The sequence below is a fragment of the Ambystoma mexicanum genome, chromosome 5q, assembly GCF_040938575.1.
Source record: "Ambystoma mexicanum isolate Mex_15411 chromosome 5q, UKY_AmexF1_1, whole genome shotgun sequence".
Classification (NCBI taxonomy): domain Eukaryota; kingdom Metazoa; phylum Chordata; class Amphibia; order Caudata; family Ambystomatidae; genus Ambystoma; species Ambystoma mexicanum.
Genome location: NC_090933.1, coordinates 814,641,623 through 814,929,980, shown reverse-complemented (window position 1 = coordinate 814,929,980; position 288,358 = coordinate 814,641,623). Strand labels below are relative to the sequence as shown.

General features: G+C 47.1%; 1 long non-coding RNA gene and 1 other non-coding gene across 2 annotated transcripts; one reads left to right on the top strand and one right to left on the bottom strand.

Annotated features, from left to right (window-relative positions):
* The first annotated feature begins 52,019 nt into the window (after window positions 1–52,019).
* Window positions 52,020–249,226, top strand: LOC138498641 (uncharacterized). Its single transcript, XR_011278803.1, has 3 exons — window positions 52,020–52,161; window positions 195,148–195,227; window positions 248,415–249,226. It is a non-coding gene; the product is annotated as an uncharacterized lncRNA (long non-coding RNA).
* On the bottom strand, window positions 206,919–207,080 carry LOC138498959 (U1 spliceosomal RNA). The gene has a single exon (XR_011279047.1). It is a non-coding gene; the product is annotated as a U1 spliceosomal RNA (small nuclear RNA).
* Window positions 249,227–288,358: the final 39,132 nt, after the last annotated feature.

Here is a 288,358-nt window from a genome sequence, read left to right as displayed (position 1 = left end):
AAAAGCTGCTGATTTCTACAGATGAAAAAATCGGTCCAAATCGCAAATCGCGGTAAATTTTGCGAGTGCGTGTCTCGCGATTATGGGAAAAGTATAGGGAGTAGGAAGTTGGTTCTAGGTTAGTTGGAAAGCCTAGATTCTAGAATTTCGTTCCTAGCCCAAACGGTTCCAGAGATACAGACGATTAAATAAAGGTAGTCTTTTCGGATTTAAAGTAAACTCAAAATGACAGGTGACAGCTTGCAGCTGCAGAATTGACAGGTGACAGTTGTGCAGCTTTAAAAATGACAGATGACACAATTTCTAGGAGGGAGTTATATTTAGGTTAAAATAGTTTGGATTAGATTATTTTAACTAAGAGATTGGTTCTGCACAGTTCTGCTAGGTACTCACAATATAAATTTGAACTAGGCCTCGTCACGGATCTGGTCAACACGTCCGGCTGCGGTTCTGTCTGCTCGGCGGGTCAATCAGGCACCGGTTCTGCTCACAGCGATCTGGGTCAGCTCTGCTCTGCTAGTCTAGCCTCTCTGGATTCTGGATGTAACACTGCTTTCTGGGTACTGCTACAGGTTCTTGCAAAAATTCTCAGCAAAACTTCAAACAGCTCGCCCGGCTGTTGAATAGTTTGGTTAGTTTTGAGGCCTGCTGAAGAGGATTCAGCTGGTGGATTCAGGCCTCTCTGCTACAAATTCTGGAGTTAATTTCTGCTACAGGTTCTGGAGATTGATGGATTTGAAGTCTGGATCTCTGGATGTGAAGTCGTCCGTCAGCATGCTCCGCAGCAAATGGAATTGAATGTCTCTACCTGTCCCAGCAGTCTCCTTTTATGTGTTTTGAAAATGGGTGTGTGCCTGGGCCTAACTAAGCCTGCCCCTCTCTACTTGTCATTGGCCCAATTCTCCCCTCTCCCATGATTGGGGGAAGGAAATGGATTGTCATCATGATGAGGTCTGTTTATGGGTCAGAGGATCCTCCCCTGGTCAGTTTGCCCACAAATCTATATTTGATTCAAATACATCTTTCCCAGATACACAATTTGTTGAAATTACATGTACACATTATATATTCCTTATGGTCCATGCTTGTCCGCCTCTGATCTTCCTGGGGGCTTGCATTCAAAAATGACAACATTTTGCGCTTTTTAACTGGTTTTGCAATATCAGACATTTACCCAAAATTACACACATGTGCGCAAGGAGTATGGACATTAATTGATGAAGTGTCAGATTTTTAACATGCAGACATTTGGAGTAAGACCCTATTTTCCGCTAGCAACCCCCCAGAATACACCACAGGGTCCTAACGCCTCTTAAAATGTGCACCGAAAAATCACAAGAATAATGGTATTACTTATATAATTCTGACAAGTCCGTACTATGAATTATCCATCTTTTTTTAAATTATGCCCTGGTCAAAAGGGGGTGTGGCTTCCCACATCACATGGTGGAATAACTGGTTTATCCACTTCCCCCAAGCCAGCTTGTTCACAGAGGCACAGCTGCCCCCCAGTTTCTCCCAAGAGGAAGCTATTTTACGACGCCCCCAATATAACATTTGCCTGAGTCAAGGAAGTTGCATTGTTCGGTCCCTTCCAGTTCCCAGGTGCTCCACCCCTAATCTAATCAGAGAGGTGTCCTTTTGGCAAGGGGCAGCAGGATGCAGCTAGGCCTGGGAGGAGTGGCTGTTAATCCAGTTTCAACTCCTGTCGGGGGTAGTTGTCAGGCAGAATTCAGTTTCATTAAGCCAGGTTTCAGCTAAATGTCACTTTTTGTTCCCAGTTTTCTACATTCAAATCAAACTGACAATTTTTACCTATCCATTAAATAATTACTTCCTTCAAGTCATTTCAGAATATAGTTTTACATTGTATCCACCTCTTAGCAAGTCTTTGCTTGGTCTGGTTTTGTTTCATTTGTTCAGTTTTACACAAAAGTCTGGTGGTTTTAAAACGCTGGCTTTCTGATAGTGGTGAGTACTGGTAATGCAACCATTTTTGGGATAAAGAAAATGAATTCCCCACAGTTCTGAGTTGCTTTTTGGCAATCAGCATTGCCATTCCCAATGGTTTCAGGCTACTGTGTGTGTAGCCCAATGGTGGTTTTAGGTAGTGCCCTCCTGTGCCTACAACATAGGCAAAAATGGGTGGCAGCTTATTCTTCATGTTTTCCCTGTGCACTCTCTGGGGAGTTCTGGCCATCATGATGTTTTCCATGCCAGTACTGCACAGTTTTATGGTAGGGCTTGGATGCATGGGTAAAAACATCCCACAGGAGCAAGTGCAGGACATAGGATCAACAAAAAACAAGAAGTGCAGCAAGCAAGTGACAGAGAGAGGGCTAAGTGCAGAGAGCAAGTGATTAGATTGTGCAGGCAGGGGGACTGTAAGCTTGCAGATTCAGTCCTAAGCACAGGGTTGCCAGGCGGCAGTGCAGGTGTGCAACTGGGAGGGCAGAGACCTGGGCCGGAGGTTCAGACGGTAGCCTGGTAACCAGTGCTGTATCAGACAGGAGATTAGCAGGGGAGTGGAAGAGAAAAGGCAGAAGCAAAGAGGAAAGTCTTGAGTTGCATCTGGAACCGGAGATGGTTCTGCTCAAGTTTCAGAGAGGCAGGAAGACTGTTCCAGAGGGAGGCGCCAGCCGAAGAGAGAGATATGCCCCCAGCTCGTTGCTTGGAAAAGCGCTTGACCCTCAAGATGTTGAAGGTGGTGGATCCAGGCCTCAGAAGACATTGTGGACAATGCATAGGGTCTTGAATTTGATCCCTGCAGCCATGGGAAGCAAATGGATGGATTTCAGTGCTGGGGAGATACGATCCCTGGGCTTGAGGCCAAGGACAAGTCTTACAGTGCTGTTCTGGATGAGTTGCAGAGGATGGAGAGTAGAGGCAGGCAGATTTAGAAATAGGCTGTTACAGTAGTCTAGCCTAGAGAGAACCAGAGCTCTAAAAAAAAACAGTGAGCTTCTGGGGAAGGAGAGGAAAGGGGGAATACCTCTAAGGAGATGCAGGTGGTAGTTTGACTTATTATAGACATCAGAGATGTGAGGCGAGAAGGAGAGGGTGGAGTTGAGGATAACCCAGATGTTCTTAGCCTCATAGGAGGGAATAGGAGGAGGGCCAAGGGAGGCCGGCCAGAGAGTGAGGGGAAAGAGGGGTGCAGGTGTGCCAATGAGGAGGATCTCCATCTTGCTGGCATTCAGGCAGAGATTGTTGTTGGCGCACCACTCTTGGATTGTAGAGAGACAATGATGAGAGAGGGAGAAGAGTTGGCAGGGGGGAGCCTGAAAGTGAGATGGGTGTCATCAGCATTGTAGTGCATGTGCGGAAATTGAGCTGAACTACATGGCGCCGGTGCACAGCCATTTTGGACATTCACTTCCATCACCGCAGTGAAAGCCTACGTTTTCGTGGGCCCAGTAATGAAACGTGGATTCTGCAAATGGTTGCAAGGTCAGGATGATCTCAGATGAGCTAGCGGGAAGGAATGATTGTTGTCTCGTCCACTCTGTGCTCCCAAAGCTTGCCGTCTGCACTTCGGCCCAGGGCAGATGCAACCATGAAGCGGTGGGGATTTATCCTACTAAAAAGCTGAGATATTGCTCAGAGGGGAGATAGAACTGGACCTCGGGTGATGAAGTTTCACTGAGAGGGAAGACGCTCCACTCCAGACCTCGTTAGCACAAGTGATCTCTCTGCCTACCTCCTTTTGGGACTAAGCAGTGTTGAGGAGGCTGAGATGTAGGTTTCTTCTTCAACCACTGCTACAGTGATGTTCTTTATTCCTGTTTATATCTAATTCTTATTATTATTATTATTACCTGAACTTGTAGAGCGCACGGTCGCCCGGGGGCATCATGGCGCTGGTGAGGAAGCTATCAAACAAGAGGAACAGTAATAGTCAGAGAGTTAGAATAGAGTAGTTTTGAGGGCTTTCCTAAAAGCCAAATGGTTGGAGATAGACTTGAGTGGCAGTGGGAGGGTGTTCCACAGCCTTGCCGCAGCAATGGAAAAGGCTCTGCCACCGAGTCTTTCCCGGTTATACTTAGGGACCACCAAAAGATTGGTGTTCAGGGAACGAAGGTTGCGTTCTGGGATATACCGAACAAATTTGGTTTGAAGAAACTCAGCACCTAGGCCCTGGATAGCTCGATGGACAATACACAGTGACTTGAACTTAACTCGCTGGGCCACTGGGAGCCAGTGGAGTTGGCGAAGCACTGGCGAGATATGAGCTCCATAGGGGGAACCTGTGGCCAGTCTAGCTGCCAGGTTCTGTATACGTTGGAGGCGTTGGAGAAGGCCCGTCGGCTGAGCGAGGTATAAGGAATTGCAATAGTCCAACCGTGAGAGGACTAATGCAGCTACCACAGGAGGACGCATAGCCTCTGGGATCATAGGGAGGACCTTCTTAAGTACCCTAATCTGGTGGTGGGCGGATTGACAGACCGTAGAGACCTGATTAGTCATGGACAGGGAGGTAGAAAGAATGACTCCTAAATTCTTTACTTTGCCCACTGGACAAGGCAGAGGGCCCAGTGAAGTAGGCCAAAAAGCAGGGGTCCATAGTGACGGGCAGGGAGGACAACCCACCAACATCACCTCAGTTTTATCGCCATTAAGCTTGAGCCAGTTTTGGTCCATCCAGACACCAACTGATGTCAAACAGTCATGAAGAGAAGCTGAGACCTTGATATGATCCTGATCCAAACGGATCAGGATTTGAGTATCATCCGCGTAGGAATAACAGTTAAGTCCATACGAGCGGATAAGGCAGACCAGCGCCCATATGTAAATATTGGATAGAATAGGGGAAAGAGAGGATCCCTGGGGAACACCGCAGGTGAGGGCACAAGGGACAGAAAGGATGTTTATGTGTATGTTTTATGTGTTAGTTATATTTATGTTTATTGGGTGTGAATAAAGGGCCTATAACGAGTCATTTATTTTATGTTTCTAACCAGCAGTCTATGTGTACTTCATTGCGTCCCTGAGTCCACATTTTTGCTTTTTGTTGGGGTAAGAGGGTGCAGACATCTCAGGCCCTGGCATGTGCCTCAAAAAGCAAAACAAGCACAGCACTTGAGGTTGGAGCAGAAAGCAGCAATGCGGTGGGCGAGAGGGGCCAGCTAATGGTTGAACAGGCCGGGAGAAAGTTTAGACCACTGCGGAACACCACAGGTAGAGAGAGAGATAGTGGAGAAGAAGGACCCAACTTGGACCTGGGAGGGTCAGTCAGAGAGCCTGATCAGTGATGCCCAGATTATCACAGAGCTAGTTGATCAGGATGGCATGGTTAACTGGGTCAAAGGCAGGGGAAAGATCAAGTAGGATGAGGACAGAGGGGAGATTAGAATCAAGGTGCGAGAGCAGGTCTTCACGGATGGCATAGAACCTGAGTTTACATCCACACTCCTGGACCTTTCTTATAAAACCATCCACTGCTACATTAAAGAGGACAGGACTAATGACACTGCCATGTGGAGTCCCATTCTCCATCAGATATTTCTGGGACAGCTATGTTTTCACAACACCAAGAACGTTATGATGGGTTTAGCCTAAAATGCGAAAGTAGGAAAATCCATTTGAACCAAGTCACACACTCCATAGCCCCCCAAGTAGCCATTGCTGAAAGTTCACCCCCAGTTCTGAGCCACAACAGCAAGGCATTGTGGGTATTGAAAACAGTATGTGTTTTTATTGTCTATTTTTATAACTTAAAAGTTGGTCCTGAAGGACCGTTTTGGATGGTAAGGAAAAAAGAGGTAGGAACTGAGAAGTGAAAAATACTAGGATTCATACATATGACAAAAGGTTCTTACTGTTTCATTTTCTAAAGAATGGGGTAAAAAATGGACACTCAAAAATATACCTATCATTGGCAATTGGACGTATGTTCTAAAAGAGCCTTGCCCCACACGTCTATGGTGCCACCTCCCACTTCGATTAAGCTGTAACAGGTTTTGCACATCATTATAAAATCACAAAGATCGGGTGCAGGCAGGATGGACTGATGTGGGGTGTTAGTTGGGGGAACATAGCTGGTAATCGAAATGGAACTTAGAAGACAAATATACTGCTGTGTTGATCTTGATCCATGTGCTTTTACCTTATGTTTCACATGAGCCTTCCTATAGAATTTATTCACTTCATCCCAATGAACACGGGCACAATGTTGAATTAACGTGGATGTCCCCAAACTATGCGATGGCTTGTGTGAAGGTCTCCTCCACAAAACCTTACAGCAGAAATTACAGATGGCCTACTCGATCTCCTGTTTGGAGCGTTGGTCCTTTAAGCTAAAATATTGCTAAATGTCAGCTACTTTTTTGTGCACATTGCTTCTTCCATGGGGTTAAAGCTGAAGTCACCCACACCACTTTATCATCACGGCTGGTCTTAGTCATTTTGAAATGTAGGACCGTGGAGGAAAAATAAAAACTGTAAAAATACACAACACAAAAAGGACTCTGCCACTTAAAATAAAAACAATTAAAAAAATAAATATAACAAGTTAAAATAAGAAAAACTGACAACCTACAAAGCACAAGACAAAGGTATAGGATGAAGAAATGTAAAAAAAGGAATGGATTCATCAAGGTACTGCTTTTAATGGTTCCTGAAGCCTCACAATGAAGTTCACCCACCAAGAGACAAAAAACAATGAACGAAAACATGAAACAGGTGTTTGGGAGAGGGGTGTAACTGCAGTTATGTGATAGAGCCAACCGGAATGTGTTTTCCATATGCGTGGGCATGCCCAAGCGCAATGACGTGTTCGACCAATTATTGACCAATTGCATGGCCCAATGAGGAGTCGCACCTGCACAAGGCAGAAGCCGCATCTATGGAAAGCTCAATCCCTTTGAAGGCTCTGTTGACGCAGCTACACAGCATCGCACCTGTCTTTAATAGCCAATTGGATCATGGGCTGCGGTACCCTTATAGCTGCGTCTACAAATGTGCCAATGACACACTGCAGTGCATTGACGTGACCACGCCATGCCATTTGATGAAATTTGCGGCTGCAAAATGTCCCAATAGAACATCAAGCTCCTTCAATGTGGCTTTGCATCTTTGCGCCTGATGCGCCATCCTATCAAATCACATGCTCCGCCTCCGCAACTGCACATAACTACTATTCACATCAACGAATGGTCTAATGATGTATTGACACGGCAACGCCTATGCCGTTTGCCAAAATTGACACCTGTGAAATCACCCAATAAGACATCAAGCTCCTTCAACGCTGCTATGCATCTGCATGCCTGATGCGTCAGCCAAAAATATCAAATGCTGTGGCTCTGCACCTACAGGCGCTTCCTATCCATGTCAACAAACGGTCCAATCAGATGTTGCAACTCTTTTGGGTACAAACAGCATACTTTTTTGCACATTAAGGCCTATAGCTGCGGGTATAGTCCAACGAACCCGCAGCTATGACCCTTCCCAGTCGTTGCTGCCGTTCACCGCGCCTCTGAAATTCAACACCCCATTATGCAATACTGTGGCTGCGGTTATTCATCTGTGTTTAAGAAAAAATATCCTTCTATCTGTAAAAAACATAATTAGTTAGAAAACACACACACTTTAAGAAACAGAATTTAATACACACGTTTTTATGACCCTCATATCTTGTATGCAGTGCATCACATGCATATATAACATACAACATTTGTGCATACAACACTGTTGTTCTCCTTGCACAGACTAATCATTGGGTTATTGGGACAAATAATACAACTCGGGTTAAACGTTTTTTACAGTAATATTAAAAAGTATAAAAACTACAGCTACACTAAACAAACAGGGAGAGATGTATTTATATGTTTATTTTTACATTTGTATAGCGCCCCAATCCCTGGGGTATCAAGGCACTTTTTGTGGGCAGTTACATGCAGAAGGAATAGAATATACCTGCCATATCACAGAACAGAAATAGCAAAATCAGGAACATCAGAACATGGCTCAAGTGGTTAGGCAAATAGAAAAGTTGCTAGAGATTTGTGGAATGTCCAGTATGATTGTTCAGCTTGAAGGGTATTTGGGAGTAAGTTTCACTGTTTGGCTGCAATTGTTGGGAATCTGGAGCCTCCGGATTAAGCTCATTTAAATATGTGCTTAATGAGGTGGTGAGCATATGCCGATCTAGTGGGTAGCTCTAGAGAGTTTCTGAGAGAGGTAAGGTAGGGCATCCTGTGATATACATCTGTGCGTAATCGATAATGTCTTAAATCCAATTCTTTCGCTAATGGGGAGCCAGTGGGCCTTTTTTCTTTCTGCAGTGATGTGGTTGAGTTTAGGTATGTTCAGTACTGCTCTGAGGGCATTGTTCTCAATGACCTGCATCTTACTAATGTTATGCTCAGAGGAACCTGCAAAGAGGGCATTGCAGTAGTTACGTTTTGAGCCTATGGTGGCTTGGGCGATTGTGAGGCAGTTTTCGGCAGACAGTAAAGGTCTAGTTGCGTTAATGAGCTTAGTTGTGTAGGCAGCAGCAGTGGCGATGGAATTCACATGGTCTGTAAAAGAGAGTGTGGCATCCAAGTAGACTCCCAGTGTCTTCACGGACTGTGAAACAGTGATCGGGGTGCCCTCAATGGCGAAGGTGTTGTATTAAGGGTGGAGCTTTTTTAGAATTGCTGAGGGGGTTACCAGGAGGATCTCAGTCTTTTCATTATTTAGGCAGAGGCATTGTGTGGCCATCCAAGTTTGAATGGATGAGTAGACAGCGTCGAGAGAGGTGCAGTCATCAGTGTAGTTGGAAGTGAGGGGGAGTACAATTTGTGTGTCATCGGCATAGTTTGTGTATGATATGCTGATGAAGTCAAGGAGGGTGAAGATGGGTTTTGTAAAGATGTTGTACAGGGTGGGAGAGACACAAGACCCTTGTGGGGCACCACAGGAAATGGGTGCCTGAGGGACGCTGGCATTTTCTGGGAATACTCTCATAGATCTAGGGTTTTTCTCCCCCCGCTGGACTCTCAAACTTAGGTGGCCCCACCACTGTGTACCTAATTCGCATACCGTTGTCTGTTCTGAAAATGTGGTAAACTAGGGTTTTTCTCCCCCCGCAGGACTCTCAAACTTAGGTGGCCCCACCACTGTGTACCTAATCCACATACCGGTGTTTGTTCTGAAATGTGGTAACCTGTGCTTGCCGCTCTCTTCCTGTCTGCGTGCTCTCGAATCGTCTGTCCTCCCCCCACCCCCTCCTACTCCATGGTGCTCTCTAGCTCGCCTATCTTCTCTAACTGCTTCTCTATTGACTATCCTGCTCTCCTCACTAAATCTGGTAGGAAAAAGTTTAAAAAGGACATCATGGTCTCCAACCCAGGCCTCCCTATTGCTTACACCTACACTAGTGCCTGCTCTAAGGAAACTCTCACTGACATCCTCTTTTTCGTTCCTTCGCCTGACCTATGGACCCTTCATATGGTCTCTGTGCTCTCTCCTTTTTCCTCTTCTCCCATTAATGGTGGTACCCGTTGGGATGTCCTCTTGGCCTCCTTCCACTCCTCTAAGGCCATCATTAATGTCTACACTAATGGGACCATCTTGGTCCAAGGCCCTCAGGCCAACCTTCACCTCTTTGATAGATGCTTCCCACGCCTCATCAACTTCCTTTCCTCTCCTGCTGTGCCCCCTCCTCTGTCCTCGTCTACCTTGCCTCTACCCTCCCTCCCTGCCCCCTCTCATGCTCCTTCTTCACCTCCTTCTTCTACACCTCCGCAGGGCGTAACTCTGATCTGTACCCCACCCCGGAAGTCCATCAAGGTTGGCAACCGCCTCCACATTGCCACTCTTAACTCTCGCTCTGCCATCAAGCATTCCTCTGATATCTGTCGCCTTCTTGAGGAACGAGACCTTGACGTCCTCGGTCTCACTGAGACATGGTTCACAGCCAGCTCTGTCACTAGCTTTGACACACTCCTACCTGATGGTTACATGATCCTCTCCGTGCCCAGGCCTAACCGTGCTGGGGGGGGGGGGTGTTGCCCTTATCTTCCCTGAGTGGATTCCTGCCACTGTCATTCCTACGCAGACCTACTCCTCTTTTGAATGTCTTGTCTGCCGACTCTCTCTCTCCCAGCCATTCCCTTACCGTGGCTACTATCTATCGGCCACCTGGTCAAATTTCCCCCTTCCTCTCTGAGTGGGCTGACCTCTCCTCCTCACTCCTGTCCGCTACCACTCAACTCCTCTTTCTTGGTGACTTCAACATCCACCTGGATGCCTCCTGTCCCCCCACTGGACTCTTTCGTGACCTCTGTGACTCTCTCTCACTCTCTATTCTCCGGTCTGGGCCTACTCATTCTGCAAGGCACACTCTTGATGCTCTGATCTCTTCTGACCTTCCCCTCTCCATCCCTCTCTCCATTCCTCTCTCCTGGAGTGATCACTTTCTCCTATCCTCGCACCTCACCCTCCCTACCCCTCAGGCAAAGCCACCCTCATCATCGCCACCCACCTTCTCGGCCATCCAACCCATGAAGCGCGTGTCAGTTGAGGGTTTTGCTGCCACCTTCTCGCCCCCCCTCCCCCTTCGGCTGACTCCCACCCTGACACAGCCCTCTCCATGCTCCACTCTGCTATATCTGATACTCTTGATATCCTTGCCCCTGTCATGAGAATCCGCCTGAAGCCCAAAGCCAAATGTAACTCCTGGTATGACTCGGATCTCGTTACCCTTAAACGCAAGTGCAGGGTGGCAGAGAGGAAATGGCGTGCTTCGTGTTCATCCTCTGACAAACTGGCCTGCTCCAAAGGCAATACCGTCTCTCCGTTCTCATCAAGAAGAGAGCCCTTATCCAAGCCTGCATCTCTGCGGCATCTAACAACTCGGCTGAACTCTTTAAAATCTGCAAGGAGTTTGCCAACCCTGCTGCAGTCTCTACCTCTCCTATCCCCTCCCAGACCCTCTGCACGGCACTGGCCTCTCACTTCATCTCTAAAACTCAGGACATCCTGTCCTCACTCTCCTCCTATCACCTCCCTCCCTCTCTTCCCGGCTCTTCCTCTGGCCCTTCTGCAGCCACCCCTCCTCCCTCCTTCTCTGCCTTTCCCCTTTTTTCTGCTGACGAGGTCTCCAGACAAGTCCGATCTATGAAAGTCTTGTCTAAACAGTTTCACCCCTGTTCCTCCAAAACTATCAAGGACCACATCGACTCCCTGGCTCCCGCCCTGGCTGACTTTTGCAACCACTCCTTTGCCTCTGGAGTCTTCCCATCCCCCCTCAAGCACTCCCTTGTGCACCCTCTTCTTAAGAAACCTTCTTCTGACCCCTCCTGCCCGGCTAACTATCGCCCAATCTCCATCACTCCCTTCCTGGGCAAGCTCCTGGAGAAACTGGCCATCTCCCAGCTTAACCTCCATGCTGAATCTGTTGGTAGCCTTCATGACCATCAGTCTGGCTTCAGAGCTGCCAGAAGCACGGAAACTGCTCTCCTGAACATCCGTGAAGACTTGCTCTCCAACCTTGACTCTAACACTCCTTGTGTTCTCATTTTGCTCGATCTCTCTTCTGCCTTTAATACTGTCAACCATGCCATCCTGCTCAACTGTCTCCGTGATAACCTGGGTATCACTGGTCAGGCTCTGGCGTGGCTGACTTCTTTCCTTTCCAATCGACCCTCCCAGGTCCAACTTGGGTCCTTCCTCACTGACGTCTTCTTCTCCACCTGTGGTGTTCCCCAGGGATCTAATCTCTCTCCCTGGCTTTTCAACCAGTATCTGTCACTCCTTGCCCACTGCATCGCCGCCCTCTGCCCCAACTTTCAGTGCTATGCGGACGATACCCAGCTCATTTTCAGGCTACCCTCGGCCTCCTTCCCTCATCTCTGACTGTCTGTCTGCTATCCAGGAATGGTGTGCCGCCAATGACCTCTGCCTTAATGCCAGTAAGACTGAGATTCTACTCATCGGCACACCCACTCCCTCCTTCCCTGCAGCTCTCTAGCCGGCCTCTCTTGGCCCTCTTCCTGCTCCTACCTGCAAGGCTAAAAACCTCGGGATCATCTTCGACTCTACACTCTCCTTCTCTCCTCACATATCTGATGTCTCTAAGAAGTCACACTACCAGCTGCACCTCCTCAGAGGTATTCTTCCCTTCCTCTCCTTCCCCCAGAAGCTCACTGTCTCCCGAGCCCTGGTTCTCTCGAAGCGGGACTACTGTAACAGCCTCTATCTTAATCTGCTTGCCTCCACTCTCCGCCCTCTGCAACTCATCCAGAACAGAACTGCGAGACTTGTCCTTGGCCTCAAGCCCAGGGACCGTATCTCTCCAGGACTGAAATCTCTACACTGGCTCCCAGTGGCTGTGAGGATTAAGTTCAAAACCCTCTGCATTATCCACAAGGCCTTCTGGGGCCTGGGGCCAAAATACCTTCAACTCTCTCTTCCTAAATATCTTCCTTCCCGAGCCCTTCGCTCATCCGTCTCCAACTCCCTCAGGGACAGCCGCTTCTCAAAGCAACGAGCTGGCGGTAGATCTCTCTCCGCGGCAGGGGCCTCCCTCTGGAACAGCCTTCCTGCCTCCCTGAAACTTGAGGAGAACCATCTCCGGTTCCAGAAGCACCTCAAAACCTTCCTCTTTGCTTCTGCTTTCTCTGTCCCTCTCCCCTGCTAAATTCTACACTGAAATTGCACTGAATCTGCAACTGGGCCACTCTCACCGACCCCGGTCCTGGGCCCAGCCACTCTCCACTTGCACTGCCTCCCTGGCAACCTCTGCACTGCGGGACTGTCTCTGTATCCCTACACCCCCCCCTTCCCAGCACTTGTCTGCACTTACCTTGCACTTGCCACCAGCTGGCCCTATTTATTTATTTATTTTTTATTCTACTTACTTGTACTGCACTTCCCCCTCCCCTACCCCTGCACTTGCGCGGTCTGAATGATACCTGGCCTAGTAGGATCGTTGTCTGTCTTCCCCTTGTTCCCCCCTCCCTGCCTCGTCGCGCCTTGAAACACTTGTGTATAGGCGCGTTACAAATGCCATATCATATCATATCAAATCATATCATATCATATCATATCATATCATATCATATCATATCATCTCTCCCCTGGGATAGAGTTAATCTAGTTTGTGGCATCAGGCAAGACGTTTCTACTGTGGTCAGATGCTGGCAGAGGATCTTGTGATCCATCAAGTCAAAGGCAGCTGATAGGTCAAGAAGTAGAAGTAGGGCAGGTTTACCCATGTCCCTGAAGTCTTCTAATTGATACTTAATGTCTAGCAGATCTGATTCGGTACCATGGCCTGGGCGGAAACCAGACTGACAGATCCCTAAAATGTGATTAGCTTCCAGGTAGTTCTGGATTTGCAGGTAAGCTAGCCTGTCTAAGATTTTTAGTAAAAACGGGACAGTCATAATAGGGCAGTAGTTGGGAGTGGTTCAAGGGGTCTAGTGTGGGTTTCTTAATGAGAGGGAGCACCCAGGCACCCTTGAGGCAAGGGGGGACTATGTTGGTGGAAAAGGAGGCATTGATAAAGAAGGTGATCAGGGGTGCGAGATCCTCTGAGTAGTCCTTGACTAAAGCTGCAGGACAAGTGTCTGCTTTGCATCTAGAAGGTTTAAGGCTTTTTTTTAGGATGTTCTTGACCTCAGCGATTGAGACATTGGTGAAGTGGAACATGGGGTGTCCTGTATGTTAGCAGTGAGGGGGGAAAGGGAGAAGGAAGTTGACAGGCGGGGTGTTCAGGGATTATTTAACATCGATTTTAGCTTGCAGGGTGTTGATTTTCGCTAGCATGGCATTCTGAATGTGGGTGCACCAGACGTCATCGTTGGTAATGGTGGTGGGGTGTGGTGGTGGGTGTTTCAAGTTCCCAAAGGATAGTGAAGATTTGTCTGGTGTCAGAATTGGCATTAGCAATATGAGGGTTATATCTTTGGCAGCAGAGGTAAACATTAGCTTCCTGGATTTGGTGGGGGACATTCTCCCGTTGGCTTCAATAAACTAGGTGACAATAAAAGAAGGATGTTATACTGGGTGGTTGCAGGACAGAAGATGGGGAAGGTTAAATAAACTTGGAGAACAAGAGAGAATAGGGTGGGATAAATAAACTTGGAGAACAAGGAATAGAACAACAATATATAATCTGAGTAAAACTAAAAAGTGGAAATTATACTAAGTAGCTGCAATGGAATGGATGAGGTAGGGTAAGTAAGCTTGGACAGCAGGAGAATATAGGGTAGGATAATTAAACTTGGAATCTGAGCTGCTGTGAGCGGCTTCATCTTTACCTCCATATAAAAAGGCTAGGTGTGAGCGGTGGTTGTGCTGAGTCAAATTCCACACATTAAAGGTGTACCAACAGCCAGATACTTGAAACACCTGCAGCGCTAGAGCCACTAGAGCACTCCTTTTGAAGAATAATCAGAGATGCTACAGAAGTTGACAAAGAAGGCTTTTCCTGAACTGTCTACAGATGTGCTGCTCCCAGCTCCAACAGTACCACTATGTTTTGAATATAGATTGGCCTTTCACAGTGATTAACTGTACAACATCTGGTGCAAGTCCACTGGGATGATGAGAACGATGCAGGTACACCAAAATACAAAAATAAAAAATGACTAAAACGAACTTGCAAAAACAACATTAATTGTACTATCTCACAGAAAACCTAAAACAGTTAAGAGTACTGCATAGCTGAAAGTGCATTAAAATTACCACACTACAATCAAATAAACATTCAACCTCACTAACATGAATACAAAACCAAAATGCCTGCATATAAATGACATTGATTCACAAATCGAATTTTGTAGGTCCATGTTAGTGAAAGTTAAAAAAATACTTGCCACTCAATCACAGCAGATGAAAATAATTATAATGAACACCATCTGATAGCAGTGGTTAATATAACTAACACACAAAACACTGCGAACAAACTGTCAATTATGTAAATATGTATTAACACTTACTTTCGCATCAGCCACACTCCTGTCATGGCCACAGTGAGAGTTATGCAATTAAAAGTATGAAACTGCAGAAAATTGGGGCTTTTATTCTTCCCAGAATGAATACCAAAATAGAGGATTATATACAAATAAAACAACTAAAATGGATGACACATTTTCACCGCAACCTATCACAGACACCTAAACAAAAAGAAAAGTAATAACAACCAATAACAAACAATGATACTCACAGAAATCTATGTTATCCCCACGCAGCATCTTTCATAGCCGCAGCTATTTGACACGGCTGCAGATCTTGCTCTGTATCCACGGCTACAGGTACATTTCTGTTGCAAGTCCAAAATACAACTAAACCGGCCTTCAAAACTTCAAATGAAATAAGTTTAAATAACACATACAAATAACATTCTGTGATGTATCATCAGCAAAACAATATGATTATTGCACAGAAAATGTATGGTTTATAGACGCAGCTATAAATATAACCATACCTATGGGTGCAACTAATAAAATGATGAAAAGGGTTGACGTGTGCTTTTTTATAGATGCATTAATGAAATGTATTTCCACTCCCCCAAAATCCAAACAAGTCCCAGACATGCCTACCAGCCCGTCTCCACTCCCCATGGTCCTCTTCCACTCCCCTGTTCTCTCCCAATCCGCCAAAACACTCAATGCATCTATGATGCTACTCTACCCAAAATGTCGGATAGCCGCAGCTACCACACATCCACAAATGTACAACGTGCTATTTGCCAGAATATAGCGGCGGCTGCACCGGCTGCCACATTTACCCCACGGTTAGCAACACTGCGCACTGAATGGTTACTGGAAAGCCGTGGTTAAGAACCCCAGTCTTTGTTGTTGCTGGGTGCGATCCTCAATACACCAATCACCCCCCCTTTTTTATTTTATTTATTTATTACATTTATTACTCGCCCAAACCCACAGGTATCACGGCGATGTTACAGACAGCTTATAAGATTTCTTATACAATGTTAAATATCAATGAATACAGTGATAGTAATTCAATTTACAACTCTTGTTACAGACATGTTAGGCCGCTGGGAGATACGTATAGGAAATAGGACCATCATTAAAAGTTGCAGATAGATAAGTCAAGGACACTATGGTGACCAGGTTGATTGGGATTCGCAGGAGTCAGTATTTGTTGAACAACCAGGGTTTCAGGGCTTTTTGAAACCTAATAAGGTGACCTCATTTTTAATACTAAGTGGTAATGCATTCCAATGAGTTGGGGCTAGGACTCTGAAGCTACTTCCTCCTGCTCTATTAAATTTGTATTGCGGTATTTCCAAAAGAGCCAAGTTATTGGATCTGAGGGTCCTGCAAGAGGTTTGTATCTTGATAGTGTTGTTGAGGTAGCTAGGGGCTTTGTTTGTGATGCATTTATGAACAACACATAGTGTTTTGAAAATGATTCTGGCTTCGATAGGCAGCCAGTGATTTTCTCTCCTAATGTTGGAAATGCGCTCGGATTTCTTTATATCTAGAACCGCTTGAAGGGCTTTGTTCTGCAGTAGTTGTACCTTGCTGATATTTGTTTTGGAGGTTCCTAACAGAAGGGCGTTGCAGTAATCAAGTTTGTTTTTGTAAAGCCATAGCTAACAGAATTCTTTTTTTAATCTGAGCATGGAATATAAATGACAAAAGAGACAGTACTGATACAATAGTGCTAAAGAGGTGTCAATACAACACATGACTGCTCTTGACATTATTTAAAGTGGATGATGATGGAAGTTAGGTTATACAAGATTTGGGTTAGGTAGGGTGGATAAAGTTCAAAAACAGGTAAAACATAGGCTGGACATGTTAGACTTGTTACAGCATCAGCGGTGAGACATGCAACCATTTGTGTTTGAAATGGTGTGGCTGTGAACACAGGCTTACTTCAGGGAGTGCAGTAAGACATTGCAACATGAAAGGATTTCTTCAGCATCACACTTTTGCGATATGGACCATTTACACAGCTACTCACATATAATTCATTGTCGGGTAGCTGCACAGGTGACTACCTTCTGTGGTGAGTGCAGGCAGACTCCATTGGGGATGGGGAGTGCATTGCAGATGATATGAGGAAATTTGCATTTGGCGAACCATGTTGTGTTGTGACTGCAAAGCCCCTACTGCCTTCTGTGCATGGCTGGGGCCCTTGGACCTAATAGTCTGGCCACTGGTTGGAAGTAGGTTTCAAATTGTTGCCTTGTTTGGATCCGTTTCTATACCCATATGCAACTCCAGCCAGTTGGAGTATCTGGCCTCATGTTCCCATGCATGGCTCCATTGCCTTGTAGTGCTTGTGGGCAAGGCCTCGGTTCTTGGGTGCATGGGCGGAGGCCATAGGCTCTGCATGTACCCAAGATCCTGGGCCTTGGCCACAGCACCCACAACGCAATGCAGCCATGCATGGGATGAGGGTGATAATGGTATGTGAATTGCACATATGTATACAGAGTGCATTCCCTTTTCCTTCGATCATTTGGGTACATTATTATAACCATACGTTGCTCCATTCCACACACTTTTAAATATGTAACTGTCCTAAGGTACTCACTTTTGCAGATTTATTGTGGAGGACATGTTAGACTTGTTGCAGCAGCAGCGGTGAGATATGGCACTGTTTGCATTTGGAATGCTGTGGCCGTGAACACAGCCTTGCTTCAGGGAGTGCAGTAAGACATAGCAACATGAAAGGATTTTTTTACCATCACACTTTAGTGATATGGACCATTTACGCAGCTACTCACATATACTTCATTGTCGGGTAGCATCACAGGTGACTACCTTCTGTCTGTGGTGAGTGCAGGTACACTCCCTTGGGTGTGGGGAGTGCATTGCAGATGATATGAGGATAATTGCATTCGGCGTACCATGTTGTGTTGTGACTGCAAAGCCCCTACTGCCTTGTGTGCATGGCTAGGGTCCTTCTACCTAACAGTCTGGCCACTGGTTGGAAGTAGGTTTCAGATTGTTGCCTTGTTTGGGTCAGTTCCTATACCCATACGTAACTGCAGTCAGTTACGGTACGTGGCCACATATTCCCATGCATGGCTCATTGCCTTGTAGTGGGTGTGCCCAAGGCCTTGGGCACAACTCTCACAACGCAATGTGGCCATGCATGGGATCAATGTGATATTGGTATGTGGATTGCATACTTATGTACACACATTCCCTTTGCCTTCACTCATTTGGGTAAGTTATTATAACCATACCTTGTTCCAACCCAAACACTTTTAAATATGTAACTGTCCTAAGGTACTCACTTTTGCAGAACCATTGTGGAGGACATGTTAGACTTGCTACAGCAGCATTGGTGAGACATGCCACCATTTGGGTTTGGAATGGTGTGGCCGTGAACAGAGCCTTGTTTCAGGGAGTGCAGTAAGACATTGCGACATGAAAGGATTTTTTTACCATCACACTTTTGCAATATGGACCATTTACACAGCTACTCAAATATACTTCATTGGCGGATAGCTGCACAGGTGACTAACTTCTGTGGTGAGTGCAGACAGAGCCCATTGGGGATGGGGAGTGCATTGCAGATGATATCAGGATATTTCCATTTGGTGTACCATGTTGTGTTGTAAGTGCCAAGCCCCTACTGCCTTGTGTCCATGGCTAGGACCCAGTCTAGCCACTGGTTGAAAGTAGGTTTCAGATTGTTGCCTTCTTAGGATCAGTTCCTATATTCACACATAACTACAGATTATAATGTTGGGAATATGCATTTCTCCTGTGGGTGGTCACGATTACAGACTGGTTGTGGAGGACATATTCGACTTGGTACACCACGAGAGGTGGTGTGAAGTGCCTAGACTTGCATGTGGTGTACGTCATTGGACTTGTTGCCATTCACGGACTGACATGCCACCATTTGTGTTTGGTATGGTGTGCCCCTGATCATACCGTTTGCTTTGAAAGTGAAGGAAGACATTGCAACATGACATGAGTTACTTAGCATCACACATTTCAAATATGGATAATGTACAGACTGACACACATACATTTGCACCAGACAAAACCATCTATGCGGTGAAGTCTCGCAATATACAGGACGGCATGCCATATCACTGTTAGCTTTCTTTAGAGTACTTTTTGAGATGCCCAATGAACATGGTTGGCGTTCCTATTGTGTGCAATTGTTATGTGTGCACAACACTCACTTGCATAGTCGACATTAGTTGTGGACAGTCATTGCTCACGGCGTGCACTCCGGGTACTTACCTAATATGCATGCCCAGCATAGCCCACTCTGTCATGTGAGCACCTAGGTCCGGAAACCAACAACATAAACAAAAGCAGACGTGCACACACAGAGTGTACGCTTCCAGAACATTTCCATAGTTTACCAACAACACTTTGAATTGTAACAAGTGCTTTATTTTGCTGCAGAATGTTCACAAGAATGTGTAAGGTGGCTGCAACCACTGCTCTTTTATTTTGCAAATTCCAGTGTCCAATACCGTTTGTGCACTTCCATACTTTTTTTGATGTCTGGAAAAGTGGGAAAAGGATTACTTTGTGGTCCTTGAAGGTTATGTGGAAAAACACATTTTCTTTGCAAGGTAGGAAAGGTACCAGCTGTTGCCTCTGTGATGCCATATAGCATAAAGGTTTGCAGGTTGGTTCTTATTGCCGGAACCGTAAATGGACATAGAGACCCATATCGGTCGGCCCAGATAAGAACGACGGAAAAGACATTGCTTATGGTAATCTTGCAATGATTGGTATCTGAGAAGAAACAGGAATGAGAATACATGTAAGTAGCCATTATTAGTGGCAGCATACAGGACAACAGTTTACGGGAAGGATGTTGTAAATGGGCTGTAGTTGGCTGCATCGTGGACCTTTGGGTGATCTACTGTGTGTTAATGAGTAGCGGTATATGTTCACCCACTGCCTTGCTCTCTGCTTTGTAGGCAATACTGTCTTTCTACGGCTCCACACATGCAAAATGTCTTTCAAAGGTTGGCCACAGACCCTCATTTCATGTGTTTCCTTTTTACAAAAAATGACAGTGCTAGCAAGTGTTGTTAGACCCACAGCACAATCTCTATAACATACAAAAAATAAAACCCTCATGGGGGTCCCCTCCGATTGCAGGAACATGCAGGAGCTGTTTTTCTAAAAAATGCAACACTAAAATAAAACCTGTCTGCGTTTATGTGCCGGTCGAGTGCTATGTGCACCTCTGGCCGTTATTACTTTCAATACAATGAGGGTGCATAGAACTGGTAACTGTTTGAAAGGGCTTAGAAAGGACAAAACAGGCAATGTAGCAGTACACAATTGAGCATGAGGTGTTCTGTTTCACTGCACGACTTGTGTTCCCTTTCCGTCTTGTCTATGTCTGGAGAAGCAAGGGCTGGAGAAGCAAGGCAACAAAACGACCTACAATCATAGCTGCCATTTACGCTGAATGTGGAGACATGGCACTGTAACGGTGCGTTACTGCTGCTGTTACAAACCCCCATACAATGCACACAGAGAAAGTGTGCAGTAAAGTTGTACTTAAATAACTTTGGCAAATTCCATGCTTGTATTGGGTGGATGACAAATTGCTGTGTACAGCGTATTGAATCGTTGCACACTACCTTTGGGGCACATGGGCAGAGCAACTGCACTGTAAGTTATCTTTCCTTTTTTCTACATATCCCATACAATGTCTGCCCTTGGAGCTAATCATGCTTCCCACTCAAGGCTGTTTTACAATGAGCATTTGTCCTGTTGAAGGAGAGGTATGTTAGGGTTTGCTTTCCGGAGACCATGCCGGAAAAAGAAAGAATCTATGTGGCACGTGTTTCGGTTTTACCATGTGTTTCTGAATGTTTGTAGGTTTGTTACGGTGAGGTTAGTATGACTTTTAAGGAGAGATGATGGTGCCGTACACATACTGCACTGAATGCACAGATGGCAACATACATTAAATGTGCATTTACAGGCCCTAAGGAACATTTATATGTGCAGTGTATTACAGGGAGCAGCGTACGATGGCAGACTGTGTTCGCGGTGGACCATAGTATGCAGTTTGGTGTCTTGCAGCATGAAGACGGTTGGGGGCTCTGATTTATCAAAGAAAAGGAATTACTTCATACCTCCTTCAAACACTCTAAGGGGGGTCTGGTTTTTAAATGATGTTTGCATTACACATTAAGAAAGGGAATCAAAAGTTTGAAACTTTAAGGAGTAACGCAGAGTGTCAAATATGGCTGCCAAGCTATGTTCCATGTGCTCCAGTTTATACCTTCTTTTTAAATGCTGTGCATAACAATAAAGATGACCTAATGCCCTAAACGGTGCCAGTGGCATGCAAGGAGCAAATGTTGCAGCACATAGGACAGTTATGTTGTTCAGTTTGCATTGTTGTGATTGTGCAGATTATCGGGTAGGTTACTGTACTATAGTGCATTCAATGTGTCCACTTATTATAAGATTAGATGAATAGTGTATGTAGGAAAGAGGTTATCCATTGTGTGGAAGAAATTTCATGCAATGTGAACTGCACTGGCTAAGGGGTAGGTGGATGTATTATGTGTGGGGTTTGTGGTATGTGGATTTATGTGTGTATGCATGGTTGTACTGTGTTGCAGTAGTTGTGGGCAGGGTCTACAATATTGAATACATGGCTGGAGCCCCTACACTGTACGCGGTGTAAAGAAGCATGTAGGGCATAGGCACAAGCCGCATAGTGTAATATAGGTGTACATTGTAAATTGTGGCATCACTATGTGGATTGCAGAAATATGTGCACACATTGCACTGTGGACATCACAGGGACGTATGACAACAAAAATTTCATACTTACTGTTTGGATTGTGGAGGGCCTGTGCTGTTTTTTGTGCATGGGATGTGAAATGTTGTAGCAATCAGTGATGCATTATCTGTGGGAAAAGAGAACATAACATGTTACAACAGGTATTTTGTTACTTTGCAGTGCACTACATTGCATATATTTATTTATTTTGTGGACCTTCATAACTAGTATGTCTCATAACTAGTACTTTTGAACAAGTGTACTGTGCAATGTGCTCAGTTCCTGTGTTTCTTTGCATAATCATTGGGTCTGTGGGGAAAATAATCCATGCTGGATTAAAACAAACTCCTGAATTTCTTTGCTGCTATGGTGCACAATGAATGACAGTAACTGTGATGCTGGAAATGCATCGGAGGGACAGGCCCTCCGTATCCTTGTCCTTTATTGTTTTTATTGTGTGCTCTGTCATGTTTTCTGCGCAGGAGTTCATGTGAACAGACCCATGGGATACCCTTACGGCACCCATGGGTGGGGGTACAACCCTGTGCCCCTAGTGTATGTTTTTGGGCACCTGTGTGTGGCCCACAGAGCAGGGTACGGGCTGGTGGCAGATGCGTGCTGAATTGACTGGTGCCCTGAAGCATCCTCCATTTTGGGATGCCCAGGCCCTGTTATTGGAATCAGTAGATTCCTGATAGAGACAAGATGGCCCCCGTGGCCTCTTGCCTTCCATCGCCTGTTACCTTGATTTTCGCAAAGTCCTGGGAAGCCCTGACTCTGTCCATTCCCCCTGACTGGCTGTTGGGTGGAAGTTCCATAAATGGTAGTGTGGGGAAGTGCTGACCAGACTGGCTGGAGCCTTCCCAACAACCGTATGTTGTGGGTACGCCTGTGGGTGGGACCTTGGTGAATGGAGTGTGTGACGAATATGCACTTCTTGTTGTGAATGTCTAGTTTCTGGTGTTTGACACAATGACTGAGACAGCACTGCCGAAACTGGTATGAATGCATGGTGGAGTGTTCAATGGCTGGGTACTTGTCCTAATACACATAACTTGTTGTGAGTATCTGGAGAGAAGTGGATGGCCTAAATGCACTATGCACCTGATTGGCTGCCTGCCTTCATGAATGCCTTTCGCAGTGATTGGATGCTTGAGTATGACCCAACGGAATGAATGGGAGATCAACAGTGTATCTGGGGACCTCTCACTGCTAGGAATCGTGTTCCGAAGGTGAAGTCCCCTACGACGAGTAACTGGAGTAAAACTGAATCTTAACCTTGAAGCCCTGCTGGAAGAGAAGAATTGCAAGAATTGCTGTTGCCCTTCTTCATCAATCTGAAAGCTGCTGTGTCTCCAAGGACTGACCCAAAGAGGACCAGGTAAGGTGCCCTTTTTCCAGGCTACGAGGGACCATCGTGCACCAGCTGATCTTTGTCAAAGCTCCCTGGTAAACAGACCTACGACAGGCTGCCGACCGGAGACGGGGACTGCCACGGAATCCCAAAGAGAAGCGCCCGGACTGTTGTCCGCCACTGTCGACGACCACCGTCGTGGACCAGTGCTGCCGTGCTCCCATTGCCTAAGAACTTTCGATTCACAGATGCACTTGTCCGCACCGCCACCCACCTTATCCCACTGGAGAAGGCCAGGCTGTCGGCGCGCCGACGCACACACCACCCACAGACCACAGAGACGCCAACGACTCAACACCCTTGCTTGGCCACAATTCTTCAAACTCTTTGCGGTCCTGAACTATCGACACCGAGGTCCGCCGCACGCCTCTTCCTTGCAGGACGTTTACGCTTCCCCGTCAATGAGCACCGCTAGGAAAGAAGTTGCCACTTCACCATCGTAGTTCACCCTGTTCTCCGTCGGACGTTTGGCGACCCGTGACTCCTGCCTTAAAGGGAGGGCACTCAAGAAGGGCAGTCGATTCCCCGACAAGGAACACTACAACGCCAGGTACTTTGGGGTTGCAGAAATATTGGAAAGTCTCTTGTGAACAATATATGGACTGGGCTTGTGATATATCTTTATTCTACAGGTTGCCCAGGTGGGGGGAGCTCCACACAGAACTGGGTCTAGGTATCAGGGACAGTATTCTGCCACTTGTTCTAACCAACTGCTTTCCTCTTATATCTATTGTTGGTTTCCGTTACAAACTGATTTGTGTGCCATTTAACCGTACAGTTGATGCACTTTAAAGAGATATAGTAATTGTGGTACCACGTAGAACTGTATACTTGCTATTATAGATAACCGATACAAAGTGAGTTATTGTGATATTGTACATAACCTTGAATATTAATTATATAAAGACTGTGTTTCAACTAATACAGTGTGCAGAAATTCCTTTGTGGGTGCTTGGTGACTACACTGTACTTAAGAACCAGCCTGCATCACCTCCTGAGAAGCTGGGCCTTGATTGCTCGACCATGCACCAATAATAGAGAATCTTAGCTGGGTCCTCTGTGCCTCTCCTCTGCCATATAGAGAGCAGAAGTACAGACACCCACCTCCGGTCTTTACAGTAACGTTTGCAGTGGTTATAGCAATTTTTAAGGTGTGCTCTTGAAGTAGGAGGAAATGCAATGGTTTACGATTTTTGCTCTATATGGTAATATGGGTGGCGTTGTATAGCAGTTGGTGTTTTATAAATGTTTACCTGCATCCTTTTTGTAACACTGTTTCTTTATGCGTTTGGTTGCTGCTGGTGTTTTGCAATTAGTGTGCCATTGTCCTGTGCTGCTGCAGAATTGTGAGGGTAGTTACGCACCTGTTGGCGTACTGTAACTGTTCATACTTTGGAAGTATTTGAGGATACGTTTGTCATACAGTGGTTCTTGAAGGTTAAGTTGGATTGTTTTAATGTTGCAAGTAACATTGTAATATTCTGGTTGCAGTTAGATACCAGGTGGTGTATTATAACTGTTTACAGTGTCCCATCCGATAGGATACATTTACAAACTTGTGCATTCCTGTTGCTACTTTCACATTTGTGTACAATCAGAAGTGGTGTTGTACCATTATGGGTTTAGGTAGTGGTAGTTGCATATGTATTGCATTTGTTTGAGTATTCTTAGACAGGTGGTGACTCATTTGCGTACTTGCTGGTTTCAGCGGTTACTGAGGATAGGTTTGAACCCTCAAACTTAATACTTTCCCTTTTACGTATCATGTGGAAAATACTGCTAGCATCATTTCTGTAAACATGTTGTTTGTCTAAGTGTACTCATTGGGTTCATTGGTGTAGAATTGCCCAACACACACTTTAATTCATTTCTTGAATACTTGCTGTATACTAAGTTGCTTTAGGTCCAGAGTGTGGAAGGTAATTCTTTTTTTGTGCAATTACGAAGGTACTGGTGGGTGCTGGGGAGTAGGGTATAGCAGGATTGTACATCAATGACTACAATTTGGCTTGAAGAATATTAAGTAGGCATTTGCAAGATTTGCAGGTAATCTCTGCTGTGGAATGATGGAAGTATCATTGCATTCCCACCATGACCATTGCTTTCTAATGTATGCGGTATAGAGGGCTTGCACTGGTTGTGCCGCCGTGTGGTAGATTATGGCTACTGTTGTGAAGGTTTTCTTGCCAAGTGATACCTGCCCATGTGTGAAGGCAGTCAGTTTGCAGTTGTTTTTGGTTCCATCTGCATTGTACCTTAAGAGCATTACAATTACATATTGACTATGTGCGTCGTCAAACGATTATTAGAATTGTACGACATACACAATATGCTAAGGTTGGCATTTTGCACCAGTTGCTGAAAGTTGTGGATTCATAGTTAGGTATTGATACATACATAAAGCATTTGTTAGGGACTTGTTCCTGAATGACATGGTTGCAGAGACTGCATGTATGTTTCCACATGTAGGAATTCTGAAAGATTTCATTCATGAGTATGTTTTTCCTTTCCAGTATTTGTAGTAAGTACATTAGAAATTCCTCTGGATCTTCTTGTATGTTTAACGTGAATTTCACCATTCCCGCACACAGTAGTCCAATTCTTGCCTTACTCCCGAGACACTGTAAATGTTGTCAAGATTCCTTAGTGCATTTCTGTGAAGGACGAGCATTTGTAAATGCAACTGGTCTTCGCCATTTAAATACATGTTTTCAACAATTGCTGGCATTTGGAATAGAACATTCATTGTTACATTTGCATAGCAATTAACACCTGTTGTATTAGAACATTTGAATGGACCAGGTACTTCTGTGTCTGAGTACTTTGATTGAAGGGCACGTGGTTTGTTTGAAGATGCAATTTTTTGTGTGTGTGGAGTTGGGTATGTCTTGTCTTTTTTAATCCTTTTGTCTGTGTTTTTGGTAGTTGGTGGAGTATGAGCTGATTTTGAATTCTTTGGTGGTACTGTTGCCAAATTGTTTAGAACTTCTGTTTGAATGAGCTTTCTTTTGAAACCTTTGGGTTTCTGAGGAACAGGGTACATGTTCAGATGGGGTGTGTGGAGTGCAGGTAGTCTATTGTACTCTATCATGCAAGGAATGTCTGCGCTGACTGCAGTTGCATCAAAATTCACTAGATATCATTCTTCCAGTGTACGTAGCTGTGACAGTGCTACGTAACCCATGCATTCTTTAAAGACTGTGCTGCCAATATCAATCAATGCTTGATCTAAGGTTAGACCTTGCGATTTAAGAATGGTTAATGCATAAGCTAGCGACAGAGAAAACTGTTCTCTGTGTACATACATGTCTTTGAAAAGAAGAAATTGAGCCGTTGTGCGTCCTTCTTTTTAACTTCTAAAAGTTTGTCAAACTGGATGTTGACAAACTGAATGCTGTTGTCCCGTGGGTATGTCTGGAAGCCAACAACTGTACCAAGTGCTCCATTAACTAAACCTTGCTCTACGTCAAGGGTACACTTTAGCATTATTCTACAGTTCACACATAATGTTAACATTTTCTCCAAACCAGGTGTGTTGGAGATAGAGTTTTCAGAGGTATTTAGTCATGCTATGGCTTGTTGAGACATAGGTATTGTCATACTGTGTACGTCCAGTTTGTTTGTGGTGTGAATTTTCACTAGTGGTTGTTGTTCTTTTTTCAGCATTGTTGCATTGAATTGTGCGCAGTTTGCTAGAGTTGGCAGTAAGGACATACAGTTCACATTTCTGTGAGCTAATTGTTCCATGACATCAGCAGCACATATGTTACGCCCGTATAGCTCATGGATGCATCTAGTATTGAGGGTAGACTGCGACTCCTTTGATAGAACACAAATCCATATGTTTTTTTAAATGTTGGTGTAGGTGAGGTCTGCAGACTGATGCATGTTTTGAGTTTGTTCTCTGTGTTGGAAATGTTGCCAGAGATTTACATTCCCGATGCTTCCAAGACTTTTACGCCACACTTTGTGCCCTAAGGTTTTGAAGATAGGTTCACCTTTCACTGGTTTTAATTGAAGGAGATATTCAAAAACAATTACATGTTTTCCTCCAAACAGTTCTTCGTAGTCAGTTTTGAGGACCTCTTGCAATCTGAGGTCAATCAAAGCTATCATTAGGTTAGAAACCATGCTCACCTCATCTATTAGGAGCATTTACATTTGTTTCAAAACTCTGAGTAGCTCCATAGCAGCTTCTGCTATAATATTATAGTACTCTATTTTGTTTTGGTGTTCTACTGGAAGGAGTAGCAATCGGTGTAGAGTGACTCCCCCTATGTTGTAGGCAGCTAAACCTGTGGGGGTGGTTACAACAGCTGAAAGGTTGTTGTTTAATTGTTGGACGTATTCACTGATAATTTCTATTACGAATGGTTTCCCTGTCCCAGCTTCACCACTTACATACAGCAGTACTGGTTTGTAGTTGTCAAAAGTACAAGTTTTACTTTTGTGCTGTATACCATGTTCAATATTTTCACTTCTAGAAAAATAGTATGCTGCTCATTGTTTAGTTGGGATTTCAGTACAGCCAACTCTTCTGTAGATTGCTCATACTGAAACATGGTGGTGGTTACCTCCGTCATGGCTAATTCTGCCTCATTTGCTGTGAGTGGCTGTGCAATTGATTCTTGGCTCTTCCTATTAGAGAAGGTTCACTGCTCTCAGAAGTGTCTACATTTAGTTGTGCTTGAAGATCTTCTTCTTGTTAGTGTTCATTGTCCAATGTAGTTTTGTACCGTCTAAAGTTTCCTTCTGTGTTTGTACTTTCACTTGCATTGAAAGCATCTTCATAGGAGGCATGGGTGGCTAATACATCTTCTTCTTTATTCCATGGTTTTGAAAAGTTACAGTAGAGCCATGTAGTACAGTTCTTTATGTTGAGGACTTTTTAATAACAATTTCATATGATTAATTATGCTGCATTTGGTAAGTTTCACCAGGCTGCCTTCACAACTTTCCACTCTGTGTCTACCTTTTTTTTCATCTGGTTTAATGTTATTTTTGTATGAGACATTTTGGGCTATCTGGTACAGGCACATGGCTTCTAAAGTAATACTCATGTTCTTATAGTATATATCCAATAAGTTGTTCTTCAAAATTTCCTGGCTGTTGGGATCGTTTTTGGCCATTGTTTGTATGTCTTCGTACAATTTCAGTACTCTTTTTCTGGATGCAGCAGGACCAAGGCTTAGCCACACTATGTTTTCAGATTCCCCATATAAGGGTGTGCCAGTTAAACAGTCTGTGGCTTTGTAGCAGCCACATTCTCTATGAGACAGCATTTTTATTCCAAAGCTGTACAATTTTTGTGCCAGTGTTTTGTCAGATGATATGGTCTTTGAGCTCTGTTTTCTCTGCTTTGGTTAAGTAGGCTGTGACATATTGTGCAACTGCAGTGGAATTGTCTGCAATGTACTGTACACCAACATTAGCATTCCATAGGAGGGCAAATATTGCATTGTAATCATTGATGTACTTGGATGCTTCCCTCCTTTTTATGCAGTATGGGCCTCATTCCGAGGCTGGAGCTATCCATGGAGTAAAGAGCACCATGGTAAGCAACCATGGAGCTATTTACTCCATGGATATCCGGCATGGTGAATGGAGTAATTACCGGTCCATTCCAAGGTTGGAGGGACCGGTAAGTCCCCATTCACCATACCGGTTCCCCATCCCCATTCCTGCCCCCATAGGGCTCATGGGAATGGGGAAGGAGTAAATTACGGCACCGTAAATTACGGTGCCGTAATTTACTCCAAGGTCCCTTTGCGGGTTGGATTTTTAACGCCTGCTAGAAGCAGGCGTTAAATGCCAACCCGCAAAAGGGAACTCGGAATATGGTGGTAAGTGTTAACGGTCACCGTTGCCATTAACGGTGACCGTTAACCCTTACCTCCAACCTCGGAATGAGGCCCTATGTGTTCTTAGGAGATTTCTCCTTCACGCTGTGTCGAAGACATGAAGCTGTTTACTTGCCCTGTTGCTGAAACTGGTCTAGGGAAACCAAAGCGGCATTTGGTGTAGTATTTGCCTCTGTTCTTATATTTGCACCAACTTGTGTCATTGGAATTGCAAAATCTATGCTTGTAGGTCACTGTGTGAACTTTATGAAGGGATTTTGCAAGTGACATATTTGTGAATAAACTGCAAAACAGTTTCTTTACTCTCCTCACCAAATTTAGGAAACTGTTAATCCTCAAAAGCATGTGGATGTGTGGTGCTCCTCTGGCTTGATAGTCTTTTCTCTGAGGGGAGGAAGTGCTTTATTGCAAATGAAGGGCAGCACGGCAAGGAAGTGATGATGGAAAAACTGTGAAATATTTCCAGGATCAGGAGAGCAACGTTCTCCTGGTGTTTACATGTCTACACCTGTTTTGTTTTTGTTTGCTATGCGTAGGAAAGTGTGCAAGTCTTCCCATGCATACTCTGCACAACTTAAAATGATAAACCATGTGGGTGGGCCAAGGTTGTGTAGCATACACCATACATCTGCGTGCCAGCAGAACCAGTACTCTTTCATACCATGCATGTTTGCCAAGAGATTTGTAATACTTGACTGTCAAACTTCGTCCTTGTCTTGCACCTTTTGAAGTAGCTGTGTAGCAGACATGTTTGAAAATGGATACCTGTTTTCAATGTATTTGAAACTGTATAACATAGCATTGCTAGTTCCATTTTAAAGAGGAGGTGGAATATGTATGTCATGATGCCCGCTCCCGGGGAGCCGGTTCAAGCCCTGCGTCCCCGAAAGCGGACATCCAGTCCCCAAGGAAGGACCCAGCAACCCCATATAGGGGCCCTTTGGACAGTGTCCTGGCGCCCATGGCGCCAGGCTCATAAAAGACATCAGTCCTGGTGCCATAGGCGCCAGGCTCATTATGGAAGTGCTTGGGTGCACTTACCTGATGCAGACCATGCTGCAGGATCCCGGCCTCCTTGAGGCCTGAAAGGAACTACTTTACCTGTGGGACTAATTTACCATCCGGCCGTGGTCGGGGAAGGATACATACCTGATTGGAGGAAGGATACATACCAGGAACTTCTTCCAAGGCTATTTAAACCCCACCCGAACAGCCACACGTGCTTCGCGTTGTTCTGCATCTAGCAGCTGGACGCTCACCGTGTCTGCTCCTGCATCCTGACTTCTGCCACGCCTGCCAGCATCCTGGATCACCTGCAAAGGAAGAGAAGAAGAGAACAGAAGAAAGAAAAGTCCTTACCTGCTAAATCCGCATCCCGGAGACATCTCGCCGACAATCCTGAAAAGGAAGACTTTTATTTAAAAGCTCATCGCGTCGATCGCTGCAGTGCCGCATTCCACTCACCTTTACAGGGCGCCTCCATGTTCAGCAGCGATCATCCGGATTCGCAGTCACGCCCCAGCACCTAGGGAGAAAAAGACCAGAACAAAAGGTGAGAGAGAGAAGGGAATAAGGAAAGCTAAATCTCCATGTTAAGACTTACCTGTTGATTCATTCCCTCTTCATTTCGGGTCTGCGCCGCATCCTGGCATATCCGGACCCCGGCCCCTAAGGGGAAAAAGAGACATCAGCGTTAATGAGCGAATGAAAAGACATTACCAAAAAACGCTCATTAAAGACTTACCTGATTTCTACAAGGATTTCACCTCTCATCTCTGGTCGGTGCCTGTTCCCCGGCATTCCATACCCCAGCCCCTATGGGGAAAAAGACACTAGCTTTAGTACATTAATGCATGGACACAGGGGAACATCTTATCAAAAACTTACCGGAAGCCAAGCAAGTTTGGTTCTCACCAATCCGAAAATCCAGTGAAGTAACTGGATACCAACGCGCCCCTGCATCAGAAGCAGGATGGAGAGCTCGTCCTTCCAGACCCTAAGGTGAGACGCTACGAGGAATCACAGAGGGTTTCGAGGAGGGTGAGAGGGGAACGTGGGAGGCTGATTGCGTTACCCCGCAGACAGTTAATCCCCTATTTTTGCCTACAGAAGGATACTTCTGCGAGCCAGACAAGCCAGATTTGGGGGCCCGGTCCAGTCCATCTTCCGAACCCTGCGCATCACCTTAGAAGAGGTCACAGCAGCGCGAACCAGGCCAGCGCCTCTGTGGGAGTCAGGTGAGCGTTACAGAACGCGAAGCCTTCCTACAAATTCCCACCCAGGCGCTATGGAAAGTTTTGAGACTTTTCAGTTGGCCCAATTACTGGGAGAATTACGGGCCGAAGTACATGCCGCTCGTCAAGAGATTAATGCCCTCAGGAGGGAATTAATAATATCAAAGGAAAGAACTGATGACCTGGCCAGACAGCTTTTGCAAGGTCAAGCTGGGCAAACTCCTCTACCCGGTTCCGGAGGGAACCCCGCTCCTGCGGTTTCCAGTAACCCTGTGCAGATTAATCTACCTGGAAACATGTCGCTGGCCCCACCCGAACGCTTTGCTGGGGACCCCAAACGATTTGCCGTATTCATGAATCAGTGTCGTTTGCACTTCCTATGCAGACCTGGGGCCTTCCCTAATGATCAGACCAAGGTAGCCTTTGTATTGTCATATCTAAGCGGCTGCGCTGCCGATTGGTCAGTTCCACTGGTTACTCAAGATGACACGATTCTCCGTGATTTTCAAACGTTTCAAGCAAGCATGGAAAGGTTATTTGCTCGACACTCTCAGGGGCAGGCTCTGGATGACGAACTTCTATCCCTGCGACAGGGCAATCAGGACCTCCTATCCTATATTGCAACCTTTAATGGACTAATTGTGGAAACGGGATGGCCAGAGGATAAAAGAGTCACGTTGTTTTATCGAGGCCTACGCGGAGAACTTAAAGATGTCTTGGCCCAAGTTGTAAATCCGCACCAAGAATGCACAGAGTATATAGACTTAGTGGTCCAATTGGATCACAGACTTCAAAACAGAAAAGCAGATCGGTCCAGGTTTGAGACCCGGGTGTTGGTCAAGACCCATGCTAATCCCAAGGGAGTTGATGTCTCTGAGCCTATGCAAATTGGAGGGGTTAAAGGGCCCTTAATTCAAAAGGAACGTGAAAGGAGGCGGCAGTTAAAATTATGTCTTTATTGTGGGAATTCTGGACACTTTCTACGAGATTGCCCGGCAAAACCGCCCCAAAAGGCGGTAGGAGCCGCTGATAAAAACCATGAAGACTCTGTTTCGGGAAACGACTCTGCCCGATATGTGTAGGGGTCTGCTTGTCGAGCTTGAAAACTAACTCTCAGACCTCGCATTTCATTGTGCCAATGGTTCTCGTAGATCCAGAACAGCCTAAGCGGTTGCATGCAATAAAGGCATACATCGATAGTGGGGCTATTGGAAACTATGTGGATCGTGAATTGGTCTCTAGGATTAACCTCCCTCTCCGTCCTAAAACCAGCAAAGATCTCATCACCACAGTCGATGGAAATGAAATTGCCTCTGGACCGGTAACACATTCCACTACTGAGGTTACTCTTATTGGTCCCGACGGCCATTGGGAGGGTGTTGTGTTTGATGTAATCAAGGCTCCACAGTTTCAGGTTATTCTTGGAATCCCTTGGTTAGAGACACATAATCCTCGAATTGATTGGCGAGCTAAGAGAATAACCTTCCCGGATTGTACACAAACCTGCTACCCAGAAAACCTGAAGATTAATCTAGCATCTGTAACCTCTGCCTCCATGCAACTAACTCCGGACTACCAAGACTTTCAGGACGTCTTCCAAAAGGAACAGGCCAACACGTTACCTCCTCACAGATCGTACGATTGCCAAATCGATCTGGTGCCTGGTGTACAACCCCCTTGTAGCAGGATTTATGCCCTTACCGAACCAGAGAATCTGCATTTGAGACAATATTTGGATCAATACCTAGCTAATGGTTTTATTCGCCCGTCAAAGTCCCCGGCATCCTCGGCTTTGTTCTTCGTGCTCAAAAAAGAAGGCGACCTTAGAACTTGTATCGATTACCGCGCATTGAACCAGATAACGGTTAAAAAACGTTATTCTCTGCATCTGATCCCTGAACTCCTTGACCAGGTGAAGGACGCTTGCATATACACCAAGTTAGATCTCCGGGGGGCTTATCATCTGGTACGAGTTAAAGAAGGCGACGAATGGAAAACTGCCTTCCGTACTAAATACGGATTATTCGAGTACCAGGTGATGCCTTTCGGATTGTGTAACACGCCGGCTGCCTTCCAATACTTCATGAATGATGTCCTTCGGGAACTCATCGATGTTTGTGTTGTCGTATATATCGATGACATTCTGGTGTACTCCTCTTCGGAATCTGATCACAGAAAACACGTCAGGGCAGTACTTGAAAAACTGCGCCAACACAAACTATTTGCTAAATTGGAGAAATGTGTTTTCCATACCACAGAAGTCGAGTTTCTAGGTTTCATCCTGACACCCAAAGGAGTCCGAATGGACTCAAGAAAAGTGGATGCCATCCTCAAATGGCCATCACCCAGCTCTGCAAAAAAGGGGTTCAAAGCATGCTCGGCTTTGCCAATTTCTATCGCAGGTTTATCCCGAAATTATCACGCGTGGTACAACCCACTATTGCACTCTTGAGGAAAAATACACGTTTTGAATGGTCTGAAGAAGCCGAGGAGGCCTTTCAGGATTTAAAAGCTAAGTTTACCTCCGCACCTATATTGAAACACCCGCGTCCAGATCTCCCTTATGTCGTCGAGACTGACGCTTCCTGCCTAGCCATGGGAGCTGTCCTGTCCCAAAGAGATCCCAAAACCAACCAACTGCATCCCGTAGCATTTTGGTCTAGAAAATTCTCGGCCCCCGAGGTTAATTATGCAATCACGGACAAAGAACTGTTAGCTATTAAGTCCGCTTTTAAAGCCTGGCAGCATTATCTGCTTGTCGCTCGACATACCATCACAGTGATCACTGATCACCGGAATTTACAGTATTTGAAAACCGCCAAGGCTCAGTCATCACGGCAGCTCCGATGGGCTTTGTTTTTCGCTGAATTTGATTTCGTGATTACCTATCGACCTGGCTGCAAGAATGGCAAAGCAGACGCCTTATCCCAAATTGGAATGGGAGAATCTGATACAAACTCAGAACCAATGCCAATAATTCCCGAACAAAGTATTCTAGGCATGACTTTGTTACAGACGCTTGAAGACATTCAAGCCAGAGTGAAACAACTCCTGGACCCTACAACCTTACAGGATTGGATACAAAAGGGATCAGACTTTACCGTAGATAATGGTTTACCTTATTTCCAAGGACGCTTATTCCTGCCACATAAGGAATTACACGAACTAGTTATTTCCGGTTATCATGATGCATTAATAGAGGGACACCCCGGTATTGCCAAGACAGAGGAAAAGGTGAAACGTCAATTTTGGTGGCCCTCTTGGTGAAAAGATGTTAAATCTTTTGTGATGTCCTGTGGTGTTTGCGCCCAAAATAAAAGTCAAAAGAAAAGACCAGCCGGTCTCCTTCAACCTCTAGACATACCGCCAGCACCCTGGCACACCCTATCAATGGATTTTATTACGGACCTGCCTCCTTGTTCGGGGTACAATACTATTCTAGTAATTGTGGATTTGTTTTCCAAAATGGCCCACTTTATTCCTTTGAAAGGTTTACCTTCAGCTTCTGTCCTAGCCAAAGAATTCCTCGAAAATATTGTTCGGCTACATGGATTCCCATCTATACTAATCTCTGACCGGGGAAGCCAATTCATTTCCAACTTCTGGCGCAAATGTTGTCAAATGGCACAGATCGACGTAAGATTATCGACCAGTCATCACCCTCAGACCGATGGTCAGACCGAGAGGACAAATCAGACCCTTGAGCAATACTTACGGTGTATGTTACAGTAATCTGAAAGCAACTGGAAAGACATTCTTTGGATAGCCGAATACGCATATAATAATTCGGTACACTCTGGAACAGGCCACAGTCCTTTTTATACTTTGTTTGGGCATCACCCTCGAACCTCAAACCTTGACTCAACTCAGAACCTCGGAATGCCTGCAGTAGAACATCTGCATTCTACAATTACCCAAGCCTTCAAAGAGGCAACTGCGCATTTACAACAAGCCAAGAGAAAATACAAGGAGAATGCTGATCTACATCGGAGTGAAGCACCTCCGTATCAGATTGGGGATCAAGTGTGGTTAGCTACCAGACGTTTACCACTCAGAGGGCCTCGAACTTTTAACCCAAAATATCTGGGACCTTATTCTATTACGGCAATAATTAACCCAGTGGCTGTTAAACTTGATTTACCAGCTAGTATGCGTATTCACCCTATTTTTCACGTGTCACTTCTGAAACCAGTGGTACCCGGAACCCGACTACTGAAACCTCCAGAACCTATTCTAATAGATGGGGAACCTGAATTCGAAGTGAAGAACATTTTAGACTCAAAAATGTTTAGGTCAAAACTGTTCTACCTAATTGATTGGAAGGGGTACGGACCTCAGGAGAGGTCGTGGGAACCCAGCGACCATGTGCATGCACCTCGATTAGTCAGGAAATTCCACCGACTCTTCCCAGACAAACCAAAACCCCCGGAGGGAACAACCTTGGGAGGGGCTTTGGGGGGGAGTGCTGTCATGATGCCCGCTCCCGGGGAGCCGGTTCAAGCCCTGCGTCCCCGAAAGCGGACATCCAGTCCCCAAGGAAGGACCCAGCAACCCCATATAGGGGCCCTTTGGACAGTGTCCTGGCGCCTATGGCACCAGGCTCATAAAAGACATCAGTCCTGACGCCATAGGCGCCAAGCTCATTATGGAAGTGCTTGGGTGCACTTACCTGATGTAGACCATGCTGCAGGATCCCGGCCTCCTTGAGGCCTGAAAGGAACTACTTTACCTGTGGGACTAATTTACCATCCGGGCGTGGTCGGGGAAGGATACATACCTAATTGGAGGAAGGATACATACCAGGAACTGCTTCCAAGGCTATTTAAACCCCACCCGAACAGCCACACGTGCTTCGCGTTGTTCTGCATCTAGCAGATGGACGCTCACAGTGCCTGCTCCTGCATCCTGACTTCTGCTACGCCTGCCAGCATCCTGGATCACCTGCAAAGGAAGAGAAGAAGAGAACAGAAGAAGGAAAAGTCCTTACCTGCTAAAACCACATCCCGGAGACATCTCGCCGACAATCCTGAAAAGGAAGACTTTTATTTAAAAGCTCATCGCGTCGATCGCTGCAGTGCCGCATTCCACTTACCTTTACAGGGCGCCTCCATGTTCAGCAGCGATCATCTGGATTCGCAGTCACGCCCCAGCGGCTAGGGAGAAAAAGACCAGAACAAAAGGTGAGAAAGAGAAGGGAATAAGGAAAGCTAAATCTCCATGTTAAGACTTACCTGTTGATTCATTCCCTCTTCATTTCGGGTCCGCGCCGCATCCTGGCATTTCCGGACCCCGGCCCCTAAGGGGAAAAAGAGACATCAGCGTTAATGAGCGAATGAAAAGACATTACCAAAAAACGCTCATTAAAGACGTACCTGATTTCTACAAGGATTTCACCTCTCATCTCGGGTCGGTGCCTGTTCCCCGGCATTCCGTACCCCGGCCCCTATGGGGAAAAAGACACTAGCATTAGTACATTAATGCATGTACACAAGGGGAACCTCTTATCAAAAACTTACCTGGAAGCCAAGCAAGTTTGGTTCTCACCAATCCGAAAATCCAGTGAAGTAACTGGATACCAACGCGCCCCTGCATCAGAAGCAGGATGGAGAGCTCGTCCTTCCAGACCCTAAGGTGAGACGCTACGAGGAATCACAGAGGGTTTCGAGGAGGGTAAAGTGGGAGGCTGATTGCATTACCACGCAGACAGTTAATCCCCTATTTTCGCCTACAGAAGGATACTTCTGCGAGCCAGACAAGCCAGATTTGGGGGCCCGGTCCAGTCCATCTTCCGAACCCTGCGCATCACCTTAGAAGAGGTCACAGCAGCGCGAACCAGGCCAGCGCCTCCGTGGGAGTCAGGTGAGCGTTACAATGTACTCTACGTTCTGTCTAAATCTAGGGTCTTCAGAATAAATTTGTAAACAGAGCTATTGTAATGCTGTTATTTGTGTGCATCTTTCATCATATCTTCCACCTTTTCCAGTCGTGAAGAGTAGAGGAAAGGCTTGTGCTTCTACACTTTTTTCCCATATACTGATTGGTGCTCCTTTGGCTTGCCGCGTTTGATATGTTTCTAGTGCATCGTCTATGGTGTCTTTGGAGTGCTGTGGGTGAATTGTATAGTGATGTAAAATATTGGAGGCTGCAGAAGGATCTAGACGTTGAAATTGGCCAGTTGTTGAGGATTTCTGAATTATTTTGGTGTTTTCTCTCAGGTTTTCTTCAACATTTATTTCCTTGCAGTATTCATTGGGGGTCATTACAAGTTTGCCAGTACGGGAACTACGGTACCGATAAGCCTGCTGGTACCGTAGTACCGGGACCCTCAAACTACGAGTTCTCCTAATGGGTGCCATTACGGCTGCCAGGTCTGACCTGGCGGCTGTACCGGCACGTGCGAGCAGAGTATGTCAGATGCACCAGCACCATTCTGAATGGTGCCGGTGCATCTGACCTCCCCATTCCCATTGAGCCCTTTGTGGGTGCCAGATAAAATAACAAGTTGGGCGGCAGCCTGCCTGTTTTAATGGGAAGGCTACCACCAAACTTGTAATGAGGCCCATTTTTATTAATGTATTGCAAGGCTTCCCTAACTTTGTTTAAGTCCACTAGTTGCTGCCAATTTTTTGGGTCTTTTGTAGGTACACCATTTACCAGGATAATCAAAGATTCTTGTATTGGCCTTTGCACTCGTAGAGTGTCTACATTTTCTTTCAAATCTAATGGTAAATAAATGACTTTACCACAAATCCTTCTCTGTAATTCGGTGGGAGGCAATTTAGCAGTTTTCGGTTGAAGTCATATTATTGCTTGAAATGGGTGCACTGTTTGGATTATAATGCTCTCATACAAATTAAGCTTCTGCAGTGCGTTTGGCAGTGGAAATACTTCCAAATTATTACTGATCACCCGTGAACACATTTGGTTATTGTCCAGTTTTACAGTGCAGTATGTGCACAGTATGGAGGTGTTAGTAATTTCCTATTTGTTTTCAGCTATATGATACAAAGCTAATTGAAACCATTGGGATTCCTTATTGTCTTCTATTTTCTGCATTATATCTATAGTTTTGTATTTCTTTTTTGTAAGTGTGACATAAAAAGTTGCCATCTGCAATGTTGTCAGTACTGTTGTGTGAAAATGCTGGAGTTTGTAAGTGCTCTTCAGTTTCAAAATATTTCCTTTGGATGTGCTCTATTTCTTCGAGGACTTGTTTGGCTGTACCATGTAGGAGAATATCATTTAAATGTTGCAGTGCTAAAGCTGGACTTTTTGTATAGTACAGTTTGTAAACTAGATAGCTGACAGTTGAATGGTGGGTTGCTAACATTTTGATACAGTGGAAGGTCTTTTGCAAGCAGGTCCAGAAATACAGGCTAAGGAATGTCCTTGTATTCCTGTGTAGTTGCGCACTGGACAGGAGTCCATAGTTTGTAGTATTTTCATTTTTATTTTCTCGTTGCCTTTCACATAGCGATTGAGGAACTGCTGCAAAGATGTGAGTTAGCATTGGCGAACATTACACATTGATGTGCAAGGCTATTTGTAGGTGAGGCCTGTTGGTTTGGTGGAATTGAGAGTGACATCTAAGTTTGATGGGGATATTTCTGAAAGCAGTGTTTTTCTTCCATTATGGTATTGTTTATCTTTTCATACCCTCGTCCACTCCGATGTAAGGCAATTTGGTGTGTTTGCTCCTGTTTGTATGATTCTTCATTGAAGTATGGCTCTGTGTTGGTGGTGTGATTCCACTCACCTGTACAGATGCGGCCAAAGGTATCTTTGCTGATATTGCGTTTGTTTCGAAGTAGTGCCTATAGTTTACCAATTAATGTTGCAAGTGGTTTCATTATGTTTAAACTTACTATAAACAATTTCTATTTCATGATCATTGCACTGTCTACAAGAACTTCCAGGATTACTTTTCTGCAGTAAGTTTTGAGGGTTGAGCATGATTTCTCCCCTCTATTGATAGGTTCTGAAGGACTCAGTGGTGGAACATTTTTTTAATTAATTTTTTGGAATGTTTGCTTGTGGTTACATTACCATTTGTATGTGCTCTGTTAGCAGTAGTGCGAATTGCACTCTTTTTAGTGCTTTTCTTTTCATTGTTACATTTTGACAGATGGATTATACTTTCTTTACTGGTAGGTGCATCCATTTTGCTTAATGACTGGATTAGCTTTTCTCTTTCAACTTCCTGTCAAAGTTCTGCTTGCCGTGGATGGCTACTTTCAATGCTTTTAGGTTGCATAGCTCTATTTCTGCACTGCTTTCTACAGAGTTGCAGTTTTGTAGGCATTATGTAGTAGCTGTTGGAGAAAAAGGGAAGTGTGGGTGTGCATATTTTTAAATCTATATGTGTGCAATGTGCATGAGTGGTTAAATAAGAGGGAAGGCATATAAATGGAAGTGTGTCACGGTGTAATGGCCTCTAACTTTTGGTTGGGGACAGTATCGTTCTATGTGGGGATTAGTCTAATGTTGGTGACATAATAAACACTGAGCACCTGTAGAGGGGTCATGAGTAACAATGAAGTACACACTGGTGGGTTGCCGCAAATCTATATTCTACAATACAAGAATAGTGCACTCTCCCAGTAAGACGTAAAACATGACGATGGTATTGTACTTACTTTGTTGCTTGGAGAGAGTAGGTTTATTGCAGGTTGTATTTTGAAGTACACATGCCAGTGGCTTTCAGTAGAGACATGGGTACTGCACCTGTATAAGAAGATGGTAAGAAAATATGTTGTCTAATTGCATAGTGATTGCATTTGTACAATACATTCTTTAAAAGTGTAGGGGGGTGTCTTGGCAGGAAGAGAAAGCATGTGTGCATAAATGGATGGCTTACTATATGAATGGGGACTTGGGAGTTTAAGCATGTTTGGTAAGGGGGTAGGTGAGTTATTTGCAAGTGTATTGTATGACGTCCTATTTAGCAGTTGTGTGTATTAGTGTAGGAGTATTCACTTTGAAACTGAAGTACTTCTCATTGTGGAAGGATGACAAAAGGTTTCGGAAGGATGTACAGACTGCAAAGCAGAATGTTTTTGTGTGTGCATTTGCATGTACTTTTCTACATATATATGCTTACTACATGAGTGGAGCCATTGTTTACGTTCTTTAATTTCCTTATGTGCATTTATGAATGGTACTGTTGTCAATGCACACATAAATGTTTTTCTTTTTTAAGTAATGTTGCAATCTGTAAAGTGTTTAAGGTAAGTGGCAGGAAACAGATGTTATGCATGCAATGTATGCACTTGGCTTAGTTTGGTGGGATACGCTGACTGATCCTTTTCTGTGCGATTTTTACAAATTTCATAGGAGTGCGTTAATGGGGGAAGCATCGTAAAATTGAGGGAATGAAAGAACAGCGTAACCATTTCCATATAGCAATGGCTGCTATGGTCAAATGCCAACTTGGCCAGCACCTACCACTGTAGGAGCCATTTCATGGTAGGTGATAGGAGAAATAACAGTATTCATTTTCAGTACATTATGGAGATTTAGTGGCAGGTACTCTGTTGCGTCTGACTTATAACACAGTTGCAAATGTACTGTAGAAAAAGTAGTGATACCTGCAGGGCGTGGTGATGGGTGGCGATGCCGATGAATGTGGATGAAGAACTCGTAGATCGTTTTACAGTACTTTCCATGACAGGTGCTTTTGATTCACAGGACACTTGAACTCTGTGTATTTAACGGTTAGTATGGACTGTTCAGCAGAGATGATAGCGTTAGATGCAGAATTCTTGGATGTAATTGGTGGATGCGTGTGTGATTGTTTAACAGTAGCCAATGAGGGAGTGCTGGAAAAAGACTACTGGAAAAGAAAGAAGGACTGCCCCTGTTTACTGGGGTGCGGCACTCACGGTAGTTAGGAAAGCGCACGTGGTACATGCTGTCCTTCTTAATATGCTTGCCATGGAAATGGGACTATGGATTATTGAATCAGGTGCATGTCTGGTTTTCTGTTCCATTCTGGGATGTTCTTCTGTGCCCATGAGAAGCTTAGTGCTTCTAATGTGACGTTTGTCAGTGGAGCTGATATTTTTTTTCCCCTATTGAAAATAGTCTTGTATTCCGCAATGTAACATGAAGTTTGTAGAAGCTTGTGTAATAATGTAAGGAGGAAAAGCAGAGAGCAATCCCCAACAAATACAAAAAAAGGTGTTTCAAAACAAGTCGCTTCACAAGAAAAAAAAAACACTTTTCACAACTACCAACAAAGAGGGGATTCTCTATCCTGCTTCAAATGTGTTTGCACACCCACCCACAAAGGACAACATGTTTGAGAAAGCTGCAGCATTTGGAGGAGCTCACATGCTACATCTGGGTCTTTTCAGGGTGGCTGGCATGGAAATGGGACTATGCAGGAGTTGGGATTGGTCAATAAAATTTCCTGGGTGTGGTGTTTAACAACAGATTGTACCAGAAGGTGTGTTTGCAAATAGGAGTGCACATGGCTACGGGTATGGTTGTGCCGTTTGGTAGGCAGACTATACGGCTTTGGGGTGACTTCTGGATACATTGGTTAAAAGTTTACGCCAAATGCTGTGCACTGGCCGCACACCTTAAGATCTATAATGTCGATGTCCACTGGTACGGAATACATGGGATGAAGTGGTAGCATGTGGGTCCTCTTTGTGCCAGTTTGGTGACGCTCGATCATCCAGACATTATCAGATACTGGGTGGACCTTACTTGGGTAGGGGGCACTTTTTGTCATGCTCCTGGACCGAAGCCTCAAAAGCACTTCAAAGTTGTTCCCCCCTGCACACTACCACGTCGCAGTACATGCACAATACAGTGACGTTGAAAGGTACGGGTCTGTCCCGGGGGGATAGCTCAGCGGCAACGTGCATGCCTTGGAAGCAAGACAACACAAACAACACAGATTCGATCCCCGGGTCCGCGCTTAGAAACCTCTGGGTGTTTAAGCGCGTTGTAAATACGCAACTAAGACACAAAAAAATACAATTACGCAACCAAAAAAACAAACAATTTCTGTAACAGCGCCTCGATGCCCGCGGACTGTGTGAGCACTTTAAAAATGTAAAATAAACAAATTGTGGAGGGAACAGTTTAGGACATGTTAGTGGCATCTCACTGCAGTTTGCAATGAAGGAGACATTTTGCTAACTCATGGCAATGTTGCCAAAGTTGCACATCATTTTTTCTCGTACTGGACAGAGACAGATGTGACTGCGTTTTTCCTTGTGTGGGCCACACATGGAAAAATCACGGTGCAATGTGAACAAGACTGTGCCTTTTTGTGAGATGTTGGCATGTTCTCCTTCCACAATGATAACATTATGTTTTGTAGTGGCAAGATTTTTCGTTCAGATGGAGTTCATCTGACTGATGCTGGCAATGAGCTGTTTCTGCGTAATATCCAAAATGCAGTGCAGCGCTTCCTGCAAGTTTAGCAAGCACTTCCCCTGTGGTTGTTCACCACTTCCAACCTTACAAACAGAAACAGCACAAAAAGGCTCTTTTCATAGCCACCTCTTCGTTTTGGAAATGCATACAATGCTTTTCATGGAGTTGCGCAGCCCATTGTTCACCACCCTGTACGCAGCGCTTATAGGCTGCGGGACTGCCTGCATGCTTTCATTGAAATTCTATTTTGAAATAGTGCAAGGTGGCTCTGAAAAGAGCCTTTTTGTCTCCCCTTCTGTTTGTGTTGCATTTTTCCATTTGTTCTAAGACACACCACAGAAGGAAAGGAATGGAAGGGAGGTTTGGCAAAGGGTACCAACCGCAGGGATAAGAAACTGCAAGTGGAGAGCAGAAGATGCTGGGTGGACCTGACCTGGGTAGGGGGCACTCTTTGTCATGCTCCTGGACCAAAGCCTCAAAAGCACTTCAAAGTTGTTCCCCCTGCACACTACCACGTCGCAGTACATGCACAATACAGTGACCTTTGAAAGGTACGGGTCTGCTGCAGTGTGTATGGCCTGCAAGGCTGGTTCCGGGATGCACTGGCCCAATGGAGTGTCCCTAGTGGTGGCAGGAGCAGATGCGGAGGATGCTGCAGAGGAAATTAACCTACTGACTTGTTTGAAGGGGACAACCCTCCAAACAGCTGTCTTGTGGTTCAATTTCAGGTGCCGCCACATGGAGGTGACGCTGTAGCTGTACAAGCCAGGTTTTCCACGACTTAGTACTATATTGCACTTCACCTGGTTAGCACGAGATTTGGGCACATCTCCTACAGTGGTAAATAGTTACGACACCCACGACTCATGCTGGCTGCAGGCAATGGGGAATGGCTCTACTTTATTCTTGTTTCCTTCTTGATCTCCATCTACATTATCACGCCTGCTCCCTTGTTCTGGCCCTTCAGAAGGAGGTGGTTGTGGTGGTGGTGAGGGTGTGGGTGCTGTTGAGTCAGAGGTAGTAGCAGCAGCCCTGTGGCCATTACTTGGAAAGGTCGTTTCGAGGTACAGAATTGGTCACAAAGCAATTTCTGCACAAAGCAATGTGCACCCCTGCTCTGTTCTGGAAAGCCAAACACGGATTACAGCACAGCTGTGGGGTGTTGCCTTTTATTGGACTGCTGTGGAGCATGTGCAACCGGACAGTGGCCCTAAATCTTTCCCAAAAATAAGTAGATGCCGAAGCGAGAGTGCAGGACCTCTGTAACGGTGCACTTTCGCAGTAACACTGCATACATAGCAGAAAATAGTACTTTTTCGATGCGCATGGGCCCCTGATCGTGTCCGCCAAATAAGGGCCCACTCGCAGCATGGTTCCATTCCCATGGTGACATTGCGATTGTTCTGCATTGGGATGGCTATCCGCGGGACGCATATTGGCTGGAATATTTTGTGCCCATGTGCATAGGTGTCCTACGCATACCCTTGGGATCCTCGGACTACTTAAAAGTATGACTCACGTGCCCCAAACATTTCTAAACAAGCTGGGTGTGTGATCAGTACAGTAGGTGGGATGTTCACGTGCAAGGTACCCGCAGGACGTGGGTGAGCGATTGCACCTACTTAAGTACATCACACGTTTCTTCGCATATCTTGGCCAGGGGTGGTGTTACCAGGTATCAGAGGAAGAGATACGCATGTGCGAAGTTGTGCGACTGAAAAACGTACAGTCCTACAGATACTTAGAAGTGGTTCTGTGGATGCGGATAGGCGGCCCGTAGTGGCATCCTACGGATGCTTCCATTGTGATTGCGCATAGGCCAGCCAGGTGCGGCGGACATAGGACTCCTCCACTTTCCTCACTTGCGATCATCCCCACCAGTACTGTGCCCCTCAGAGTTATAATGGGCTTGTTAAAACAAAGCAGAAGGCACATATAAATTCAGCAACAATTTACATATCAACCTTTATTTTAATACATTCATAGCCACTATTAGGAAAGGAAGGGGGACTAGAAACGGATACATATACCGGTGATTTTGTTATTTCTACAATTTGGTTGTGCGTGGAGGAAGGGTTTGAGGTCTCATCGAAGCGTCTCTCATGACACAGAATTAGCGGGATGGTGGACTGGAAAATGGGGAAGGGGGGCATCTGCAGGTTGGACAGTGGCTTTTTATTTTCTCCATAATATGTCCTTGTACAAAATCTTTCAAGGCAGCAACATTGTTCAGCAATTCATCCATTTTGACGTCCAGGCGGTCTAGTTTGCTATTTACAGCATTTCCTTCAGTTCCTGTGGCCGTATGTTGCTGTGGGAGAGGTGCCTCTTGTGGTGTACTCCTTTCTATTCCCGTATGTTCTGTTAAAGAAAAACAAATGTGTTTGGTATACATGAAGTCATATATTGTAATTGTGTTACTTTTCACACTGCGTACCCTACCTATGCAGTTACTATGGTCACTCATTTCATCATGCAAGATATTCTCTTCAAGCCATTCTAGGGTGGTTGCCGTTGCTGCATACAAGACGAAAACATCATGCTTTCCTACTATTGTACACTGCAGGACCTTTGCAATTATAAGGTAAACTTTGGTGTATTTACCATGTTGCAGTGCTGTTCTGCTCTCAGTAGTTTGTGGGCATAACTCTGCCTCTTCGTTCTTTGTTCCTATGTAAAGCAGCTGTGCGGTAAGACTGTTGACGGCAGACGTTACTTCTCTTTTTGGTGCATTCCATTATGATGCATACCCTATGCCTTTGCAGTGTTTGTACACCTACTGCATTTTCCCTTCCAATTCACGTACTTGCTGCTGTTTGTATATGTTTCTTATCTTTGTTGCATGGTACCACGATGTACGACCACCCCTCCCTTTCTCGGCAGGTTGGACACCACCCGATGTCCGCGAACAGATGCACTGTTCGCAACCACTGTTGCTATTAGTATGGAGCCACCGGTTTCAGTATGCTGTACAGTACATCTATACACACCTGGTAAAAAGCTTTGAAATTCAGTGAAACAAATGTTAACGGGATGTTATAGTTAAGTTGTGCTACTAAAAACGTATCACCTTTACTGAAAAAACTATGCTAAAAGAACGTTCTGGTTAAAGTGCCCTACTAAAATCTCTGAAATTCACTGACAAAAAACGTTGTTAAAGGGATGTTACGGTTCCGTTGCCCTAAGAAAAACCTATAAACTTCAGTGCAAAAAGCATTTGAAAGGGACATTATAGTTACTTTGCACTAATAACAATCTATCCATATTATGGTTACAAGTAAGACCGAAAAACCTTAGAAATTCGCCAGTTATGTTAAGCTAAGCAACCATAACTCTCGCCACCACTGTGCACTTCTTAGACTAACAGCCAGGACATCAAACTTATCATATATACAACTGAATTGTGTGTTTGATGTCTGCTTATTGCCCCACATATGTGCACCACCATGAGCTGAGACCAACACCTAAGTAAAGTACCTTAACAGCATAGGACAAGGTTAATGTCTACATATATATATCACCTTTAAAATGTTTATAAATTCTCACAGTCAGCGGACAAAAACAACCGGACTAAATATGTCAGTGAACAAAAACAAGTGGCCCACATATGTGATGTCATCAGTGTTATTGACATTTTCTGGTGATGTTGTTTCTTTCTTTCTTACTTTATTTTCCTTGAATGTTCCTCTGATTTGTATGCATTGTGGGTCTCCATATATATTGTTTGTACTAACACAAGTAGTATGTAGTAAGTCTTGAGTTATAGCTATTTGTTCCATGTTTAACATTACTCAAAACAAGTAGCATTCATTATTTCACTATGCATAATGACTGACCAGATAAAAAATGTTTTACTTCTATGGTGCATGCTGCAGCCATTGCCTATGTGTATGTACGATAAGGTTCCTGTAATAACAATACTCAAATATAATGTTTGGTTTAGATGACTACATTCTTTAATACATTACATAGTTCATGACAGGTCTGCCGATCACACCTGACATGTTGTTACCAACATTATAAATACAACCCCTTGTAGGAACTTTTCATCAAAATGTATTTCATTTGTGATGTCATCTTTGATGTCCTGGGTGTTAGTCTTAGCAGTGCACGGTGGTGGCTTAGCTTACCATAACTGGTGAATTTCTGCGGTTTTTCGGTTTTACTTGTAACCATAACGTCCCTTTAACAAAGTTTTTTCATTGAATTTCATAGGTTTTTATTTGTGGAACTTAACTATAACGTCCCTTTAACAACATTTTTTCAGTGAAATTCATGGGTTTTTATTAGTGCAAATTAACCATAACGTCCCTTTAACAACGTTTTTTCAGGGAATTTCATAGGTGCACCCTGAATTTCCTACAACTTACTAATATCATACTTACCACAATACAGCAACATTTTTGTGCAATTTACAAAGTTTCACCTTAAAACTTTGCCATTCCCCACGTTCTAGCATCTTTTTCAACACTTCTATACAATGTTTGCAACTTTCTCTGTGTTTATCGATGTCTGCGAATATCTGACATCCTCGTGGACTTGCCAGACAGTGTCACGTGACCACATGCTCGTAGGCAGCATGATGGCGTGTCTGCGATCGCGTCTGCACTTCGTGATCAGGTCCATGCTTCGCAAACAGTTCAGACCTGCATTTTCCGAGAGCTGGAACTGGGGATAACGGCCCGGCAGCCCAGGTTATCAGCTGAAGTGAAGCGAGAGCATATGACAAGGGCTTTTGGATGTTAGCCCCGTACCAGCCCCTGAAATTGGGGACAAAGGCCATTAGCACCCCGGGTAGCCAAAATGGTAACCCGGGGTGCTAAAAAAAAAGGATTTTCCTTCTTACAGCAGGACGCACATGACATCCTGTCCTTGCCTATATGGTTAAGAACCTGAGTTGCATTTGGCAGACAACCTTGACAGTGAAGGCCAGGTAGGAGCCAAGGTACAGACAGTTTACTATTCACTGAGACTCCTATGGCAGGCCCTGCCATATATGCCAAATGAAAATCATGCTACGGTGGTGAGCACCTTAGCCAATGCCCATTTAGACTATTGTAAATGCCAGTTGATGGGCATTCTGGCTAAACAACTTCAGAGGCTTCAAAAAGCCCAGACCGCGGCCATCAGATTGGTTTACCAGCTGAGTAAACCAGCCCATGTATCTCCATCTCGCTGTGCATGACACTGACTGGCAGTGGAAGAGAACACTAAATGTAAGGTGGTGTGCCTTATCTTTAAATGCCTGAATGGACTGGCCCCAGCTTTCTTGAGAGATATGATCTGTTACTATCAACTATCTAGATGGCTACAATCTAGAGATCGCTTACTCCTGACTGTTATCTCCTCTGTATGCACATCAAGGGGGGAAAGGAGATTTGCTGTTTTGATAATATGCAATGCTACACTATAGTTGCTATTACTGCTGCTGAAATTGTTTCTAGTTCATCCTCTGCTCTGTTTGATTGTTGTTCCAGCTGCGCCACTATGCGGGTAAGTCCGTCACAATCGCGTTATAAGTATCCAAAAGATGGGGGGAATAATGCCACAATTGTACACTTTTTGACTAACATAGTTCTATAAGGATTTATATATTTGAGTGACACTATGGTATTTGTACTTTTCAAGTTATCTTTCTAAAGCAGAGCATTATCGAACGCCACACATTGGGTTGAGGAGGGGAAATGATGAGAAGGCAAGTAATTCATGTTCGATGCTGGACATTGGCATAGATATTCTCCCCTAATTGAGGCTGATTTTCAGGGCCAAGTAAAGGACACATGTGGTTGGACATTGTAACTTTTTTCAGAGGGTGGATGCAACCACTTGGGTTTTTTTGAGGTTGGCAAGCTTGCTAAAGTATTTGGCTACCAGGAATTTACTCAGGTTGTCATGTTTTCAGTGCAGGCACTTACCCACAAGACCACAAGCACTTGTCCCGCATTGGGATTTTGTTTTCCAGGGAATATTTCCCATGGCTAGTGGTCTGGTGGTGTTTTAAAATACACCACATAACTTTGAAGATTTAAGTTAAAAGAAGATTGACATGTAATTTTAAAATACATTAATTTTCAGAGAACCCTACACATAAAACATAACAGTAAAATGTAAAATACTTTGCGCAAAATAGAGTTCCAACAAGGCAATACATGTACAATCAATAACTATTTTGATCCCCCCTACTAAATTGGCATTATCCATCAAACATTTCAAACACAGTTTTATACTCTTTCAAAAGTCAGTATTTTAAAACTTTTAAAAGGAAAACCACTGAAATCTTGGATTGGGGAGAGGGAAGTCTCAGTTCCATGTTCAGGTGGGAAGAGTAAACTCGCAGTCCCAAACTAATATGATTTCAGACTCAATGGTGACTTTGCAGGGGGTTCAAACATCAACTCAAATATCGGTGCAAAACTTACATCTGCATAACCGAGCCAAGTGAATATAACTTGTAAAATGTGTCACACAATCAGTCTAAGTGATGCTTTTACAGACTGTTTACAGCATCCACTGCTGAGCGTACACCCTCACTTTGTAATAGTGGTTTCAAGAACCTTCCTCTCACCTGTTTCAATGGTTCACAGAGAAATAAAAAGTGCACAATTGTTTCCCCCCCTGCATAAAGGGCAGAGACCATCCCATCATTTTTTCACGACTTGGTGAAAGCAGCAATATTACGTGTTGCCATCCTAATGCTAATAAACGAGGCACAAACATATGATGGCTACAATCAATCCAACTAGTCGTCCTGGCCAGAATTCTGGTTTGCATGCTAGAATCCAACTTAAACATACCTGCTGCTTCCACCAATTTCCTCCTGGTTAGGGCAGTTACTTTATCCCATAGCCTGGATTTTGTAACCCGTAGCAAAGGAGTAATATTTCAACAAGGCTATATAACACCTTTTTCACGTGGGCCAGCCAAAATGGAGCAGGCTTTATCTAAATGGGTGGACCAGAGTCCATTCTCAAGGAATGTGATTCCCACATAATCAAGTGCAGCAAGGAATTTGGCACAGGAGGTACATGCAATGTTGGGATTATGTTTTTCTGGGTCTCTTTGGTAACTTTCTCACAAACTCCTCAAATGTAACAAACTCAATGCCATGTTTTCCGTAATGATTTCAGGGAACCCCACTGGACCCTAAAGATAGCAAAAGTTGATTGTCCAATATCCCTTGGGGCTCACAGTCCTGAGGGTGAATTTCATGAGCCCGGCATCACACCAGCATGGAGGCCAAGTGATGGGAGTCTGCACAGTTTAGGGGGGACATTCTAGATCTTTGAACACCCTCTGCTCTGCTCTGTTGATAACCCTAGCACCTGGAGTCTCTGCTGCTCAAACCATATAATGAGAAGGTGAGGTGGGACAATTCCTGATCTAGTTGCAAATGATGTTCAGGGGGAGGAAGAGTCCTGCATGATTCTACCGGGTCACTGCACAGCGCACAATTATAGCGAACCAAAACCAGTCTGTTACTACCAGGAGGATCTCTGCCTACTCCTACGTTATGTTGCCTATGCACAAAAGAGACTTTTGGGCTAGTGGATCTGCAGCGCATCACAACCCCAAGCCTGATCCTCTGGAAACTTGGAGCAATTTGAAGGCACTACTGCAGTGTCCTTGTTTGCAAACAAGTTCAGCTGCGGAATCCCAAACCTGGATCAGATCGAAGAAAGGATACCACTAGAAAGTGTCAGATCCACCCAGAAGGGGCATTTCCTGCTCAGCCCATCTCCCACAATCTTCAGGGATCGCTGTCTGTAAACTGCTGGAAGTGGATGTGCCCATTCACATAGTTTCCCCCCGCCAAATGCATCAGGGAAGACTTGCACTTTGTTGTCATACATCTCTCATGGCTTTCCCCTGATTATGTGAAGTAAAGTTAACCAAGGCCTTGTGGACCTTCGCCAGCTCCTTCCAGTACAATGACCAGGCCCTTTATAGGGTTGTCCCTCTTCACTGTGCTTCCAATGCAACTGGCTGGCATCTTCAGTTATGAGCACCAGCTATGTTTGTTCTAAAGGAAATCCCCTGTCCAAGTTATCGGGGTTCAAGCACCACTGCAGTTGTAAGGATATCCTGCTTGTTAGTAGCACTGTGTCTTTGTACCTGCCACTGCAGGGATGTCATATAGGGGTCACTTGCGACCCCCGAGGTCTCCCTAGCTACCCCTGTGGTCTCCCTTGCCACCACCTACAAAAACTAACTGAAGCTCCTGGGCTGTGGCCAGTGCTATGTGGCTCTTGGTTTCTAAAGTGACTGGCTTTCTTCTTCACGCTTCTTAAAAAAGAAAAAGGGGGTTCCACAAGTTTAACACTTTGATCAGTGACCCTAAATAAGAAAGAATAGGAATAACAAATAATTTGTCTTTCTGGAGTTCTATACAATAATTGCTAGACTCATTAAAAGTTTTTTTCAGGTACACTTCAGAGGGTGAGTCACTGATTTAGTCTGTTCTTAAACAACTAAAATTCTCAAGTCAGACAAAATACTACAAAAAGCATTTAGAGTAGAATAAGCATCCATTTCGGACTGTGTATTTTGCTTTTCACAATTTATAGTTATAGCATGTTTTTTCTGCTGATATATATGGTGATCCTTTCTTGTATGAAATGTTTAACACGTTACAGTGATACTGTAACCATAGGTTTCATACTGTACTTAGGAACAATGCTATGCGTTGCCACTTCCTGTTTTGTCAAGGGGTAAAAGGTTGTGTTCCATCGTTTCCTGTGATATCACTTCAGGGTGTGGTCAAATGGCATCACTTCCTGCGATGTCATCAGAGGTCAAGGATCATGTGATTTCACTTCTGCTACCCCTGGCCTTTTGGTAAAATGACGTCCCTGTGCCACTGCCCGGAGATTGGTGGCTCAGGATAAGATTGACCACATGTCCTAACTGGTATCTTAAACAGGGGATGAGAAAGATTCTGACTGCCATAAAGCACTGCATCCCATGCCCTAGGCGATGATTGTTTATAAGCTAGCGGCTCTTGTAGGCGTTTTCTCATTCCAGCGGTCATATGAATTGAGTCATCAATGAATTCCAGTCTCTGCAATGCTGTCTCCTCTTTCCCTGTCTTCTCAAGTCATCATCAACCAGTCATCAAAATATGGATGTATATGTGTTCATTCCTGGTGCAGGAATGCCACGACTTGTGCAAAACGTTTTTGGGGGTCGATTTCAGGTGAAAGTGTGGCACATTGTATTGGCAGTCCCTTCCTAGAATACTATCTGTAGGAACCTCTTGAGAGCTTCCTCGATAGGAACATGATGGCGTCCTAGAGGGCTACTCGTGTCAGGTGTAGATTCTGGTTAAGCATCAGTAGCATGCTCTAAACTGTCTCCGTCGTAGTTGCATATTACTTAAAGTAGTGTACGACCTTCAAAATGTGCCAGACATTCGTCGCTTCTGTTTGGAGCTGAGCTAAGTAGAGCAGACATGAAAAAATGCCTCTCAGCGTAACCGTGGCAGCAGCCCAGTCTCAGCACAGGATGATGTTTCAATTGCACGGGAAAATGCGAGATCGCGGGAAAAAGACCCTTCAAGGTAGGTCACCGTAACAGGCATCTCTGCCAGCTGAAAGAAATACAGTTAAGTGTGTCCGGGATACATTACACCGCCAACACATCTATTTTAAAATGTATGATTTAATTGTCATCATTGTTTAGCTTTATTTTTCCTGTGTGTAATTTATCATTCATTTTGTTTTGCGAGCAATTAACAAAATGTAATTATTGTAATGGAAAACATCAAAGTTAGCCCTGTGGAAAAACATAGATTTCAATTGGTAATTATGCCCACAAACAAGACTCGCCTCCAATTTGAACACTGGTCCTAATTGACACTTAACATGGTTTTAGGAAACATTAACAAAATTACATGAGCATTTGCTGTTTTTCATTGTACTTAGCTCATACACTGGAGCATAAGGCCCAATTCATTAGCTGTGCTTGAAAGTCAGCTTGAAGGTCGTTGGAAGCACACGGTTTAATCAATGCGGCGCGAGGTCTTTCCGTGTCACTGCCTTTCCTCCGGGCAGGCCTGGGTTACACTGCCCCCACGCGCCGCAGATGGCGCGCGCGCTTCCCCTTGCGGCAGAATGGGCGCTTCACGCATACGAAGCATGAAAGGCCTTCGCCAGTCATTGGTGCGCGCGCACACGCGTAGAATTTGTTTGACTTTCAGAAATGGAGATCTATTTGACAGGAACGCTGCTTTCTGGCTCTGACTGCAGTCTGCACGTAAAAGTGGAGATTTGATGTACTTTCAAACATTTGCAAAGTACGTACTTTTACACTTTTCAAAAGAGGTTTTATGATATTGGTGCTATATGTTATCAATATGAAGCCATTCCATGTTGGATAACTTTCGTAGTTGGGAGGCTGCACTTTCAGTACTCCGCCCCAATGTTTTAGGATTTAAAGGTCCTTGTGCCGCTTAGGTGGCTTCATTGCTTGTGGTTCTGCTAGAGCTGAGGGGTGGGGGAAAATGGTGGCGGGGAATACAGATGTAGTGTCAATGAGTGCAGGTCGAAATACAGTTCTGTTATGGTGTTTTGTGGTTTGTGGCAGTGACACTTGGATGGGTGTTCTGTGTTAGGAAGTCCCAATATTTATTAGCTGAGACCACGGGCATGAGGAGAACCCCTGTCATGGAGACGGTGCGTGATCGAACTAGCTAGATATGTGATAGACCACGATGTGTGCTCTTAGCATAGCAGGGATAGTGCTAGTATGTAAATTGTAATTGGTTATTTATAACACGCTTAATACCGAGAGGTGTCTAAGAGCGGTCCCGGGGATTGAACCTGTGTTGCTCCGCGTCGTCTTGCTTCCAAGGCGAGCGCGTTGCCCATGAGCTTTCCTCCCAAGACGTAGAGTTGTTGTTTCGTATTTGGGGGGACTCTATACGTAGTGTAAGGGTGATAGTAGATTGAGAGCTGAGTTGGTTGGATGAGGAAGGGGGAGGTAATTTGGGCACTTGAGAAGTGCTGTTATTAGGGTTTATGGAACCAGTTGAAAACCAGTCTAATGTTGAGCTGAGAGTCAAGGTTTTGTTATGTTTTTATTCATGGGGTGAGATGTTTTTACTCTTCTGAATTTCATTTTACGGTAAGTTTTAGATGAGTGTTGTTATCTTATCTGCTGCTTTTGTGCTAGCCGTCTTAACTGCAAAGGCATTTAGGAAAAAGATTTAGGGAAAGTGACACCACAGGGCCCGATTCATTGAAATGTGTGCAGAAATCTCAACAGGGCAGCGTGGCGAGAAGGGCACTGCATGAGCCTGCACTCAGAATAAAAAATGCGTGCCCCGCATATTCATGGAATTACCTACGCACAGCCACCACATGTGCAGGCTGCGTGAGGAACGCCCATGACACGCCCACATGCAGAGCCATATCAGCCATACAAACAGACCTTTGCACGCTCCTCACGCAAGATTCAATGCAGCCCTGAAAACCCGCCTGCAAACCCCCACAAGCAGGTCAGCATGCCTTGGGGAGTGGGGTGCCTTTGGTCCCATGTGACTATTCCCAGCACCCCCCCCAACAAGCATATATGTGTGCGAACCCTCACAAACCGCTCCTGTTGCCCAATACAATGCATACACGCACCTCTAAGTCCGATCGGAACCCTAACTGCATGCACACACCCCATAATCCGACTTGCGATCTTACCATTATGCAGCAATTCCATGCGCAAGTGCCTGTACACCTGCCCTCGGGTGGCGGATAGTATGAAGGACTTGAGTCGCTAATTCCCTGCCGAAAGGTTGCATCCTTAAATCCATGAACACGTCTCGTGCCATGCAATTGTGGGTGTGGGATGGACTGCCTGCGAGCCATCCCTCATAGCGCCCAGTTTTTCTGCATGTTCTTTCCCATTTTCTGTGTTCCGGCCCCTACTCTGTCCTCTGCCCAGGCCTCCCCCACTCTCTGGATGGTGTTTCGCGCAAGGCGCTCGATGCCTCACAGAGACGTGCCGAGCCTGTGCAAACTCCATGCAAGTCCTATAAAAGTACCGCACATTCGATTCCATGAATTGACAAACACGGATTTGCCTCAGTTTGGCGGGCAAGTAACCTATTTTCCTTGCAAATAATTCCATGATTCGAGCCCACAGAGTCAAACCTCCTATGCTTGCTTGATGTATGCATTGTGCGATGGCGTATTCCATTGCTCAGCGAGGCTTACTCAAACATTTCCCTTCTCTTTTCCATTCTGGTTGCCATCTTGATCCTCTGGTTGGGGTTTTGCGTTGGTCTGTTATAATTTATGTCTGTGTTGTCCACTCATTGGGTTGCATGTGTGCAGTTGCTTGCCTGTCTGGTTCCGGTGTCGCTCTAAATTTCTGCCAGGTGTGGTACTTTGGTTGAAGGTCCCTGTTTGTCCAGTCTTTGGAGGGTGCAGTATTAGCTTGTCGGTTGCAGCCTTGTTGTGAGACAGGTGTTTGTAAGTGTTAGCGCATGCATATCATTTTAGAACTGACACCGTGGACTGTCCCCACCAATGACTCTGGGGCTGCAAACTGTCCCCTACAATTTTAACATGGTTGCATTTGCAAGATGCAAAGGTAATCATGACTCTGTTATCTCCACCAGGTGAGCTCCGAGGTATCAGACAGCGGAAAATGAAGTAGCACTTCCAAGCCCTCAATATTGCATTATATTTTAGTGTTCTGCGACGGCTAATAAAAACCACAAATACAATACTGTGCATCACTAAACAGCGGATGAGACATTTTAATGGTTGGCATCGATAGCCGTCCTCCACTGTTATCTGGCCATTCCAGAACAAACTGCTCCTGGCACATTTTATATACCGAATTTAATATTAAGAAGTGGCAACCCAGGTTACTTTCCACTTCTTTGTAATGCTCGTAGTGTTGATTCCTTAGTAAGCTTGTGTCCCTTTGCGTATGGTGGTGACTATGTCAGAGAACGGGTTTCTGAGGTGGCAGGGAGTCCAAACTACACAGTGAATTCGCATATTACAATGCCAGAATTATGCCGATAACATATCTGCAGTAGTGATATGCTGGTGGATTGCTCCCTCAGTGAATAAGCAAGTGGGGGCATTCTTTTTTATATACGTCTATTGCCTTTATAGCGAGTACACAGTCATCACTTAGATCAAGAAGTAAAGGCGAATGGGAGTGATTCTCAAATGCGCCAATCTATGAGTTCAAGAACGTGTATAGTTTTCAGGTGAGTCAGTGCTAAAATAAAATAACAAGCTGACACTGAGTTGAAGTTAGATCAATATCACAGCACAGGGGAGAATATAAAGCTGGGTAACATGTACAGAATATGATTTATTTATTTATTTTTTATTTGTTTTCAGTTCTAATAGAACTTTAACAAACAACAATTATTTCAAGGCTGTCAAGACACATTTCCATCTATTAACAAATAAACATAGCAAAAACGCATCTAAAAGACTTCCTAAAAACTGAGCTATATAAATTTAAATATTCTTTCAAAACTGAGATTTATGAAAATTATTCTGCACCCATTTATAAATACATTTCTCGTTAAAAGTATCATCATTCATTGCTTACAATTCAACATATCTTTCTCACTAAGAACCATTCCAAAGTCATGATTACTACATCAGTTTTAGGTTTTGTTCCATTCGACGCCATACCCAATATAGCGCAATATGCAAAGACTCCAGCTTCCAATTTAAACAATAAATCCAAAAAGCCTCTGTCTTAATGGTATCGTAATTATGAACACATTTGCCCAGCACATATATAGAACGTAACGATCTACACGCATCAGCCACCAGGTGTTGCGCGCTGATTAAGGAGGGTTGGTTAGTAGGAACATAGCATTTAAATAACTTTTTGTTTTCTCCCCAACTTGGGGATTTCTGTTGGGAAGACTGGGGAATTATTCTGACCTTCCTATTATAGTTTGTCCTCTAAGAGCAGAGCAATCCCAAGTCCCACCTGAGGCACCAGATGCTACAGGGAAAAACAGTCTCTTTCTTAGAAGACCTCAACCTTGTTCTTCAAATCCATGGACTCAGACATGCACGACAGTCCAAGCATGATTTGGAGGTCCACTCCAGGGCTACAGAGAAAGGTCCCAGGGGACCCACACGTGGGACCATTCTAGAGTTGTGATATGTCACACTCTCCCTCTCACCTGTATTCATTCTTCATCAGCTGCTATCAGGGACGTCATTTGACGGTCGCCAGAAGTCGCAACTGTGACCTTTGGGTCTGTGGCTGGTTAGCTTGCGACCGCTGTATTTCTTCTTTAAAGTCTTTTTTTTCGGAAGCAACAACTCCTCCTGAGAATCAGCGCAGGGTGGGGGAGCTTCACTGCGTGCTGGAAGTGGCGGTGGCCGACCCAGATTAGCAGGGTGCAGGCAGTGGCGTGACGTTAAGGGGTGTAGCATGAGCTCCGTCGAGCTCCGCAGCCAGCCACAGAAAAAGGGACTTACTATAAGGTGACGTGTGTGCTCACGTTTCTCTTGGGCCTACACAGAGGCATTTCAATTGATGTCGCAGGAGGATATATGGTCTGTGGGAGCGGTTTCATTATGCGGTCTGACTTGAAATCCGCATATTGCTCTGTCTTTACGGCCACAGCATGTCAGAGATTGGTCTGTGAGCTAAGGTACTGTGGATGTTTACAATTATTTCATTACAGCGACAGCAGGTAACGGGACGCAGGTTCTTTGCAAACATGTTCATTGTGGTGACCTCTTGTTCTGAAAGAATTCTCTGACCGAGTTTGTCAACTTGTGGACATGCTCTTGTATATTGCAATACAGTGGAGGCCACTTGTGACATATCCATCATTTTACTGTGCCTCCTATTGCATTACAAGTTGTAACTTTCAGCACGCTATGGCTCATTTTTAACACGTGCAGTTTTCAGCCTTGCTTCACATTATTTTGCAGATATTCAAACTATTGGTTGATCTTGTTCCATTTAAGAGTGAATATTACTTCTTGTCAGGCTGTTTTAACATATGTATAGAATTTAATAAAGCACAAACCTAGCTAGACTGCAACATAGACCTGTGCATCTGCAAGTCAGATTGAACACAGACTATATTGGTTTAGGCTGTGCAGAGAGCATTACATGTTGGTGTAAAACTAAATATTGCGTGGCACGATATGGCCCAGTGGTTGAGATGCAATGGATGGAGCCAAGAAACCAGGGTTGAAATCCCAGCTTGCTCACTTAGGCAATTTGTGTGATCCTGGGCAAATTACTTCCCCACGTTTCCTGGTTTTGCTTAACAGCCATAATAGGACTTTCTTGGTCTTTTAGAAAAATTAGGAATGTACTGTGACTCTTTATACAATTGTATTGGAGGTTGTTAATTGGTCAACACCAAAATGTGAATTGTTCCATGGCCCTATCCTCCTAGAAAAGGACATTTAATTATATTTTTAATGTCATGATAAAAACAGAAAAATATTGACTACCTCATTTAGTGCACACAACAAATTGAATGTTTCTTTTCATCAGGGTGCAAAATGTGCAAAATGTGCACTCTGCATTGGTTATTGGCTGCTGATATTTGACTCTTGGCAACTGTGCCATGTGCATGTGTGGAATAGAGGTGGGGAGTGACTTTTAATGGCTGGCTAGTAGCTTTGCCCTTAAAATCGTTACCCCTGTCTTTATGCTTGAATAATGGGTATAGAGAGCTTGTGCCCAAGTCAGTGTACTAGTAGGATTAATTTTGGCGCTGTCATCGACACACAGTCCACTCTAGCGCCTCAAATGCTGTAAAGCGTGCCTTTCAAGTGTTAGATGGCACGATGGGAAAAGGTGAAGGTTCACATCTGATATTTGAAACATTAGGTGCAATGCACTCGCCCACACGCGGCTTATTTTAGCACCAAAAGCCAGGATATCTCTGTGCTACTCTAAATTCTCTAATACACAGTTATGGACCCTCCCAATGGTGTGTATTTTGCCAACCTCTGAAGCCTGAAAAGTAGATCCACGTAGGCTTGACATGTGGCCAACTTTGCACCAGACCTGCAGATGAACTGTACTGCTGTTAAATCTCAGCTACCAGTTTAATGGTATCCACTACAGAGTGCAATATGCTTTCTGACTTTGATAACATTCACTGGTAAGATAGCTCAGTGGGTTGACCATGATGGGTGTGATCAGCAGGTTGCAGGTTCAAATCCCAGCAAGGCCAACTCAGCCTTTCAACCTTGTGAGGTCCACACATGACACTGGTTGGTTGATATTGTATGTATATTTGGTCTATTTTAAGGTAAGTACTATATAATAGCACATACTAGTTTGGCCTTGGACGTCTGCTTGCGTTCACAATCATTTGGTAATATGGGCCTCTACACACTAATATTAACGATACATATGGTGATCCATTCTTGTATGAAATGTACATCACATTACTGTGATATACATCACATTACTGTGCTGTTGTGACAATATCTTTCGTAGTGTACTTAGGACAATACTATGTGATGCCGCTTCCTGTTTTGTCAAGTGGTGAAAGGTCATGTTCCATCGTTTCCCGCTTCATGTGATGTCATCAGAGGTCAAGGGTTGTGTGATGTCACTTCCGCTACCCCTAGCATTTTGGTGAAATGACGTCCCTGGCTACTATCAGCTAGTATCAGTACACAGACGCAGCCAAGTCAACTGGAAAAACATATACCAACGCTCCTCAGGCAGTCCTTATTTTTACCATCCTGCAGATGATCCAACGCAACCTGCTTCCAGCTATTACCCAATGGAGTTCGCATATGCTTTTGCATATGCTTTCAATGTGCCTTTACAGTGTCCACTTTCATCCCTTTGGATACCTCTACTTCATCTGCGTGTAGGTTGCAGGCGGGAGCACCTTTGGACCTGCTGTCCATTAACGTGTTAACGGTTGCATTCTGATGTCAGTGTTTCAGCAAGGTCCATCTTTCACACCTTATCCAGGCTAGTCTAATCCATGTGAATGGCGTCATTATCTCTTCAATGATGGATTGCAGTTGGCAGTGCGTTTGTGCTGTCTTGAGAAAAAAGGAACTGAAAGAAAACCATCACACTTTAACAACAGGTGTTCAGGAATTATTCATATATCAATCATAAAACACGTTATTTATGTAGCACTTTTATCTAAAAGGCTTTATGTAGAAAATATATATCTGTCATATTATGTGTGTTGTTGAAGTGTACCCTTGCCAACAGTGTGCATGCATGAGTGGGTGAGTGTACTAACACAGAAGCACCGGTCTGCCAAAAGCACGCCACAGAGGCACTTGCACCACCCCAAAAGCATCCAGCAAAGGCCACAGCCCCAACCAGATCACCCTTCTGAGGCCTCGTCACCCCCTCTGAAGTACCTGGAAGAGCCACCCAGACCATCTCTCCTGGAGAACCTGGCAGAGGCATCTACGCCACCCAGCACCTGGCAGAGGCACTTTTGTCTCCCCAGCCCTCCACAAAGCACCCAGACTATGTACCTAAACTCGCCCAAACCGCACAGCAGAGGCAACTGCAACCTTCCCGCACACCCATTACTACACGCATTGCTCAGTTATATATTAAGCAAATATAACCCTAAATATAACCATATTCTTGGCAATACAGACCAAGTTTTGACAAACCTCCAAATGTTTTAAAAAATATATATTTATTGTATATTGTTAAATAATTTCAACCTTTACAGCGGTTCAATTAATGATAAAAACAACAATATAAAACCGTTAATAATGTTAATACACATTTTAAAAATGTCCACAAATGCCATGAAAATAATCCATTCATCTAAAATATAATCAACAGCATTAATACTTATTTCAAATTAATTAGCCTTCCATACTGGATAAAGATGAAATATTTAGGGACCCTAACACTGCTAAACAGACTGAAGTGGGTTGACCTGCCAAACATCTTAACCATAAAGATTTAGGGGCCAATTCATGGAACAAATGTGCGCCAACAATTGTGGCGCAAGCTGGCGCAACCGTGAAAAAGCAAGCGCATGCGCATGCGTGCTATTCATGGAAGGCCCTGCACGTGTTTACCCAGTGATGTGCGCCAAACCTGCGGGTGGCGCACACGGGCGGACATGTCATTGCAACATCCCGAACGCTGTGCGTGGACGTGCACAGCTAAAGCGCACAACGTGTAGCGCACACACCAAAAGGGGGCGGAACACGGGGCGGAACAGGCGGAATGGGGAACAGCGCGTGAAAATGAGGGCGTAACTGGGGAAGTACCGCTGGGAAATATACAGAACACCCACACGCAAGCGAACTACACATATTCATGGAATTGAATACGGGAAACCCGCGCATGCCAAAGGACGCGCACAGGCATCAACACGTCCGCCACACGAAGGCAGGCGGAAGCGTCCCCACGCAGTATAAAAGTGCGCGCAAACAACAAACACGTATATACATCTACGATGAATGCCCAATTTGTCGCAGCACTGATCGTGGGACACCGCAGGAGGAGGAGAATAGCCAGGCCCTGCATTTATCTGCCCCGGACCAGCCTTTTTGGGATGCCTGACGACCAGGTCTATGGCAGGTATAAGTTTCCACCTCGTATCATCCTAGTCCTGGTCAGGGAGTGGGAAGATGACCTTACATCACCCACCTTGTGCTCCCAAGTATTGAGCCCCTTGGTGCTCAATGTCCTGCATTTTTTGGCCACTGGGTCATTTCAGCGGACAACTGCCATAGTTGGGGGTGTCTCACAGGCCACGTAGTCATGCTGCCTACACCAGGTGTTGGCAATAATGACTGCGCCCCCCCTCAGTCCGCAGGCACATATACATGCCCAGAACACCCTCAGAAAGGCAGGCCATGGTCCAGGACTTTTACAGGGTGGCACACTTCCCCAAAGTGCTCAGTGCCATAGATTGCACCCATGTGGCCCTACGTCCACTAGTGCCACTGAGCACATCTATTGAAACCGCAAGCACTGGCATTCCATCAACGTGCAGGTTGTATGCGATGCCAAGGGAATCATCACCTCTGTCTATGCAAACTACCCTGGGTCTACCCATGACAGTTTCATATACAGAATGTCCGCCCTGAGCCAGTCCCTGGAAGCTGGGAAGGATGGCAACACATGGCTCCTAGGTGAGTACAAAATTCCTGTGCACATGCATGCATGTCACACACAGACAAATACACAAACCCAACTAATCACAACCATTATCACCTCCCCAGGGGACAGTGCCTACCCTCTGAGCAACTACAGGATGATGCCATATTGCAACCAGGGGCATAGTGGAGCGCACATTCGAAGTGGCCAAGTCACACTTCCGTTCCCTTGACCGCTCTGGCGGGCAGCTACTATATGAACCCCCAGTAGTGTGCAGGATCATTGTGGCAGCATGTGTCCTGCAACACGGCGGGATGTACCAGTGGACATGGTGGTGCCCCCACATCCCCAACCACAGGACAGGCACTGCCCATGGAAGGGGAAAAGGCATGTGGCGAGGCAGCCCAGACCCAGCTTGTGGCCACATTTTTCATCTAAACTCCCACCACTGCGGAGTGCACACAGGCCTGGCACATACCAGGTGACAATCAATGATGACAAAGAGACAGTCACAACCTTACCACCCTGAGAATGTTGCCACGGAAGTGCTATATTGTGTGCATCCCTAGCTATTCAAACATAACCAATCATGTGTGACCAAAAGGAACACATGCAAGGTGTGTATCACACCACCCCCCTGCAGAACAGGTCATGACAATCACTGGTATGTCACCCAAACCCTCCCAACCCACATCACCCTTGTCAGCCACACCATGCCATGGCATGCAACAGCAAAAGCCCAACACATGACCAATTAGATACAATCTGACATGTGATAAATGGAAAGAGGCCCGAGACAATCACACCTGACATGAAATCAGATGAAATGACTGACCAACAACCTCCTACACATGCAAAGTCATACACAAATGCATGCCACCAGTGGTACCATCAACAACACACTGAATGCCTGTTGTCATGCACATTAGCCAAGCCAAATTCACGAATCCCTAACCCGTGTGCTGTTTGTGTCTCCTGCAACACACTGCTCAGCACACAGCACAGTGAGCAGCCATTGTGTTGGAGATACACCTTGAGCATGATATAAAAAGGACAAGCAACAAAAATAACCTACTGACGCATGTACAAGATCCCCAAATGGTAAGTGATCATGCGCTGTAGGGACACAGCATGCCAGAGAAGGCAATCTGTGTGCACGTGTGGGCATGGAAGGGTGGTTGTATGTGTGGTGGAGCATTGTGTAAGTGTGTGTGTGTCAGTAGGGACATGCACTCAATACATGCATGTGAAATCAAGTGACCCTCAGTGTCCTGTACACATCACATGTGATCATTGCCCATGTGTACACCCCAGCATGTCAAACCACAACAATCCCCTGACACCTGAAAAGTAAAAACAACACAGGAACAGCCATTGACCAGCAGAACACATCATGCACATAGTGCCCCCCAATTAGAATGTCAGAGAGTGCCCAAACACTGTAGCCCAAGCGTACTGTCCCACAACAAAAGGCCCTCCCTCATTGACACGTCACCATGACCTTCTGAAGAACTGTGTCTGGGGTCTGTTGCCTTCTTCCTTCCAGTCTACCTTTCTTCAGGATCCCCCTACCCCTTGGTTTCCATGTTCTACCTTGCGTGTAAATAGGGTCCAGCACCCTCAGAGGCCACCTTGACTGGTAGAAATACCAAATCGCAGAGAACTCCAAGGAGCCAAACCCCCAAACCAGGGAAGAAGCCAGTAGCCACAAAAAATCCCTGGAAGAGTCTCCAGAAGATGAATAGAAGTCGCAGAAAATTGCCAAGTACAAGTCCAAGCAGAATGATAGAAGTACAACCCAGGTAGCACAGTTCAACAATGGTTCAACAGGATGGGTAGCATTTTCAGTACACAATAATAAATGAAGCTGCCACAACTGATGGGTAGTATCACAGCTCCGGTTTTCAGGTGCAGGAGTGGCACGAACCAACCACCCCCACTGTGGTCTGGGCACCTGCAAGGTAAAACTTACACAGGCCTCCGAGACCCGACGGGGAAAGAGGGTTAGGGATCCGTTCTTTTGATAGGCATAGATATTCAGGATAACCGGAAAGAGGGTCAGGATAGGGAGGTAGATGGGCAAGGGAAAGTAGGCCAAAGACAAAATACAACTAATGACAATAACATATACTCAATCAGAGAAACCATGTTCTTCATGCACATTGTACAAAATGGGTCAAATGCAAGCCAAAGGGTGAGTGCTGGCCTCCTGCCTGTGTGCTCTCAGGTCCGGTAGCAGGAGCAGTTCAGTGCTACAAAGAGAGTGTGAGTTACTATTCTGTGTGTGTTTTCACCACACACACAACACCATTCATGCCTCAAACTTAGTGACTCCTCCCCAAAGAAACACCCTTGTCTGCTGCTTTGTTCGTATACTTTTGCTTGCCCCCATGATGGGTCATACACTGTCAATGCGGTAAGGCAGCCGCATGTGGCCCCGTGGTAAATGGAAGAGCAATGTGTCAAGGATCACAAATGATACAATGGTCCTTTGGTGAGCTGCTAGACGCAATTGGGCGAGGTGCGACTTCAGTACAAGTCGTGTTCTGGCAGCCATGAATTTCCATAGGTAGCACATGTGGCAATTTGCATTTGCAAATGATATGCACTGCACTCGAGTCTGTGCGTTGCTGGGTACGCCCCATGCGCTGAATTAGTTTCTGGCTAGGAACGCTACTGCTCTAATAACTTAACTTCAATGGGAACGGGGGACTCGAGGATATGGGCGATGCCCCCTGTGTATGCCCCTGACAACTTTGAAAGCTACTTGCCATTTGGTCCTCAACGCGGCTTAGCTGTACTGTGCGCATCTTCCCCAATGCCTGGCCAAGCTCTCCAGCACTGGCGCTACTTAGCATGCATGTGTGAGGGGCCTCAAGGATGGTCGTCGGGGTGTGGCCTGTCGTGCTGCTCACCTTGCTTGGAGCTCCTGGAAACATGTCTGCTTCTGTCGGACGTCTGAGCACAAGCCCCGTGCTTCTGCTTGTGCACGCATGTGCACGTGTGCATCACCCAACGTGGCCAGGTTTTTGTAGTTCTTGGCCCCGTGTCTGCTGGGAAAGGCAGTCTGGAGGCTCAATTTCCTGCAGAAAGGGCATAAAAGCTTTTAATAAGGCTGGCAATTTTCCTATGTGTGTGATTTCATGCTGGTTGTCACTGTACCATGTCTGAGACCTACATCCAACCTCCTCCCACCATCAGTGTGACTTTGACAGCCAAAGGGTGCAGGCTACTGTCTACAGCATGAAGTGCATCAAGCACATATACAGGCAAGAAAATAACATACATCAGCATCAATAAATGGACATATCAATAATCTACTCACCAAAATTGATTGCATACATGCTGTAGAGAAAGCATACAAAATCCCCACTAGGGGTGTTAACACAAGTAGTACAGCAGCTGGCAGCCCACAGATATGATGAAAGTCCAATGCCCTTGTGTAAATGGTTGTAACACCAAACCATCCTTACGATCCCATGGATAGGGGAAGCAGGAGTGGCATATGTGAGTCAGGACCCCAAGCTGCAAACACATACACGAGACAAGCTTGAAGGGCCGAGCTGGAACAGACAGTGGATGCTTTCAAAAGCCACAAAGCACCACACCGTCACATAAATGCACAATAGACAAGCAATTGTAAACTATATTAACTAATTAAAATAACTATAAAAATCAAAAATGGCCACATACGACTCAAGGGGGAGGTGGCACCCAGTAGGGGGGAGGTACTGGGTGCACCTCAACACCCACATGCGATTATGTCGAGATAAAAAAAAAACCTCCATGGGCTCAACGCCTGCACGGCCCGACCTGTGTGGGAGATAAGTTGTCGTCCTCCTCACCCTCTGATACAGTACCCTGATCACGCCTATGCGCAGCTTGCCCCTTCTTGGCAGCAAGTCTGCAGGACCGGTGAGCCTGGTTCTGTGCGGCGATGACAAGTAGGTCAGCATGCAGAACCTCGCGTGATACGCGTGCTTCCTCTTGCAAGGTAGTACTGTAACACGGAGTTCTTCCTGCATGGCCTGGCATGACATCGGGAACACCTCCTGGCAAGCATGTAGCTCAGCCGAGATGGTATTCTCAAACTGTTCCAACCTCTCCTCTGTCCGCTGCCTCTGGGACATCAAGAGCACACCCAGTGTAGATCAGAGGGATTAATGGTCATCCCACAGAGCCTCCCTATGTGCCTCTGCGTGAGCAGGAATTTCTTGATGCAGAGACACCATTTCAGCCCGGCGTGCCCTGTCTGAGGCAGCCATGCCCAGCCTGAGCGAGAGGGCCGTGGACAGTGCCGCCCGCTGCAGGAGATCCACATGCCTGGCAGGGCGGAGCACGGATTGGGCCGCACGTTCCATGTTCTGAGCGATATTATCAATAGCTGCACCTGGTGTTCAGAATTGGTAAACATGGCTTGCTCCTACTCGGTATACCTCGGTGGCGCGCGGCTACCGCGTTGCTGGGCTTGACACCTTGAGCCGCGGTCCTTGCTGGGTTGGCACCGCCTGCGGCTGCAGGACTACTTTCCTCCATTGATGTGATGCCCCGGGCACATCAGCAACTCGTGTGAAGTGTGACCATGCGTCCCAATCCACCACAGGCGGACGTCCCACCACTGTCTGGCCCCTCAGTGCAGGTGTCACAGACAGAGGATCGTCCACATCAGAATCACTCACCGTTGACGAATGAACATGATGTGCATCCAACTCGACATTGTCTTAAGAGTGATCATCTGGGCTAGACTCATTGCCAGCCCTAGACATGATGGTCTGGAGCACAAGTGGGTTCTCGTGGCCTACCACCCCATGACCCCCACTTGTGCTGGATTACTGGTGTGATAGCAACCGTGTGTCTGGTGTGACATCACCAACCTCTGCCTCCATTTTGTCATCATCTGAAAAGTGGAACAAACATGAGTTTACATGTCAGAAGCACGTAACCCACACACACACACAGACATCAAATCGACAGCCAACACATGAAGCAGACATGTCACACACAAATCAGAACTTGGCATGCATCCAGTGGCATTGATATGCAAAGACATACCAAAAGCAGAAATGGATGTGTCTAAATAGCAAAGCCTACACAAGTACAAAATGTAGTATATCACCTCCATCAAACACCACCTGAGTCAGGCGCATGTCACAGGCAGAAAAGACAGATGGCAACAAAGAGATGGCACATACCATAAGCATGTCTGAACTGCAAATTGACCACAGCTGCAAGTGGATCCAAACACACAATGACACACGTAATATGCATGTACACATGCATCACTAAACCATCATCACCAATATAGCTTCATCTGTCTGCAGCTTGGTCCGTACCTGGTGTCATGGGCCATATAGATATAGTAAATGTCCCGAGCAAAGCAATGGCCTGCAACCAGGCATGAGGGACCATAACGGGCAGTACGGTCCGAGCTGCAGGCCATGAAGCCTCCTGAACACCCCTCAGGGCCTGATTAAGCAAATTGTGCTATGAATGTGCCCTATTCCATTATTCGGTGTGTAAATTCTGCATGGCCAGGCCCCACCATATCCGCTAAGTGGGCCTGGGCGTACACATACTGCACAACAGTGCACCTTAAGGATTATGCCAGTTGAACATAACGTGCACAATGCTGAAATCTCACCAGCATTAACGTCAATCAACTGCGTATCAGTCAGTCAACAAAAAAGCTGCAGAAGACACATGTGTAAATGAACACTTACACACACATAAGTGAGGAGCCACAATGTTTCACTACACAACATTGAAGCTGCTTGCATATGTACATGTCAAAGTGTTCCAAAACACCCCTTTCCCTGTACATCTGTATTGTGAACATGAACAACATCCAATGCAGCAAAGCAAGCAGCTACAACGCTGCTTGCTTTGATGTATGTGAAAGTGTACACATACACACGGGAAGGCAGCTCAACAGTCATTATAACCCGATTTGCAGGCTACATTAAATCTGCGCCCCATACCAGTTGGTATAGGCCGCACATTGACCTATCAACTTAGATAAACACCCACTAGGGAGTTCCAATACTGAGTACATGTGTCACAGGATGCACCTGTGCCCGTGGCATACATGACAGAGAAGGGGTGAAAATCTGACCATACATGCCAGGTCACTTTGACATTGCAGCAGTGAGTAGGCATGTAGAATGGTGTAACACGGCTCGGAAGTGGCTTGATGCAGTGCAGAACATGTGTACCTTACCCACTATCTACATGAACAAGTACTTTATGATGTCAATAAATAAACATGAAGGCAGTGTAAGGGCAAGTTCAAGCATCACATGCACGGTGTATGCAATGGGTTGCATGCCTACAGGCAAACTCCCCCCACCCCCCAAGTGAAAATGCAGGGAGGCATTGCATGGCAGCAAAAGTGTGACCAGAGAACTGTGTATTGGCAGACAGTGTTGACTAGCGTCAATTGCATCATATGAGTCAACTGACAACACAGCAGATGAGAATGGGACAGTAAGCAGGACATATGATGAACCCTCAGTAGTACACCCATGTGTGCAGAAGCCACTACACCAGTTGGACAGAGACAGGGGGCCTGAAAAAGGGGGAAGCCTGTGTCCCACACAGACTGTGACACCCTAAACATGTGCGTGATGCAGGACTGATCCAGAGTGGGCATGGAATGGATGATCAAATGCCATATAATGCATGTCATCCTGGACACGTACTACAATGATCATCCGGGCAAGGACACATAGGGTCACGCATGGAATGCACATGGAGCATAAATGGGCACTCATGTCCCTGTGGAGCATCTGCCATCTGCACAGTCCCAGTGAGAAACCCTGCATCAAGGACAAAGTATGTAGGCCACTGAATGCGTCTGGCAGGTTGGCAGGGAGAAGTGTGCATGTACACAGGAGCCATTGCAGTACTCCAACATGACACCCACCAGTGCCATGGTGAAGTTGGGGTGCAGTGGGGTGGTGGAGCAAGGGAGCATGCCTACGTGGAGTACCCGCATGCAGGCAGAACACACATGCACGTCAGTCATGCGATGACATAGTCCAAGTGCTGAGTGCAAAGACATCCCAGGCAACAAGCAGAAGGGCCAGTGAGCTGGAACATGGACCGGAGGGGCAGCCGGGTGACTAGCATGTGAGCAGGGTGCAGGTGTGGTGATGAGGACAGTCCCCGTCTGCTCTACATGTCCAGCATCCTGCGCAGCAGGCACACATCAGTGAAGCATTGCATGACTCGCACATGAGAACCATGTACACATAGCATGTAGTGGCAGTCAAGCACAACACATCACACAAGCAAACCACACATGGTCTGGACAAACACGCGACAGCACTCACTGGACGGGGCATCAAAGTCGAGCATCTCTCTCCTTCATACAATTCTGTCGGTATGAACTCCGCAGCGATTGACTCGTGCAAAGTGAGCTCTTCCTCCTCAGGTGGTGGCCCACTGCCAGTCACCAGAGTCATGTTATAATTAGAGGCACGCTTTTGCTTAGCAGAGCGTCGTAGGTCATCCCAATGCTTTTTGCACTCCTGACCAGTGGGTCAAACGCTGGGCAGCCGTAGTGTGACAATTCGGGCCCACTAGCATATCACGGTCGTGTCCCGACCCGTAGTCTACAAGGAAGTCCAGTTCCTTCTTGAAGAAAGGCTTCTTCCTCGACGTGCTGGAGGCCGGAGCCGTGTCTAGGGTCCCAGCCTCTGCTGCAGATGCAACCTTCCTCCTCTTGAGCAGTGGTCCGGACGCTGGTTGGCAAATGCCGCCCTGATCAGTATGGGCAGTGATGCTGAGTGATTGAACAGAGGGAGTGGCAGGTGGAACAAGAACGGAAGCCCTGACTTGCGTCAGAGGCTGCTGGGTGCCCTGGAATGGACCCTGCACAGCAACATCCGCTGTGCCAGGGTCATTGACCGGGACTGTCCTGCACGGTAGACTCACAGCCGGGGTGATGTCGGCTGCATCTGCCCATGCACTTGCCAAAACCCGGCTGCTCGGGGCAGCAGATGACAATACTCCCCCAGGGACACGTGCCTCGGCCAGAGCAGCCCTGCATGCACTTACAGTGTGCCTCCTGACCTCCTGAAAATCATCCTGGGACTCTTCAGGTGCCAACGCAGCATGCACTGGCCGATCCAGAGCCTGGGTGGTGGTGTCCACAGCTGCACCTGCAGCTACCACTACCCTTGGGCCCGTGGCAGTCAATGAAATGGACTGCCAGGTCACATGGGCGCCAGTGCCAGATGAAAGATCTGCATCTCCTGGATCCACAGGGGGTGGTGGCATGACTGCACCAACACGTGGCACAACATCGTGCCGAAGTGGCGCACCCCTGCCTCTTCCCCCTCTGCAGCCACCCTGGACACCTTGGAGTCCCCCTACTCCCTGGTCACCCCGGCCACATCCCTGACCACACCCACCACATGGAGTATGTCCAGCTGAGGCGCCCCTCACCTTTTGTGGCCTCCCAACCATGGCATAGATGTAGAAGTGCCAGCACAGATGTAGTATTGCCAATGGGAGGTGTACACGACAATTGTCCTGGGAAATTGGGGTGAAGGGGGTGGGGTACTAGATGTTAACAGCACCCCTGCACCTGCATGGCTGTATGTGACCCCGGTGATAAAGTGATGGGTCACGCAACGCTCAGGCACTCCAAAACTGCAGTAAAACCATGAACGGAACCCCCGGTAGCCCACGTGTGTGGAATTAACCTCCCACAGTATGCGGTGGCCCCCAGGTACATGAAAAACACGTACACGTGGGACACGCAGGCTACTATGACCTCGAAAATGGGTACGTGATACACAGGGGCACCCGCAGTGGGAAAAATAGCCTGCGCGGCTCACCGTCTGACTAGCGTGATAATGAAAAACACACATAGCCAATACCCCTGCCAAAAGAAGAGATACGTCTTTGATCCGCTGTGAAGTTGTGATGGCACGCAAAACAAACAGAAGTAGCAACACACGTCAGTCTCCACGAAAGGCACGTACAGCGAACTGCTGGCCCTGCTCACCTTTAACCCGTGCTGAGGGAAACGCCCACGCGTGTCACGTCAGATACGCGCTTAGGCCCTTTCCTCGATTTACACGCATTAACACGCAGACATGCTGTTTTTTCACGTGCTGAATCACTATGCACCCGTGATGAGGGGAATGCCCACGTGTGTTACGTCACAGACACGCTTACGCGCTAAGGGCCTTTCCTCAAATTACATGCTGGCATGCTGTTTTTTCACATGCCAATTCACTCCGTATTAAGCTGGCCACGCAACATCACATGGAAGACCACGCTCCTGCCCAGAAGGCCGAATTACTGACCCCCAGAGCCTCGAGCCAGCTCCCACCAGCCATCTGCTGCCTGTCTGCCTGCTGGCCGTGTGCCCTGCTATTTGGTGCCTGCACGTCAGCCATCTGCAGGGGTCCAGTTGCTGTAACCATCCCTGCTGGAACAGAAGACTCCCAACTGAAGTTCCATCGCTCCACAGCCCAGCACCAGGACCCATTTACCCACCCACACCTGTCTCGGGGGTTGCCATGTCGGGGGAAACAACATCAGAGACCACTGGCAACCCCCAGCCAGAGAGACAGAGGGCTACCAGCTTCAGTGCTGCACCAGTTGGTATCCTAGTGGAGCAAGTCCTGGTGCATTATGATGCCCTCTTCGGAAGACCAAGCGCCGACAATGAAGGACGGAAGAGGATCTGGAAGGACATTGTGGCTGCCATCAACATGGAGGGGGTGGAAGCCCGTGACATGCAGCACGTCCGGAAGCGCTGGGAGAACTTCAGGTCCAGGACCTTCAGCAAGGCCTGGTGCCTCTTGGAGGCAGCGCATGCAGAGGGGTGCCGGGTCCGCCTTACCGACAACCAGATGAGGGTCCTGGAACGTATACACCCAGCGCTCCACCTCCAGGTCCTTGAGAGACAGACCCGTCTGGAGTCGAGCGGTAAGTGTCCATGTGTACTGATTGGACGCAGTGGATGTTGAGGTGTGCCAGGAGTGTGCAGCTTGGACATATGTCTGGAAAGGCCCATGTATGGTTGTGTATGTGCAGGGACATCAGCCTGCCACATGTGAGTCCAGTCATGTGTGAGGCACATATGTATGTGTTCAGATGAATGATGCCCAAATGCATGTGGGGATGCACACATGTTAGCATTTCTGTGTATGTACTGTGGCATGGTTGTGGTGTGACACAAGGATGCTGCTTTCACCTTCATGTACGTGCACGGCATACATGTGCGTGTGTGTGTTTGACATGTGTGCGAATGTGATACGCCATGGATGCATGTGACACAGACATGTGGGAACCCGATTGGCAGATGTGACATAGTTGCCGAGGATTACACTGTGACAGGTGGTGGAGATGCACAGATGCATGTATGTCTGGTGGCCTGTGTGCATGTGTTCACCACTCCCCGTGTTGCATGTGACATCAGGCTAACCTTCAGATGTTCATGATGCTGTATGTGTATGGATGCTGCTGCCTACGGCAACATTCCTGTTAATTTGCACATGTGTGTGGGTTCAAATGATGTGTGTGTTGGGGAGTGTGATGCCATCTGTGAAGTTTGATACTGCCACTCATGTGCAAATATCATGTGTGTATCAGACCATTCTACAGTGCCCTGATGCCTGTGTTCTGTCTCTACCTGTCTGCAGCGTCAACTGATGAACAGGTTGGAAACGGTGCTGTGGAGCACAGCTGCAGGGATCCCACCTCCATCTTAAGACACAAGGCCCAGCTCCCCTCCCAGGTTGTCATCTCTTCAGGGATTGAGGAGTCTGGTGCTGCTTCTGCCGCCGCAGCTGCCGAGGGAAGGTCCAAGAGGTGGAGGACGGAGGTGGACTCCTCAGCAGCAGAAGGGGCAGCTGAGCCCCCACAGGGGGCTATGGAGGTAGATGGCACAGAGCCATCCAGTTTGTTGGTGGGTTAGGTTGAGGAGGAGGCCCTGGAAGGCCCACTCACGGGGTCTGGAAGGGGGGATTTCACTGGTGCTAGTGGTGCAGTCCAGGGGCAGGGACAGGAGGCAGCACAGGCCGCCGTGGAGGTGCCTGTGTGAAATCCTATCCCCGATCCTGTGACTGCATCATCCCGCACCAGCAGGGATGCCTTTGTCCAGACCCGTTCTCAGGGAGGGGATGCGCGAACAAAAACTGGCCTTCCTCTCCCTGCAGACGTGGCAATCCGTGACTGGGTTGAGCCTGTCCTAGCTGGGGTGGCGTTGCGTCAACCTGGTATTCGGGATGACGTGTAGACTTCTCGTGAGGAGAATGCACGTAATTTGGAATACCTCATTGACCGCATCGACCTACTAGGACGGGTCACCGGCGCTGGGTTCCTCAGTGTGCTGGATCTTCTACCGACCCCCTCCTCAACTGCACCCCCTATGCGCCAGTCGTCCTCTGTGCCATCTACCTGCCCAAGAATCATCTTGGCACACTGTGGAGCTGCCCCTGACCCAGCGGCCAGGCTGGTGGAGGACACATCCCTGCCACAGTCGGGAGTCGGAGGTCCAGCAGGGGTGGCCACCCCAACAACTGGACCCCAGCAGGAGGAGGACCTGCAGGCATCGATAGGCAGGGCACATGCACGACAGCAGCAGGCTCAAGGTGGGAGCGATGATGGCTCGGGGCCATCAACATCACAGGGGCAGGAATCGGCCGGAGGGCAGGCGGACCCTGGATTGGTAATGTCTTCCATGTGGCAGCAGTTGGGTCAGCGGATAGATTCGGAGCGGCGGCGGGCGGAGGAGGCACGGCTCACTATGGTCATGGTGGAGAACTCCTTGCGCAGGGCGTTGAGGCGGGCTGAGTGCCTCGAGGCACCTCGCAGGGAGTTGGAGGCCGCCATGACTGCATCCCTGCGAGACCTTGAGGCCAGGAAAGAGGCCTGCATCTGGGATGTTGAAAAGGAGTTCGATGATGTCCTGGCCTGGAACATCAAAGAGTGAGCCGTAGGACTTGCCCGCCGCCTTTTTACATAGTTCTTTAGTGTTAGGTTTCCTTTGTTTTTTCTTTTATTTTGGAGTTAATGGACTTTGCTCCACTTCATGTATATAGTTTTTTTTCCTAGGACTTTTTGATAGGTTTCATTTATTTTTGGGATCATGGACCCTTTGGACTTCGTTTGTATATAGTTGAAGACTTGTACATACTTTCTTTATGGACAATTCCCATGGATCATTTTTTTGGATTATTTTATTCTTATTGACATTGCTGATGGACCACTTTTCTTTTTTCATGCTGTGGATTTTTGTTTTCATTGGATTTTCATTACTTTTTGTTAATATCTGTCATTGTTTATTGAATTTCACGTTTGATTTTCTTTCTGTAATTTCATTGGGTTTTTAATACATTCATTCTGAGTTCATGATTGGTGTTGTGAACTATCATTGCTTTTGTGCATGTCTCAAGTAACATTGCCTCAGTCATGTGTTGCCATTGTGTGGCTCTGTTGTGCATTTATTCATGGGCATGGTGGTTCTTTTAAGATTGTCATGCATGGGATGGGTCATTTGGGAGTGGGTGCTGTGGATGGTTGCATGCTTGTACTGGGGGGCAAGGGGGATTGGGTTGGCATTAGGGCCATGGGTCTGTTTTGTTAGGACATGTTGTTTGGTGGCCCATGTGTCGGGCCTGCTGGCAGGTGCCTGTCAATGGGGGTGGGTGGGGATGGTGGGGTAACATGAGTCGGGGCCTGCTGGCAGGTGCCCCTCAATGGGGGTGGGTGGGGGGTTGGGGAACATGAGTCGGTGCCTGCTGGCAGGTGCCCGTCAATGGGGGTGGGTGGGGTGGGTGGGGTTACATGAGTCGGGGCCTGCTGGCAGGTGCCCGGCAATGGGGGCGGGTGGGGTGGGTACGGGGACATGAGTCGGGGCCTGCTGGCAGGTGCCCGTCAATGGGGGCGGGTGGGGTTGGAACGGGGGACATGAGTTGGGCCTCCCGTGTGCATGGTGCCATGTGGCCTGCCTGCAGGGCATGGGCAGGGGTGATGGGCTGCCTGCGGGGCATGCCCAGGGGTGATGGGCTGCCTGCAGGGCATGGACTGGGGTGTGGCCTGGTCCCCTGTGGTGTGGGCTGCCAGCGAGCATAGGGGGGGGCACACCCGGGAGGGCATACACTGCCAGATTGCGTGTGAAACTCCCTGTGAACCCCTGAAATACACATACCCCACTCGCGCCAGGCCTATCGTGTGTGAAACTCCACATGCACCCCCGAAATACACGTGCCCTGCTTGCGCCAACCCTATCGTGTGTGAAACTCCAGGCGCACCCCCAAAATACACGTACCCCGGTCGCACCAGGCCAATCGCATGTGAAAATCCACGTTCACCCCCGAATTACACATACCGCGCTCGCGCCAGCCCTATCGTGTGTGAAACGCCATGTGCACCCCCGGAATACGCATACCCCCCTCGCGCCAGCCCTATTGTGAGTGAAACTCCAGACGCACCCCCGAAATACACGTACCAGGCTCGCACCAGGCCTATCGTATGTGAAACTCCACGCGCACCCCCGAAATACATGTAACCCACTCGCGCCAGCCCTATTGCGTGTGAAACTCCACGCGAACCCCCGAAATACACGTACCCAGCTCGCGCCAGGCCTATCGCGTGTAAATCTCCCAGCGTACCCCAGGAATACGTGCAGGCAGCCCATCCACCCTGGCCATGCCCCACAGGCAGCCCATCCACCCTGTGCATGCCCCACAGGCAGCCCACACCACAGGGGGGACTTTTTCCACGCAATTTACCTGGCGCGAGCAGGGTACGTGTATTCCGGGGGTGCGCCTGGAGTTTTACACGCAATTTCACTAGCGCGAGTGGGGTACGTGGATTGTGAGGGGTGTGCAGGGAGTTTTACACACGTTTTTGCTGGCGCTCGCGGGCTATGTGTATTCCGAGGGGTGCGCGGGGAGTTTTACATGCGTTTTCGTGGTTGGGGGGCTGTATGCTGGTCCACTGGCCTTTGCGCCATGTACTGGATTTGTGCAATGTTTTTGGCGAACGGGGCGGGGTTGGGGGCATAACTGCCGCTGCTGCAGGGTTGCTGCGCCACTCTGCGCCACGGCTGCTTATGGATGTATAAATCCATGAATATGCTGTGCGCCTAAATGGGTTTTGGCACACACAGCTGGCGCAGACTACCGCACGCGCACTCTGTGCGCCAGCCGCGTGCGCCACTTGTGCGCCAAATTCTATGAATTACACCATTATAGTCATTCAGGATTTAGGTACCAATTTCCTGAAAAACAAAGTGAGAAGTGCGTTAAGTGCATTGCACAGAACCAACAGGTGCTTTAAAGTTTTCAACTCATTCGTTTTCAAGAAGCAAGAAAAAGCACAATACTGAGTTATCAATTTTCACCTTAGCAGTATCTCTCGAGTCGGGAAGAGATTTCACCTAAAGCAAATTCATTCTTCTCGGGAATAGCGATTAGGAAACAATATTCAGGTACGCAGCGACAATTCAAGTGGGACAGAATCATGAAACCCCTGAAACCTGTCCATAGTGTTGCACCAGTCTAATTGATAAAGAGCTGTTTTGACACTCAAATTAACAATATCAGGCCTATGCGCCATGTACCTTATGCACACAGTTATTACACTCAAATGAATAAGGAATCAGAAAACAACAATTCTGAGGATTTGTTGGGGGGATACCTCCTCAGAACCATCCCAGATATGTCATGGTGTGCCACAAGGGCCTGTTTATATCCCTTGCTGCTTAATATTTATATTAAACCATTACGTGCACAAATTGAACAGCTGTGCCTGCAGTTTACAAACTAGCTGTTCCTGCAGTTTACAAACTACGAAGACGATATCCAACTGACAATGGAGCTCAGTGGAGACTATGCACAAGATTTATGAAAACTAAATAGAGCACATGGTGTCATCAAATATTGGATGACAACAAACTGACTATGACTGAACAGCTCAAATACTGAGCTTATGATTTATATGGATCCAAGCAAGGCAGGGCTAACCTGGGCAAGCATACAAAGGGTTTGAAATCGAAGGATGCCAAATCTTGGTGGTAGGCAAGGTACACACTTTTGGTGTTTATATGGAAGCAGCCCTGGGCGCTGATGCTCATGTTAATTATGTGGTGAAAAATGTGTATTATCACCTAAACGTATTACTCCAGATTAGTCCCTTGGTCACTCAAAACAATTGCGAAACGCTAGACCATGCAATTATCATGCTGAGACTATTGCAAATCCCTGTTAGGGGGGGCTAGTAAAGAGTGTTTAAAGACATTGCAAAAAATGCAGAAAGATGCTGTTTGAATAGTATGCAATATCCCTAAGAGAGACAAGTGTCCAGGTCTCGGAAGGAGCTCCACTTTCTACTGGTGGCAATGAGGGTTCGATTTAAAGTCCTTACCCTGGGACATAAATGTATGTTTGGAGATGCCTCTGATTACTTGAAAGAGAAGCTGGAGTTTTATAAGCCTCACCAGCCCTTGCGGTCGAGTAACGCACAACAAGTCATCGTTCTGTGGTCAAAAAAGTGCAAGGGGGAATGGAAGGTATTTCCCAGTACTCGTTGCTCAGGTGTGGAATGAACTTCCGATTGACCTATGCTTGGAAGGACAACATCTTCTGTGGTAAACATTAACTTCACAAATCTGGGACATCAAGCTACCAGAAAATGTATATACACAAACGGTGTATCAGAAATATCCAATGTACAAAAGACATTCCAGCTGAAAAAAGTACAAGGCAAAACATGTTAATGAACATAAAGACTGCAGATGCCAAATATGTAAATACTAAAGAATCATATTAGTGTGATTTGTTGTCATTTAAAAAACAATCTGTTTGGTAAATGTGTTCATTGTTGAATGTTTGCCTGATATGTTCCTTGTGATGGTCGGGGGGGCCGCTGTGTCAGGAGGGCCCCTCCGGTGTATGTGGCCTGCGCGCAGCAACGCCGCGCAGGAACAGACACGGAAGCGTCTGCTCGTTCCGGCGCTCCGGCTCCAACTGCCGGGCGCCGCCTTTATTCTTAACTGCGCATGCGCGGCTTGCAAGCCGCGCATGCGCCTTCGGTGTACTACGTACACAACATCCCTCCTTTTCCCCCTCAAACGACAAAACATTAAACATGGGGCCAACGTGGCACAAACATTATATACTTAACAGACTTTTGTTGCTCAGGTCGCTGAGTCCATGATAAAGTCTTGGAACCTTTGTGGAGGGCGGCGCCCCTCTCTGCGGGGGTACCTGGGCGGTCCCATTTCGACATTCTCTGGTTCCGCAGGGTCTCCGGGCGTGTCAACGTCCTCCGGTGGCGCATCTGCCGCTTGCCTTTGGCCAGGGTCCGGTTCCTCTCCAGAGGTTGCTGGTCCTATGCGTTTGAAGAAGGACGCGTTTCTGGTCACGGTCCCACGCGCGTTCGCCGCTGTGACCATGGATCCCTTGACGTGGGTGACACCCATCGGGTGTGTCTCATATGTCATTGAGAGTTTCCCCTCTGGCTTCCTGTTTGCCACAGCCTTGCACCAGCAAGACTGTGGGGGTTCCAAAAATTGCTTGTCTTTTTTTTTTCCTTCTAGCGCCGTCGGCGAGTGGCGCACGAGCACCCTGTTGGGCCGCAACCACGGTCGCCGCGCGTGACGGGGAGCGGATCGAAGAAGAGAAAAAAAAAAATGGCCGCCGGTGCGTCGTCAGCGTGAGACGCGGCGGACTTAACTATAGCCTTGTAGCCGGGCACGGGAGTGGGCCGTGGCTCGTCCTCGTCGCCAGTGTGATGGTCGGGGGGGCCGCTGTGTCAGGAGGGCCCCTCCAGTGTATGTGGCCTGCGCGCAGCAACGCCGCGCAGGAACAGACACGGAAGCGTCTGCTCGTTCCGGCGCTCCGGCTCCAACTGCCGGGCGCCGTCTTTATTCTTAACTGCGCATGCGCGGCTTGCAAGCCGCGCATGCGCCTTCGGTGTACTACGTACACAACATCCCTTATGGTGTGTGGCAGTTGTTGGTTGTGTGGGATTCTGTACGTTGTTGACGGTTTATTGACTTTGTGGTGTAATGTATTATTCCCCCAGTGAATTGTGAGTTGTTTCCTGAGCTGGTGAATTAAAAAGTCAGGGTTTTAACGTTTTCCTGAATGCAAGGTGATCGTCTGTTGCCTGGACTGCTTCAGGGATAGAACAGTGCAAATGCGATTTTGCCTGAACACTTACAAGCTTATGTCTGCGAGTATCCCAAGGATGAACATAATGAGAAACAGTGCAGTGAACGGATTTTGGACAAGATATAGTGGTAGGGCACAATTGCAGTGTGCTTACCTCTGAGGGCACGAGAATCGGAGCAGAATCTAGAACAGGGCAGTGTGACAATGTATGCACGTACCTAGAAGGAGAACCTAATTTTACAAAGGTCAGAGGTGCTTTAAGTGAAAAGACACCAATAAGCAGAGAACACTATAAAACAGTGCAATCCATGTGTGTCTGGGAACACCGAGAAGCAGACCATAATGCATAAATAGTGCAATGTGCCAAAGTCACAAAGCCCCTGAAAACAGAGCAATGGCATAGGACTGTGTAATGTGTTTATGTCTGATAATATCTAGAAGTAGAACACAAATTAGAATAGTGCAATACATTTACTTGACCAACACACATTAGCGGATAACAATTTAGGACAGAGCAATTCACTCATTTCTGGCAAAGAAGCAGAACAGTTCAAATGCGCCTACATCGGAGAACAAAGTCTAGGACAGTGCAACGTGCTTATGTATGAGAACAACAAAAGGTAGAAAATAGTCCAGTACAGTGCAATGTGTTTAGGTCTGAGAACAACTAAAGTAGAATACAAGATAGAACAGTGCAATGCTCTTATGTCTAATAGCACCTAGAATCAGAACACAATGTAGAACAGTGCAAATGCACTAATGTATAAGAATAAAGTCTAAGTGCAATGTGCTTATATTTGATAACACATAGACGCAGAGCACAGTACAGAGCAGTGCAAGGCACTCATGCTTCTGAACCAATACATACTTTCACAATGCATCTATGTCTGAAAGCACGTAGAATCAGAAAACGATGGATAAGACCCTATACCCTCTACAAAATATGTAACCCCACTTGTCTATAAAATGACAAGTGGGGTTGCTTTGCATGTTCTGTTACATTTTAATTCCCTTTCAATAATGCAAACTTAGTTTTCTTCTGTGCATAGCAACATTTCTTGCATGTTTAGTTTCACTATGAAAGTGTTAAGGTTCTAATATACATGTCCTTTTCTTTTTAGTCACTCATAGATTCTTCGAGTCAGAGACAGGGTCATACCCTTGATCAGATGTTTGTTCTCAAGTTCTTTTGCTTGTTATTTCCTAATTGTTTCTTCCGATAGCAGCATATTATTTAATCACACATTGAACAACTATTTTGACAGGGCCTCTTATCTGGCCCTGTCAGGGGAGGGTGGGAGCCCGACTCCAAACACCCATTCATGTGCCATGAAGAAGAAGTGTGGACCCAAACCCAATGCCCCTTTACCTCAGCTCCTTGACTCCAGCACGGAGGTGGTGAACGCACTGGAGGCCATGACTGCCAATAAGCAGCATAGCTCAAGGAAGGAGGAGGCAGCACCAGAACCAGGAGATCAGCAACATGACCCAGCACCTGGGGGAAAGGTAGGACTCCGTCCAGCAGCTGGAGCCCGCGTGCCAGAGGCATGCCACTAGGCCACGAGGGACACTAGAGGATAGACACTGCAAGAGAGGGTGAGACAGTCTTCTGAGGCTTGGTCCTGCTTGAAAGTACCCACTAAACCACCAAGGAACATTATGATCATGAAAAGGCTGGCAAGAAGGCCAGAAAGAGGGTCAACTTTCCCCTGTAAACTACTTGGGTTTTTTGGGCAAGAATGCAGCAGCAATCAGTGGGGAAGGGGCAGGCTTACACACCCTTAAGAATTCTCCCCTGGACCGCCCTGGTCACACCCCCTGAAGATAGGTAATGATTGGACAGGTTTAGTGTGGGTTAGTTGGGCAAGGAAAAGAGGCCGAAGAAGGATTTCCAAGAGACCCGAAGAGGACAGTGTGCCAGGAGTGTGGAGGTTATTGGAGAGAAGGGTCAGTGGAGTGGTGCCTGAGTGAGAGGAGCGAGTGAGCTTGTGGTAGAGCAGGAGTAGATTTGAGATAGTAGAGATTACAATAAGTGATAGTGGTAGTGGAAGTAGTGGAGTGGTAGAGGGAGTCAGAAGTGGTAGTGGTGGGTAGTAGTGGTAGTGGTGGTAGTACTGAGAGGAGAGCCAATGGAGAAATAGTACTAGGAGAAGAGAAGTGGTAGTGGTAGAAAAGGAGTTTCTGGAAGTAGTAGAGGTGGGATTATTAGCAGCAACAGCAGAGGGTAGCAATAGCAAGGAGTAGTAGGACTCATGGTACAAAGAAGTGGTTGTGGAATAGACGCAGTTGTGGTGAAGTGGTGGTAGTGAAGAGAAAAAGTAGTGGTTGTGGGGGTGTTGGTAGCTGTAGTGGCATGGTTGTAGTAGGAGGTAGTTGTACTAATGAGTGGAGGAGTAAAGAAGGGAGAACGTGAGAGGAGAAAAGGAAGGAACATCAAAGGGTAGAGGATGGAAGATGGAATGTAACATCAAAAGGATATTAGTGGGGTGGGGAGGAGAACACTGTGGGACCTCAGTGTAGAGGACAAGGTGTGTTTGGGGCTGCATGCTGAGACTCTCAGACTGGGGGCCTCATTACGACCCAGGCGGTAAGTTACCGCCTGGGCCGTGACTTTACCACCATGGCGTAAACTACGTTTACGCCATGGTGGTTGGCGGACTTACCGCCCCATTCCAAGGTTGGCGGGGCGGTAAGTCCCTAATCCCCATTTACCCTTCCCCATTCCCATTTTTGCCCCATAGGGCATAATGGGAGTGGGGAAGGCGTTAATTACGCCACCGTAAATTACGGTGGCGTAATTAACTCCATGGTCCCTTAGCGCCATGGATTTTAACACCTGCTAAAAGCAGGTGTTAAAAGCTCCATGGCGCTAAGGGACCTCGTACTCAGGCGGTAAGGGTCGGCGCTGTTTATGCTGCCGTAAACCCCTTACCGCCTGGGTCGTAATGAGGCCCTGTGTGAAGTAAGGCACCATCCCGAAATCCCATAGAAAACTAAGCCAGGTTAGGTAAGGGAAAGTTTAGAAATCCCCAAGGGAGTTGTACAGACAGCACCTTAGGGAAATCATGACGTGTCTAAGAAGGAGTAATAGACAGTAGGGATTACTGAGCTTTAGGATTAACCGGGAATAGGGACACCTGGCCTAGGGTGGTAGTACACACAGGGAGCCGAGCTAGAGAGCGATAGCCCTAGCACCAAATTCTTTAAGACACCGATTGAACCTGAGGTTTACAGCAAACCCACCAGCTGAACTGCTCGTCTTAATATTCATTAAACGCCCTTGAAGTGACAGATTTGTGTCAGAGTGACTCATTCCGTGATGCCCTGTCACACTAGGTTTTTCTGCTCTCCTCCAAAGTAAGTTGTTATCTTGCATATGCAAAACCATAATTTCCCATAATCTTTCTCTCATTATCAGTGATTCACTAGTCATTTTGGCTACTGACTCTGACTTGATGCTTACCACATTTAATAGCAAATTATCTAGTGTTTTGAACAATCAGTCTCCAGAGAAAATGATCACATCTGCTCAAACGCACATAAAACAATATACCATTTACAGATGCTCCTTTTAATCGTTCGTTATTGGTGCACAACCTTGAACGTATCTGGAGAACTGATTATAACCCATCTGTTAAAAGCACGTGATTTTGTATCTCTGAAAGAGATTTTCAGAATCGCCAGGCATCTACTGATACAGCATCTACCTCAATTAAGCCAAACAATTCTCTTTGGGATTCCCTGGGTAACTTTTTGAAAACACAGAGGTGAACGATTTTCACATAGCAACACCTATCCCATAAACATAAAACCTATCCCATGAACAAATCGGGAAACCTGCAAACCCGGGTATACACATTTTACGGCTCCAAAACCGACTCAACAGGTAAATATTCGGCACTGAGTAATTGTGCCAAGATTTTTCCATTTTCACCTTTACAGAAGAAAGTGCACCCCATAGTTTCCTGACAGAGAGAAGAATTTGAAAGACCAACAACAGCATGCAAAAAGACACATAACAGCCACTTAGCTTATGGAAAATAGTTCACCGAATTGGACCAAACTAGATGGAAAGCCATTAAATAGATGTATATCTGCTAATGCGATACATGCCATATGTGTGAGTGAACCAAATGCAACAACAGGAATGTTATAAACAAACAAACAAACAAACGGAAAGGGCCAATCCCAGAGCAAAAAAGCAAAAAAGTTCGAATGCAGTAATTGACCAACATTGCTTCTTAGTATTCCTTGAACGACAAGGAATTTCCAACCAAGCCTAGAGAAAGCCATTTGATTGGCGAAACAGCAGGCACGTGCACCAAAGGTTACTGTTGGCTTATTACACATGAACTGCATGCAGCGTGTATTCTTCTGCCACCAAGTCGCATGATCTAACAGGAATAATGACGGATATGACTCAATATTCCAAGAGTTCTGACCCAATTAAAGCAAACATTGGTGACACATACTGAAACGTGTATCTCTTTTGGCAAGTGAGTTGGATGATCATAGACTAGCAGTTGGTAGGGAGCTGTGGCGGCCCCAAATTTGATTAGACATATCAGCCACCTTTGACACCGTCGACCATTAGATGCTTGTCTCATGCTTAGCCATTTATTGATTGGACGGTTTTTGTTCTTTTATGAATGAGCATATCCAGGCAATGGTTTTGTTCCCTTTTTGTCCTGACTTGGTTCCTCTATCATGCTGGGTTCCCTGGTTTCTTTCCTATTTCCTTTACTTTTTAACATTAATACTAAGCAACTGCTCCGTCTTGTGGAGTTCTTTTGCCTACAATTTTGTATGTACCCCGATGATATACAGATTATCCTCTGCTTAGATGGGGTGCAGCGTGTTAATTGTACTCATTTTAAATCTTGCTTCAGGATGTGCATATGATATGATATGATAGTGTATTTATATAGCTCCTATACACAATGGCCCTCATTACGACCCTGGCGGAATTCGGAAAACGATGGCGGAAATGCAATACCGCCATCGAATAGTGCTCGGTGCGACTATGACCCGTCACCGCAAAGTACGAAGCCATTAGCGACACCGTAGTGAACGCCAACGCTAACTGCACCAAGCACGCGCGCGCGCGCCATGCCAAACCGTAAACACCACCATGGCGCAAGGGTACGCTAATTCCGACCCTAGCGGACATGTACCTAACGCCATCAAGCATGGCGGAATGTACCATTCCGCCATGGTGAGAAGTACGGCATCGCGAATCAACCGTAAACGGCCCCACTGAGTGCCTGTACACCGCTCCCTGCCCACAAAGTACAACTCCCCGTAGGTGCAATGAAGTCACAATGCAACCATTGAAATGTACAAGTCACCCATGCATGCCAACGAACAAATGAAACACAAGAGGGGCCAATGGGAGCTGCAGGGCACAGATGGCACGAATACAGAAGCCATCCCAATGGACATGACCACAGTCCCCCACCAAGAAACGCACGCAAACACAGGCACCTGTGACCAGCAATATTCCGAAAATCACATCATTCCACCAGTCCACCTGGCTGACCGGCATCTGTTACACAAAACCCAATCCCCCGCCCCTGAGCATGACAACATTCAAACAGTCATATTGGCAGCCCCCATCCCTGACCTCACGGGCTTCGTAGGCAAACGCGCCCAGTACAGTACCACGCAACTAAACTCGGAAGCTGGAACCCAATGCAGATCTCCTCACAATACATCGCTCCCCAAATAGGAATATGCCACATCACTTGCAAAGAAGAACGCTACACGGGCCAAATCAGAATAGAAATTTAATGCACAACAAAATCACCAAGCCCATACAGCCATCAGGCCATGAACTCCAAAACACATTTCACCATTGTGGGCTGCATCCGCAAGAAATGACCAGCCACTACTTGTGTGACGCCCTGTTCCATCATGGTACACAGAGCCACATTCACGTACGAAAAGGCAACATGGAAGCGCACAGAACCGCAGGGCCGTCCCAATGGGGAGGCACTAGTCCAGCTGAAAGGCCGAAATGTTGCTCCGAGCCACCAGTACTGCGTAAGGGCATGTGGCCCATTGGCGATCGTCCCATAAGATCGTAATGCTGCTCCACTGATTAACACGAAGCAGCAGGTGTCGGGAGTAAAAGCCATCTGCAGGAGTGGCATACAGATGGCAGTGGCAAAAGGGGAGGAGATACCTGTCAACCAAAAGAAAAGAAAAAGAACAGAATGGCCATCAGAACTACATTCGAACAACTCACTTCAATGATCACACTAAATCCACAGCCATATGCATGCTAGCCCACTCCAAAGGTTCATCACCACCCAAAAACCACTTGCGACTCATAACTATCTATATCGAGGTGTAAACACCATCACAAACGAGTGTACCTGTGCATGCGTCTGTGAAAACAGAATCCATCAGATGGGATTGGTAACGTGCATGGACACAAGTGTCTGAGGGCGCGTCGAGACAGGGAGGGCTCAACAAGGCCAGATAGACGATGGTCCCACTATGGCAGCCCTGCATCACATAGCGTAGGGGAGGCGGATAGATTCCAAGAAGCCCTGTACATGGCAAACTCTGTATCAAATCACCTGCCCATGCATCCATTCATCATTCCCTCATCCCGGGATTAAAACGCCTGAATATTTACTCACATAACATTAGAAATATCCATTGAGTCTGTGCGTTATGCAGCCTGCAAAATCCACAGTGCCCCAGCCCGTAATTCCAGTGTAGTGAAGTAACATGTATTTGGGAACGTCCGGCCTCATCGCCCACGTCGCTATTGCGCATCCCAAACCATTCATATCAATCATTGCATCCTCGCCATGGCCCCTGTCCCAAGGACATTGAACAATAGTACGTTATATTTGCAGTCAGACCTGTGGGCATTTCCTCGCCGCTAGCTGAAAACCGAAAGCGCCGCCCTTCGAATTCCTCATTTGCAACATCACGTCGAAGAGGCATCTGTGGCCGTTTGAAATCACTAATTAATCCATCGAGTGCGGCTGTGTGTGAAAATGGCAACTGCCTTCACCCACAAATGGGACGCCCCGCCCGTCGTTGCAACTCGGTACAGTGATGCATGAGGGTCCACCGTTACTCGAGTACTACGTTCCACTGACCCTTCACAAGTCTGTTCGCGACTGCACAGATAGTATGTGAAACAATGGGACCACAGCAGAATGAACATATCAACCAATGTTACACGGCCATCGGGTACAAATACATGATTGCAATAGCAAGATGCCATTCCCCGAATTGCAGCGTTGTGTGCGGGACGTGCTCGGCCAAAGGGGAGAGCAGTTTGCACAGGTGGAATGAATCACCACAGGTGGAGGCCATACAGCCTGAAAACACATAAATTGCACACCCAGTCTCCTCCCACAACCACACCGAAATGCTACCGGCAGGACTCGCGATGTTGGCCCTGGGGGACATGATAGCACTGCAAGTACTCCAACTCCAAGAAGAAGACGAACACCAACTACAACCGGCCGCACGGAGGAGATGCAGGAGGAGGAGGAGGGCAAGGCAGGGCCAGCAAGGGCCGCCAGCACAGCCACTACCACCACGCAGGCAGCCCACAATCCCACGCCTCCGAGCACATCCGTTCAACCTCACTGATGAGCAGATCCACACCCTCTACCGTCTGGACCGGGACACCATAGCCGCCATTGTGGACATGACACAGGCTGACCTTGTCAGCATGATAGATAGCCCAACCGCCATCCCACCCCTACTGAAGGTGGTGTCTGTACTACACTTCCTGGCCACAGGCACCTACCAGCACACAGTCGGACAGTTGCATGGCATTTCTCAGCCACTGTTCTCACGGACACTATTGCAAGTGCTCGATGCCCTCCTGCAGCACGCAGACGACTACATCTCCCTACCACGCTCGGAGCAGGAAATTACCAACACAAAAGTGGGATTCCATGCACTTGCCGGCATACCGGGTTGCATTGGTGCCATCGACTGCACCCATGTGGAATTGGTCGTCCCACATGCCATGGAGGCCCAGTACCGCAACCGAAAACAATTTCATTCTCTGAATGTACAAATGGTGTGTGACTCCAACAGGATCATTACACATTGTTGTGCCAGATTCCCTGGATCAACCCATGATTCTATGGTCTTGAGGAACTCTACAATACCACGCTACATGGAGCGACACGCAGGGAACAGATCCTGGCTACTCGGTGAGTCTCATTACATGCATGATAATGTGGGGTATGTGATTCGGCAATGACCTGGCAGGAAGGGGGGGGGTGTGCGTACGTAGCAATGGCATTCCACATCATACGTTTATCGTCCACATACAGGTGATGCTGGATATCCACTGAAGAGATGGCTCCTCACACCAGTCCGGAACCCACGGGACCAGCATGAGGAGGACTACAACCATGCCCACTCACGTACCCGTGTAGTCATTGAACAGGCATTCGGCCTACTGAAGGGTCGTTTCCGCTGCCTCAGCAGGTCTGGCGGGGCACTCCTGTACCGCCATGTGAAGGTTGCAAAGATGGTGATGGCATGTGTCATGCTCCACAACATGTGCGTACGTAGAAATGTGCCCATGCCCCCTGACGCAGAACTGCAAGCACCTGATGATGGTCATGATGAGGGTGGGGATGTGGCAGCACCTCAAGGAGTCTGCGAGGCACCGGAGGGCCGTGACATTCGTCAGCATCTCATTGATGTATGCTTCTAGCACTCACGCCTGGTGGCTGATACATGGACACGGGACTCGTGCGTGTGTGTCTGGGACATGCACAATATGGACTGTACGCCTATGATGGCCTAGTACACAAAGATCAATGTCCACACATCTCATTGGTTGATCGTGCACTGTTTATGGCATATGTGATATCATGTTGTACACCCTATCGACCCGCCACCCAAGTGAGCCCAACACACCCCCTCCACCCTTCTACCTCCCCCCCGAACACCAGTGTCCACAGATGCTCATTGTCAGTGGGCAGTCGCTATTGCAAGCCCCCTCTGCGGGTATCAGGGGCACCCCTGCCTGTGGAGCGCAGGTTCCTCCCAGATCTACGTTGGGGGCTGCCCTGGACGGAACTTGCAACGGATGATGTCTCTGCCTGCTCACGTCCATGCATGTCCCTAAGGGTTTGCGAGAGCTCAGTGAGCACACGGCGCACTGCGCAAGTTCGGCACATACGTCCTTGGACGTCGCATGCAGTTCCCCCCTCAGGCTCTCGGTGCTTCTCTCCATTTGGACTCCCAGGCTCTCGGTGCTTCTCTCCATTTGTGCCCTTAGTGTCTCTGTACCTCTCTCCATTTCTGCCCTGAGTGTCTCAGTTGATGTTTCTATGTCTGCCTTAGTGCCCCCACATTCATCGGCATGGTCCTTGAGGAGCGTGGCCAGTTGCTGCTGTTGCACGATTAACTGGTCGAGGGACTGTTGCCTCTGCTGGGCCATGGCCATTTGCGGGGGTGTCACAGAGGGGCTGTTGACCTCATGTTGCCTTGCCACAGGGCTTGTGGGGGATGGCCAGTCGTCGTCTTGTGGGTGCCCCTGCGTGGTATCCTCATGTTGTACGGGATGGGACAGACAGGGGGATTGGGACAGGTCATGGATGGATCTGACTTCGACATCCCCGTCTTCTGTGTCAGAGCATGCTGCCATCAATGGGGTGTCACCTATGGTGCTGCTGCCACCAGAGGCAGTGCCTTCTGTGGCATCCGTTGGGGGGACCTGTGGTGGTGGTGGTGTGGGCATGCTGGCTGCTGGGGTGCCTGTTGATGTTCCCTCCTCTGTGCTGCCACCTGATTTGTGCTGCTGCCGTGTCTTGATGCGTGCAGCTGAGGTGGAGGGTCTTTGGCCGTTGGTCTTGGCCCTCTTTGCAGGTGTGCTGGTAGGGGTGTCCTGAAGCTCGTCGTTTGGATCGGACCCTGTGGTGGAGTAAAGGAGGGCGAGGGTTATTGATGGGTCTGTGGGAATTGGAATGGCATTGTATCACATGCATTGGGGTGGTACCTGAGGGTGATTTGGGTCGGGGCCTTGGAGGTGCTTTCATTTGTGTGTGGAGTGAGGGTGCAGTTGTTTGGCAGCCTGCAGTTAGGGTGTGCCTGCTGCACGTGTAGTGCGTGTTTTAGGGGTTTTTAATTATTTATGTATTTATTGTGGGTTTTAACGTGCGCTATCAGGCCGATGTGTGTGGGCGTTCTCCTGGACATGTGTTTCTGTTGCACTATGTGGACACATGGTACTTCACATGGATGGACTTTGTGGATTTGGCATTGTTTTATCTGGCCCACCTACCTGAATCTTCGGATGTCTGCACTCCTTTCTCCATCCCTCCGACTCCCTCTATGCTCTCCATTCCGATGGTGGAGGCACAGATTTCTTCCCAGGGGGTCAACTTGATGGGTGATTCAGGACCTCCCCCGGTGGCTGTGGCAATGTTGCGGTTGGCAGAGAGTATGCTGCGGACGCGTATCCGCAGGTCGTCCCATCGCTTTCGGCATTGCTGTGGGGTGCGGGGTGCGGTCCCCACCGCACTTACCCGCTGTGCCACCAGAGCCCATATGGCCTTCTTGTTTGCAAGTGCCGTCCTGGTCATTTGCGTGCAGAAGACGACGGCAGCATTCTCCTGGAGGGTCTCTGTTAGCACGGTGAGTTCCTCACGGGAGAAGTGGACCTGCCGCTTGCGGTCGCACGCTTTCTTCGCTACTTTTCCCATTTTTCTTGGTTTCGCTAGGGGGGATGACGGGTTGGGGTGTGTTTTAGGGTAGTGTTTTTAGTGGTTGTGTGGTTTTAGTGGTTTTATAGGTGTACGGCGGGATGTTTCCCTTTCCGGGCCCATGTTTTTACTTCCGTTTCCGTATATTTCCGGTCACCGTACTTTCCGGTAGGCGCACACTGCGGTGTCCGCTGTGATGGGTGGCGGTATTGCACCTAGGGCGCCGTACGGCGGCGGTCTGGGCCGTTTTGGGGTCATTTCCGCCATCGCGGACTTTGCACTTCCGCCATGCCGTGGTGCTCGTGCCCGATGGGTCGGAATGGGCCGCACTTTGCTCCTTCGTGCAATGGCGGAAACGCTATTTACGCTGTGGCGGTCCGGTCAGTCACTTTCCGCCAGGGTCGTAATGAGGGCCAATGTGTTTCAAAGCGCTTTTATGTGGATGCTTGGATGTGATGTTACAATCAAATTGAATGGCCCAAAGACAGAAATCCTGCTGCCTTTTTCAAACTCTGATCAGTGGGCATTGGCTTTTTGGACCCCCTTTGGAGGTAAAGTTATAGCAGCTTGTTCGCAGGATGGTCTTTTTCTTGCCAATACCATAGTATGTGTTGTTTGAATATTTACACATGACAATAGTGAATGTTAAAACAAAATGGATTATTCCCATGCATGTATTGCCTATCAGATTGCCGAACATGTATTGTTGTGTATAATCAGATTTGTGATCTGTAACACAATACTTGTGTGGATAGTTTGACCTGTGAAACGTTTGAATTTTAGTATATTCCCACTTGAAATGTACTGATAAGGTGTTAGGCACTGGTCACTTTAGTCAGCATGAGTCACTTTGTTACGCTTTTAAATTGAACACTATTATTTTTAAGTGTTTTTTATTCAATAAAAGGTCATTTTTATCGATATGTTGATGACAGTTAATTTTGTAAGGTTGAATACTGTTAACCTAGTCACCTGGAGCATAACATATACTGATGTTTAGTCTTCGTAAACCCTAGCGATTTTTACCATAATCCTTTAGTATTGTTTTGCTCTTCTTCTGTGCAATATGTCCATCACTGGAATTCATTACCTGTCCGCATTTGTTCGAGTCTGGATCTTGTGCAGTTTTGGACAAATTTAACAACGTAGCTATTTAACGAAGGCCGATCCCTGTTCAAGGTTTCTTTCCACCTTTTCAGTATGTTGCCAAGAAGCAAGAAAAGGCAGCTGTGCCCTTTACAAATAACTAGAAATGGAAAAAAGTAATATAATGCAAAACAAAACTGGGTCCTGGGGGATCTGGTTTGGATCCAGAACAGCTGCAGTCCTTTAATGGTGAATCGTTGAGTCCTCCAACACTCTAGTACCTACAACTAAAATAGATGTTGCTACTCTTGAGCACATAATACAATGTCAAATGCGGGAAGAGCAATGCGTGTGACTCACATGTTGCCCCAGCAACACACATGAATCAGGGGTGAGCATTATGTGGAATGTTGTGGTGTTCTCATTTTGGCTGACGAGTGAACAAGGCAGTCACAATGTTTGGACTTTAAATCCCTGGCAGCTCTTTCATTTTCAGGACAATGAACTACACATGACACTACTAAGAAACGCCGGCAAACTTGTTTAGAGACTGCCTGCATATGTATTTTTACTTGCCAAAATATTTGAATCCAAACCTGTGCTTTATGTGTATTGGCAAGCCGGAAGTGCGTTTTCCAGCAGACCCACAGGGTGCAAATGCGTCAAACCTGTAACTGTGAGAAAACCGGTATGGAACCCTAGAAACACAGAAAATAAAGGCCCAACAATCTTTCCTATAGAGCTCATTTTCCTCACCTTGGTAAAACTGCAGAACCTGACAAGCGTGCTTGACCTCCCCCCTCAAGGACGCCCAAACAGATTGTTTCTTAGCCTGCCTCATGTTATCTTAGCTATTTCATTTGTTTAAGATAAAAATAACTCGTGCCAACCACGGACGCGTTTCTTCCCTACCCGAAAAACCTCAAGAATATCCCACAACTTTGATGTTCGCAGGAGCGGCACACTGCTGAGTAGTCCTGGACACTGTTCGATTTTTGGAGGCATTGTGTCACCTTTCCCTCTTCGGTGCCGCATTGGACCTTGCAACTCAACTTGACTGTTGGTTCCTTTCTGGCTTTGCTAGGTCCCGCTCCAATGGGACCGTGGGATTGTGGAGTGGTAGGACAGCAATGCCCCCTCCACTCCTGACTACTAAAATCTCTGGTTGCGTAATCTCTCAGCCGTTTAGTGCTTCCCTCCTATGGCAGCAGTATTCATTGCACTGTCTACGGCAACCTTTGCTCTGCTGAGGGACAGTTCGTCTGAAATGCATTGGCCGCTTAGCCTGCCACTCAAGCAACAGCAATGCATCACTATGAATAAAATAGAATGAACACTGGGTTACTGAAGCTATTTTGTGATTTTATGATAACTGTACAAACATGTTGTAGTATTTACTACTAGGGTGGAGCCAAACACTGGAGTGGATCCCCCAGTTGGTGTTCACTTGAGTAAAAATAACGTTCAGAGGCTGTGTGACCCTCCTCACATCCCATATCTCTTCTACTCTCAATTCTCATGACAATAGTTTCATCAAACATGCAGTGTTTAGAGTGCCACCTAACAGCCAAAACTAAAAATGGCGCAATGAAAACACGTATTACTACAGTGCTTAGAAGCTGGAGGAATCCAGCGTGAAGCATTATATATAAAGACAAATTATTAAAAGTCCAGGATTGTTCATTTTTACTGAGGTGCATTGGAAGTGATTTAGTATTTTCTGCTGTGCGAGTCCATTCATACTTTAAACACATGTGGAAAGGGTTAAACTGCGATTACAGGAGACTCAAAATAATAAAACATTCTAACATTATCTCAAGGGTTAAACTCCCAGAATTGCCTCATATTTAAAATGGTTGGGCGCTCATCACTGCAATGCTTTCTACAGAATCTTCTTTTAAATAAAATGTATTGTACATAGAACGTCAATATACATGTTTCCCACTGCATCGGTCGGATCAGTTCGGTTGTTCTTTTAACTGCATCTGTGTACATTTTAACCGGTGATGCCGATACAGAAGGGTACGGAGACAGCGCTGGACAAAAACATAAAGTTGGGATGACTCAGTGTGTTGGAGCCTATGCTGTCTTCTATTTAGGGGACAATGATAGGAGAATGTGCGCTTCAGGTTGCAGGAGTTGCAGTTTGAGGCTCGATTTAAAGTCGATGATGGTGGTGAAGGATTTGGTCTTGAGGTGTTGTTTTACTCCTGGAGTGGAAATGTCAAGATAGGCCTGAACCCGTAATTGGGGATCTTATTTGTTAGAAAGAGACAAGGCCTTGAGATCTGAGCGGCTCCCGTTGTAGAGCAGTGGAGTTTGGTGGTGCTGAACTAAGTCACTTTCAACTGTAGAATGTTATTTATTTTTTCAATTGTAAAGCGCCTAAACCCTGAGGCATCAGGGCGCTGTTGTGAACCAGTTACATGATGCATAAGCTTTGACAGCGGTGTGTCATCCCACCAAAAATGCAGGTTATAGCAGCAATTAATAATTATTCCCAGACGGGTTCAAGAGGAGGACCGATAGGCAAATAGCCAGGTTTTCAGGGCCTTACGGAAGGCCCAGTAGGAGCCCTCTGCTCTTAGTTTGGGGGGAAGCACATTCCAGTGGTTCACTGCTATCGACAGAAAGCTAGCTCCATCTCCTTTGGCTCTTTTCACTTTAGGAAGGGCCAGTCGATGTGCGTGGAGAGACCTTATGGGCCTGATGGACTTTGATCTTTGAATTTTCTGGGCAAGGTATTGCGAGTGGTGTTGCTCAAGTATCCGTGGGTAATAGAAAATGTTTTGAAAATAATCCTTTTCCTAATAGGGAGCCAGTGCGCCTTTTTTCTAGCAGCAGAGATGTGGTCTCTTTTGGGAATGTTTAAAGCTGCTTGGAGGGAGTTGTTTTGGATTATCTGTAATTTGTTGATGTTCCGTTTTGATGTCCCAGCAAAGAGTACATTACAGTAATCCAGGCTTGCCCCTGTGATTGCTCTAGCAATAGTTGGGCAGCTCTCTGGCGACAGGCTCTGTCTCGCTGAGTTAAGTGTTTTGCAATGTAGCGTGCAGAGAAGGCCTCTGCACAAACTTGTTTAGTGAGCGATAGGTAGGCATCCAGGTGGATGTCCAATGTTTTTACCACTGTGGCAACCAGGATCTGGATTCCATTTATCCTGAAAGTGGTGTACTGGGGGTTGAGTTTCTACAGCATAGCGGGAGAGCCTACAATCAAGATCTCCATTTTGTTGTTGTTCAGGCATAAGAAGTTTGTAGCCATCCAGTCTGGATAGTTGCTTAAACTTTGTTAAGCCTTAGGGAGTCTTCGTCATAAGAGCATGACAAGGGAAGGAGTATTTGGGTGTCATCATCTTAGTTGGTATAATATATACCGATATCGTCCAGAAGGTTAAATAAGGTTTTGGTGAATATGTTGTAGAGGGAGGGGGAGACACAGGAACCTTGGGGGACGCTGCATGGTATGGGGATAGGCTGGGCACTCACAGTGTCTGAGAAGACTCTCATGGATCTGCCCTCTAGGAAAGAGGCTATCCATGAGGTGGCCTTGTGGGAGAAGTTAGCAGAGATGGTGAGGTGGTAAAAAAGGGTCTCATGCTCTACTAGGTTGAAAGCATCTGAGGAATCCAGTAGGAGGAGAATAGCTGGTTTGCCCTCATCTCGGAAGGAATCCAGTTGAATTTTTAGTAAAAGTAGTTCCGATTCGGTGTCGTGACCCGGGCGGAAGCATGACTGCTAAATCCCTAGGATGTCATTCGATTCCAAATATTGTTGGATTTGGTTGTATGCTGCTCTATCCAAGATCTTAAGCAGGAAGGGTACTGTTGTGATCGGGCAGTAGCTGTTTGGTGCTGCAGGGTAAAGAGAAGGGTTTTCAGTTGGGGGAGGACCCAGGATTCTTTGAAGCTAACTGGGACTAAATTGTCTGAGAAGGAGGCGTTGATGAATATGGTGATGAAGGGGACTAGGGATTCAGAACAATTTTTGATGATAGACGCAAGGCAGATGTCTCCTTTACATTTACACCGTTCAAGGTTTCTGAGGATGTTGGCTGTTTCTAGTTCTAAGATATCTCTGAAGTGGAATGGAGGTGCGGGGTGTATTTTAGTGATGAGTGGTGAGTTGGGGGGCTGATTAAGGCTTTTTTGTTTGCTATTTTCTGCTGCCGCATGCATATTTTGGTACGAATGGCATTCTGAATATTGGTGCACCGTTTTTCATCTGTTGATGATGTGAAGTGTTGAGACAGGGGTCTCTAGCTCTCTGAGTATTCTGAATAATTCTTTCAAAATTGGAACTGGCTTTTTCAATTCTGGAGTTATAGACTTCATCTTTGGCTGCCAAAATGGATATTCTTTTGCAATCTTATTAAAGCCATTTTATGGTGGTCCGGCAGGTTTTTTTTTCCAGATGGCTTCCGCTTGTCTCTTCTGAGAGCGCAAGGCTTGGAGGTCAGAAGTGAACCATGGGTTGAGGTGGCAGGTCAGTTTGGATTTTCTACGAAGGAGCTGGGCCACCAGGTTTACTGCAATGGTCAGAGTGTTGGCATAAATGCCTGCTAGGGTTTGGGTGTCAGTAGCATTAAGGTGTTCCAGACTAAGGGGCGAAAGGGAGGGTGCACTCGACTCTTTTGAGATTTTGTGGGAGCTGTGGGCTAACATAGGTGTGCGCATGGGTAGGGAGGGAAGTGGCTGTTTCCATGCAGGAAGAGAGAAGCCCAGGATGTGAGGATCCGACCAAGGGCAGAGGGTGTTAGAGGTGATAATGATCTGGCTATTCAGGTCGGCTATCCAGTCCAAGGTTCTGCCTTTGTTGTGGGTGGGTGAGGCAACACAGTTTGAAGCCCAGGTCTGTGAGGGCATTGGCGTCTGTGGTGCCTGCCATATCTAGTGGGTCATGAAGCCTGAGATTGAGGTCCCCCAATCATAAAGCCCATGTCCAGTATAACTCTGGACGTGGGCGTTATGATTCCAGAACAATATAATATGATTACCTCTTTTATATGTGCAGCATTTCGGTTGTGCTTTGATTTGACTTTTTGTGTTTTATTTTCTTTTATTAGTTAATTTTAATTCATATTTGTATAATGGACATGTGCCAGTGGTAGGTCCTAATTGCTTTGAAGGTTTAATAAGGGGAGCATTACTGCACAGCTCTACATTTGAGGCATGCTGTGGTCTGAGGTCATGGACAGTAATGTAAATGATTGCATTATGTCCTTTGTGGGTGGATAATCTTTGGCTCTAATGATTGATGTATTGCATGGGGGCCAAAGCTGCACTCCTGGTATAGTACTGTGTTCTTGTTGTAGAATCCTATGAGTGCAGCCTGTCTTTGTGTGGCAGCAGCAGAGAGTGTCAAGGGCAGATCCAGTGCAAGCAGTCATGTGAGGAGGGCATGGGGTAAATTGTGTTAGTTGGAGTATGCTTTATGTGGGCGGATAGCACCAGCTGTCTTTCATGTACTGCATAGATCTGCTCCATACTGGTGCAGCACCGATGTCACTGCGTTGTGTGCATGCCAAGTAGTGACAGAGGATGCCAGGCTCCCATGCTAGGCTTGCAAGAACAAAGTTCAAGCCACACAGAGGTAATTAATGCTTACAAATATCTTGATTTTGCTTGTGTAGTGAGTTTGTTTCAGGGTAGCATCACTCTGTCTCATGGGGTGCACAGTCAGAAAATGTTGGTGGCCTAGAGAGAAAGCAAATTCAGAATGCTTATGAGCTGGGACAGACAATGACAAGTTATTTTTGGAAGTAGTGTCTATTTATGAAGTACATATGTTGAACAGTAGGGGTCTGTTGTAATGAATTGAAGGGTATAATCATCAAATGCCAGCATCAGGATAGATATTAGCAATCTTTGGTGGTATGTATGTATAGGTTAAATGGTAGGCCTGCTAGGGTACAGCCTTGTTGTGTTCAATTACATTCTGTTGCTTTTCAAGTTCAGACAACTTATGAGGAATTGCCATCTGGCATCTGGCAAGGGTGCAAAGCCCTGGCTTTTAAAATTTGTATTAGTACATCAAATGATGGAGGTGATACTTCTCCAAAGGGGTAATCTGCTAACCAGATCTCTCTTTGTTGCATCACCATGGCAAAAGAATATTACACTTGTGCCTTGCTGCATCAGTAGCCTGTGAGTTTAGGCATAGTACGTGGCTATACTTATGACCATGGCTGCCACATCCCAATTGATATTGCACACATGTCAGATCCTATGAGTCAGCTCTGCTGTTGAAGGGAATGTGTATTTGGGTCTGATGAGCTGATACAGCCACACAACAGGAAAGAAACCCAGAGGACCAAGCCTCTCTTTAATTCACTATGTGAGGGCTAGTAACCCCCTCTCTCAGAAATAGCCGCACTGCAGGCAGATGTCTTGGTTCCAGGTATCAAAGGAGCACACCCATTTAGCAGAAGTAGCCTAACACCAGGGTGCTGCAAAAAGGTCTTTGTTGCCAGTAGAAGTGAAGGGGTTGGGAGTATGATAGGGAAGAGTTCTCTGGACACTGGAAGAAGCCTTCTATGATCTTGTATCTCACTGTCTTTCTTTCCATTCCTTGTCTTCTCCAGTTCCTCTGGTGCAAAGCACTTTGGGTGCAAGATCAATAGGGCAAAGTCCACTCCAGCCAGGAGCAGGGATTGGTCCCCTAAAGCAGGCTAGCTTAGACCAATAACCTGAGGACTTGTGCCTTTAAAAGAAGGAGTCTCGCACCCTTTCAGGAGAATTCCCTCAGTTCCTCAGGATCCTTTTAGGGCCGAAAATAAATTCCTAACATTGTAACCTGGACTTCCTTTTTGACAGTTGCACTGTCCAGGGCCCTCCTCAGGATGTGAAGAAGGAACCGTCCAAGATAGAAGGAAGAGCTGTCCTCTAACCGCTCACCAGGAACATCAGAAGTGACAAGTGCTGTGGACCAGGACCAAACGTTCTGCAACAGATCTGTGCCAGAAGAGCAGAGCCGGAACTGGAGTTCATTATGAAGATCGCATAACAGCAGGAGGGCCAGATCAGCCGAAGCTCCCTGTTATACCACACTGAACTGGTTGCTCAGTGTTCCTCGCATCCTGAACAATAGGGAAGGCACCGGTGCTGGGGTCTGCGATCCGCCAACCAGCTGAACTATTGCACTGCATCTAAACCACATTGACTCTGAATCATGCCCTATCGAAGCACATCACCTGCTAGACCCGAAGCATCTGCTCAACGCTGGACCCCGAACTGAATCTCTGGAGGGTCACTCACCAACTCTAATGGGGGGCTATAACCACTGCTCGGCCCAGCTAGCCAGAGAACAGCCGCCTCATTGATAGCATATTGACGCACCCTCGATCATTGCTTCAATGACCGCCGCATGCTGACTCCAACAGCTGAAGTGTCACTCGCTAACCAATCCCAGCCGCCAAATCCCAACTCGACCTGGCCAAATTTGAAGCATTCTTGGGACCTCTCTGTCCTGCATCATTGAACTGCCACCGTACGACCACACAGAGCACTCACATTCAACTCCACTCGACGCCCGCTTGCTGCCAGGGCCTCCATGATGCTACATGCCCGAACTGTGCCTGATCAGCTCGCATCATCGTTTGCGCCATGGGTCTGATGCATCAGCCCACCAAGAACTGAATCCAGGTACTGTGAAACTGAACTGCCCCCATGGTCCACTTGGACCCTAGAGACAGGTTAGGCCATGATCACTCCTGTTTCAACACAATATCCTTTTTATCCTTGTACCTTACCTACCACTACTGGAACTACATTCAGAGTGGTACTTTCTCCAATTTGTCACACCTTCACTGTTCTTTCCCTATGTTTTGGGCTGTGATACTGTGTTGTTTTCGTCACCATCTACAGACCCCTCTTGAGAGTATAGCCTTCCCTTGGCCCACATTTCTCCAAAAGGGGAAGGAGTATTGTCCCTGTTTTTTAACTTTATGATTGCGTTGTGTTTCGGTTTGTAGAAGTTTAAGGGCTGAGTGGATCATTTTACCCCTACTCAACCTTGTACTCCTGTGAGGCAGAATCCAATGGGTCACACAATGGTAACATTGATACACCCACAAAACAAGGCTTGAATTCACAAATGCTTTATTCCATAGGCTGTCTAGAGGTATGGGTCTTTGAAAAGACACAAATGCTGGAATGGCCCTTCCTCTGCGCACCTGCCTGCATGCACAGTAGTGCCTTTAGGTGACTGAAGACCCTGAACAGAATGACATTAGAAGGTGCAACGCACAAGGGAATAAAGCTTTTCCTTAGAAAGGTAGGGGTTGTGGGGGGATTGATCCAATAGGAATACATACATTTTTTCAATGACATTGCATTAACCAGTGGTGAATAAAAAAGAGTGCCTTTTACAGTGTTGGACATTTAACATGGTGTGTGGTTCTTTGAAAATGCCTGTGCCGTAGAATGTACTACATACATAAACCGCGCTTAGGCTACAGTAAAAGAATGTAAACTGGTAAAACCTCATCTGAAAAGGCAGGCTATGCTGTGGGTTGTTTATTGCTGGCTACGTTGAACATTACTAATGTGAGCGAATTTAAATAAAGCAATTAGTCTGTTGCCTAGTTCAGTGAAGTATGAACTGCCCTGCAGGGTATCCTTCACTTAAGAATTCAGAATTAGTGCAGCGTACGCCTAATGTGCATATATTATTGTAATGAAAGGCATGACTGTGTGGGCATTAGCCCATCAAGGACCCATTTCACTAAATGAACCTGCTTAACGTTGTAATTACTCGGCTAACCCCCAGGCAATGCTTGTGTTCAAGGTCAACACGGTAGGCAACTTCACGTGCAGGGTCTTTGGCCCTGGTTCACTATTTCTGAGCGTGTCGCTTTTTTTATGATGAACAAATCATGTTTTAAACGGTGGCATGTTTTAAAAGTAATTACAAATCGTGTTTTAACCCACCTACTCTTCTGTGAAACACGTGCAGCCTTTGTGCATTTCGGATTTATTGAAGGAAGTCACACACAAACATATTAGCAAACACCTTCAAGTTATTCATCAGCATGGACAATCCGTATAACCAATACTCTTGAATAAAACGTTAGGAAGCTGAGGGTGGAGCTTTATCGGCACACAGTGATGATGAAACTGCTTTATATGTAAACACAGCTTTCCAATGGCATAGCCCTTACGTACCTCCGCCTCGATGAAAACATGGGGTATTGACCATGTGCATTAGGGTCCCCAATGCATGCCTGCATGCCTACTAAATGTCTCAGTCAATGAAGATCACCAGTACGGCTTTTTTTTGCCTTCCATGCTCTTACCCAATCAAGCGAGAACCCCTTCATACACAAACACCAGGATAAGCACTACTCATAAGTCACATTGCTTCCCAGGTCCCATGACCAGGCCCGAGCTGGCCACTGTAAAAAAAAAAGTTTCTTTTTTTTTGTATTTACGTTTTAATTTATTTCCAAAGTATTACATTTTAACAGGTAGAATAATCAAAACATCACAGTATATACAAATGGTACAACATATATAGACAGAACAGGCTTGTCAGGAAAGGCATACGTCCAACCATCAGATAATCTCTTCAAACCTCCCCCATATCCCCTCATACAGTTTCATCTTACTTTTCTTGCCCAGAGTCACCTTCTCCAACAATGACATTTTATGTAACGTAAATCCTCAATCCATTCAGAAGTGCTCGTGACAGATCCCCAGTCTCTCAGAATAATGTATTGTTGTGGACAGTGAAGCCCTAAAAAAACAGCACTTTTCTGGGTAGCCCAACTCATCCAAGCTGGTGTCATCCCCCAATATCACAATTTTGAAGTCTAAATCAATGTTTGTTAACAACACTCTGTTAATTGTTCTGTCCACCTCCTCCAAAACAGCCTCACCTGCGAACATTCCCAGATCATGTGGTCGAATGATCCCTCCCCGTGGCAAACATCTTAGCGGTGTCCAATAAACATTAGTAAGTATCTTCACATGACAGATTCTCTCCCCAATATTCAAAGATGTCAGTGCAACATTTCTACACAACTTCTCCCATTCCACTAAACTCATCTCTGTACCCAAGCAGTCTGACGAAGTCCTGAGAAGTTGTTCATTTGTTTGTTTTAAAATCATCAACAATTTGTATACTCCAGAGGCGCAATGATCCTTTGATTTCAGGGCCATTAGATGTTGTTTCAGGGTCTCATCATCCGATGTGTTCAGTTCACCAAATGCCATCCTCAATTTGCGGTATTCTCCTTCGTTGCAACCTTTCCGGTTTCTAGCTTTAAGTTAAGTTTTGAAAGCCAACCATTTATTATCTCTGGTCAGGTCTCCAATCCACTGTATCCCACTTAGGAGCCATTCAGGCCAGAATAGAGGTTTCCCATCAATTTGTATTCTTGTGTTCATCCAAAGGGATGACCTCGCTTTGACTGAGCTTTCATCCCCAGTCATTTTTTCCATCTTCTGCCATGTCTTCCTTAGAAAATCTGTTACCTTTGACTCTGTATATCCTCTAGTGGTCCTTGTTGACAGAAGAGCTTCCGGTGACAGAGGTGTATTCAGACTAGACTCTGCTGTTGCTCAATCATCAGGATTTTCCTCTAGGAATGCCAGTAAATGAGTTGCCGAAAATGCAAGATGGTACGCTCCAAAGCCCGGAAATCCTAGACCTCCCTTCTCGCATGGGAGCTGCAGCTTCCACAATTTAAGACACGGTTGTTTTCTCATATGAAATTCTGCAATAAGCCATCAATATCCTTGACGGTTTTCCTCCTAATATGCAATTTTAACATACTTAGCACATAGTTGATTTGCGGCGCTGAAGACATTCTGATTGCATTCACTTTTACCCAGAGTGATAATCTCAATTCTTTCCATCGAGCCAGTTCAGTCTTCAATTTTAAGGTCACACCTTTCATATTGACATCCACCATTCAATTCACTTCACTAGTCAGCTAGATCCCCAAATATTTTATTTTATCTAGACACCATCGAAACCCAAGGTTCTTGACACATGCACTGGTGCATACAGTCGAGGCTGGCATCACTTCTGATTTTGCCCAATTAATCTTATATCTTGTGAAAGATTGGAAATGCTCTATTTGTTGCATTATTGCCATCAACGTGTCAAGGCTCCACAGTACTAATAGCATGGCATCTTCATACAGCCACACCTTCTGCAACGCATCCCCATACTGAATTCCCTTGATTGCTTCATCTTTCCTAATTCTCAGAGCTAATGGCTCCATCGCCAACAAAGGCGACAATGGGCAAGCCTAGTTTGAATTTACCAGACACCCATCCATTAGTATTTAAAGCTTCTGTAGAGCAGCAACATCCATTCAATTATTTCACTCTAAATCCATATCTCCTCAGTGTTTTTCTGCATCGAGCGAAAATACAGCTGCTTCTTGAGCAAGCTTTTTGCATTCCTCCAGTTTGAGTATCAATTTTCATAAGTTAGTTGAAATGCCTCTACCTTTCACAAAGCCAGACTGGTTTGGGTCAATTTGTTTTTCCATGCTTTTCTCAATCTGTAACTAAATCAATTTTGCCAGTACAATATTGTCAGTATTTATTAGGCTGATTGGCCTGTAACCTCCCACTGAGGTTGGCTGCTTCCCATGCTTTAGCAATATGGAGATGGAAGCATGTCTGGTCATTATCAGCAAAACACCCCTCCTTCTTAATTCTAATAGGACTTTCAGTAGAAGCTCAAAAACCACCCTTGGCATGATTTTATTAAATTCCACTGGGAGCCTGTCTGGACAAGGACATTTCAGACCATTCAAGTGGGATGCTGTGTTCATTAGTTCCTCCACTGAGATTTCACAGGCCAATTCAGTACTCATCATTGCCAGGATCTTCCCTAAATCACAACTGTCTAAGTAACTTTCATTTGGGAGATCCTCAGAGGTGTACAGAGCTGAGTAGAAGTCTTGGAATTCTCTGTTTATCTTTGCAGGGTCAAATATCACCACCAGGAGGCTTGTTCAATGGCGCAAATGGTACGGTCTCCCTCCCGAATCCTAAATCCAGCCGCCAATAGCCTGTTACACTTTTCTCCCCCTTCATGATAATTACATCTAGTTCTAAAAATCAGACTTGCAGCCCTTTCGGTTAGCACCTTTTCAATGTGACTTTTTTGCGAGACAAAGTCTGATGATGGATTCGAAATATACTTCCTATCCATCTCTCGTATCTCTGTCTGCAATACATTCAAATCACTCCTCATCACTTTATTACGCTTGCGTGACAGACCTATCAACATCCCACGCATATAGCATTTAAAGGCTTCCCAGGTCGATATTACAGAAACCTCTGAAGACCAATTCAATGATACAAATAATTCAGCCTCTTTTACAATCTTGTCAACCAACTCGTCATCATTCAGCATTGAAGTATTCATTTTACAGTAGTTCGTTTTTGACAATACAAAGGTTAAAGACACCTCAATCCATATTGGTGCGTGATCAGATATTAGTATAGCATCCATATTTGCATGCAAAATATTGTGTGTATAATTACCAGCAACTAAAAGCATATCAATTCTAGAAAAAACATTGTAACATTTCGAGTCGTATCTCTACCTCTTAACAGTGGAATTAATCAATCTCCATAAATCTATAAAGTGGCACTCGTCAATTAAGGCTTATAATGATGTTTGATTTTCACTCATGCAGTTTGTCATGCCCCTGCTCGGTCTATACATTCATTGAAGCCTCCACCCAGAATCAACTCGCCTTGCCCAGCTCCTTACAAAAACTGGGCAAGAGATTTAAAAAAGGATCCATTCCCCCCATTTGGTGCATACCCCTATAATAGAGGCTGTTAAGGGCAAATCTTTCCTCAAAAGGATACACACCCCTCTTGAATTAGAGCAGTAACCGAGCCTGTCCACCCTTTCTTCAATACATCCACATTAGCATCCATCAAAAAGGTCTCTTGTAGGAGGGCTGCATCTGCTTCCAATCTATACAAATGATCAAGGACCCACCTTCTTTTATTCATATCATTAACTCTGTTCACGTTTGGCCTGTGCTCGTATGGACACATCAAACCCCTTTCGAACTATGCCAATTCGCTTCTATCAACCCGTCCCCAGCTTTGTTCCTAAAATCAGTGAAGGGTGTGATGAAGCTGCCTATCAGATCCAACTGGAAGTCAGTTAAGAGTACAGTAACATTCCCCATAAAATCTTTAGTACCCAAGTATCGCCCTGTATGGTGTAAGAATTCATTGAAGCGATTATTGGGCCACCGCCAAATATACCATGTTCCAAGTAGCCTGAAATGTGAAGAACACAGTGCAACAATAGTCCCAAACATTTTAAACATCTGAAAGCATTACGCAATCTGTTTGGTACACTGTATTATCTTAACCTCTCCAGTAGTATTATTATTTGAATGCTAAATGTCACATTCAATCAACCTTCCAACTCTAAATATGTACAGAGTCCGTCTGAATGAGTTTTAGGTCTTTCATAATGTTCCCAACTATTTGCCACCCATCTGAATTGCAGCCAGAGTTGTACAGCGATGCAAGACTATTTGCCAGAACATGGCTGTTAAAATAGTTATACTGCAGATTTCTGAATAATGTGTATTTCGTCTGTCCCACGTTAGTCTTCACTTGACACACTGCATCATTACATGGCACCTCTGTTCTGCACCAACCCCTAATTGCCCAAAATATCCATTCTACTGAGATTTTGATTCAGCCCACGGGTGACTGTTTAATACTGTCAGGTAACACATGGCATAATGCTCCCTAGCTCATTATGTTAACCTTGAATGGAACACGCCATCTCACTTAAAAAGTGCACTCGTTCAAGAATCAAATATGTGGACTGGTAGATGCAGTTGCAGCCCTATTGTAATCTGTGGTAACCTCTTTCGGCTTAATAATTCTCTTTTCATTCAACTCATCACTGCAAGTATAAATCCCTGCAAGGGAAGCAAACAAGTGAATTAGTATTCCAATACCTAGCCTGGTCCAACCCCATTGGAACACTAGGGAAGGCAAAGCCATTATTTGGCATTGATGCTGTTACAGCAGTGCGCATTATATGCGCGTCATTCGCGTGAAGCCGAACGCGATCAAAAGATGGTGCCAATAAAGCATGCGAAATATGCACTAGCCTGCCCTGACAAGTTAGTCTAACCTAAAACCTAATTGGCCAAATTGGTTAACTTTGATCATTCCAAATCTACTTCTATTGAGCTATCATTTAGCCACTGGACTTCCTCAAGAGAGTTCTCCGTACTCCTGGTCCCCCTTTCAAAGAAGATCTTCATAGTGGCTGACTTGGTCAAAATAGCACAGATTTTCTTCTCTTTGGCTAATGTCTTTGCTTCTTTGAAGGCTCTTCTCCTCTACATGATTTCCTGCAGGTAGTGTGGATAAATGTTTAGGACTGCTCCCTCATAGGATATTTTCTTTTTACTCATTGCCGCTTGCAAGATGCTCTCTTTGACACTTGACCTGTTCAAAATCAAAATAATGTGCATACTCGACCAGGCCATCACCAAAAACTTCCTGAAGGACTTTTAGGACCCTCCGTGCCAAGCTTTTGTCATGATCTGGACGTTTAGGCAGAACCAACAGGTGCAAGTGCAATTTGTGAGACATCAACTCCAATCTCAGGTTCTGGCCTTTCAGGGAAGACACTCTTCTTTGCAGTCTCTTCCTCAGCACCAAGGAGTTGTTTCGATTTCATAAGGATGGGGTTTTTGGGGACAGCAATATATTTCTTGCTTATAATAAGGTTCACATCCAAACAAAAAATCTTCAAGACAGGGAGAGAGCAGGAGCTGCTGAGTTAAGCTGCTGCCTGATCAACCAACATCCCGGAATCCACTGAAAATATCTTAATTGTGCACCAGAGTTGCATTGATCACTGATTGACAATGGAGTATCCCTTACAGCATCCTCAACTACCAGAACTGTGTGTGGAGAGTCATTCAATCAGACAACACAGTTCAGCAATGTTAACACATCCCAATCTTACAGTATTTGCCATATGAGCAGCCCTCTAGGCCCTTCCTATTTTCGCGTTCTGTGAATGTCGGGCAGCAGCCTTCTTCACAACATTTCCAAAAGCAATCGGGATCAATTGTGGTTCCAGCTCAAGGAGCCTCCACATCTTAACCCAGCATGTTAGACGGTAGCTAGTCATCTGGTTATTCACTTGCTTCCTCTTGTCAGTAGTTGTAAGCAGTGTCAAAGGTGTCAATGGCCAAAACATGTCTGGGGATGCTTGTGACCTCATGCAGAAGGGTTGTAACATAGCAGTTTGAGGTGCAGTGCCCCTTTTGCGGTGGTACCAAGCCTGTTTTGCATATGGTCTTTCCCCTCTCTCTAATAGCTTGGCAGGCGAAGAACGATGGTCTGGAGGGTTTCCCAGAGTGATGCCAGAGGTTAAGATTAATTCTAAACCTTCCAGCCATCACCTCTTTTGTTTGCTTTAGTCACTCTAAGTGGGACGGGTATGCCCAGAAGCGGGTGCCAAGCCTGCTTGGCCAAGACACCCAAGCTACTCCCCACTGATGATGCCCAATGAGGCCGAAACATGTCTAGTGATGATTATGGTCTTGTGCAGATGGGATGTGACCAAGCAGTTTGGCCTTGACTAGCCCTTTTGGGCTGGGACTAAGCCTGATTTGCATATGGTCTTTCCACTTACTGTAATGGGTTGGCAGGAGAAGAACATTTGGCTAGAGGGTTGACCAGAGCAATGCCAGTGGTTACGGCTAATTCTAAACCTTCCAGCCATCTCCTCTTCTGTTTTGCGCAGGTGTCAATATGGCCATTATGCTGGCATCTGGTTGCACCTAAGTGCAACCATCATTGCAATCATCTTTCAGCCTGCTTCCCAGATGGCAGGCAGGGAATGCAAGATGGCATTTTTCAAAGTTTGGGAAGATGAATCACCCAAGGCGGCGGGCATCTAAATCTTTTTAAAACCAATTATGGACAGTTTGTTATGTCAGATGAATTTTCCCATTAGAACATTAAGCTTTGAATACTTTTGCAAGGACGGGACACACTTGCATTGAGAGAATGTAGTTGACCTAAGGGACCATCACCATTTTGTTTGAGTTGATCTGCCTTTATATGGAGAGTGTGAATGTACACCACCTGTACACCTCTGTCCATCAACAAGTTCAGGGTAAGTCTTGGAAGCCAGACATTTTGGCTTGCAGCCAGGTCCCCAGATGATGCAGCCACTTGGGGCACTACATGAAGCTATGCCCAACCAGATCCTGCCTATCGCATGTCATTGAGAAAATGGGAGAAGCTGTCACATTTGGTGGTGTAGCTTGATGGTCTTCCATGTTTTTCCTCTTTCCTTGGTCCTTCCTCTAATCAAAGCCAACCGCAGCCAAAATCGGATACTGTAGCTGTAGCACTGCAGGGTTCCTGTAACATTTGGATTTCGGGTCTTGGAGTAGTGACCCAGTGGATCCAGTTTAACAAACACAACCAAAGGCTGTTATGAGGGGGATCCTGTCCCCCTCCCAACCCAAATTCAACTGGTGGAGAGAAAGTACTCTGTTCCAGAGGTGAGGAGTAGCTGGCATCCTGAGTTATGGTCTGCTACTAGTATGCTACTGGTATATACTGTAAACGGTCCTTGAGTAACTTGTTATACAGTGATAATAATGAATTAGGAATAACGAACAACTTTTTAAACAACCCTAAAATAACGAAAAATACTGCATTTTTATTTTAAATACATATGGGGAGTGGGTTTAGGGACTAAAATGTGTCATGAGGGGTTTAGGGTGGGGTTATGGACATAGGGAAATGGGGGGCATGAGGAGGGACCACCCAAATGAATGTTTTCTTTTAAAAGATTGATATTTTTCATCATTTTAGGGTCATGAAAAAAGTTTCCATTATTCCTGTTTTCGATGTAATCACATGTTACCGAATGACTTATATAGATCTCTGTTGCTCTCTTGTGGCTTTTCCATATTTATCTTTTACACTGTCCTGATGTAGACTATCTTGCTACCACCTTGCTACTACCCAGTGACCCGGTGACATCTTGAGGCTTATTATGGCTTGTTTTATTGGGGGAGTGTTACATGGGGCAGAGAGCGCATGTTGGTCAGAGACGGTGCTTTGTGTTTTTGGTGCTTTTGGTGCTTCCTACCTTCCTGTCTTTTTGCTTTTTTGCTGGTTTTACTTGGCAGTTTATAAAACACTTTTTAGAGTCCAGGGAGCAGAAGTGCAGTCTGGGAACTGAACTCTTGTGGGTGATGTTGGTGTGGGGAACACTTTCCTGGCAACACCTGTAGTGCCATTCATTTCTTCTTCAGGTGTAGAATGCTGTGTGTGGAATACAGTGAGCATGAGTGTAGTCGGGGTAGTCTTTGACTGCGGTGACTGGGTGTGAACTGAAACATCTCACGAAGACTACTCTCTCCAGTGACTACTTGCGATCTAAGAAGTAAAGGAGGGTCCAAAAGCCACAAGCTAGTGATGAATGAGCCAAATACCCTGCAATCAATCTCAGCGAATACTATGACCAGAGCTAACCTTCAGAAACAGGCTGCTTCGTCTGCTATGAAAGAAAGTATGGGTGGCCGGGCCCGCAAGCCCCAAGGGAAAATAATGAGCTTTCTGACAGAGACTGTGGTGTTAATCCCATTTCTCAGAGCATGGATGGGGGTAACTATCTATCATCTGCAATTGTGTCGTGAAACACTAACACCATCTCGGTAATTCTGGAGAACATCGAACCTACAATGGTAGAGTCTCATCAATATTTTATTCTACGAAGGGACTCAGAGAATATGCTCTGAATTCTGTGTAGCAAGAGGATGCATATTTTTGGGCTTATCAATAACCAATCAAAATGGCAGACCTATTCACAAACTCATACCATATCTCAGTCCACCTGGAAAAACTATTTTGCAGATATTTATGCATTAAGCTCCTGCAAGCAGGCTAGATACTAAACTGAAGCTTAAGGAAACTTGGCATTTGGAATTTGACCTGGAGGATATTGTTAAAATAATACATCAATAAAACTATCCAGAGCAACCATCAAAGGGAACCCGATTTTATGGGCTACTATTTTGAGTTCCCTGTTTGCCCATATCCTTAATTGCCATCATAACCCTCACACCTGAAGCACCTCTTTCATCGTGCCTTTTAAAAAAAATCAGACAGGGAGTCCCCATCCAACTATCAATGCCTCGCCCTAGTGGACACATCAAGCAATGTTTGTTCGTCTCTCTAAAGAAACGTGGATCTGTGGCTAAAGAGGGCCCAATGCAGGGACATACATCAATCATGGTTTAGGTAAGGAATGAGGACATTGGTTCATTTTTTATCGCTATTAATGCTTCAACAACAGGCAAAAATAACTTGCTCCTCACTGTACCTCGCCTTTATAGACTTAACCAGAGCTTTCGACGGGTGAACCGTGCAAATCTCTGGCAGAAACTAGATTGGATTTGGTGACAAAAACACTAAGTAACATTGATAAGGCTGCGTATTTGAGCCGGTGCGTTTTAACATCTACATTTTGGTCCTGGGGTCCAGACTGGCGGGCGCATAGCGACTCTTATGCCCTGAGGCTAGTCCACGTCCATGCCCAATACTTGAAATACACGGACACCATAGTTCTTCTGGATTTAAAACCGATAGGTTTATAGAGATTGTTAAATACACTGTCTGCCTATTTGGCTGATTTGGACCTGGAAATGAATTAACCAAAATGATTACCTCGGAACTGAAAAATAGACGTAAAAAAATCTTTTGCTTGGTTCCTTGGAAAACAGAGATTAGGTGAGGTTCAATCCCTAGTATATTTGTGCATAACTATCAATTGTAGAAGTCCCAAGAAGAACCTGAAATATTATTTAACAAAAACCATCGCTTATGCACGCCAGCTATGTAAAATTTACCAGAAATATGGGAACATTTCTGTCCTACCAACTATAACATATTACTTGGGCAAATTAGTTCCCTGTTTTACATTCCCTGTGCTAAAATTGAAGGTTCTATTTGGAAAAGAACACTGAACCTTCCCCTGGATATGCCTACCCTGATATTTTTGTCTGAATTGGGCTTGCTGTCTCTGGCGGCCTTGATAACTTGGAAGAGCTTACTAATATTTGCAAAAATCATGCTTCTGCCTCCTGAGTAAATATAAGCTAAACTCAATAAATGTGTGGTAATAGCTTGTTGTCACTCTATTGAACAGTGGACTGCTAAATGTAAGGATACATTGGCAAAATTAATTCTTCCTCTATTGAGCTTTCCCAGAATACTTGCTATGAAGAATTTATTGGATTTCACCATTAAATCTTGCAAAGCTTACAAGTTGTATTTGTATACTACTATAGAGAAACCATCCACCACTGCTCTTCCATATCTTCTAAAATTTCCGGGCAGAAAACAGAGACAAATATGCTCTGGCTAAGGCTAAATGTGTGGCCAACGAGGGATATAGGCTATCTGGGTCAAAAAGATCATATAGTTTCTGTAGGGATGACTCCAAGGCTGAAACCATGGAACATTTATTCACCATATGTCCTTCTTTGAATGAGATACAATGTAGCATTCTTGGGTCAATATTTGCACAAACCTTCCCCGATGTCATATTAAAATCTTCAAAAATGGTTTTGAATTTTAGAGGCATTTTATACTCCACTTACAATCGTTGGTGCTGTTAAATTTGCACACCATACTTTATACAATTTAGAAAAATTACTTTTTTTTAGCTGACCTGGGTGTTTTATGGATTTTTAAAAGCAATTTGTAAACTGTAAAGGAAACTATGTTTGTAAAATTGTAAATTTTAATTTCGTTATGAATTACATAAGGTTGGAAAATGTGTGAAAGATTTATTTTCTTTTTTATGTACATAAACCGTATCACAATATAAAAATAAAAAAATTAAGAAAAGGATGACTTCAGATTTTTGCCAGTTGACTAGTGTGACAAATCCTTAGATATCGTCACTTCTCCCCAAGGTGGGGCCCCTTCCCATGAGGCCAGGGAGGTGAGCCTGCTACCCGATAGTCCCCCTGAGGGTGGTAAACACTGAGATGATCTTGTGGGGAGAAACTCCCCCTATAGGGACAAGGAAGACCATCTAAGGGGAACGTGGTATAATACCCTTCACCCAACACACCTCCCTTCTCTATAGAGCCCAATTCCTTACCCAACATTTCCATGTGTCTCTGTAAATCTGAAAACTCAACAGCTACTGAGATGAGGAAGAGTAGGGATTACTTAAAGGGAAACCACTATATGAGTACTGAGACAAGGAAGCCATGAGGAACAAGGAAGCGCACCAGAAAGAAGTTGAATGAACATTCTACTGATCTGTGCTCATTTGTAATAAAGAGGACTGAAAGACTAGCGAAGAGGAGAACCAGGTGCACAACCTGGGGAGCCCAGGAACTTCAAAAGGAACAGACCACTGAGAAGTTAGAGTGGAATCTCTGCAGAGAGGACTCCTATGCACAAGGCACAGATTTCATGAGGGTCCGTTGGAGTGTGGGCAAAGCTGGCTAAGAGGAAGGGTCAGCCAGGAGAACCTGCAAAATTGAGCAGACACAGTGCGGGAGTGTCCAAGGCAGATCTGCTGCCAAAAGGGAAGGACGCCGGAACATGGTCGAGAGAGTCCTCGATAAGTTCTGCAGGAGCAGGACCGTGTGAGAAACCAGAGAAGCAAGAGAAGCTGCTGGCCAAACTGAAGAGGTACTGCACACCCAAGGAGACCGCCATACCCAGCCCCTGGAGCCATGCTGTCACTGAGAAATCTCTGGAATTCCCGGTAAGGTGCAGGTCTCCCATAGAAGATAAGGGGACTCCCATAGGGGATGAGAGCAACGACATGCTGAGTCCAGGGAATATACCCAAGGGCTATAGTGGGATTTCTAACACCACTAATCACCAGAGGAGGGTATGGGATCCTGTAAAGCAAGAAATATGCACCGAGGGAATATTAAACCTCCTAGTGGCCGGGATGACATCACTAACCACCAAAGAAGGGTTTGGGAACCTGCTGAAATGCCCAGAAAACAGTGCAAAAGGGTCTAGAACCCTAACACTCACAGAGAGATAATTCATCTTCTTCATAGCAGTACCTGGTAGGAGAGTTAACAAGGTCTGCTGAACCCAGTGCATGAAAAGCCAGGGGAAGGGAGTCATTCTCCCTGGTGTTGTAAACTGTGAAATCAAGTATATGAAAAACCAGGGAAAGGGAGTCATTCCCCCGGGTGTTGTGCACTGTGAAATAAAGCCTGAGAAAGCCCAGATTGGGGGGGGGGGAGACATTCCCCCTGGTGTTGTGCACTGTGAAATAAAGCCTGAGAAAGGCCAGGTGGGGGGGCATTACCCCTGGTTTTGTGAACTGTAAAACAATACCTGAGAAAGGTCAGGGGAATGGAGTAATTCTCCTTGTAAATGAAACCGCAAGGAGGATCAATCCAGCGATCCAGGGGAAGGGAGTCATTCCCCCTGGAATAGATAATATCAAACTTTCTGACGCAGAGTGTTAGCGGATCTACAATCCCTTTGTTAGTTCATTTGTGAGGAAGTTTGCCATTCTCACTGGTAAGGAACTTGTAACCAGAACTTGCCACTCAGTCCAGGAGAAGGGGGTCATTCACCTGGACCAAGAACTTTGATGCAACTGATTAGTTTAAGTGTAAGGGGCAGAGATAGAGAAATGTTGCCTCAAGACAGTGAACTTTAAGTTACTAAGACATCCTGCCAGATCCATTAACATTTTAGTTGAGGCAGGGAAACCCCTCATAGATATAGGGACAGATAGGGTTCCTCTTCATTTTCACACCAAATAACAGTCCATAGCAATCACTATGCCACCTGTGTGCCAGTCTCTTCCTTCTGAACCCTTACACTAGATAGTCGAATATGTTTCTATATAGTCTTAATTATGTCCAGAACTTCATTCAAAGATGACCATAACCTTTTCACCACACAAGGGTGGCATCCGCGTAGAGCCAGTGCTTCTGCAGCAGCCTGCCTAATTGTAAACCTCCACCTCCTCCTAGGGTTACTATTTATTTAGCTAGAGGCTCCATCACATGCATGAGGGGTGAATGTGGTACCCTTGTGTGTGTCCCTCTTTGATTCAAAGAAGGTTGAGACTATTTGAAAGTGCTTAAGACCAAGCCATTTGTTAGCACCAGTGCCGATGAGGGGTATAAAATAGCTTTGTGACCCCCCCATGAATTTCTGTCTTAGCCCTTGTATTTAATGACCACAAACACGTACTTGCCTTCATTTCTAATGAAGGCCTTTTCTGTGTGCAATTACAACACCTCTGTTGGCTTCCTACAGGGCCTTAGCTTCCTGGTGGCCAGCAGACATTTCCCCATACTATCTATCACATTCCTGTCCTTGAAAAATGTTAATTGATTTTCATTTACTAATTCGTTCTCACATCTCTCTAAACATCTCACCAAGATTCTCATGAACATTGCATTGTCTGTATTCAGCAGGCTGATTGACCTACAGTTCCTATGCTCCCGAGGAGCCATATCCTTGTTAAGCAGAAGACCGAAGGCAGCATGTCAAAAAACGTCAGTGAGCAATCCACAAAGAAGTGAATCCAGTAGCATTGCATGTACAAGTCTATGGCTGGATCTTCCAGACTTTTAATGAAATCTCAGCAGGCCACCTGGACCTGGAGTCTTCTAATGGTTCAGCCCTGCAACAGTGTCCTGACCCTCCTCACCGCAGGTGGGCCCGTACAGCATCTCAGTCGCCTTCTCGTTTAGACGATATTGCCTCAGTCCAACTAAGTATTCCTGAAGCCCAGAAGTGTTAGACATTGGGGCTCAATAGGAGTTCTCAAGTCCGGAATAAATGCTGGTAATTCCAGCACTGGTATTTTTTCCAGACTGGGGAAAAACAGGTTTGCTGGTGAGGGCAGTGAACTACCGGCAGGCCCGACCTGTCAGGAGTTCAGGCCCCTACCGGCAAATAACTGCCAGAATCACTGGCACCGGTACTACCTGATGCAGCAATTCTGGCAATCACATCTCATGGAGTCCCATGGATCTTCATGGAATGGGAACTTACCGTTGTCTCTGCTGCCCGCAATATCCCAGTAAACGGTAAGGCAGTATCCTGGTTGCACATCACAGACATTGCTACAAAAATCTCACAATCATGGACCCAGATCTTCATGGAGAAAACCTTCCACTCAACATCATGAGCACACGTGGGAAGATGTATTTGAGCTGGTGTGGCCAATCCCCTGGATCTTGAAACTTATGATGAGAAATAGACTATTTACCTATCCACAGCGCCTCTGGTGTCTCCTGTAAGAGAACCACATCTACGACCATATTATTCAGGTATAACAGTGCTTTTCTGCGTTTCTTAAAGCAGTTACACCCCTTGATGTTCTAAGTCACAAATTCAAGTATTTTTTGACAGAGGCTCAACCATATTGCCCATTCCCTAAAGTCAAGATCGACTGATCGAAAACGTCCTGCCAGTCAATCATACCGCATTAGCATGAAGTAAGAAACAGAGCTGTTGACAGAAGATAATTAAAAAGAAACATGGGCCCCCAGCACCCACTCATATCCCCAAATGTGCGGCACCATACACAGCAGTGCACACCAACAGTTATACACCTGCATCAAACAGAGTAGCCAGGTACTGGAAGACCTGCGTCTCCCTCCACCCCCCCACTCTCCTATTCTGTGGTAAACACTGAGTGCAACAAGACCCGGCAATCCTTGGGGCACGCCGGCACATTTTCATCCTATGGCATATAGTTATATCCCTTCATTTACATGGGACGCTTTGTTACCACTCCCCTCCCCCCAAATCCAGTGCCACCCTCTTGCAGAACGCAGGCAGCCCAGCACCACGTAATGGCGTCTATTCCAAATTAAATTATCATCATGACCCGTAATCCTGCACACACCGTCTCCTTATGTCAAAGATATAGGTGTCTACAGGTGGGGGTAGGAGTAGGTGGAGTAAGTCGCCAAGTCTACAACCCCAAGACTAAATGGGAAATGTATGTGGCTACGCACAGTCCCTCCAGATGGACCCAGTTCCGGGGAATTTACGTGTGCAAGGTGCCTCTTTTAGAGGAAGCTATCTTATCACGAACTAATCACCCACATTAACAATTCTATCAATCGAGCCCGCCATGTTACACATTAGGGAGATAACCGCCATGCATTCAGGAGAATGGAGCAATCCAAGAGAGACTGTGAGTTCGTTCGTGCTTAAAGGTCAAAAATACGTTTGCGCACAGTTCCTATATTTTGTAAAGGTGCGATATATAAAAATATAATGACCGACACGGTTTTTGTAAGAGACCTATATTAGTCCCCTACAGAACTCAAAGAAGCATCTGAACCTGAGTAGAAGGTTTCAGGGGGAAACGGTTACTGCGGTGAGCATGGTGACCTAGCATGGTAATGTTAGCAGAGCAACAACAAACAAAAAAACGCCTGTGATGTGAACGAATTAGACGAGTCACAGGGCAGTCCAGCAGATGTCACTATGGTATAACAGTGACATACGGTGGAATACGCTGCAATGCTTTCATGTATGAGCTATTTCCGTTTCGTGTCACACATCAATAACATAGCTCATCTTTGCAAGAGCTCACCTTCAAAACGTGGAGAGAGGGTATTGTTCCCGTACCCCTTAACATCTTGTTTTTAATTTATACCAAATATGTCCCACTGGCAGAGCAATAGGGATCCCTGGCATAACGGGTCATGTGCCTGAAGGCAGGGAATGTAAGCCGCCAAGCTCGCCATTGCGCTCAGAGGGTTGCAACATATCCCATTGTAAACCCACTTGCACCCTGTTCCATCTACTCACCAATTCTTTGTATTCAACACTGCAGGTCAAGCGCTGATGTCCCACATGTTTGGGATGCAGCAATCCCAATACTTTCTTAAGCAAATGAGTGTCCTCCTCGTAAGAACCCCAACTCACTCCAAACATTGATCATATAGTCCAAATTGGATCATGACCTGTTTGATGGCGAGGGAAGCTTTGCTAGTGGTTCTGTGCTTAGTACTAGATCTGTCCCTGGATACATCTAGTGTTGTATTGTCGTCGTCCCCTATATTATTGGGATATCGGGACTCTGGCCTATTAGGCGTGCTTTTTTAACATAGAATGTGGGGTCATCCGTGTTAGGGCCATATGTGTTGATTAGGGTTAACAGTTTGTTGTTGATCCTGCCTGATACTATGACATATCTGCCATCTGTGTCAATGTGTACCAATCCGGCCTTAAAACCAACATTCTTATGTATCATTGTTGCACTCCTCTAGCCTGCAAAGATTTGTTTGTGTAGAACCTACCGTTCCCCCATTTCGGTGCCATGTGTGAGTATGTTCCAGTGCGTGGGTTTCTTGTAACTTTATCATGTTGGGGGTATGTCTTTCTAGGTATACCAAATCTTTCTCATTTTTATCAGGGTATTTAAACCTCTCACATTCCAAGATATCATTCTAAGGTGTGCTGCCATGTCGCTCTGTGCTCTCATATATCATTGTGATGACCTTGATGTCCTCTTCAGACACCATCAGCCAGGACTGACCCTGTATGTCCACTGCCATACATTTCCCAGCTTTCCTCACCAACAATTCTGGGCTAAACTTGGCCCAGTTTGTGTAAACATTAAACAACAACATCCCTTGTCCCCCTTTGTTATCTCACCCACCTCCCTCACCATCAACCCCAACTCGATGATGTGTCCTTAGGTAATTTTTGGATATACCCTGGGAGGTCATGTTGGGTGTCTTAGCCGACCTTCATGCTCGACGTGCCCAAGGTAATGTTTATCGTTCGCCATCTCTGTTGCTGTATTCAGTGGCCAAGAAGATTTGCTTGGTCATCTCAAAGCTTCCTTCAGTCATCATCATCCATGCCTTCCATTACGTCTTTGCGTAGAGCGTTTGGCTTCAGGCGACGTTGTTTGGGAGGTACAGTTTTTGATGTTTCCACGTTTACCAGGGCCTGTGCAGGATTGTCAAAGAAGTGGGATCTCCCCCCATATTGTATCCTCAGTCTGGCGGGGAACATCAGAGAGTATGGAAACTTTCGGGCGCGAAGCATGCGTGTTACTGTGTCAGACCTTCTTTGCATTTATACACTAGTTGCGAAATCAGGGTATATGTGAATGGTGTTGGATTCAAATTGCAAAGTGCCCTTCTCCCTCGCAAGCTGTCAAATTGCGACTCGATTCCTGTAATTTAGTAGGCAAGCAATTATCGTTCTTGGTGGAGCTCCCAGGCGAGGTGATGGTGCAAGTGTTCATTGTGCCCTCTCAACCAGAAATTGTGAGAATAGATTGGAGGGGCCGAACATATCTTTCAGGAGATTGTCAACAAACTGTTCCATGGAGCCTTTGCACGCCGATTCGGGAATTCCAACCATTCGGATGTTGTTGCGCCTCGATCTGTATTCCAAATCTTCACATTTATTTTTCATTTTCTTCAACTCTGTTTGCATGACATTAAGTGCTTAGTCATGGTGCTGTAGTGTGTCCTCATTTGTGCTTATTTGTGATTCTGCTTCTGTAATGCGTGCGCTTTCTTTTTCTACCTTTGCTTTCAGGTAGCTGATTGTGCCCACTATGTCGTCCATTTTTACATTGATAGCTAGGAAGCCATTTGGCATTGTCTGTAGTAAATGGTCATCCCTTGAGCTACTTTTGTCACCATCAGTGGATGAGGGGCTAGAAGGCGGGGAAGCAGTTATTGCCGGTCTAGGGCCGGTGAAAGAGTCCATAGGGCCCTTATTTTTGTTTTTGTGAGCACCTTTTGTCATAGTGTATCCCTGTTGCAGTGTCCGGCTTGGAATCGCTTCAGCAGGTATTATCGCAGTGTTAACACAGTGTCTGGACCTTGTTAGATATTCAGTGAGGCCACTGCTGCTCAGTGCTATGGTTGAGGGCAGTGGGCAGTCCCGTTGTGGTTTTGCTAGAGTTGTTGTGCGCTAGTTCAGGAAAGTCCCAGACCCTGCGTGGGCAGTTTATGGTTATGGTATAATATGGTGGGGTTGATGCCCTATCCCACCTGATTTTACTTTCGGGATGACCGCAGCCTAGCACCTTTCTCATGGTAGAGTAGGCTGATGTGCTGCTTGGCTCAGACTCCCAGGCAGGACCACAAGCCCTTATTCCAACTGCAGGGTTGTCTGTTTTGTATATTTCGAGTCACTATGGTTGCGTGGGTCATGCCTGTATATATGCTGCATCAGGTGCAGTTCACCTGCTGCGGGCTTCGATATGGACCAGTAATGACTGTCTGAAGCATTCACTTGCTGCACTTATTCCACCGGTGGCTGCACCAGTGTTTCGGGCACTGGAGACCCGTGGGCTGCACAGCAATAGGCCCACTAGTCTACCTGTTTTAATTCCACTCCTCCCTATATTTAGTCAACAGTGTTCTCCTTGTGAGCATATGTCGGACCGCTCAGCATCCATGCGGGAGCGTCAAGGGTCTGTATTGGTTAGGCGTGGTTAATACTCCCCACACCGGGTACCGTCATCGGCGGTATCAGCTGCCTTTCCAACTGCTGTTACTTGTTACCTAACGCACATTCAGTAGGCCATATCATGGAGCGTTTCTGTTTGCAGGATTGAGCAGTGAACACCAAGGCAGCACTTGGGTCTGGTTATGCCTGCACAGTGTGCTAGGAGCGCCTCCGTTTCTGTCCCTCCCGCCAGAGTGGTAATGAAGCTGGGCCTCTTTGTTCGCTCCAGGAGTTTAATTGTGATGTTCAAGCGGGGGTGTTCGTCTATGCTGGTCCCACTAATGTGATTATCACTGTCCAAGGAGCCCTGTAGTGTGCTAAGGAGCGCTATTGGGCTTAGGCATCTGCCCTGTGACTTATATGTTGGTTACAGACTGGTTGACATGCACACCCTTACCGCCCCACGTCGTTCTGCCTTGTCATAGGTCCCGGCAATCCCAGCCAGTGTACGCCGCTGGGGTCCAACCCTTATCCTCGGGTTATCCACTCGTGGTGTGGTGGGTTTCAGGGCGCTCCAATCTTCAATGCGCAGCTCACCGGATCACTGCACGGGGTCTTGGGTGTATAGAGTAGTCAGCTCGGAGCAGCACTGACAAGGCCCCAGAGCAGCCCGCTGGCAGTCTCAGTGCAATACGCCTCACACGGCAACCTCCGGCCGGCTCAGTGGGAGCAAGCTCCACCCTCTCTCCTGGTCACAGCGGCGGACCGGACTACACCGGCACAGCCTGGATCAGCCGCGGAGGTTGCGGTAGCTCGTGGTTTCACCTCAGGCGCGGTGAGCGAGTGCCCAGTCAGTTCTTGCGTTTGACTGGCTACTTGGATGCTGTTATTCTTGTCTGGAGATGGCGAATATTGTACAGGATTTATGGTGGACACAGAGCTCCACGTTTAGGCGGCCATTACATTCGTCTGATCAACAGCGCCACCACACCTTTTTTCCTTTTTCTACATCTTGTTCTTTTGCAAAATGTACAAGCACTTGAGAAAGGATATACTACTCTGGGTGGTGTGAAAACGATATCTAAGAAAATGCTACCCTGCAGTTTTATGTTTTCTTTGGGCATAAGAACAGATGTACATTGTGCAGTATCTACCTTTTTTATGCAACTATTAATCATAACAGATAAAGAACAACAGAAATGGATTGAGTAGTTGCCAGTACACTGCAGTTTTTAACTTTTCTTCAAAGTTCTTTAGCTAAAGATGTTTATTTATTAATTGGGTCCATATGTTGGGAGGGGAACAAACTCACAAGGGTAAGGAACTTAAATTAAGTGAGCCAGAGAGCTAACTATCCTGAAGGTCCAAAAGAACACATTAAGTTAGATTGCATGGTGAGAGTTTGCAGGTTTCAGAGGAATGCCCAGAATACTAAAACACACACAGGCCGATTCATGGAATAATTAGCGCGTCACAAGTGGCCAAAAACGTGCGATTCGCAGTGGAATAGCGAAAATCGCAGTGCAAGTGCGAAAATCGCACGAAAAGCAGCGCACATCGATTCATGGAAGGCCGTGCGCGAGAAAACCATCGGATGTGCGCTAAAAAAGTGCACGGCGCACGTTGGCGCACAGGCCATCTAACGGCGTGCGCCAGGTCACAGCGAAAATCGCACAGGCCACAGCGAAAATCGCACATAGCGCGGCGCACACAACAAAAGTAGGCGGAACACGGGGCGTAACACTCGGAATGGCGAACAACTTGCCAAAATGTGGGCGTCACGGGGGAAGTACAGGGTGCAAGTGCGCGGAACGCCCACACGCTCGCCTACAACACGTATTCATGGAATCGAATAGGGCAAAAAAGCGCACGGTCAAACCAGCGCACAGGCACAAACACGACCGCCACAAGAAAGCAGGCAGTAGCGTCTCTGCGCCTGTAATAAATGTGCGCCAAAAGGTGCGCCAACAAATAGCACCTATATACAGCTATGATGAATGTCCTATACTGTGGCCCTCCAGGACAAATGACGTGCAAAGGGGTACCCACAAACACGGACACCCGCTGACTGAAAAATAACGTGTGCGTGTATTCCGGGGTGCGCGGGAAGTTTCACACGCGATTTGGCAGGGTACATGGATTTCAGGGGTGCGCGGGAAGTTCCACACGCGATTTGGCCGGGTATGTGCGCGGGAATTTCCACACGCGATTTGGCTGGGTACGTGGATCTCAGGGGTGTGCGGGAAGTCTCACACGCGATTTGGCAGGGTACGTGGATTTCAGGGGTGCGTGGGAAGTTCCACATGCGATTTGGCCGGGTACGTGCGCAGGATTTTCCACACGCGACTTGGCTGGGTACGTGGATCTCAGGGGTGCGCGGGAAGTTTCACACGCGATTTGGCAGGGTATGTGGATTTCAGGGGTGCGCGGGAAATTCCACACGCGATTTGGCCGGGTATGTGCGCGGGAATTTCCACATGTGACTTGGCTGGGTACGTGGATCTCAAGGGTGCGTGGGAAGTTTCACACGCGATTTGGCAGGGTACGTGGATTTCAGGGGTGCGCAGGAAGTTTCACACGCGATTTGGCCGGGTACGTGCGCGGGAATTTCCACACGCGATTTGGCTGGGTACGTGGATCTCAGGGGTGCGCGGGAAGTCTCACACGTGATTTGGCAGGGTACGTGGATTTCAGGGGTGCGCGGGAAGTTCCACACGCGATTTGGCCGGGTACATGCGCGGGAATTTCCACACGCGACTTGGCTGGGTACGTGGATCTCAGGGGTGCGCGGGAAGTTTCACACGCGATTTGGCAGGGTACGTGGATTTCAGGGGTGCGCGGGAAGTCCCACACGCGATTTGGCCGGGTACGTGCGCGGGAATTTCCACACGCGATTTGGCTGGGTACGTGTATTTCAGGGGTATGCGGGAAATTCTACACGCGATTTGGCTGTGTGCTCCCAGGTATTCCCTGTACACCCTCCACGGCCCCTGCAGGCAGCCGACACCACATGGGACTACCCTGCACACCTGCTCATGTCACCCAGCACCCCCACCCCCCAGCACTGTGGGGCACCCTCCACCAGGCCCCCACTCATGGCCCCCTGCACCCCCACCCCCCAGCATCCAGGGGCACCCTCCACCAGGCCCCCACTCATGTCCAACTCATGTCTCCCACCACCCCCACCCCCCAGCATCCAGGGGCACCCTCCACCAGGCCCCCACTCATGGCCCCCTGCACCCCCACCCCCCAGCATCCAGGGGCACCCTCCACCAGGCCCCCACTCATGGCCCCCTGCACCCCACCCCCCAGCATCCAGGGGCACCCTCCACCAGGCCCCCACTCATGTCCAACTCATGTCTCCCACCACCCCCACCCCCCAGCAGTGCAGGGGCACCCTCCACCAGGCCCCCACTCATGTCTCCCATCACACCCACCCCTCAGCATTGCAGGGCACCCTCCACCAGGCCCCCACTCATGGCCCCCTGCACCCCCACCCCCCAGCATCCAGGGGCACCCTCCACCAGGCCCCCACTCATGTCCAACTCATGTCTCCCACCACCCCCACCCCCCAGCAGTGCAGGGGCACCCTCCACCAGGCCCCCACTCATGTCTCCCACCACCCCCACCCCCCAGCAGTGCAGGGCACCCTCCACCAGGCCCCCACACATGTCCCCTATCACCCCCACCCCCCAGCATCCAGGGGCACCCTCCACCAGGACCCCACTCATGTCCAACTCATGTCTCCCACCACCCCCACCCCCCAGCATCCAGGGGCACCCTCCACCAGGCCCCCACTCATGGCCCCCTGCACCCCCACCCCCCAGCATCCAGGGGCACCCTCCACCAGGCCCCCACTCATGGCCCCCTGCACCCTCACCCCCCAGCATCCAGGGGCACCCTCCACCAGGTCCCCACTCATGTCTCCCATCACCCCCACCCCTCAGACTGGCAGGGCACCCTCCACCAGGCCCCCACTCATGGCCTCCTGCACCCCCACCCCCCAGCATCCAGGGGCACCCTCCACCAGGCCCCCACTCATGTCCAACTCATGTCTCCCACCACCCCCACCCCCCAGCAGTGCAGGGGCACCCTCCACCAGGCCCCCACTCATGTCTCCCACCACCCCCACCCCCCAGCAGTGCAGGGCACCCTCCACCAGGCCCCCACACATGTCCCCTATCACCCCCACCCCCCAGCATCCAGGGGCACCCTCCACCAGGCCCCCACTCATGGCCCCCTGCACCCCCACCCCCCAGCATCCAGGGGCACCCTCCACCAGGACCCCACTCATGTCCAACTCATGTCTCCCACCACCCCCACCCCCCAGCATCCAGGGGCACCCTCCACCAGGCCCCCACTCATGGCCCCCTGCACCCCCACCCCCCAGCATCCAGGGGCACCCTCCACCAGGCCCCCACTCATGGCCCCCTGCACCCCCACCCCCCAGCATCCAGGGGCACCCTCCACCAGGCCCCCACTCATGTCCAACTCATGTCTCCCACCACCCCCACCCCCCAGCAGTGCAGGGGCACCCTCCACCAGGCCCCCACTCATGTCCAACTCATGTCTCCCACCACCCCCACCCCCCAGCAGTGCAGGGGCACCCTCCACCAGGCCCCCACTCATGTCTCCCATCACCCCCACCCCCCAGCATTGCAGGGCACCCTCCACCAGGCCCCCACTCATGTCCAACTCATGTCTCCCACCACCCCCACCCCCCAGCAGTGCAGGGGCACCCTCCACCAGGCCCCCACTCATGTCCAACTCATGTCTCCCACCACCCCCACCCCCCAGCAGTGCAGGGGCACCCTCCACCAGGCCCCCACTCATGTCTCCCATCACCCCCACCCCCCAGCATTGCAGGGCACCCTCCACCAGGCCCCCACTCATGTCCAACACATGTCTCCCACCACCCCCACCCCCCAGCAGTGCAGGGGCAGCACCACCAGGCCCCCACTCATGTCTCCCATCACCCCCACCCCCCAGCATCCAGGGGCACCCTCCACCAGGCCCCCACTCATGTCCCCCTGCACCCAGGTCCTCACAATCCCCAATCATGTGCGTTATGGTCAGCCTCAACAGGCCCTACCAAGTAACCCATTCACCCACATGGAAATGGAAATTACATGTTACACCCCCAATGTTCATAAAGCAAATGAACCCATGTCCGTCACACACAATGGTTGCAATTGAATGGGAAAACACCCAACATGACATGCATGAAACCAATGAGATGATACCACACAGTGAAGTATGAAAACAAAATTGTATTAAAAAAAATTGAATGCAAATGAAATGAAACAAACTACAATGGCAATGAAAAAAAGATAAGCTGCATGTCCGTCAAAAAAAATTAAAACTACAAATCCAAATCCAAAAAAATGTTGTCCAAAGTCACATTAAAAATAAACTAAATCCGAGAGAGAAAAATAAATTCAAAGACCATTGCTCCATGGTGAATAAATAAAAACAAAAAATAAAACAATCCAATGAAGAACTATGTACAAAACATCCAAGGGTCCATGCGCCCAACTGAACAAAGGAAACCTACAAAAAACCCTAACTAAAATGCAACTATATACAAAAAGTGGAGCAGTGTCCGTCGACTCCAAATCATAAGAAGAAACAAAGGAAACCTAAAACTAAAGAACTATATACAAAGGCGGTGGGCAAGTCCAGCGGCTCACTCTGTGGTGTTCCGGGCCAGGGCATCATCAAACTCCTCTTCGATGTACCGGAGGCGGTCCTGTTCCATGGCCCCGAGGGTCCGCAGGGACGACGCCATCTGCTCCTCCAACCCCCTGCGGATTGCCTCGAGGAACTCGGCCCGCCTCAGGGCCCTCCGCATGGAGTTCTCCGCCCTGACCATCGTGAGCCGCACCTCTTCCGCCCGCCGCCGCTCCGCACCTATCTGCTGGCCCAACCGCAGCCACACGGAAGACACTTCCCGTCCTGGGTCCTCCTGTCCTACGGCCGATGCCTGCCCCTCCGATGTTGATGGCCCCGAGCCATGATGCCTCCCACGTTGACTCTGCTGCTGCCTCCGACGCAACTGCCTCTGCCAGCACGACGGCATCCAGGCTGATTGAATCCACCGACGCCATCGTGCACGTGCCCTGCCTGATGATGCCAGCACATCCTCCATCTGCTGGGGTACAGTTGCTGTGGTGTCCACCCCTGCTGGACCTCCGACGCCCAACTGTGGCAGGGATGGGATCCCCACCGAGCTGGCTGCATTGGTCAGGGCAGGTCCACAGGGGGCCCTTGTGGCATCTGGGCCGGAAGACGGCAAGGAGAACGACCGGCGTATAGCCTTCACAGAGGAGGAGAGGGCCGCCAGATTGGCCGACACATGCAGGAAACCCCCGAACATGGAAGATCCCAATTGGGCCACGTCGGCACGGTGCTCTTCGTGATGACGTGCGTGCTCCTCCCGGGAAGCACGCACGTCATCACGAATTGCACATGCGCGCATCGCGACCCCAATCAGGACCTTCTCCATACGGCCACGGGTCCCTTCGTCCACAGGTGGAGGGGAGTCAGGTGACATGGACATCCCCTCTACCTGCGGACGGGCCTGGGACGGGGCATCCCTGCTGGTGCATGGTCGTGCACTCACAGGGTCAGGGACAGCGACATGCACAGGCCCCTCCACGGTGACCTGTGCTGCCTCCTGCCCCTGCCCCTGGACTGCACCACTTGCACCAGCAGGGATGCCCCCACCAGGCCCCATGTGTGCCTCAGTGGCGGCCTCCTCCTCCTCTGTGGAAACCACCAACCTGGATGGCTCCTCACCGTCTTCTGCCGTAGCAGGCCCCTGTGGGGGCTCACCCACTCCTTCCGCTGCAGCCGTGGGGGCATCCCCTCCGCCTTGCTCCACAGCGCCGTCTCCGCCCTCTTCTTCACTAGCCGCTGCGTAGAGGGAGACATAGAACACAAGCATCAGGGTACTGTACAATGGTCCCCTAGACAGGAAGCAATAGCAGATGAGTACCACTGTCAAAGTACACTTCCATCATGTCCCTCCACAACACATGGGTCAGTCCAGGCAAAACACACACAGTAACAGGCATGGTGCATGCCATGGACATTTCCATACATGTCCAATGGACTCTTGAAACATACAATGATATGGAACTCACATGCATCATGGGTCATGCCTATCACATGCACACACTTCACCTCAGTCACATCCATCTGGCCTCATACACCCCAAACACAGCGGATACAAGGATAACTAGGCTGCATCAGTGAATCTGTGCATTGTCACACACATGTGTCATGCATCCATGGCATTCACAAGTCACAGACACGCAGGTCAGGCACACAGACATGGCTACCATATATGTACCTGGCATCAGCACCCATCCCTCACCCCCACCCATGTCCAGGAACAGAGACTGGCATGCTCTCATGTGTAAAATCTGTATAGGGCTCCCCATGTCGCATTTAAACACATGCAACGACCATGTGGTTCACACATCACTGGTCGCACATGCATTACCATGATGTCCCTGCACACATACATGCGTATATGGCCTATGTCACACATACAGGCAAGTATCAGACAACCAGCACACCGCAACATGCCCTGTCTCACACAGCAATGCTTGGCAACTTACCGCTCAACTCCAGACGGGTCTCCCTCTCAAGGATCTGGGCATGGAGCGCTGGGCGTATGCGTTCCAGGACCCTCATCTGGATGGAACTCATGTGGCCCCGGCCCCCCTCCACGAGGCGCCGGGCCTTCACGAGGGTCCTGGACCTCAAGTCCTCCCAGCGCTTCTTGATCTTCTGGACGTCGCGGGTTGCTACCCCCTCCGTGTTGATGGCAACCACACAGTCGGCCCAGATCCTCTCCCGTCCTTCCTTGCTGGCGCGGGACGATCCAAAGAGGGCATCATACTGCCCCAGGACATGCTCCACCAGGACACCAACTTCGGTGGCAGTGAAGCTGGTGCCCCTCTGCCCCTCTGGCCTGGGGTTGCCACTGGTGCCAGATGTCGAAGTGCCCGACATGGCAACCCCAGAGGCAGGAGTGGGTGGGCAACTGGGTCCTGGGGCTGGGCAGTGGAGCGATGTTATCCCAGTCGGGAGCCTTCTGTTCCAGCAGGGGTGGACACAGCAACTGGACCCCTGCAGATGGCTGATGTGCAGGCACCAAATGGCAGGGCACGGTGGCAGCAGGCAGGCAGGCAGGCAGGCAGCAGCAGATGGCACGTGGGAGGCTGCTCGGGGCACTGGGGGGCAGTAATTCGGCCTTCTGGGCAGGAGCGTGGTCTTCCGTGTGTTTTCGCGTGGCCAGCTTGATACGGAGTGATTTGGCACGTGAAAATCCTGCACGTCAGCGTGAAATTCGAGGGAAGGCCCTTAGCGCGTAAGCGCGTCAGCACGCATACGCGATTCTATTGGACCAAAGGCCCTCAGCGCGTAAGCGCGTCTGTGACGTGACCCGCACGGGTGTTTCCCTCATAGCACGTGATGACGGAACGCACGTGGAAAGACTGCACGTCAGAGTGTCATCGCGTGTAATTGGACAAAAGTGCGCGTACACGCGATTGGCCTATGTACGTGTATTTCAGGGGTGCGCGGGCACTTACACACGCGAGTACATCAGCGCACGTGTATTCCGGGGTGTGCGGGAATTTCCACACGCTATTGGCCTGGGTACTGGATTTCAGGGGTGCGTGGGAAGTTTCACACGCTCGCCTACAACACGCGCAAAGAAACACGTACGCCAGTAGGAAGCAGGCATACGTTGACCCGCGAAGCATAAATTTGCGCGCAAAAAACTACCAAGCTCAGACGCCAGGATGAATATACCGTTCCTAGCAGCAGTGGCCGTGGGCTACCAAAGGACGAGGAGGAGGATAGTCAGGGCAAGAATTTTCACACCCAGAACCAGCCTTTTCGGGATGCCTGATGACCAGGTGTATGGGAGGTACAGGTTTCCACCACACATAATACTGGACCTGGTGAGTGAGTGGGAGGATGACCTCACATCACCCACCCTGTGCTCCCAAGCACTCAGCCCCCTGGAGAAGGTCCTCAATGTACTGCACTTCTTAGCCACTGGATCATTTCAGCGGGCAAGTGCCATAGTGGGTGGGGTGTCACAGGCCACGCAGTCATGCTGCCTACACCAGGTCTTGAACATCATCACTGCACGCCCATCAGTCCGCAGGCACATATACCTGCCCAGAACACCTGCAGAAAGGCATGCTGCCATCCTGGATTTTTACGGTGTGGCACGATTCCCCAAAGTGCTAGGTGCCATCGACTGCACCCATGTGGCTCTACGTCACCCCAGGGCATCTGAGCACATCTATAGGAACTGCAAGCACTGGCATTCCATCAACGTGCAGGTAGTATGTAATGCCAAGGGAATCATCACCTCAGTATATGCCAACTATCCCGGGTCCACCCACGACAGCTTCATTTGCCGAATGTCCACCCTAAGCCGGGACCTAGAAGCTGGGCGGCATGGCGATACATGGCTGCTTGGTGAGTATGAATGCCACTGCAAATGCATGCATGTCAGATACTGAGCAAGGTCAAAACCCGACCAATGATACCCATCACCACCTCCACAGGGGACAGTGCCTACCCTCTCAGCGCCCACATGATGACGCCAATTCTGAACCCCACCACGCCACCCGAGGTAAGATATAACACAGCCCACATTGCAACCCGGGGCATAGTGGAGCGCACATTCGGAGTGCTTAAGTCACGCTTTCGCTCCCTTGACCGTTCTGGCAGGCAGCTGTTATACGCTCCCCCAGTAGTGTGCAGGATCATAGTGGCAGCATGTGTCCTGCACAACGTTGCAACATGCCGGGGCCTGGCCGTGGACATGGTGGTGCCCCCACATCCCCAACCACATGCACGCCCGCTGCGCATGGGAGGGGAAAGGGCACGGGGGGAGGCAGCCCGTACACAGCTAGTGGCTAATTACTTCACATAGAAATCACACCCCTGTGGAGTGCACACTGCCCTGGCACATACCATCTGACAATCAATGATGACTCAACCTGACACTGATCCTGAATGTCTGGAGAATCAACCGTCAAAACCATATCAGCCTGAGATTGTTCACCTGGAAGTGTTACAATGTGTGCATCCCTACCTACACAGACTCCACCAATGCAGTTTCGTGAAAAAACACATTCATGCAGCTAAAATGAATACCCACTTGCAAAATGCAACATGAGGACAGTGCCGTGTCACCCAACCCATCCCCAGCACCGCCACACGACACACCATACCATGTCATGCTATGTGCGGGTAAACAAAGTAATCCCCACAACATGACACAAGTGTCACAAAGTACAGTGTCCCTAATTGAAACTCGCGACACCTGAAATGCTCACAGTAATGCAGGACCAACAACACACTTGAGCAGGTATTTAGCAATAACACTTATCAGCTACTGACCCTCAAAACTACCATTAACATGACATTACGAATGTAAGGAATTAGTAGTCTCACCACCTGGAAATGCCTGCACTCTCACCACTTCCAACTGTACAGTGTTGCCGCCATGTAGAGTTGTAGGTGCACTGCTGCCAACATGGACTCCATCTCCAAAGTAGAGGGCCTTGTGTAGACATGAGGAAAGGACCTGCAAATTAGGAGGTAGACATGGATGATGAGTTACACATCAATGCAACATGCAGTGTACAACACAACAGCAATATGCACTAGGAATGTATACACAGTATTGACTAGACTACCCACACATGTAGTGGGAGTCCAATGTCACCATGTACGTCAATGTCACTTGGGCACACCCTTTGCAAGCCCATGGAATCGGGAAGCAGGAGGGGTGTGTGTGACAAAAACCCAAGCATCTGAACCAAATCCTTGACAAGCCTGCATGTGCCCAGCCACAATGCAGCGTATGCCCACAGGAGCCACACAAGGCAACACACTGTCCCAAAAATATAAATAAAAAAAAATAATCAAAAATGGCCATTAATGGGCCCGGGGGGGTTGGGGAGGCCACCCAGGAGGTCTGAGGACAGGGTGCACACCAAAACCCACCTGTGTGGATCTTGCGAAAAAAAAACACCTCCATGGGCTCATGGCCCACACGGCTACCCTATTGTGGGAGTATCACTGCTGTCGCTATTCTCACCCTGTGCAGCTGCATCCAGAGTTGGTGGCACTATGGGAGGCAGCCCACGCAAGGCCCTAGTCTGTTCCTCCATGGCTGCAAGCATGCGGGTGTGGTAGGTCTCGTTCTGGAGGATGAGTGTGCGGAGGTCCCCATGCAACAACTCACGGGATGCCCGGACCTCCGCCCTAGTTGCCTGCATCTCAGCTGAGAGCGTACGGGTGATACGCTCCAGCTGCTGTTCTGTCCTTCGGTTTGTTGAAGCCTCAAGCTCAACAAGAGTCGTCCTGAGGTGAAGGAGTTCCAGCCTCAGGGCTTCCCTGTGGCCCTGGGACTCTATGGAGATGGCTTCCTGCAGAGTCACCAGTGCCGCCCGCCTGTCCCTGTTGGACGCCAACATGTCCTCCCTGTGTGACTGGCAGATGGAGTTGGTTGCCTGCCGTAGTCGCTCCATCAGCCTTTCGGGGGGACAATGGAAGTGGCCACCCTATCCATGGCCTGAGCCATCATCTCTGATGATGCTGCCTGTTGGGTTGCCATACCGTAAATGGATTGCTCCCATGCGGTATTGCCAGGTGGCGTATGGCCACCACATCGGCGGGCACCACACCTGTCTGGGGCAAGGCGAACTGCGCCTTGCTGTGCCGGCACTGCCTGAGGCTGCAGGACTGCATTCCCCCTCTGATCTGCTGGCCCAGGAACAGGATCAGATGTCGCGGAGTGTGACCCTGCATTCGTAACCACCAAAGGCGTAGCTGCCAACACTAACATCCCCATTGAGGGTTCTGACCCTGGTGCAGGTGGGTCGGACAGAACAGAATCCCTCCCAGGAACACTCACCTGCGACGTCACGTAGGTCTCATCATCCGAATCAACACCTGAGTACAGCTCGGGGGAGGTGCAGCCAGAGACACCCCTTGAGAGCACGACCTGCAGCAGTTGTGGGTTCTCACCCACCACCACACCACGTCCCTCACTGGTGGTCGGTCGGCCCTCAGACCCCTCCTGGGTCTGCACCATCTCCACAACCCCAGCAGTATCAGGTGCGTCTTCCCCTGCAAAGACATAAAAGCAAACAAATGGAAACAGGCATTAGCACCATGGCACACAATGAGGGCTGAGAATCAACAGAACCAGTACTTGATTGACAAATGTCCCACATGACTAAAACCCTCCCATGCATGCACCCTCACTGCGTATGAAGGGTAGGCAAATGGCACACACTGATGACACCAAGATGGAAGATGAACACATTTTCTGCATGCTGCCTAGCAGTGGCATCACACATTGGCCTGTGATTGCAAGGTGAAATACACATGCCATCACACAGATGGCATGTACCCTTGCTATTGAGTGAAGATGGAGAGGAGGGCAGCACTTATTCATTCAGTCCAGTTCCCTCATGTAATAGCTTTTCTAATTCAAACAGGTCTGATTTTTCACCTGGAGCTGCCAGTCCAAAATGGTCCGATTGCACAGGGACATGTCCAAACAAATGATATCCAGGTAACAAAGTCACTACACTTTACCATAGCCATGTCAGACATGTGACTAGAGGACTGAGAAATGCCTAGTAAAAGTGGTGGAATGCAAACAATCTGCCTGAATGAACAGAGAAAAATAAGCAACAATGTTGTGGCAAGGTGACACTTCAAGGGCAACTGGCGTGCTGTTGGGCTAGATGTCTACTGTTGGCAGAAGGGATACTGCTTTGGCCAAATGCTGCTGCGCAGAATGTATTGCGTGAAGCACATGGGTGACCCAAACGACTCAGGCGCACACACCCTCACCTGGCACACAAACAGAAGCCCTCACACACACACCATGCACATGGATGACACACACATGCATGTGCACTCACCGGACAATGCCTCATAATCAGGCAGATCTCCCACGCCTTGGATCTGTTCCTCCGTGACGTAGGTCCCAGCGACTGACTCATGTGGAGTGAGTTCCATGTCTTCTACTGGGGACCCACCTCCAGTCACTAGAGTTGCGGCATGACTTGAGGCCAGCTTACTCTTTGCCCTGCGCTTTAGGTCATTCCAGCGCTTATAGCAATCATTGGCTGTGCGCCTCACGATTCCAAGGGCACTTACGATGTCCGCAACGGTCTGCCAGTGTGCCTGGCGTTGTGCAGGTGTGGACTTGGATCCCGCAACAATGACCATTTCGTTATCATGTGCGGACACATACTCGACAAGTGCATTCAGTTCGGCATCCGTGAAGCTGGGCTTCCTCGACGGGCCGGACTGTGTAGCCGTGTCTGGGGCATCAGCCTGTGCCGGACGAGCACTCTTCCTCTTCCGCTTGGAAGGTGGTGGTGATCCTGAGTGTTCTACGCCACTCTGGACACTAGGGGCAGGAGCCCTGGTGGACTCTGTATCAGGTGTGTGGGATTGCACCCTCAGCATGGGTGTTGGTGCAGGCATTGGCTCAAGTGTAATGGTGTCAGGGGGAATGTCAGCAGGATGGACTAGGACCGACACTGTCCTGGCTGGGTGTGTGAGAGCTGGGGTGGATGGAGCCGCAGCTGCCCCTGCAGCCTCTCCACCCTGCCTACTTGGTGCAGCAGATGACCTTGCTGCCCCTGATCCACGTGGCCTGATGACATCAACGTGCACCAGCGCACGTGTCATTGGCCTGCTGACCTGGAAGTCAGCCATGGAGTCAGCCAGGTCTGGTGCCACAATGGGCTGGTCCAACATGGGCTGAGCATGGATGGTGTCAGCCACATCAACCTCAACCAGGGGGGGTGGGGAGGGGGGATTATGGGTGCCCTTGACTGGTCCTCCACACATGGGGGGACAGGGTCACCCTGCAAGTAACGACCACGTCCCCTACCGGATCCACCACGGCCACCACTTGTGGCTCGTCCACCTTTGCCACCCTTACGGATTCCTCGCCTCCCAACCATGGCATTGATGTTAATGTGCGTATGGGAGTGGCTGTAAACTATTGTCCTGGGCAATTGGGGGTCAAAGGGGTTGGGTACCAGATGGTAATTGTACCCTAGTGCTCTAGCAAGGCTGAATGTGACCCCTGGGTAAAGATGACGGGTCACGCTACGCACAGGAAGCCCAAAAAAGGGAGATGACGTGCACGCAACCCCTCCTAGACCACGTGTGCGGAAAAAAAAACCTGCACTACACTGTGGCACCCAGTAACACAAGAATGAACGTATGCGTGTCACACGCAGCCTAGAATGACCTCTGAAAGGGTAGGCTACACACGGGGCAAGCACAGATGTTAGATACGTGCGTGACTCACCGTCTGCCAGGAAAAAGAGCGTGAAAAAGAAGCGCGTGTGCGTGTTGGCAACAACCCTGCCAAAAGAAGAATTGTACGCTGTCTGAGGAGACAGGACAACAGTAGAAGGGAACGCTGTTTGAGGGAACAGGCCCAGGAAAACCAGAAAAAAGAGAAAAAGCTGTCAGAGGTAACAGGGAGTACAAACTTGAAACGCAGTGAAGTAAATCGCGTGTGAAACGACAAGAAGTACAGATTTCACCCACTCGCTCTCCACGAAAAGCACGTAAAAGGAAATGGTGTTCTACACGTACCTTTTATGCAGGCTCACACGTCCAGCGTCACTTCCGCGTGTACGCGCTAGGGCCATTTCCACCAATTACACGCTTTGTCACTTCCGCGTGTACGCGCTAAGGTCATTTCCACCAATTACACGCTTTGACACTCGGACGTGTCTTTCATTTTTTTAACACGCAACATTTCAAACGTGTGCCATATTCAATGTGCACGTGACTTCATAGACGCGCATACGCTGGTGGCCTTTGGGCCAATGAATGTACAGATGTGTGCTGACGGGCTTACGCGCTAAGGGCCTTTCCTCGATATTCACGCAGACGTGCTGGATTTTCACGTGCAAAATCACTCCGTAGCAAGCTGGCCACGCGTTCACACACGGAAGACCACGCTCCTGCCCAGAAGGCCAAATTACTGCCCCCCAGAGCCCTGAGCACGCTCCCACCTGCCATCTGCTGCTGCCTGACTGCCTGCTGCCCACGTGCCCTGACATTTCCTGCCTGCACATCAGCCAGGGGTGCTGTTGCTGTGACCACCCCTGCTGGAACCGAAGACTCCCGACTGCTTTTCCATCGCCCCACAGCCCAGCCCCAGGACCCAGTTGCCCACCCACTCCTGCCTCTGGGGTTGCCATGTCGGGCACTGCAACATCTGGCACCAGTGGCAACCCCCGGCCAAGGAGGCAGAGGGGCACCAGCTTCACTGCCACCGAAGTTGGTGTCCTGGTGGAGCATGTCCTGGGGCAGTATGAAGCCCTCTTCGGAAGGTTGCGCGCCGACAAGGAAGGACGGACTCGGATCTGGATGGACATCGTGACTGCCATCAACGCGGAGGAGGTGGCAGTCCGCGACTACGAACGTGCCAGGAAGGGCTGGGAGGACTTCAGGTCCAGGACCCTCAACAAGGCCCGGCGGCTCCTGAAGGCAGCGGATGCTAAGGGGCGCCGGGGCCACTTGTCGGAAGATCAGATGAGGGTCCTGGAACGCATATCCCCAGCGCTCCATGTCCAGGTCCTTGAGAGGCAGACCCGTCTGGAGTCGAGCGGTAAGTGTACATGCATACTGATTGTAAGCTGTGCGTGTGGTGTGCCAGGAGTGTGCAGGTTGAACATGTATTTTTATGTGGGCAAGTAGGGGGGGGTGTACAGGGCCGTGAGGGTGACACATGCGAGGGGTCTCATGTGTGACACATGGATGGTGATTGTGTGTGTGGGCTTGCATGGCACAGGATGTGGAGGAATGATTGTCAGGTGTGACATGGATGTCGATCTGAACACTGCGACAGTTGGCGAAGGTGTACACATGCATGCAAGTTTGGTGGTGTGTGTGCATGTGTAGTGTACTCCCTATGTTGCATGTGATGTGTGGATGACCTTTGGCTGCTCATGCTGTTGTATGTGAATGGATGGTGCTGGCTGTTGCAATATGGCTGTGGTATGGCTCATGTGTGCAAGTTGAAATGACATGTGTGTTGGGGATTGTGATGCCATGTCTGAGGTTTACCAATGCCACTCATGTATGACTGTCATGTGTGTATGAGTCCATTGTACAGTGCCCTGATGCCTGTGTTTTCTTTCTCCCTGTCTGCAGCGTCAACTGATGAAGAAGGCGGAGAAGGTGCTGTGGAGCACATCGACAGGGGTCGCACCACCAGCCGGAGACGCAAGGCCCGGATCCCCTCCCAGGTTCTGATCTCGTCGGGGAGTGAGGAGTCCGGTGCCGTGGCCCAGGCCGCAGCTGCCGAGGGGAGGTCCAAGAGGTGGAGGTTGGAGTTGGACTCCTCGGCAGCAGAAGGGGCAGCTGGGACCCCACAGGGCCCAACGGAGGAAGATGGCACGGAGTCATCCAGGTTGGTGGGGGGTTTGGAGGAGGAGGAGGCCGTGCAAGCGACAGAGGCAGGGTCTGGAGGTGGGGATTCCACTGGTGCTAGTGGTGCAGTGCAGGATCAGGGACAGGAGGCAGCACAGGCCGCCGCGGAGGTGCCTGTGTGCAATCCTGTCCCTGCTCCTGTCACTGCATCATCTTGCACCAGCGGGGATGCCTACCTCCAGACCCGTTCTCAGGGAGGGGATTGGCTTACAACACCTGGCCTTCCTCTCCCTGCGGATGTGGCTATCCTGCACCAGGTTGAGCCTGTCCAGGGTGGGGTGGCGTTGCGTCAACAGGCCATGCAAGCTGACCTGCAGTCTTTTCATGATGAGTCTGCACGTCTTCTCGCATGGCTCGTTGACCGCGTTGACCCACTGGGACAGCTCACCAGGGCTGGATTCCTCAGTTTCCTGGACCTTGTTCCGACCCCCTCCTCCACGGAACCCCCTATGCCCCAGTCGTCCTCCATGCCATCTTCCCACCCATGTGTCACCTGGGTGCCCTGTGGAGCTGCCTCCGACCGTGCGGCCAGGCTGGTGGACAACAGATCCCTGCCACAGTCGGGAGTCGGACATCCAGCAGGGGTGGCCACATCAACGACTGCACCCCAGCTGGAGGAGGATGTGCAGGCACCATCGGACAGGGCACATGGATAGCAGCAGCTGCAGCAGCAGGAGGCTGTAGGTGGGAGCCACGATAGCTCGGGGCCTTCAACATCAGAGGGGCAGGCATCGGCCGGAGGGCAGGAGGACCCTGGACGGGAAGTGTCTTCCGTGTGGCAGCGGTTGGGCCACGCCATAGATGCGGAGCGGCGGCGGGCGGAAGAGGCGCGGCTCACGATGGTCAGGCCAGAGAACTCCATGCGGAGGGCCCTGAGGCGGGCCGAGTGCCTCGAGGCAATCCGCAGGGAGTTGGAGGTGAACATGTCGGCGTCCCTGCGGACCCTCGGGGCCATGGAACAGGACCGCCTCCGGGACATAGACAAGGAGTTCGATGATGCCCTGGCCCGGAACACCACTAAGTGAGCCGCTGGACTGGCCCGCCGCCATTGTATATAATTATTTAGTGATAGGTTTCCTTTATAGTTTATTTTTATTTGGAGTCGACGGACACTGCTCCACCTTTTGTATATAGTTCCATTTAAGATAGGTTTTTTGCTAGGTTTCATTTCTTCTGTTGGGATGATGGACCCTGAATACTTTGTACATAGTTGGACTTTGGATTTGGATATTTTTTTTACTATGAATATTTTTTCCCATGGAGCAATGGTTTTCTATTTCTTTTTTCCCTTCATTTCCTTTTTATGGACTTGAACTTTGGAAGAATTTTTTTTGGATTATCATTTATTGATTTTAATTTGAAAAGGGACAGCCAGCTTAATTTTGTTATTTATTTACTTGTGTATTTTGTTTAATTTTGATTGCCATTACTGTTGTTTTTAATACATTATTTGGATTGTTTCATTCTTCAATGTGTGGTTTCATCTCATTGTTTTCATGCATGTCATGATATGGGTTTTCAGGTTCACTTGCAACCATTGTGTGTGTGTGAGACACATGTGTTGATTTACATTGTTTCCATTGGAGTAGTATCATGGGCGCATGTAAAGCTTGGTTGTGTCTTTGGGCTGTGGTGGCTGGCCATGAGGCCCATGCTTGAGGATTGCCAGGGCCTGTGGGCAGGGGGACATGAGTGGGGGCCTGGTGGAGGCGGCGCATGGTGGCTGGGGGGTGCGGGTGGGTGGGAGACATGAGTGGGGGCCTGATGGGGGCTGCCCATGCTAGCTGGGGGGTGGGGGTGGTGGTAGGCATGGTTGGGGGCCTGGTGGAGGGTGCCCCACACTGCTGGGGGGGTGGGGTGGTGGTAGACATGGGTGGGGCCTGGTGGAGGCTGCCCCTGCACTGCTGGGGCGTGGGGGTGATGGGAGACATGAGTGGGGGCCTGGTGGAGGCTGCCCCTGGTGGCTGGGGGGTGGGGGTGGTGGTAGACATGGGTGGGGGCCTGGTGGAGACTGCCCCTGGTGGCTGGGGGGTGGGGGTGGGTGGGGGACATGAGTGGGGGCCTGGTGGAGGCTGCCCCTGCACTGCTGGGGGGTGGGGGCGATGGGAGACATGAGTGGGGGCCTGGTGGAGGCTGCCCATGGTGGCTGGGGGGTGGGGGTGGGTGGGAGATATGAGTGGGGGCCTGGTGGAGGCTGCCCCTGCACTGCTGGGGGTGGGGGTGATGGGAGACATGAGTGGGGGCCTGGTGGAGGCTGCCCATGGTGGCTGGGAGGTGGGGGTGGTGGGAGACATGGGTGGGGGCCTGGTGGAGGCTGCCCCTGCACTGCTGGGGGGTGGGGGTGGTGGTAGACATGGGTGGGGGCCTGGTGGAGGCTGCCCCTGCACTGCTGAGGGGTGGGGGTGATGGGAGACATGAGTGGGGGCCTGGTGGAGGCTGCCCCTGGTGGCTGGGGGTGGGGGTGGTGGTAGACATGTGTGGGAGCCTGGTGGGGGCTGCCCATGGTGGCTGGGGGTGGGGGTGGGTGGGCGACATGAGTGGGTGCCTGGTGGGGGCTGCCCATGGTGGCTGGGGGGTGGGGGTGGTGGGAGACATGAGTGGGGGCCTGGTGGAGGCTACCCCACAGTGCTGGGGGGTGGGGGTGGTGGTAGACATGGGTGGGAGCCTGGTGGGGGCTGCCCATGGTGGCTGGGGGGTGGGGGTGGGTGGGAGACATGAGTGGGGGCCTGGCGGAGGCTGCCCATCATGGTGGCTGGGGGGTGGGGGTGATGGGAGACATGGGTGGGAGCCTGGTGGGGGCTACCCATGGTGGCTGGGAGGTGGGTGTGGGTGGGAGTCATGAGTGGGGGCCTGGTGGGGCTGCCCATGGTGGCTGGGGGGTGGGGGTGGTGGGAGACATGAGTGGGGGCCTGGTGGAGGGTGCCCCACACAGCTGGGGGGGTGGGGGTGGTGGGAGACATGAGTGGGGGCCTGGTGGGGGCTGCCCATGGTGGCTGGGGGGTGGGGGTGGTGGTAAACATGGGTGGGAGCCTGGTGGGGGCTGCCCATGGTGGCTGGGAGGTGGGGGTGGGTGGGAGACATGAGTGGGGGCCTGGTGGAGGCTGCACCACAGTGCTGGGGGGTGGGGGTGGTGGTAGACATGGGTGGGAGCCTGGTGGGGGCTGCCCATGGTGGCTGGGGGGTGGGGGTGGGTGGGAGACATGAGTGGGGTCCTGGTGGAGGCTGCCCATGGTGGCTGGGGGGGGGTGGGTGGGAGACATGAGTGGGGGCCTGGTGGAGGCTGCCCCACAGTGCTGGGGGGTGGGGTGGTGGTAGACATGGGTGGGAGCCTGGTGGGGGCTGCCCATGGTGGCTGGGGGGTGGGGGTGGGTGGGAGACATGAGTGGGGTCCTGGTGGAGGCTGCCAATGGTGGCTGGGGGGTGGGGGTGGGTGGGAGACATGAGTGGGGGCCTGGTGGAGGCTGCCCCTGCACTGCTGGGGGGTGGGGGTGGTGGTAGACATGGGTGGGAGCCTGGTGGGGGCTGCCCATGGTGGCTGGGGGGTGGGGGTGGTGGGAGACATGAGTGGGGGCCTGATGGAGGCTGCCCCTGCACTTCTGGGGGTGGGGGTGATGGGAGACATGAGTGGGGGCCTGGTGGAGGCTGCCCATGGTGGCTGGGGGGTGGGGGTGGTGGGAGACATGGGTGGGGGCGTGGTGGAGGCTGCCCCTGCACTGCTGGGGGGTGGGGGTGGTGGTAGACATGGGTGGGGGCCTGGTGGAGGCTGCCCCTGCACTGCTGGGGGGTGGGGGTGATGGGAGACATGAGTGGGGGCCTGGTGGGGGTTGCCATTGGTGGCTGGGGGGTGGGGGTGGTGGTAGACATGGGTGGGAGGCTGGTGGGGGCTGCCCATGGTGGCTGGGGGGCGGGGGTGGGTGGGAGAAATGAGTGGGGGCCTGGTGGAGGCTGCCCATGGTGGCTGGGGGGTAGGGGTGGTGGGAGACATGGGTGGGGGCTTGGTGGAGAGTGCCCCACACTGCTGGGGGGTGGGAGACATGAGTGGGGGCCTGGTGGGGGCTGCCAATGGTGGCTGGGGGGTGGGGGTGGTGGTAGACATGGGTGGGAGCCTGGTGGGGGCTGCCCATGGTGGCTGGGGGGTTGGGGTGGGTGAGAGACATGAGTGGGGGCCTGGTGGGGGCTGCCCATGGTGGCTGGGGGGTGGGGGTGGTGGTAGACATGGGTGGGAGCCTGGTGGGGGCTGCCCATGGTGGCTGGGGGGTGGGGGTGGGTGGGAGACATGAGTGGGGGCCTGGTGGGGGCTGCCCATGGTGGCTGGGGGGTGGGGGTGGTGGGAGACATGAGTGGGGGCCTGGTGGAGGCTGCCCCACAGTGCTGGGGGGTGGGGGTGGTGGTAGACATGGGTGGGAGTCTGGTGGGGGCTGCCCATGGTGGCTGGGGGATGGGGGTGGGTGGGAGACATGAGTGGGGGCCTAGTAGAGGCTGCCCATGGTGGCTAGGGGGTGGGGGTGGTGGGAGACATGGGTGGGGGCCTGGTGGAGGGTGCCCCACACTGCTGAGGGGGGTGGGGTGGTGGGAGACATGAGTGGGGGCCTGGTGGGGGCTGCCCATGGTGGCTGGGGGGTGGGGGTGGTGGTAGACATGGGTGGGAGCCTGGTGGGGGCTGCCCATGGTGGCTGGGGGGTGGGGGTGGGTGAGAGACATGAGTGGGGGCCTGGTGGGGGCTGCCCATGGTGGCTGGGGGGTGGCGGTGGTGGTAGACATGGGTGGGAGCCTGGTGGGGGCTGCCCATGGTGGCTGGGGGGTGGGCGTGGGTGGGAGACATGAGTTGGGGCCTGGTGGGGGCTGCCCATGGTGGCTGGGGGGTGGGGGTGGGTGGGAGACAGGAGTGGGGGCCTGGTGGAGGCTGCCCCACAGTGCTGGGGGGTGGGGGTGGTGGTAGACATGGGTGGGAGCCTGGTGGGGGCTGCCCATGGTGGCTGGGGGGTGGGGGTGGGTGGGAGACATGAGTGGGGGCCTGGTGGAGGCTGGCCATGGTGGCTGGGGGGTGGGGGTGGGTGGGAGACAGGAGTGGGGGCCTGGTGGAGGCTGCCCCTGCACTGCTGGGGGGTGGGGTGGTGTTAGACATGGGTGGGAGCCTGGTGGGGGCTGCCCATGGTGGCTGGGGGGTGGGGGTGGTGGGAGACATGAGTGGGGGCCTGGTGGAGGCTGCCCCTGCACTGCTGGGGGTGGGGGTGATGGGAGACATGAGTGGGGGCCTGGTGGAGGCTGCCCATGGTGGCTGGGGGGTGGGGGTGGTGGGAGACATGGGTGGGGGCCTGGTGGAGGCTGCCCCTGCACTGCTGGGGGGTGGGGGTGGTGGTAGACATGGGTGGGGGCCTGGTGGAGGCTGCCCCTGCACTGCTGGGGGGTGGGGGTGATGGGAGACATGAGTGGGGGCCTGGTGGAGGCTGACCCTGGTCGCTGGGGGGTGGGGGTGGTGGTAGACATGGGTGGGAGCCTGGTGGGGGCTGCCCATGGTGGCTGGGGGGTTGGGGTGAGTGGGAGACATGAGTGCCTGCCTTAGTGGGGGCTGCCCATGGTGGCTGGGGGGTGGGGGTGGTGGGAGACATGAGTGGGGGCCTGGTGGAGGCTGCCCCACAGTGCTGGGGGGTGGGGGTGGTGGTAGACATGGGTGGGAGCCTGGTGGGGGCTGTCCATGGTGGCTGGGGCGTGGGGGTGGGTGGGAGACATGAGTGGGGGCCTGGTGGAGGCTGCCCATGGTGGCTGGGGGTGTGGGTGGTGGGAGACATGGGTGGGGGCCTGGTGGAGGGTGCCCCACACTGCTGGGGGGTGGGGGTGGTGGGAGACATGAGTGGGGGCCTGGTGGGGGCTGCCTATGGTGGCTGGGGGGTGGGGGTGGTGGGAGACATGAGTGGGGGCCTGGTGGGGGCTGCCCATGGTGGCTGGGGGGTGGGGGTGGTGGGAGACATGAGTGGGGGCCTGGTGGAGGCTGCCCTACGGTGCTGGGGGTGGGGGTGGTGGTAGACATGGGTGGGAGCCTGGTGGGGGCTGCCCATGGTGGCTGGGGGGTGGGGGTGGGTGGGAGACATGAGTGGGGGCCTGGTGGGGGCTGCCCATGGTGGCTGGGGGTGGGGGTGGTGGGAGACATGAGTGGGGGCCTGGTGGAGGCTGCCCCACGGTGCTGGGGGGTGGGGGTGGTGGTAGACATGGGTGGGAGCCTGGTGGGGGCTGCCCATGGTGGCTGGGGGGAGGGGTGGGTGGGAGACATGAGTGGGGGGCTGGTGGAGGCTGCCCATGGTGGCTGGGGGGTGGAGGTGGGTGGGAGACATGAGTGGGGGCCTGGTGGAGGGTGCCCCACACTGCTGGGGGGTGGGGGTGGTGGTAGACATGGGTGGGAGCCTGGTGGGGGCTGCCCATGGTGGCTGGGGGGTGGGGTGGGTGGGAGATATGAGTGGGGGCCTGGTGGAGGCTGCCCCTGCACTGCTGGGGGGTGGGGGTGATGGGAGACATGAGTGGGGGCCTGGTGGGGGCTGCCCATGGTGGCTGGGGGGTGGGGGTGGATGGGAGACATGAGTGGGGGCCTGGTGGAGGCTGCCTCTGCACTGCTGGGTGTGGGGGTATTGGGAGACATGAGTGGGGGCCTGGTGGAGGCTGCCCATGGTGGCTGGGGGGTGGGGGTGGTGGGAGACATGGGTGGGGGTCTGGTGGAGGCTGCCCCTGCACTGCTGGGGGGTGGGGGTGGTGGTAGACATGGGTGGGAGCCTGGTGGGGCTGCCCATGGTGGCTGGGGGGTGGCGGTGGTGGTAGACATGGGTGGGGGCCTGGTGGAGGCTGCCCCTGCACTGCTGGGGGTGGGGGTGATGGGAGACATGAGTGGGGGCCTGTTGGAGGCTGCCCATGGTGGCTTGGGAGTGGGGGTGGTGGGAGACATGGGTGGGGGCCTGGTGGAGGGTGCCCCACACTGCTGGGGGGGTGGGGGTGGTGGGAGACATGAGTGGGGGCCTGGTGGGGGCTGCCCATGGTGGCTGGGGGGTGGGGGGTGGTAGACATGGGTGGGGGCCTGGTGGAGGATGCCCCACACTGCTGGGGGGGTGGGGGTGGTGGGAGACATGGGTGGGAGCCTGGTGGGGGCTGCCCATGGTGGCTGGGGGGTGGGGGTGGGTGGGAGACATGAGTTGGGGCCTGGTGGAGGCTGCCCCTGCACTGCTGGGGGGTGGGGGTGGTGGTAGACATGGGTGGGAGCCTGGTGGGGGCTGCCCATGGTGTCTGGGGGGTGGGGGTGGGTGGGAGACATGAGTGGGGGCCTGGTGGAGGCTGCCCATGGTGGCTGGGGGTTGGGGGTGGTGGGAGACATGGGTGGGGGCCTGGTGGAGGGTGCCCCACACTGCTGGGGGGGTGGGGGGGGTGGGAGACATGAGTGGGGGCCTGGTGGGGGCTGCCCATGGTGGCTGGGGTTTGGGGGTGGTGGGAGACATGGGTGGGGGCCTGGTGGAGGGTGCCCCACACTGCTCGGGGGGTGGTCTGAGACATGAGTGGGGGCCTGGTGGGGGCTGCCCATGGTGGCTGGGGGGTGGGGGTGGTGGTAGACATGGGTGGGAGCCTGGTGGGGGCTGCCCATGGTGGCTGGGGGGTGGGGGTGGGTGGGAGACATGAGTGGGGGCCTGGTGGGGGCTGCCCATGGTGGCTGGGGGGTGGGGGTGGTGGTAGACATGGGTGGGAGCCTGGTGGGGGCTGCCCATGGTGGCTGGGGGGTGGGGGTGATAGGGGACATGAGTGGGGGCCTAGTGGAGGGTGCCCCACACTGCTGGGAGGGGGATGGGGGGTGGGAGACATGAGCAGGTGTGCAGGGTAGTCCCCTTTTTTGTGGGCTGCCTGCAGGGGCCGTGGAGGGTGTACAGGGAACACCTGTGAGGACCCACCCAGCCTAATCGCGTGTGTAACTTCCCGCGCACCCCTGTAATACACGTACCCAGCCAAATCGCGTGTGATGATTCCCGCGCACCCCTGTAATACACGTACCCAGCCAAATCGCGTGTGATTATTCCCGCGCACCCCTGTAATACACGTACCCTGGCTAATCGCGTGTAAAACTTCACGCGTACCCCTGTCATACACGTACCCAGCCAAATCGCGTGTGATAATTCCCGCATACTCCTGTAATACACGTACCCTGGCTAATCGCGTGTAAAACTTCACGCGTACCCCTGTCATACACGTACCCAGCCAAATCGCGTGTGATAATTCCCGCGTACCCCTGTAATACACGTACCCTGGCTAATCGCGTGTAAAACTTCACGCGTACCCTTGTCATACACGTACCCTGGCTAATCGCATGTAAAACTTCCCGCGTACCCCTGATATGAACGTTACCCGCTTTGCGTTCCTTGTTTGGCAGCCCTGTAAACTGGTCCAGGGTTAGCGCAGCCCTTTGCGATGATTTAGCGATTTTGATGGCGTTTCATTGCGCGAGGGCGTTCTTGGGGGCGTTACTGGCGCTGCTGCAGGGTCGCTGTGATACTCTGCGCCACGGCTGGTTTGGGAGCCTAAAATCCATGAATACGCTGTGCGCGGAAATCGGTTTTGGCGCACGCGCCTGGCGCAGACAATCGCACGCGGACACTCTGCGCCAGCCGCTTGCGACACTTTTCTGCGAAATTCTATGAATTACCCTGACAATATTCCATGAGGAAGCAACTACAAATAAGTTGCTCGTAAAATAGCTCAGCGAGTTCAGTGCTTGCTGCTGTAATCTGTGTGTGATCAAAACGTAATGGTTTGCATACTGGTAAATCCAACTCAGCCTTTCATCCTTGTGAGGTAGATATATGAGTGTCAACTTTAGTTGGGTGATAATTGTATGTAAATGTTCCATACACAGTGCTTCGGTGAAAGTGCTTTATGAATAACAAATCATTATCATACAGATGTTACTAGATGAATCACTTTAGACCAGTGTTAATTAGGCAGCATATTTCTCTAATGAAGGCAGAGGTCTGAGGGGATATTGACTACAATACATCACTATCTTGAAGGTGATAGCTGACTCACGCTTAATTAACAGGCAGCGCAATGGAGAAGTACCAGGTTTAAAAATCAATGGAAATGAAATGGGAGATGTGTTTGGTTGCTCAGTTCTGGGATGGGGATGCTTTAGAAAAGAGAAGCATTTTCAGCTATGTTTTGAACTGCTTGTTGCTTTTTGTAGTCTCAACCTGATAATCAAATTGTTCCAATTTGTTGACCCAATTCGGATGCCCTTTTCTGCTATACTTGAATCTTTGTGTTCTGAGAAGGGCAGTGTTGGTAGAATCAAGATTTCTTATTGGATTGCAGTAAATATGTTCTGTGGAGTTGTAGGCTGGGCTTTTGTTCCTTGTTGGTGGTGAACTAGGCAATGTGCCTTGAGGGCCTCCATATTCTCGATGGGGGGCCAGCAGAGGATCTTCAGGTCTTCACTGTTGCTGCCTTTATTTTCAGGCCAACTGCCAATCAAACTACCCTATTCTGGACAACCTGTAGATGTTTCAGTATGTATTTATGAACTCCCATAAACAATACTGTTGCAGTAATCCAAATTGGAAAGGACCAGAGCTTGGACGACATCAACTTTGTGTGGGAAGTCCAAAAGTCAGATGATTCTGCAGAGTATATACAGTTGATAATTATCTTCTCTAACAACTGTGTTGACCTGGCAGTTTAAGGACAGTTATGAGTCAAAGTTCACATGTATGTTACGTGCTGTGGTAGGTGGTGATTTTGAGCAACCCATAGATGCTATCCATGAAAAGGGGAGGTCTGAGGGCCATGAATCAGTATTTCTGTTTTGCTTGTTTTTCATAGTCATGTGTCTATTTGGGTATTGTACACATACCTTTGAAATAGTATCTCAACGGATCCCAGAAGTGATACAAGGGTTCTTATTTATGCGTTGAGTGAGGCGGATTGTTTCTCAAGGTCAAAATGTGAATATTAGTTGTTCGGGCTATACCATAGGCCCGACAACTGGGTTTGGGCTGCCAGGTAGTACATCGCATAGTCAGGGGCTGCCAGTCCCCCACTGCCATATGGCACCGTGAGAGATTCCCATTTTGCTCGAGCGTTCCTCCCGCCCCAAATGAACCCTACTGATAGTTTCCGGAGTGTATTAAAGAATTGTCTACAAGGCCAGATTGGTATGGTTGTGAAGTAATAAAGGAGTTTCGGTGCAACAATCATTTTCAGAATGGCCATTCGTCCTATTAGAGATAATGGGAACTTGCCCCATAGATTGAGTTTATTCTTAAGCGCATTGAGGTAGTCGGAGTGGTTTCTTTCATATAATAGTTTATGTGACCGTGCCATTATGACTCCCACATACTTCACTACTTCACTGTCCCCCCAGCCCACTTCATCCCATGCAGTTGTTTTGGTTTAGCGGTTATATCGGTTAGCAGGAACAATTCTCATTTCATTGTGTAAACCTTATACCCTGAGTGTATGGTGAACTTACTAACTTTTGCAAGTACATGCCCTATATTAGGGTGTCGTCCGCTTATAGCGATATTATCTGTGGGGCCCCTAATATTCTTACTCCCCTGTGACAATTCTGATGGGATGCCACACGTTTGGGTTTTGGTTTTAAATTTGAGGTCCCTGATGGAAATCTGGAAACAACGATCTTTGAGGAAGGAAGCGTTCCAGAGAAGTACTGATCCTATAATCCCCCTGTCGAATTCAAGATGGTGTAAATGAGTGTTATGGTACATTGTATATTATACTGTTCAGCAGTCAAAGAGAATAATGATTGTGGGCAGTTAGTTTCCAGAGATTTTAGCATCTCCTTACAAATGTGCACAGCATGGTTTATGTGCCTCTGGTAGTCCTGAAATATTGACAGAAGATTGTGGAATAGGCAGATTTATTTAGTTGATTTTTGTAATAGGATATTTGGCTTCGAATGGCAAATTAGAAATAGTACAAAAGGTGTGTGAGATGTTGGGGTCTGCCAGAGAATTCTCATAAATATGGCAGCACTCCTGCCTTCTGCAGTGTGGAAGGAACAGTCCCTATGAACAGAGAGGCGTTTCAGAGGGAGGTGATGACTGGTGTTAATGTGGTCAACTGCTCATTGATGAATTATACTGTACAAAGGCAGTACGCTGTTGATGGGCCTTTGATTTTTTAAGCCACCTTGATAACATTCGCCACTGGAAGAATTGGGAAGGAACTTCAACAATCTAGTTGGTTTTCTAATGATAGGGGTGTCAGCATGGGTGAGCTCAACTTCTCTCGCATCACCAAGGCCAACCAGTTACTGCTTGATGAGCATACGTCATCTTTCCCACTCACACCCCTGGCTACATCCATGATCATACCTGATAACCTTCATCTTTCAACCCATCTGCTCCCTCTATTCACCCATTTCCCATTGCCTCTGATCACGCAGGCATTCACTTCTCCATCTTTACCTCCCACTTCTTGCAGCCCCCTCCATTCTTTCATCAAACACAGAAATTTGAAATGTGTCTATATGGCCCCATACTTTAAAGTCCTGCACAAAGCCCTCTCCACATCTCTAACCAACTCAATTGAACTTGCCTTTGAAGAGTGCAATACCTTGCTAGACAACTCTATTGACTGACACTATCCTGCTTGCTTCTTTAAATGTTTCTAATCCTAATCCATGGATCTCCACAGCAATCCACCAATTGAAAACAGTCATGTGTCTCCAGCTGCATTACCGGTGCAATGATTGCTGAACGCCCACACTTTTTTCCCACATATGAGGACTCTCCACTTATCCTCCCCAAAACTGTTGACTCCACTAAAGCCTCTTTTTCCTCCCACCCCGCAAACTTTCCATGATTCTCCAGGATATGATTGCTCCTTAGGAAATGACTAAACATCATTCTTTCCCTCAGCTGGTGAATTTCCCTCTTACCTCTCCTCCAAAGTCACAAAAAATGGGATGTCTTATTTATCCTCCAGCCCCTCCTTCCCACCTCTCCTTTCTCACACCCAACCCCACCTGCAAAGTAAAATATTTATTTATATATTCACAATATAATCACACTATTTTTAATGGGAATACAATGATCACCAATGGGGTGATGTCACACTAAACAATCTCTTTAATCACACGGAGTAATAATGAGCAAAAACAATTCAGCACAGCAATAATACTTTTGTGGGTGTGTGTTCAGATCAAATGGCAATGTGGTTACTATTTCCCCCTGCACACCCCTCAACCCCCCGATATGCAATGTAGAGAGATAGGAGGAGAGGAGGAGGAGAGAGAACAGGTTTCAGGAATGCAGAATTCAAATACAATGTCAATCCCAATTTCCCCCAGCAAACACAAGAGAGAAACAGAATTGATAGGCAAACTGTCAAACTGGTTTTAAAGTTGGCTTTGAATGGAATAGGTAAAACACTAAATATGGTTTAAATGACTGAAATTGTTTAAATTCTAATGGGAGCCACTTTATACGGCTGCAGACAAACACTAGCAATGATTTGACACTAGTAAGGAAGGTGAAAACTTAAAATTGAGGTCAATTGCAATAGAAAGCTGTTTTACACGTGTGATATTTTGCCAAAATGAACATTTGCGGTATACTTTTCTGCGTGCGGTAATCCTGATCGCGGGAGCACTATAAGGATTTGAGATGCAGTTTTTGGTTCTATGGAAAGCTGTGGATGTTAGCAACAGATTTCGAAGAAGGTATGGATGTTTTTGTGGAGGTCGTTTTTCTGAGATAGGTGCAACAATGAGAAAAAGGGATGCGCTTTTAAAAGACAAACAGGATTTCTTTACACTAGGGGTTGACTATGAAGAAGCAAATACCACACTGAAGCACAGCCACTAGACCAGGGCGCCTCTGGATCAGGTTTTTGCCTGCTGAGGAGCTTGTCTTCTTCAGATGAAATATATCAGCGCAAAGATATGTTTAACAATACAAGTACAGAAGGAAGATCGTAGGGATAAGATAAAGAGTTCAGGCAATTCAAGAATATTTCTAACAATGCAGTTCTGAAGACAAGATAGGATGTATTTGGATAGAGATTGCTATGGACAGTGCATAGGCTAGTGTCACAGGGCCTCATTACGGCTTTGGCGGTAGCCATGCCGCTAATGGCGGCATGGCTGCCTCCAAAACCGGGTCTGAGTCCGGGTTCCCTGAATGGAGAATTACCAGGCCAATCTGAGTTTGGAGGGCCCGGTAATTCCTCTCTCAGGGAACCCGGCCCAGACCTTCCCAATTCCCATTCGAGCCCCCATAGGGCTCAATGGGAATGGGTGCAGGGAGCTAACAACGAGCTGAATACGACCGGCCCGTTGTTGGCTCCCTGGTCCCCTCGCGGGACCCGGTAACGATGCCTGGTTTTACCAGGCATCCTTACCGCGTCCCACGAGGGGACCTTGTAATCAGGCGGAATGGGTTTAACGGGTCCGCATCCATTAGCGGCACCCGTTAACCCATTCTGCCAGGAATGTAATGAGGCCCACAGTCCTATACTATGGATACTGACTATATTTGTTTGAACAGAACCGTCAACAATTCTGGTCCATCAAGATCAGGGATTCTGCTCAGAAATTCTGCTGGGCACACCGGACTGGGACAGGCTGCTGGGCACACCGGACTGGACTTGGTCGGCAATGGCTCTGGTCACAGCTATCTGGTCACAGCACGGCACAGCACGGCATAACTGGATTGCGTCTTTGGATTCTGGTAATAATTCTTTTGCAGGAAAGCAGTTACAGCACAGCCTGGCTGTTCTTTTGTTCCCCTTAGATTTCTCGGGTGAATTCTGGTTTCTGGAATTATAAGGCCAAGCTGAGAATGGTTCAGCTATAGAAGGGGCCTTTCTGCTAACCAAGTTTCTGGAGTATGGAGCAAGGAAGATGTCAAGTTCTCTCGCAGGGTGCTCAGCCAGCAATCGGTTAGTGGGTGAATCTGTGTGTCTTTCTAAGTCCTCAGCTGTCTCTTTTTATGCGTTTGGTAAAGGGGTGTGTATGCTGGATTACCCTAAACGCGCCCCCTAGGCTGGCTATAGGTTAGAGTCTCCCCTCTCCCTTGATTGGAGGAGAAAACAGGGTGTCACCATGATGATGTGGGTTTATGTGTCAAAGAAGCCCCCCCCTTGGCTTTTGAACATGAAATCTACTTTTAGTATAATACATATTTACAATTTTGCAAACTTTATAACAATACCATATCTAGATCACATATTTTGTGGAGCAAATGCTCTTCCAAGCCCCTTCATTGTAGGATCTTGTGTTGGCTTTTGACAGAATTCTGCCCTTTTTGGCCAGAACACAATATCTAGTTTATCCAAAAATGTGTACAACTGTGTGCATTGCATATGGGCATAAGCATGTGAAGTTTCATGCTTTTGACATAAATACATTTGCTGCAAAACCATAATTTTCACAGTTTCTTCCCAGATCATAGCACAGAGTTCTGGCTCCTCTTAAAATTTTCAGCCAAAAATTAGGTTCAGAAGTCCGGGGTTTACATATGTTTTACAATTGTACACAGTAAATTATCAGTCTTTTTAGAAATGTGCTTTTTGTCCATTGTGAAACAACAAAAGGTTGTCTGTCCCACCTCCTTCTCCTTCTTGCAGCTCAGAAGCAATCTCCGCCCCCTTCCTTCTGGCAGAGTCCATTTACGATCCTTCCTGATTAGCATATTCTTGCCTTGGAGGAAGTCCATTGTGCTCTTCCCAGCGCGGCCCAAGTTCTCCTCCCCTCTTAATCATCACCTGGGTGTGAGTTCCTGGTCTAGAGAGCAGAAGGGAGGTGCCTGGCCCCTGTGAGGGAAGTGGTTCTACTGGTTTTGGCTTGGAGTCAGGCTTAATTTAAATGTCATATGTTACATTTTTTCTTGGTTTAAATAAACTTGTTATTTTAAAACAAGCAGCTAGAACACTGATTCCCGACTCTAAACCATGAAGTTTAAATAGTTACAACCTAGGTTACTCTTGATAATAGGTCACTTAGATTTCAGACATTGGATTTCAATGGTACAAGTTTGCAGTTTTAATGCAGGCTTTTGAAACAGTCATTCAGGCGGCCGCTGATACTGCGCCCAGATTTTGACAGATCCCATAGGCAGGCAAACTCTTGCTGCAGGTGTTTAAATGATAAATTAAGCTTTTCAGGACACTGCAATTTCGACCTAGACACCAGCAACACATCATGCTATTGCCATGGCTTTCAAGATTAACTTACTTAGCATAATGAAAATACGCCCCCACTATTCAGCCAAATCCTTCATAACCACTCAGCAAAATGAACTATTGTTCAAGCTTGATCCTTGCTATTCCCCTCTAAACAAAGTTCTCAACGTTGCTACTCCTGCCTTCTGAAACCTATAAAAAACGACCCCAACTCGCTACATTATCTCCTTGGGAATGGCCATATATGCAAAACTGCTTTCTCTCCAAATTCTGACTCCTAATCTACAAATCTCTCTAGGGTCTCTCTCACTCCCTCTATGTAGCCAAATGTATCTGTATATTTGGTGTAACATTTTTAAATAATGTAAATTGATAGGGTGCAGTTAGTCATAGAGTAGTTTGCGTGGTAAAGTGAGAAGTGTAAAGGGCCAGTGTGATGAATTGGAGTAGGGGTAAAATGGCCTAATCTGCCTTAACATTCTACAAACCAAAACACAACACAATCATAAAGGTAAAACAGGGACAATCAAGAGATAAAACTCCTTCTCCTTGTGTGCTAACGTGGGCCAATGGAAGGCTATTCTCTGAGGAGTGGTGTGAAGGTGAACCAATAGTGACCCAAACAACAGATTATCACAGTTCAAAAGAAAGGGTATGTTCAATCAAGACTCTATACAAATATAAACACTTTAATAAAACACACCATCTGAAAGTAGGATGAAAAGAGAGTACTATACAAAACCCTACTCAAAGGAAAGAACAGAAAATATGTGACAGACTGAAAAACTAGCACTCCCAGTGTAGTTACAAGGGTGGGAGGTAAGTTACTACCATAACAGGATATTGGGATGAAAACAGGAGTTATCATGACCTAACCAGTGTCTAGGGTCCCAGTGCACTCTGAGGGCAGTACAGTGCCACAGTACCAGAAAAAGCGGGTTCTCTGTGTGGTCAAAGGGCAGTGGTTCAAGTGATGCAGGTCAGGGCGGCCCCAAGAATGCTTTGGACTTGGCCAAGCTGAGTCATTCTTTAGCTGCTGGGAAGGGTCAGCAAGTGATGCTCCAGCAGTTCTAGTCTGTGTGCGACAGCCGTTGAAGTGATCGAGGGAGCATCGATGTGCAGCCAATGAGGAGGGGGTTCTCTGGCTAAATAGGCCAAGCCGTGGTTCTAACCCGTGCAGAGATTTGGTTCAGTTTCCAGCATTGAGCAGGTGCTTCGGGCCTAGCAGCTGATGTGCTTTGCTAGGACATGATGCAGTGCCAAGCTTTTTTAGATTCAGTGCAATAGTTTGGCAGGTTGGAGGAACACAGACACCAGCACCAGTGCCATCCCTATTGTTCAAGAAGCAGGGAGCATGGTGTGACCAGTACGGTATGGGACAACAGGGAGCTTTGGCTCGTCTGGCCACTGGTTGCCTTGAGCCATTCGCAAAGTACTCCACGGCAGGATACTCCAGTTCAGGGTCTGCTCTTCTGGCACAGAAGGTCTGTTGTAGAATGGTTGCTCCTAGTCCCCAAAACTGGTCCCTCCCAATTTTCCCTGGGAGTGATTAGGGGACATATCTTCCTTCTTTCTTGGATGGCTCCTTCTTCACCCGAGTTGAAGGGCTTTGGTCAGTGACACTGTCCCAAAGGAGGTCCAACTGAGAATCTTCAGAACATCTCTTTGGCCTTAAAATATCCTTGAGGAACTGAGGGAATTATGTTGAACGGGTGCAATACTCTTTCATTTAAGGCACAAGTATCCAAAAGATTGGTATAAAGCTAGCCAGCTTTAGGGGACCAATCACTGCTCCTGGCTGGAGTGGACTTTGACCTGTTGATCTTGCACCCAAAGTGCCTTGCTCCAGAGGAAGTGAAGGAGACAGGAAAGGGGAAGAGAGACAGTGAGAAAAAAAGTTGGTGGAAGGCTTCTTCCAGTGCCCAGACCACTCCTGTCTATCCTACTCCTGGCTTCTTCCCTTCTACTGTCAACATAGTCCTTTGGATACACAGCACCCTGGTAAGAGACTTCTCCTGAATGGGTATCCTCCTTTGATACCTAGGATCAGGATGTTAGGCAAAATTCTATGCAGTACCCTTTGGGTAAACTACAACAACCCTGACCTCCTGGCTATAGGAACCCAACTTTGGGTATAAGTCTGTACTACACAGGTTGGTAGCGTGTTGAGCAGCCAGGCTTATTGCAAGAGGGGCAATCTGGTGTTCCTCTCCCTGGCTCTTTGGTTTCCAGCAGCAACTGCGGTGGAAATGCAACCAGCTTCGAGAGGAAGTCCAGATGGCTTACTTTGGAGTTGATTGGTCCCACCAACTCAAGGGGAGATGTCGTACTTGCAGGGCTTCTCTAGTCATTACGAATTCGGAGTTTCAGCACAGCAGCAGGGCTTCACCAGGCAAACCGACGGTCCAGGAGTTGCTGCAGGCATCTCTTCCAAGTTCTTCTTTGGATTCCTTCATCCAGTGGTCGACTCTGCCCTCGAAGCCAAAAAGCCTTGCCTTTTATGCATGTTTCTCCCATTCATGCCAGTCTAGCTGTCAGTCACCTAGCAGGGGGGCTGTCCTTGCCAGACAGCCAGTCAGCCATTCACCTAAGAGTGCATTTCTGTCTCTTAGGAGACTAAGCACCAGGAGTTTCAGGTACCTCCCTCGCTTTCTTCCCCAACAGACACCCTGGAGTCAGAGGCGGGTTTCACTCGTGAATCCCGCCAAAGACAAAATGAACAAAGGGAACAAACCTAGTTTGGCGTGCAGAGTAAATCTAAAGAAGGAACTTGCCACAAAGAAATGATGAAAAAAGAAGACTGGGGCCATTTTGACAAAAATGGCAGCCTTGGGTGCTTTACTGCAGCTGCGAACGCAGCCGGTGGCAAAAGCACACCACAATAGTTACAAGTAAACCACTGCCACCAGCCATTCATCGAGGAAAGGGTAACATAAAAATGTTACATGAGAAACTAGACAAAGGGGATACTAAGTAACCCCTCCAACACCCTATTGTAAGATAGTGTGTGCTGGGTCTAGAAAGTTACAAATGTAACTAAAGTCAATTTCACTTCACTACTATTGGAAACAGTAGTTTATCCAAGAGAAGATATTTAAACCTTTGGGAAATCTAAAAGACTTCCCTGTGCCACTTCACTGAAGGTGCTGTGTGACACAATGTAAAAGATGATACCTATGGAGTTTGTCAGACTCCACAACAAAAATAAACAGTGTGTTCAAAATCACATTAAAATACATGAGAGAGTGGGAAAAGGGCCGAACTCTCTCCAAGTAAAAAATTCAAGCCCTCAAAATCCAGCAAAGTTGCTGGGGGTCTCTAAGGTAGAGAGGAATTAGCACATTTCTGAGAATTCTCCCTAACACAGGGCAACTGTGTGCTATGCGGCTATCTCGGGGGACGGTGGTTACATGCCCTCACAAAGAGAATCAAAGAGAGGCTCAATCCTCTGTGTTTCTGTCCCTCCTTGTGACCGTATCAGCCTATCTGACCAGAATATACAGTCCTTCCCACAGGAGAGATAACTCACAGGAGCTGACATGTGCAAAATCAAATGGGACGTGTGCAGTCAGGATTTTAAGTATCGCCATGGACTATGCCTAAACTCAGGCATAGCTTATTCTTAGAGATTACCCTGCCACCAGCATGGGGTACTCAGGAACATAATAATTAGGGTACTGGGGCCTATCTTAAATGTTGCCACTGTACTGCAATGACTTTGCTGTCACTGTGGCAGTTGAGTGGGCATCTTGCAACCTTTGAAACTGCTCTGTGCCATGAGCAGAGAGGCTGCTGTGGATCAGGCTACTGATGCAGCTGAACACAGGTGCACTATCCTTTTGGCATAGATTTTTGACAAAGGGGGATTAGGTTGGCAGATTTCCCCTTTGGAGAAGGAATCACCTGCATCCTTTTATGTTCTAAAAATCAAAAAAGCCAGGGTTTTGCACCCTTGCCAGATGGAAATTCCTCACAGCCCACCACAACAAAACATTCAGAGAACATAAAAAATGGAACAAATATTGATGGTGCTCTTCTTTAGCCTGCTTGTTTTATTTGTATTTCTTCTGAGGTAATGCTTTAAAAAATGCTCAGTACACATTAAGTGCAATGTGTTTACATGTACTTGTGCAAAATGAGTATATATCCACTGCAAAGTTCATACTCTGAGGAATGTTCACATGAAAGTACATTCACTTTCCTTAAAGTAAAACAAATCACCTATCATTCCATTAGTGCCCTGAAGAAAAGCTTATCCAATGTTAAAGATTTCATGGCTGAATTTAAAAATAATACCAAAAAAAGATGCCTTTTGTGCACCAACCCTTCATTAGGTACTCTGCCAACTGCTCATCTCTTGTGGAGCCTTTGGGAAGCCCCACTGGCGGGGTGGTGAAAAGATGTAGCAGCAGGAGAGTTAGAAATTGGCCTAGAACACAACTGCTCTGTGTCTCATAACAGTGCTCTTAGTATGCTCCATACAATGCTGAAACAGTGATTGTGCTTACATTCCATATTAAAATTATATGATGTATAATATAAACTATATTACACAGTATACTTACTATACGTTAGATTATAAACTAAAGCATACTGTACAATATCCATATTATACTTTATATTACAGGAGTACTATACTATAGTATGCTATATTATTCTATACTGTAATATATCATTGGTATCACCTGTTTCATTTTCTCAGATGGAAAGCTGCAGAAACTGCAACTGGGATCTCTCTATCGGATCAGTGAAGACATTGCAACATAGGACATTTGCATGGATACATGAATTGAACCAAAAGAGGTATTAGTGTGCAGTGACTCTCATAGACTGAAAAAGAGAAGCCCACCTGGCATCACCAATATGCCATAAGTGCAGCTACCACACTTTTCAAATACTCATGCAGAAACATCAGACAACATTTAAAATGGGAAGTTGCAGGCAATGCATGTCCAGCCGGATCATATGGAGGACATGATCAGCTGGTTCGATGAGAGAGTAGACTGGGACTTCTGCAAACGCTGCATTTTCTAATTCCCTTGCAGCATTTTCAAACATTTGTTAGGTTATTTATTCTATTCCCTTTGTTTTTTTGTGTTGCTTTGAGGTAAAACCTTGAATTGTTCCTTTTCTTGTGAAAAATTGCAAATACCACCTACATGTCATGTTTTGTTATGTTCCATTGTTCTGCTCTCTGGGGCAGCTAGACCAGTGTCATGTTCTCTAGATCAGTGAATGGCAGGATGTACGGGTCACATAGGGCCTAAATGAATTGGTATATACAATATTTGTTGGTTACATCTAGAATAGCTCTTAAACTGGATTTTCTATTACTATGGTGTGCTGCTTACATTGAAGAAGTATGGGTAAAGTGCAGTGTTAAATCAAAAAAATAAATCATACAAATATTATCGGGGCAAATATTTTTCAAGAAGTTTAGATGAGTGTCCTTAAAAAAAATGTTGAAGGAAGACATAGATTTGACCTTGGAAAGGTGATCTTCTTTAGTTTTTTTGCTGTGAGGGATGCCTGTAGTTATTCTGAAGGGATAATTATCCATGTGTTTCAATGGAAGATGCAACCATTTCCTAACAAGTAAATGTGGTAATATGATATAACTACCTTTTTTGAGGACAGTATTATTAATTAAACTTCTCACATATATAGGACGAGTAGGATTTAAGAATTCCAATAGTAACACTGAATCTCTGTTGCAGAGTGTAGACCTATGCAGCTCTCGCGAATGATGGTATTGTCCTCTGCATCCTTATCATCTAAATCAGCAGCAGAAATATGTTCAAATTCTCAGAGGTTTGCTGGCTCCAAATAATCATCACTTGGAACAGTATAAGTATATGTGTTGGTGGTAGGGAGAATTCTACAGAATGGCTAATTTCCCTTACCTACTGAGTACCTCGGCAGCTTTGCTGGATTTCTAGGATTTATTTTTTTCACCTGGTAAGAGTGTGAGCCTTTTTTCCCACTCTTACATGTGTTTTGATGTGTGTGTTTAACATTTCTGTGGTCATAGACTGTGGAGCTTCACCTACTCTACAGACATCATCTTTTTACTGTGTGTTACACAGAACCCTTAGTGCAGTGATTGTCTTTTCGAGACTTCTCACTTTAAACTCCATATTCTGGGACTGTCTACTGTCTCCCAGAACATGTAAAGTTGCCATTTACTTTATTCATCTTTTTAAATTCACAGACCCAGTACAAGCTATCTTACATAGAGTACTGGAAAGGGTTAATAGTTATCCCTTTTTGTCTGTCTTTCCTGGAACATTATTTCGTTCCCCTTTCTTTAAGATTTGGCTGGTGACAGTGGTGTCTACCATATTTTTCCTTCCGCGGTCTATGTAAATAGGCTTGGTACTGTTTTAGGCTATCTTGGTAGCCTCAAACTTAAATCCACTGGACCCCATTTACTTTTATTTAGTTCCGGCTGGTTTTATTTGCCATTTCTTTTTGTAAAGGTCTTTCTCATGTTTTACTCTGCGTGCCAAACCAGGTTTGGTTCCTTTGTTCGCCGTCCATTGGCAGGCATCTGTCCAGAAGCCCTCCTTAGGCACCTGAGAGTCTGGGGGGATAGGATGTGAGGTAGGGGTTTTAGGCCCCCTGCACAGGGTTCCCTTGGAAACCCAAGTCCTACTCTGGTTTAATTGGCTAGGTGACTGTCCTGCCAGGGCAGCCACCCTGCTGTGTGATTGACAGCCAGGCTGTGTGAATGGGAGAAGACTGCATAAAAAGCAGGTCTCTGGGACTAGGGAGGCAGAGTTGCAACTGGATCGAAAGAACCAAAGAGAAGCTGAAAGAGGTGGACCACTACCACGACTGAACCTCCCGGTGAAGCCCTGTTGCGGGTCCGAATCTCCAAACATCGACAACAGAGAAGATCTGCAAGGAATCTTCTTCCCTTGAGCTGGTGGGACCAACCAGTTCGCCAAACACCAAGCAAGGCCTCCCTGCCCTGGTCGAATTTGCTGTACATCGCTGCAGTGAAACGGATAGCCAGGAAGCTCGGACCCTGTTTGGGTTTTAAGGAACACATCTTTTATTCATTTCTTTGCTCTGCTGCTGGTTTCTTCCCTGGGCAGTGCATGACCCTCCAGTCTTCCTACTTCGTGTCAGTCCGACAGCCGTTTCAGGAACCGTGAGCCTGCAGGATCTGCCAAGAACTTCTGCCTCAGCTACAGCCTTCTTCCTCATTTAAGGTACTGTTCTAACTTGGTTGTTCGTTCTGTCTGACCACGGTGAAAGTGTTTGAAATCTTTCGCCAATCCGAGGGATTGTCCTTCGCTACTCTTTTAAGTAATTTTTCTTCCGACCAACTTCATTTCGAACTCTTGGCAAAGACTTAACAGCAAACTACTCTGAACTGTGTGATCCTCTGCAAAGACTCTGTACCATTAACATTGGCCCAGGCCTATTGATTTGAATCCTCATTGTAGCAAGCCTTTTCTAGATTGCCCTGCCTACTTACTTGTTGGTGCTGCTTAATTTTGTATAACCTTGTCTTTCCCTTCCTTTTAAAATGCTGGAGAGCCATTTTGCTCACACTTCATTTTGAGCTTAACTTGTCCAGAATTCATTAGGTGTTGTGTAGTGTATTAAGAGTGTGATTTTACTGCTGCTTTACTGAATTGTTTTTCAACTGATGTGTAAATAAATGTACATCCTTTTACTCAGAAACCTTGAGTCAGTGTTTGTTTGAACCATAGTAATTGCTGTCCTTTGTGTAAATGTTGATACTGCTCACTTTATTCTTAAGATAAGTCTGGCTGCTCAGCCATCACTACCACTTTACTGTGTAGTACAGACTTGTACCAAAGGTGAATTTCTACTTGCACTTGTAGTCTTAATTGTGTGTGGTGTTCCCAAAGGGTACTGCATATGATTCTGCCTAACAGTTGGTAGTAATTAGCAATTTGTTACGCTCACCTGCTCTCTGCGGAGGCGTTGGGGCACAGTTGCAGCCCTCCCTGAACTTGAATCACCCCTTCAGGCCTCTCCCTCAGTAGAAAAGCTGTGAGAGGTGGTACGTGGTGAAACTGCTCCTGCGTGGAGATAAGAGTGTGTGAGTGCACCAATCTGTGATTGTTGTACCTCTCGAACCCTTCACCCCAAAGTACGGTTTCTGTGAGCATACTGGCCCATAAAGCTCACCTGTGAATTATGGAAGATAAGCTCTCTGACCTGCTACTTCTGGCAGGGGCGCGTCGAATGGGATCTAGTTCCTTCACTGATCCCTGATAAGGATTAGTCCAGTCCAGCTGCGACTATGCTTCTCCTTATGATTGGTAAGTCTTTCTTGAGCTCTTGTGATGCTGTTCATTCTGTTTAATCTATTTATATGTTGCTCCTATTTATGCCTGCAATAATGTCTCTCTTCTGTTTTCTTCCCTTAGATGGAAACGCAGCCTCAATGCAGCTGTGAGCCGCAAGACATGGCCGGATGGAAGATGGATGCTACCGCAATTTTCGACAGCAGGTGAGTGATGGTATAAGGAAAGCGCAAAGTATGGCGAAGTGCAACCTTAAACTGACTGTTTTTTCGATGTCTAACCTTGTCTTCTGTTTTTCCTTGCAGGCGCTGCTGTTGATGATGGAGCTTGTCATGCTGTGGTGCCAAGATGAAGATTTTGGCTTTCCGGAAAGTGTGAAGATGAATACTTGGTTCGCCGAAGAGATGTACAGGTAAGAACAGCTTCCCCCAGTTGGTAAGTATGCTGTCAAGAAGCAAGATGTCCAGGAAGCAGGATCTTCAAAGGTAAGTCTGACCTCAGGTGACGGTGAGCATTAAACTGCTTGCAAGTGCTGAGTAACGCGAAGCGTCTTTCTTGAGGATCGGGGCAACTTATATAGCTGAGATCGTGGGCACGCCCATTAGGGCCGGCTTACCAGCCACACCTTGCCACTTCTGAAGAGTGAGCACGTGTAAATGGAATCCATTAGCAGCCACACCCAAGAATACACTGGGGGCTGCTTAATGGATGGAATGTTCAAGGTTAATGCATCCTGCTTAATGGATGGAATATTCAAGGTTAATGCATCTGAAGTGCTTTGTCCATAATAAAAGATTTTTGGTGTTAAATGGATGTTCTTGTTTACTTTTGTTCATGAGCCTGGTGCCAAAGCTGCCAGGACAGTGTCCACCCAGGTCTCCTGTGCATGCAACCCCTGCATACCTGTGTCCCTGACTTCATGACCATGACACAATTCACCTTCAGCACCATTAGGATTTCAACATTTTTCAATAGCAGGCTTGTCTGTCTGTCTCCAATGATTACCCTTGCAGCACTAGAAACACACTCAGAATTGTACCCTCTGGGAACACCACACACAATTAGGACTACTGGTGTAAGCAAGACCAACCTTTAGTATAAGTCTGTACCACACAGTTTGTTGGTAGTGAGCTGAGCAGCCAGGCTTATCTCAAGAGTGAATGTGAGCAGTACAAGTCCGTACACAGAGGACTTTCAATCACAGTGGTTCAAGTAAACACTTATACTCAAGGTTTCTTGGCAAAACTCTTATACATTTATTTACCCAATCATTTAGAAAACAATTACTAAAAGGGAGCAACTTAATTTCAGATGTCAATGCAATACAATACAAAACTCCAAACATATGAGACAGTTTGAGCTCCCCTTGAAAAAGGAGCCAAATGGCAGTTCAGTTACTTAGAAGGGAGCAAAAGGCACAAGGTAAGAAGAATAGGTCACATATACTTGATAGATAGTGCAAATAGTTTCGATTCACCAGAAGAGTTCAATTCAAGTCCATAGGCCAGGCCAAAGTCAATGGGCTAGTGTTCTGGATAGGAAGAAACAGTTCTGGTATCAAATGGTAAAGTCTTTGCAAAAGTTCTTAGAAGTAGTTTTGACGAAATACAATCATATGTCAGGTCACAAGCTGAATAGGCCTGCAAGTTGGGAAAGTTTCACGAATTTTCACCGCAAGAGTTAGGATCTCTCAACCGGGTTGGCACAGTACCTTAATATGAAGAAACAAATGCAGCTGAAGTCGTAGGGACAGGAGGGAGGACATCGGGGGACTCCTGCACTGCAGGGGATTGTTGAAGAAAGCAAACAAGATGGAGTCACTTCACTTCGAGTAGCTGTAGATTCAAGAACACAAGCTGGTGTCCATCTCCCTGGTTAATCCTAACCAGCCTTGAGAATGGTATCCAGGTGTCTTATGAGTTGATTGGTCCCACCAACTCAAATGAAGAAGCCGTCCTTGAAGGAGCTTCTCTGTCGAATGGAGCTTTGGCAATTCGGACATGCAGCATGGCTTCATCGGCAAACCAACGGTCCAGGTGTTGCAACAGCCGTCCTCTTCCAGCTCCTCTTTAGTTCTTTCATTCCAGTGGTCGACTCTGCTTTCCAGTCCAAGAGACCTGCCTTTTAAACATTTTCCTGTTCTGTTGATCTTGATATGGAAATTTGTTCTGCTTGCTGGGTCTTGACTCTAAATGTGGCATCCTTTTTCAATTTGATTCTGCGAGCTTGGGAAGCTTCTGTGTTTGAATAGATTTTTAAACAGTTTTCTCCCATTCATTCCAGCCTAGCTGTCACTCACCCAGCATGGTGGCTGTCCTTGCGAGACAGTCAGCCAGCCAATCATGCCAGAGTGCATTTGGGTCTCCTAGGAGAATAAGCACAGGGGGTTTCGGGCCCCTCCCTCACTTCCTGGCCACCCCAGACACTGAGACGCTAGAGGTGGTCTTCAGTCCTGAATCCCGCCAAAGGCACATGAACAAAGAGACCAAAACTGGTTTGGCGCGCAGAGTCAAACACTAGAAGGACATTTCCAAAAAGAAACGGCAAAAAAAGAAGACCGGCACCTGTCTTAAAAAAAGGTTTAAGGCACCATCTTGAAAAACATGGCTCCCGTGATTTTTAGCTACCGGTGTTCACGGTCGGTAAAAATCATGGTAGTTCGTTGTAAAACCACTGCCACCAGCCTTTTCAATAGGAAAGAGTAGCATTAGACTGCTACATGAGTATTTAGACACAGGTGATACTATGTAACCCCTCCAGTACTCCATTGTAAGATGGTATGCGCTGGGTCTAGGAATTTGAAAATAATAGTAAATTCAATTTCACTTTACATTCTCTGGGAAACAGTAGTTCATCCCAGAGAAGGTATTTAAATCTTTGGGAAGTCTAAAAGACATCCCTGTGTCACTGCACTGCATGTGCTGTGTAACACCTATGAAAAGATGATGCCTATGGAGTTGTCTAAAACTCCATAATCAAAGAACACAAGTGTAAAACACACATCAAAACACATGAAAGAGTGGGAAAAAAAGGCCCACACTCTTTCCAGGTAAAAAATCAAGTCTTCAAATCCAGCAAAGTTGCTGGGGGTCTCTAAGGTGAAGGGAATTAGCACATTTATGAGCATTCTCTCTGACATAGAGCAGAAGTCATATTTAATCCCCCCCCCCCTGTTCAGTGTTGACCACTGCTCATCTTCCTGTGCCAATAAAAGCAAGATATCATCACCTGTCTTCAATTGTACATTATCCTCAACCTACTTCTCAACCATGTTCCTGTTCTGTTGATCTTGATATGGAAATGTGTTCTGCTTGCTGGGTCTTGACTCTAAATGTGGCATCCTTTTTCAATTTGATTCTGTGAGCTTGGGAAGCTTCTGTGTTTGAATAGATTTCAGACTTGTACTTGTGCAGCTGTGCTCGATGGTGACAGATGGATATGTTGAGGAGGTAAATGATTTGCCTTGTCTTGCGAGTGTGGTGAAAGGGGTTATAGTGGTTGTGGTGCTACTGGGACTACACTGCATGGAGGTGGAAGATGAGGTATTTTTTATAAAACATTCCATCCTAATCCCTGTGGCCATTCACAGCCATTAATTGCCTGACATCGCCCCAAACACATCCTCCTGGGAGCTCTTTGACCTAGATCTAACAAGCAGTAAGATCAAACTTTGGCCTGGAAGTGTTATTTCTAATCAGACTGCTGAGAGATAAGGCTTAGTTGCAGCTGAGAATGTGTTACTGGTGTAATAAAAGTGTCTTAAGCAAGTGCATATTTAGCCACTTGAGCTATATCTGTTCCTTGCATTGAAGTCTAGTTAGAAACAGGCACTGAAAAAAAAACAGTTTTGGCTTGTGTATAGGTATTGGGAATTTGCAAGGCACTGCTATCATATACCCTGGTAATACCACCATTTTTATCGACATGTTGCCATCATAGGGTCGGCTAGAACCATTATGGTAGTGCATGGCCAATGCCTATACCAGGCTTACACAAAAGCCCAAAATGTTGGCTATGCCAAAGATTGTTATGATTTGCTATGCCATGTTATAATTTGCTATATATGGCATCAAAATTGTCCATGCCCCTCCTCTACGTTCCCATCAAAGTCTACATAGATGGCTCCCCACATTAACAAGTTCACATTATATGTTGCATTACACAATGCACAAACCAATTAAGTCACCCACACATGACAGTTGAACATCCCCCAGACATACAAAAAGACACTACACCTCTGCAGCCAACTCACATACCACACACCCTCATAATGATCCCAAAAGGGACATTCTGGTCTCCAATTCAGGCCTCCCTATCGCTGATACCTACACCAGTGCTTCCTCCAGACAGACCGTCAACGGCATCATCTTTGTCGTTCCCCCTCCAGGCCTATGGACCCCACATATGGTCTTTGTTCCCTCTCCTTTTTCCTCTTCTCCCATTAATGGTGGCACCCAGCGCGGGGTCCTCCTGTCCTCCTTCCACTCCTCCAAGACCATTGTTAATGTCTACCTAAATGGCACCGTCTTTGTCGAAGTCCCTCAGGCCAACCTCCTCCTTTCGGATAGTTGTTTCCCACACCTTATCAACTTCCATTCCTCTCCTGCTATCCCTTCTTTCCCCTCTCTGGCTCATCTGCCGCCTCCATCCTCTGCCTCCTCTGTGGCTCCCTCTGCTACTTCTCTGGCCACCCTGTTGCCTCCTTCCTCCGCCACCCCTCTGGCACCCTCTACATCCTCCCAGGCTAACCTGCCTCCTCCTCCTTCCTCCTCCTTTGCCCACCCTCTGGCACCTCCAACACTTCTGCAGGGCGTACCTCTGACCAGTACCCCTCCACGAAAGTCTTTCAAAGGTGGCAACCTGCTCCACATTGCTACTCAGCTGTCAAACACTCCTCTGACATCTGCCGTTTCCTGGAAGAACTTGATTTGGAAGTACTCAATCTCACCGAGACTTGGTTCACGGCCATCTCTGTCACATGCTTTGACTCTCTCCTTCCTGATAGCTACAAGATCCTCTCCAAACCCAGAACCAGCCTTTCCGGTGAGGGTATAACCTTGATCTTCTCGGAATGGATCCCAGCTTCTGTCATTCCAGTGCAGGACTACTCCTCCTTTGAATGCCTGGTCTGTAGGCTCTCTATCTCTCATGGCATTTCCCTCATTGTGGCCACTATCTACAGGCCACCTGGCCAGGCTGCCCTCTTTCTCTCTGAGTGGGCTGACCTCTCCTCCTCCCTCCTCACCTCTACCTCTCAACTTCTCCTCCTCTGTGAACTGAACATCCACCTGGATGCTACATGCCCTTCTTTGGGATTCTTTCACAACCTCTGCGACTCTCTCTCTCTCTCTCTCTCTCGCTCTCTCTCTCTCTATTCTTCCCACTGGCCTGATTCACTCTGCAGGGCACACCCTGGATGTTCTGATCTTCACATACCCCCCTCTCTAATCCCCACACTAGCCCTCTCTCCTGGACTGATCACTTGCTCTTTTCCTCCCACCTCTGTCTCTCTACACCTCAGGCCAAGCCGACCCCAGCACTGCCACCTACTTTCTCAGTCATGTGAGGCTAAGAACCTTTGTGTCATCTTCGAATCCACCCTCTCCTTCGCTCCTCACATCTCTGACGTCTCTAAGAAATCAAACTACTAACTTCACCTCCTCAGAGGTATTCTTCCTTTACTCACTTCCCCCAGAAGCTCAATGTCTCCAGAGCTCCGGTACTCTCTAGAGTGGACTACTGCAACAACCTCTTTCTAAATCCTCCTGCTTCTACTCTCCGACCTCTACAACTTATCCAGAACAGGACTGCAAGACTTGTCCTTGGCCTCAAGCCCAGGGACCGTATCTCTCCAGCCTTGAAATCTCTTCACTGGCTCACTGTGGCAGAAAGTATCTGGTTCAAGACCCTTTCCATTGTCCACATGGCTTTATGGGCCTTGGACTGCACTACCTATAACTGTCACTTCCTAAACATCTCCCTTCTCGAGCCCTCTGCTCATCCACCTCCAACTCTCTGAGAGTCAGTCGCTTTTCCAAACTGAGAGTTGGGTGCAGATCTCGCTCTTCGACCGGGACCTCCCCCTGGAACAACTTCCCTACCTCTCCCAAACAAGAGCAGAGCCACCTCTGGTTCCAGAAGCAACTCAAGGCCGTCCTTTCTGCTTCTGATTTCTCTCTCTCTTCCTCTCCTCTGCTGATTCCCTGACTGCTCCACGCACTGTTCACTTGGCTACCCTCTGAACTTGGGCCCAGGCTGCTGCATGTCCAGTTTCCTTTCACACTCCCTCCTGGCTCCTCCAGCACTTGTGGCCTGTAACTGCAATCCTACAGTCTCCCCCGCTCTGCACTTTAAGTCACCCGCTGGCTGCACTTATTGAGTGACCTGGATTTAGCCAACCACTAGCTGCCCTTGAGTTACCTGCTCCCCCCTCAGCACTTCTCACCTTCCGCTTCCCTGCGCGATCTGAATGACACAAGGCCTAGTAAGATCGTCATTTTGTCCTCCCTCTGTTTCCCCCTCCTTGTCTTGTCGCGCCTAGAAACACTTGTGTACAGGCGCGTTATAAATGCCATATCATATCATGTCATATCTAGTGTTAGAGGCTCTTCCTGCTCCCCACAAAACTAGTGCTCATCCAGCTCCCTCACACCACCTCAGGCACAGCAGACACACGGCACAGCAGACACTAAATCATACACAGGAGAGAAAAGGGCTCTAATGGAAACACACACAATTGCATAGGAGGGCTGCATTCTGTTCAGCCCCTCCCGAGCCCGGCTCATCTTTATATACAATGGAGTAGCTAAATCTATTCTCCACCCATAAACCAGCACGTGTAGTGCACGTATGATAACAAACAGGTAATTTCACAGCCCCGAGGGTCAGGCTTGCTTGGGTGGGTGGACGTGCTTTCTCTGTGGCGGCTGTGAAGGCCTGGAACCAACTTCCCTTTTCTTGATGTAACATTGAAGTCCATCTGCCTTTTAGTCAGCACTGAAGACTTTTCTCTTTTAGTTCTCTCTCTCTGGTCAGATTCTACCTCGTTAGCCTAGCGCCAAGGTGCCTTAAGGCTTATGCTGCACTCTACAACTGTTATTAAGATATTTCACCGAACAGAGGGAAGAAAGTACATTTTGCAACTGCAGGCTGTTTCTGCGAGGCAGGCTCTGGCAGCCTTGGGATTTGAGCCAATAGCTTCATCACTGTGTACTTCTCAGGAGGGGCTATTCATGCCCGGCAGTCTGAGGCATCACAGCATTCCATAGATCAGCTGTGCTGTGCTCTGCAACATCGCTTGGAATGGGTGTTCAGCTGATAGGCCAGTCTCTTAGGCAAGTCTGTAGGCCAGTCCATTTGCATCGGAAGAATCTCAAAGAAACCAAAAGAAAGTGCAGAATCAGAAAGGTAATATGGACCCAGTTTCTTTCCCTCTCTTCTCATTTTATCTATGAATCGCTGACCAAAACCTTGCACTACATCTACATAAAACACACTGCAATGACACTATTCTGAAACATACATACTCAATAAGGAAGCAAAGAATAAAAAATGATCATCAAACCATGGCAAAGCCATTCATTCCTGCATTGCACTGCATAAACACTGCCCCACTTATTAGCATCAGCCATAATCTAGGGTGCATCTCAAACAACAAAACCTGTCATAACTACTTGCCCCCCCTTTCTAACTGAGCATCCCTGTCACTCTAACATTCAGCAATACCTCCTTCATGTATCTGTCAAGTTTGTTTGCACTGCCCAAGTCAAAGTCAATGGGCCTCATTACGAGTCCGGCGGTAACCGCAGCGGTAAAACCACCTGGTTACCGCCAGACTCATATTACCATTCCACCTCCATGCTTCCCGGAATTACCAGGGCATTACAACCCCGGTTTCCCGGGAATCACGGAGGCGGAATAGTGTAAATCCCCATTCCCATTGAGTCCTATGGGACTCAATGGGAATGGGGATCATGGAAACGCCGGCAGCATCTCGTAATGCTGCCGGTGTTTCCTCGTCCGCCTGCAGGCGGGCAGTGTTAAACCCGCCAGGTCAGAACATCACCTCCCGCCTGCAGGAGTTGTGATCGCCCGGCATGGAAACAATGGTGGCGGCGGGTTTACCGCCACCGTTGTTTCCATACCGGGCGATTTGTAATGAGGCCCAATGTTTCTCTTACTTTCCAGTATATAGTAAGCCTCTAGTACCTCCCAGTCCCTAGGTGCACCCACAGTCAGTATCAGCCGCAACTTGTCAGTGCTTGTCATATTTCTTCCAAATAACATCTTGCATGGTGAATACCCGGTCGCTGAGCGCTCTCTCAGTAGTCCATGGAGAAAAAACGAAAGCCAGTTTTACCACTGTGTGCCTTTCAGATACACCTGCTTGAACTGCTCCTTCTTTTGCTCATCTTTCTGTTTCTTCTTCCAACAAGTCACACAAATGTCCACATGCTCCTGGCAGTCTTCTTTTGCTGTGGGCCACCAGGCCATCTCTGTCGGGCACTGAACCACATTATCTTGCTCTTTCTCGGCATTGATATAAGGCATCATTTGTTCTTGCTCCCCTTTCCAAATGGCCAGGAGCCGCTCACATTTTCTTTGACCCTCCTTCTTGCTCTTTTGTAGGATAATCTTCATCACTTCAAGCTGTGGGCCCTCTGCCACATGCCACTCCTTATTTTCTATGGATGCCATTAGCTGTGGCTGTAGATCATTGTTAGGTGTCCTGGGCCACTCTTGCTCAGATGTAATTATCTTTTTTCATCTTAGAGGCAATACCACTGATTGTAATTCACCATACTGTGCTCTTTACCCCCCAAACATGATTAAGTCATGCTGACACTGACCACCTTCTTTATATGTGGGCCTGTCAATGTCCTTCTCTGGTGCACATGCCCTGAAAGCATCCTGTTGTGTTTTGACAATCTCTGACATGCATTCGCTCGACACTACCCCTTGCACTGGCATTATGTTCACTGCCCCGTCTAACGTGCATACTGCACAGTCACCCATCCTTCTGAAATCCAGTTTATTTCTGGCTCCTTTGCCCAGGCATCTCTCCCCCCATGCTGCCAGGACCCCATGTGTGTGTGTGTCAGAATGTGGGTGGTACACTTAGTAGCTGCCAGCACCACAACCATTGGGACTACCGGTAACCTGCCTCCTCCATGCAAGCCCTTATTTGCCAAATCCGTAATTGCACCTCTTTTTTCCAAAATGTCCGCCCTCCCCTCTGTTGCACACAGTTGCCTCCCCCAGTACCTAGCCAGCCAGTGTCTCCTCCCTCTTCCTCTTCCACCCCTTTCCCCTTTCTCGGAAATACATAGAGCCACCCCCACAGCATTCTGCATCTTCCATGCAAACCCCCACAGGCACTGGTGCTAGCTCCTGACAATCCTGCCCCTCTGTGTGTCCTCCCTCCTCCCACTCCTTGCACTCCTTCACCGGAATTGCTTTTCTCACTGTGAGCCATGCGTCATCAGCTGCATTCAGAATGTATGCCCACCCCTAGGTGGACCTTAACGTTTCCTCCACATCCACCTTTCCTTCCACCACCTTACTTATCTCGTCTGGCAACAGCCACCATAATGTGGCCCTCATGAAAGTTTGTCTAGGCATTACTGCAAAATCTGAGGGTCTCTCATGCCTCCTTATCTTCATCACATTTGTGATATCTTTGTGTTTTTCATGTAGTTCCGCACTATCTCCCCTGTCCCTTCCCTGCAGTAACCTTTGTAACTGCTGTTCCTGGGCGACCCCACCTCCTATTCCTTTGTACCGACTGGGGGACCACATCCCAATTGTCCACCATGCCCCACAATCTCTCCAGCACTGCTGTCGAGCACGATTTATATGACAGATATGTCCCCACCTCTTGCCTCCCACATTGTAACTGAAACTGTAATCTGAAACTGCAATCTGAAACTGTAATATGACACTGTAATCTGTAACTGTAATCTGTAACTGGTATTTGTCCTACTGCAAGTTAACTCAGGCTTTCAACCTCACACTCCTACCCTGTGCCCTCTACAGCATCAAACCGACACCGTCTCTCAACGACAGGTGCTCTGACTGTATCACAGGTGCCTAAGAATGCTCTGACCTGATTGCAGTCCTGTAGTTGCCCTTGCAATCCTGTATTCTATCACTGCAGCACTCAGAGGCACCATCTCTGTATTTTTCCTAGAGTCCATCAAGACTCCAGTCCCCTAGTCATGAGTGCAACCGGTACAGCGAAAAACACTTTTTTCACTTACTCATTGTATTGTTGTAATCCCCAGTCATGCACACCAGGAAGGGGAGCTCCCAAGTTTCTGCACCATCTGTTACAGGCTTGTCCTACTCCCACAATACAAGTGCTCATCCAGCTCCCCCACGCCACCACAGGCACGGCAGGCACTCGACACTTGGACACAAATCATACACAGGAGACCAAAGTAGAGAGAAAAGGGCTGTAATAGAAATACACACCAGTGCATAGGAGGGCTGCATTCTGCTCTGCCCATCCTAGGCACGGCTCATCCTTATATACAATGGAGTAGCTAAATATATTTACCACCCATAAACCAGCATTTATAATGCACGCATGATAACAAACAGGTCATTTGGCCGAAACAGGTGGAAGAAAGTACATTTTGCAACTGGAGGCTGTATTTGCGACGCAAGTTGTAGCAAACTTGGGATTTCAGCCAGCAGCTTCATCACTGTGTACTACTCAGGAAGGGCTATTCATGCCCGGAAGTCTGAGGCATCATAGCATTCCACAGCTCCGCTGTGCTCTGCTCTGCGACATCGCTTGGCATGGGTGTCCAGCTGGTAGCCAGTCTCTTAGGCAAGTCTGTAGGCCAATCCATTTGCAACCGATGAATCTCAAAGAAACCAAAAGAAAGTGCAGAATCAGAAAAGTAACATCTAGCACAGTAGTCATACGAGGATCCCCTCTTGATGCAAATGCCTCTATGCTTTTGTCAAATAACACATCACAACAGACCCACACGCAGAGCTCAGGGCAAGGAAAGATATGATGCATTTTTACTCTTTTCCCACCAACACTTCTAAGACCCCCTCTCCTTTCTCTTTCAGATCCACTAGAGTGACTGGAGACCATTCAATAAGCAGCAGTGTGTGGTAAAAGTCCCAGCAGTATATCATCTTCAAGGTTTAGACCAATTGGATTTTCCAAGGCTTGTTTTCAGAGTGGCATGTACATTTTGAGTGTGATTAAAAATAGATAATGGGTTTGAAATTTCTGTTGTCCGTGCCCCTCTGACCAAGGCCAGAGTCCCCCAAATTCTTGTTTTACAATTGGACAGATGAACACACTGGATTTCCAGTCCACTGTGATGTTCATTTTCAGTTAGAACAGAATGCCTTAGCATGCAGAATGCTCACTTCTCGCAGTAAAGGGAATGCGTTGCAACCATTATTCTCGAGCTGCAATTTCCCAGGGTGTACGTATATAAAAATGCTGAGTTAGAGGTGGCTATAGATCTTTGTCTCATTACAGATTTCATTTTTGAAGCACAGTGTGCAGGTGGGGCACTGTACCACTCGGTGCATATGCCGACCCTGAAGAGGATTATGCAATCACGTGTTAGAGAATAAATTCCATTTAGGAGTATTTTGTCGTATTAGGTAGCGTCATATGTGAAGAAAGTCAGACGGTTTAATAAAAAAGTTTAATAAAAAAAACAGTGGGCCTTTGTTATGATTAGCTCTGCCTGCATCTGGTACAAGTGAGTGGAATGTTGAGATGGAAGGCAGAGCAGAGAATGTTTACCCATGAGTGAGTGTTCCAGGGTTGTCAGTTGTAAAGATGTAAGCCCTGAGAGAGGATGCCGGTGGGTGTCCTATATTCCCCATGACTTACCTGGCCTTAAGAACTGTACTTAATAAGCCCAAACCAAGTAAAGAGTTTACAGTTCACTTGAAGTTGTCAGAGTCATTTGTAGCCGGACCTAGAACTCAACACTGGCGACGAGCGTGGGATTTGCTGAGGGGACAGCAGCACCAAGGCACCCGAAGAGAATAAATCCTCTCGCAGGTAAGAGCGATGTTTGGCAGTGAGGCGCTGCAGCCGAGGGGCAGTGAGGGCAAGCGTGGGCCATACTGAAGTGCTACAGAGGCAGTGGAGGCAGCAGAGGCCCAGTCAAGTGCTTCAACGGCTAGTGGGGGCAGAGAAGGCGAGCACTCCATAGCCTCTGTATGGCATCCTGACCACCAGCGCTTCTTCAGGTACAGTGCCACTTCAGATTCTGGGCAGCTCCTATTCACAGATTATGCAGAACCTCTGTAGCGCTCCACAAAGCCCCAGACTACTGCAGCTCTTGACACTTGCAGCAGCATTGGCTGGACATCTGTCCACTGCCTCTGTAGCGCCTCTGTCAGGGACATTAAGTTCACCAACTGACAATTCAGGAACACAGGCACTCACATCATAACATTCCAACCAGAACACTCCATACCAAACATTCCAGACTCAGTCATACACATACTTATAGGAAATAGCCACATATCCAGAATAGGTAAAACACAACACATGTGTTAGGTTTAGGATATGTTTAGATATTTAATAGTGTTTATACATATATGCAATTGATATTCATACTGTGTGAAAATGCTTTAATTTTCATATTGAGTTTATGCTTACTTACAAGTTAAACCTTGGTTCACATTATGAAGTCAGAGACTTCTTCATACAGAATGTTATCATTGGAGTGGGGTTCTGGAATGTGTCAGTTTTACAGTTGGCAGAGTGGATGGGTAGCAGTGCCTGCTGTCGTTAAGATATTTACTTAATAAATACTCCTTCATAACTACTGGCTTCCTCTGCGATAATTCAACATTGGCGATGAGGATGGGATTTATTGCAAACATATCGCCAAGCGGAGACTCCCGACACATCTCTTACTGGCAGCAAAGAGAGAGGCGAGGAGGCCAGACATGAAAGCAAATGCAAGCTACACCGTATCACAGCCTGCTCATGAATCATGTGATGGCTGGACTTGGCCAAAGGGTACACACATTTAAAAGAAACGTAGCAGCAGCAACTGAATGTAACATCAGAGAAATGCAACAGATAGGAATGTTAGGCACATCTCCAAGGGCTGCCCATTGAGGGGTCCGGCTGCCAGACGATCGGGGTCATGGTCTCAGGGGGCGTCCTTTTCTTGCCTTTCAATAATAAGCTTCTCAGAGGTGTACAGATGACCAATTGCAACCTGTCGCTTAATCACATCCAGGTTTTCCTTAGCTTTATTCACCAGCTTCTGCATCTCCTGAACATCTGAAACATCTCTATTTTTTTTGAAGGCATCTCGGATTCTCCTGATAGCATAGGTCCTGTAATTGTAGGCACTGAAGCCTGCGCTCTCCCGCAACAAAGCCCTGTACAGGGACAACAGGAGGATGGGCTTTGCTGAGGGGACAGCAGCACCAAGGAAGGACACCCACTGGCACCCCAAGAGAAGAAATCCTCTCTCAGGTAAGAGCGCTGTTTGGCAGTGAGGCGCTGCAGCCGAGGGACAGTGAGGGCAAGTGTGGCCAATACTGAAGCGCTACAGAGACAGTGGTGGCAGCAGAGGCCCAGTCAAGTGCTTCAACGGCTAGTGGGGGCAGAGAAGGCCAGCACTGAAGAAGAAAGGCAGTGTGTCGCTGCAAGCGCAGTGAGGTCAAGCATGTCCCTGACAGAGGCGCTACAGAGGCAGTGGACAGAGGTCCAGCCAATGCTGCTGCAGGTGTCAAGAGCTGCAGTAATCTGGGGCTGTGTGGAGCGCTACAGATGTGCTGCATAATCTGTGAATAGGAGCTGCCCAGAATCTGAAGTGGCACTGTATGTGAAGAGGTGCTGTGCGGTCAGGATGCCCTATGGAGGCTATGGAGTGCTGCAGAGGGAGGGGGTCTGAGAGGACCATTGACTAATAAGGAGTAATAAGTATTTTCAAAGTATCTTGGGAGATATCACTTTCAGAGCGCTAAAGTATTATTTTTTTTTTAACAATGTATTTTTATTGACAACATACATATAGGGCTGAATGAAACGGTCCGTTCCACCAGTAAGACACAAAAAGAGAAACAAGTTGTCAGTTTTTCCAATAATAACTCCCTTCCCACCACCCTCCTCCCCCCCACCCTAGCCCAATTTCAACATACCAAGTTTTGAGAGTTCACGAACAATAATAGCTCTGGGGAGAACGATTGCTTGCCAAGTACCAATTAGACAAATCACTTGACACAGTGGGTTCAGCTTGTGAATTAACCGGAGGGAAACAATCACAGTCTCAAGGAAGAATGGAGATAGGCATCTTGTGGAGGCAACCTAAGATACAGCCTACAGGCGCATTGAAATACAATCCTCATGGAGAAGAACTGCAGTCCATTCTTGCACAAAGTCCATCATGGTGTCGTTCGTTATTGCGGTAAGCTTTTCATATATGAAAATCGACCTGAGTTTGCAGAGCCATTCCTCTTTGGACAGGGCCAATGCACTTTTCCACTTTTGGGCGAGCGCTAGCCTCCCCGCTCTCAACATGGCCCCAATGACCTTAGGGAATGCATTCAGTTCTGTCTCCGGTTTGGGGGTGCCCAGGAGGATTTCCAATGGCAGTAAGGTCGGGCAGAACCCCTCAATTTCCTTAATCCAGCTAAGTAGTTCCAACCAATAAACCTGAATGACTGGGCATTCCCACCACAGATGAAACCATGTGCCCCGTTGGTGACACCCTCTGGGGCAAAAGGGGGATACATCCCTAAACATTTTGGACAGGGTGGCCGGGGGGCAGTGCCATGAATGGAGAATTTTGAAGTTATGTTCCATAGCAGCCGTATACAGAGAACCCATGAAAATGCATTAAAAAATTGCCCTCCACGTATGGTCATCCAGAGGCATGCCCAGCCTAGTTTCCCAGATCTTTTTGAAAGGTTGTCTACCCTCCAGGTCCGCTGTTATCAAGACGCTATAGAACATAGATAAGGAGCCCCTCCGAGTTGTGCTTTTGGCCAGGATAGTCTCGAAAGGGGTGAGGGGGCGTTTGAGACGATCTGCCCAGCGAGGGTGGGTCAAGATCCCCTTCAAGCGTAGGTATTCGAAGACTGAGGGAGGGTTGTCCGCCAATGCTTCGGTCAGTTTGTCATATTCTATAAAGCCCTCCTCATGATACAATTGAGAGATTCTCTCCAGGCCCATGTCTGACCAAGATTGGGTGTCTCGGAATCCCTTGGAGCCCAGATCAATAGGGGGGCCCCAGAGCAAAGTCAGGGGGGATGGCCAAGAGGATAGTTGTTTGTTTGCGGCGTTAGGCTTCCAAACCGCCCAGAGGGCCGCCAAGGTGGGATGAGTTCTGAGATGTGGGGGGAGAACCCTAGGGGGGGGCCCACAAAAGGTCTCTAACTTTTCTCGGGTGGGCATGAATGTCCTCAATATATGTCCAATATGTTCCCATATCATCCCTCATATGTTCCAACATCACTCGGAGCTGGGCTGCTTTATAGTAAAGCCTGAAGTCCGGGAGACCGAACCCACCATCTGACTTTGGAAGGGTCAAAGTAGAAGTCTTGACTCTCGTCCTTTTGCCATTCCAGATAAATTGGAGGACCCGGGATTGGAGTACCTCAAAAAAGGCCTCGGGTAACACCACAGGGAGCGCCGCAAAGAGATAAAGGAGGCGGGGCAAGATATTCATCTTCACCGTAACCATGCGCCCCAGCCAGGAGAGTGTAAGGGGAGCCCATCGTTTAAGGTCGCTACTAACCTGAGCCAAGATCCCTGGGAAATTGCATTGGTATAGTTGGGAGAGGTCGCTGGGGATGGTGGTGCCCAGGTATCTGGTGGATTCCCGCTCTATTCTTACCCCCAGTATTTCGGTGCTGCCCTCAATCTCATGTTCCCCTGGACCCATGGGCATTATGCTAGACTTGGACGTATTTACCTTCAGCCCCGAGAAGGAGCCGAAGTAGTGTATGAGATCAAATAACCGTGGTAGGGAGACCCGGAGGTTGGTTAGGTAGCCCAGGATATCATCTGCGAACAAGGATAGTTTAAAGTCGCAGTCGCCACACCTTATCCCCGTGATCTCCTGGTCTGTCCTGACTGCTATAGCCAGGGGTTCCATCGCCAAAGCATATAAAAGAGGAGAAAGGGGACATCCCTGTCGGGTGCCCCTGGAGAGGGAGAACGGCTCTGAGGTGCCTCCGTTGACCAATACTCTCGCTGAGGGGCAGTAGTAAAGTGCTGCGATCCACCCACAGAAGTTGTCTCCCAACCCCATCTTGCGGAGAACTCTGCCCATGTAAGGCCACTCGACACGGTCGAAGGCCTTTTCTGAGTCTAACGAAAGAAGGTAGCCTTCCACCTCCTGTTTTGAAGCTTCATGCATGAGATCGAGGGTTTTCCTAATGTTGTCTGATCCCTGGCGCCCCGAAACAAAACCCACCTGATCACCATGTACTAGGGAAGGGAGGAGTTTCGCCAATCTATTTGCTAGGAGTTTAGCCAGGATTTTAATATCAGTGTTAAGAAGGGAAATGGGGCGATATTATTGGCAATGGGCGGGATCCTTTCCCTCCTTAGGGAGCACTACAATCAAAGCCAACATCATCGTGGATGGGAGGGAGCCCTGATTCAATGCGGCGTTGAACATCTTGGCCATGAATGGGGCAAGCGTGGACCGATATGTTTTATAAAACTTGACTGTGTAGCCATCGTCCCCTGGGGCTGTTCCGCTTTTCAGCGAGGATATGGTATCTATTATTTCTTGTGGGGTTATGGGCAGCTCCAGTAACTCAGCTTTGTCAGGGTGGAGGCCCGGAATCGGGAGGGAGTCGAGAAAGCTGTCAACCTCGTTCACATCACCCACGTATTCCGAGCTATACAGCCTTACATAATATCGCCTAAATTGTTCCACGATTTTACTATCCCGCACTGTCGAGTCCCCTACCGGGGTGTGGATGGAATTAACCCTTCTGCTGTTTCTGAACTCACGAAGCCTCCAAGCCAGTATCCTATCCGCCTTTTCCCCCTTTTCCATATATTTCTGTTTTAAGAAAGAGAGTTTCTTCTCAGTCTGTCCCACAAGGAGGTCTGCTAACTTGGTTCGTAACCTCTGCAATTCCTCCCATTTCCCAGGGAACATCTGTGTTTTTAATTTCCCCCCTGGTTGTATAGCTTCTATCTTTTCCCTTAGTGATTTCTCCTCCCGGGCTCTTTCCCTCTTTTTCCCCGACCCTATCCCAATGAGGGTGCCTCTAATAGTAGCCTTAAATGCCTCCCATACTCCCATGACCCCAACCTCACCATTATCATTGAGGGAAAAATAGTCCTCTATGGCCACCAGAAGGGATTGGCGAACCTCTTTGTCCTGTAGAAGAAGGTCATTACACCTCCACCGGGAACCTACTGCTGGGGCAGGGGGGAGACCCAGTCTAATTTTCACCATGTCGTGGTCAGTCGAGGGGACAATCTCCACTCCCGAGTCAGTGACCTCCTGCTGAAGCAAAGTCTCAACCAAAATGTAGTCAATACGGGAGAAAGCTGCATGAGGCCTTGAGTAAAAAGTATAGTCGGGATTTTGACCCTGCTTGCAGGTGCATGTGTCACTCAGGCCCAGTTCCCTGTTCACTTCGCGAAAGGCCACAGCGAGTCTCTCGTGAAGGCGCATGTTCGGGCAGGGTTTAGCAGATTTCCTATCCCTCTCGGGGCATAGAACCATATTAAAATCTCCACCAACCAATAGGGTACCCTCCAAGAATGATATTATTATTTCTTTCATTCCAACCCAGAAGGCATCTTGTGCTTCATTCGGGGCATAAATACACACCAGAGTAAACAGCCGACCCGCACCTCCCCCTTAACCATGAGATATCGTCCATCTGGATCTGATTTCAAAGCTTTAAACACAAAATGGGCCCCGGGGGATACCACCAAAGCTACTCCTCGCTTCTTTGCCTGAGAAGATGCTGTGAATACCTGATCAATAGTTTTAGCCCTGAGCTTTGGTTCCTTGCCCCGAACCCAGTGAGTTTCCTGTACAAATAAGAAGTGAAGCCGGAGCCTTGCAAATTCCCGCACCAACAACAACCTCTTTGTAGGTGAGTTGAGCCCCTGCACATTTAACGATCCCACTGTCAAGTATTGGAGCAAATCATCCATTAATACACTGATAAAAGCTTGTAGCTCCCCTCGAAAAACAGCAACAGTTCCTGCTCCCACAGTGCTTGCCCACCCCATTAGAGGCTCGTGAAAGCCCTGGGGGTGCGTAGTAGACCCCAAAACTTGGCATTCCATAACTGTAACCCCAACATCCCAACCCCCTTACTTTCCCCCCTCCTTCCCCCTCCCCCCTGATTGCCTGGCAGGTCATTGGTGTCATTCTATCGCCAACCAGGCCACCATTGTCTCCCCCTCCGGGCTCAATAACTCTTGATTAACAACAATTCGAGCTCCCCCCCACCCCCAAGGTCGTCCCTGGGTATAAACAATTGTTTCCCCCATCCACTCACAAAGTCGATTGCAGGCTTTTTCATTGATCACCATGGTCCCTTTCATGTGTCCGGGAGCCCCGGGGATGCCGGGGCCAATCTTCTGAACTTCCTTTGGCCTCGAACCCTGCATCTTTCCCTTGGGGCCCTGGTCCCTTTTGGGCCTGTCGGAGCTCGCTCACCCTCCTGGTCACCCAGCTCCATATTCGGACCGGCCAATAGTTCGCCTGACACTCTCTGGATGTCATCCTTCATCACCAGGGCATACTTATAGCCTTCAAACTCAGAAGAGAGTGAGAAGGGGTACCCCCACCTGTACCGGACCCCCTTGGACTGGAGCATTTTTGTCAGTGGAGAGCATAGTCGGCGCCTTGCCAATGTAAAAGCTGACAGATCCTGATAGATTGAGATTTGGGCCCCTTCCCACTCCACTGGCCTGTCTTGCGAGCCAATTCAAGAATCTTGCTTTTCTCAGCAAAATAGTGAAAGCGAACAAGAATGGACCTGGGGCCTCTGGAGGATGCGCCAGCTCTGTGGGCCCTGTCGAAGGTGGGCACATTCGTGTTGGCCCCTCCGAACAGCAAACCGACCACTGCGCTAACAGCTTTATTGATGTCCGCTTGCGTTTCACCTTCGTGCTCCGGGAAACCTAGAAAGCGCAAGTTACACCGACGTACCCTGTTCTCTAAGTCATCCAACTTCAAGGAGCATTTCTCTTCCCTCCTTTCAAGCTCCGCAAGGCGCATATCGAATTGGGTCTCGAAGATATCGTTGAAGCGGTGTTATTCTCGAGCGCAAGAACTCTATCATCTATTTTGTCAACTTTCTTGTCCAGGGTGTCCAGTCGCAGCGCTATATCTGCCCTGAAGCCTCTGATATCCTCCAGGAGGGCCGCCATGCCCCTGGTGACAGTGCTGGTGTCCACAGCTTCCTGGTGTGTCTGTGCCGCCATTTCAGGACGTACTTGGGGGCCTGGGGACGGATGACGAAATCTCTGTAGTGCCTCCTTCCAGCTCATAGGCCCCCCCCGGACATCTCTGACTCGAGGGGTCTGCCTCCAAAAAGCGTGTGTTCAGGGGGCCTCACCGCCGGCTTCGCTCGGGGCAGGGGTCGATCACTCTGGAAGCACAGGGAGCAAAGACGCTACGCAGGAGGTCCTGGTCTCTCACGGGTTCCCCCTCATAGGTGCAGAATGCACCGCCACCTCGTACCCGCACTTCTGCGTCTTTCCTTGTCCTACAAATGGGCTCTCCACCCCAGCCAGGCGGGAGATGCCCAAAGAATTGGTCGCAAAGAGTCTATGCTGTATATGACTGGCAGTTTTTTCCCCGGGGGGTCCCGCAGACGCAAGGAGACTCCCTCAATACCCCTCCTGGTTCAATGGAAGGGGTAGTGGACCACCCCTGTGTTGCTCCGTTTCCTCCCATGATCTTGGGGGTCCACAGGGTGCCGTTCGGGTCCCGCCGTGGTCTCCTCACCTCATGGGCTCGCTGGTGCCACCCCGTAGGGTTGATGCTGCATCCGATCTGAGCGGGCCAGGGGAAGGGCCCCGCCGGCCGTCCCCGCACCTCGGGGCCAGGTCCAAGCTCTCCGCTTTCGTGCCTCTCACGGCGCAGTAAACCCTCGGCGGGGGCTCTCTTACTCTGCCCGATCCCGCTCTCCGCGGGCCTCGCGGCGGCTCTCCAGGCACAGGGGGACCCAGCAGCACCGCTCCGGGCCCTCCCCAGACATTGCAGGGGGCTTGCGTCTGCCCCAGGGAGAGCGGGTCCATCTACATCAAGGGTGCGCCCTGCCACCACTACCTCCCTCGGGGGAGAAGGGGGAAGGCGCCAGCCAGCGTCACTCGGCCTAGTCACAGGCCGCTCTCAAGCACGGGCTCCACGTAGTTTCTCGTGGAGCCGCGGCGCCGAAGGGGGGAGGGGTCACTCTCCCTCCAAACTACAACAGGTCGCGGTTTCACAGCGGCTCCACCGTGGAAGTTCAAATTTCGGGGTGATGTGCCCACCAATGATGGCAAGGTGGGGGTATGGTTTACTCCTCACTCTGGGGGTGCTGGGGGGGGCTCAAGACCCTCGAACGGTGCCCTTCGGAGGAGACAAGCTGAGATGCTTCAGCACATCTCGCGCCCCCTGGTGGATGCTAAAGTATTTTTACCTACCTGGGTCTTGTTGTGCGTGCAAAGTGGAATCGGAGCGCAGGGTTGTGGGACAACGCTGTTCTGAGAAGTGATTGCAGTCCATAGCTGTGGAGTGAGCGAGTTCCAATGAAGTTCGTTTGTGCCAGGAACTCCGCTTTCCTGGGTGTCCCGACTGTTGGGGGTCGGTCGGGGCCCCCATGCGGTCCCGTAAGCCCCTGCACTGCACATACACTCACACACACGTTTTGTCAGTTCGGGCTTCCCGGTCGCTCTGCCGCGGCCGGGAAAGCCCTGTTTATTTATGCAGCACGCAACGGCATGCAACGTCACGCCGCCGCGTGCGTCACGGGGCAGCGCCACACTCCTCCTTTTTCCGGGAGAACACGTAACACTTTGAACACACACTGCAAGCCACACAAACACATAAACTGTTTCACTTAACAACACAACTTGCCCAAACCCCTTTATTGTCAACCACCCGGATCCCCTTACTCAGGTTGGTTAACCAACAGTCCCAAAATATAATCGCTGAGGTAAGCGGGTTTCCCTCGCCCAGCCCTCTGGGGGTACCTCCCGCTCACCTCCGGCACGTGAAGTCTTTCAGCAGGCGTCTCCCGGGCAGGGGATGCAGGGGTGCTGGAGGGACCTCCTCCGTCCTCCGGTATCTCCCCCACGTCTGGTTCCAGTGGCGGTTCAGTTCATGAGTCACCCAGTTTCTTGAAGAAGCTGACATTCCGGGTGACAGCGGACCTTCCGTCGGATGCCGTTACCATGGATCCCTTTACGGCCACTACATCCAACGGCTCCGGCTCATAGGGGAGCGACAGCTTTCCGTGGGGGTGTCGATTACGGATGAGGACTTCATCCCCCAGTTCCAGCCGCTGGGGGCGGAGCCCTCTTCGCAGGTTTTCCTGCTCAATCCTCACCCGCCGGTCTGCCTCGACCTGTTGACTGTCAATCACCCCGGGTTCCTTCTCTCCGACCTCGGGCAGTAGTCCCCGGGGGCATCGCTAGAACAGGGCCTCTGCCGGAGCGACCCCCGTGGATGCATGAGGGGTGTTGCGGTACACCCTTAGAAACTGATACAGGGCTCGCTGTAGTGACTTTCCTTGTCCCTGGGCGATCATGAAAGTCTTGTTGAGTGTCCGCATCAGTCTCTCAGCATCTCCGTTTTCCCTGTGCCACAATGGGGATACCTTTCTGTGCTGGACCCCGCAGCTCTCCATGAGTTCCGCAAAACACTCACTCTGGAACGGCGATCTGTTGTCTGAGCACAAGGTGTGGGGAAAACCATGAGCTGCGAACACCTTCTCCACAGCCACGACCACATGCTCGAAGGCCACCGATTCGACAAACTCCACCTCCGGATATCGTGAATATTCGTCCACGATTGCCAGAAAGTGGGTGCCCACAGATGTTGACCCAAAGTCTGCATGGATGACCTCCCACGGCCGCGTGCCCCGGGGCATCGCTTCAATTGCGGGCTCTCGCTGTAAGGGAGACGCCGCCTGGCACCATATGCAGGCCGCCACAAAGTCATCGACCTTCCGCTCCAGTTCAGGAAACCAAACCTTCAGACGCAGCCTGACCTTAGTCTTGGCGGCGCCCTGGGGCCCATGGTGAGTCAGAGCGATCACGTCTTGTACCTTGGACTGGGGGACCACGATCCGGTCACCTCGCAGCAGCAGGCCAGACGCTGAGAATGAGAGTTCTTCCTTAACCTTCCACAGCTGCTCGAGTGCTGTCTTGGCCTCCTGGGTCCGCCCCGCCAGGGATTATAGGACAGACTTCCAGGAGCCGTGCTGCATGGAGTGCTGGAGGATCTTGAAGCATTCGTCCTTGGCAGCTGCCGCTTCCAGCTCTGAGAGAGTAATGCGTTCGGCGTGGCCGCCTCCACCACCATCCGGACGTGATCGTCAGCTTCCTCCTTGCAGGTGTCATACTCCTCTCCCCCACGCACTCCCGGATGTCTTGAGAGATAGTCCGCTGCGTTGTTGGCCCCTGGCCGGTACACCAGTGTCACTCCGTATTCGAGAATGGCAAGCATCCACCTCTCGATTCTGGCCGGTGGCTTGGAGGATGACCCTGCCAGAATGGGCAGCAGGCACTTGTGGTCCGTCACCACCGTCACTGGACGCCCCAAGATGTAGAGCCGAAAGTGTATGCAGCCCCAGAGGACCGCCAGAGCCTCACGCTCAATCTGCGAGTATCTTTGTTCAGTTTCAGAGAGCGCTTTGCTGGCATAGGCCACTGGCTGGATGCTCCCGTCCCGGTCCACCTGAGTTAAGACGGCCCCTAGACCAAATGGACTGGTGTCTACAACGATCTCCGATGACACATCCCCTTCTTTAAAAACAAATCTGAAGAATTCGATGGAAGGGCGCAGGAGCTCACACTTGTCCCTGTGGAGGGTGAGACCTAGCGATTGCAGTCTCTCAAAGGTCTTCCCCAGCTTTCTCAGATGGTCCACCTTGGTCTTTGCGAACACCAGAATATCATCGCTGATGTTTAAGACACCCTCCAGATCTGCGAGGGCACCTCGAATAATGTTCTGAAAAACCTCTGCAGCCGATGATACTCCGAAGCTGAGTCTCTTGTATCGGTAGAGCCCCCGGTGAGTGGTGAAGGTGGTGATATACCGAGACTCCGGATGGAGAACGACCTGGTGATATCCCGCTCGGAGATCTAATTTGGAGAAGAACCGAGCCCCTTGCACTTCCGCAATAATGTCATCGATGGTGGGGGTGAGATGCCGCTCCCTCTTAATGGCCTTGTTGGGGAGACTCATGTCTACACAGATGCGGACAGAGTCAGGTTGCTTGGGCTTCCTAGCCACAACAATCGGGGATACCCAAGGAGTGGGGCCCTATACCTTTTCAATAATGTCCAAATTCACCAGGTTGTCCAGCTCCTCATCTACCTGCTCCCTGAGATGGAACGGTACCCTCCGGTGTTTCAGGGCAACGGGCTGCACAGACTCGTCGATATGTAACCGCACTGGATCACCAGTCATCCTTCCAATGCCCTTGAAGAGGGAGGCATATTTATCGAGCAAGTCATTGATGTCTTCGAGATACACCGAGTATGCGAATCTGACAATTCCGAGGGCCTCCGCAGCCGCACAGTTTAGCAGAGTGTTGTTGCTCACGGGCGTCACGTAGAACCGGGCTTTGATCTGCGAGCCCTCATGCTCCACCTTCGCTACGAAGGCACCGTCCAGTGGTATCAGTTCCAGTCCTCCAAATGCAAATATGCGGGTCCTCGGTGTGAGCAGCTTCGGGGGGGACTCAAGGGTATCGTAGTGCCCCCTTGCCATCACATTGACCGAGGCTCCCGTGTCCACCAGCACCGGGACCGGCAAATGATTGATCTCAACCACACACCTCGGCTGCCTTCTGTTCTTTCCTTTTAGGACCTCCACACTGGAGACAAAGAAAATGTTCTCTTCATCCTCCTCTGCCTCCTCCTCCTGGGCATCCTCCCCGCCCTGGTCCACCTGGGCCACATTCGGTGGGCGGTTCTGGCGCGGGACCCAAACTCGAGCCTGTTCTCTCGGTACCAACACAGGCAGGGCAGCCCTGCATACTCTCGAAAAATTGTCAGGCAGGCCACACCTACCATATGTCTTTCCAGCTGCCGGACACTCCGTTGGGTGAGGGAGGTTGTATCCGCACTTCTGGCACGATTCCCCCGCTCTCCCTGCTCTGTCCCGGGGTCCCACCCCAGGTCTTCTCACTCCTCTACCACCATGCCACATAGCACACACCTCCTCAGACTTTACTGAGCGGGATCCCACCTCCATCTTAGTTTCTCCAGCTTCTGCCACCTCATGGCAGCGGGCCAGTTCCAGGATGCGCGGCAGAGTGATACCCGGCTCTCTCAGGACCTGCCTCCTGAGTTTGCCTGAGGAGCACGCCTGAATTAGCATTGTGCGAATCATGTCCTCCGCATCTCCCCACGCACAGCCCTGGGAGAGGCGACGCAGGCGTCCATAAAAAGTGTCCAATGTTTCATTGTCCTTTTGCTTGGCTGACAGCATGACAAACCTCTCATAGTCCACGATGGCAAGGGGCAGGAAGTGGGCCAGGAGTGCCGCCTTGGATACGTCATAGCTGCCATCCCCCGCAGGAAGCGACTCAAAAATTTCCTGGACCGACGGCCCAGCGGAGTACAGCATCGTAGCCACCCTGCTGTCGACATCCGTCACCTGGGCGGCCCGGAAGTACATGTCGAGACGACCGACTCACCTCCTCCACCTAAGCCCCATGCTGGACGGCGGGCCTGATGCATCAAATTCTGGGATGGGCTGCAGGGCTGCAGGGCTGCATGGGCTCGCGCTTGGGCCATGATAGGAGGTCCTGGCTGGGCAACTGGCTGCACGACCGGTGGCCCCTGAGGCACAGGAGCTTTATTTTTTTTATTTATTTTTACATTTATAAAGCGCTCACATAGCCCATGGGCATCGTGGCGCTGTTACAGGAATTGTTTGTTTTTTTCTTCTTATTTGCGTAATTGTTTTTTTTTTTTTTTTTTGTCTTAGTTGCGTATTTTTAACGCGCTTAAACACCCAGAGGTTTCTAAGCGTGGACCCGGGGATCGAACCTGTGTTGCTTCGTGTGGTCTTGCTTCCAAGACGTGCACGCTGCCGCTGATCTATCCTCCGGGACGAGGATAGCTCAGCGGATAGTAGAGCTTGACCGCCTACTTGGGGTTGAGGGGGAAGCTGTGGAGCGGCCACTGGCTGTAGAGCTGGAATCACTGGAGCCTGAGGAGCTTGTTGTTGACCTCCCGCTTGGACACCATCCCGGAGAAGTGGTGCGGCTGCAAGGTGCCCACTGTCTTGCCCACCAGCGCCACTCATGGGCCTGAGCACACAGGCACCCCCACACTAGGACCTGGGGGGTGCAACTCAGTCACCCACCACCACCACACACCTGGATACCCCTTCCACAGGCACAGCGACAGTCCAACCTGGGGAGGGTATGGTGGAATCTTGCCTTCGGCTTTGATGAATTAAAAAAAGATGACTGCCCACTTGAGGATCCGCCACTGCAGTACTCCGCCCTGATGATGAAGAGGACGAAGAAGAGGCCACAGCAGCCTGATGATGAAGAGGATGAAGAAGCACAGTGCCCCTCCACTGCAGCAACACCAGTGGTGTAAAAGTTCCAAAAAATGGCTGAAGAACTGAAGAAGAAAAAGAAAAACTGGGCTAGGCAGGCTCTGCCATTTTAGCCCTTCTCCTTGCTCTCACTCGACGTAGGAGGCCCAAATGTGAAGTAAAAATCGAAAATTGGGCATGTATATGCAGGTTAGACTGCCTGCAAGCAGTTTGTCCAAAAATTAGACCTGGATCACCTTCCCCATCCAAACCGGAGCTTGGAGAAGTTCCACGGTCGTGTTGACAAAATGGCCGCCACCCGCGTGTGCGATCCGCAGCCACGGCGTGAAACGAAATGCCGTCCGATCCGTTTCCATGTAGAAAAATTGTGACATTGATCACCGCCAGGCCCGGGCATCCGCATCCACTCGTCGCCACTGTTGGGGGGGTCAGTCGTGGCCCCCATGCGGTCCCGTAAACCCCCGCACTCCACAGACACTCACACACACGTCTTGTCAGTTCGGGCTTCCCGGTCGCTCTGCCGCGGCCGGGAACGCCTCGTTTATTTATGCAGCACGCAGCGGCGAGCAACGTGATGCCGCTGCGTGCGTGTTACATCACGGGGCAGCGCCACACCGACCAGAATGATGACGTGTCATGGAATGCTATGGGAGACGGCAATGGCCCTGCTGTTGTGATGTCATCACTATCAGCAACAAACGCTCGTGTGGAACGTTGGAGGAGGTTGAGGAAACAAAAAAGTACCTAGCTGCGTCCCGGGACGCAATGACGTGGCATTTGTTTATGGATAGGTTCTTTCTTCTATGGTGGTGTTGAGCAATGTACTGCTACCGGAGCTGTTATCCGAATAGATAAAGAAAACTGGAGAGGAAACGCCATGAGTTATGATTTTGCCGGAATGATTATTTGACTGAGGAAAAAAAAATTAGAAAATGAGAGAGGCAACGCACTGAGGTTTTTGGTGCCTTTTCGGTTCACCATGTGCTGCACTAAAATGGGTCGCAGCGAAATGAGCAGCAAAAAAGGTGAAGTGGTTTCACTCGTTGTCGGCGATGAAAGGGTTGCGGTACCTAGTGTTTCTTCTACCAGGTCCGTTCTTAATGTTGGTGCCGGCACGGAGCAGGAGGAATGTCATTGGACTGCTTGATATTTATGGCTTAGAGGTTTTTCAGCACAACAGTTTTGAACACTTTTTAACAGTTCTGCACCAATTATTGAAATGGAAAGTGAAATTGGTTTTGCAGCGGAAGTCATGAAATGAAATATGTTTTCGTGTAATGGTGCATATTTTAATGTTAATGTCCTGCGGTTGCATTACTGGTGTTTTAGAAGTAATGGTTGACAAAACTAAGTGAGTGATGTGAGGCCTGTTACGACTTTACATTGAATTGGGTCAAAGTGTATGATGAGTACTTGTGCGTACTGTGTTGGTATGTGCATTTGTGGTGGCCCCTGTTTGGGTTTTGTAGTGAGTGGTATAAGTGGATGCCGTGGGATGTTGTGGCCTCTGTTGATAAGGAAATGTAGTGGAGTTTTGTGAGAACATCCTAATTTGCACTGTTGTTGTTAATGACTTGTTTTTTCATAGGTAACGTCACAAAGGACTTTATAAGCTAAATATATTGGACTCAATTGATGTTGCATACTCTTGTTTTCCAAATATTCTTTGCGCAAATTGCCTAAGTGTGTGATGTGATTCTGTGAGAGTGTGGTTGTGTGCAAATGGAAGGAGGGATGAGATTCCCGACACTGGTGATGTCAAATATTGTAGGGGGATTGAGATTCCCGACACTGGTGGTGTGAAATATTGTAAGGGGCGGAGATTCCCGACACTTGTGGTGTCAAATATTGTGGGAGGGATGGAGATTCCCGACACTGGTGGTGTCAAATATTGTAGGGGGATGGAGATTCCCGACACTGGTGGTGTCAAATATTGTAGGGGGTGGAGATTCCCGACACTGGTGGTGTCAAATATTGTAGGGGGGATGGAGATTCCTGACACTGGTGGTATCAAATATTGTAGGGGGATGGAGATTCCCGACACTGGTGGTGTCAAATATTGTAGGGGGATGGAGATTCCCGACACTGGTGGTGTCAAATATTGTAGGGGGCGCAGATTCCCGACACTAGTGGTGTCAAATATTGTAGGGGGGATGGAGATTCCTGACACTGGTGGTATCAAATATTGTAGGGGGATGGAGATTCCCAACACTGGTGGTGTCAAATATTGTAGGGGGCTGAGATTCCCGACACTGGTGGTGTCAAATATTGTAGGGGGGATGGAGATTCCTGACACTGGTGGTGTCAAATATTGTAGGGGGATGGAGATTCCCGACACTAGTGGTGTCAAATATGGTGGTGATTGAGATCCCTGGCATTAGTGGTGCAAACGTTTTGGGTACTGCTAGTATTGCTTTAGGCTGCGTGTGGGTTTGAAACCCTGAATGGTGTTTTATTTTGCACATTTCGTTGATGGTGGATAGAGGAAGATGGTTGTGAGTGTAGTTTGGTTGTTTTGGATGTTTGACGGATTGTGGGCTGGTTCCCTGGTGTCGAACAGTTGTTTTGATTTGGTGGGGGTGTAGCTATGTGTTAGCTAGTTCTTGGTTCAGTGAGGTGAGAGCTTTTGCTTGGAGCGCTAGCTTGGTAGTAGTAGTTTTGCTGGCTCAGACAATTATTTTTATTATATATATGCTCTTTGAGCTTTCCCTTTTCTGATATTTCCCACTGGTTAATTCTTGGTGTATAATATGGTTGGTTGTCCCTATAGGGGGAAGATGTGTTATGATTAGCTCTGCCTGCATCTGGTACAAGTGAGTGGAATGTTGAGTTGGAAGGCAGAGCAGAGAATGTTTACCCATGAGTGACTGTTCCAGGGTTGTCAGTTGTAAATATGTAAGCCCTGAGAGAGGATACCGGTGGGTGTCCTATATTCCCCATGACTTACCTGGCCTTAAGAACTGTATTTAATAAGCCCAAACCAAGTAAAGAGTTTACAGTTCACTTGAAGTTGTCAGAGTCATTTGTAGCCGGACCTAGAACTCACCACCCTTCCTCACACCATCCTAGCATGCAGACTACCAGAAGATAAAGCAGGTTCAGTTGGGACACAAAATTGTTAGTGCCCCCAGAAGTGTGTAAGCCTGCCAGTTAATCGATAACCCAAACCCGCTATGAGCAAAATAGTTAGCCATAGCCAGTTGACTTGTTATTTGTTGAAATATGTTAATAATTGACAATGAGCCTCATTACGACCCTGGCGGCCGCAGTATGAATGGTGCCGGTAAGGTACCGGCACCGTTCATACCGGGCCGCCACATTACGAGTTTGCCCGCGGGTGGCAGAATGCACGTCTGGTCTGGCCACACATGCGTACCGGCACCCGCGAACAGACCAGGATGCTAACAACTGACCCATCATTAACGGGTCCATTGTTAGCATCCTCCCCATTCCCATTGAGCCCGGGCCCGCAAATGTCGGAATGGCATGGTAAATCCCATTTATTGGGATCCGGACCCGAGTTTGGGGGTAGCCATGCCTCTAATAATGGCATGGCTACCTCCAAACTCGTAATGAGGCCCAATGTATTGCTTTTCATACGGTAACATAAAGGATGTAATTAGTACACTACCGTGGCTTTCCTAAAGCAGCAGAATCCATTATAACATTCTGGCTCAGAACGTTTTTTGGAAATGTGAAGATGTCAATGCCTGCCTTGCTGTTTCAACTGGTCAAGTCATCTGGCAATTATGGCGTCCAGCTTTCGAAAATCATTTTGTGGGAAACTTCCATGCATTGCAGCAATGACATCGCGTCATCATTAACCTTTGGCCTTCCCCTAATCGTTATTTAAGCAATTGATGAATGGGATGCTAACACTGTGACACCTGGCTTAAATCCAATGCTAATGGTTTGTCCTTGGGAGGTGATAGTCTCGTTTTTAACTGTAAGCATGACCATCGCAGCCCCACCTACAAAGCATCGGCTGGGTTTCAGAGAATAAACTGCAAGACAGGAAGAGCAGCGGCTGTAGCTCAATCTGTAGGCACGAAAGTGTGGCCTGGGTCGACCCTGCTAAATGAAGATAGTCATTACATTGGAATGTACAGCATGGAACAATGTCCTCCAACATGGGACAGTCCTGCAAAATAAGAGACGGCTGGCCTTCCGAATAATCAGGGTGCACTCGTAATACCCATGTCTTCATGAAACACACATTCTATTATACAAAAAGCACTACATACTTTTGGAGGTAAACAGGCCACACTTTATGACAGAAAAAAGATCATGACAGGGACCCCACGTATTTTAACATCAACCATAATCAGTTACCATGACCTTGACCCTAGCAGCCATGCCAACCCGCCATCTGCCTGTTTGGCCTACTAGCTGTCTGAGCTATTCCAGGGCTAATTGCAGAATCCAAATATCCAGCCAGACAGTTTAACGCCCAAACCTAGGCAACATTTCCACTCAATGGGCAACCCGAGGAACCACTGCTACCATCCCTGCCTGCTTGGCCTACTGGATGAGAGTAGACCCCTCAACCCACAACCCGGGTAGCAAAATCATTGTTCATCTAGTTCAACATTTGGTCATGGTAGGACATTTCCATAATCCATTGTGTAGGTTCCAATCAACAACACCAGAAATACGACATGACAAATAGTACAGTATATATATACACACCGATCTTCAGAACACTATCATAACATGACGGATAACCCGGTGAATAGCTAAATAAACAAATGCAACCATAAGGGGTTAGGTGTGTGGGCCTCTTTTTCTGGGCATGGGCAGCGGAAAGTAAGATGTAGACAGTGGTCAGCATCTTTTTATGTGGCAGCACACAGGATACAGGTAAGGACAGACACTCAAATTCCATCGTCGCAACCCTTCCCATTGTGCCCCTGGATGTTCCAGCAGAAGTTCCACTAACAGCGACAAAGGCCATGCCATGCTCCACGAGGCTGTCCCAAATGGCACCACTCTTGTAGGCCCAAGGCGGTGCCTCCATAGGAATGCACTTGTAATGCTCATGTCTTCATGAAACACAGATTGTATTATGCAAAATGCGCTACATAATTTTGGAGGTAAACAGGCCGCACATTATTACAGAAAAATTATCTTGATGGGGACCTCACATATTTTAACATCAACCATTTTCGATTACCATGACCTTGACCCTAGCAGCCCTGCCAAAGTGCCAGCTGCTTGTTTGGCTTACTAGCAGTTTGTGCTGTTCCAGGGTTAATTGAAGAATCCAAATGTCCAGCCGGACAGTCGAATGCCGAAGCCTGGGCTACATTTCCACCCAATGGGCAACCTGAGTGGCCACCCCACCGTCCTCGCATGCTTGGCCTCTTGGACGAGAGTGGACCCCTCAACCCACAACCCGGGTAGCAAAATCATAGTTAATCTAGTTCAACATTTGTTCATGGTAAAAACTGTTGAGAGGCAGATGAATATGTAATCCATAGCTTCTGCCCCTCCCCCAGCTCAATACTGCACAGGTGAGAAACGTTACTCACTAAGCCTACCATACTGCCCCTATCCCAGGCAGGTACAGCAGGATATGAACAATCTGAGCTACAAATGGCAAGAGTAATAAAACTAATGTTGCAATAATATATGTGCATGGATCAGACACAAAGCAAATGTCTACTGAACAAGAAGAACACACAAGCTGGGTAATATATGCATTTATACATGAAGGAAATTAATATGGCATCTATAATTCATAAAGAATACTAACATAAGCAATGTTTAAGTTGAATGCAACAGGAATGACACACAAATATAGCTCGCTAACATAGACATGCATCTGTAATGGGTAGTCATCTTTTCCAAAATGGAAGCTGCAGCAGGATTTTAAATAGACAAAGGCCTCAAGGCATCGACATAACACAAAATGTTGAAACCACAGATATACAGATCTGTGGAGGGCTCAGATTGTAGCTGGAAACCCAAGCCATGGTTACCATGAGTAACGGAGGATAGGAAAGGCAGAGAGAAAAGCACAAGATAACGATTCCCAAGAAGCAAGCAATATATTATCAGATTAATTAAGAATACAACCAGACTTTGCTTGCCAAAGGACATAATGAAGAATACCTCAAAGGTGTCCACAGTGGTAAAAGAAACCATAACACTCACCTTAATATTAGCTAAAATCCTATTAAATGCAGAGTGAAATAATTCCAAACACGGTCCCATCGCACGTGACCTATAATTGAATACCACTGTCTAATCATTAGCAATGAACACAGATAAGACCCCTGCTTTACTCATTGCATGTAACCCCAGACATAAGTTGCCACACAAGGCCAAATACAAAGAGATCACCCTGGCTCATGGCCTAGAAATGAGGAATGCTATCTTCTTTAATTCAAATTAAAGCAGTCCTTGGACCTCTCTCCCCTTTCTCCTGTCTGGCTCATGTCATGACAACGGGTCAGTTGTCCAAGGTTGGTTCGTAAGAAGCCAACCAATCAGAATGCTTAATGTTAGGTCGCCTATTATGTATTATGCAAACCAATAGTTAATTGTACAGATGTGTCTTTCTAACTTTATCAATTTAGAGGTGGTCTCAATAGGAGCCATCAAGCAAGCATTACCCAATCAGAAATGTAATCCCTATTGAATGTATTTGTAGTCACCACTATTATGCAATCCCCGTTCCCCGTAGGTTTTGGTAACAAGGATTACAGTATGATGTCAGTTATGTTTAATATGGAATATATAAACTGTTGCTTTTGATAAGTATGTTGAGAGCACCAAGAATGATATGCTTCTATGATGTCCCTGCTTTATTTTGATGATAGTTAGGCTTGGCTTTGACTTTTATTTTCGTTATTGAGTCTGGTTTGATCTGGCTCCAGAATCTCTGTGTAATTTGGGACTTACCAGGCCACCTTAACATGATATTTTGAAATACTGACTGTTTTACTGTTCCACCTAATTATGGGTTCAAAACCCGAGCAAAAACACCTACGTATGAGTGGAGGTACTTACTGCCACAAATATGTGGTAATCGTGATGGTATGCCCAAGAGTATTACTGCATGCAGAAAAACTGTATGTCCCCATGGAGTACAATGCCTGTCAAATATGGAGAATTACTAGGTAGTATGGAGGACTCATAATCATGCAGTGCATTTTAGTTACTACATCATTACTTCACACTCAATTACATTGAGGGTAATTGAGTTTCATGGTATTACCCAAGGTTACACCGCCAAACTCATAATTTGGCCCCTAGTTTGCATGAGCTGAGTTTTTGTCTTACTGGGCTGGGTTTGTAATGATTTTGATAGGTACTTGTGGTTGAACAAAGTTCATATTTTTATAGACACCTTACGTTGGTACTTACCATTCTATTATTGTTTAGGGGAATGCATCGCTGACTCACATCTCTGGAGAGTACAGCCTGCCCTCTGCTCATACTGCTAATACAGAGGTGATTGAGGTCTCTTACTCACTTTCAATCTGTTTAACGTTTATGAACCGAAACATCACTGAACCAAACTGCGGCAAAAATTCAGGTCTAGTGCATAGAAGACTTTGTTCTCCCTTGAGTTTCTTTTGGCCAGTGTCAGGTTTTGCCACACTTTCTTCATCAGAACCATATGTAGTCATTCAGAACCTCAAAGGCTGATAAAGTCCCTTCAGTAAAAATACCTCCAAGCACCTTGCTTCTGATGTACACTTTCTTCACTCACACTATTTCCTGCTGTGCCATGTGATTGTTCCAGTCTAAGGGAATAATGGTGACACCAACCCAGAGACTACCATCAGCCAGATTTGGTATATATCAACTCTGACTATGCAATGGGGTTTGTACACCTGACCCTCTTCAATGTTTTTGGAGAAACCAGACTCACACACCAGTTTGGGTTGGTAGCAAATACAGAGATAGTTGTCTTTTTCTTACAAGACAAGGTACAGGCAGACACCTTCACAGCCCTGGAATGAACTGCAACTGCCCTCCAGGCCTCTGCTCTTATAGGTCAATATCATGCTACAGATGCAAAACGTCGGGGAACTTCTAGAATTCATAGCCTTAAGCCTACATGTGGAAAGAAGGCCTTCTACCTCAACAAACACCCACAATGTGTTCTTTAACATGTGTTCTTTAACAGTCTGTTGTCAATGCAGATGACTGTGGGACAGATCACAGGTCCCTCTGCATGCTCCAACACTGCCTTTTATGATATATATTTGCATTCCCTCACACAGTTCCGGTGTGAATTCTGGTTTGTAGTAGTTCCTTGTGTCACATGCTCACAAACGTCTGTGGTATGAAAAAGTGCCAGATGGCAGTTTTGGGTTTTAGTACACACATGTTAAATAACACAATATAAAGCAAAACAAGCACTGCCAAAGCCAACAATTAGTTTATATGTCAAATTGAAGGAATCCATTGTTTAAGGAGAGACTGTTAGTAAAAGATAAACAGCATCTCATCATTCAGAGATTCACATTGAACTTTAGGCATAATCTGTTCATGACACAAGATAGCAATTTCACACCCACAATGTCAGCTGCTAATACTGTTTATGGACGCCTTCTCTATTGGTCTCTCTGTTAGCAATGTCCTCCAGTGCAGTTAACATGTGACTCTGTCTTTTGGGCATGCTTTAGTGAAATAACTAACCATAATACAGACTTGTTCCATGTGGGGCACTCTTGGTCATTGATGATATGGCGTGGACCCTTCTACCATGGTTCCTCATCCTTGGCCTTCTAGTCTTGTTTGGACTCTCACCATTTGTTAGTAAGTCTTTTTTTTTGTGGAATACTGCTTCAAGCTGGTCAGTCTGTGATGCATCAGTTATTTCTTTCTCCTGCACTTTTTCGGCCAATGCACAAGCAATGGTGAGCGAATCACCATATCAGCTCGATCCTTGAAACTGCATGCAACGCTAATTCACAGAAATGTATTATTTTTTCCATTAAATGATTCATGTCTATATATGATCTCAGAGTAAATAAATATCTTACACATAGGGCTACATTTTCTTTGTCAGCAAAGCACTTACTAAGACTCTTCTTGTCTTCTTCAAACACAGGAGGGGCACTCTAAGAATGGTACCCCTGATGTCTGTGAAATTAAGATAAGCATGCTTCAGTAAAAGATTAGGATTATTAGCATTGAGCTATACTAACCCAACAGAACAGTTTTCCGGAAGGAGCAACAGTTTTACACTGTATTTCACAGAATTTTACACACACGGTCATGGTAGATGAAAGTCTGGGAAGAACTATTGACAAATATAATATGTTGGTACAGGCTCAACACAGTTCCGACTTCACTAATATTCAAGGCCCTCTGCATCATCCAAGGAACACTTGAAGCTCATTCGACCAACAATGACTATTAGAAACCAGAAGATTTTGTGGAGAAAGACACAGAGGCTCTGCCTTTTCCTCAAAGGTAGCCAAACATCTGAACGTGCTACCAAGGGTAATCTGCTAACATCGGAAATTCAGGAAAGTCTAAACACCTGCTTCTTCACTTCTTCAATGCATAACAGAACAAAAGATTAATCTACACTAAAACATCGGAAACAACACTTCTCAAAACTTTGACTTTCATGCGCAGACAAAACGTAAAGAACACCATATTGGCCGCTGCCGGTCTGTTTAGAACACATATGAAGGTACTGCAAATGCTCAAAGATATCCCCTTTCTTGTCTCCTGGAATATTGAAACCTCGGCAACAACCAAATGATTACTTTCACTCAGATTTCTAACTCTGGGTGGCTGATGGATTAGAAGGCCTTCCCGCGTGACCTGAGTAGTGCTGACTCTAGAGGCTTGCTGCATCTGCAGCCTCCAAGAGTGGAAGTGTCATGTATGAGTTATTCTGAATGGCAACATATAGACCGGAACAGTGCATTCAGGATCAGATTCTTACTTCAAAAAGTCTTGATTTACTTAAAAATCTAACCAAGCCAAGTCAACTGATGAATCATGATGTCTCGCCCCAATCATTAAGATGATGCTGTTGTGAACTTGGCGGCGCTGTCAAGTCAAACAAATATGTTGTCACAGCTGAAGTCAACCTAGAATATGTGTACAGAAATTGATTTTATTTTGGATGACAGATTTTTGAATACATTGAAATTAGGGAAGCCAATAAAGTGGCTGGTTGATACCGCTAGCCACCAATCTTCCTACAATAGGCATGGCATGGGGTCTAATATAAAGCAAATTGTAGGTAGTACACCTCAAACACCATACAAAACTAGCTTAGTTCACCAAATGGACACTTGAATAGTTTCCCGATGGAGGTAAGATAATTGAACAGGCACCTCCAAAGGTTGCTTTCCTGGTAATAAGAATGATTATTGTAGGACCCTCTCAACAGCCATTTCTGGCATTTAGGCATTGTTGGAAAAGCTAACAAAATACAACCTCTAATGAGCATTATATCTGACTGTATGTACTGTGGTGGGGATAGCATAAGAGTCACCTTTGCATTTCCTAGTTTTCAAAATCTGCTCTGGGACAAGCAGGAGGACTTTTCAGATGTGGGAACGTAAATGTATTTGGACAGTTGTGCTAAGCATTGCCACTTACATGATTATTTGTAGCTTCTGAAAGTAGCCCTGTGCCTTAAAAAGGAGATTTGTAAAATCGGTTTAAAGAGTTTACATAATGTACCAGTAACCAATATTATGGATCTAAATCCAGCCACATTGGAGATTGAATTAGTAAGATCATCACAGATATAGCTATCTGCACAGCACAGAGTCCCTGTTTACAAAAATGTTAGACCTCCACTTGAATTAAGAGCTTAAATAATTCTGACGTCTGTGGTTGTCATTTCCGATTTGTTTCCTGGAATGTTCTTGACTTGAGAGGACAGTTAGGTGACCCTGAATTTGTTTCCTATTTTTTACTGTTGGATGTTATTTTGTTTCATGAGAATTAGCCAATTTCACTGATATCTTTGGATGGTTGTGGTAACTTTTCTCTCCTGCAAAAAAAGACAGAGCAGTAGAAATAAGGCGGGGCTAGCTAGTTTCGTAGCATGCTAATTTGGATTTTTTGTAATGCCCATCAAGGCCATGGTTTGGGACATGATGTTATGAATCTTTTAGATATGGAACATTCGAAAAATAATGGTCTTAATCATTCTGACCTATTAATATGAGGGGATTTTAACTTAAGGTTGGGTGATTGTTCTGGGATTGTGCCTCTAACAGATAAAGAATATAATGATTTTAACATTCCAGAAATGGCTTCAACGAATATAATTCCTAGAAAAGTGGACAGTTTTTACTACTGTATTTGATCCAGCAGGGCTTGTGCTTGGTGAACGGAAGTGCTGTTTGACCAACCTGGCCAATTTACCCCTACCTGGTTTCCATAGGCACTTTGCGGATGGAAGGTGAAAGTGGTCGATTGGTTGAGGGAGTCGATACCGAAGACCTCGAGCTGAATTGCCGAATGGTGAGTAGACTAAGGGGAATGGCAAGCTAAGGGGATGGGATTGTGGTACTTTAGAAAGTAACGGGAAAATAACGGGAAAGTAAGTGGAAGTAATAAAAGTAACTAATGAGTAATGGAAAAGTAATGGGGGCTTCAGAAGAGATTATTTAAGACTCCAATCGGAGTAAAATAGGCTACATACAGGACAGATCCATATATGGAGATAATCTGCATTCTGGGTCAAGATGATGAGGTGATCACCATGGTTTAATGTAAAGAGTCAACTAGTTTATCTGTTTATGTATTTGGGTTGAATAAAGGTGTCGAAGAGCGGCACAATCAGTTGTGTGAGAACTAAAGCTAAATCAAAAGGTTATACTATCTAGGGAAACTCTCGGTACCGACCTAGAGGTAGACTGAGATATTGAAAAATAGAGGTTTTGAGCAGCGATTATTGGAGCATGATCATATTTGTTGTTTTCAATAAAGGTATTTTTGTAAGCACCAGTAAGTATTGACAGTCAATTGAGACTCGTCACAATGGGAGACATCACTTCCTAGATACATTTATGTAAGACGTTGCCAAATCATATGCCCAAGCCCAAATGGTACAGTGCAGAATGGGTAAAGGGCACAGCACACAAGATGTTCATGCCAGGACCACAAGGGGAATCATTGTCAAAAGCTGTATTGCAACACATGACCACATACTTGCATACTGCATACACAGGGAAGAAATTGGAGAAGAGGTTAGCTATTTTAGAGCTTTGTAAATGTATCAGGAAGAGAGAGAGGATCCACCACCTGAGGAATGTATGCTTAACCTGTGTACGGAGGACGGTGTTGAGTCTTCTGCTCCCCTTTCCTCGCCTGAAGTAAAAGGCGATAGTATGGAAGACATAGGATTATATCCGTTAAAGGAACTAAAAGAGATGACGGGGTATAGTAATCCGATATACGAAGCTCCTGCTTATAGCAGTGACGATAGTCCAGAGAAGACTAAGAGAAAAGAGGAGATCTTTAAGATCTTGCAAAACAAAGAAGAGAAACATAAGTGATCGATTGTATCGACAGACATAGAACAAGAGATTAAGAGATGGAAAGGAGAGAAGGACAAAGCTGACGAGCTAACACTCGTACAGAATGAATGGATGGGAGGACAGATATTACTCAAGCTAGATGGGAAAACTTAGAGGAAGTAAGGCAAAGGGAAGATTAAGACGATCAAGATAGAAAAGACAGGGAATGAGAAAAGTGGTTACAAGAGGACAAGCATAAAATAAAGAATAGATGTATCAGGAGCAACAACAAAAGAAAGAAGAAAGGGCAGAGGAGCAAAGAAAGTATAATAAATGGAAGAGAGCAATGGAAGAAAGGGACAGACAAGAAAGGAAAAGAGAGGAGGAGGAAGTGCGAAATTAAGGGATAGAAGAATGCAGAGATGAAATGAAGAGGAAGAAAGAGAGGAGGGTTAAGGAGAGAAGAGATAAGACAAGAACAAGAGAGGGTTAGATGGGAAACGAGAAAGTGAAGAGAGTTAGATGAAGAATTATAGAAGAAAAGAAGACAACGGGAGCGTGATATTGACCGCATTCAAAGGGAGCTAATGGAACCAAGTCCAGTAATACAAAGGGCCAAAATAGAGGAGTTTCTTCTGTTAAAGGAGGCAATGCCAGGGCAACCTAGAATGACCCCAGAAGAGAATTTTGATATAGGAAGCATCAGAAATAGGATCGATAAAGCTTATCAAGAATTAAGGAAGTTAGTAAATCGGAAAGCCGAGGGAAGGAAGATCAATTCCTGGTTTTCCAATCACAAAGCAAAGAAGAAAATCTATTTAGTCTTGTTTGTTTGTTTGTTTGTTTATTTATTTGTAATGCGCGCCAGACCCAAGGGTAACCGGGCGCAGCAGAAAAGAATATGGAAAGCTTACAGTGTTACAAGAATTTACAAAGTTGCATAGTTTACAATGATGCAGAAATAATATCAAGCCATACGATAAGTTATATACAATGTTAAGGTTATCTACATTTGTTAAAATGTTTCTAATAATACATATATACAGTCCAGATAAGCTAACACAACAGTATCTAACGGTAAATTACAAGTTGTTAGAGGTGATGTGTTTAATGAAATTCCTTCTGAAGTGTGAGAAGGGTTGGTCTGCTCTCAGGTTATGTGGCAAAGTATTCCACAGTTTGGCAGCTTACACAGGGAAGCTAATGCCGCCAATTTTGGCAAGTTTAAATCTAGGTACTATCAGGCAATTAGAATTGGTAGTTCTTGTCGGTCTACTGGACATTTTTCTTTTGATTTTGTCCGTCAAGTAGCTGGGAGCAGCATTATTGAGAGCTTTATGTGTCAAGGAGATAATTTTTAAGTGGATTTTATTATCAGTGGAGAGCCATTTATGTTGGCGTCTGATGGAGGAGATATGCTCCCTTTTATTTATGCCAAGAGGAGCTCTTAGGGCATTGTTTTGTAAGATTTGTAACCTTTTAGTGATGGTTTTGTTAACACCGCTGTAGAGGGCATTGCAATAGTCAAGTCGGGAGAGTATTAAGGCTCTCGCCAGGATCATGCATCGATCATTGGATAGGAAAGGCTTGCCTGCTCTTATTAATTTACAGGTATATGCTGTAGTGGAAGCTAAGGAATCAACCTGTTTGGTAAATGACATTGTGAAATCAAGATGAAAACCAAGCGTTTTTACTTCCCTCGAGACCTTAATGATATTGCCGTCTATATTGAACGTGGAGTAGTCCGTGCCTAACTTGTTGATATTGGCCTGTGTGCCCAGGATGATCAGCTCTATCTTATCATCATTCAGGCAAAGACCATGGGATGCCATCCATGCCTGAATGATGAGGTACACCCTGTTCACCAACTCCCTATCCTTAGTGTGATCCCCAGAAAGCGGGAGGAGAATCTGTGTATCATCTGCATAGTTGGTGTAGATGATACCTAGATGGTCCAGATCATCGAAGAGAGGTTTGGTGAATATGTTGTATAATGTTGGAGAGACACAGGAGCCCTGAGGGACGCCACATGTGATTGGTGTGGGGTCTGCTGCTACCGAAGGAGAAAAAACTCTCATAGTTCTCTCACTCAGAAAGGATTCTACCCATTTGATAGCCTGGATGGAGAAGTGGGCGGCACCGTCCAAGTGTCTGCAGAGGGTCTTGTGGTCCACAAGATCGAATGCAGGTGAGAGATCAAGTAAAAGGAGGAGTGCTGTCTTACCTTGATCTCTCAGTTCGTCTATTAGGGTCTTTTACTCAATGAGGGCAGTTTCCGTTCTATGAAGTGGGCGGAAACCAGATTGTCTAGCTCCCAGTAATTTGTGTAGTTCAAGATGTCTTTGAGTTTGTGTATATGCAACTTTATCCAATATCTTCAGTAAAAATGGTACCGTAGTAATGGCCCGGTAATTGGTGGGGATGAGGGGGTCTAGAGTCTGCTTCTTGAGAAGCGGGAGTACCCATGATTGTTTTAAGTTAGCCGGGATGTTGCCTGTGGAGAAAGAGGCATTAATAGGTTTGGAAATGAAAGGTGATAATTGTCTGGCTGCGTTTTTTATTATTTGTGCTGGGCAGATGTCACCTTTACAATTAAAGGGTTTAAGAGAGAGGATCATTTTCTCTACCTCTGTTGTGGTGGTTTTAGTGAAAGAGAATTTGTTGGTAAGGCCGTTAAGGGTGTCAATAGTCAGAGACTTGTTTGGGAGGTTTAGAGATTCTTTTTTTTGTTGGATTTTGTTTTGGAGAGTGTTTATTTTATTTGCTAAGGCATGTTGGATATCTGCACACCAGGTCTGATCCTTAGTACAAGTGTCTGGTGTAGCAATAGGAGACTCAAGTTCTTTCAGTAGGGAGAAGAGTTCCTTCATACTTGAATTGGAATTAGCAATACGATCATTGTAAGAATTTCGCTTTGCCAGGCAGACTTCACTTTTATAGTGGCGTGAAATACAAGTTAAGTTAGCCTTATTCTCATCAGTTGGGGAGAGTTTCCAGGTCAATTCACATTTTCTCTTTGTAAGGCACAAGGCTTTGAGCTCTGGCGTAAACCATTTGTTTAAATGTGCCTTGGGTTTACTTGTTCGCAGTTTAAGTGGGGCAATTTTTTCCATAGTGTCACACATGATGCTGTTGTATTCATGAACTAGTACACTAGGGTCTAGGTTGTCTGGCAGTGCATTTAAGGTTGGGAGGATAGCAGGAATAATATTGTCCACTGTCATGTTCTTTTTGTTTCTGGTAAGGCAAGATGGAGCCATGGGTAGGGCTGAGGTGGATGGTCTGGTGGTTAGGCGATTGAAAGACACCAGTGAATGGTCGGTCGAAGATAGAGACGTAATAGAAGAGATGACAGCTGTATAGTTAGAGTCAGCGACCCAATCTAGTATTCTACCCTTCAAGTGGGTAGGGTTGTTAACTTTTTGGGTTAGTCCTAAGGTGTTAAGGGTATTGGCAAAAGTTGATGCGTGTGCATCTGCTTGGTCATTGAAACCAAGGTTGAAATCCCCTAGTACCAGCAATTGTGATGTAGTTTTGACATTGTTGGTTAATAGGTTGTGCAGATCCTCCTCAAAGGACCCGAGTGGGCCCGGTGGTCTGTAGATACAGTGTATGGTTAGAGATTGGGTATTGTTTATGGGGATTTTGGCGGTAAGGGCTTTGCAAGATTGTATGGATTGGATAGGGGCTAGTCTTAGCGATAGGTTAGTTTTAGATATGATGGCAATTCCCCCTCCACGGGAGCCCTCTCGGTCTTGCCTAGATGTGGTGTAACCATTGGGGATGGCCAACATAAGTGATGGCCCTGCCGTGTTATGTAACCAAGTCTCGGTTATGGCAATGAAGTCCAAGTTGGCTTCTGTGATTAGGTCAGCTAGCTCAATGGCATGTGCAGCTAGAGATCTTACATTAAGGAGCGCTCCCTTATAGGAATACCCTTCCAGTTCCATTTTAATTTGTAAGGTATTCGGTAAGGTTTTGGCCTTAGACTTAGAATTAAGAGTTTGGGAATTCGTATTGGCTAGTGGGGCATTACATTCCCTAGTATGTTGGCCTTTCATTTCGCGCTTTATAGCAGGGAGGAGTCTTCTGGGCAGCTCATGTAGTTTGTTGAGTCTGGCTTGTAATTTATGCTTTCTATCATTAGTCAGGTTGGGCTGAGAAGCATAGGCTAATGGACCTGGTGTGACATAGTACATAGGGCAAGTATGTTCGGAATTGTTAAGTACCTTGGGTATAATAGGAGAGAAAGGGGGGGCAAGTATTTACTCGCCTGAGGGGACTTCAAGTTGGCAGTTCTGGTTACTAGAGCTATGGAATGTAGACATTGCCATTATACAATAGATGCTAAATAGGCTTGACATAGTGAGGAGCTGCCACTAACGACAGTCTGGGCTACTTAGGAATATGATCAGGCAAAGATTTCAGACAGTCTAGATACAATTTACTAGCATAGTCCAAGTATTATGAATTCTTAATTTATTTCAAGCAGTCTAGATGCAATTTGCTGAAATAGTCCCACTATTATTCGTTCTTGGTCAATCTAGGTGCAATTATACTGTAATGGCATACATGGTACAGTTATCAGGAATCTAGGTGCAATTTGCTAAAATGGTCATAAATGTTGCAGATATTTGGACAATGGAATACGAATGAGCTATTATGGCAGAGATAGTCAAATTCATAGCAATCTAAATACAATTTGTTAAGATAGTCCAACAGAGGTTCATAGCAGTCTAGTTGCTCTTTGCTAAAATGGACCAGGTGTTGCACATTTTTTGTCAATCTAAGTGTGAGTTAGCTTTGTGGCAAAAATAATCCAGTTCAAACAAACTAGATGTATTTTACTAAAAGAATCCAAGTATTGCAGGTTCTTGGGCAGCCTAGTAGCACTGTTACTGTTGTGATAGAAATAAACATATTTCAGGCAGTCTCTATACCGTGTGCTCGGATATTCCAAGTATAGCAAATTATAAGCAGTCTATATACCATTTGCTAGTATAGCCAAACTCAGGCAAGGCTTTCAGGCAATGTACGCGCATAAAAGTTACTGTGGTGTAAGGTATAATAGAGATTTGTACAGGCTGGGTTCAACTTTACTATAATGGCTCATGGCTAAGCAAGTGATTAAGCAGTATGCAGTACACTTTATTGTAAATGGACGTAAGCAGCCGGTAAGTCGGTATGAGCACTATGCATGCAAACTTAGAACAGCAATGGATGAATAGCAGGGGAAACAACGCGCGGAAGGAGGCAGGTTTCCTTCTCGGATATTCAAATGGCTATACTAAGTGCGTAGACAGATTATAGTAGGTTCAGGTTGTGCTTAAACTGTGACCCATGTCTGCGGGTGATAAGAGAAGCGGGGCTGTGCACGCACGTTAGGGCTACTGCATGGATAAAATGGGCGGTCGGTGATATATTGACATCAATACTGGTGGTCCGTACATAAACAAATTACTCAATGATGTAAAGTGAATATAGCATCACAAAGGTAAAGCAAAAGTAAATTTTTCGTGGCCAGAGAAATGCTTTGTAGTTCTGGATGGGTTACCTCGAGTGGGACCAAGGTGTTGCAGATGCAGGGGGTCTGGCAGATGGCAGACACAGGCACAAACAGGTAAGAAACAGGAAGGAGCCTTGTTTCTGTGGGCCTTGTGTGAGGTGGGCCGGCTACGCCTGCCTGCGGCCAATCGGGAGAGACATAGGTGAGGCAGCCAATCGGGGAGCGGTGCCTGGTCCTGGTTAGGCTCTGAAGGCACACATCAATATCGGTCGGCCATCTTGCAGCGATTTCGGTACCTCGTGTACCTTAATGGCGTTAGAGGAGTAGGGGCTTCATTTCGCATTGACTCGTGGCAAAATGCAGCCTAATCTTCATTCGGTGTCGGCAATGCAACGAATACTGAAGTTGTAGTAAATAAATATGATTTCTTGCAAAGCAGCGCTCTGGTTCCATCGTTTACCTATATTGCAGCCTGGGTGCTGTGGATGTTGTGCAGGGGCCCGCTGCTCGAGCAGGGCAGATCCTGGTCCTGGAGCTCCTGCTCCTGTGCTGGGTAGATGGGAATCTTGAACATAGAGCCTTATCTTTAAGCAGGCCATCCTTAGACAAGGGTGAAGGAACCAAGAGTCACACTAGTTGGGGACTTGACAAGTCAGACATGGAAAGGAAATCCTTCTGTAGGGAAGAGGGTGGAGGTGCATGTGTTCCCAAGGGAATCTTGCAGGCAGACAAGGAAGTAAGATGGCCTGACCTAGAGCGACCAGATCCCATAGCATGTCCAGAGTGTCCCAGGGGACGATTGTATAGTGAGAAGGGAGAGTCACCGCCATATGTAAGCAAGTTAAGATTGTTGCTAGGGAGGAGGCGGTCAGGAACCATTGTCCTCACCATGGATAGGCATACGATGGGAGCCGATTGTGGGTCAGGGTTTACGCAGTTTCCCATATTGGAAAAAGGCAGAGCAAGACCACAATATATTCCATGGCCACAGGTGAATAAGGATCATTTGAGATGCAAACTCCCCAGTTTAATGGTGGGTGTGGGAAAATTGTTTAGGAACTAAAAAATAAAATGATGAGAGGGAATACCTTGGTGATAGGGGACATTAGGGGTCTCTTAGCAGTCATTCTTGGGGAAAGCGCTGATGACATTTGAGAGAGAGCAGGCTATTTGAGTGTGACAGTGCAGAACACAGCACACGATGGAGCACCATTTAATAATTGTAGAGCAGATGTCTGGAGGGCTCTCAGGGTGAAGTATCCTAACACATCAGACATGGGTGCAAACATGACACGTAAATTGAAAAAGGATAAGGATCCGCTTTCTTACATTCAGGGCATTCAGGAACAGTGGACCCTTGAAACACACAAGCCATGGGGAAAAACAGTGTCAGTATTTTACCACATTTTATGTCAAGCAGGGGTTGCCTGAGCAGGTACAGAGGCAACTCAAGAAGCAAGTGGGAATGGAAGTGAATCCATGGGCTAAAATACAGTTGACTATAGTGCATCACTTCCGGCTGTTGCAGGAGGAAAAGCAGAAGAAAGTCAAGGCTAGAAAACTTGAGGAAGCCAAGTATATTCAGAAGAAATTGACGAAATATGCCATAGAAGTGGTGGTATTGACAAGCAGAGAAGGACTGGGGGTACAGCAAGCAGTGGGTACATTGCAGGTGAATAATCAGCACCCGATGAACCAAGGAGGGAATGGGTTTGTACCACAAGGGATAGGAATGGGCTACAAAGGAAGGGTGGATTTCAGAATAATCAAGGTGGGTTTCAGAGTGCACACAATGATACTCAGAATGCACAAGGAGGGTTCACCAAGGGGGACTAATCAGAAGGGCTCCTCCTATATGTTGGACTTGTGGGATGACAGGCCACATTGCACAGGTATGCGGAAGCCATGGGTATATACAGAATGGCCAATTCTCAAGAGGGGGGACAGCTTATCCTCCAGCTTATTGCTTATAAGCGAGGGAAGGGCTTTGCCAAGATCAAACAGTGTATCATGTGTAAGCGCAGCAAATGCAACAGGCATTGCAACCACAGCAAGCACAAATGAATCCACCACAAGGGCAGTTGCAGCATGCACCCATGCAATCACAGCAGAATACAAACACAGGGCAATTATTGAAACCTAGAATATGGGGTGTCACTGTGGTGGGAGGGAATCCTTTCACAGTTACTGGGGTATGCATGTATCCACAATAGGACAGCTCACAAGGCGATTTGATATGTTCTGTACTATCAGTGACACCAGACCCCCAAGAGGAACCAAGGGTTGATTTGATGATAGGAGGCAAATCTTTTTCTTTCCTTGTGGACACTATGGCTACTCTCTCATGTGTACGAGAGGGTTAATACCCATTGTCGGGAGTTGCCATGAATGCTCAGGGATTCTCTGGAGCTACAAGCCAAGTTCCTTTTACTGATGAATTGCAAATTTCCATAGGAAAGTGTGACATGTCTGTTCCGTTATTATATTCACGGCAGGTACCAGTTAATATTCTGGGAAGAGATTTAATGACAAAGCTTAACATGACGGTTTCTTTTACTGACAAAGGTATAGTGTGTTCCACTCCTAGGATACATTATATAAATGTGGGAAAATGTACACAGGGCAGGTGGCTCTGCGAGGTGTACCAATGGAGCAGAAGTTTTTCTTTATGGGGTGAGAATTCTTTTAACATGGCTACCTAGCATAGTGGGGTTAGACCACAGATACCTATCAATGAAGAGGGGAGACAGACTTTTGCCCTAGAGTTAGATGCAGCCATAGTACGAGGGGAAATGGCAATGCTCGAAGGAACAGATGACGAGGGTGGAGTGTGGAGAACAGTGATTGCCATTGGGGAAGGGTGTTAATTCTGGTAATTGGTATATGACAATCTGTATCACTAACCTGGGCAGACTGCGGTTTCCAATGAAGACAGCCAGCAAGGAATTGGAAAATCTCCCGTGAGAATCCTGCTCCCCTCTCTCCCCGCGGTTGAAAGTCAGGGAGGAGGAAGGCACAACCCCCAGGGAAACTCCTCGGGTAAAAAAAACCCTGTGTAGCAGCGAAGCTCCGGACTGGGCGATGGAGTGTGGATGCAGTTCCTTAGATGAGTTTGTACGCAATGAGGATTTGTGTTCTTTCTATGAAAGAACGGCAGAACAGGTAAGTGCAAGGAAAGAAGGGTGTCTCGATAGAGAAAGCTACCTATCGGGAGGGGACTTACAATGAATCCTGAAAGGTGTTCGATGCAAAGACTTGACTATTCTCTGAGGTTCGAGGAAGACAGAGGAAAGTGTTTCGGGAGGCTGGCTTGGTAGCTGCGATGGAAAAGAAAGGAGATTAAGAAATGGATGGTTTGAGGGGAAGAGTAATGGCAGGGGAGTAGAGACGGGTAATGTGAACACTCACTGTCAAGGGCGGAACTTCTCTCAAGAATTTCACCGTATAATCGGTGATCGGCCAGATCGTAAGTCGGAGATAAGGAGATTTGGAGAGATGATAGTTAGAACAACAAGGGAAGTTGCAGTCAGCAGAGTCAGAACGGTTGGATTCCTAGTAGCGGACTTACGGAGTGTTGGTAAAGACAGTAGCAACGCATTTGCTTGAAGCACTTCCTTCCTTATCAGGCATCACGTGATCTGTCGTGGAAGTTGCAGGCGAACGTAAAACAACTAGACCGCTGCTTCTGTCAGTCTAGAAAAATTAGATGCCCCTCGAACGGAAGGCAATGTAGGATACTTGGTTGGCCGAAGACCAACCGCCTCATTTTCAGTGTTAAAAATGTCTAATTATTAGTCATTATATAGTCATTAGCTTAACTAGAGTGGAGCCATTTTAATATGACCAAAATCGACATTTTGTTTTGTCTTCGTTTTCTCTAATGCTGCCTCTTTGCCTCATGTAAAACTGCTTTGCTGAGATATTATTCTGCTTCAATGGTCCAAGGCTGTTAAAAGGCATGTTGAAACATAATGCCGTAAGCCAGACAGAAATGCCTGGTTCCCTCCCTCACGTATCCTTGGAGGTGAGGAGCAAGGCATTCTAATCAGTACACAGATGCCAGCGAGTCTCCCTAGAAGAACAGCAATGTATGAAACTAATATTAAAAGGTTTAAATTATGTTCTTCTTTGTGGCCCCCCTTCTTGAGCACTGTGAGGCCCCAGAGAGTAAACTGACCTCTAGAGCGTGAATAGAAACCAGGAGATAGCAAGGCCTGGAATGTGCCATCCCCCTACGCACAGCTTGTCCACGAAAACAGAAGCATTGTGTTCTTTAAAATAAAGACTTGTGTCTGTAGATCCGAGATTATAAAATGTTGCTAAATATAATGGTCTAAGACAGGCTTGTCCAACCTTTTTGAATGTGGGGCCAAAGCATTAACTTTTTGTCACCCAGTGGGCCGGCGAGCCAAAAGTCAACAACCTCACCCAAAGCAGTATATTAAAAAACGATATTGTTTGACCTTTGACATAACAGGCAGTGATAGCCATGCAGTCCCAAAGATAACTTTTGGTGTCATGGGCAGTGATCAAAGGTTAGTTGCTTGTGATTTCTTTCAGTGTCCATGTGTTAATATTTATCTGAATTAGTGGGGGCGACCGAGCGTAGCGAGGGAGCTACAATGTTCTAGGGAAGGTTTGGGGGGGTTCCCCCCCAAGAATTCTTTTTCAAATATGGGGTTGAAATGGTGCATTTTATAGCAGAAAAGGTGTCCAAAAAGCCATAAGTTTACAATCAGTTCTAAAGGCGAACATGAAAATTCCATGTTACCAACAGCAGAAAAGAACATTTTAAAACACAACACATTTTAATGATCAATGTGTCCACAGTGTAAGACAGCACTGTGACTGATGTAACACATTGTCATGCTGGTTCTACCCAAAATATGCCCCGTAGCAACATGTCTATGCTGGCTGTTCCCAATTAAGGCCAGCATTGTCCTGTACAAAGCATGATTGATGCTGCCTGAGCATGTGCAGTGTGCCCAATACATATGACAGCTTATCTCTGTAATACACATTACTTCTGTGGTGATGAAAGAAGCATAATTCAATTCAACAGATAAAATGTGGAAAAGCAATCACCAAAGGTGAACCTAATTGAAGAAACGCAATGTGAGCACAATCTTAAAGTATGTAACCTAGCAGGCCTAGTGCACACTTTACCTTTTCTTTCACCAATAAATCAGGGGGAGAGCGCGAACGCAGTCCCCCACTACCAGATATAATGCAGTCGTGTATCCCGCATTTGGGAACATAGCAGGGTTCAGCAAATCCGATGTGCAATGGGTAAGCCACACCCTGGGAGATCTGCCCTTGAGGTCAGATTCTCCCCTGCCAGCTAAGTATGAGTTGCATGCAAGAGGGAAAGGGTTGGGTCAGTTCTGGGAAGCCCTGCTAAGTGAGGGTGAGAAGTCAGGCCCTAACCCAGCCCCAACCCTCCAACCCCCCTGGAAGCTCTGAGCATCTGCAGAGCTGCCTGTCCCACGTGTAGGGGGAAGCTCCAGCAGGCAGAACCCAGCAGAAGAGCAGATTGTAGCGCAGTTCCTTTCTCCCACCAGGCCCAGCTCAGGCCAAGATTTGTATAAATAGCAGGATGGCTCAGGCAGGCCTGTTGCAGTCTGCCCACTGGCCTGTCGGCCCCACACGGGTCCATGGCCCTCCTGAGCGGAGCTGCTCAGTGCTGGCCCCATTGACACCATCATAATCATCCTGGACCACGATGCTCCACCACCCCATAATCTCAGAGTTCTGCTCAATGACAATGCTGAAGCTTTGACATCTTTGCTGTAACCATATGCCGTGTTGTGTCAGCCGAGCCTGCACAGCGCCAAAGGCAAGTATTCCCTTGTCCGGGCCCAGAGGTCACTGAGTCTTCCAGTGCCATCCACTTGGCACGGCCTACTGTTCTCAGTGTTTTCTACCCGCAAATCAGCACCACTGCCAAACAGAAATGCATCATTGGGGCCCATTGCTGCTGCTCTCCGACTTGACCCCAGCCCAGCGCAAAGGTACCCGTGGTTCTGGTTTGATGCTGAAAATCCTGGCTCTGCTGAGATCCAAAAGACAAGAACTAAGGTATTTTGGGAACATAGTACTACTGTTTTTTGTGTTGCAACTGTATCAGCTCACACCTCCCCTGAAGGGTATAGGCTGCCCTCAGACTGCGCTACCAAAAGAGTGCAAATAAGTTATACCTGTTGGGCTTGTCTGTTTCACTTTTATGATTGGGTTCACTGCTTCATGGGTATTAAGAGCGTTATAAATAACCTATCATATCAGATCATATCATAGATCACAGATCAAGATCATAAGCAACTTCCAGAAACCTTGGCAGGTGGTCCACTGAGGCCCATTTGCAGGTTGCAGTGTGTTATTGGAGCACTCCTAGGGTAACATATTGTGCTGTACATGTGGTATTTGCCATGCTTTGATACCCCACTGGCCAATTCTATAATGTCCAATGTACTTGGTATAATGCATGGACATTTTCATCAATTCGCACTGTGCTTAGAGGTAAACGTAACTGAGCTCCCGCTGTTCTTCTTTGTCTTGAGACGAGGAAAAAAAGCACTGCAAAGGTTAAGTTTCTCAGCTGAAAGGTTCATCTTCAGTGACATTCGCAATTCAAAAGAACGATTTTTGGGGCAGACAGGCTGTGTCGCCGCAACCCCTGCTAAACATATGTCCAGAGATGACAAACCTTGAAAGTAACTCCGCACAATTGCCCTCTGAGCAGCGGCCCATGGCTAATCAGGGGTTCAGGAATCCACTGTGCTGCCCACGCTGAGAGGAACTCCTGCACAGTACCTGTCCACATAATCCTTTGCCCCGGGCCAGCACTCTCTTCTCCTCAACTCACCACCTACTCCCTTCATCTCGGCTCGCCTTTTGCCCCTCGGAGCACCATGCAAGAGAGGAACAGGCATGTCTGGGCCGGAGCCCATTCCTCTCTTGCATGGTGGGTCCTACTTGCCTGAAATGGGATATTTAAATGCAAAGTAATTGCTACTATATTAATCCCATTGTTCATAGTTTGTGGGAGTACTGGGCAATTGTATGGACCCGCGCTCACTGAAAATGAATGGTATTCCTGAGGTAACCCTCACAATGCCGTGATACAAATTAGTCTCTCCTTCCTCCATCATCAAGTCCCAAGATCTTCTTGATGAATTTATTTATTTCTGCAATGTTTGTCGGATATCCGACAAAACATTCCAGAAATAAATAAATTAACGCTTCGTGGCTGAGGACTGTAACTACCTCTGTTGACCCCATGGGGTCACCAGAGCGAGGTACAGTTTTGCGCACAGGCACATTTAAAAAAGAAAAAAGATATTATTTTTTTTATCAAGTGTTGTCCAACATACAGCCTCGCGGGCCACATAAAATGGCTTGGCTGGCCGCATTGTGGTCCACGGGCCGTATGTTGGACAACCTTGGTCTAAGGGGTCATATTCGTCACTATGGTCAATCATCGCCTCCAATTCAAAGGGAATTAATTAGGGGCGGAATCGAATGTGTCATTACTGATTGTAAGATGCTCATTTTGTATATATGTAACTGATGTATGATTCTCGCTCTCTTGCATCCCCCGAGGTCTGTTAGACACACTTTGCGGACGTGGGACCATTTGGCCAACTGGGACTATTTACTTTGCAATAAACCCTAGATTTTGGGAATACAACCTTGTGTCTGGCGTATCAGTTTGTGTGTGGTGATTGTGCCTTGTTTCCACATTCGAGGGTCCCTCAGGGGCCCCTTCAAGTGGCACCCGAATAGGGACCCTCCCCCACTTGTTTCATCGTGTGCGTTGCAAAATAAGGAAGGCGGTAAGAACGGCGAGGATGGGAGCGATCGAGCCGGGATCAAGAGGTGTTCGGGGCGCCCCTGCGTAAGAGATGAGACTCCTTTCTGCAGATCTGCACACAGCTGATCCCTGATCGACGTGCCCGGCCAGTGAACAAGGAGGCGAGGGTCCCGAAACGAGGCAGAGGCAAGATACGCAGAAATGACAACATTGGTTGCGTCAGTATACGGACGGATTGTGTCTTGGAAAGACAAATTGACTAATCAGGTGAGTCGTGCCCCGATTTATAGGTAATCCTGATATTGGTTGAGAGATGACTTTGCAAAATCAAACACCCAGAGTAAGTTTGATTAGCCATGGGTAAGATTAAAACATGACTGGGGTATTGTCCACTCTAGCGGGGCTTTTCCGCTGCGGTGGACAATCTTTGGAGACTGGCCAGGTCGCACCTCTGGGGGGAACGCCAGCTTATGATATGTATGTGAAGTATGGTGTGGGAGCGATAATGTTTTGTGAAATTTGGCATAAGCAAACCAGAAAGCAGGAAGATCTGCAGTGGCCGAGGAATGGGAGTTTTGAGTACAGAGTTGTATCACGTGCCTACAACACAATGTGGGGAAGGGAACAGTGACTCCAGCAGGCAGTTTTGGCCCTCCCTCTATGCCGTTTGAGTTGATCCATTTTGATTTCATAGAAATGGAGAGATGCCAAAACTTGAAGTATGTTCTGGTCGTTATATGTGCATTTAGCAAGTGGGTGGAAGCGTATCCATTAAAAGACTGCACTGCCATAAGTACGGCGAAAGTAATGTTGAAGGAGTACTTCTCCCACTTTGGTCTGCCCCATGTCATATGGTCGGACAATCGTCCGCATTTTGTAGGTGCAGTAATACTGCAGATTTGTTCAGGCCTCCAAATCAATAAGCGATTCCATTGCTCCAGACACCCCATGAGTGCCGGACTTATTGAACGTCACAACAGCATCCTGAAATCCAAAATAAGCAAGATCTGTGCAGGCAGCAAGCTAAGTTGGGTGGATGCATTGCCAATAGCGCTACTGTGTATGCGAACATCTGTGCAGGCGAGAACTGGGCTCTCCCCATACGAAATCGTCATGGGAAGACAGGCAAATGTTTGGTGTGCACCTCAGCTGAAAAGGTTGAGGGAGGTGGAACACCCTGTACTCAGCATTTATTGTAATCTATTAATGCAAAAATTGTGTTTGATTCATCAGCAGGTGCAGGAGGCGTTGCCCATAAGATACACCGGCCCAGGACACACATTGGAGCCAGGAAACTGGGTGCTAATAAAAAACTTTTAGCGAAAAACATCATTAGCACCCAGGTGGCGTGGGTCCTACCAGATCCTCCTGACTACGCAGACGGCAATACGGGTGGATGGGAGAAAGGCATGGGTGTATGCCACGCATGCCAAGAAAGTCCTGCCACCACTTAACACTTTGACTGATGGGGACGACGAATAAAAAGAAACAGCGGTTCCAGAAACTAAAGAAACAATTGCCAATTCTTTGACACAGAAACTGCCTGATCCTGAAACAAAGCCTGATGAGATTGCCATAAAAGAGGAAGGGCAAAGAATGCCCCAACGTTGTCCAGCAGATTCTGCATCACTGCTGGCCGACACCAAGCGTCTACCTCTGTGGCGCCCACCATCGTCTGTTGCGCCACAGCCTGCATCACCGCCTGGGTGCCCATCATCATCTGTCATTGCGCCCCAGGCTGACTCCAAGCTTGAGTCCGGAAGTGTACCCGCACTATTTGTCGATCACACGATACCGGGAGCAAATTGGTATAACCTGCGAAGCAGAAAAAAGGAGTGATCAAGCTCTTCATCTTTTTGTGATTTTGTTGCCTCTGTTTCCTATTCTCGGATGAAGTAGGAACCGGAGGCCTCGAGGAGAGTGGTGTGAGGGTTGTGTGAATCAGACAGCCCGACAAACGTGGCTCCTCGGTGCTAAATCCATGTGTCCTGAACCCGAGCGGACAAGCGGGGCGCACATGGTACAAAGGCTCTGAAACTTTAGAGCGATGTGCAGATGCACGGAAATCTTGCCAAACGAATGAGCAATCCAGGCTGATAAAAACTGGCATAGAAAGACTGTAGACATTTATCGAACTTTCTGACATTCCAACAAGTGCATCGACAGGAGATATTCACGACGAACACAGTGGAAGAAGAAGAAGCGTGAGAAAAGATGCTGGAATCAGCTTTCGCCCCCTCCTGCACCAATGCTGATAATGAGTTAAACGCAACACGTAGAAGGTTACAAAAAGGGAATAGTCGGAAGAATTGTATGTTGGGTTTAACAATAATAATGTGTATAATGAGTATACTGGCCCCAATATTGACCGTATCAGTATTATGGTACTTGGAGGAAATGCACCCCGTAGAAGTATTTTTGCCTGTTATGAACATTTCCACGACGGAAAGCCCAGTTCATGTGATTTCCTATACCTTGTCCCAAATGGAAGAGAGACATAGGGAAGGGTATGGGAACAACACATTACTATTAATAATGAACATGACACACTCAATATTAAGAAAAAAACAATTGCTGGGTGTGTGCCCACTTGCCACAGCATGGTGGTAAGGGAATCGGATGGTATGTACAGCCCCTGCCATTGACCTCTGCATGCTATGCCTCTTTGAGTGCCTTGTATTATGGGAAATGGAACAAGACTGAAACTGGTCAGTTAGACAAGACAAACATGAATGAATTTGAGGAAGTGATTATGAAACCAGTGGGTTGTTCCATATTCCATAAAGCACGATTGATTACACCAGCAATAATGCCACAGGATAGATTGTCTGTGCCTTATAAATCATCTGTGATCACGTTTCATATGAACCCAGAAGGAAATAAGGATGCGGAACCCTCTTCCTATACAGTAAATAATAATCCACGTTCTGTCCCCTTTTGTTTAAGGAAAAAAGGCTCTTTTCAGGTGGGGACATTCACTAGATGCAAGAACATAGCATTTCTTGATAAAGAAGTAGAGCCAATATATCTGGGAGACCCCGTGTATTTTATATGTGGAGAAAAAACATATCCTTGGTTACCTAGAAACTGGGTAGGTACATGTTATTTAGGTTTCCTGTTCCCTGGGGTGTTCCTTATAAAAACAGCAGACATAGCCAAATTGACCAGGTCACGACCTCGCCAGAATATTGAAGACAGGTTGATTGTAGAGGACATGGCAAAATCATTTATACCATTTTGGGGCCAAGCAATAAACTCTTATAATATAAGACGACTGTCCAGAATATTAGAGGAAACAATAAATGGAACAACCAACATATTATATAATATGACCCTTGAGGAAAAAGGAATTAGATTAATGTCACTGCAAAATAGAATGGCCCTCGATATAATCTTAGTTGATCGCTGCGGTGTTTGCAAAATCGTGGGATCAGCGTGTTGCGTATTTGTAAGAGACTCCTCCCCCACGATTTTCGAGGCATTAAGAAAGTTACATGTTTTGAGCTCTGATCTTCACCCCCCTGAGGGAGGATGGGAATTGAACATAAACTCCTGGTTTTGGGAGGTGTTACGATCCTGGGGATGGAAGCTATTTGCAATCTTAGTAGCAATTCTAGGAATATTCATGACATGTTGTTGTTGCATACATTATACAAAAAATTGAGTCGGGGTAGTCCCTTAGAGCATAACGTGGATTGGGACTGTCTGGGATATATCTGTTGTTAAACCAAAACTATCCACTATGCTGAGAAAATTATTTTCATTGAAGATGAATTAAACCAACTTCATTTATTTTATATCCTATGCCATGGATATCACAAAGATTATTTGCCACAATATTTTTATATACTCTGAAAACATTCCTTGTGTTGACAAAATCATTTATTTTGCATTTGTGAGAAAAAACATATAGGTATCAATATACAATCTAAAGTAATGAAAGGATGTAAGACTGGAAAAGAGAGAAAGAGAAAGAAGCAATTAATTCAATTTTAACAATTAGATGAATGCAAACAGTGAATGAACCAATAAATATAAATAGGACAATAGCACATATAAAAATGAACATTTCAGATCCCCTCATATGGAGGGGAGATATGACGGCCCACAATACAATATCCAGGTGCCGCTGAAATGAATAAATGCAGGTCTGCCGACGTTTTGGTGTTAAATTAGGGGAAGACACCTCGCAAGTACACAAATAAGTTTGTGCCTCGGTGGTTATATTTTACACATTAATTAGAAATTGAACTTCAGAATGAGTTCCAAAATTGGGTCTTCCTATCAGACATGCGGTTTAAACATCCATTACACTTTCGGATCAGCCCCCTGCTGGGCATGTACATTTTTCTGAAGCCTTCCTCAGGCCGAAAACATGAGATTATGGGGAACCCAACTTAACCCTGTGTGGAGGTAGACAAAAGAAAATATCAAAGAAAACGTTTTGTTAAAGGAATGTTTTCAGTTTGTGCGGCATTTGTCTAAATATAAAAAGAATAATTTATAATTTTTGGCACTGAAAATGAAAGCCTGGTGGGGGCAGCGTCCTTACCCTGATTCTGGGTGTGGACTGAGTCGAAAACCCACTTCGGCCGGAGTTGTGGTTTTCCACAGGTAAGGGGGACGCAGCATGGAACACGAGGTCCCCAGGGCGCAAACACCCGCTGTTGTCTTTTCATTCTTCAACTGGGGCAGGATAGAGAAAGAGAGGAAACAGAATCAAGCAGTGTATCTATCTCAGCCGGGGCTCAGATGTTAGTAGTTGTGAGCTAGAAGAGGTGGAAGAAATCGTTGTCTCATACCTCTTGTTAGGAAAGTCGTATCAAGGTAGCTATTTCTCCGTAAATCATGGGGTGTCTTGTGTAGATATATAGCGTTGAATTCAGCTGTGCTTGCTGTAGTACGCAGATTGGAGGAACCCCAGCCAAGGGAAAAAGGAGGAAAACCAAATCGGTAAATTTTGTTGCATACATTGTCTCCCTATAGTATGCACAGAGATTAGTGAAAATTGTGTACAGATGATGGAGAAAAAAAAACACTACTAAAGCAAACAAACACAGTGGTGGTGAATCCAAAACAATCAAAGAATTCATGGCAATCGATATTGATGATAATGAAGGGGAGATGACGAGTGTGCAGGATTCAGAAATAGATTCAGACAATTGGTCGAAGGAAGATGCAATGTATGGATGAGGCGTTTGGCATACGGCAAGAGGAGGGTTTGTTAGTCTAGAAAAATTAGATGCCCCTCGAACGGAAGGCAATGTAGAATACTTATTTGGCCGAAGACCAACCGCCTCATTTTCATTGTTAAGACTATATAGTTATTAGTCATTATATAGTAATTTGCTTAACTAGAGTGCAGCCATTTTAAGATGACCAAAATTGCCATTTTGTTTTCTCTTCGTTTTCTCTAACTGTGCCTCTTTGCTTCATGTAAAACTGCTTTGCTGAGATATTATTCTGCTTCAATGGTCCAAGGTAGTTAAAAGGCATGTTGAAACATAACGCCGTAAGCCAGACAGAAATGCCTGGTTCCCTCCCGTACGTATCCTTGGAGGCGAGGATCAAGGCATTCTAATCAGTACACAGATGCCAGCGAGTCTCCTTAGAAGAATAGCAATGTACGAAACTAATATTAAAAGGTTTAAATTATGTTCTTCTTTGTGGCCCCCCTTCTTGAGCACTGTGACGCCCCAGAGAGTAAGCTGACCTCTAGAGCGTGAATAGAAACCAGGAGATAGCAAGGCCTGGAATGTACAGTCCCCCTACGCACAGCTTGTCCTTGAAAACAGAAGCGTTGTGTTCTTTAAAATAAAGACTTGTGTCTGTAGGTCCGAGATTATAAACTGTTGCTAAATATAATGGTCTAAGGTGTCATATTCGTCACTATGGTCAATCATCCCCTCCAATTCAAAGGGAATGAATTAGGGGCAGCATCGAATGTGTCATTACTGATTATAAGATGCTCATTTTGTATATATGTAACTGATGTATGATTCTCGCTATCTTGCGTCCCCCGAGGTCTGTTATACACACGTCAAGGGACGTGGGACCATTTGGCCAACCGTGACTATTTACTTTACAATAAACCCTAGATTTTGGGAATACAACCTTGTGTCTTCCGTATCAGTTTGTGTGTGGTGATTGTGCCTTGTTTCCACATTCAAGGGTCCTTCAGGGGCCCCTTCAATATGCAGTATGCAATGCTGCAGCGTCGGCTGTTCTTCCAATAATGTTTCCCACAGTTCTGCCTAATCTTTTACTCTGCCACCATGACCAACGTTGATAATGTGTAACAAAGGGTGTAGATTGACTGACATCACTGATGATGACATGTTTAGAGATTTTCCATTGGATGAGGAAGTACAGTATTGGATTAGAACAGAGAAAAGGGAGTCCCACAGCAAGTGGCGATAACGTGGCAGCGTCCAGCATTTTTTAATGAAGATTTGGAAAAGGTGCCAAGCGCCTTATGGACTACATGCCCTTATGACGCAGGCCACTTGAAGGGGATAGAGGAGGTTAAGATAAAGCTGAAGCCAGGAAAACTGTTACCTCGAGCAAGATAGTACCCAATGTCTCAAGAGGCTGATGAGGGTATTTTTAAGACTAAATCAGTACTGATGGATGAAGGTATTCTGGTACCATCAGAATCATCGTGCAACACTGCGGTGTACCCTGTGAAAAAATCAAAGAGAGACTGATTAACCAGATTGTAGAGACAGAGTTTCATTTAGTTCCTAGTCCTGCGACAATGCTATGTAGTATCCCATTAAAAGCACAATATTTTACACAGATCGATTTGAGAAATGCGTTTTTCTCAATCCCATTTGCACGAGGACTCACAAGACCTGACTTCATTTACGTTCCGCCAAATCCATATATAACATACTAGGAAATATTGATTTGAAGACCACTCTGATACAGTATGTAGATGATATTTTGATTGTAGCATGACAGAAGACCAGTGTAGACAAGACTTATTTCAGTAAATGACTATTCTAGCAGACAAAGGATACAAAGTAGACAAAGAGAAGCTGCATTACTCTCAAGAAAAGGTGTTGTACATAGGTCAGTTGATTTCGCATGAGGGAAAAAGAGTAACACCTGAAAGAGCTGAGGCAATTATGAAAACTGCAAAACCGCCCATGGTAAAGCAGATGCAACAGTTTTTGGGGCTATGTAATTATGTAAGTGCATGGATGTTTGGCTACAGTTCATATATAAAGCCTCTTTTGCAGGGTTTGAAGAAAGCACAAATGAATAAGGAGAAAATAGAATGTACTGAGGAAACGGAGGGAGGATTTGAAGAGTTGAAAAAAGTAATTTATACAGTTCCTGTTCTAGGAATTACCAATTATGCTGAGGAGTTTTTCTTATTTTCACACACAAATGGGACTGTTAAGACAAGCAGTGCTTACACAGAGGACTACATTGGAGTACAAATCTCTGGCATATTACAGTGAGATTTTGCATCCAGTTATGAAAGGGCACTTTCCTTGCGAACAGTCATTGGCAGCCGCCGCGTTCGCAATTAAGAAATCTACAAGTATTATAATGGCTTGTTCTATGACGTTTTTTGTAGCATTGTTTGCCATTTTAGAGAAACCCAACGGTACGTTGATATCTCAGAGAGCTTCGGCATACAAAGTGATTCAAATTGTCAGATGTAAAATAGTGAACCCTGCCTCATTTGTAGCTGAGCCAGTGGCAGAGGGTGAGCATGTGCCGGATTGTGCGAATTACATAGAATTTTATGATGACATACTGTGCGTAAAGGAGAACTCACTGTCGGGAGGGGAGATTCTCTTTATTGATGGTTCTTTGTAAATTGATCAAACAAGTGGAGAAAGGCATTCTTCTGTAGCTGTGGTGAGGCATAGACCAAATGGCGAGTTTGAGGTTGAAGCAAGTGCAAGACTAGTGTCTCACTTTTCAGCACAAGCAACAGAACTGGTAGCACTTATTGTTGAGCTTGAAAATCATAAAGGACAGGAAGGGACAGTGTACAGTGACTCAGCCTACGTGACATCAACTGTACATGCAGAGCTAGCACGTTGGAAAAGGAGGGGCTACCTCCGGGTGGATGGCACTCCAGTACAGCACGCATCTTTATTGGACAGGTTTATTAAGGCACTACAACTCCCAGTAGCCATAGCGATATTTTAATGCACAGCGCATACTAAGCAAACTGATTTTATTTCTTGCAGGAATGAAGCCACAGATGCAGAAGCCAAAAGGGTTGCATATTTACCCGATATTATAGGTTTTGATACTCCAGATGCTAAGGAAAGAGTAGTCATGTGTATGATAGTGAACAAAGGATTTAATCATTTACCAAGACTTCAATAATGGAGATTTAAGGCAGTGAACCACATGAAGAGCAAGAATTGTGGAAGCAAAGGGGATGTTCTTTATCCCCCACAGAAGCATTATGACGACAGGGCAGCACTGGAAAGCCAGTGATGCCAGTAGCCTTTTTAAAGGTAGCGCTTAAACAGCTACACTACCCTGTACATGTAACTTGGGAAAGTCTTGCTGCAACAATTGCAGAGGATTGGTTTGTGCCAACTTTGTTAGAACACGTTGCATTTTATGTAGTAAACTGCATCACATGTCAAAAGATTGCTGTTGGGCATACACTGCAAATGATTAGAGGACTAATTCCTCAACCAAATGGTCCTTTTTAGCATTTACATATTGACTGTGTTGATATGCTGCAAGCATGTAATGGATATAGGTATATGATAGTGGTCATGTGTCCCTTCTCCAGGTGGATCAAAGCAGGTCCATGTGCACACCCTGGTGCCACTTGTGCAGTGAAGTTTTTAGTATATAAAGTCTTCCAAGATGTGGAGTGTGTGAGATGCTGAGATCCGATAATGGTATACACAGGAGGGAGAGCCCTAAACAGACCCAGGACAGAAGGGCTATAGATAAATGTATACAAAGAGGGGGTGTCCTGGCTGTTGAAGTCAGAGCTAATTGCAACTAATTTTATTGCAAATCGAAGTTTCAGTAATATTCTTCACTGAAACTGCACTGATTCTGCAACTGGACCACTCTTAACGGCCTCGGTCCTGGGCCCAGCCACTCTCCACTTGCACTGATGCCCTGGAACCCCTCTGCACTGCGGGACTGTCTCTGTATCCCTACAGCCCCCCCCCCTTTTCCAGCACTTGTTCTGCACTTACCTTGCACTTGCCACCGGCTGGCCCTATTTATTTATTACTTTACGCCACTTACCTTGTACTGCACTTCCCCCCCTCCCCTTCCCCTTGCACTTTTCCCCCTCCCCCACCCCTGCAATTGCACGCTCTGAATGACACCTGGCCTAGTAGGATCGTTGTCTGTCTCCCCTTGTTCCTCCCCTCCCTGCCTCGTCGCGCCTTGAAACACCTGTGTATAGGCGCGTTACAAATGCCATATCATATCATATCATAAAATTAGTTGCAATTAGCTCTGACTTCAACAGCCAAGAGATCCGATAATGGGCCACATTTTTGCAAATGAAGTATTTGAACAGATAAGTCTTTTACTGAGCATTAAGCACAAGTTTTGTTCTGCTTATCACCCGCAAGCAAATTGGACATGTGAGAGACTCAACGGCCTCCTTAAAGAAAGGATTGCTAAACTTAACTTGATACTGAAAAAGGGGTGGCTACATTGCCTCCCCTTAACCTTGTATGCATTAAGAAATCAGCCCGGTTCGGACCACCATCTCACACTCCACAAGCTAGTGACAGGAAAGTGAATGAGAATGCCTTTAACTCCTCCAGTGAGGAGTAGAAATGATGTTCAGAGTGCAGCAAAAATGTCAGGAAATAATTCATTGAATATTTGACATGTATGACCGCTAGTATCTGCTTGAGCCACAGGAAGTTTTGAAAAATAAACTTTAGAAAGTTGTTGATATATCACGATTATGCCTAAATGACAACACTTGGTTAAAAATTGGAAATGAGAGCAGTACCCTGATTCATTTCTTACAATGTATTAGTTTGGCTAAGCCTACGGTCGTCCCAGAAAGCGATGTGCATCGTCTCGTGCTTGCTATCTTTGTATTTATTCTTCAAGTTTATCCTGCTCTTGTCAGGTGTGATGTTAACATTCACACCTTTTTACAGGATCCGAAAAATGGCCCAGTGATTAGAAGGCTGCTCGTAGCAATAATAGAGGAATTGTAGCAGCTACCAAATGTGTTACAATTGTCGGAGTAAAGTGTTTTTTCCTTCCTTAAACAATTGCAGCAAAGATGAGGGATGTTGAAAATGGTATGATTTCAGGGAAGGACCGAGCCCAAGAGACACCACAATGGTACAAATGGTGGGGATTAATATGTTTGTTTGCAATATAAATATGCACTATTATGCTTTCTACCTTTTTGTTTCTTCTGATTTATTATTTTATTGGGCCAAGTAAGGCAGAAGTCCCTTTGATCCTCCTTACTCCAGTAACTCGTGTAGATTTGCCTATTACCAATGAGCCGAAGCCCCTTGTGTTGTCTCCCCAGAGTAGAGCTGATTTAGAGTTGTTTCAATGGGCTGCGAAGATCCTGTTAAGGAGGCAAAAGAGAAGTGTGGAGGAAGATGATGATGAAATAAATAATTATCTAGATAGGGCAGCACATTTGGGTCATAACATGTGGTATCAGCACATGAAACAGGTGGGAGAGATAGCATCCAAAGAGAGTTTCTAGGTTTGTGCTCTTATACCTTATGCAATGAATGCTGCCTGAACTTTCATTGCCAGAGAAATCCCGGGGTACGATGCCAGATATCTCGTTCATCTTGTAGCATACATGACAAGAGGCCAGTTTCAAGGAAATGGAGCCACTTTGCGATGGAGATCAAAATGGTAATTTCGATTCCAGGATGATTACATCGCGACTATGCAAATAGAAAAGGAGCCTGCATAGTAAAGAAAGATGCTTACATATCCTAGGGCAGGACAGGATGAAGTGGTCATAAAGTAAATGAAGAAGATGGACTGTCCTGATAAAGTAGAAAAGCCTTGGGTGCTTGGATACTGGGAACAATATCAGATGTTAGACTATGGACAAGTGAAAACCAAGAAAGGATGGGAGGAAGGACTGATGTCGTGTGCATCTCATCTATTGAAGTGAGAATACATGCGAGAAGTGCAAAATGTGAATGATGAGTGCTTGAAGTCATGGGCCAAACATGCCAAGCCGTTGACATGGGTAGAAGATGAATCAGGTCCAATAATGGTGATCCCCTTGACAAACGTGACATTGTGCTTTCGAAGATAAGGAAAAAAGCATGAGGGAACTAATGTAGGGTGCAAGACTACAGTTGATGTCTCTAAAATAGGAGCAGGGACATCCGTCCTAATGGATCAATATTGGGCCTGTGGATCCAGAGCCTACATGAAGTTACCAAAATATTGGGGAGATACTTGTTCCTTACTGATCATTCATGTTCAGCTTTAGTAATTCCTCGAAGCGACTTGAACATTGGTGAATTTCCAAAAGCAGATGCTCATTGGAGAAGGAGAATATCTTTTGAATTTCTCAATCGGACAAAGAGAGAGAATTATTTCTCAGCTAAATCAATAGAGGATTTTGATTCTATTTCATATTAACACCGGTGGTCAGCCAAACTTCAGCAATATTCATTACTATCTTTGCGCCGGAATCCAGACAAAGGCCAATGTGAACTGGTTGAAAATCACTCACTGGTAGCTCCTGCAGACTATCAATAATACCATAAAGGGATTTGATGCAATTAGAGAAGAATTGAGAGCCATAAGACTGATGACTCTTCAAAATAGATATGTCCTTGATATGATCACAGCTATGGAAGGAGGAGTTTGCGCCAAAATCGGGCCATCGTGCTGAACGTTCAAACCTTCTCATGATGACGAGAATGGAACCTTGACAGACACCATAACGTTGCTGACAAACCTGAAAAAAAAATGGAAGATGAAGTAGAAGACATTGCAGGTGACAGTTGGTTTGACTTGATCTTCTCATGGGTTCCACAATGGATGGCAAACATCTTTACGTTTCTGGGACCAGTATTGGTGATGTTAGGAGTCTGTGTAATTAGGAGAATAATCACACTGTGTAAGAAGACAGCAAAAAAGGCAGTAGGAATGAAGATTATGATTGATGTCGAATCAGGGTTTGGACCCAAGGAGTTGAAAGATGAAGAAATCAGAAAATATGTAGAGGCCAGCATTCTAAATACTTGCATCCAAGAAATCACAAGAAATATGTGCGACGATGGATCTTCTGTAATCCGAATGGACAATGCAGTAACATGACCTGGAGCATTGATGAACATGTAAAATCAGCAGGATACCTGAAGGGAGTAGTTAAGATTTGCACACTGAAGAAGCATTTCTTCAAGAGAAGAAATCAAGATGTAGAGACTGGTGAAGGTGTGGTTGATGGATGAGTCAGAGGGGGGAGTGTAGCGGAGCAGTCAAATGCATCTACCGGAAGTCCCGTCCCCCTGCTACCTGTATGTTGGAAGCCAAAAATTGCGACATGCGCATCGGCAGTATTTGTATTTGTTTATTATTTATATAGCGCACCAAACCCTTAGGTAACTGGGCGCATTACTTGGTTGCATAGGTTACATACAGATCATACATACACGGTAATGTTCAAACAGTCATAAATATTTACAATATAATTATTATAATTACAGATGTTACATACAGATATGTACAAAGTTGAGGCGAAACAAAGCTTATACATCAAGGGACAAGAGCCAGGATTTTGTGTTCTTCCTGAAACTATAGTAGGATGTTCCTGTTCTTAGGTTGACAGGTAATGAGTTCCATAATTTAGAGGCCATCAATGGAAAGCAACTGCCACCTGCTTTCAGCAGTTTGTATCTGGGAACAATCAATTGGTGTGTACATACAGATCTCAAAGGGCATTCTGAAGTTTTTGCTGTTGAATTTGTCAGCTAGATATTTAGGGGCAGAATTATCTAGACATTTGTACCTGAGATTTGGAGTTTTGAAATTAATTCTGTCTTTCACTGGGAGCCATTTAGTGCTGTGCCTGACAGATGAGATGTGCTGAGTTTTAGGATCATTGCATATCCGAGTGCAGGCAAGGACCACAGTCGCCCTTAAGCGTATGAAGGGGCCCGATGGCTGCAGAGCTCCTTCTCTTCACTGTACAATTAGGACGCCAAACACAAGCCGCAGCCATTGGGCCCCTTCATACGCTTAAGGGCGACTGTGGTCCTTGCCTGCACTCGGATTTACACAGAGCCAGCACATGGAGCCATGGTAACTTTCTCCTGACTCCGAGGCCACATTCATTTGCCCGTGCCTGCAAGGGTGAGGATGCCTCCATCCTCACATGAACATTCTTCACAAGTTCTCCTCTCCAGAATTTCTGAGCCTACTATTCAGAAGCTCCTACAAAGGGAGACCTACTAATACTTGGCCCAGGAAGAAGGCACTCATCCAGCTGAGCTGAAACGTCAGTGGTCACCGCTTCCCCCAGAGGGGTTGCCCTGATTCTGGACCATATGAACTGCTAACCTAATATCCAGATGTCGACCAGTCCTTTCGTCACCCTTTTGCCAGGCTCTGGAAGACCTTGCCTATAGGCCTCCATATTACACTTAAAGGGTCAGACTAGAACCTTGGGACTCTGCATTAATTGAAACTTAAATAGGCAGCCCCCAAGGACACTTTTTTCTGCTACTGAGTGATGAGCACACCAGAACACAAGTGTGAAGAACTTTGGAGTATATGCACCTTTAACTCATGTTTTCAGTGCATTATGTTTTGAATGATGTACACAATATAACTACATGTGTTGTTATAGTAACTGATTCATGAGTTCATGGTTATATATGGATTACAGTGGACACATTAACATTTGACTGGATATTTAACCCATTTGATGCACTGTTTAGTCATGTTCTGCTAAATGTAACAGCAATTCCAAAATAATCATAAAGGGTTGATTGGCCCTCATTACGACCCTGGCGGGAATCGAAAAACGATGGCGGAAATGCAATACCGCCATCGAATAGCGCTCGGTGCGATCATGACCCGTCACCACAAAGTACGATGCCATTAGCGACACCGTAGTGAACGCCAACGCTGACAGCACCAAGCACGCGCGCGCGCGCCATGCCAAACCGTAATTACCACCATGGCGCAACGGTACGCGAATTCCGACCCTAGCGGACATGCACCTAACGCCATCAAGCACGGCGGAAAGTACCATTCCGCCATGGTGAGAAGTACGGCATCGCGAACCAACCGTAAACGGCCCTACTGAGTGCTTGTACACCGCTCCCTGGCCACATTGTACAACCCCCCGTAGGTGCAATGAAGTCACACAATGCAACCAGTGAAATGTACTAGTCATCCATGCCTGCCAACGAACAAATGAATCTCAAGAGTGCCCAATGGGAGCTGCAGGGCACAGATGGCACGAATACAGAAGCTATACAAATGGACATGACCTCAGTCTCCCACCAAGAAACGCACGCAAACACAGGCACCTGTGACCAGCAAAATTCCGATAATCACATCATTCCACCAATCCAACTGGCTGACCGGCATCTGTTACACAAAAGCTAATCCCCCGCCCCTGAGCATGACATCATCAAAACAGTCATAATGGCAGCCCTTATCCCTGACCTCACTGGGCTCCGTAGGCAAACGCGCCCAGCACAGTACCATGCAACTATACTCCGAAGCTGGAACCAAATGCAGATCTCCTCACAATACATTGCTCCCCAAATAGGAATATGCCACATCACTCGCAAAGAAGAACGCTACACGGTTCATATCAGAATAGAAATTTAATGCACAACAAATTCACCAAGCCCATACAGCCATTAGGCCATGAACTCCAAAATATATTTCATTATCGTGGGCTGCATCCGCAATAAATGACCAGCTACTTCTTGTGTGACGCCCTGTTCCTTCATGGTACACAGGGGCTACATTCCCATACGAAAAGGCAACATGGAAGCGCCTAGAACCGCAGGGCCGTCCCAATAGGGAGGCACTAGTCCAGCTGAAAGGCCGAAATGTTGCTCCTAGCCACTAGTACTGCGTAAGGGCATGTGGCCCATTGGCGATCGTCCCATAAGATCGTAATGCTGCTCCACTGATTAACACGAAGCAGCAGGTGTCGGGAGTAAAATCCATCTGCAGGAGTGGCATACAGATGGCAGTGGCAAAAGGGGAGGAGATACCTGTCAACCAAATGAAATGAAAAAGAATAGTATGGCCATCAGAACTACAGTTGAATTAACCACTTCAATGATCACACCAAATCCACAGCCATATGCATGCTAGCCCACTCCAAAGGATCATCACCACCCACAAACCACTTGCGAATCATAACTATCTATATCGAGGTGAAAACACTATCACAAACGAGTGTACCTGTGCATGCGTCTGTTACAACAGAATCCATCTGATGGGATTGGTAACGTGCATAGACACAAGTGTCTGAAGGCGCGTCGAGACAGGGAGGGCTCAACAAGGCCAGATAGACGATGGCCCCACTATGGCAGCCCTGCATCACATAGCGCAGGGGAGGCGGATAGATTCCAAGAAGCCCTGTACATGGCAAACTCTGTATCAAATCATCTGTCCATGCATCCATACATCATTCCCTCATCCCGTAATGAAAACGCCTGTTTCCATACTCACATAACATGTGAAATTTCCATTGAGTCTGTGCGTTATGCAGCCTGCAAAATCCACCGTGCCCCAGCCCGTTATTCAAGTGTTGTGAAGTAACATGTATTTGGGAACGTCCGGCCTCATCGCCCACGTCGCTATTGCGCATCCCATACTATTCATATCAATCATTGCATCCTCGCCATGGCCCCTGTCCCAAGGACATTGAACAATAGAACGTTATATTTGCAGTCAGACCTGTGGGCATCTCCTCGCCGCTAGCTGAAAACCAAAAGCGCCGCCCTTCGAATTCCTCATTTGCAACATCAAGTCGAAAAGGCATCTGTGGCCGCTTGAAACCACAAATTAATCCATCTGGTGCGGCTGTGTGTGAAAATGGCAACTGCCTTCACTCACAAATGGAACGCCCCGCCCGTCGGTGAAGCTCGGTACAGTGTTGCATGAGGGTCCACCGTTACTCGAGTACTACGTTCCACTGACCCTTCACAAGTCTGTTCGCGACTGCAAAGATTGTATGTGAAACAATGGGACCATAGCCGAATGAACATATCAACCAATGTTACACTGCCATCGGGTACAAATACATGATTGCAATAGCAAGATGCCATTCGTCGAATTGCAGCGTTGTGTGCGGGACGTGCTCGCCCAAAGGGGAGTGCAGCTTGCACAGGTGGAATGAATCACCACAGGTGGAGGCCATACATCCTGAAAACACATAAATTGCACACCCAGTCTCCTCCCACAACCACACCCACTCCGAAATGCTACCGGCAGGACTAGCCATGTTGGCCCTGGGGGACCTGATAGCACTGCAAGTACTCCAACTTCAAGAAGAAGACGAACACCAACTACTACCGGCCGCACGGCGGAGACGCAGGAGGAGGAGGAGGCCAAGGCAGGGCCAGCAAGGGCCGCCAGCACAGCCACTACCACCACGCAGGCAGCCCGCAATCCCACGCCTCCGAGCACATCTGTTCAACCTCACTGATGAGCAGATCCACACCCTCTACCGTTTGGACCGGGACACCATAACCGCCATTGTGGACATGACACAGGCTGACCTTGTCAGCATGATAGATAGCCCAACCGCCATCCCACCCCTACTGAAGGTGGTGTCTGTACTACACTTCCTGGCCACAGGCACCTACCAGCACACAGTCGGACAGTTGCATGGCATTTCACAGCCACTGTTCTCACGGACACTATTGCAAGTGCTCGATGCCCTCCTGAAGCACGCAGACGACTTCATCTCTCTACCACGCTCGGAGCAGGAAATTACGAACACAAAAGTGGGATTCCATGCACTTGCCGGCATACCGGGTTGCATTGGTGCCATCGACTGCAGCAATGTGGAATTGGTCGTCCCACATGCCATGGAGGCCCAGTACCGCAACCGAAAACAATTTCATTCCCTGAATGTACAAATGGTGTGTGACTCCAACAGGATCATTACACATTGTTGTGCCAGATTCCCTGGATCTACCCATGATTCTATGGTCTTGAGGAACTCCACTATACCACGCTACATGGAGCGACACGCAGGGAACAGATCCTGGCTACTCGGTGAGTCTCATTTCATGCATGATGATGTGGGGTATGTGATGCGGCAATGACCTGGCAGGAAGGGGGGGGGGTGCGTACGTAGCAATGGCATTCCTCAATATTCCTTTCTTGTCCACATACAGGTGATGCCGGGTATCCACTGAAGAGATGGCTCCTCACACCAGTCCGGAACCCACGGGACCAGCATGAGGAGGACTACAACCATGCCCACTCACGTACCCGTGTAGTCATAGAACAGGCATTCGGCCTACTGAAGACTCATTTCCGCTGCCTCAGCAGGTCTGGCGGGGCACTCCTGTACCGCCATGTGAAGGTTGCAAAGATGGTCATGGCATGTGTCATGCTCCACAACATGTGCGTACGTAGAAATGTGCCCATGCCCCCTGACGCAGAACTGCAAGCACCTGATGATGGTCATGATGAGGGTGGGGATGTGGCAGCACCTCAAGGAGTTTGCGAGGCACAGGAGGGCCGTGACATTCGTCAGCATCTCATAGATGCATGCTTCTAGCACTCACGCCTGGTGGCTGATACATGGACACGGGACTCATGGCACTGTGTGTGTCTGGGACATGCACAATATGGACTGTACGCCTATAATGGCCTCGTACACAAAGATCAATGTCCACACATCTCATTGCATGATCGTGCATTGTTTATGGCATATGTGATATCATGTTAAACACCCTATCAACCCGCCACCCAAGTGAGCCCAACACACCCCCTCCAACCTCCTACCTCCCCCCCGAACACCAGTGTCCAAAGATGCTCATTGTCAGTGGGCTGTCGCTATTGCAAGCCCCCTCTGCGGGTATCAGGGGCACCCCTGCCTGTGGAGCGCAGGTACCTCCCAGATCTACGTTGGGGGCTGCCCTGGACGGAACTTGCAACGGATGATGTCTCTGCCTGCTCACGTCCATGCATGTCCCTAAGGGTTTGTGAGAGCTCAGTGAGCACACGGCGCACTGCGGCAAGTTCGGCACATACGTCTTTGGACGTCGCATGCAGTTCCCCCCTCAGGCTCTCGGTGCTTCTCTCCATTTGTACTCTCAGGCTCTCGGTGCTACTCTCCATTTGTACTCTCAGGCTCTCGGTGCTACTCTCCATTTGTGCCCTTAGTGTCTCTGTACTTCTCTCCATTTCTGCCCTCAGTGTCTCAGTTGATGTTTCTATGTCTGCCTTAGTGCCCCCACATTCATCGGCATGGTCCTTGAGGAGCGTGGCCAGTTGCTGCTGTTGCACGATTAACTGGTCGAGGGACTGTTGCCTCTGCTGGGCCATGGCCATTTGCGGTGGTGTCACAGAGGGGCTGATCACCTCATGTTGCCTTGCCACAGGGCTTGTGGGGGATGGCCAGTCGTCGTCTTGTGGGTGCCCCTGCGTGGTATCCTCATGGTGTACGGGATGGAACAGACAGGGGGATTGAGACAGGTCATGGATGGATCTAACTTCGACATCCCCGTTTTCTGTGTCAGAGCATGCTGCCATTAATGCAGTATCACCTATGGTGCTGCTGCCACCAGAAGCAGTGCCTACTGTGGCATCCATTGGGGGGACCTGTGGTGGTGGTGTTGTGGGCATGCTGGCTGCTGGGGTGCCTGTTGGAGTTCCCTCCTGTGTGCTGTCACTTGATTTGTGCTGCTGCCGTGTCTTGATGCGTGCAGCTGAGGTGGAGGGTCTTTGGCCGTTGGTCTTGGCCCTCTTTGCAGGTGTGCTGGTAGGGGTGTCCTGGAGCTCGTCGTTTGGATCGGACCCTGTGGTGGAGTAAAGGAGGGCGAGCGTTATTAATGGGTCTGTGGGAATTGGAATGGCAATGTATCACATGCATTGGGGTGGTACCTGAGGGTGATTTGGGTCGGGGCCTTGGAGGTGGTTTCATTTGTGTGTGGAGTGAGGGTGCAGTTGTTTGGCAGCCTGCAGTTAGGGTGTGCCTGCTGCACGTGTAGAGGGTGTTTTTAGGATTTTTAATTATTTATGTATTTGATGTGAGTTTTAAAGTGTGCTATCAGGCCTATGTATGTGGACGTTCTCCTGGACATGTGTTCCTGTTGCACTGTGTGGGCACGTGGTACTTCACATGATTGGACATTGTGGTTTTGGCATTGTTTTATTTGGGACACCTACCTGAATCTTCGGATGTCTGCACTCCTTTCTCCATCCCTCCGACTCCCTCTATGCTCTCCATTCCAATGGTGGAGGCACAGATTTCTTCCCAGGGGGTCAACTTGATGGGTGATTCCGATCCTCCCCCGGTAGCTGTGGCAATGTTGCGGTTGGCAGAAAGTATGCTACGGACGCGTATCCGCAGGTCGTCCCATCGCTTTCTGCATTGCTGTGGGTTGCGGGGTGCGGTCCCCACCGCACTTACACGCTGTGCCACCAGGGCCCATATGGCCTTCTTGTTCGCAAGTGCCGTCCTGGTCATTTGCGTGGAGAAGACGACGGCAGCATTCTCCTGGAGGGTCTCCGTGAGCACCGTGAGTTCCTCACGGGAGAAGTGGACCTGCCGCTTGCGGTCGCACGCTTTCTTCGCTACCTTTCCCATTTTTCTTGGTTTCACTAGGGTGGATGACGGGTTGGGATGTGTCTCAGGGTAGTATTTTTTATGGTTGTGTGGATTTTGTGGTTTTATAGGTGTACGGCGGGATGTTTCCCGTTCCGGGACCATGCTTTTACTTCCGTTTCCGTATATTTACGGTCACCGTACTTTCCGGTTGGCGCTCACTGCGGTGTCCGCTGTGATGGGTGGCGGTATTGCACCTAGGACGCCGTACGGCGGCGGTGTGGGCCGTTTTGGGGTCATTTCCGCCATCGGGGACTTTGCACTTCCGCCATGGCGTGGTGCTCGTGCCCGATGGGTCGGAATGAGCCGCACTTTGCTCCATCGTGCAATGGCGGAAACGCTATTTACGCTATGGCGGTCCGGTCGGTTGATTTCCGCAAGGGTCGTAATGAGGGCCATTGTATTTTATGAAATTGTATAAACTCAATCAAATATAGGATTTGCACTGTTCACATTACATTATTTATGTATATGTATTGCTTGTCACTTTAAACTTTAAAACCTTAACTTCCATCTACAGCCAAATAAAATAGGTGGATGTGACTATATCATGTGTATTAATGGATCCTTCTTAGTGATACAAACCTGGTTTTGATCAACTGAGACTCTTACAAAGGTTTGAATCATTTTCTGAAAGAAATGATTACAATTACATTTGTGAGGGTAGGACGCCCCCCTTGTTTATGTCAGGCAACAGCAAAAGGCTGTTGATACCGATTTCCTAGCAGGCTGGTCGCAATGGGCGATTTGCCTCCTAGGAACGCCAATTGCACCCTGGCTACAGAGCGCAGGATGTCCATCATGGTCAAAATTGATTCTAAACTAGGGGAGCGGGAGCCGCAAAAGGGAAGTTATTTGGTGACTCCTTCATAAACGACATGATCAAATTTGTTAACACTTATACAGTGCTCGACAAAGCACAATCAGCCATGAAGAAGGTTTTCGGAAGTAGAGTTTTTGGTAGGGCTGGCAGAGGCCGCTCTGCCAGCTGCTCCTTCGGCTACAGGGCCCCCTCCAGGAGAAGCTGGCGAGACAAGGAGGACTACAAGCCCAACCCCTTCTTCCCGTCCTGGTGGAGAAGGAGAGCAAGAGACTGGAGACACAGCAGAAAGCAGAAATTCACCAATTCAGGTGAGAGTACTGCCTGCGCCATGCAGCAATCCACCAGGCACGTATGTCCATCCAGTAGGGGGGAGACTGGTGCAGTGTGCAGCAAAATGGCTAGAAATCACCAAAGATGAGTGTGTGTTACAAGCGGTACAGCAATGCTGTTTAGAGTTTTATCGGCATCCCACCCAAGCACAGGTGCCCAGACCCATAGTGTTTGCAGCAGAGGATGAGTACCTGCAAGGAGAGTAGATTACAGAGCTGCAACGCAAGGGAGCTATTGCACCAGCAGAAAGCTGCCCCAGCTCATTCATGAGCAACATGTTTCTTGTGAGACACAGAGCCAAGTTGCGCCCGGTGATCAATCTATGGGTGCTCAGTGACTTCTTAGTGTATCACGGATTCAAGTTGGAGGGCATTAATATCCTGCGGGATATCTTTCAGACGTGAGATTGGCTAGCAAGGATAGATCTGAAGGACGCGTACCTCGCTGTGCCCATAGCTCAGCAATTCCATTGTTTCCTGCAGTTCTTGTAGCACAGCCAAAGGTGGGAGTTCACCTGTCTCCCTTTTCTGATTGACGGCCACACCTTGGTGTTTCACCAAGGTAATGAAGCCAGTCATGTCCAGGCTGAGATACCAGGGCATCTGTCTCATTATCTACCAGGCTTCAGAGCTGCCAGGAGCACGGAAACTGCTCTCCTGAAAATCCATGAGGACCTGTTCTCCAATCTCGACTCCAACACCCCCTGTGTCCTCATCTTCCTTGATCTCGCTTCTGCCTTTGACACGGTCAACCATGCCATCCTGCTCAACCGTCTCCGTGATAACCTGGGTATCACAGATCAGGCCCTGGCGTGGCTGACCTCCATCCTCTCTGACCGACCCTCCCAGGTCCAACTTGGGTCCTTCCTCTCCTCTATCTCTGTCTCTACCTGTGGTGTTCCCCAGGGGTCTAACCTCTCTCCCTGGCTTTTCAAACAATACCTGGCACTTCTTGCTCACCGCATTGCCGCTCCCTGTCCCAACTTTCAGAGCTATGCGGCTGACACCCAACACATTTTCAGGCTCTCCTCCACCACTTCTTCTCCTTCTCTCATCTCTGACTGTCTTTCTGCTATCCAGGAGTGGTGTGCTGCCAATGATCTCTGCCTTAATGGCAGTAAGACTGAAATTCTCCTCATCGGCACACCTGCTCCCTCCTTTCTTGTTGCTCTCTAACCAGCCTCTCTTGGCCTTCTTCCCGCTCCCACCTGTGAGGCTAAAAACCTCAGGGTTATCTTCGACTCCACACTTTCCTCCTCGCCTCACATCTCTGAAGCCTCTAAGAAGTCACACTACCAGCTGCACCTCATCAGAGGTACTCTTCCTTTCCCCTCCTTGCAAAAGCTCACTGTCTCCAGAGCTCTGGATCTCTCTAAGCTGGACTATTGCAACAGCCTCTTTCTCAATCTGCCTGCCTCTACTCTCCGCCCTCTGCAACTCATCCAAAACAGGACTGCGAGACTTGTCCTTGGCCTCAAGCCCAGGGATCGTATCTCTCCAGGACTGAAATCTCTGCACTGGCTCCCATTGGCGGCGAGGATTAAGTTCAAAACCCTCTGCATTGTCCACAAGGCCTTCAGCGGTCTGGGATCTCAAGAACTTCAACTCCCTCTTCGTAAATATTTTATCTCTTGAGCTCTTCGCTCATCCACCTCCAACTCTCTCAGGGTCAGTCGCTTCTCCAAGCAGCTAGTTTATGGTAGATCTCTTTCTTCTGCTGGGGCCTCCCTCTGTAACAGCCTGCCGGCCCCTCTGAAACTTGAGGAGAACCATCTCTGGTTCCGCAAGCAGCTCAAGACCTTCCTGTTTGCTTCTGCTTAATCTCCTCTCCCCTGCTGATCTCCTGACTGAATCTGAACTTGCACTGGTTACCTGGTTACCCCCTGATCTGGGACCCAGGTCCGGTCCCAGCCAGTTGAACACCTGCACTGCCCCCTTGGCAACCCTTGCACTTGTGGACTGTTCTGCATCCCTACAGCCCCGACTAGCACTTATACTTGGTGACTGCACTTACCACCTGCTGTCCGCACTTTATTTATTTATTTACTTATTTATTGTCTTTATTTGTCTTACTGTTATCCTATGTACTGCATCATCCCCTCCCCTTTCCCTCCACACTTTTCCCCTTCCCCACTCCCCTGCACTTGCGCGATCTGAATGTCACCTGGCTTAGTAGGATCGTTGTCTCTGTCTTCCCTCTGTTCCCCTCTCACACCTCGTCGTGCCTTGAAGAACTTGTGTATGTGCGCATTATAAATGTCATATCATATCATATCAAAGGTTCACTACCAAATTAATGCTGTTTTGGCCATTGATGCTGGACTATCATAGATGCATAATTTGTTTTTAAGTTGATTCTATTATTTCTTTTTTTTCAAAATTGACCTTCTTTGCCACCCTTTGTGTTTTTTTTCCCGAAAAAAGGGTGTCGGGAGGCTGTGGGGAATCAATACTGTCAAGGTGGGGGTCCCATTTTCATAAAAATAACTTCATTCAATAAATAAAAAAGCGTGCGTGCCTTTTTTGGGGTGTGTGGAACATTCCCCCGAATTGGATGTCACTCAATTAAAGCATCCTACACTTTGCCAAATCACTCAAATTTTGTTTGTTTTCTGTTCCGGCAAACATCTCAAGCTTCTCCAGAGCAAAGTTGGTGGTCACAAAAATGTAGAAATTAGGGCCATGCAAAGGAGGTCAGGCTGCTGCATGCTATATGCACCACTGCCATACTGGATCCTCACAGCCTTCTGCAAGGCAGTGGGGCATATTAACCTTTTTCGAAAGTCTGTGCTTTTGCATAAGGAATAGAAAAACAAATATTCTTGGGGTGCTGCGGTGGGAGTCCATAAAGAGTAGTGGAGGCAGAGGCTGGTATAGGGTGATACTTTTAGGAAGAGGAGAGGGGCTGATGTGCACCTATAAACATGAAATAATCTTTATATCTATTGGCCTCATTACGGGGTTGCTGATAGGCTGCTAGCAGTACCGGGGGCTACCATTAACCTTGGCTTACCATTTACGTCACACGAGATCCCAGTGATACTGGGATATTACGGGCAGCGGTGGAACAGTAAATTCCCATTCCCCATAGGACTCCACAAGAATGGGAACAATGAAGCACTGGCACCGTTAACAATGGTGCCAGTGATTATCTGCCAGTAGGGGCCTGAACTACCAGCAAGTTGGGCCTGCCGGTACTTCACAGTCCCTACCGGCAGACTCCGAGTGATTCAGACCAAAAATGGTACCGGCACCTTAATTCCAGACCGGCTCACTCGCAATGAGGTCCTCTGTCTCGTTAATATTGTGGGGTCGGGGGGACATTTAAGGCAGTTTTTCCAGTCTTTGGGCCTCATTACACGGACGGCGGTAAGGAAATAACGTTACCGGTAAGTGAATACCGGTAACGCTATATTTCCTATCCAATTACGACCCGGACTTGCCTCTATTAGCGCCATCGTTAAGTACTGTGGCACTAATAGCGCCAAGTCCGTGGGCGCGTGACCCCCAGGTTGGAACTAGCGGCATGTCGATAATAGCATCCCATCACAAGGTAGGCGGACACAGTAATAGCGGCATGGTAAAGACCCCAAAACACCCTACCGCCATGGCGCTAATACCGGCACCTTGAACCACCCGTTAAGAGACCTGAGCAGTCCACCTGGCACAGGTGGACACATCCATCACAGGTGTAGGGGATGGAGACTGTGGCAGCACAAAAGGGCACACCACACCCCTTCCCACACCCCTTCCCACACAAAAATGCCTCCAATACTGCCCGCATTACATGGGCTGGAGGATGTGATTGTAGTGCGGCACCATCAACAGCACGAAGCACAGAGGAGACGCAGGAGGAGGAGGAGTAGGAGTAGGGCAAGACAGGCGCAGCAAGCACTAGCAAGGCACCCAGAAATACCACAGAACCAGCAGGAAGAGGACAAGAAAATTGCACATAGCCGTACCTGCGCTGTGATGGAGCAGGCATCCGGCCTCTACAACACACAGCACCGGTCCCTAAGCGTGCTGGGTGAAGCCCTCCTGTACGGCCATGACAAAGTGCCGAAGTTATCCATGACATGTGTGTTGCGGGACTGAAATTACATGAGGCGGGATGTGACTATGCCACCTGACATACAAGCACAAGATGAGGATGATGTGGATGGTGATGAGGATGGTGCAAAAGGCCCGCAGGGACATGCAAGTGGCAATGTCCAGGCAGGACACGATGTGCGTCAGCATCTGATGCATCAGATTGCATGTCATACAAGGTATGACTGTAATGAATAAAGATGGGTATTACTGCCCTGATGCATGTGTTCAGTCCCACAAAGAACCATCTCCCCAATACAGTACACACACACAATGATGAATGCCAAGCCAGTGTAAACTTTCAAACAGTGTATTGTGAACAAAAGACAACAATAAGTTGAGGGCCCCAACTGTGAAAACACCCTTACGCCCCTCCCCCCACAACACTCCCAAAATCACCCTTACCCCCCTCCTCCCACAACACTCCCAAAATCACCTTTACCCCCCTCCCCCCCAACACTCCCAAAATCACCCTTACCCCCTCCCCCCCACAACACTCCCAAAATCATCCTTACACCCCTCCCCCCACAACACCCCCATGTGAGCCTCATGGCGTGAATTTGTCCCTCTCCACATGTGGCACCCAGTCCTTGCTGGCACTAATTGCCAGTGCCTGCTCCGTCATCTGGTGGTTGTGAAGTAGTGCGCCGCAGGTTCCACAGAGACCGGCGTAGGGGACTACTTTGCCGTGAACTCCCAGAGGAGGTTGGGCCCGGTTCTTCCTGGGTTGGGAGTGGGCATCGGCGCGAAATTGCATCTGCTATGCGGTTCATGGCCTCCCTGAGTTGGGCCATTTCGTTGCAGATTCGGTTGGTGCATGACTCCATGGCCTCCCTCATCTGCTGTGGAAATGTACCAATGTCCTCCCTCAGGCGACCTGTCTCAGCCAAATGCTGCCCTACTAGACCAGTCATCTCGGTCTGCCTCTGAAAGATGGATGATAGGTAATTTCGCATGGTGGGTGCTGGTGGGATGGCTGATGTGCCTGGATCCATGGCACTTGCATCAGGTGAGAACACCTGGGGGCTCCATGGCCCTTCAAGGGTGGGGATGGGTGATTCTCCTTGGCTACCCGGACCTGATGACAGCCTCGGGCTTGACAGTAAGGGGCGTGTTGGTCTGTGGCTCTGGCTTAGATCCTCAATTCCAGGTGCTTCCTCCTCATCCGAAAGTGGGGCAGTGGCCGCTGCCTCACCCGTTGAGCTGGTGGCAGCAGAGTGCATTCCCTCAATGCTGCCTTCACTTGCTGGGAGACACTCCCGTGGGTGCCAGGACGGCAGCAGGCATGGCCTGTGGCTGCGTACAACTGGTGCTCCTGCTGCCTTTGTCCCTGTGGTCATGGTCACTCCTCCTGGCTGCCCTTGAGGATGTGGCGGTGTCCCCAGTGGCATCCCTCCTGGGTTTCTTGCTGGATGTGGGAGCAGGGGTGGAAGTGCGTGCCTCCTCAGTTTCTGTGTGTGATCCTGTACGGGCGAGAAATGTGGAAAATCATCAATAATGGGTCGACCTGTCTTATGCTGAATGAATACGTCATGCCGTTCTATGCATTTAGGGCTCTTTAGTGTGGATGCAGGTAATGGGGATGTTGGGTGGGTCATGCATGAATGGCTCTGTGTTGAACGGGTATGTGGTGATGCATGCATGTTTGTTTGTGGCTTGATCCACGGCATTCATATGGACACATGATTGGGGGGACCATCACACTTCACTGTGCATTGTTTGATGCATACACTCACCTCCATCAGACGAAATGGCCACGCCATGCTCCATTTGTCCAACTCCCTCGATGGATTCCACGCCGATTGTCGATGCACAGGTCTCCTCCCACTCACTGAGCTTAATCGGCGATTCGCTGCTTCCTCCTGTGCCCGTAGCCAGGTTTCGGTTTACGGATAGGATGTTCCTTACACATAGCCGGAGGTCGTCCCACCTCTTTCGGCAGTCTTTAACTGTGCGGGTGGTGGTGCCTACCGCGCTGACCTTGTGGGCTACCTCTTCCCAGATGGCCTTCTTCTTCAGGATGGTCTCCCGCCGCATGTCGTTGCAGAAGAGCACCTGTGCATTTTCTGCTAGTGTCTGAGTGAGCATTATGAGCTTCTCCTTGCTGAAATTCTCCTTGCGTTGCCGCTCTGACGATTTTTTAACGGCCTTGGGCATCTTTACAGTGTCCTGGAAGGATTTCTGAACGTGTTTCCTGGTAAGGTGTCCTGGATTAGGAGGATGGCAATGGATTGTGTTTTTAAAGATGGCCGCCGTGCTGTTTCCCGTTCCTGTGCGAGGACGCTATTTCCGGTTCTGCAAAATAACGGTCACCGCTATTAGCGGTGACCGCTAATGCCGATGTCCGCTAATTGCAGTGACTGCTATTTGCATGTTGCGGCAGGTCGGAAGTGCTAACAGCGCTTTCAAGGATGCCGTTAAGGGACTTTTTGGGGACTTTTGCGGCATGGCGGTAGGATCATTACCGGCATGGCGCTATGCTCGTGCCCGTGAACTCGTAATGGCACGCAAATGGCGGCCTCTTTCGAGGGCGGACACGCAAATCACGCCATGCCGGTAAAGTCCTATTTTTACCGCACAACGTGTAATGACGCCCTTTGTGTACAGTGAAGTGCCCGCTGAGTGTCTACAATCCTTTAGGAAATGACAAACCACTACAAATGATTTGCAGGCAATAATCTTCATGGGCAGCATTTTTTCACAAGATTAGGTACATTTCTTGATTTTGGGAAAAGAATGAGCCAGTGATGTTGGTGGCAGAAGAATCATACTAATTTCTGTATATGGTGTCTATTACTGCACCATTTATAACACCAAGCATAATGCACTGAAATCCAAAAATCTTCTGCAAAGTTTTTTAAGTGCCTTTTTGTTTACATTTAGTGTTGTGCATTGTCATACAAGCTCACGCAGACATGGGTCAACGTCCATTGGTACTTAGTGCATGTCTACTCACTATAATATCAATAGTCAATCTTTAAATGTTTCTTCCAGAAGCCACATGTGATTGACTCAACCCATTGGCAAGATTAAAGTCTAGGGGCCGCATTACGAGTTTGGTGGTAGCCATGCCCCTAATAAGGACATGGCTACCCCAAACCCGGGTCCGGGTCTGGGTTCCCTGAATGGGGAAATACCAGGCCATTCCGACCTTGGAGGGTCTGGTATTTACCCATTCAGGGAACCCGGTCCATCCCCATTCCCATTTGAGCCCCCATAGGGCTCAATGGGAATGGGGAGCATGCTAACAATGGCCCGTTAATGACGGGCCCGTTGTTAGCATGCTGGGCTGCTCACGGGACCCGCTAAGGACGTCTGGTAAAACCAGGCACCCTGAGCGGGTCCCGTGAGCGGACCTCGTAATGGGGCGGTAAGGGGTTAACGGCTCCGGCACCTTTACCGGCGCCATTAACCCCTCACCGCCCTCCTCGTAATGAAGCCCTGACATGGCTATCTTCTGCTTGTGAGTTGTAGTGGTGATAACCTGTTCCTTTGTAAGGGTTTAACGTGCACCTTGTCTAGGGTTTTTCTGTTACTCTGTGAAAACAAGGTGTGACGCTGAACAAATACCCGAGGGGCATAAAGCAGGTGCAGGCTCGGAAGAAGATGCAAGAAGCATGGTGAATGTTGAGGAAATGAGTAAACAGGGAGTAATTAGCAGTAATTAGAAATCTAGGATTTCTTTGAAATGGCCCTGTCAAGAGACTTAGAGGCGCACATATTGTTATCTTCCAGGACAGGTGTTGGTAATGTATATTGTTTTATAAGTAGGCCCAGTTTGTTCCGTGTCTTTGGGATTTACTGGTATAGGTGCTTTGTTTTCACTACTTCCCCACCACCTGTGACCACCCACACAGCCGATATGTAAAACGTCAATGCACTGATTGAAGCGATTTCGCTGAATTGGCTTGAAAATGCATCACTAGCAAATTATGAAATATCAGAAAGAATGTGCAAAACTGTAATGGAAAAGTCCCATGCTGATTATAAGCAGCGTGCTACGCAGCACGAGAATAGCCTATTTTCATTGGGGATTTCAGCAAAGAATTGTGTCAGCAGAAGGGTATAACCATGGCTACACCTGATTGGGGAATATAGAGCGCTCCCCGAGAGAGAGCGGTGCAACTAAGTGACATCCTGCAATGCCAGCGGTCGGAAAGCTAATGCGACATGATACCATCTGTGAAGTGCAAGTGCTACTACAAAGGACAGTGTTTGGGCGATCAGACGTTTTGAAAATGGCAGTGGAAAACTAAACATAGCCATCTGATCTGTGCACGGCATGTTAGAAGAAAAGAGCAGATCCTTATGACATGTGTAAATGTGTGTTTGAAAAAAAGCACACACATGTAGCAATGCAGACTAACAGCCCATCCTATATGTCTAATCTCGAAGATCACATTTTACAAAAAGTTAAGGTTGCTACGCAGATAGAGGCGGTCTACACACTGTGCGAATGCCAAACTTAGGTAAAGTTTACAAGCGCTTGGGAATGTCAATGCTAAGGTGTCGGTACTCAGTCCATCACACGACAAAATAGACGACAAATTAAACATGCACTCACACTTCATCGTCATTTCACAGGCCTCCCTAATTGCCAAGGACGAGAATGTTCATCCTTTTTTCATAGACTTGTGTAATAGCTTGCCAATTAAGGGGCTAACTGCAGCCTGTATGTAAACTACCTAGTATATAATGTGAGTTTTGTTAAGGAGTGGCGCAGTGTGACTTAAGGTTCAATTTCCAATTTCTTTTTGTAGTAAAGAATTCGTTATTTTGAACAGAGTACTTGTTTCTTAACGCTGGTATTCCCATCATTTGTAGACATCGTAATTTCAGGTAGTAATCTTAACTCTTTTTAAGAACTTGTTTTCCTACTGGTTTCCTTGTTTTCAGTTATTGTGCATTTGAAATGTAAAGTCTGCACATTAACATTACGCACATATGGTATATGCATGTTGGTGGCGATTGTTGTCACTAGCCGTTGTGCTTCTTGTCATTCCAAGGAGAGTGTGCGTCCATAGGTTTATTCCATGCTTGTTGTTTCAATCACTGATTGTTTGCAGTGCATACTGATGACCTTAGTATTCTGCCTGTGGGGTAGGTGCATAATTTCTGCTCTGGTTTCTTGTTGGTGATGGTGTCTGCCTGTATGTGCATATCTCATACGTAATGTGCATAAGGATATCTTTTTTATTTATTTATTTATTAGGGTCCACAGCTCATACATGTACACTTATTCACATTGAAATCAGGCTGTACAATACAATGAGCTGTAACATACATGCCTACAGTGTCACGATTAATCAGGCGGTCACGCTCAACTCAGAGAGCTCCTTCCCCCCACCAAGCACGGTGGCATGCACCCAAAGCGATCATACAGATTCAACTTTAGTGAGGCCTCCAACCTGTCTCGCACGGCCCCAACAAATACCCTCTAATCCCCCAACCAAACGATCAACCACCAATACTGTGGCACTACACAAGATCAGACATTCAAAGTCCTTTCTCTAATTGAATGACTTATATTTCAAATTAACTTAAAAATACTACAACACACAGGTAGAATTTTGAAATATGAAGTCAAAACTTGCATCAGATTTAATTGCAAATGAACCATTAGAGAACACATTCACAATACAATGGAAACATCGTTTTGGCTATATTTTCAGAAAGGAAATGTTTGAGAAAGAAACTCCATGGGAAAATCGTTTTGGGTGTTTATTTGAAAAGCAAGGTTTGGAAAAGGAACTCAAATGGGAAATTCGTTTTTTAGGCTTTTATTTGAAAGGCAAGGTTGGGAAAAGGAACTCAAATGGGGAAATTGTTTTTCAACTCATCTTCAAAGGACATGCAGTGCTTTGAGGATTCTGGTTTGGGGATGCACAATACAAATGGGAAATTGCATTTTGAACACTTTACATTCACTTGAACGGCAGTCTTTTAGGATTACTTATTTTGGGGATTCGCCTCCCCCCCATCCCTTTCTGGAATGGAGTCAGCGTTTTCAGAAGGACAATCATCCAAGTCTTTATTGTCTATACTGGCTCTAACACACTGGGCATGAACTTTGTTAGTTTCAAACTCTAACAACACAAGTCTTGTGAATTTCTCTATGGGAATTAATTGATTTAACTTCAATTCAATGAGCTAAGGATCTACACAGCCCACCCCTCCCCACAAGTTCATGTAAAGGATTTAGGCAGGTAGTCCCCAATACAATTGATCTTAAATGGATAGGGTGATTTTGGCCCGTGGGAATTGTAGTACTCGGGCTGTTCTCCGTCCCAGGGCCATAGTTCTGCAAAAGGGATGGAGAACACACCTGAAGGACTGGGTGGAAGGCTTTCTGCACCCTGTAAGGGCAGCTACCACCCTCCTTTCCCCTTCACCAGCCCTAACCCTGACACCCGGGCCTCCTTCTCTGTGTGATGCTCAAACACAGAATTAGTAGCCTGGGAGTCAAAAGAATATCTCACTCTATGCATACAAATAATGTAAATTGAAGTAATTTCCTGGTAACATCAACTGAGTTTGTTCCTGGTGGTGACCCATGCAAGACAAAAGAGAAAGGGTCATTAACTGCTCCCCTTTTTCCCACCTTTAAGTTGCCCATTGAAAATGACAAATGTACGCTTGTACACGTTAACGAAATAGAAAAATCTCTGAAGGGAATTTAGCAAACATATATTTTCATTTGCTGGTGATTCACATGTGGAAATGTTAAGTAGCATCTTGCAATTGAGCTTTCTGGAAAGAAGTTGTGAAATTCTTAGATGAATAAAACGAACAGGTGTCCACGAACTTGTGGAATACTCCCTTCCCCTGCACACCAAAATCTATTGTAATCCAATCAATATTTTCCACAATTTGTATTGTTTATATTTATAGGTTTTCTTTTCAAAGAAACAATCTTGCTCAGAAATTTTTGTATCCACAATCTTGATTGTTTATAATAAAGAAAACAAAATATGTTATGCATACAATTGTGTTTTCAACGCAACAAAGTTTTTAATCAATGTTCAGAATTTCCCAAATCAACATCCCATAATATCCTGTGCTCTACACTTTTCGAGTATTCTATTCCCTTCATCCAAACCGATTCTTCATATATTTTGTGCCATGGGTGCACACTGTTCTGTTCAACCAAGAAAATAAAGAGTATCTGTATTAAGTAGAGACATTAAGGACATTCTTATTATTAACATCTCAGATTTGTCTATCATGTAATTTTCTCCATCATATTCACCTGATGTTAGTCTGGCAAACACAGTCCTGGCTGTGCACAGTATACATAAAGCCCTGGAGCGCTAGGTTTTATTTCCTCAATTCAACTCTGTATAAAAATAGAAATGTATCAATCCCATGCATGTAATATATTCTTATTACCTATTGGTACTCCATCTGTCTGCACTTTATTCTGTTCTCACCTTCTATAGGTAATTCTACATCGGGTTGTGTCATAGGCCTTCTGCTGAGGTGATGTTTCCCTCTATGGATATTCAGACCGGTATAATATAAACAAATAAGATTGTGGAAAATATTGATTGAATTACAATCGATGTTGGTGTGCAGGGGACGGAGTGGTCCACATGTTTGTGGACACTTGTTTTTAAAAAAAAAAAATATATTGGTACTACAACTTAGTGTCAGGGTTGTTCTTCTCCCCTGCACTCTAATACCTGTGTTTTTTTTAATTTAGCTTAATGATTTTTATTCAATGTTTAATAGCAGTAGCAGTAGAACAAATAATTAGATCAATCTTTTGGTAGGTATAACATGAGTAGGTGAAACAACCAATGACAAAGGTATCACAACAATGTAACACCAATATAGGGGCATATAAGATAGATGATCCAATCCGCATGTGATAATTATGAATGGACGAACAAGGGGAGGACATGAGAGAACAGACATGCAACAAAGGAGAAGGGGAGAAGGATATGTTCAGAGTATACAAGCTTGGGCATAGGTAATAGAGGTATATATGTTGGTAATTGGATATTTAGAACATAAAAGTACAAGTTATTCACGAACCATGTGTAGACATATTGTGAAGGAGAGATATTCAGTTAAGAGGGACCATTTACCATCATGTTTGCATTTCATATTAAGACGCGCTGCCATACAGCATTCTAATCTGTGAATGTGACATATATTGTACCAAAAACCATTTACTGATCCATTTTTGGGATCTTTCCAATTGGCTGTAATGAGTTTGATGGCAACAGCTATGAATAAATTATAGAGATTAAAGGCAGGTTGTGCTCTCTTCGCCCTCTCGCGAGCAATGCTACCAAGGAGTATGTTTGAGAGTGTGAGGGGGAGAATGACCCTGAAAATGATGGCCAGAAGAGACCACACCTTTTGCCAAAATGATGGAACAAGAGGAATTGAAAAATCATGTGATGGTAGGATCCACAAGTGTCACCACAAGTCCAGCAGCTTCCATCTGAGGCAAACTTGGTTTTCGAGAGATGCATTGGGGTTATGAAGGCTCTGTGGAGAAAGAAAAGTACATTTTGTAAAATATTGGCAGCAGTGGAGATAGTTTTGACCCTAGACCATAGTCATTCCCAGGTATTGTCGTCAAACCGCGTCCCACAGTCTATTTCCCACATAACTTGGGTAGGCCATCGGTCAGTCAGAGAGTTCTTGGTACCTAGAATTTTATAAATTTGGGCCGCTTTGATGTTAAGAGAGGAGGTCATGAGCAGGATTCTTGCAGGGTTGGGAGTGAGCTAATTTTGGGTGAAATTATCAAAACTGTTGAGGCAAGCATTAACTAAATTGTTGTAGAAATTGAAGTCAGGTGACGGTAGGGAGAACCTTCTTGTAACACCTTCGAAGGATTCCCAGCTAGTTGTTTGATAGATTTGATGAACAAATCTAATACATTTGAGGAGCCAGGACTTCGAGTAGAGTGTTTTGTTATTGTGTGTTATATGTTTGTTGTTTCATAAAAATTTGAGAGATAGCGAGTGAGTGGGATAGAATAGGAAGGTTCTGAGGGCAGGCACAGCTGCTTTGATCGGGTTGGTTAGCTTAGAAAAAAGACATCCAAATATATATACCAGATCTTGAGTTTCAATAGGTGTAATTAATTAATTTTCAAGAACAAACCATGAGGGGAGATCTTCGACTTCAGAGGAAGTGAGCCAAATACATGATTGTTTAATGAGAAGTGCATCGTGATAGGATTTGAAGACAGGAAATGTAACACCACCATGCTCAAAAGGGGCTCTGAGCTTACTGATGGCGATTCTTTTGCTTTTTGCCGATAACCCTTAACAAATTGATTAGAATAGAGTTGATTGCAGAAAATAAAGAATGATGGGTGATAGCATCATCTTGATAGTTTCAAGGCTTCCCTACCACAAATGATATAAGGGAGACCAGAGAGAGGTAAATTCCTTGAGTCTAGGAAGGAGAGATGAAGAGTTCAGTTTAAAGGTGAGCTTGGTGGAAGAGGTGTAAAGATGGACAAGGTATTTGAGTGAATCGTCGCACTATTTGAAGCCAAACAAGTCAATTTCATGCTTAAAGCAGAATGAGTTGAGAGGTAAGATCTCTGATTTATCTTTCTTTAATTTATATCCGGAAGCTGAAGAGAAATCATTCAGGACTGAAAGTAGTCCTGAAATATGATCTTTTGGATTCTTTAATAGAATAAGAATGTCATCAGCATATGTCGCTATTTTGAATTATTTTCGGCCACATGTTACTCCTGGGATCTTTGTGTCGCTTCTTATACGTTGTAATAAAGGCTCAAGAGATAGGATATAAAATAGGTGAAAGTGGGCAGCCCTGTCTTGTGCCTCATTTGAGGCGGAAATAGGGAGATGATTTTCCATTAATAAAAATGGAAGATCCGGGATTTGAGTATAGAAGTTTGACCAGGGAGATGAAACCTTCCCCACAATCATGCTGGCGTAAGGATTGAAACAGGAATTCCCAACCTAGCCAGTCGTAGGCCTTCTCGACATCAAGCGCGATGGCAGCATAGCCTTGTTTGTCTGTTTTATCGTTTGCTATAAGATAGATGCATTGAGTAAGAGTCTTGCATTCAAGGAAATGTTTCTCCCTTTTACATAGCCAACCTGATCCACTTTAATTAGTTAAGGAAGGAAAGATTCAATTCTGTTGGTGAGAATTCTTGCAAATATCTTGCATTTGACATTTATTAGGGAGATGGGACTGTAGTTTTTAGGGAGATCAGAATCTTTCAGGGCTTTGGGAAAGAGTACCAAGGTGGCCTCAGCAAAAGATCCAGAGGAAGACTTTTTGTTAGAGAAGTGGCTGAAGAGTTATTTTAGTTTGGGAGATAGGATGTTGGAAAAGTGGTGGACGAACGTGGGGGATAGACCATCGGGACCAGGTGCTTTGACTTTTTTGAGATCCTTGATAGCTTGAGTAATATCATGGGTGGATATTTGGCGATCAGGGCTACTGAGATCCATTTGGGGATAAGAGTCTCTTTTAAGGTTTTGAAATAAAGAGAGCAGACAGTCAGGGGTAGTAGTAGTGTCCAGAGAGTAAAGGTCAGAGTAAAAGATCCAGAATACTTCAAGAATCTCATCCAATTTAGTAACGGTAGTGCCCAAATTGTTTTTAATGTGTGAGACGAAAGCTTTCTCTTTGCATGATTTAAGGTAAGAGGCAAGAGCTTTCCCAGCTTTGTTAGAGGTTTGATATATCTTGGATTTGAATCTGAGTATGGTATTGGATGCCTCTGCTGTAAGTATCTTGTTGATTTGTGTACATAAAGATAAGATGGGTTAGAGTTTAGACTGGGTGAAGGATTTGTAGTAGGCTTTCTCAATTTTAGAGAGTTCAAGAAATAACTCATCTAATTCCTTTTTGTATTCTTTCTTCTTTCTGCTAATGCACTGAATGACCTGGCCTCGCAAAGCTGCTTTAAAAGCATCCCAGTTATTGATGGAGAGGTGTCTTCGTCATTGTTATCACTAAAACACTGTTGCTGAAAGCTGTTGAATGACTTGATAAATTGATAATCTCGTAACAGAATATTGTTAAAGTGCCATCTGCTGGAGTATTTCTGGATATTAAGAAAGCCAAAGGTGGTAACAACAGGGGAGTGATCGGATATAACAATGTTGGTGATACAAGAGTCAAGATTAGTGTGTGACAGTGACTTGTTAGCAAAGATGTAGTCCAGCCGTGAGAAGGAGTCATGGAGCAGGGAATGAAACGTGTAGTCGAAGTCAGTGGGTTGTAAAAGTCTCCATTTATCAACCAAACCTGTCTCTGAGATGCAGCGGATGAATGAGTCATGGGATTTAAAACTTCGGAAGATACATTTGGATCTTCTGTCCATGAATGGGTCAAGAACATTGTTGAAGTCGCCACATACAACGAGATTTGAAAGATTAGATTTTAAGATCTTTTCTTTCACAGAGTCCCAGAAATTAGGATCCGGTCTAGTGGGACCATATATATTCATGATAGAAATAACATTGGCCACTATTTGCAGCTTAACCCACACCCACCGCCCTTCATTACCCATTTTCTGATCAATGATTTTATGGGGAAGATTCTTATTGATGAGAATGGCAACACCATTTTTCTTGGTTGGTTCGTAATAACATTTTGAACCCAAAGAGATTTCCGTTTCATCGATTCAATCATGGACAAATGGGTTTCCTAGAAGCAGGCGACAGAGGGACAAAGGGCTTCATTACACGGTATGCAGTAACCATGGCGCTATTAGCACCATGGTTGCCGCCGGTATTTTACTGTGTCCGCCTTGGTGGATGGCGGAATTACCGCCCTACTCCAAGGTGAGTGGGGGCGATAATTCCCCATTCACCAAGGCACTTCCCCATTCCTATTTTTGCCCCCATAGGGCTCAATGGGAATGGGGAAGGAGCTAATTACGGTACCGCAAATTGCGGTACTGTAATTAGCACCAAGGTCCCTTTGCGGCCCGTTCCTTAACGGCTGGTAAAACCAGCCGTTGAGGTCGGGTCCCGCAAAGGGACCTCGTAGTAAGGCAGTAAGGGTTTACCGGTACCGGTGCCCTTACCGGTACTGGTAAACCCTTACCGCATTCCGTGTAATGAGGCCCAAAATCTTTTAAGATGTGAGATAACCTTACTCTGCTTAATGGAGTTATTTATCCCTTTCACATTCCAGGAAATGCATTTAAATCCGTTCATTAACGCTACATGCATTTAAAGGAGAAATATGAGCAATACATCTAAAACATAGCAATGGTACAGGAGCGATACCATTTTCAGAATCATAATAGAAGAGTAAGCATATAAGAATCTTAGTGTATATAAAATACTGCATGAAAACTCGACACATGAGGAGGATACACAAGGAGACTGGGGAGACAAACGGACCTGACATTTGTGTAACATACCAGAGAAATAAGAAATATAGAGGAATATGAGAAGAGTAAAAAGTGTGAACAGGTACAAGATAAAAAAGATGCCAGGAAGAAAACAGAAAAAGAAAAGAAAGAGAAATGAACCTAGCAAAGCTGAGAGCGGGGTGACACCTGGAAGGACTACAGAGGAGTCCAGCAGGTTGAGGGGTACAGAAATGTAAATGCAAACATGATAAAGAAAGATTGAATATGAAGTCAATGCCCGCAGCAAAAACAGGGACAGTAGAACAATGAGACAAAATATTCTGGATGGAAAGTCAAGTGCCAGAGGTGGAGGGCATGGGTGGAGTAGAGGTATCCATACAATCAGCCTTAAGGGATCTTATGAAGGGCTTGAGGTCTGCAGGATCATCGAAGACAGACGTTCTCCCATTATGTGTAACTTTAAAAGAGCAGGGATGGAAGAGACCATATCGGATGTTGCGCTGCTTTAGGGCCAGACGGTATTAGAGAAATTCCTTATGCTGCTGTGCAGGTTTCCGAGTGACATCCTGAGAGATAAACATTCTGTTTCCTTGCCAGATGAGAACATTTCTTTCCTTAGCTTTGTAGATAATTGACTGCAGCTGTGTATATTCCAGAAGCAAAAAAATAAGAGTATGTGGCATGGGGTGATGTGCATGAGCAGATTTGAGGGGCCCAATTCTGTGTGCACTTTGAATATTGAGAACAATGTCCGGTGGAATGTGGAGAAGAGCCAAAAGCATTTTCTGCAGGAACAGGGTGGCGTCATTCCCTTCACATCCTTCAGGAAGGCCAGTGATACATAGGTTGTTTCTTCTTCCTCGGTTTTCAATTTCTTCATTATGTTTTTGGAATTCTTTGACGGTACTTTTGAGTAATGATACTCTAGGAGAAAGATCTTCCACCACGCCAACCCTTTTCTCCACCTCCTCCATTCTTCATTCAAACGTTCACAACCTGTCATCCACTTTCTCTTAGTTTTAAGTTGGTGGTTTCTATAAAAGGATTTAGAGATGTTATTTCATGTAATAATAATTCCATGTTGGTGTCGTAGGATTTGGATGGAGGAGGGGACTCACTTTTGGGCCTTTTTAATGCGGCTGGAGATGAGGCTGACTGGGAGTCTTTGTTAGCTTGTGTAGGCGTGTGGCTGTTTTTTCCTGAAGCCATGATATAGCTCTAGTATGGTCAACTGTGACGTTCAGAGATAATAAGGTTTTAACCAGGGTGAGTATTTGTGGTAATGTTGCAGTCAAAAGTTATCAGTAACATTTTAGTCAGATTTGCAACACAATGAAGCCAGAGGAGCGGTGAGCCACTGCGCCGAAAAGATAAAATAGGGGTAGAAATAAAAGTTCTCACCGCAGCATGGAGCCCTTGTAGTAACACAAATATTGGTTTGCTTTTCCGACTTACTTCTTATCTTATTGCTTTATTTGTTGCAAAATATTCTTTGTCCAGCAGGTGGCATGTGTGAGAAGCCTGTGTTTCCAGAAGAGGTTGCCGGGGGTCTCTTCAGTTGTGTCGGCTCCTGTCAGCTAGAAGTCACGTCAGTGAACCAGAGACAAAAAATGTCAGCAAAAACGCCAGAAAAGCAAAAGAGAGTGGTATCTCTCGAAGCCCGAGAGGAAAAGCAATGAGCGAAATCAGGCAGCCATCAGCCTCAGCGTAAAGCCATGGCCCGCCTAATAATTGTCTTAATAAAAACACCATGTTAACATGTAGGAAGGTGTGTTCCTGACCTGCAGGAATTAGCATTGTGAAATGATGTGATGGCCATTGAGTGTGGACGGGTGGGTGTTTCTTTACAATTAATAAAAAGTAGAGAGATTTAGATAGGCATGGATGTTCTGATTAATTTAGATTAATTTGGCATTCTATAAATGACAATTTTATCTGGGGCCCTCATACACTGTTGAACGCCTAGTGGATGTGTGCTCAGGATATTTCGAATGCACATGCAGTCATGCGTGTTCTTTAACATTTCACTACCATATTAATGCTATTTTAACCATTGATGCTGGACTACCATAGATGCATAATTTGTTTGCTTTTAAGTTGATTCTATTATTTCTTTTCAATTTCAAAAATGACCTTCTTTGCAATGCTGTGTGTTTCTTGTCCTTAAATAAGGGTGGCAGGAGGCTGTCGGGAGTCAGTACTCTCAAAGTGAGGGTCCCAGGTTCATAAAAATAACTATTCAATAAATAAAAAGTGTGCATGTCCCGTTTTGGGGTGTGTGGAACATTCCTACAAATTGGATGTCACTCAATTAAAACACACTATAGTTTGCAAAATCACTCAAATTGTGTTTGTTTTCTGTTCCTGCAATCATCTCAAACTTCTCCAGAGCAAAGTTGGAGGTCACATAGATGTAAAAATGATGGCCATGCAAAGGAGGTCAGGCTGATGCATGCAATATGCACCACTGCCATATTGCATCTTGGCAGCCTTCTGCAAGGCAGTGGGGAGTATTAACCTTTTTCTACAGTCTGTGCTTTTGCATAAGAAATAGAAAAATACATATTCTTTAGGTGCTGCGGTGGGAGGCCATAAAGAGCAGTGGAGGCAGAGGGTGGTATATGGGTGAGGCTTTTAGGAAGAGAAGAGGGGCTAATGTGCACCCAGAAAAATAAATAATCTTTGTCTCTGTGGGCCTCATTATGAGGTTGCCGGTAGTACCGGGGCTACCGGCAACCTTGGGTTACCATTCAATCGCCCGAGATCCCGCTTCCTGGGATTTTATGGGCAGCGGTGGAACGGTAAGTTCCCATTCCCCATAGGACTCCACGAGAATGGGAACAATGAGGCACCAGCACTGTTGTTAACGGTGCCGGTGCTTCAGTGATTTATCTGCCAATAGGGGCCTGAACTACCAGCAGGTCAGGCCTGGCAGTACTTCACAACCCCTGCTGGCAGACTCGGAGTGGGCCGGTTCAGAAAAGGTGCCGGTAACTTTGCTACCGGCACCGTAATTCCGTACCAGCTCACTCGTAATGATGCCCTGTGTCTCGTAAATATTGGGGGGACACTTTTAAGGCAGCCTGTCCAGTGTTAATGTACAGTGAAGTGCCTGCTGAGTGTCTACAATCCTTTTGGAAATGAAGTACCACTGCTAATGATTTGCCTGAGATAATCTTCATAGGAAACCTTTATTCACAAGATTCTTGGTAAATTTCTTCATTGCCAGTGATGTTGGTGACAGAAGAAACTTACTAATTTCTGTAGATGTGTCTATTAATGCCCCATTTATAACACCAACCATAATGCACAGAAAGTCAAAAATCTTCAGCAAAGTTAAGTGCCTTTTTCACGTTTGCTGTCGTGAATTTTCATACAATCTCACGCAGACCTGGGTCAATTTCCATGGGTACTTAGTGCATGTCTAGTCACTGTAATACCAATAGGCCTTCTTTAATTGTTTCATACAGAAACCAGACGAGATTGACTCAACCCATTGGCAAGTTTAAAGTCTAGAAATGGCTATATTCTGCTTGTGAGTTGTAGTGGTGATAACCTGTTCCTTTGTAAGGGTTTAACGTGCACCTTGTTTAGGGTTTCTCTGCTACTCTGTGAAAAAAATAATGTGACGCTGAACAAACACCCGAGGGGCATAAAGCAGGTGCAGGCTCGGAAAAAGATCCAAGAAGCATGGTGCATGTTGAGGAAATGAGTAAACAAGGTGTAATTAGCAGTAATTAGAAATCTAGGATTTCTTTGAAATGGCCCTGTCAAGAGACTTAGAGGCGCACATATTGTTACCTTCCAGGACAGGTGTTGGTAATGTATATTGTGTTATAAGTAGGCCCAGTTTGTTCCCTGTCTTTGGGATTTACTGGTATAGGTGCTTTGTTTTCACTACTTCCCCACCACCTGTGACCACCCACACAGCCGATATGTAAAACGCCAATGCACTGATTGAAGCGATTCCGCTGAATTGGCTTGAAAATGCATCACTACAAATTATGAAATATCAGAAAGAATGTGCAAAACTGTAATGGAAAAGTCCCATGCTGATTATAAGCAGCGTGCTACGCAGCACGAGAATAGCCTATTTTCATTGGTGATTTCATCAGGAAGCAGAAGCGCTACTGGCTCTTGGAGACCAGCAAAGAGTTGTGTCAGCAGAAGGGTATAACCATGGCTACACCTGATTGGGGGATATAGAGCGCTCCCCGAGAGCGGTGCATGCAATGCCAGCGGTAGGAAAGCTAATGCGACATGATACCATCTGTGAAGTGCAAGTGCTACTACAAAGGACAGTGTTTGGGCGATCAGACGTTTTGAAAATGACAGTGGAAAACTAAACATAGCCATCTCGTCTGTGCACGGTATGGTAGAGGACAAGAGCAGATCCCTATGACATGTGTGTTTGAAAAAAAGCACACACATGTAGCAATGCAGACAAGCAGCCCATCCTATATGTCTAATCTGGAAGATCACATTTTACAAAAAGTTAAGGTTGCTACGCAGATAGAGGCGGTCTACAAACTGTGAGAATGCCAAACTTAGGTTATTGACACTCAGCCAAAAGATAGCATGTAAAGTCTACAAGCGCTTGGGAATGTCAGTGCTAAGGTGTCAGTACTCACCACAAATTAAACATGCACTCACACTTAATCGCTATTTCACAGGCCTCCCTAAGTGTTGCATAGACTTGCATAATAGCATGGCACTTAAGGGGTTAACTGCAGCTTGGATATAAGCTACCTAGTATATAATGTGAATTTTTGGAAAGAGTGGCACAGTGTGACTTAAGGTTCAATTTCCAATTTGATCAACTTGGTTTTGATGTAAAGAATTAGTTATTTTGAAGAGAGTGCTTGTTTCTTAATGCTGGTATTCCCATCATTTGTAGACATCGTTATTTTAGGTAGTATCTTTTTAAGAACTTGTTTTCCTACTGGGTTACTTTTTTCAGTTATTGTGCATTTGAAATGTAAAGTCTGCACATTAACATTACGCACATATGGTTATGCATGTTGGTGGCGATTGTTGTCACTAGCTGTTGTGCTTCTTGTCATTCCAAAGAGAGTGTGCGTCCATAGGTTTATTCCATGCTTGTTGTTTCAATCAGTGATTGTTTGCAGTGCATACTGATGACCTTAGTATTCTGCCTGTGGGGTAGGTGCATACTTTCTGCTCTGGTTTCTTGTTGGTGATGGTGTCTGCCTGTGTGTGCATTTCTCATACGTAATTTGCATACAGATATCTTTTCTATTTTTTTTTTTATTTATTAGTGTCCACATCTCATATATGTACAGTTATTCACATTAAAGTCAGGCTGTACAATACAAGGAGCTGTAACATACATGCCTAAAGTGTCACGATTAATCAGGCGGTCACGCTCAACTCAGAGAGCTCCTTCCCCCCACCAAGCAAGGTGGCATGCACCCAAAGCGATCATACAGATTCAACTTCAGTGAGGCCTCCAACCTGTCTCGCACGACCCCAACAAATACCCTCTAAGCCCCTAACCAAACGATCAACCACTAATATTGTGACACTACACAAGATCAGACATTCGAAGTCCTTTCTCTAATTGAATAACATATTTCTAATGAATTTAAAAATACTACAACACACAGGTAGAATTTTGAAATATGCAGTCAAAACTTACATCAGATGTAATTGCAAATGAACCATTAGAACACATTCACAATTAAATGGAAAATTCGTTTTGGCTTTATTTTCAGAAAGGCAATGTTTGAGAAAGAAACTCCATGGGAAAATCGTTTTGGGCGCTTATTTGAAAAGCAAGGTTTGGAAAAGGAACTCAAATGGGAAATTAGGTTTTTTGGCTTTTATATGAAAGGCAAGATTGGGAAAAGGAACTCAAATGGGGAAATCGTTTTTCAACTCATCTTCAAAGGACATGCAGTGCTTTGGGGATTCTGGTTTGGGGATGCACATAAACAAATGGGAAATTGCATTTTGAACACTTTACATTCCCTTGAATGCAGCGTTTCAGGATGAATTATTTTGGGGATTCAGGACCTCCCTTCTGGACAGGAGTCAGGGCTTTCAGTAGGACAGTCAACCAAGTCTTTATTGTCTATACCAGCTCTAACAAACTGGGCATGAACTTTGTTAGTTTCAAACTTTAACAACACTCGTTCTGTGAATTTCTACATGGGAATTCATTGACTTAACTTCAATTCATTGTGCTAAGGATCTACACACCCATCCCCACAAGTTAATGGAAAGGATTAAGGCAGGTAGTCCCCAATACAATTCACTTTAACTCGATAGGGTGATTTTCTATAGTGGAATTATTTTGAATTGGATTTAATGTGTTTCCAATACAGATGATACACAAACACCACACGATAGACCGGAGTCAAGATCAATCTATCTCTGCAGTCTATGGGGGACACAACTATTAAAGTAATAAAAAGAGACAGATAGAAATTATAATCATAATGTTTCTCATATATTGTGATAGGCCCTTCTCTTCGTTGACTGTAATTCCTGAAAAAATGTACCCAGTAGACCTAAAAGTAAAAAATCCAAAATAATTTTATTTTGTCAATATGAAATATATCAACCATTAAAACTCTTAACCAATATCACCTAACACGAAACAAAGAAAAAATCATATACCTGTACACTAGAATCACACATAAATAACAATACATAAATATCAACAATTTATCATGCAGGCACAATTTCACAAGCATGATGGCTCAATTCAAATAATGTGTCCCAATTTCATAGTCCCAACATGTTTCTGTTCATCACAACACGTTGGTAGAACATTCATCAGGTGATGTCCTTTACAAGTTGGTGATTTTGTTCCAAATATTTGTGCTGCGGGTGGACCTTACAAGAAAACATTCATTGCAGTGTAGAAAACACCAAGAAAATTAAAACCAAAAGGAAAAGAAAAGATACCATATTACCAAGTTGTCTATCAATGCTATAATTGCCTCTATACAGACCATAACATCAAGAAATTAATGCAAGGTGTATACAAGCTTGGGCATAGGTAATAGAGGTATATATGTTGGTAATTGGATATTTAGAACATAAAAGTACAAGTTATTCACGAACCATGTGTAGACATATTGTGAAGGAGAGATATTCAGTTAAGAGGGACCATTTACCATCATGTTTGCATTTCATATTAAGACGCGCTGCCATACAGCATTCTAATCTGTGAATGTGACATATATTGTACCAAAAACCATTTACTGATCCATTTTTGGGATCTTTCCAATTGGCTGTAATGAGTTTGATGGCAACAGCTATGAATAAATTATAGAGATTAAAGGCAGGTTGTGCTCTCTTCGCCCTCTCGCGAGCAATGCTACCAAGGAGTATGTTTGAGAGTGTGAGGGGGAGAATGACCCTGAAAATGATGGCCAGAAGAGACCACACCTTTTGCCAAAATGATGGAACAAGAGGAATTGAAAAATCATGTGATGGTAGGATCCACAAGTGTCACCACAAGTCCAGCAGCTTCCATCTGAGGCAAACTTGGTTTTCGAGAGATGCATTGGGGTTATGAAGGCTCTGTGGAGAAAGAAAAGTACATTTTGTAAAATATTGGCAGCAGTGGAGATAGTTTTGACCCTAGACCATAGTCATTCCCAGGTATTGTCGTCAAACCGCGTCCCACAGTCTATTTCCCACATAACTTGGGTAGGCCATCGGTCAGTCAGAGAGTTCTTGGTACCTAGAATTTTATAAATTTGGGCCGCTTTGATGTTAAGAGAGGAGGTCATGAGCAGGATTCTTGCAGGGTTGGGAGTGAGCTAATTTTGGGTGAAATTATCAAAACTGTTGAGGCAAGCATTAACTAAATTGTTGTAGAAATTGAAGTCAGGTGACGGTAGGGAGAACCTTCTTGTAACACCTTCGAAGGATTCCCAGCTAGTTGTTTGATAGATTTTATGAACAAATCTAATACATTTGAGGAGCCAGGACTTCGAGTAGAGTGTTTTGTTATTGTGTGTTATATGTTTGTTGTTTCATAAAAATTTGAGAGATAGCGAGTGAGTGGGATAGAATAGGAAGGTTCTGAGGGCAGGCACAGCTGCTTTGATCGGGTTGGTTAGCTTAGAAAAAAGACATCCAAATATATATACCAGATCTTGAGTTTCAATAGGTGTAATTAATTAATTTTCAAGAACAAACCATGAGGGGAGATCTTCGACTTCAGAGGAAGTGAGCCAAATACATGATTGTTTAATGAGAAGTGCATCGTGATAGGATTTGAAGACAGGAAATGTAACACCACCATGCTCAAAAGGGGCTCTGAGCTTACTGATGGCGATTCTTTTGCTTTTTGCCGATAACCCTTAACAAATTGATTAGAATAGAGTTGATTGCAGAAAATAAAGAATGATGGGTGATAGCATCATCTTGATAGTTTCAAGGCTTCCCTACCACAAATGATATAAGGGAGACCAGAGAGAGGTAAATTCCTTGAGTCTAGGAAGGAGAGATGAAGAGTTCAGTTTAAAGGTGAGCTTGGTGGAAGAGGTGTAAAGATGGACAAGGTATTTGAGTGAATCGTCGCACTATTTGAAGCCAAACAAGTCAATTTCATGCTTAAAGCAGAATGAGTTGAGAGGTAAGATCTCTGATTTATCTTTCTTTAATTTATATCCGGAAGCTGAAGAGAAATCATTCAGGACTGAAAGTAGTCCTGAAATATGATCTTTTGGATTCTTTAATAGAATAAGAATGTCATCAGCATATGTCGCTATTTTGAATTATTTTCGGCCACATGTTACTCCTGGGATCTTTGTGTCGCTTCTTATACGTTGTAATAAAGGCTCAAGAGATAGGATATAAAATAGGTGAAAGTGGGCAGCCCTGTCTTGTGCCTCATTTGAGGCGGAAATAGGGAGATGATTTTCCATTAATAAAAATGGAAGATCCGGGATTTGAGTATAGAAGTTTGACCAGGGAGATGAAACCTTCCCCACAATCATGCTGGCGTAAGGATTGAAACAGGAATTCCCAACCTAGCCAGTCGTAGGCCTTCTCGACATCAAGCGCGATGGCAGCATAGCCTTGTTTGTCTGTTTTATCGTTTGCTATAAGATAGATGCATTGAGTAAGAGTCTTGCATTCAAGGAAATGTTTCTCCCTTTTACATAGCCAACCTGATCCACTTTAATTAGTTAAGGAAGGAAAGATTCAATTCTGTTGGTGAGAATTCTTGCAAATATCTTGCATTTGACATTTATTAGGGAGATGGGACTGTAGTTTTTAGGGAGATCAGAATCTTTCAGGGCTTTGGGAAAGAGTACCAAGGTGGCCTCAGCAAAAGATCCAGAGGAAGACTTTTTGTTAGAGAAGTGGCTGAAGAGTTATTTTAGTTTGGGAGATAGGATGTTGGAAAAGTGGTGGACGAACGTGGGGGATAGACCATCGGGACCAGGTGCTTTGACTTTTTTGAGATCCTTGATAGCTTGAGTAATATCATGGGTGGATATTTGGCGATCAGGGCTACTGAGATCCATTTGGGGATAAGAGTCTCTTTTAAGGTTTTGAAATAAAGAGAGCAGACAGTCAGGGGTAGTAGTAGTGTCCAGAGAGTAAAGGTCAGAGTAAAAGATCCAGAATACTTCAAGAATCTCATCCAATTTAGTAACGGTAGTGCCCAAATTGTTTTTAATGTGTGAGACGAAAGCTTTCTCTTTGCATGATTTAAGGTAAGAGGCAAGAGCTTTCCCAGCTTTGTTAGAGGTTTGATATATCTTGGATTTGAATCTGAGTATGGTATTGGATGCCTCTGCTGTAAGTATCTTGTTGATTTGTGTACATAAAGATAAGATGGGTTAGAGTTTAGACTGGGTGAAGGATTTGTAGTAGGCTTTCTCAATTTTAGAGAGTTCAAGAAATAACTCATCTAATTCCTTTTTGTATTCTTTCTTCTTTCTGCTAATGCACTGAATGACCTGGCCTCGCAAAGCTGCTTTAAAAGCATCCCAGTTATTGATGGAGAGGTGTCTTCGTCATTGTTATCACTAAAACACTGTTGCTGAAAGCTGTTGAATGACTTGATAAATTGATAATCTCGTAACAGAATATTGTTAAAGTGCCATCTGCTGGAGTATTTCTGGATATTAAGAAAGCCAAAGGTGGTAACAACAGGGGAGTGATCGGATATAACAATGTTGGTGATACAAGAGTCAAGATTAGTGTGTGACAGTGACTTGTTAGCAAAGATGTAGTCCAGCCGTGAGAAGGAGTCATGGAGCAGGGAATGAAACGTGTAGTCGAAGTCAGTGGGTTGTAAAAGTCTCCATTTATCAACCAAACCTGTCTCTGAGATGCAGCGGATGAATGAGTCATGGGATTTAAAACTTTGGAAGATACATTTGGATCTTCTGTCCATGAATGGGTCAAGAACATTGTTGAAGTCGCCACATACAACGAGATTTGAAAGATTAGATTTTAAGATCTTTTCTTTCACAGAGTCCCAGAAATTAGGATCCGGTCTAGTGGGACCATATATATTCATGATAGAAATAACATTGGCCACTATTTGCAGCTTAACCCACACCCACCGCCCTTCATTACCCATTTTCTGATCAATGATTTTATGGGGAAGATTCTTATTGATGAGAATGGCAACACCATTTTTCTTGGTTGGTTCGTAATAACATTTTGAACCCAAAGAGATTTCCGTTTCATCGATTCAATCATGGACAAATGGGTTTCCTAGAAGCAGGCGACAGAGGGACAAAGGGCTTCATTACACGGTATGCAGTAACCATGGCGCTATTAGCACCATGGTTGCCGCCGGTATTTTACTGTGTCCGCCTTGGTGGATGGCGGAATTACCGCCCTACTCCAAGGTGAGTGGGGGCGATAATTCCCCATTCACCAAGGCACTTCCCCATTCCTATTTTTGCCCCCATAGGGCTCAATGGGAATGGGGAAGGAGCTAATTACGGTACCGCAAATTGCGGTACTGTAATTAGCACCAAGGTCCCTTTGCGGCCCGTTCCTTAACGGCTGGTAAAACCAGCCGTTGAGGTCGGGTCCCGCAAAGGGACCTCGTAGTAAGGCAGTAAGGGTTTACCGGTACCGGTGCCCTTACCGGTACTGGTAAACCCTTACCGCATTCCGTGTAATGAGGCCCAAAATCTTTTAAGATGTGAGATAACCTTACTCTGCTTAATGGAGTTATTTATCCCTTTCACATTCCAGGAAATGCATTTAAATCCGTTCATTAACGCTACATGCATTTAAAGGAGAAATATGAGCAATACATCTAAAACATAGCAATGGTACAGGAGCGATACCATTTTCAGAATCATAATAGAAGAGTAAGCATATAAGAATCTTAGTGTATATAAAATACTGCATGAAAACTCGACACATGAGGAGGATACACAAGGAGACTGGGGAGACAAACGGACCTGACATTTGTGTAACATACCAGAGAAATAAGAAATATAGAGGAATATGAGAAGAGTAAAAAGTGTGAACAGGTACAAGATAAAAAAGATGCCAGGAAGAAAACAGAAAAAGAAAAGAAAGAGAAATGAACCTAGCAAAGCTGAGAGCAGGGTGACACCTGGAAGGACTACAGAGGAGTCCAGCAGGTTGAGGGGTACAGAAATGTAAATGCAAACATGATAAAGAAAGATTGAATATGAAGTCAATGCCCGCAGCAAAAACAGGGACAGTAGAACAATGAGACAAAATATTCTGGATGGAAAGTCAAGTGCCAGAGGTGGAGGGCATGGGTGGAGTAGAGGTATCCATACAATCAGCCTTAAGGGATCTTATGAAGGGCTTGAGGTCTGCAGGATCATCGAAGACAGACGTTCTCCCATTATGTGTAACTTTAAAAGAGCAGGGATGGAAGAGACCATATCGGATGTTGCGCTGCTTTAGGGCCAGACGGTATTAGAGAAATTCCTTATGCTGCTGTGCAGGTTTCCGAGTGACATCCTGAGAGATAAACATTCTGTTTCCTTGCCAGATGAGAACATTTCTTTCCTTAGCTTTGTAGATAATTGACTGCAGCTGTGTATATTCCAGAAGCAAAAAAATAAGAGTATGTGGCATGGGGTGATGTGCATGAGCAGATTTGAGGGGCCCAATTCTGTGTGCACTTTGAATATTGAGAACAATGTCCGGTGGAATGTGGAGAAGAGCCAAAAGCATTTTCTGCAGGAACAGGGTGGCGTCATTCCCTTCACATCCTTCAGGAAGGCCAGTGATACATAGGTTGTTTCTTCTTCCTCGGTTTTCAATTTCTTCATTATGTTTTTGGAATTCTTTGACGGTACTTTTGAGTAATGATACTCTAGGAGAAAGATCTTCCACCACGCCAACCCTTTTCTCCACCTCCTCCATTCTTCATTCAAACGTTCACAACCTGTCATCCACTTTCTCTTAGTTTTAAGTTGGTGGTTTCTATAAAAGGATTTAGAGATGTTATTTCATGTAATAATAATTCCATGTTGGTGTCGTAGGATTTGGATGGAGGAGGGGACTCACTTTTGGGCCTTTTTAATGCGGCTGGAGATGAGGCTGACTGGGAGTCTTTGTTAGCTTGTGTAGGCGTGTGGCTGTTTTTTCCTGAAGCCATGATATAGCTCTAGTATGGTCAACTGTGACGTTCAGAGATAATAAGGTTTTAACCAGGGTGAGTATTTGTGGTAATGTTGCAGTCAAAAGTTATCAGTAACATTTTAGTCAGATTTGCAACACAATGAAGCCAGAGGAGCGGTGAGCCACTGCGCCGAAAAGATAAAATAGGGGTAGAAATAAAAGTACTCACCGCAGCATGGAGCCCTTGTAGTAACACAAATATTGGTTTGCTTTTCCGACTTACTTCTTATCTTATTGCTTTATTTGTTGCAAAATATTCTTTGTCCAGCAGGTGGCATGTGTGAGAAGCCTGTGTTTCCAGAAGAGGTTGCCGGGGGTCTCTTCAGTTGTGTCGGCTCCTGTCAGCTAGAAGTCACGTCAGTGAACCAGAGACAAAAAATGTCAGCAAAAACGCCAGAAAAGCAAAAGAGAGTGGTATCTCTCGAAGCCCGAGAGGAAAAGCAATGAGCGAAATCAGGCAGCCATCAGCCTCAGCGTAAAGCCATGGCCCGCCTAATAATTGTCTTAATAAAAACACCATGTTAACATGTAGGAAGGTGTGTTCCTGACCTGCAGGAATTAGCATTGTGAAATGATGTGATGGCCATTGAGTGTGGACGGGTGGGTGTTTCTTTACAATTAATAAAAAGTAGAGAGATTTAGATAGGCATGGATGTTCTGATTAATTTAGATTAATTTGGCATTCTATAAATGACAATTTTATCTGGGGCCCTCATACACTGTTGAACGCCTAGTGGATGTGTGCTCAGGATATTTCGAATGCACATGCAGTCATGCGTGTTCTTTAACATTTCACTACCATATTAATGCTATTTTAACCATTGATGCTGGACTACCATAGATGCATAATTTGTTTGCTTTTAAGTTGATTCTATTATTTCTTTTCAATTTCAAAAATGACCTTCTTTGCAATGCTGTGTGTTTCTTGTCCTTAAATAAGGGTGGCAGGAGGCTGTCGGGAGTCAGTACTCTCAAAGTGAGGGTCCCAGGTTCATAAAAATAACTATTCAATAAATAAAAAGTGTGCATGTCCCGTTTTGGGGTGTGTGGAACATTCCTACAAATTGGATGTCACTCAATTAAAACACACTATAGTTTGCAAAATCACTCAAATTGTGTTTGTTTTCTGTTCCTGCAATCATCTCAAACTTCTCCAGAGCAAAGTTGGAGGTCACATAGATGTAAAAATGATGGCCATGCAAAGGAGGTCAGGCTGATGCATGCAATATGCACCACTGCCATATTGCATCTTGGCAGCCTTCTGCAAGGCAGTGGGGAGTATTAACCTTTTTCTACAGTCTGTGCTTTTGCATAAGAAATAGAAAAATACATATTCTTTAGGTGCTGCGGTGGGAGGCCATAAAGAGCAGTGGAGGCAGAGGGTGGTATATGGGTGAGGCTTTTAGGAAGAGAAGAGGGGCTAATGTGCACCCAGAAAAATAAATAATCTTTGTCTCTGTGGGCCTCATTATGAGGTTGCCGGTAGTACCGGGGCTACCGGCAACCTTGGGTTACCATTCAATCGCCCGAGATCCCGCTTCCTGGGATTTTATGGGCAGCGGTGGAACGGTAAGTTCCCATTCCCCATAGGACTCCACGAGAATGGGAACAATGAGGCACCAGCACTGTTGTTAACGGTGCCGGTGCTTCAGTGATTTATCTGCCAATAGGGGCCTGAACTACCAGCAGGTCAGGCCTGGCAGTACTTCACAACCCCTGCTGGCAGACTCGGAGTGGGCCGGTTCAGAAAAGGTGCCGGTAACTTTGCTACCGGCACCGTAATTCCGTACCAGCTCACTCGTAATGATGCCCTGTGTCTCGTAAATATTGGGGGGACACTTTTAAGGCAGCCTGTCCAGTGTTAATGTACAGTGAAGTGCCTGCTGAGTGTCTACAATCCTTTTGGAAATGAAGTACCACTGCTAATGATTTGCCTGAGATAATCTTCATAGGAAACCTTTATTCACAAGATTCTTGGTAAATTTCTTCATTGCCAGTGATGTTGGTGACAGAAGAAACTTACTAATTTCTGTAGATGTGTCTATTAATGCCCCATTTATAACACCAACCATAATGCACAGAAAGTCAAAAATCTTCAGCAAAGTTAAGTGCCTTTTTCACGTTTGCTGTCGTGAATTTTCATACAATCTCACGCAGACCTGGGTCAATTTCCATGGGTACTTAGTGCATGTCTAGTCACTGTAATACCAATAGGCCTTCTTTAATTGTTTCATACAGAAACCAGACGAGATTGACTCAACCCATTGGCAAGTTTAAAGTCTAGAAATGGCTATATTCTGCTTGTGAGTTGTAGTGGTGATAACCTGTTCCTTTGTAAGGGTTTAACGTGCACCTTGTTTAGGGTTTCTCTGCTACTCTGTGAAAAAAATAATGTGACGCTGAACAAACACCCGAGGGGCATAAAGCAGGTGCAGGCTCGGAAAAAGATCCAAGAAGCATGGTGCATGTTGAGGAAATGAGTAAACAAGGTGTAATTAGCAGTAATTAGAAATCTAGGATTTCTTTGAAATGGCCCTGTCAAGAGACTTAGAGGCGCACATATTGTTACCTTCCAGGACAGGTGTTGGTAATGTATATTGTGTTATAAGTAGGCCCAGTTTGTTCCCTGTCTTTGGGATTTACTGGTATAGGTGCTTTGTTTTCACTACTTCCCCACCACCTGTGACCACCCACACAGCCGATATGTAAAACGCCAATGCACTGATTGAAGCGATTCCGCTGAATTGGCTTGAAAATGCATCACTACAAATTATGAAATATCAGAAAGAATGTGCAAAACTGTAATGGAAAAGTCCCATGCTGATTATAAGCAGCGTGCTACGCAGCACGAGAATAGCCTATTTTCATTGGTGATTTCATCAGGAAGCAGAAGCGCTACTGGCTCTTGGAGACCAGCAAAGAGTTGTGTCAGCAGAAGGGTATAACCATGGCTACACCTGATTGGGGGATATAGAGCGCTCCCCGAGAGCGGTGCATGCAATGCCAGCGGTAGGAAAGCTAATGCGACATGATACCATCTGTGAAGTGCAAGTGCTACTACAAAGGACAGTGTTTGGGCGATCAGACGTTTTGAAAATGACAGTGGAAAACTAAACATAGCCATCTCGTCTGTGCACGGTATGGTAGAGGACAAGAGCAGATCCCTATGACATGTGTGTTTGAAAAAAAGCACACACATGTAGCAATGCAGACAAGCAGCCCATCCTATATGTCTAATCTGGAAGATCACATTTTACAAAAAGTTAAGGTTGCTACGCAGATAGAGGCGGTCTACAAACTGTGAGAATGCCAAACTTAGGTTATTGACACTCAGCCAAAAGATAGCATGTAAAGTCTACAAGCGCTTGGGAATGTCAGTGCTAAGGTGTCAGTACTCACCACAAATTAAACATGCACTCACACTTAATCGCTATTTCACAGGCCTCCCTAAGTGTTGCATAGACTTGCATAATAGCATGGCACTTAAGGGGTTAACTGCAGCTTGGATATAAGCTACCTAGTATATAATGTGAATTTTTGGAAAGAGTGGCACAGTGTGACTTAAGGTTCAATTTCCAATTTGATCAACTTGGTTTTGATGTAAAGAATTAGTTATTTTGAAGAGAGTGCTTGTTTCTTAATGCTGGTATTCCCATCATTTGTAGACATCGTTATTTTAGGTAGTATCTTTTTAAGAACTTGTTTTCCTACTGGGTTACTTTTTTCAGTTATTGTACATTTGAAATGTAAAGTCTGCACATTAACATTACGCACATATGGTTATGCATGTTGGTGGCGATTGTTGTCACTAGCTGTTGTGCTTCTTGTCATTCCAAAGAGAGTGTGCGTCCATAGGTTTATTCCATGCTTGTTGTTTCAATCAGTGATTGTTTGCAGTGCATACTGATGACCTTAGTATTCTGCCTGTGGGGTAGGTGCATACTTTCTGCTCTGGTTTCTTGTTGGTGATGGTGTCTGCCTGTGTGTGCATTTCTCATACGTAATTTGCATACAGATATCTTTTCTATTTTTTTTTTTATTTATTAGTGTCCACATCTCATATATGTACAGTTATTCACATTAAAGTCAGGCTGTACAATACAAGGAGCTGTAACATACATGCCTAAAGTGTCACGATTAATCAGGCGGTCACGCTCAACTCAGAGAGCTCCTTCCCCCCACCAAGCAAGGTGGCATGCACCCAAAGCGATCATACAGATTCAACTTCAGTGAGGCCTCCAACCTGTCTCGCACGACCCCAACAAATACCCTCTAAGCCCCTAACCAAACGATCAACCACTAATATTGTGACACTACACAAGATCAGACATTCGAAGTCCTTTCTCTAATTGAATAACATATTTCTAATGAATTTAAAAATACTACAACACACAGGTAGAATTTTGAAATATGCAGTCAAAACTTACATCAGATGTAATTGCAAATGAACCATTAGAACACATTCACAATTAAATGGAAAATTCGTTTTGGCTTTATTTTCAGAAAGGCAATGTTTGAGAAAGAAACTCCATGGGAAAATCGTTTTGGGCGCTTATTTGAAAAGCAAGGTTTGGAAAAGGAACTCAAATGGGAAATTAGGTTTTTTGGCTTTTATATGAAAGGCAAGATTGGGAAAAGGAACTCAAATGGGGAAATCGTTTTTCAACTCATCTTCAAAGGACATGCAGTGCTTTGGGGATTCTGGTTTGGGGATGCACATAAACAAATGGGAAATTGCATTTTGAACACTTTACATTCCCTTGAATGCAGCGTTTCAGGATGAATTATTTTGGGGATTCAGGACCCCCCTTCTGGACAGGAGTCAGGGCTTTCAGTAGGACAGTCAACCAAGTCTTTATTGTCTATACCAGCTCTAACAAACTGGGCATGAACTTTGTTAGTTTCAAACTTTAACAACACTCGTTCTGTGAATTTCTACATGGGAATTCATTGACTTAACTTCAATTCATTGTGCTAAGGATCTACACACCCATCCCCACAAGTTAATGGAAAGGATTAAGGCAGGTAGTCCCCAATACAATTCACTTTAACTCGATAGGGTGATTTTCTATAGTGGAATTATTTTGAATTGGATTTAATGTGTTTCCAATACAGATGATACACAAACACCACACGATAGACCGGAGTCAAGATCAATCTATCTCTGCAGTCTATGGGAGACACAACTATTAAAGTAATAAAAAGAGACAGATAGAAATTATAATCATAATGTTTCTCATATATTGTGATAGGCCCTTCTCTTCGATGACTGTAATTCCTGAAAAAATTTACCCAGTAGACCTAAAAGTAAAAAATCCAAAATAATTTTATTTTGTCAATATGAAATATATCAACCATTAAAACTCTTAACCAATATCACCTAACACGAAACAAAGAAAAAATCATATACCTGTACACTAGAATCACACATAAATAACAATACATAAATATCAACAATTTATCATGCAGGCACAATTTCACAAGCATGATGGCTCAATTCAAATAATGTGTCCCAATTTCATAGTCCCAACATGTTTCTGTTCATCACAACACGTTGGTAGAACATTCATCAGGTGATGTCCTTTACAAGTTGGTGATTTTGTTCCAAATATTTGTGCTGCGGGTGGACCTTACAAGAAAACATTCATTGCAGTGTAGAAAACACCAAGAAAATTAAAACCAAAAGGAAAAGAAAAGATACCATATTACCAAGTTGTCTATCAATGCTATAATTGCCTCTATACAGACCATAACATCAAGAAATTAATGCATCATGGTGAACATATGTGACTCACACAGATGAACATTTTTGTATATGTGGAAAAACCTGCAAACTACACATGATACTACTGCCATGTTGTAGTATTAATTCCATGATTCCATGTCATTTGGAATACAATAGATTTCAAATGCTTCCAATTGGATTTAATAAAATGTGCCCAGGGTCTTTCCAGTACCACCCGCCTACCCGCCATGTGAGATTGAGATTAAGGCTGGCAGTTTCCCCCACACCTTTGATAGCTGATAGTTGTAAAGTCTGTCTGAGGTAACATCTCTTCAACTGATTGATATGGACCCATTTCTCTTCCGTATGTTCTTCTCTAGGGATGCAGATCTTATAGGTGACAGGTCATATGTTATCTACAATTTAAAAGGAACGATGCCAAGAGGGGAGGGACCTCCGCTCCTTGGTCTGGTTCCTTTGGAAATTGTACAAGTAGACTCTGTTGCCTACTTCATACTATTTATTGGTCATTTTTAAGATACAGTGGGCTTTCATTCCTTCTGCTGACTTCTCTAAATTTTGCGGAGCCTAAGCAAAGGCGCACTGAAGGTGTTTCCATAATTGTCAATGTACTCATGGATAGTGGACGTTGTGGGTGTTGCTCAGGTCTGCTCTTAAGTTCTGTGGAGCAGATGATGAGGTAGCACTATTTTTCGTCCAGTCATGAGCTCAAATGGAGACATTTAAGTTGCAGAAGACGGCGTAGACATAATGGCCATCAGGACAAGAGGTAATCAGATGTCCCAACTTGGTCTAACATCCACCACGAACTTCTTCAAGATGCCCACAGTTGTTTTATTGTACCACTCAACTCACCCACTCAAGGCTGGGTGGTAGGCAATGTGGAGTTTTATCTTTATCCCTAGAATCTCACACATCTTGCTTATCACTTTGCTGGTAAAATGACTACCCCGGTCCGACTCATTCCTTTAGGGAATGCTGAAATGAGAGAAAATGTGGTTTATCATTTGAGCGGCAGCTGTCTCCACCTTACAATTTGGGGCTGGAAGACGTTCTACCCACTTGGTAAACTAGCATGTTACAGTGAACATGTACTTGTTTCCTCTAGAGGAGCAAATCATTGGCCCGATGAAATTGACTTACAAATCCGACCAAGGCAGTGTCAGTCCCCTTTTCTCTAGGGAAGCTCTGTGTGTGAGAGAACTCGGCTGAAACTGAGCACACACAAGACACCCCGTTAAGTAGATGTCGAGGTCCTGGTGAATATGTGGCCAATATGTGACCTCGCACAAGATTTCCAATGTTGTATGAAACCCCCCATGACCGGCAGTGGCAATGTTATGGGCGTGACTTAACCTCAGCATTCGGAATGAGGTAGGTACCACCTTCACATCTGGATATGGATCTCCATACCAACAAACCGTCTTGAATTCTGAACATTTTGGAAAACTTCATCAACACCCAGAGATCCTCCTTCCTGGTATAATCGGATTTTGTCAGAGGAAAATTCATGGGGTATTTTATATGTTGATAACATTTCCTGATAATTGGGCCCTCTTTTTGTGCAGTAATCAAATCTGCATCTGGGGTTTCTTTACTCCACTGGACACTTGAGAGTTCATTATTGGCAATGGTTTGGGACCTGGTGACACCAGCGACCTGGGTTTCCACCAACAGGTATTCGGTTTCTATGAGATCCCTGGGAATGGCTCAGGTTTTGGCCAACTGGCCAGCCAAGTAATTTCCAGTTTCGTCTGGTCCCTCTATTTTGGAGTGACCTCTGATAGTTTTCTAATAGATGGTCATCTCATTAGAGGTCACTAGATCATCAATTAATTGGATTAATTTCCCATGCTTGAGCAGATTTTTATTCGCACAAAGCATAACTAAATTTTTCCAATTAATCGGTGTTCCACAACCCATTCATGACATAATCGGAATCAGTGATTATGACCAGTTTTTATGACCAGTTCTTTGAGTTGGTGTTGGATGGTAGTGAGGATGGCTTGATGTACCACCATCAACTTTTCCACCTGACTACTACAAGGATCTATTTTGTACCCAGCTGAGGGTTCTGGGGCATCATTCTCCCAGGCATCCCCAATGCCAGACACTCGTTCTTTTTCCCTGTGATTGTCAACATGGTAGGAGCACCAATCCACATAAACTGTGGGAATCCCCTGACATATGTGTTCCTCTTGGACTTTGTGAGGGGGAAGTATGGTAAGTCTCCATATTGTCATTGGTCCTGAGACTTTGGTCCTCAAGACAGTTTTCTTGAGCACAGTCATGCAAGTCAGCCAATAATTGTGGTAGAGGACTCTTTTTGTTTTGGCCATATCTGACCTCTACAGGAAAGCCTTGCATGGACAGAATTCAGGAAGTAATTCTGGAATTACTTACATTCCCTGTTTGGTCATTTTGGAGATATTAGGGTTAGTGAGGAGTCCCCACTAGGATGTGCTGCCCCTGGATGAAGGGGTGGTAATTCTTCAAAGCCCACACCATTGACAGGACTACCTTTTCACAATCATTGAAGTTTTCCTCCAGAGAGGACAAAGTATTGCTTACGTATGAGATTATTTTGTTGACCTTGTCATGCTCTTGGTATAATATCACTGTTAAGCAACTATTTGAGAACCTTGTCTCTAAGAAGAACTCCTTGTTCTTTTGGGGGTAAGATAAACAAGGGGATCGATAAAGACTTCCCTTTAGTTGTTTTACTGCCTTAGATTGTTCCGGACCCCACTCCAACTTGACAGTGGCCTTTAATAAATGGACCACTGGTCCAGTGACCTCTGCATAGTCTTTAATTAACTTTCTGCTATAATCAATGAGTCCAAGAAGGCTTCTTATTTCTCGCAGAGTAGTACAGTCTTTCAATTTCAATAATGTTTCCACCTTTTTCACCTGGGGACTGAGACACTCAGGGGTGATTCCGTGCCCTAAGAAGTTCACACGGGTCTTACACCACTGTGCCTTCTGCAAGGACAGTTTTGCTCTGGCTTGGGCTTGATTAAGACATCATCTACATATGCCATTTTTCCCCTTTCCCCCAAATCGGACATGGCCTTATGTAGGAAGATATTAAATTGATTTCCAGAGTTTATGTATCTAAAGGGGGTTCGTGTCCATGTGTATTTACACTCCCGAAGGTAAAGGTAAGCTTTTACTAGTCTTCCCTACTCATGGGTACTGTCCAGTAACCATTGGTCAGGTCAATTCAATGGGAAGCGTACACCTTTGACCCTTGGATCTGAGCCAGTTCCTGATTGATGTAAGGAAGGGGCCATTTTGACATGTGGACCCGTTTATTTAAAACCCTTATATCTGTGCAAAGTCTCCATTGGCCATTGGGTTTAAGTATCCCCAGTTCCGGGTTGTTAAAGGTATTATGGATTGGATGTATTATCCTATGGGATTTTAAGTTTTTAATAATCTCTATAGACATGAGAGGTAACCGATATTGCTTCACAAATACTGGAGCCATCTCGGGGTCCGTGGGTATGGCATGATATGATATGGCATTTATAACGGGCCTATACACAAGTGTTTCAAGGTGTGACGTTTCAATGGTGGTTGAATGTATCTCTGTGCATTCACAATCATATGAGTCCACTGCAAAGATATATAGAAAATTTAGGAACACCTTTTTCAGTTTCTGTTTTTGCTCCTCTGTCTCACAGGCATCAGCGAGATTGATTAATTATTTCACCATCTGCTTAAATCTTAGAAAGACCTCGGAATGGCAATTGTGACAGTATCCTCCAGTTGGGTGGAGAGATCTCTTGTTATGGTTTTGGCCTGGACGTGAGGTTCCAAAAATAGGAGGTAGTCACTGTTGACTTGGAATACCACCTCATCCTTCCTGATGTCACAGGTCACCTCTTCCACATCATAACGGGAGCAAGAGTACACCAAGAAGTTCCCTCCCTGCCTGGTAAAAATCTTTTCTGGAGGTATACTGTCATCTCTTTGTATGCAGTCATTTGGAATTGGTCTAATGATCTCATTACCTAAATCAATAGAATAATGTTGGGTATCAATCACCATTCAAATAAAAGTGATACTTCAAGGGTCGCTGTTATCCATCAATATTCAAATGGTGTCATGTTCTAGGTCGACTAGGGGTGTCCGATGTATGTACAAACCTTGTTGTTGGAGATGACAATTCACATTTATATAGGCGTCCTTGTTTTTGAGGTTCTGTCTTCACTTAATGAAGACAGAACAGGCTCCTCCCACTCATTTACTTTAATGGGGAAAAACTGCTGTTCACCATTTGTCTGGATGTCAGTCAAACTTTGAGCTGGTTTTTCATCATCTTTTGTCATGGGATTTGGGTTTTTCTCTGATTGTGGATTGGTATAAAACTTCAGAGTATTTCCCTCCAGTGTGGAATGCCACTTAAAACTGGGAGGAAGGATGATTTTCAAAAATGGAGAAGGGTTCCCATCACCAGTCTATTCTCGTATGGAGATGACGGTGATGTCTGGGACTTGATTGTTCCTAAAATGTCATTCTATTTTCTCGGCCCGTTGTTCAATCATGTGGCATGTGCCATTCAAACTCACATAATTTGTGCTTTGTTTTAATTTAATTGGCTAGAGGACTTTGTTCACACAGTCAATCAGGGGTGATAACCTCTGAAGGAGGTCATTCCCCAAGAGACAAGGTGTGCACTCTGGAGTGACGACCATCACTGGGTGTTTCACCCTACATCACCCACTTTTTATCTCCAGTGCCGCAGTCCCTTTGACAGAAATATCATTCCCATTGAAGTTTTGGAGTTGTCCAGGAAGAGGTGTGCGGGGAATTTGGTGATTCTTCCCCTTCCTGAATTTAGTTGGTCGAAGGCCTTTTCGGACACGAGGGTGCCTTGGCATCCAGTATCCACCACCACTGATAATGAACACTGACCCTGTACCCTGACGGAGGCATAACATATTCCTTCGCTCTCCACTAGGGGGCAAAGAAGGTGTGCAATATGTGCCAACTTGGTGGTTAACCTTTTACATTGAACTCCGACACTGTGTGATCTTGGACTGTTTTTTGTGTCGGAGTCCGGGAAGCTGTAAAAAAGATTTTGCACCCAGAAACAGTTGGGATTGGGAAGTTCCCCTGTTTTCCCCCAATGCTTTGCTGTCACCCTTTTCCTGCAGACGGTTACCCGAACCTGTTTGGGAAGAGAATACCTTTGTGTTTCTAGGTACTATGGGTGACATTGTTTGGGTTTAAGAGCTTCTTGATCAGTTTCCATACTTACCCTGTTGAAATCACGGTCTTTTGGGAGCCATTTTTTCTTGGGAGGGATCCCTCCATCTTTGAAAGAGAAGATTTTCTTCCCTGAATCCTTCAGGGATTCTTCTCCTTTGAAAGGGATGATGCAGATTTCCTCCACAAAGTGGGTTTTCTTGGACTTTTGATTTTTCCTACTTACCCTCTGATCTTTAGGTTCTAGCTTTTCAGGGGTAGAAGATTAATGTACAGGCTTAGTGGTTACCAGTGGTTTTGTTCTGGTGGGAAATGACGCTTACTCTAGGGCTCCACATCTCCCTCCCACTCAGGCCCCCTCCTCTTTAACCTGCCCTCCTCTTTAAGCTGTTGGTTGACAGATGTTTCTTCCTGTCATTGCTCTGGGGCACCAATACCCAGGTGTCGAGTTACTCAAGGCAGCAGTTTCCAGTTAATGCTTCTGCTGAGCCCTCAACATGTGACCCATGTCTTGAATTAGTTGTTGGAAGCGTAGCTGCCCCTTCTCCCAGAGTAGCTCGGGTATTGGGAGTTTTCCTGATAACCTTCCATCCTAGGTCTCCCTTCTTCCGGATTCAGGAATCTATTGTACTGAAAGTTGGGCGAAAGAGGAGGATTGTTCTAGAAATTGGGGTTTGAAAGGTTTTTGGGAAAGAAACTTAGGTTGGGGTGTAGAATTTCTTCCCTCCTGATGGAAGTTTGATGGATGATTTCCTGGGGCAGTACTCACCAGATTGAACCCCCCTTGTGTCGGCGGGGTCCATAGATACCCCAGGATGGGTCTGTTACCCTTGTATCTGGGACTGATATAGGTGGCAGGGTCATATGGAGCGTTGGTCTGGTATCCTGCCTAGCTACCACCTGATTGGTGGTATCCAAAGGTCTCGTCTGCCTCTCATTCTGCTTGTTGGTAGGAGGAGTATTTTTAGGCCCCCATCTCCAAGTCCAATGTGGAAGTACTTTTCACCTCTGCTACCTTTGCAGCAGTGGGTGTGTTTGATGGTTTGGAGTTTTTAGGGTTACCTTTGTTGTCTGAGGGCTTCTGGACCTCATAAATAATGGTGGCCTGTTCTATCACCCAATCCAGGGTCCTAAGCTCATGGAAGCCACTTTCTAATTGGGTCATTATGTATTTTTAGAGCGCATAAAAATAGGTGTTAATGAATCCCCAGCTATTGGTGTTTACCAACTTGGAAGTCTGTGTAAATGCTAATTTCAGCTCCTGCACAAACTCTCTGTGCTTGGTCTTCCCCACACTGCAGGTTGTATGCCACCTTGCGGGCCTCCTGCAGGATCCCATGAATGGGGAAGTGTTTCAGAATGGCCTCCTTGTAGGTAGACCATTTTTGGTGATCTTGATCTCCAGCCCTGCAAAGAAGCTGGAGTATTCAGTGGGAAAAGTACATTTGACAAACTCCATGGAGTTTCTATCATTCTTAATACCAAATGAAGTCATCATTTGGTCATAAAGCTTCAATGCTACCTCACTGAATATTTGGCGTTCTTCTGGTAGGGAGTCATAAAGCTCTTTATGGACTTTATCTGCCAAATTGGGTCTTTCACAAGACCTCTCTTCTGTTTGGCAGACTTTCTTTTCTGTTGCACCTAAGTCCACTCACCCTCTTACTCAGAGTTGCTGCTATTGGTGGTCCATTCCCTGTCCTTTAAGTTCCCCCTACCTCTATGAGACTGGGAAAAACTCCCAGAATGATGGAGTCTGGACTGTTCTCCCCTGTGGTGCGGTGGGCTCTCAGGGTCATTTCCCTTGTACTACCCTTTTCACAAGGGGGAGTACTCACCTCCTCATCCCTCCTTCCGGGTATGGTGGGGAATTCCCCCACCTCCCTGAATGGGTGGAGATTTTTAAGATGCTCTTTTGAGACCTAAACTCTGGTCTTTCTCTTTCTGCAAAATGGACCAGGCGGTTCCGTTGTAACTTCATTTTCTGCCAGTGCAACTCCCTGATCTTTTCATCATAGGAGCACTCCTGGTCAGAAGTACATGCCAGGGTATTTTGAAATTCCCAGAGCTCACTGGTCCGCAACCTTCCGTTCTGCTTGGTAGAGATGAATATTCATCAATATCTAATAAGGACTGGCCTTCTGGCCCAATTTGACTGTGCCCAGGTGAGACCAGCTACCTCATGTTTCCCTGTTCTTGAGAAGCAGTAGGTCTGAAGTCAGCTGCACTCTGTACATATGAGGCGGTGAGTTGGCTTGAGGTCCCTGGTAAGCAGGTCATCACTCTGTAATCGGAGGTCAACTTTCCTGTTTATATTTGGCTATTTCACTTTCCAGCCTCTCACATTTGTTTTTCCCAGTCCCTATCTCTTGGTGGTATGCAGAGACCTGGGTTTTTAATTCTGACACCAGTGCTTGAGTGGCTTCCAGCACTTTACTTTGTGCCATTAATCAGTCTCTTATTCCCTTGTTCTCTCCACAATGGGACTCATTTTCCATCTGTGAGGCTTGTTTCGTCTGCGCATATTCAGATCGTTTCTTTTTCAGGAGACTAATCTCCTCCCCGTGTGCAAATTTGGCCTGTGTTGCCTGCTCTATGTCAACCTATGCTTGCCTCACATGTTCCATTAATTTTGCTTTTTCTAGTCTCATGTCAGTCAGTTCCTGAGAACATAACTCACTTTTCTCCATGTCCACCCTTAACTGACACACTTCCTGAAACAGGGCACTATTCTCCTAATTTGTTATTTTCTTACCTCAACTCAACTGCTTTCTCTTCTGTTTCAAGGTGTTCAGATCTCTTGGTGCATCTGATCAAATTCACCCAGAGAATTAACCTTCTTACTAATTAACTGGCTATTTTCAGCTTCCAGTTGTTTAACCTGTGCTTGAAATGTGAAAATGTCCTCTAAGCAGGCTCTATTGTGAACAACCTGCTTATTAGATTTGAGTTCACTTGCGCTCAGATTTTCGACACATTCTTTATACTCCCCTTGCAGTGCAGAAAATTGAGCCTCTTGCTCTCCATTTTCTTGCTGCTGTGTTTTCAACTCCTTTTGTAGCTGTTCAATAATATTTTCTAAGTTTTGGCTCTGTTGCACTTTTGCTTCTGATTGTTTCAGCTCTTTCTGAACTTGATTCAAATGCTCAGTCTGGTTTTGAACAGAGGCCACACTATTCTGGTGTCTTTCTTCCACGATTAGCATATGGAAATGCATGTATGCTGTGAGCTGAGCCATTTCAATTTGCTAATCTTTGCTGGTCTGTGTCATGTAAAAGTTTGCCAGGGCTTTATGTAACAGCCCATTGCCCTGCCACATGTCAACATTTGCAGAGGTAACCTCCTGCATCAGTCTGGCTTGCCACATTTCATGTTCTTGTTCTACCCATTCACTGTTAATACATGATTTGGGTAGGAAGGGCTTCATGGCCATATTGATTTCTATGGGCCCATTCTGAAATGTGTTCTGCATCTGATCTACTCTCTATGCAAGGCCAACAATCTCAAGCCTGTTCCTGCACAATGAAAACTCAAAATCAACACTGTGTTATCTATACATCGCCCTGGTACATACGGTACAGGTCTGAATGGCACCTGCAAAATGCAACACAACTTTCCATCCACTGCAATGTGATTACACCCAAATGAATAGTCTGCTGCTACTGCACTGTCACATGTGAAGACTCTCAACCAAATCCCAGATGAATCCCCAGATTTGTCACGATTGATCAAGTGGTCACACTCAACTCAGGGAGTTGCTTCCCCCCCAAGCAAGGTGGCGCACACCCAAGGCGCTTATACAGTTTCAACTTTAGCGCGGCCTCCACCCCATCCCCACCGCCCCAATACCCTCTATGCCCCCAAGGAGCTAAGAACCCGGCCGGTGTATAGTAAGAATATATATATTTATTTAAGGTTTGACAAGATGGAATAGCAACCAAAGGATCAACCACCAATGTTGTGGCACTACACAAGGTCACAAATTCAAAGTTCTTGCACCAACTGACTGACTTATATTTCTAATGAACTTACAAATACTGCAACACACAGGTAGAGTTTTGAAATATGCAGTCACAACTTACATCATATTTAATTTCAAATTAACCAAAAGAAAACGTTTACAATACAATACAATGGAAACATCGTTTTGGCTTTATTTTGAGAAAGGCAATGTTTGAGAAAGAAACTCAATGGGAAAATAGATTTGGCTTTATTTTTAGAAGAGCAATGTTTGAGAAAGGAACTCACTGGAAAAATCACTTTCAGATTATATTTGAAAAGCAAGGTTTGTGTGTATTTTCCCTTTTGACATGAAGTCAGCATCAGCATGTCTTTTTGGAATACATTGGACAATGTTAGTAATATTACAGTTCTGAGTTGCACTCTTTTTCATCAGAGTGCCTGTACATTCCAACAAAGTGGAGGAAGGCCCATTCTCGCTCATTCACTAGGCCTCATGTTGGAAAAGAAGTGTGTTGGACTGGCATGCATATTCCAACGGTGTTACACAAGCCATCTTTGCTCTCACAATAGGGGCCTAGCATGGCCTTTCCATCTCTGTCGATCTGGGGATGTCCTTTTACGCCACAACAGCACAGGTGTAATAGCACACAGGGTATTTGTGCTCAGCGCCCCCAGGCCCATTCCACACCATAGAGACTGCTAAGCCTCTAGCAAGAACAGGCTCAATCATCTGGCTCGAGAGGCTGACGATAACAACACTTTCCATCCATCAGTATGCCATTAGGTATTACGATAAGCTACAAAAGGCCCCCAAATATCCTTAGGCCTGTTCTTTGCTGCACAGAATGCACCATACTCCCCATCAATATCACTATCTTCAAGCCAGGACTTAGAGGCAGGGGCAGTAGAGCTGGTCCATTGTACTAAAATACACCTTCATGCAAATATCATGCCAGTGGCCAACAATTTCCAGTTGCGCTTTAAAAAGCCCCAGAGCCACCCAAACAGACATCATAATATTTTGTAGGGGACCAATGGCCAACATCCTTATAAAATTGCTGCCTCTCCACGATACCTGGGGCACCTGTTATCCCTAGTTGATTCAAATAAACAAAGATGGGAGGGAGCGAGGTATACCCTATGAAGTGCCTTGAACTGGATCAGCTTAAGTCTAGTGCTTACCACAGTATTTTGTGTACACCCACTGTCATGACCACTGTGAGGGGGCACAAGTTGTGCCACAAGCAGGCTCCCACCATAACCCTGAGGGCCTTAAAACCACTGCAAAAGGACTCCATATGTAGGAAGGAAGGGCTGTTCAAACTAGGTCCCATTTATGTACATGGGCCTTTAAATCCAACATGGAAGCACCCACACAGTCTAGTTCTAAGAACCAAGCCATGTGGTCTAATGTTTTGGGTGTGGCAGGCCTGGAACTACTTTCCCTGGTACTACTTTACCTGGGCTATATAAACCACACCCTGACTGCAGAACACGCTTGGTGTTATTCTGCAACCAGCAGCGTGACGCTCACCGTGTCCAGCTCCTGGTCTTCAGCATCTTCCTGTAATCCTGCAAGAACAAGATTATTCTGTTTTACCTGAGAAAACAACAGCTGCTGTTCGAACATTGCGACCTGCAATAACGAGAAAGGGAAAAACAATATTTGAACGCGCGCTTCCAAAACATTGAATTCCAGAGTCTTACCGGATTTCCATCATGCTACGCTACGCTTCCATCCAGAGCAACACAGCAACATCTGCAAAGGAAAAGAGACATATTCAGGTTCGCTTTCCATATTAAACAACCGCACAGCGTTGTACTTACCTTAGCGGATTGCGGGGGCCTGTTTTTCATCGCACTCTCATCCACTCGCAGCACCACAGCGGCCTGTGAGGAGAAGAAGAAGAAAACACAGGTTAGCTTTAAAAGACAAAAAAGGTGCTGCGCTTCATGCTTCTCTTACCTAGAAACGTGCCTCTCCATCCGGCACGCCAGCATCAAGACCTTCGCACCTGAAAAGAAGGAGATAAAGACATTAACGAATTGCCACCATAAACAGAACAAAGACTTACAATTAACAAACCCACCTGCCTACCAGCAGAGTGTGCGGCATAACACCATAACACATGGTGTTATGCCGCACACTCTGGCACCACACACACTTATGACAGTCACACTTATGATGAACCCTTAAGGCAAACACACTTATGCCACATGCTCTTACCCAACATTCTCTTATGACACATGCTCTTACACCACACACACTTATGACATAAACTCTTATGAAACAAGATTGTATGCCACACTCTGTTATGCTGCATCCTCTTATGCTACATGCTCTTATTTAATGTATTTAATTGTTTTTTTATAATGAGCCTAATACCATACCTGAGTTCGGTTTCTAAGCATAGATCTGGGATTCAAACCTCTCTTGCTCTGTATGGTCTGGCTTTCAAGACCGGCGCATTGCCCCTGTGCTATCCTCTGTTCACAGTGCTACATGCTCTTACTGTACACATGCCTTGTGTACAAGCTCTTATGATACACCCTCTTATGCTACATGTTTTTATGCACTGTGTTCTTTTGTCACTTGCTCTTACACTTCACACTCTTACACCACATGTTTTTATGCCACACATGCTAACAACACACAACATTCCTCCATGTGTTCATTCCTAATGTGCTCGTATGCCACATTCTCTTGCACCACATTCTCTTACACCATGCAGGCTTACAGCACATGCTCTTATGCCACACACTCTTAAGGCACACACACCCATGCCATGCACTTGAACACCACATGCTTTTATTCCAACATGCTCATCGGCCACTCCTTTCATGCAACACACTTATGCTACCCTCTGCTACACTCACTCTTATCCCACACGCCGTATCATCATGCACTCTTACACCACATGTTCTTGTACAACACGCTCCTACACTATCTACTCTAATGTCACACACTCAGAGAATATATCACATAGGAGCATGTGGTGTAGGAGTACATGGCATAAGAGCAAGTGACCTATGTGTGGAGTAAGAGCATGTGACATAGGCATGTGTGGTATAAGAATATGTAAAGAGTATGTAGCAAAAAGAGCTTCTGGCATAAGAACATGTGTTGTAAGAGGTTGTGTCATAAGAGTATGCATCATCAGTGTGTGTTTCTTAAGAGCATATGTCATAACTGCATGTGGCATAAGTGTGTCAGTGTTATAAGAGCTGTTCATAAGTATGTGTATTGTAAGTGTGTGTTGTGTCAGACTGTGTGGCGTAACAGCATGTGTCATAAAAGCATGTGCTGTAAGTGTGTGTGGCATACAAGCATGTGGTGAAAGAGTTGTAAGGAAGGAATGGTATCAAAGTAAGATAGACACAAGTGATCACACTTCAAGGGTGTTTATTAAACTGTAAAATGGGTGAGATAAACACATATCTAAACCCAAATCTAAGATGGGAGCAAGCTATGACCATCTAATAATAACAATAATAATAATAATAATAATAACAATACAGTCCTTGTGGAGTCTAGTCAAAGAAAAGGGCCTATACTAAAACAAAAAAACTATTGCCAATCCTTACCTCTATGCTATAAAATAGTGTGGGATAATATTCACAAGAAAAAGAAAGAAGTGTTCACAAAATGATAAGTCAGGATGTTATGGTCAGGTTCACCCTTTGCTACATTTTTAACACGGGACAACGTGGGACTTTTGAGCACAGCACACTCCTGGTCTTCTCTGGCACGAGCTCACAGTTCCTTTTCTCTATATCAGCGCCTTCTGTGTCCAAGTCTGTTCTCATGCAAAGACTCTTGCTTCAGAGGGCCTGATATGTCAAAAAATAATAAAACAAAAGTTCCTTCTGTTAATCTTCACATCGGGTGATTACCCTTCTCCCTTGGATCCCCCTCAGCCAGGCTCCAATCTTCCTCTCAGTCGTCAGCCTCCCCAGTCGAGCTCAGACCAACCACTCAATGTGGACATCCCTCAGTCGGGTTCATACTTGCCGTCACAATGTAGTTAACTTAGTTTCTTCACAGAGTGGGATTCACTTCCCTATGCTTTTCTCTTGATGTCAATCAGTCGGGTTCACTACCACCTATCAATCATCTCTTCATTTGTAATATTCAAATAAGTCTTACAGGGTAATTCATAGAATTTCACACAAAAGTGGCACACGCGGCTGGCGCACAGTGTGCGCGTGCGAATGTCTGCGCCAGCCGCGTGCGCTAAAATCGATTTCCGCGCACAGCGTATTCATGGATTTTAGCCTCCAAAACCAGCCGTGGCGCAGAGTGGCACAGTGACCCTGCAGCAGCGCCAGTTACGCCCCCAAGAATGCCCTCGCGCAAGGAAAAGCCATCAAAATTCCCAATTCAGCGCAAAGGGCTGCGCTAACCCTGGACCAGTATACAGGGCTGCCAAACAGCAAACGCCAAGTGGGGAACGTGTATTACTGGGGTGTGCGGGAAGTTCCACATGCGATTTCAGCAGGGTACGTGTATTTCTGGGGTGCGGGAAGTTTAACACGTGATTTCAGCAGGGTACGTGTATTACTGGGGTGCGCGGGAAGTTCCACACGCAATTTCAGCAGGGTACGTGTATTTCTGGGGTGCAGGGAAGATTAACACGCGATATCAGCAGGGTACGTGTATTACTGGGGTGCGCGGGAAGTTCCACACGTGGTTTCAGCAGGGTACGTGTATTTCTGGGGTGCGGGGAAGTTTAACACGCAATTTCAGCAGGGTACGTGTATTACTGGGGTGCGCGAGAAGTGCCACACGCAATTTCAACAGGGTACGTGTATTTCTGGGGTGCGGGGAAGTTTAACACGCAATTTCAGCAGGGTACGTGTATTACTGGGGTGCGCGGGAAGTTCCACACGCAATTTCAGAAGGGTACATGCATTTCTGGGGTGCAGGGAAGTTTAACACGTGATTTCAGCAGGGTACGTGTATTACTGGGGTGCGCGGGAAGTTCCACACGCGATTTCAGCAGGGTACATGTATTTCTGGGGTGCGGGGAAGTTTCCCTCTACACCCTCCACGGCCCCTGCAGGCAGCCCACACCACAGGGGACTACCCTGCACCCCTGGTCATGTCCCGCAGGCAGCCCATCCACCATGGGCATGCCCCCCAGCCAAGCCACATGTCACCTTGCACTATTGATCACCAACGCATTACCCCCTTGCAGGCCCACCCCCCAGCAGTGCAGGGCACATGCCAGCAGGCCCCCACTCATGTCCCACTCATGTCCCCTTGCACCCCCACCCCCAGCACTGAGGGGCACCTGCCAGCAGGCCCCCACTCATGTCCCCTTGCACCCCCATGCCCCAGCAGTGCAGGGCACCTGCCAGCAGGCCCCCACTCATGTCCCCCAACACCCCCACCCCCCTGCACTGAGGGGCACCTGCCAGCAGGCCCCCACTCATGTCCCACTCATGTCCCCCAGCACCCCCACCTTCCAGCAGTCAGGGGCACCTGCCAGCAGGCCCCCACTCATGTCCCCCAGCACCCCCACGCCCCAGCACTGAGGGGCACCTGCCAGCAGGCCCCCACTCATGTCCTCCTGCACCCCCACCCCCCAAGCAGTGCAGGGCACCTGCCAGCAGGCCCCCACTCATGTCCCCTGGCACACCTACCCCCAAGCAGTGCAGGGCACCTGCCAGTAGGCCCCCACTCACGTGCCCTTGCACCCCCACCCCCAAGCAGTGCAGGGCACCTGCCAGCAGGCCCCCACTCATGTCCCCTTGCACCACCACCCCCAAGCAGTGCAGGGCACCTGCCAGCAGGCCCACACTCATGTCCCACTCATGTCCCCTTGCACCCCCACCCCCCAGCAGTGCAGGGCACCTGCCAGCAGGCCTCCACACATGTCCCCCAGCCAACACGTCATCACAAGCTAGATCCCTGGCCCTTATGGCTTGCCTCCACAGGCCAAAGACCCACCCAAGTATTGCATCCTCCCACATAGAAATGCCAATAACATGATACAACCCCAATGGCAAGTATGTAAATGAACACATGTCCATCACACACACACAATGGGTGCAAGTAAATGTCAAAACCCATATCATGACATGCATGAAACCAATGAGATAATACCACAAATGCAAATATAAAAAAATATATATTTAAGATAACATGGACGTAAATCAAATTAAACACACAACAATGGGAATAACAAAAGAAATGGTCCATGTCCGATAAATAATGAAAATCAAGAAAACATAAGCAAAAGAAATCCAAAAAGAAATGTCCAAAGTCACAGTCCAAAAAAGCAAATCCAAGGGAAAATAAAAAGTAAAAACCATTGCTCCATGGTGAACACAAAAAAAATATTAAAAAAGATGAATCCAATGTAGAACTATGTACAATTGAAGAATCCAGGCTCCATGAGCCCAACTTAAGAAATTAAACCTGCCAAAAACTACTACCTAATAAAAAAAACTATATACAAAAATGTGGTGCATTGTCCAAGCGGTCCAAAATAAAGAAAAAACGAAAGGAAACCTAATACTAACTAACTAACTATTTACAAGGGCAGCGGGCAAGTCCAACGGCTCACTTGTTGATGTCCCGGGCCAGGGCATCATCGAACTCCGGCTCGATGTCCCGGAGGCGGTCCTCTTCCATGGCCCGAGGGGTCACAGGGTCGATGAATCTGGATCTCCAGGTCCCTGCGAATGACTTGAGGTACTCGGCCCGCCTCAGGGCCCTACGCATGGAGTTCTCCGCCCTGACCATCGTGAGCCGCGCCTCTTCCGCCCGCCACCGCTCCGCACCTATCTGCTGGCCCAACCGCAGCCACACGGAAGACACTCCCATTCCTGGGTCCTCCTGCCCTATGGCCGATGCCTGCCCCTCCGATGTTGATGGCCCCGAGCCATCATTGCTCCCACCTACAGCCTGCTCCTGCTGCTGCTGTCCATGTGCCCTGTCCGATGGTGCCTGCACATCCTCCATCTGCTGGTCTCCAGTTGTGGTGTCCATCCCTGCTGGACCGCCAACTCCCGACTGTGACAGGGATGGGATCTCCACCAAGCTGGCTGTGTTGGTCAGGCCAGGTCTACAGGGGGCCCAGGTGGAATCTGGGCTGGAAGACGATGTGGAGAACGACCGGCGCATAGCCTCCACAGAGGAGGAGAGGTCAGCCAGAGTGCGCGTCACCTGTAGGAACCCAACGACCAGGGCCCATCCCAGCAGTGCCACGTCACGACGCTGCTCTTCGTGATGGTGTGCGTTCTCTGCCCAGGAACAACGCACGTCATCAAGAATGTCACGCGTGCGCAACACGACTCCCACCAGGACGGATCCCATACGGTCGCGGAACCCCTCACCCACACGTAGTGGAGAGGCAGGTGATATGGCACTCTCCCCTACCTGCGGACGGGCCTGTGACAGGGCCTCCCTGCTGGTGCATGATGGTGCAGTCACAGGGTCAAGGACAGCGACATGCACAGGCCCCTCCGCGGTGACCTGTGCTGCCTCCTGACCCTGGCCCTGGACTGTACCACTTGCACCAGTGGTACTACCCGCACCAGGCCCCATGTGCGGCTCAGTAGCGGGCTCCTCCTCCTCTGTGGAGACCACCAACCTGGATGTCTCCACACCGTCTTCTGCCATTGGAAGCCCCTGTGGGGGCTCACCCGGCCCTTCTGCCACAGCCGTTGTGGCAGACGTGGCACCAGCCCACTCACTCCCGGATGATGGTAATTCCTAGGAGGGTGGCTGGGCCTTGCGTCGCCGCCCGGTGGAGGCATCCCCGCGGTTTGGCTCCACAGCGCCGTCTCCGCCCTCTTCTTCACTTGACGCTGCGTAGAAGGAGACGTAGAACACAAGCATCAGGGTACAGCACAGAATACCCTAGACAGGAAGCAATAACACATGAGTGGCTCTGTCAAATGTCACTTCCATCCTGTCCTTCCACAACACATGGGTCAATGCATGCAACACACATGCAGAAACACTCCCGGCGCCTGCAATCAACATCAACACCCATGTACAAGGGCTCCTGTAAACCAAGATGTTGCCTTCAAAGTCCAACACACACACACACACACACACACACACACACACACTCACACACACACACACACACACACACATGTGCACCACACATGTATATGACATCAGCACCCATTCCTCACCCCCCCTCCATGTCCAGGAACAGAGACTGGCATGCTTTCAGGTGTGCATTCTGCATAGAGGTCCCCATGTTGCATTAAAACACATGCACCTACCATGTGGTTCACACATAACTGGTCCCACATGCATGACCATGATGTCCCTGCACACAGACATCCATACATGGCCTATGTCACACATACAGGCAAGTATCAGACTACCAGCACACTGCAACATGCCCTGTCTCACACAGCAATGCTTGGCCACTTACCGCTCAACTCCAGACGGGTCTGCCTCCGAAGGATCTGGGCGTGGAGCGCTGGGCCTACGCGTTCCAGGACCCTCATCTGGATGTTGCTCAGGCTGACCCGGCCCCCCTCCGTGAGGCGCCGGGCTTTGTTGAGGGTCCTGGACCTGAAGCCCTCCCAGCGCTTCTTGACATGTTGGTAGTTGCGGGTTGCCACCCCTCCGCGTTGATGGCAACCACTACGTCATCCCAGATCCTCTCCCGTCCTTCCTTGTTGGTGCGTCTTGGTCCAAAGAGGGCCTCATAATGCCCCAGGACATGCTTCACCAGGACACCGACTTCAGTGGCAGTGAAGCTGGTGGCCCTCTGCCTCTCTGGCTGGGGGTTGCCAGTGGTGCCAGATGGAGATCTGCCCGACATGGCAACCCCAGAGGCAGGAGTGGGTGGGCAACTGGGTCCTGGGGCTGGGCTGTGGAGCGATGGAATCCCATTCGGGAGTCTTCTGTTCCAGCAGGGGTGGACACAGCAACTGGACCCCTGCAGATGGCTGACGTGCAGGCACCAAATAGCAGGGCACGTGGGCAGCAGGCAGACAGGCAGCAGCAGATGGCTGGTGGGAGCATGTTCGGGGCTCTTGGGGGCAGGAAAATGGCATTCAGGGCAGGAGCATGGTCTTCCATGTGTGTACACGTGGCGAGCTTGATACGGAGTAATTGGGCACGTGAAAATCTTGCACGTCAGTGTGTAAATCGGGGAAAGGCCCTTAGCGCGTAAGCGCGTCAGCACACATACGCAATATCATTGGACCAAAGGCCCTTAGCGCGTAAGTGCATCTGTGACGTATTGTGCACGGGCGTTGCCCTTTCGCGTGTAAAACTTGCCGGGCACCCCTGAAATACACGTACTCCCTCGAACAGGGCCCTTTCGCGTGTGAAACTTCACGCGAACCCCGTAATACACGTACCCTGCTGAAATCGCGGGTGAAACTTCACGCGAACTCCATGAATACACGTACTCCGCTCAACAGGGCCCTTTTGCGTGTAAAACTTCATGCTGTACCCCAGAACTACACGTACCCCGCTCGCTCGCACAGGGCCAATCTTCCTGGGGTTCGCGCGAAGTTTCACACGCGATAGGCCTTGTGTGAGTGGGGTAGGTGTATTACTGGGGTTTGCGGGAAGTTTCACACGTGATAGGCCCTGTGTGAGTGGGGTACGTGTATTTCTGGGGTTCGCGGGAAGTTTCACACGCGATAGGCCCTGTGCGAGTGGGGTACCTGTATTACTGGGGTTCACGGGAAGTATCACATGCGATAGGCCCTGTGCGAGTGGGGTACGTGTATTACTGGGGTTCACAGGAAGTTTCACATGCGATAGGCCCTGTACGAGTGGGGTACGTGTATTACTGGGGTTCGCGGGAAGTTTGACACTCAATAGGCCCTGTGTGAGTGGGGTACGTGTATTTCAGGGGTTCGCGGGAAGTTTCACACACGATTTAGCTGTCAGAGCGGGGTACGTGAATTTCGGGGGTGCGCGGGGAGTCCTACACGTGAATTGGCAGTGTGGGTCCTCCCAGGTGTTCCCTCTACACCCTCCACGGACCCTGCAGGCAGACCACACCACAGGGGACTACCCCGCACCCCTGGTCATGTTCCGCAGGCAGCCCATCCACCGTGGGCATGCACCCCAGCCAAGCCACCTTTCCGCTTGCACCACTGATCACCAACTCATGTCCCCCTGCACCCGCACCCCCCAGCAGTGCAGGGTACCTGCCAGCAGGCACCCACTCATGTCCCCTTGCACCCCTACCCCCAGCAGTGCGGGGCACCTGCCAGCAGACCCCTACTCATGTCCCCTTACATCCCCACCCCACAGCAGTACGGGGCACCTGCAGCAGGCCCCCACTCATGTCCCCTTGCACCACCACCCCCCAGCAGTGCGGGGTACCTGCCAGAAGGCCCCCATTCATGTCCCCTTGCACCACCACCCCCCAGCAGTGCGGGGCACCTGCCAGCAGGCCCCCACTCATGTCCCCTTGCACCACCACCCCCCAGCAGTGCGGGGCACCTGCCAGCAGGCCCCCACTCATGTCCCCTTGCACCCCCACCCCCCAGAAGTGCGGGGCACCTGCCAGCAGGCCCCCACTTATGTCCCCTTGCACCACCACCCCCCAGCAGTGCGGGGCACCTGCCAGCAGGCCCCCACTCATGTCCCCTTGCACCACCACCCCCCAGCAGTGCAGGGCACCTGCCAGCAGGCCCCCACTCATGTCCCATTCATGTCCCCTTGCACCCCCACCCCCCAGCAGTGCAGGGCACCTGCCAGCAGGCCCCCACTCATGTCCCCCTGCACCCCCACCCCCCAGAAGTGCGGGGCACCTGCCAGCAGGCCCCCACTCATGTCCCACTCATGTCCACTTGCACCCCCACCCCCCAGCAGTGCAGGGCACCTGCCAGCAGGCCCCCACTCATGTCCTCCACAACATGTCATCACAATCCACAATCATGGGCCTAATGGCCACCCAAATCCCAACCCACGCCACCCCAGTCGAAACACACAACCAAGTATTACATACACCCCACACTGAAATCCCCATCACATGAAACATCCCAAATGGCAAGTATGCACATCAATACATGTCCATCACACACACACAATGGGTGCAAGTGAATGAGAAAACATGCATCGTGACATGCAGGAAACCAAGGAAAGCATACCACACAATGAAGTATCAAATAAAAATGTATTAGACACAAAAGCAAGGGAATGAAATGAAATCACACAATAATGTAAATAATAAATAAAAAGCTGCATGTCCAAAATATGTAAAAGAAGATGTGTAAAACCAGAATAAAAATCAATCCAAAAGCAAATGGGTCCAAAGAGTCTGTCCTTCAAATCAAATCCAAAGTGAAAAAAAAGAATAATTTATTGATCCATGGTTAAAATAAAATGGCAAATGAAGTGAAATCCATTGTGGAACTATATACAAAGTACAAATCCAGGGTCCATGAGCCCAACCATTGAAAGGAAACCTACAAAAACCCTACATAATGAACAACTATATACAAAAAGGTGGGGCCTTGTCCAAGCGCCCCAAATGAAAAGAAAGACAAAAGGAAACCTAACAGTATATGACTATTTACAATGGCAGTGGGCGAGTCCAACGGCTCACTTTCTGATTTCCCGGGCCAGGGCATCATCGAACTCCTGCTCAATGTCCCGGAGGCGTTCCTCTTCCATGGCCCCGAGGGTTCGCAAGCACGATGACATCTGGACCTCCAGGTCCCTGCGAATGGCCTCAAGGCACTCGGCCCGCCTCAGGGCCCTATGCATGGAGTTCTCCGCCCTGACCATCGTGAGCTGTGCCTCTTTCGCCCGCTGCCGCTCCGCATCTATAGCATGGCCCAACTGCTGCCACACGGAAGACACTTCCCGTCCTGGGTCCTCCTGCCCTCTGGCCAATGCCTGCCCCTCTGATGTTGAAGGCCCGAGCCATCATGGCTTCCACCTTGTTGCTGCTGCTGCTGTGCCTCTGCCTGTGCCCTGGCTCCTGCTGCCTGCAAATCCTCCTCCGGCTGGGGTGCAGTTGTTGATGTGGCCACACCTGCTGGACATCCGACTCCCGACTGTGGCAGGGAAGTGTCCTCCACCAGCCTGGCCGCAGGGTCAGTGGCAGCTCCACAGGGCACCCAGGTGAAGATGGCACGGAGGATGACTGGTGCATAGGGGGTTCAGTTGAGGAGGGGGTCGGAACAAGGTCCAGAAAACGGAGGAATCCGCCCCTGGTGAGCTGTCCCAGTGGGTCAACGCGGTCAACGAGCCATGCGAGAAGACGTGCAGTCTCCTCATGAAAAGACTGCAGGTCAGCTCGCATGGCACGTTGACGCAATGCCACCCCACCCAGGACAGGCTCAACCCGGTGCCGGATCGCCACATCTGCAGGGAGAGGAAGGCCAGTTGGTGTAAGCCGATCCCCTCCCTGAGAACGGGTCTGGACGTAGGTATCCCTGCTGGTGCAAGATGATGCAGTCACAGGATCGGGGACAGGATTACACACAGGCACCTCTGCGGCGGCCTGTGCTGCCTCCTGTCCCTGCCCCTGCACTGGACCACTAGCACCAGTGGAATCCCCACCTCCAGATCCCGTCTCTGTCCCTTGCAGGGCCTCCTCCTCCACCAAACCCCCCACCAACCTGGATGACTCCGTGCCATCTTCCTCCGTCGGGCCCTGTGGGGTCTCAGCTGCCCCTTCGGCTGCCGTGGAGTCCAACTCCAACCTCCGCTTCGTGGACCTCCCCTCGCCAGCTGCGACCTGGGAGGCAGCACCAGACTCCTCACTCCCCGACGAGATGACAACCTGGGAGGGGAGCCAGGCCTTGCGTCTCCGGCTGGCGGTGCAATCCCTGCCGCTGTGCTCCACAGCACCCTCATCGCCCTCTTCATCAGTCGACACTGCAGACAGGGAGAGATAGGACACAGGCATCAGGGCACTGTACAATGGACTCATACACACATGACAGTTGCACATGAGTGTCATTGTCAAACTTCAGACATGGCATCACAATCCCCAACACACATGTCATTTCAAATCACACACATTAGATATTCCACAGCCATATCTCAACAGCCAGCACCATCCATACACATAAAACAGCATGAGCAGGCAAAGGTGAGCCAGACATCACATGAGACACAGGGAGTGCACTAGACATGCACACACGCCACCACACTTACATGCATGTGTACACCTCCACCAAGTGTTGCAGTGATGCGATCGGCATCCATGTCACATCTGGCAATCAGTCTTCTACATATCAGTCTCACATGCATCCATGTTGCATGACAGTTGCACACTTGTCAGATACACATACATGCACATGTACACAGTGCAGATACATGTAGCTGGAACCAACATCCATGTGTGACACCACAACCTTGACAACTGACATACACAGTCATTCAAACATGTGTGCTCACACATCTGCATTTGGCCTGCATGCTTACCCACAAATACACCATCCATGTGTCTCACACATGAAAGGACTTGCATGTGTCAGCCTCACGGCCCTGTACATACACATCCATACATGGCCCTACAAAACCACATGTGCAACCTGCACACTACTGGCACACCACCACACGCACAGCTTCCAATCAGTATGCATGTACACTTACCGCTCGACTCCAGACGGGTCTGTCTCTCAAGGACCTGGACGTGGAGCGCTGGGCATACGTGTTCCAGGACCCTCATTTGGTCTTCCGACAGGTGGCCCCGGCGCCCCTTAGCATCCGCTTCCTTCAAGAGGCGCCGGGCCTTGTTCAGGGTCCTTGACCTGAAGTCCTCCCAGCGCTTCATGACATGATGGAATTTGCGGACTGCCACCCCCTCCGCGTTGATGGCAGTCACGATGTCCGTCCAGATCCTGGTCCGTCCTTCCTTGTCGGCGCGCGACCTTCCGAAGAGGGCATCATACAGCCCCAGGACTTGCTCCACCAGGACACCAACTTCGGTGA